At 46.6% G+C, this 288,358-nt stretch overlaps 1 protein-coding gene and 4 long non-coding RNA genes across 16 annotated transcripts; 3 read left to right on the top strand and 2 right to left on the bottom strand.

Moving 5' to 3' along the window:
• Window positions 1-60,940: 60,940 nt before the first annotated feature.
• On the bottom strand, window positions 60,941-178,602 carry LOC147999745 (uncharacterized). 12 transcript variants are annotated; one of them, XR_015642908.1, is made up of 9 exons: window positions 178,400-178,602; window positions 162,906-163,072; window positions 156,475-156,589; window positions 153,611-153,818; window positions 152,643-152,766; window positions 140,811-140,980; window positions 137,995-138,409; window positions 102,744-102,831; window positions 60,941-61,518 (listed from the first exon to the last, which is right to left on the bottom strand). It is a non-coding gene; the product is annotated as an uncharacterized LOC147999745 (long non-coding RNA). The 12 variants fall into 12 exon arrangements; XR_015642917.1 differs by lacking the exons at window positions 60,941-61,518; window positions 102,744-102,831 and adding an exon at window positions 132,202-132,295 and having other exon boundaries at window positions 152,643-152,788; XR_015642910.1 differs by lacking the exons at window positions 60,941-61,518; window positions 102,744-102,831 and adding an exon at window positions 132,202-132,295 and having other exon boundaries at window positions 156,480-156,589.
• LOC134482935 (uncharacterized) lies at window positions 134,545-144,359 on the top strand. Its single transcript, XR_015642918.1, has 3 exons — window positions 134,545-134,717; window positions 142,778-142,884; window positions 144,035-144,359. It is a non-coding gene; the product is annotated as an uncharacterized LOC134482935 (long non-coding RNA).
• Window positions 178,603-178,665: 63 nt separating the features above from the next.
• On the top strand, window positions 178,666-193,563 carry Spry4 (sprouty RTK signaling antagonist 4). The gene is given in 2 exon segments (NM_001106150.1): window positions 178,666-178,916; window positions 189,062-193,563. A coding segment is annotated over 1 exon segment (903 nt). The 5' UTR covers window positions 178,666-178,916; window positions 189,062-189,108; the 3' UTR covers window positions 190,012-193,563.
• A 2,611-nt stretch (window positions 193,564-196,174) lies between these two features.
• Window positions 196,175-199,493, bottom strand: LOC147999744 (uncharacterized). Its single transcript, XR_015642919.1, has 3 exons — window positions 199,061-199,493; window positions 197,748-197,889; window positions 196,175-196,417 (listed from the first exon to the last, which is right to left on the bottom strand). It is a non-coding gene; the product is annotated as an uncharacterized LOC147999744 (long non-coding RNA).
• Window positions 199,494-199,977: 484 nt separating this feature from the next.
• LOC147999743 (uncharacterized) lies at window positions 199,978-236,019 on the top strand. The gene is made up of 4 exons (XR_015642905.1): window positions 199,978-200,067; window positions 200,376-200,417; window positions 231,572-231,683; window positions 235,768-236,019. It is a non-coding gene; the product is annotated as an uncharacterized LOC147999743 (long non-coding RNA).
• Window positions 236,020-288,358: the final 52,339 nt, after the last annotated feature.

The raw sequence follows: 288,358 nt of genomic DNA, 5'->3' as shown, positions 1-288,358 counted from the left end.
TCACCTGCCAAAGCCCATTCTCTCTAATTTCATTCATCATGCAACTGTTTTTGTAAATAATAAACATTGCTAAATTACAACATTCACTGCCCTCATTTAAAGAAAGAAGGGAACTTGGCCTGTCTGTTCAAACATCCATGTTCAAAACTCTTCAGACCCTTCTGAGGAGTTAGAGCTCTTTCATCTCATTCTTTGCAACCTTGTAGCATTGTAACATGTCTTGTAGCATTGAAGCTGGTCAGGAATGCTCTTCCCTTCACTGACCTAAAAATGCCCCTCTCCAACACCTTCCCCCTCTTTTCTATTTTAGTTCGTTTGTTTATTTTTCTGTCTGTTTATTCTCATGCTGTAAACCTTGGAGGGCATATTCTGCCAGCCATTTACCATATTGCCTTCTGGGAGGCAAATGATTCCAGGCTGAAGGTGGTTATTTTAAATGTCTGTACTTGGAAGTTATGTTTTCCCATTGTCACATGTCTGGTGACAAGGAGGACCACCGCCATTCTGATTTCTCTCTTATCCTTTTCCTTTTCTGCAGATGGCTGTGCTACCTGGGTATAGTTTTATTTGTACTTATTCTAGTTGGAGGTCAACTGGATTTCACAAATGATTCAATGTACAGATTTAAAGAATAGAAGTCATTAATTCCTTGAGATGTTTTTTCCAGCTCTTACTCTGCAATTCTTCACTTATGCCCTGGAGAATGAGAATGGAGTGTATTATAGAGTCTCAGACTCTAACATTTCTCCATGCCATACGTGCTATTATCTTATTAAGATCTTGATTTGAATGACTTTAAATTCCTGCTTCTATGTCCCCTGAGGAAGTGGCAGCTGATGATTTGGTTGAGCTCTGGCCTGCACGGAGACCGTCTCATACATGTATAACTCAGAGAGCTGCAATAATGTTATACAGAGTTATGGAGTGTTCTGAACACTTCCACTTTGATATATCCAGCCTTGTACATGTAGACTCCCTTCCAATCACGTCTGTCAACTCTTGTTGATCTACCTCTGCTGACCCGGAGTTGTTATCTGTGCGAATTGATGTGAGCAGAATTAGTTTAATATTATTGGAAAGGATTCGTCCTTTTTCTAGTGGAGAGATTGACAAGCACTTACCTCGTTCTTACAGAGGTTATTTTGGCTGTGGGCTACTAAATGTCATCAGCGGTCAATGGCTGCAGCAAGGACATCAATGCTGAAGCGGGAATCTGTGCCAAGAAAGAGTTGGCCACACGGCCCGTACAAAGGGAGGAGAGCCGGAGAGGTAAACAGGGATTAGACTTGAGTGTGAAGGTCAGATAAACAGGACTTACTGAGGGACTAGAGGTTATGAGGGACTTTAAGACATTCCTGAGGCGGGGGTGGGGTTGCAAATTTTGTCTTTCAATAAACTCCAAACGATCTAGGCAGTTGGAGTGGGCACATCTCTAAGTTTGAAACTCTAGTTAGATATTAAAGAAAAACCATCAAGAATGTGGCCAGACCCAGAACTCTGGAGTTAAGGGCTTTGGAGATAAAGTTACAGATCTGGAGTCTGGATACACAGTATAGAACAGGGTGATGTTTTAAAAATGTACTTGATGAGGTTAGTCACAGCCGTACATTTGCTTGCTAGCATAGCAGGTAACGATCATTATTATTATCATTGCCGTTGTTGTTATTGTTAAAGGGAAGGAAGTAAAAGGAAAGAGCCCCATTGAGTGAAGATGGAGACAGGAGGCGCTGGGAACAGTCTTAGATCAGCCAAACTCTGAGCTGGGAAGAGCCCAACCACAGAAAAAGCCAAAGATGATCCAGTGAACCAGGAAGAGACGCCCAATCAGGAGGAGCAGCGTTAGGTGCTGTCCTGAGTTTAAGGACAGTAAGAGAGGCCCAACTATCAGTCTGTACTGGGCAGGCATTGCCTACGGATGACAATCAGAGTCCTGCATTGGGTGGGAGGGTAGGGGTGCTAAGGGAGGTGGGGGGTTCAGACAGCAGAAAGGACAAAGTTTTGAAGTTTTACTGTGAATGGGGGAAGATGAGGACAGTGGCTAAGGGGGTGGGGGTGGACCAAGAGAGAGGAAGCACCTTTGTTTTAGTATCAGAGCTGCCAGGGCACATCTGTACACTAACTGCAGACCTTCACCAAGTCGTCTGTGCACAGCTGCCTATTGCCTCCTTTTCTTCTTCTTACTGTTTATATCCCTAAAGAGGGGGAAAGGATACAACTCGCTATCTTGGTTCGTTAACTATGCAATGATCAGTGAGAGCCAAATCCCGTTGTTATCTGATTCTTAAGAGGCACCTCGTGAGTCTACATTTGACACCTGTGTAAAATGTTAACTCTCTGTATAGACAGCAGAAGCCCTACCTAACGAGGCCTTCTCCTCTGGGTGAGAGGATAGTCAATCCTTTTAATGATAAATTGCGAAAGACTTTCCTATCACTCAAAGGTGCCACTCGTACCCAAACCCAACTTGGCCCTGCTTCTAATAACACTAAATAGATATAATAGATTATTCTAAAGATAATAAACACAGAACATAGCCAAAGACACTTCAATCTTCCAGGCTTCGTCAACATCATGAATGCATCCGACTTCCCATTCGTGTACTCAAGGACCACTCTGGCTATCTCACTGTAGCTAATATGACCACAACCACTTTAAGATCTATCTTAGCGGGGTTGGGGATTTAGCTCAGCGGTAGAGCACTTGCCTAGCAAGCGCAAGGCCCTGGGTTCGGTCCCCAGTTCCGAAAAAAAGAAAAAAAAAAAAAAAAAAAAAGATCTATCTTAGCACTGGAAAACCAGTGACCCGAACTGGCCTCGATATCTTTGTTACGGATGTGAAGATAGTCCACACGTCTGGCAGCTTCCGGCTACCAAGGATAGTTAAATTGCATAAGCAGGTGTCCGAGCAAAGTCCAAGAGGTTAATAACGAACAGCTCTACTTTATCTGTGGCCGGGGAGGTGGACTCGGCATTGTCAGCACCAGGCAAACACACAGCAAAGCGTTTCCCAAGAGAGATAAGTTGAGAGAGAGGTGAGCCTGCTAGAAAGCTGGCTCTTTTCCTGGGAGTTGACTGCTGCTTTCCCAGGGGCTGGCCTTATCTGGGGACAGTAATCACTCTCTGCCCCTCTGGCTTGCTTAGGTAAGCTAACAGTACTCTAAGCAAAGGAAACTCCTAGACATTTAAATTTCTTCTGAAATCCGGTAAAAAAAAAAATTAATAATCAGGCAATCCTCCCAGATCCATGAAATGTAAGGCTTGATATGTAAGTTACAGTGGCTTAGCACGCAAGGTCTTGGGTTCAAACCCTAGAACCATCAAAAACAGATTATGTTTCCTATCCGAACTCAAAGCTTTGAGAGCTCTGACAGTGACTTTTAGATGTGACATTGGGAGGCATTTATTTAAAGGCCAGACTCCCCATTGTTCTCACTTTCGGGTCTAGAATTTTCCCAGAGCTAAGGCAACAGCAGAAATAGATACTTCCTGGTATGTTGTGTGGTTTAGGATGCTGTCCCAACAGGCAGACACAGCATAGTGTTATCCCAGTAAGACTCTTCAAAATGAACAGGAGAAGAGAGCACTGTGCTTACAGTTTAAAAAGAAAAACCAGGGCAACCTTTGTATGTTCATGTATGTTTCCATCCTACCCCAGGGAAGCAGGGCCTGTGTTCTCTTGCATAAAGTAATGTTTCTTTTCTGGTTTTCTGGTTCCTCTGTACGTGTGTTCATGTGTGTGCACTCGAGTGTGTCTGTGTGCGTGCATGTGCATGTGTGTACATGTGTGTGAGTGCATGTTATGGGTATGTATACACCCATGTGGGGGTTGATGTTGGGTGCTTTCTCAATCTTACTTTTTGAGATGGGGGTCTCACTGAACCTGGATCTCACCGACTAAGCACCATTGGCTGGTAACAAGTCCCAGTGGTTCTGGCTTCATTTCCCCAGAGCAGCAGCAGCTGCTGCTGATGGTGGTGGTGCTACTGCTGGTGCTCCTCCTCCTCCTCCTCCTCCTCCTCCTCCTCCTCCTCCTCCTCCTCCTCCTCCTCCTCCTCCTCCCCCTCCCCCTCCCCCTCCTTTTTCTTCCTGAGAGATGGGGGATGGGGGTGGGTGTGTCTCAGTATTTAAAACCAGCTGTCCTGGAACTCACTATGTATATGCCAGACTAGCCTTGAACTCAAAGTCTCTTGAGTGCTAGGATTGAAAGTGTGCACCACCATGGCCAGCAGGCACCTGGCTTTCCATGTGGATGCTGAGAATGGAACTCAAGCCTCAGGTTTGTTCAGGAAGCTCTTTACTAACTGAGCCGCCTCCCCCCCCCCCCAACCAGGCTCTTCTCTGGCATCTTATCCATTGGATGGCAACTCCTCCACACTGGCCTTTCCACACACATACAGAGCAAGTATGAGAAAACCTCACTTCCAGCATCTAAAACCTAAAAGGATCCCTGGCCAAAGTTGCAGAGGAGTGGGAATATAGAAGGGTCTAGGAGAAAGCCTGATGCATGGCTACCAAGTCCTTCCTGGGAAAACACTGGCAAACAACAACCAAGGAAAGGTGGCACGAAGTAGAATCAAGATCTGGGCAAGAGGCAAGCCTTTCTTTCCCCACGAAGGAAAATTAAAAACTAAATTCTACCATACCTTACCAAAAAAATTCTTTTTCATTCTCTATGACTGCAAATTTTATCTGTGAAAACTCAACCACTCATTTCCTCTGGAAGAAAAGAAAGGGAATATTGATAAGGTTCTAATAAAGAATCTTTTAAACAAACAATAAGAAACACAATGGAAGTCAGCCCTGGTGATATGTGACCTCCAATTCCAGCTACTCAGGAGGCTGAGATGGGTAAAGAGTTCAAAGCTGGCTAGAATTCAAGGCCAGCTTGGGCAGCTTAATGAGGCCTTGACTTAAAATTTAATTTAAAAAAGGGTTTTAAGAAAAAGGTGTGGAGGGATACAACTCAGTGATAGAATGTTTATCTTCTGTACAAGAGGCCCTAGCATCAATCCCTAGAACAAGTACCAGGAAACAAAACAACAAAGGCAGATGTAGTAGAGTATGTCCCTTATCTCTGCACTCAGTAGGCAGAGGCCATCTGGTCTACCTAGTAAGTTCCAAGTCACCCAGAGGTATATAGTGAAACCTTATCTCAAAAACAAAACAAAACAAAACCAAAAGGGAAATGGATAAAGAAACAGTATATTAATTTGGCAACATGAAAAATTTAAATCTCCTTATGATATGACTTGAAATAAAGAAGACATGCAACCAAGTGAGGGGCATGGAGACTGTTATGTTGCTGCCCATGGCTCCTTTAGAACTGCAGATCAGCAGGAAATATACAACCCGACACAGACATGAGGGAACTTACATCAACTAGCAACTTACTGAAAACACCAAAATGTTCTGTGTGCAGATGAAAAGAAGCTTACTTTTATTAAAAACCTAGCAAGTACAAGCATTTTAAAAATGAGATGTATTTATCAATTATATTTTAAATAATATTTTAAGTACTTTACTATTAAGAGCTCATAGAAGCATGAAAAACAAATCCCAGTTCTTCTGTGTTGCTACTGGTACTGCTTGTTCATTTAATTGTTTAGAGAACAGTGTCTTAATCTCTGGTCTGCTGATTCCACACGGCTAAATCTGTAGAGCGTAAAGTCAGAACATGTTTCAAAGGTGTACACAAGGCTGGGGTGCAGCTCACTGGACAGACTGCTTGGCTAGCATGCAAGATGCCCTGGACTTGACCCCTACCATTTTAAGAAAGGGTCATGGTAGTACATACCTCTTATCCCAGCACTCAGAAATTGGACACAGAAGGATCAGATGTTCAAGATCATCTTCTGATACTTAGCAAGTTCAAGGGCAACCTAGCTAGAGACCCTGTTTTGGAGGGAGGGAGGGAGGGAGGGAGGGAGGGAGGGAGAAAGGGTGAATGTATACAATAGTGCTATCTAATAAATTGTTAAGATAAAAGTATTATATACTGTTATGATCCAATAGGGTCTATTAAACTGCATGCACACAATGTCACCCAGTAACTGATTTCTTACGGAAAGAAGGGAAAGGCTCCAACTTCAACAACGCTTCATGTCTAAGGCTCAGAAGTGACCAGGACAAGACTTTCATCTGAATAGTGAGAAAAACTATTTCATGTAGGTGGAAACATTTTATAATTGGAAAATACTGAGCATAGCGTTTCTGGATTCGATGAGTCTGATCTAACCTAATCAAGGTACTGTGTGCAGGGCCATGCTCTGGGTAAACTTGGACTGGCCACATCTGTCTCATTTGTACTTTCACAATAGCTGCAGGAAGTGCTGGGAAGGTACCAGCCTGTGATAAGGAGCTGGCTGGTACAGCCTGGGCCCTGTTCCAACCTAGAAACAAGATGTCCTCTAATGCTTTCTCTCAGGGACTCACATAGCCCTGAGGTGTAAAGCCCATGCCAAGCTGCCTTCTGAGTCTCTTGACACTATGTAAAAGGGACACAATGCAGGTAAGATTCCATCACTCCAGGCTGCTGCTCTGTGCCTTAATGGACTAGTTCATAATGAATTCGATCTAGACTTCTTTGGACCCTCTACACTTATCATGGGTAATAAATCCACTTTGAGCATGGATGCTCTGTCTCACTGAGCACAGGCAAGCTGGAATCTGTTATCTGTGAACAAACTTCACACTGAAATGCTCAGGAAGAATGGGGCAAGTTAGTCATTTCAAGAAAAGACAACACAGAAGAGAAATAAGACTTAACGAAGGCTAACTCCTTAAGTGTTTGCCTAAGTAAAATATGAGAAAGAATATTTAATCATGCAGCAGACTTGGGTGTTGTCAACCAAATAGTAAATGCTTTTAGCAGATAGGAGATGTGATTACATTTTTTCCGTCCTATCTAAATATGGCAAGAATAGGGTGGTGGTGGTGCACATTTTTAATCCCAGCATTTGGGAGGCTGAAAGGCAAGCAAATCTCCATGATTTTGAGGCAAGCCTGGTCTACAAAATGAGTTTCTAGACAGCCAGGGATACACAGCGGAAACCCATCTCAAAGAACCAAAGCAGGGAGGGGGCAGGTCATATACTGTCAAGCCTGGAATCCAAACAAACCAATCATATTGAGAGTAGCCAGGAGGTATCACTCTCTCTTGGGCATGTGCATACTCCTATATTTTTGGTTGTGAGCCTAGCCTTTAACGGCTGAGCCATCTCTCCAGCCCATGTGCATACTCCTAACAAAAAGTTTCCTGCACTGGTGGTTTGTTTGATTTATTTATTTATTTATTTATTTATTTATTTATTTATTTTGTTGTTGTTGTTGTTGTTGTTTTGAGTTTTTCATCTGGGAAGAAGGAATATCAACTAAGAAAATGTCTTCATCAGATTGGCCCAAAGGCAAGTCTTGGGGGGGCAGTACTTTCTTGATTAATGATTGATGTAAGAAGACCCAGCCCTGGGGCTGGGGATTTAGCTCAGTGGTAGAGCGCTTACCTAGGAAGCGCAAGGCCCTGGGTTCGGTCCCCAGCTCCGAAAAAAAAGAACCAAAAAAAAAAAAAAAAAAAAAAAAAAAGAAGACCCAGCCCTGACTGAAGAGATAGCTTAGCGGTTAAGAGTACTGACTGCTCTTCCAGAGGTCCTGAGTTCAATTCCCAGCAACCACATAGTGGCCCACGACCATCTGTAATAGGATCCGATGCCCTCTTCTGGTGTGTCTGAAGACAGCTACAGTGTACTCATATAAATTAAATAAAATAAATAAAACTTTAAAAAGAAAAGAAAAAAGAAGATCCAGCCATTGTCCATGGGGCCTACCCTGGGCAGGTGGTCCTGGGTTATATAAGAGAGAAAACATAAAAGAAAAACATGAGGAGGTCAGGGATGGTGTCACACACCTTCAGTCCTAGTACTTGGGAGGAAGAGGTAGGTGGATCTCTCTGAGTTCAGGACTTCCCAGTTTACATAATGGGTTCCAGGACAGCCAAGATTGTATATAGAGACCCTGTCTCAAACAGCAGCAGCAACAGCAAAACCCAAAGAGAGAAAGACATAGGGTTGCTGCTGCTGCTTCTCCTTCCTCCTCCTCCTCCTCTTCCTCCTCCTCCTCCTCCTCCTCTTCCTCCTCTTCCTCCTCCTCCTCTTCCTCCTCCTCTTCCTCCTCCTCCTCTTCCTCCTCCTCCTCCTCCTCCTCCTCCTCCTCCTCCTCCTCCTCCTCCTCCTCCTCCTTCAGGAAAACACCAAATGGTGCACCCCTGAATGATGAGGTTCTGAAAATCATGCCAGTGCAGAAGCAGACTCAGGCTGGCCAGTGGACCAGGTTCAAGGCTTTTGTCACTATTGGGGACTACAGCAATCACACATTGATCTTGGTGTTGAGTGCTCCAAGGAGGTTGCCACTGCCATTCCAGGGGTCATCCTCCTGGCCAAGCTTTCCATCATCTCTGTGCAGAGAGGCTACTGGGGGAACAAGATTGGCAGGCCCCACACTGTTGCATGCAAGGTGACAGGCCTTCGTGGCTCTGTGCCCATGCATCTCATCCCTGCCCCCAGAGGCACTGGCACTGTCTCTGCTCTTGTGCCCAAGAAGCTACTGATGATGACCAGTATAGATGACTGCTATACTTTAGCCAGAGGCTTCCCTGCCACCCTGGGCAACTTTGCCAAGGCCACCTTTGGTACCACCTTTAAGACCTGACCCACAACCTCTGAAAAGAGACTGTGTTCACCAAGTCTCCTTATCAGAAATTCACTGATCATCTTGTGAAATCCCACACCAGAGTCTCTATTCAGAGGACCCAGGCTTCAGATGTGGCTACATGTATGGGTTTTTTTTATATAAGGTTGTCGGTGGAAACCTGGTGTGCAAGGTAATAACTGGAGGATGTGGGCATCGATCCCACTACCTCTCACATGCTAGGCGAGCGCTCTACCATTTGAGCTAATCCCCCGAGCTGATCATGTATGGGTTTTTAATAGAAAAAAAATTAAATGAATTAAGTCTGGGGAAAAAAAGAGAGAGAGAGAGAGAACAAGGGGAACAAGCCAGTAAGCAGCATTCTTCTGTGGCCTCTGCTTGACCTCCCTCAGTGATGGACTATGACTGGGTTATATAAGCCAAATAAAGCCTTTCCTCTCCAGGTAGCCTCAGGTCAGTGTTTTAGCACAACAACAAAAATCAAAGGCAGAAGTTGGTCCAGGAGTGGTGCATTGCAGTGACAGACCTGACCATGTTGTTTTGGGAGGACTATGGGAATGTTTAAAACTTTGAGCTGGAAAAGTCACTGAGCAATCAAAACTTAGTGGAATTATCTGTGAAAGCTTGAAAGATAATGTTGAGAGGAATGTAGATGCTGGAAGCCTGGCTTATGAAATTTCAGAGAGAGGCACAAACTTCTTTCAGAGCCATTCATGTGATACCTTGTTTTTGGTGTTTTGTTTTGGGGTGTGTGTGTGTGTGTGTGTGTGTGTGTGTATGCTCGAGCCTGGTTTCTGCTCAGCTGGGGCTGAAGAATCAGCTGTGATTAACGAGAGAGCAGCATCACTGGGGTGAAATCCTCTGGGAAGTGTTTCCTCAGAGTCAGCATGGAGAAGCTGTGGATTTGAGACTACGATGTCTCAAGTCAACAGCTGAGCCTGGTGAAGTCTAAGAGTCTCCCACATGATACTGGTTTTGGACTCAGGAAAACTGTAGAATTGAAGAAGTTATAAATCCCTGAGAGAGAAGCCTGTGGAGGTGCAACCCCAGCTGTAGTGGAGACACCAGGATAGTGGAGATGCTAGGGCTGTAAGGTGACTGCCAAGGACAACAGCTGGTAAGGAGAGCACACTGGACATGCTGTGTGTGCTGTCAACGACAGAACCAGAGAAGTAAAACTGTCCAAGCCAGAAGATCATGAGCCCCAGAGTTGGGACACATTTTTACATAGTTGGATTTTGGTTTTGCTCTGATCTGATTGTAATTGTGCCCCCAGTTGGAAGTAGAAAGAGGAGAAAGTATGTAACTTACTTTGGATTTTACCGGAGCCCACAGTTGAAAGACTTTGGATATTTTAAAGAGACAGAGCTTTTAAAGTGTTGTTGGAGTTTCTCAAGACTGTAAGACTTTTACAAGTTGTAACATGTTGTGATTTTGAAATTAGCATGAGACCTTGGGAATGAACAAGAGAGGAAAGGTTAGGATTTAATAGTTACATGTTTGTGTGGCAAGTCGACAAGAGGTCACTTTCCACGAAGTTAGGGATCAAAAGCAGTTGGGTTAACGTAAGCATCCTTCTTCTGGAAGTCTGGGGTACACTCCAGCCCAGCACAGTGATCACCATGAAGGGAGCCACAGGCCAAGCCTGCTCTCTGAAGACCATCAGTTAGGTTCAGGAGATCAAGGAAAGCTTACTTCTTAGAGATTTTCAATCTCCCTTTCCTAGGAAAGGGTAAGCACTCATGGATTCAATGAATAAGAATTACCGGCTCAATCCAGGGATGGCGGTGCACACCTATGATCCCAACACTCAGGAGGCAGAAGCAGGAAGACCAGAGGTTGGAGATGGTCCTTGAACATACAGTGAATGTAAGGCTAGCATGGAATGTGTATGATGTTGTCTAAATAAAGAGTAGGACTGGGCATGAGGCTCATTTGGTAGAGGGCTTACCTAGTACTCAGGAAGCTCTCGGTTCCCCTAGCACCATATGAACTGGGCAGGAAGGCGCATAGACACAGCCCAAATCCTCTAGAAGCAAAATGAAGATCAGGAGTTCAAAGACAACTTCAACTACATACTGATACGTACTGAACTTGAGGTCAACCCAGACTACATGAGGCTCTGCCTCAAAATTAATTAACTCATTAATAAAATATTAATTAATACCTGTTACTAATTATTGTTTAATTATGAATTAAAATAAGAAGGAAAAAAGACAGAACTAGAGTTCCAGTGAATCTGATGGCTTCCAACAGCAGCAAGAGACCTGAAGCAATGAAGCAGAGGGCACAAAAAGAGGTGGCCAGTGGGATGGACATCCTGGACATTATGGTGGCATAGGTCTATCTAAGAAAGGACTCCATGAATGCAAGTCAGAGAAACAGTCGGCATGTGAGACCTAGGGACAGAGTTTCTAAAACAGAGAGGACTCTGTGCAGAGACCTAGGGAGGGATGAGCAGTAGGAACCTGATCAGAAAAAGCACGCATGTGCTGGAGCAGGAGGAGGGTGGGATCGGCAGATGGGGACCAGGTGAGGCAGGATGCTGGCTTCAGCATTCTACAGTTTTAATCAAGATGCAAAGTAAAGCCATGGACCTGGTTTTCAGCAAGGGTAACACAGCCGTGGGTCCAAGTCAGGAGGCTGAGTTACTGTCGGCCTCTGTTTGGATGCAAAGATAATGCCTACCTCTTTCTCAGCAGGGAAGAGTTCTAAGTAGAGAATCAGAATGCCTGAAGTCACTGAGTGGGAAACGCGAAAGGAAGCAACGGCAATGTCCAAACTATCTATTTGGTCCTGTCCCCATGCAAGCTCCGTGGAGGCTCGAGGCTTGCTCATCTTTGTGAGGGACACGTGCAATCTGACAATCTGACATACTAAATGCCAGACGCGCGCGCACACACACACACACACACACACACACACACACACACACACACACACTTCTTGGAGTTCATTGCCTTGTTCAAGGCCCCACAGCAAGCAGCAAAACTTTCTTTTCAGAAGGAAAGAAAGAAAGTAGGTCAGGGCTCTTCTGTCTGGTAGCTGGGGGCGCACTGGGCAGCCTCCAAAAGCAACTGCCCACTTGGAGGTCTCTATTGAGCAATTTCAGTGATGTCAGAGCTGAGGGCCCCGGGAGCAACAGAATTTCTGACCCTGCCCCTCGGTCATGGTTTTCCTGGTTATTTTTCAGACCATTCCTTCCTGTCCTGCGCTTCATTTCTTTATCCCACATGTTTACTTTCTATACAGTCTTTTCCCAACCAGAATTTGAGTTTCCAGGTCACCGTGTCCCATCAGGGCATACTCCGCAGATGTGGATTGCACTCGAAGATAAAACGAGCCGTCACTGCCATGGATGAACACGGGTCGCCACCCACAACAGGGCTCTCATTCAGCCTCCAGCCATGAAAAATCCTCCATCTGTAGGAGCCAATCTTCCTTCTGTGAAGGTCATGCCATGCGAAGGGCAGGGCAGGTCCTCCCAACCTTTTTCACCAAGATGTCCCTCGCTGACATGCACAACCTGACAAAGGGGCCAATACGACGTCCACAAACCCTGAGAAACTTGCTTCGGTTTCTTGTTTTTGTTCTGAGGGCACCGGCCATTTCCCTTCCACTTAATTCATTCTCAGGTCTCTCAGAACAGTCTGCTGCCGCCATGGTAACGGGATCAGCAATGCTGCTCTGAGGTGAGTGCTCACCATGGCCCACTGCCCACGGGTTCTGGGCCTCAGCCCCAGTAGCTCTGCCTGATCCAGGCCAGCAGCCTGGACGCCACTGAAAACATAAAGACTGACTGAAGTTTCAGGCAAGATTGATGGCCCTCATTCCTCTACCAGATCCCAACAAATTAGAAAAGCAAAAAGCTCCCTCGAAAACCAAACCGCAAACCTTTGAACTCGGCTTTTTCTAAAACTAAAATTGATCTTTTATGCTTCTGAAACCACAAGCAAGAAACTTGGTCTCTGTTCTGGGCTGATCTCTGTAGTCTCTTCCATTCCCTAGGGTCATGTTGGGGCATCCCAGGCCTACAAGGCCGGTACCCACAGGGCTGGCACCAGTGACGTTGCTCAAGACACTGTTGGTAAGATGCGGGTGATGTGCATGGTCAAAGGGAAAGGCTGTTCTGTGCTCTCTACTAATTATTCATTTTTTAGTATGGATTATTTGTTATACTGCATTCCCTGCACTTAGGCACACAGTAGGCCTTCCACACTGGTTTGTTAAATTAACCAAATAACTGAATTTCCTGAGCTCTTAGACCAAAGCACCTGGCACACAGTAGGCCTCCACAGTGGTTTGCCAAGTTAACCAACAACTGAATTTTCTGAGCTCTGACTGGGTGTGCACCAGGCACCGTTCAATTTTACACATGTATCTCAAATTTTATAATGGGATTTCTGTAACACATAAGAAAACACTTAATTCCCTTTTACTACCTGCAAGGCCTTATCACAAACATTTGACTCAACTGACTCTCACGATAGCCATACAACAGGACCCAAAAAGATCCGGGCACAGCAGACCCATGAATGATAGCTTATTTAGAAAAGGGGTCTTTGTAGATATAATTAAGGGTCTTGAGCTGACATTATCATAATCATAGCAAATCCAATGACAAATATTTTATAGGAGAGAAAAAGGCTGTGAAGTTCAAGATATTGAACAGAGGGACCTTCCACAAGCTGATGGCCACCTAGAGCCACGAGCTTCATGAAGCAAGAGAATCTTCCTTGCATCCTCCAAGACAGATATGACTCTGCAGCACCCTGAATTTAAAGAATAAGTTTACTGTGAAAACTGTAGCTGTGTGGCAGCCTAGGAAACTGACACAAATCCCATGTCCTTTCCCCCAAGACACTGGATGGGAAAGGTGAAGTGACAGGCCAGGCCCGAGCACCCACTCCGGGAGTATAGGGAGCAGATGGGAATTTGAACACTGTACAAAGTCCTTGTTCTTAACAACTATAGCCATTCCTGGAATATATTCATTTTTGAACACCTTGAATGCTGGGACTGTGGCTCTAAACAAGAGTGTAGGCTTCACATGAAGCTTATAAGAGAGCTGATGTTCCAAGGGGGTGAAGAACTTGTCTAAGGCTTCCCAGTTGACAGAGCTAGGATTTGAAGTCAGATTCCTGCTTCCACAGAACTCACTAGAGCAAAGTGTGAGCCGGGGCCCTTGTAAGTCATAACAACCACAACAAAAGCAAGAAAAGAGGGAGCACAGTGGACACCAGTTATAGTCCTGTGCCAGTCAGTGGGACCCATCTTGTAATGGTATAGGGAGGCGGGCACCAATTGACCTACTGTGAAGCAGAAGCAGAGCCCCTCCCCTACCCATGCTACCAAGAGGACCCAACATCTGGGAACAGCACCAATGAATGGGTGGACACTGATACCGCCCTTCCAGATGGAGAGCAGGCTCAGACATTTGACCTAACCCTGCCAGCAGCAAGGGCAGGTCTGCTCCTAAGTTTGTCCAAGAATAATCTGTATTCCACCTGGAAAACAAAATGACTTATTAAGTGAAAACAGACATCACTTTCCAGCTCCGAGGGCTAAAGTTCTGAGTGGTGTATCTGTATTTTCAATGAAGCAGACATGTTGGGTCCTGGGACTTCCGACACCTGAAGACAAACACATTTGAGAGGAGGAAGGTGCCAGAATGAAACAGAAATGTGTGCTTTTAATTTAGTTTGCTTCCTTGGAGAGAGAAAAAAATAATAGTTACATGAAAAAAAGGAAAACAAAGAGAAAAGGGTAGCTTAACCTTAACAAATGTATAATTTCCTTTTCTGAATTGAATTTTAACTAGGTCAGTTGCAAAAGCAATGGGCACGGGTAAAAGAAAGGGGGAGGGCAAAAAAGGAGGCAGACAAAAAGGAGAAAGAAAAATCAATAGTGATAGGGGACTACAGCTCAAGATGGGGGGAAGTGGCAGTTAGGAGCTAATGTCTCCACAAGCAGGCAGAGGAGTCACTGGAAGGCACATAGTGTTTGTCTGTATGTGTTTTCCAAATGGCCTTCCACCTGGGTTCTGGCACCCCGCCCTGTGGCCTCTGCTCAGGAGACCGGCTCTGTCAGTCTGCTGAAGGGGCAGGAGGCTATCAGTTTACAAGAGAGGAAGCAGAGGAAGGGGAAAGAAAGCAGACAAATTACTAAATGAGGAAGCCAATTACCCAGGGCACTATACTTCAAGCTGTCAGCAGGCCACCTTTGGACAGAGCGGATCAGAGACTTCTAGACTCTGCCGCCATCTGGACTGTCCAACGAGACAACCTAGCAGATAGCCCCTGGCATATTCACATCAGCTCGCTACCTGGCATCCTGAGCGCCATCTCTCCACACAGGAGACTAGCACCATAGCACCACAGGTCCAACAGCAGAGGAGCCCTCCAAAAAGAGCTACAAGAGCTCCTTGGACTTCTGATTTGAACAACTACAGGCCGACCTGGAGCCATATCTCTTACCAGCATGAAATGTCAAAGGCCAAGAACAACAGACATTTGGGCCAGTCAGGAAGCTGAGGAGGCTGCAGACTCCATAAAGGACTTTCTCTAGCTGCCAGGGACTAGTCAGTTCATGGAAGTAATCATGCTCAGATTCATTTTTTAATTATTCCTTTTATTTCATATATTACATTCCATTTTTACTTTATTCTTAACACTTTGATTCGTTGATTAATTATGTCTGAGCATATCTATATGCAGGAAATATATGAGTCAGAAGAGGGCATTGGTTCCCTGGCACTGGAATTAAAGGCGGTTGTGAGACACCATGTAGATGCTGACACTAAATCTGTTCTGCAAGAACAGGAAGGGCTCCTAGCTGCTGAGCCATCCCTCCAGCTGAAGCACTTCAGATTTTACAGACAGGGAGTTCTTTGCTTCCAGCAGGACTCTGACAGTCACTGATTCAGAAGAAAGTCAATGTCACCTAGTCTAGCCACACCAGCCAACAGGGCACAGCCACGCAATGGCAGTGTGGCGTGGCAGGATGGGATATGGGAAACAAGGGAAGAAGGGCAAGGTCAGACGAGATCCCTGATAACCAGTGGCAGATCCCACTTTGACAGGAGCATTAGTGACAAAGCAAAGACTCAGGAAGAAGGCACCAGACCACGATAGGCTTATGTAATACCCTGCCTCAAATAAGCAGCCAAACTAATGCCAGCAGTAGAGACCCCAAGAAGTTTACACTTAGGACATGCCATCTCTCCCTGTTCTGTGGGAGAAGTTACTCACTGTGCATGGCCCAGGACCTTGAGAAAAAGGAAACTGTCAGATTTGCAGTGACAAAACGGCTCAAGCTTCCCCTGAACCGGAAGGGTCTGTCTGATCTGCTCCAGGCCAGCATTCTGCTCAGTTCTAAAACACTCCTGCCACTCTACAAGACTTAGACAGGAATTCCCTTCTTACTATGCAAAGTAACTGCTAAGTCAAGGTCACAACTAACCTCATTTAACTAGGGTGACACCTGAGCCATCTGTATCAGTCACCAGGGGGAGGGGAGTGTGCCGTGGGTGCCAACTGCCCAACAGAGGTTTTTCAAGAGTGGGTCTTAGGAACTGACTTCTTTTTAAAGATTTATTCTATGTATGTGAGTACACTCTCGCTGTCTTCAGACACACCAGAAGAGGGCACCAGATCCCATTACAGATGGTTGTGAACCACCATGGTTACTGGGAATTGAACTCAGGATCTCTGGAAGAGCAGCCAGTGCTCTTAACCATAATCTGGGGGAGGAACTGGGCGAGCTGACACATGTATCATTTTTACCCATCATTCTTTGCTGCATACATCACCCTTACTGAGTGTGGTGGTCTGAGTGAGAATGCCCCATAAGTTCATAGATGTGAATACTTGGTCCCTGGTTGGTGGAGCTTTTGGAAGATTACAGAGGTGTCACTGGGGTAGGCTTTGAGGTTTCAAAAACTAGTGCCATTCCTAGTCTCTCTGTGTGTCTGTCTCTGTCTGTCTCTGTCTCTCTCCCTCCATCCCTCCCTCCTTCCTTCTCTGTCTCTCTCTCTCTCTCTCTCTCTGCCTCCTACATGTGGAGAAGATGTGGGCTCTCAGCTGCCACTTCAGCGCCATGTCTGCCTGTGTGCTGCCATGCTCCCCACCATGAAGGCCCTGGGCTCTAACCCTCTGGAACCGTAAGCAAGGCCCCCAGTAAGTCCATTCTACTATTAGCTGCCTTGGTCATGGTGTCTCTGCCCAGCAATAGAACAGTAACTGTGACCGAGTTGTGTGACCAGTGACCATCTTCACTCCACAGCTTGGATCTGTGCCCAGGGTACAAGTACCTGATCGTGTGAGTTTACTACTGGCAAGATAGACCTGCCTTGCAGGCTAGTGGCTTTTCATACCTGGACAGGGTCCCCCTTGAGCCTGCCCCGATACATTCAGAAGGACCAGGATGACTGGGGCATGGCTTATTCACTGTCTTTTTTTACACTTAACCAACACGGCCCACTAGGAAAACATACAGTAGTTCTTGACTTACCAACCCCAATACCTCACTGCAGGCGAGGCAGACTCGAAGACCCACTGTGTTTTATCTAGAACTCAGGGAGTGAGGGGCAGCTTCCTCCTCTCATTCCAAATGTATCCCAGTTGATTTCCACTTTCCCATGGCACCCTAGGAAGACTCCAGTCACCTCCCACCTGTTCTCCTTCAGCTCTTTGTGACTTCTAGACACCCTCACGCTCTTTTCTAATACCCCGTGTTCCATTATACAGCAGCGCCTGGACCTGTATCACTCTTCTCCCCGCAGCTATTCAGGGATCAAAAGCTTTCAAGTAAGAATGATGCAAACTCCCGGTTCAAGCTTTGCACACATCTTAGCTCCATAGCTGAATGTGGGAAACAACTGGAATCAAACCACATTGATCCTTGAACATCCTCCTGAGGAATTCTAGTTTCTTCCTAGACAACGGTGAGGCAAACACAAAGGCACCACTGTAATGCAGTTCCTGCTCTGTGGACCCAACTTAACCAAGAACGGAACATCCAGGAGGAAATCCTGTCTGATAGCTATTAACAGATTCAACTGTGCGTTAGGAAAAACCTGACTTCCTAGAAGGTAGAAGTCTCTGTGCAGCATCCATCGTGGCCAGCCAGCTGTGGGAAAGCACCCACTGACCCTACAGACAGATGTGGGTATATTTTACGTTTGACTATGGGTAAAACTATTTGTGCCCCCTACACACACACACCTACTGGCTTTCAACTGTGTTTGCTCTACAATCATCTCCAACATGTGTCTGTCCTGATACCTCCAGACCTCTCTACAGATTGGGATTTCAGATCATGAAAAATAAGTATCACTGGGCGTGGTCTGTGGTGCACACCCATCCAGCACTTGGGAGACTGGGGTATTAGAAATTGACATGAGTTTGAGAACAGCCTAGACTGCAGAATGAGACTGTGTCTCAGTAAAAGAGAGCTTCCTTCTGGCTCAGGAAATGACTCTGGTCATATAAGCCTAAGGGACAGAGTTTAGATTCCAAGCACCCATAAACCTGAACAAGGCAGCACATGCCTGTAATCCCAGGACTCTAAAGGCTAAGGCAAGAGGATGCTGGAGACCACAAGGTCAGCCTAGGCTTACATACATATAGGCTTTCTTTATGGTTTCATTTTGAGATTAAAAACCTCACTGAGTTGCTCAGGCTGGCCTTGAACTTGTAATCCTTCTACCTCAGTCTCATGAGTACCTGAAATTATGGGCCTGAGCCACAGTCCTCTTTTCTCCCTACTTTGTCTCTGTCGTTTGAGTAAAGGGAAAAGAAAGACAGTGAGGTTGGGTGGGTCAGTAGGTAAAGAATGCATTCAGTGCAAGGAGACCAACTCAACGCTGTTCTCTGACCTCCACACAGGAGCTGTGGTATATGTGCCCACTACATGCCAAAATAAATTATAAAAATACACAAATAAATGTGTTTTTTAGGAAAGGAAACAGAAGCAAAAGGAGGGCAGAGAGAGACAAACAAACAATAAAAGCCACCAAAAATTTCACAACCACTATGACAGCCATCATAGTTTTCTGGGTTTTCAAATACTTACACCAAGGCAGAATGAAAAAGGAAAGAGAGGAAGTCACTCAGCCTGGCTGTGGCTCTCTGTGGACCACAGCAAGTTGGCTTGAAACCTCCTAACAGCTAATGTGGTCTCTGGGAGTCGTCAGTACTAGGGCCAGGGTGAGCTGGGCTGGAGAAGCACCTTTGTGGGGAGACATTTTCAACCTCTCTCTGTTCTCCTGATTTATAGAACCCAATTTCTTAGAATAGCTCCAGCAGCTGATACCAACAGGAAGAAAACCCTCCAAAGACTGAGAGCCTTGTCATCCACTCAGGCTACATCAGAGACTTCGCAGGTCTTAAGTCCAGTGACTATTTTTAACCACCTCCGCTGGTCATCTCTGTCACTCGTTTTGTCATGGACAGCAGGCTTTCTCACTTCAGTGAGAGAATAATGAATGTGTGGATTCATCCATCTGTTCTGTTGAAATGGAAGACCCAGGGAGCTCTCATACAAATACAATACAGGGGTGCGATGGGGATTCTGCTTGTAAGAGATGAAACCAGGCTTTAAGTCAACATCTTTAACTCTGGAGTCTGGACACTTAATCAGGAGAGGGAGAGAGAGGCCTGAGCCCTATTTATCAAAGGTGACCTGAAGAAGGATGAAGAAAAGTGCAGGAAGATGTGAAAATCTGACCTCCATAGAAAACTATGGCAAGTCAAACCTAACGGTGTGGAGGTGTACATGAAGGCCAAACAAATGTGGCATCGGGTGCTGTGATGTAGGTGTGGTCTAAGTGGGTATGGTGGGGGCATATGCTTTGGAAGCTTGGTCCCTACCACAGAACTCTTGGTGCTAGAACTGTAAGAGGCTGTCTGCACTGGGGCTGGAAAGGGCTTGTCTATCATGAACAAGGCCAAGTTCCATTCAAGTACCAGCACTGGGTACACCAGGTGTGGTGATGGACATCTATAACTTCAGCACTAAAGAAGTAGAGGCAGGAGGACCTCAAGGTCATCCTTGGCTACACAGCAAAGTTGAGAAAAGACGAAGCTATATGAAACCATTCTTCAAAAAACTATAATAAATAAATAAATAAAAGAGGTGGGGGATCAGGAGAACACCGCCTTCATTCAGAAAGAACAGATGGTTCACCTTGTCAGTTCACAGTAAGCTCCTTTAGGGGAGGACGCTGTTAAAGAGGGTACTTCACATGACCCCCTGCTGTGCATAGCTGTTTCCCAAACTGATTCCTATGATTTATTGATACAACCAGGGCAGCCTCACTAGGATATCAGCCCCATGTTCTTGGACCACCACAACAATAAGCTAAATAAATCCTCCTCTTAAAAAATCGACCCCTTGGCAATGGGTAAAGTGACACCTTGTTGGTGGTATATCAGTCACAGGTAGAGCAGATGGCAGTCCTTTGTTCAATGCCCGGCTCAATGGCCAAAACTATCTTATGCCTAGGACTCATAAAAATGAAATGAAATGAGATGAAATCAAATCAAATCCAGTAGCACGGTGCAGGAGAAGGAAGACAGACAGAGCTGCAGCCTGCCAGGCCACCCACAGACCTATCCTCCAGCACATGGTAGAAGCAGGCCAGGGTCATCCACTTGCTGCCACACCATGCAGCATGGATGGAAGATATGGCCCTTCCTGCCAGCCTCATGGCCAGCCTGCAGCTGGAGCCACCACAATGTGCGAGTATTTGGTGGTCAGATGGGAGAGAAAGAGAAGTGGAGCGACTTGGGCATTGTGAAGAGAGATGGAACTGGAGACTCAAGGGTAGAGAGGAGTAACCTGTTATGAGTAGCCAGCCCCGCCACCTAGGGCCATGGTGAGGTCCCAGCCTGAACTGCCACTGAGGCCCATGCCTGAGTCTATAATACCCACAAAGCAGTGGCAAAGGTTGATGTCGATATCCACGGTTGATATTACCACTAGAGAACATGGTCAGGGCAGCTGCCAGGATCCATATGGATGTTGAGAGTCTGTGCATAGCTGCTCCCACCCCTCACTGGATTCAGTGCTCAAGAGAGATGAATGACCCCATCTCTCACAAGGGGCAGCACTCCAGAGAGCTGCCCTGGGCTTTGCCAAGACAGCACACTAGAACTAATCCTGGTGTGGCAGGGGTTTGTGGAGTGGGGGTATGGGTAAACCAGCGCCAAGGGTGTAAGTGTACACACACACACACACACACACACACACACTGTGGTTGCATGGGTGATGCCCTCCCACTCCCTTGCCACCTGAAGTAGCCAGGAGAGCTAACCCTAGAGTCTTGGGGGTGGGAGAGCTAGCCCTGTCTCAACCCTGGCTGTAGCACTTCGGAGAGAGGGCCCTAAACCTCACCTGGGTAATACAGTGGAGCTGGCTCTGATGTTGAAGGCAAGGGTGAGCCAGCCCCAAGGGTGTAAGAGCAGGAGAGCAGGCCCAGCCCCTCAAAGGCTGTAACACTGGGAGAGTGGGCCCAGAACCTTCTCTAGACAGCACAGTATAGCTCACTCTGAAGGCATGGGTGCAGATGAGACATCCCCAAGGGCATGAGAGCAAGAGCGCTGACCCTACCTCCTGCCAAGGGCTGCACTGAGTGGCTCACCCTGGTGGTGCAGATAAAGGAGCGTTAGCAGGCTAAGTAGCTCAGCTATCACCTAGGCCCAGATCTGGGGTTCTGAATTGGCCCACTCCCAAATCTATATAATCTGCAAATTGTTGGGACACATGAAGGGGCCAGTCCTGCTGCTCTAAAGCTTCAGGATCTCTATGACATGGGGCGACAACAGGATAATCCAGAGGAGTCCTGGTGAGGAGCCAATACTGATGATGTCACAGAAGCCAGAGACCTCAAACCAACCCAATGACTCACTGCCATGAAGATGTGTGGACAGAGGGATACACTGTGAGACACACTGTGACACACTACAGCTTATACAATGAGATATTTTGTATGCTTTGGTTTTTGTTTTTATTTTTGTTTTGCTGTTGTTTGCTTGCTTGTGTTTTATTTGGGTTTTTGGGATAAGGTAATATCTTATTCTGTTTGTGTTGCCGCAACAGAACACCACAGAGAGGCTCCTTTATAAACAACAGAAATTGGTTTCTCATAGCTCTGGGGAGCAGGACATTCATGACAAAGGTGACAGCAGGCTGGGTGTCGGGCAAGCTTTCAAGGTTTGGCGTCTCTCTGTTTCCAAGATGATGTCCTGTTGCTAAAAGGAAGGGCAGGCTATTGGGCAGAGGGGTGGAAGGGATAAACACATTCAGGTAAGCTTTCTCACCTCCTAAAGGCCCTCAAACACTGATGCCCTGAGGAGGCAATTTCAACATGTGAATTCAAGGGAACATGGCTCAGGCCACAGGCCACAAACACACACTCACTTACTGCCCCTGACACAGAGAGACACACACAAGCATACCTCATCCTCCTCGATGTCATATATGTCAGCCAGAGATCACCCTCAGGGCAGCCTGGGGCTAGATGGAAGCCAACCAGAAAGCAGGAACGAGAATACAGCCTGCTGGTGCAGACAGCTTTCTGTTCCCAGGGAACCATGCTCCCAACCCATCAAATGTATGATAAAAGACACATGCTGTCCCAGCTCTGTGCAGTCAGCAAACACTACCGTGGGTAAGTCATTTTCCTCCAAAGACCTGAGCCTTGAAGGAGCTATTCTTTTTCTTATAAGATACCTAGTTTGCTCTATCCTTGTACAATTGCCAAAGTATAAAATTATTGTACTAAGGAAGGGCAAACATACCAGGATGACTCCAGATGGGTAATTAAGGCAGTTAAAGTCACACACTTCCCAAGGAGGCACATACAGGGGTATTCTTCACTGCACTGGGAACAGTCTCGATGCCCATCGTACAGAGGTGATTCAGCAAATGGTGGACCAGAAAACCCAAAAGTATTGCGCAGCAGTTAGAGAAAATGAGGTATGTTTGGACAGAATCACAGAGAGGTCTCCAGGTCACTTTGCTGAGTGACAAAAACAACTGGTGGAATAAAACCTTGCCATTTATATATCAACATTCCTCGCCGATAAGCAAAGTGATGCTTCATGTGTCTAAATGCTCTTGGGCATCAAAGCTTGTCAGGTGACACATCAGGCAAAGAAGCTAAGCTCTGAGGATGAAGAAGCATCCTGGAATTCAGGCTAGTCAGGAAATATTTCAGTCTTACTTGAAGTGTCTGGTATTGTTGCTTATAAGAAAACTGTGTGGGGCTCGGGGGAGTGCTCAGTGGTTAAAAGTACTTGGGACCAAGGCTCTAATCCCTAATACCCATGATTAAAATAAAACCAAGAAGGCTGGGCATGTCTGCACACGTCTGTAAAGGCAGCATTCGGGGTGGAAACAGTCAAATCCTGGGACCTTGCTGGCCAGCCAGTCTAGCTGGATCAGAGAGCATTCCACTCTCTGGGAGATCCTGTTTACTGAAGACAGTGATGGAGAAAGGAACCTGCAGTCTCTGCTTTTTCCTTTGGCCTCTGTGTCAAATGTATGAGCATTCATACCCACACATTGGCATGCATGCAACACACACAGGCACACACAGGCACATACAGGCAAATGTAGGCAAATATAACTTATAATAGAATAACTTTAACATGTTAAGACATTTAAAGAAGTAGGCTGCTGGTTTGTCCACAAAATGGGTTGCGTTTCCCCATCATACAGAAAAGTAACATAAGCAGCAAACAAACAAAAAGCTCTCACTAGCTTCAGGAGATCTCAACTTCTCTAACAACAAAGTTCTCTGTTCATCTCATCTCACCTCAATCATTCATTCATTCATTCATTCATTCAACAAATATTTCCCAACAGTCTACTATGTACCAGCCCTGTTCTGCACTCTCTGGACTGAACTACCTGGACGTTTCTTTGTTTTCTGAGCCTCCCCATTGCCCATCTATTAACCTCAGATTCTCTTCCACCAGGGTCCTTTAAACTCAGGTTCCCACACTGTGGAGCCCCAGTCCTCTCTGAAGCCATCCTTCCTTCTGAGGATGCTCTGCCTCAACCACCATAGCCCCGAGCCTCTGTAGCACCACTTCCCAGTGGTGCTCTTATGGTACCCAAGGTCTGATGGAAGCATTTCAAGGCCTCAGGGCTGGACATGGGGAGAACGTTCCCCACAACCACCACCAGGGTCCCACTGTAGAAATATACACAGTAAAATGGAAACTGTCAGGTGAAAAACACCCCCAAGCCTGTCAGGCACAGAAACAGGATTGGGTGCTGAGATCAGAACTGCCAACTGCCCCTATCCTACCCACACCCTTGAGTCTGCTCTGACTACAGTTAGGGAGGTTGTAATAGTCTGGGCCTTGTCTCTGCCTTACAGCACTCTCCTGGCCCAGGCTCTGATGCACACTGATTTTTCTTTTCAAAAAGGTTTACAGACCTTGTACTAAATGTTTACTTTCTTTTTTGTCTTTCTACTTTTCTTTCTAAACCAGGTCTCATGTAACCTAAGCTGGCCCTTGAACTAAGGATGATCTTGAACTTTTGATCTTCCCAAGTACTAGGATTACAAGCATGAGCCACTGAGGCACTATTATGCTTCTGTGGTACTGGGGACTGAAGTCAGTACCATAAGTACCATACCAACTAACCTACACACACACCCCTTCCTGGGAAGTTCAGTTTCTATTAACGTTTTTCTACAGTTGTCTCCCAAACTAAAAAATATTCAAAAGCAAAAGCAAACCCCCAAACTGCCCAGAGGTGTTTTGGCAAGCTGCTGTTTCCTCCCAGGGAGAGGAAGAGTATCAGGGGAAAGGGTTAACTATTAACACACTTCCCTGGAAGGTCCTTTGCAGCTTGTTAATGGAGCCCAAGCCAAACCTTGGCAAGGATCAAACATTAGCTCATGACAGGTGTAGGCTTCACGCTGGCTGTGGCTGCTACATCGCAAGCAAAAATGTCCGGGACGTGGGGACCACTCCATGACACAGCAGGCTGGAATGGATTGCTTTGCAGAGAGCTCTTCCGGCTGAAATAATTCTCTGAAACAACTTCCTTGACGTGCTGTCAGATGGCCTGTTTCCAAGGTGATGGCCGACGCCTGGGGACATAATAGACATCATCTGTGGTCTTCCGGAGACACGGTCCCCAGCTCAAGCCTGCAGCATTCTTCATTCTTCTGGCACTTGTCAAGCGGTCTCTATGGAACCGGGCCCTGTGACTGGCTCCCCAGCAAGTTCTGGTTGTATTCGCACCAGAATACTGCACACTTTGCCTGCAGTATTGGATCGCAAGCCCGAACGTCTTTGGGAGCCAGCCAGACAAATGACTGAAGGACTCTAAGCGACAACTGCTGCACACCTGCTTGTCCGGGGAGAGCCCACTCATGGCTGTGACTCACGGTTTCAACTTCAGGATGTTCTAGAACCGTTTCTTTGCAGATCTCTTCTGGTTGAAATAATTCCAAAAACAAAGTCCTGAGGAGCTGTTGGGATGGATTGTGTGCTGGGTCCCATCCTATCTGCCAGGAACCTTGGAATACAATCTTATTGGGGGAGTCATTATAGATGTAATGAGTTTAATCAAGATGAGGTCATCCTAGTCTGGGGTGGGCCCTAAGGCAGTGACTAGGGCACAGGCAGGAGGTAGGAGCACAGAGAGAGGGAAAGCAGCCACGTGCAGACAGGGGCAGCAACTGGAGTTTTATTACCTACAAGCCAAGGAATGCCAAGGACTGACGGCAACCGTCGGAAGCTGGAACAAAATCTCTCATGAATGAGAACAAAAGAAAACATGCTTAAGAGCTTCGCATGGTGAGATCTTTCACTGGCAGAGTCAAAAGTACCGCAAATCCATATTAGACTCTTTCAAATCACTGGAGCCAGAGGGTTATTTTGAAAATTCAAGTCCAGTAATAATGACGCTCACTGTCCCAAACTCCCTTATGGACGGCATCATCAACACAGTACACCGGGTCCTCCAGACTCTGGCTCCTGTTCTAGGCCTTACTCTTACTCGATTCCTCTGCAACTTCCGGTGTTCTCTTCACCCTCGGGACCTTTGTGTTGTCTCTAGTCAGCAAATATTTGCATTCTTCTCCACAACAAACATGCACGTACACACACACACACACACACACACACACACACTTACTTCCTCAGAAACACCTGTGCTGATTCTTCATGCAAAGTTAGCCACTTTCATGGTACCATCTCCCTTTGAAACTGAGCACCTCGTACCAAAAATGTGTGACCATTTGATTCATCCCCCATTAGACAGTAGGTGCCTTCCTCTCGGGCCCTGCACAACGCCTCCTACACAATCAGGCTCCACAGAGGCAGGAGGCGGTGTGATATCGTCCTTCCTTGCAAGCCTGGTACTTTTCTCATGATACCATTTCACTTCTTGGGACATTCTCTGATGGTCATATCTGTTAAGAAGTGACTGTTGGCCACGAGGCAGGCAGGAACTGTAGAGCTTCCCTCTATACCATCCAACTGCTAGTTTGGGACCTTTCCATACTTGATAAGCATCGATTGAGAGCTTAAAGACATACTAAGCTCCTCTTTTTAAAAATGGTTTTAAAAAACTATCCATTGCAGGGACAGAGCACTGCACATCAGAAAGGGATCCTGGAACCATGGTTGAGCCCAGTTTGTGCCAGGCATGAGTCAGGAGCAGACAGCTTTGGACAAGAGGCCTATCTCTCTTCAATGATAGTCCTTCAGTGTCTTAAGCCTTCACTATAGACACCATATTCCCATCACACCAATTCCCATCTCTGGCTAAAAACCTCAGATGAATCTAAATTCAAAATTATCTCAGTTGTCCTCAGACATGAGCAGTTCCCCAGCCCGCCTTCCCAAGATATTTGGCAGTATTTGGGGACAGTTTTTACTATTTGCACCTGAGATTTGGTGGCAGGTAAAAACTAGACCAAGGATGTTAAGAAATGTCCTACAGTGCACTGATGACAGCATCTTCCCCCAACAATCAATTATCCAACTCACGGAAGTGGCACCGCTAGGAAGCAGTGTGACCCACCATTCACCATGCCAAGGACCTGCTCCCCACGCACAGATGACATGCCATGGGCTTTGGTCAATTCCATCTCCAGGGCATTCCACGTTCCTCTCCTGTCCCAAGAAAAGCCTATACTACAATTAGTGTGCTTTAAACTTAGAAAGACCACAAAACAGTTTGCTTTGATTCCAACTATCTCTTCTGTGTAAACCCTAAAATTCCCTGTCCTCATCATTGTCCTTAAGAAGGAACTGCATGGCCTCAAGGAACTCCCAAAACCCAAAGAACACAGGAAATGAAACGTGTGGTTAATCACTTCGACCTGCTTCTCTGCAACTCTCTGAGGCCTGTTTATTGTTCCACCGTTCGGCTGCCCCAGAGTTATCCAAGACCAAAGTCTTACATTTATTTGTAGAGTAGAAGAAGGTATATTTTTATTCTCACATCCCTTCCAAGTCCCTGAATTAAATTAGTGTGAACTTTCCAGAATAAATTCACCTTTGAGCAGAAAGGAAGCATGGAAAGTTCCAGCCCAAAGGACACCTTATTGGAAAATCAGAAGGATGGCTGCCACTCCTAACTACAGCATTTGCAGTCGCAATGCAAAGGGCACTTGCTAATACAGAAGAGCCTCTTAGAGGGGTGAATGTTGGTAACCCAGGACTGGCTTCCACACACACATGCACACACACACGCACACGCACACACACAGGCACACGTGCTCACACACCACACACACACACACACACACACTCACGGAAAAGAAAGGAAAGAGTAACACATGTGGATCTAATCTGCACCGTGTCACTGCCTAAGACACAAGGGAAGAATGTTTATCACAATGGGTCTGAGGAGCAGCTAATAACACAAGGAAGACCTCAGGGTCTTTTCCTGCATAGAGTTCTTCATGGACCATGACTGTGGTCTAGTGGCATGTGTCACCAATTCAAACTTCACATGTTCCGTGGATGGCCTCCTTGGGTTTTCTTATAGAGAACTTCTGAGAACTGGCTTGACGATTTGTAGGGTAACAAGGGAGGGCATTTTGGAGTGTGTTTCCTCCCTTAACACTCAACATGGAAAAATATTTTCCGATCACTTCCAACCCCTGTGAGGTTCCAAATCTGGGCAATTTTGAGACTTGTGCCTTTTCACAAAAACCCACCCATCATTTTCACTGTGCTTTGCCTGCCTAAGCCTTAAGTACTATTAACTAAGACAATATTAAAACTAGTGTGGGCTGGGTATATCTGGTGTATACTGGCCTTGGTCAAGCATGCACCAGAGCCTGGGTTCCATCCAGTACATCCAAGTAGAGGATACATTAAAAACTATTGCAGCACAAAAAAACAAACAAACAAACAAACAAACAAAAAAACCCAAACAAAAATGCCTACAGAACACTTTGTTATTAATTACCAAACGTCTCTACTCAAGTTAGGGTGGTAGTTTAAGCCCTTTATCCCAATGCTTGAGAGACTACTGAGTGAGAGCTATCCTGAGCATGAGAGCTATCATGAAAGCATGTCTGAAAACAGCGAGGAAGAGACGGGCATGGTGGTACACGCCTCTAATCTCAGCACTTGGAAGGCAGAGGAGAAGATTTCCACAAATTTGAGGCCAGCATGGTCTACAGAGCAAGTTCAAGGCCAGGAATTCACAGTGAGACCCTGCCTGAAGCTCTAACACGAACTTTCCTCTAAGCTGTAACTGTCAAAGGTTTTAGCAGCAGGAGGGTGTTTTCCTCTTTCCCGCCATGCACAGAGTCTTGGGCAGGAAGGTAGCGACAAGACCACTCCGGTACTGCTGAGTCCCAGAAAACAACTCATTGTCTCCCATTCTACTGCTTCCTACTGTTCTTCTGTGGCTCCCACGAGTACCTAGAAAAACTGGTTTCAGAATGAGCCCCTCCATCTCTCGGACACAGCATTTTTGTGAACATGTCATCATTGAGCCTAGCCATGTAAGTGCCCTATGCTAACTGCAATGACTCACAAATAATTGCCAGGGTCAAATGGGGGTCAAATATGCTCAGATGACTTCTCTTTGACTTTCCTGTATTCTGTGTTATTTACCCTCTAAAATCGAGAGAGAGAGAGAGAGAGAGAGAGAGAGAGAGAGAGAGAGAGAGTTTGAAATACTCCAACTTCTTTTTTCTTTACTTGAATTTGATGCAACAGCACATGAGTGTGGAGCTGGTCTGACGAATACACACTATGGTGCTATTGGCCGCGTGCACTGCCTACTGGTTTTCACTGATGTCCTCTCTAAGAATGGAAGAAGCTGACCTGTGATGACTGTCACCCATTGAGAGGCTATACTTGGCCCTTGTGAGAATGGCTAGGCAGACATCCTCTCCCCCACCATGTCCTTAGACATGTAGCTACCACCTCATATCAACAAAACCCACAGGAAGCTCTGCAGAGGGCAAGACACACGCGCTAAGAAAATCTTAACATCGTAACCTAAAGGTTAGGAGTACATTGGGTGATTTAAACTTGCTAATAAAAGCATTTAGTTACATTACATAATCTTTAAATTTATACTTGTGATGAGAAGGCATCTTTAAATGGGTGTTTTCATCAGAGAATGAACCCCAAACAATGTGATGGCCATAGTGAGGAAGCCCATGCGACAGGAGTCATTTGATATCAAGGGTTCTGGAAGCCTGTATTCCGTAAAATATCCTTAGTACTCACTTTTAAAAGCATCAGGGCAATTGACGCAGTTGAAAATGTGGCTTTTTCCTGGCAAGCACTGAAAAATAATATTCCAGAGGCCATGCATCTTATCTCCCAGTCCACATTTCCAGCAGGCCAAATACAGAAAGCACATTTGGAATGGCACATAGGTTGAACTATTTTACTTTAGAGAAAGAAAAATTGAGCAATCTTGGAAGAACTCCATATTCTTCTTTGAAAAAAATTTTTTTCAAAGTTCCTCTTGAAAACTAGTTAGGACTTCGAGCAGGAAGGAAGGGTTTAGAACAGCTGTCCCCGAGTGAGTTGGGAGAATGTTAATCACTGTCCGTTCTTAAGACCAGCTCACATCCCAGGCCCCAGCAGAAGGAAGCTGCCCAGAGTGTCTTTTGAGACAGTGGTAAGCTATCAGCCAGATCTGAAACATACTCTAGCCCAGAAACTTATCCCGAGACCTCAAGAACCCAGAGGGTCAGCTAACGAGACACTTGAGAAAGTCATTTGATTTTTTACTAAGGCTCCCCAGGAAAAGGACAACATAACAAAATAGAGCAAAATGAAAATTCCATATATACAGGCATCTGCAACTTTAGCTAAGCATAGTCTTTAGCAAAGTGGAGATACACACACTGTACTGGGTTGAACATAAATGAAATACAGTGACCTTTGAATGTTGCCAGGTAAGAAGAAACAATGTGCAGATATATTTTAATAAGAAAACAATGGTTTCCTGTGATGGCTGTTCTTGGTTGTCAACCTGACTAAATCTGGAATTAACTAAAACCCAAGAGCTCTTTCTGTCTCTGTCTCTGACTCTCTCTCTCTCTCTCTCTCTTTCTCTCTCTCTCTCTCTCTCTCTCTCTCTCTCTCTCTCTCAAGTCCATTCCTTCATGGCATTAGAGCCCACTTCTTCAGTATTCTCTCATATACCTGAAGACCAGCTGAGACATCCATTCTTGTAGATTGGATGGCTACTGGATTCTTGAACCTTCTGTTGGTAGACAGCCATTGTTAGACTAGCTGGACCACAGTCTATAAGCCATTCTAACACGTCCCCTTTCTAAATAAATATAGATTCAGTCTATCAGTTCTATTTCCCTAGAAAACCCTGAATGACACAGATTTTGGTACCAGAAGTGATTTTAGAGCAACAGAAGTGTAAGGATGAATTTTTAAGTATCTGTAAAAGGCTTTGCATTTGCCAACACCTGCGACTACTGAAGCCTCTCCAGTTACTGGAGTCTCTCTAGAATCTCAGCGGGTGCTGAAAGCCCATGGTATAACTATTTCACTAACCTAAGTAGTCAAATGATTGTCCTGATTCACCAATTGTGATAGACAGTGGATTTGGATATAAAACTTTTAACAGCCTGTGGAAAATTAAGACAAATGCTGCTGGCCAGATGCTCCCAGCACTTCTGAAAGAACTGACAAAGGAAAATAATGAGCTCCACGATAAAATTAACTAACTTCTATCACATCACAACACGGTGAAGGAGAACGAAGTCAGTGCTAAAGCTGCCTGGCTCCAGATGCACATAGTCTAAAACAAGGGTTCTCCCCTTCCTAATGTGTGACCCTTTAACACAGCTCTTCATGTGGTGGTGGCCACCAACCATTAAATCGTTTTCCTTTACTTTGTAACTATAATTTTGCTACTGTTATGAAATGTAATATAAATATATGTGCTAATGGTCTTAGGGAACCCCTTTGAAAGGGGTACTGTGTGCCCTGGAATAGAGTCTTCTCTCCTATACTCACAGAGCTCATGTTGTAGAAAATCAGACCAAAGCCCTTATTACAAGGTTGGCAGAATTACCTTGAAAATTCAAGCCCCAGCTTTAGAGGGTAGAGTAAGGGTATTAATTCATATAGAATGGGATCCAGTAACTTGGGAAGGAGATATGTGGAAGAAACCTATTGACGCTGAAAATTTTGAACCCTCAGATTCTCAGGAGTTTAGCTAACCTGAGAAAGTTGTCTCTCCAACCTCATCAGAAGATTTACTCCTACCATCCCCCCTTCTGAGATAATTCTTCTTCCTCCTTTGACTGAGGAACTGAACCCTTAATTGTCTGCAGTTGTCAAAAGATGGCTGGCTGAAATGGAGTCAGTAGATGACTGATATCCCTGAGATCCCTTGGCTTGGTGTTGATGAAGGGATTTTAAGGCTCAGGAAAATTAGAATACTAGTGCAGGTATGCTGTGTAAAACCTAGTCCTCCACAATGGGACGGTCCAGAAGATATGCCTTCATTAATCCTATAAGATGCAAAATGGTGAGAGGGGCGCCAGCACATTCAAAGAGTTTTGTTGTTGCCCCTTCCTCATGCCAGACCAAAGGGTCAGAGACGCGGCTGCTCAGTTGGATGAAGTAAATGCAATGGGTTTGACTGGGCATAGAGGTAGTAGGGGCCGGGCGGCAGCCCTGCATCTCCAAAGGCAAAGCAATTGTACTCATTGTAATGGGCGGCATAGACAAAGGAGGTCCACAATGGACTGGCCTGTAACAGGCTGCACAGGCAAAGTGATTTTTATGATGGGATGACTCATGACTCATAAAGATCTTTGGTACTGGTTAATCATGGTGTTTCCAGGCATAAAATAGATATAAGGCCTACTGAATTTTTGTTTGATCTGTATAAACAGAAAAACTCTCAAACAAAAGGCTATGTTGGATAGTGGCAAAAGGGAATCTCAGCCCATGAGTCACCATGAGTCAATTTCCAGACTTGAGCCAGTTTGCAAACCCAGAATCCCTTGAATGAAGGGAGAGCCATGTTCTCCTGAGAAAGGACCATGATAAAATACTTAAGAGTTTTCCTGTTAGTCTTTCTCCAGTCGTTCCCCAGAGGTACCTATGACCTTTTACAAGGTAGCTGTACACTGGGGAAAGTAGGCAATCAGACTTTCCAGGAGTCTATTGGATACTGGTTCTGAATTTACTCCAGAAGACCCCAAGAAACATTGTGGCCTTCTAGTTAAAGTAGGGGCTTATGAAGGTCTGTGATTAATGGAGTTTTGGCTGGTGTCCAACTCAGGTCCAGTGGGTCCCCAAAATCATTTCATGCTTATTGCCCCGAGTCCCAGGAATTGCAGAAACAAGTGCCATCAAAGACTTGAAAGATTCAGGAACAATGGTACTTTAACTCTCCTAACTGACCAGTAGGGGAAGAGATGGGTTGTGGAGAATTGACAGTTGACTATCAAAACCTCAATCAGGCAATAACTCCAATTGCAGCTGTGTATCAGATGTGATGTCCTTGCATGTGCAGATGAACACACCTCCTGATACATGGTATGCATCTACTGAGGAATCTACAGATTCCTCAGCATCTGTCCATAAGAACCACCAGAAACAATTTGCTTTCCATTGGCAATGCCGGAAGTCTGCATTTACAGTTTTGTACCAAGGATATATTAATTCCCTAGCCCTGTGTCATAACTTAGTTCAACGGGCTCTTGATTTTTTCTCTTCCACAGAATATCACATTGCTTCACTGTATTAACGACATTACATTGATTAGACCAGGTGAGCAAGAGGTAACCAGCATGCTGGACTCGTTGGTAACAGATATGTGCCTCAGAGAATGGGAAATAAATTCAACCAAAATTCAAGGTCCTTCTACCTCAGTGAAATTCCTAGTAGTCCAGTGATGTGGGGCATATACATATATTTCCTCTAAGGTGAAGGATAAGCAATTGTAGCTGGCCCTTCTCATGACCAAGAAAGAAGTACAATGCTTAGTAGGTGTTATTTGGATTTTAAAGACAGAACATTCCTCACTCTAGTGTGTTACTCTGGCCACTTGCTTTGTGTGGGACCTAGAACAGGAGAAGGCTCTTCAACAGGCTGTGAGGGCGACTTTAGCACTTAGACTACGTGATCCAGCAGACCTGATGATACTTGAGGTGTCCGTGGCAGATAGACATGCTGTTTGGAGCCTCTGTCAGGCACCTATAGGTGAATCACCCAGGAGACCTTTGGGATTCTGAAGCAAGGCTCTACCATCTGCAGCCAACTATTCTCCCTTTGACAGCTCTTGGCTTACTATTGGGGCTTAATGGAAACTAAACCTTCCACAATGAGTCACCAAGTTACCATGTGTTCCCTGAGCTGTCCATTATGAACTGGGTGTTATCTGACCCACCAAATCATAAACTAGTGTGTACATAGTAGCAAACCATTAACACACAGAAGCCGTACATGTGTGATTGGGCCCAACCAGGTCCTGGGTCACAAGCAAGGTTCATGAAGAAGTTGCTCAAATGCCTATGGTTTCTATTCTCATTACAATGCTGTCTGCTGCCAAGCACAGACCTGTAGCCGAATAGGATGTGTTCTGTGATTGGTTAACTGAGGGAGACAAGACTAGGGCCTGGTTTACTGATGGTTCCACATGTTATGCAGGCACCACCCAGAAGTAGACAGCTGCAGGATTATAACCTCTTTCTGGGACAACCCTGAAAGACACTGATGAAGGGCAATATTCATAATGCAGAATTTTGGGCAGTATACATCATCATACATTCTGTGTGAAAGAAATGGCTAGATGTGCGACTGTTCATCGATTCGTGGGCTATAGCCAATGGACTGGCTGGATGGTCAGGGACTTGGAAAGAGCATAATTGGAAAACTGGTGAGAAAGAGATCTTGGGAAGGAGTATGTGGACAGGTCTCTCCAAATGGGCAAGGATGTGAAGATACTTGTGCCCCATGTAAATGCTCATCAAGAGGTGACTTCAGCGGAGGAGAAGCCCAGTAATAAACCAGATAGGATGAGCTATTCTGTGGCCCTTCAGCCTCTTTCCCAAGCTACCCCTCAGTGCCCAGTGGGCCACCTAATGCATCTCATCCCTCTAGAGAACCCTGACTAAAACATTCCCCAACCCAAGGTTAATTTTTCACATTACTGTTTGGGCATGGTGCAAAGTGTATTAAAATATACCATGAGTTACTAGCATTTATAACAGGGAAGTGGTCAAAAGAAGGTGAGAGGAAGAGAGGGAGAAAGAGAAAGGGGGGGTTAGATAAATGTTGTGGTTTGTGTGGTATAAGTATACACTATGGAAAATTAAAAATAAAACATTTTTTTAAGAATGCATTTTAAGTCAGGCAGAGGTGACTCATGCCTTTAATCTCAGCTGTAGGGAGGCAGAGGCAGGCAGATCTCTGTGAGTTCAAGTCCAGCCTGGTCTACAGAATGAGTTCAAGGACAGCCAATGTTACATAGAAAAACCCTGTCTGAAAAAAAACAAACAAAAAAAAAAACCAAAAAAAAAAAGAAGTGCTGTATGTTTAGACACATGTACATATGTGATACACGTGTGGCAGTGTGTGGATATCTGTACATCCATGCAAACACCTTCCTAGAATGAAGGTATCCCTTAGAGCTGGAGTTATGGGTGGATATGAGCTGCCTGACATGGGTGCTGGGAATCCGGTTCAGGTCGTCTGCAAGAGTACTGTGTACACAATGCTAAGCAACCAGAGCTTCCAGGGACTAAGCCACTACCTAAAGACTATACATGGACTGACCCTGGACTCTGACCTCATAGGTAGCAATGAATATCCTAGTAAGAGCACCAGTGGAAGGAGAAGCCCTGGGTCCTGCTAAGACTGAACCCCCAGTGAACTAGACTGGGGGGGGAGGGCGGCAATGGGGGGAGGGTTGGGAGGGGAACACCCATAAGGAAGGGGAGGGGGGAGGGGGATGTTTGCCCGGATACCGGGAAAGGGAATAACACTCGAAATGTATATAAGAAATACTCAAGTTAATAAAAAAAAAAAAAGAGTACTGTGTACTCTTGACCTCAGAGCCACCTCTCCAGCCCCTCTACCTGTTATGTCACAAATTTGCAAACACTGAACATGTGGGTACTCACGAGTGAGTGAATGGCGTGCACGTGCACGGCTTACCTTGGGAATAAAACTCTTGATAATTTTGTTAAAGCAACTGCCACGAGGTATCTTAGGGGCATGATAGACTCCTTTTCTCTACCTGCCATCAGCATCCTTAAAGTAATCCTCAGATATGGAACAGCAAGACAGGGATGCGGTCCGTTTAGGCTGGGACGCTGCAGACGAGCAGTATTCTGTGGGATCTGAATGCATCACATCGGGCCCAGAAAACTCCAGCCATGCCCACATGGCCTCATATCCAGCCATGGATAAGAATGGGAACCATTTCCCCAGAAGATGGACTTTCTCGGGCATCTGGTTGTCTGAAGCCTGTGACCTCAAACTCCACAGACTACCACCCCAGAGCTGCAGGGCATGGAAGCAAAGGGCTCAATCTGAATTGACCAGGTGCCCTCCACTCGGCAATAGAGCAGTGAGATGCTTTAAGTGGGTAGGAAACTGATCAGTAAAAAAAATAATAATGAATAATAATAAAATAACGAAAAAAGAAAAGAACATTAGGAAATAAAATATTAAAAAATGTAAATGTGACAGAAATTGTAAACAGCCTAAAGCTCCTCTCCCTCCGGGAACAGCTGTGTCTGCTAATCCCTCGAGAAGTCCTCACTGCGATCTCCCTTCCTTCCTTCCTTCCTTCCTCCGTCTCTCTCTAATAGCTCCCTTGTTCCTGCTGGACAAAACTAGCCCTTTGTGGCTGCTCTCGGAACAACATTAAAAACAGGAATAGGGAAATTGTAAACAGGAGGCTTCTGGCCTACAGGCGAAGACACACACAGGCCTCTGAGGCCTACTTCATGCTAAGCAAAGAAACAGATCTTTGTTGCTAAAGGGATTAGGACCCTGGGCCTCTGGAAGCACCGCTGAGGCATTCAGCTGGCCTGAAGCAGGGGCTTTGTAAAGAGACACCTCCGTTAGAGGTCTGGGAGCCAGCGGAAATCATTCATGCACTTTACACAATCTGGGTAATGTGAGAGTGTTGGACTGCTAAACGCCTCTGTTGAGGCGGGTCCTAGCTCCTTGAATGGTAAATTCTTTAGCGGCTAAATAGAGGGTGGTATAATTACCTTCGCTGACTGGGTTTTTTTTTTTGGGGGGGGGGTGTCCTTCTACCTTTAACCCTTACTGGGAAGAATATTCAAGAATCATGGAACACCAACTCCAAGAAGCTTTGTCTTGACGGAGCTGGCATGGCACTACCCGAGACATTATATTCGCTGGGTATCTTAATGTCTGATCAATGACCCACTTGACCCCATACTCTCCAGGATGATCCACGTTTCTGTAATCACCTCTTCTGTGCCTCTGGTTTAGAAGGTCCCCGAGTTTGCCTACCTGATTTCTATCTATCCTGAGTTCAAGTTCATCTTCAAGAGGGGCAGAGTCTTCCCTGAGGTCTACAATCTCCTACTTGTCTCTTGCTGCTGCACTCTGGCCTATGTGTTTGCCTGCCTTCAGGAGTGGCTGGGGGTAGGGGTTTTTCTTTTGTATCCACATTGTATGGCACTTCACAGGAATCCAGGGTAAGCTGTGCCCAACAGGAGTAGAAAATGGTTGGGGGAAGGGGGTTGAAGATCAGCTTTATTATGGCTAAGAAATTGTACCCACCATGTGCTGTGATGACTTTTAAGAATGTTTTAAAGTTCATCAGTGAATCCTCCCAGACTGTCCTATAGGCGAATCTGTGGGGACGTTTTCTTGATTAACGATCAACGAGAGAAGGCCCTGCTCACTGTGGGCAGGTAGGTCTGGGTTCTATAAGAAAGCAGGCTGAGCAAGCCATGGGGAGCAAGCCAGTAAGCAGGATTCTTCCATGACCTCTGCTTCAGTTCCTGCCTCCAGGTTTCTGCCCTGACTTCCCTCAATAATTGTCTGTGACATGGACGTATAAGTCAAATAAATCCTTCCCTACTGGAGTTCCTTTTGGTCATTGTCTTATTCACTGTTCTGTAACTGTGAAGAGACACCATGACTAAGGTAATTCTTACAAGAGGAAGCATCTAACTTGGGGCTTGCTTACAGTTTCAGAGGTTTAGTCCATTTTCATAATGGTGGGGAACATGGTGGCATGCAGGCAGGGGTTGGAACAATATCTGAGAGCTACTTCCTAATTGGTAGGCAGAAAGAGACTGAGCCTGGCACAGGCCTTTGAAACCTCAAATCCCACCCCCAGTATCATACTTCGGCGAATAAGATTACAGCTACTCCAACAAGGCCACACCTCCTAATCCTTCTCAAATAGTGCCACTCCACTCAACTATGTAAGCCTATAGGGGATATTCTTATTCAAAAAAACCATAATCATAATGTTTTATGATAGCAATATAAACAAAAATAGGACTTAAATAAAAAAAGCTAAGGGGTAAAACTTTACACTAGAAAAAAGAAAAGGTAGGTATTAGTCAGGTAAGGACTGAGGAAAACATGTTCCAGAGAGAATGGAGAGCTGGTATAGGGAGTTTGCAGGTAATAGCTGGAGAATTCCATGAAAGTGGGAATCTTTCTGTAACCTATAAGTTGTACTGCTCTTGGTACACAGGAAAGGGTTAAACACTCCATATGTATCATACCATAAGGGCCATAATGTTTGCATTAAGGAGCAAGAATCAACTCAGGTGTCAAGGCAGAAGGCCTGGTCAGGGAGAGTGTATATTCTGCCAAGGCCCTGGGATTCTATCTTGTGGGAACTGAAAGTCACAAGCAGGAGATAATGCAGGCAGGTGAGTGTCAAGAGGGACTACTCCATGGCCTGGAGACAAGAGGTAAAGTGACCAGTCAGGGCACTTCTGGGTTTGTTTGTTTTTATTCTTATTCTTTGTTCTTTGTTTTGTTTTGTTTTTTTGTTTGGTTGTTTGACTTTGTTTCTTTTTTTTAAATACAGGGTTTCTTTATATAGAGTTGCCTGTCCTCGAACTCACTCAATAGACCAGGCTGGCCTCGAACTCAGAGATTTGCCTGTCTGTACTCCCAGGTGCTGGGATTAAGGGTATATTCCACCATCACCACCCAGTAGTTATGAGTTTCTTAAACATAAAACACAGACTTCCAATGGCTGAATTTGTTAGGACACAGGTACGTCTGTATAGGCATTTGGGTCCCTATGCGGAAAATGCCCATCTAATATAGGAGGCACTATGCCATGGAGTCAGGTCCTGCACTGGACAGCCAGGAGAAAAGGGACAGAGCATCAACATTCATCCATCTCTTCTTCCTGACACGTGCCACATGACCAGTTGCCTCATGCTTCTGCCACCAGGTTTTGTCACCATGGTGGGCCGTGACCCTTCCAATTGTAAGCTAAAATTATCTCTTCCTCCTTTAATTTGCTTCTTGGGTATCTGAACACAGCAACAAGGAGAAGGAACAGTACAGAGTCAAAGAGGAGGAAAAAGAAGTGAGGAAGAACACCCTCCTACTCATTTCGGGCTTGGAAGAATGGAAACCAGGAGACACTAATTGACACAGCATACAGGAGGGAGTTTGGGTGGGGGAAGCTGGCTGCGGCAAGCTCAGTTAAAGGGGCCTAGGTTAGGACAAAGATAGCAGGCAGTCAGCAAGCATCTATCGACAGGAGTCAACCCTTCATCCTAGAGAGCTGCTTCATAGTCAGACTTTATAATAGAGTCTCAGGCTCTTGTTGAAACATTTGTTAATCTTTAAGAGCCTCAAAACTGGAAAATTTAGCAACATTGTTTCTGAATTCCTATCTGCAACGATTGGCTGGAGCCCTATAATGACCTATCCAACCTTCCCGCAGTTTCCGCAGAGGGTATTTTCATCTGACACTCCTGCTCAGAATCTTGGGGAAGAGGTAGGAGATGGAGATAGCCATCAAAGACTCATCAGCATCTACCAGGTGGCCCAAGCCCCTAAAGTGGAGCCATCCCTAGGGAGAAAGCGCAATAGGACAAGACATTAGGGAGGCATCAGAGAGGTATCCCCACCCCTGGTAGGGAGGAAAATTCTTGCTGGTAACAGAAATAAACAGAACAGGTAGGATGGAAAAAGAGCTTGAAATCTCAAGTGCTCTCCCCAGGACTAGTTCAGCAGGAGTCTAAAGACACTGGATCCTAAGAGAAGGAACTGGGAGATGGGCTGTGATGCTCAGGGTGTCCTGTTTCACAACGTGGTTAAGGAAGGAGCCAGAGGGCATCGGGCTGAGTACTGGATGACAGGTAAGTGAATGCAGCATGCATAGACCACCCGAGTCAGAGTGAAAAGAAAGGTCCCATGCAAAGGGAGAGTGATATCATGCTATCCTGGAAAAAAAGGTGGGCAGTGGACAGGGCCTGGAGAAACAGAACAGAGATGAAGAGAAGGGAGTCTAAGAGAAGCTGGGAAGAGGAGGCACAGATGGGTGAATATACTGTGTATACAAGCAAGAAATATCCAGGTCTGGAAGGTGTCAAACAAGAAGGGACAAAAGAGCCGTGAGCACAGAAGTCATGTTTAGGGATCTGCTGACTATCAATGGACCTATGACTGTTGGGGAAGGGTGGAAGCCAAGGGGGTGACTTAGGGTTCCTCTCCTTTTCCTTTTGATACCAAGACTGAAGTGAGAGAGGGAGTGTGGGCAGGTTAGCACAGGTCCCGGCTTATAAGATGCAAGGCTGTTGGGCAAAGCGAGCCCCAGAGGCCAACAATGGGGCAGAATGAGCTGCATTTCAGAGCTTGACCCCCACCTTGACCCCACCCCAGGCCCCATCTCCCATTCCCACCTTAGCACTGTTGTGAGCAGGAACAGGAAGTGGGTACTGACTCCCATAAAAGCTGGAAAGAGTCAGACACCTGGCCCTAGGCCTTCTCCAGAGCACATCCAAGTTTGAATGCCTACTTTGCAAGTCCCCTATGCACAACACACTCCAGACAGATCTGCCATAACCAAGGTGGCCATCAGCCCAATGCTATCTTGCAGGGCAACTCACAAATGCAAGCTTTCACATAGCTGGGAGACTGGGGTATGGGGGGCGGACATTACTGTGGCACCTATCCCTGAGGACAAAATGAGTGGGCTCTGCTATTGGTCCTGACCATAGCTGCTACAGCAGCTCCTCTAGCCAAGGCCTCTGTCTGGGGACACGCTCAGCAAAACAATTTCTAAAATTGCATTTGTTTGTTTGTTTAGTGTACATCTGAGTGTGTGGACTTCCCCAATTTCTCACTGACAATTAATGAATTTTCTGACCCAATCATTACCTGATTCTCTCTCTTTTATGTCTTATTTATTTTACAATAAAGTAACTATGAGGCAAAAGAAACAAAAAGGGAAATTTTAACCTGGGGAAACTGTGCAGAAGGTACTCTCGCAACATGAAGTGCTGCTACAGTAAATAAAATCTCCATGTCTAAAAAGTTCCTCCAGATCTTAAAAATAATAATAATTTAAAAATCTGGGTATAGTCCTTGCACTGAAAAAAAAATCAATATACTTTAATTTCTTCCAACAACTGGGGGCGCAGAGGTAGGCAAGCTGGTATTCCTTCACCTGGTTTGAATTAATGCTTCAATCCAGCAGACTTCTCCCCAGAGGGGATGTGGGATCTTCTTTAGAGAAAATGCTAAACATCCATCTGTCAGAAACAATTTCGGGGTACTGAGGTGTAGAGATGGAGAACGGAACAGACCCTCCCTCGGGGCTGCTGCCTGTGAGGAACGTTCCTGTCTCTGCAAGCTGCATGTACTCACTACCCTTGATCAAGGGCACACTGCACAGCAGGCCAAGCCGCCCACACAGGGGACACAGCAGTCCATGTCCTCACCAAGCTCACGCTCTCCTGGCAGAGCTGGGGCTTGAGGGTAAGAGGTGGGGGAGGGAGGGTCTGAGCGGAGGCTGCAGCAGGGACACAGGACTACCAAGCACCAAGCACCAGTTTGCAGAGCAAGCCTTCCAGTGTCCCCAGCCTCATATCTCTTCTCTTCGCCTGCCTCACTGCCCTTCAGACACATTTCGCTGTTTGAAATCACATCTGTGAGTTTGTCTGTGCACCGTTCACACCTGTGGCTAGACCATGAGCTCTCCGAAGACAAAGATGGGCCGTCCTGGTCGTGGCTAATCCTCGGCATCTAGAAAATGCCTGGTACATGAAGAAAACGTCCTTCACGGTCACTTAAAAGTATAACATGCATGGTCGGCACTTCCACATTTTATCTAGGTAAGCACGTACCATGTCCAACCACTGAGCTTAGAATAACACACAATACTTCCGAGACTCACAAAAAACTCTTACAGAGGGTAGTGTGATGGTTAATTTGTATTGTCGGTTTGAAAAAGTAAGAAACACTTGGGTCAAATAATGCATTTTGTACAGTGTTTAAAAGCAAGTATTCATTCATTCATGAATGAGAATGACAATGGAGGAGAGACAGGGCAAATAAAAACAAACACTTAGGTCTTCAAAAAGACAGTATAATTCCATAAAAGAGCCATGTATACGCTGCAATGGTGACAATAAATATCAGAGCGGGAAAGAAAGAGAGGAAGGGAGAAAGACCTAGCGGATTGGTGAAGCACACATCTAGCAGTGTCTATGACAGTATTTCTGGGGCAATTAGATCATTATGGCTCTGCTCTACTCAATGGATTAACTTCCTTGATGAATTTCAATCCACACTACTGGGAGGTGGTAAAAGGTGGGGCTAGCTGGCGGAAGTTGGCCACTGCGGTATGGATCTAAGAGATAATTATCAGTTCCTTCTGCTCTTCTCAGGGAATTAAGAATTCAGTGATTCATCCAGAGCCCACATTTCCTAGACTCCTTTGCAGTGAAGTTGCCCAAATATGGAACAGATAATGCATGAAAATTCTCTATCTCTTGCTTCAAAAGAAATGACTTTCCAAGATGGCCTCTTTTCTTACTCCCATTGTTGTGAGTGACCAAGAAGATATGACATGCGCCAGCTCTGACCACACAGATGAGCACAGAACTGGAGGGAAGGTGAACAACCAGATGGACGGAAACTCCAGTCACAGGATAATTCTGCAGAACAGAGGTGCCTCCCAGGCTGGGGTCACTCTAGCTGCCATGGAGAAGACAGAATCATGAGCAACTAGGATAGCAGCAGAGAAACAACTGCCCATGATGGCAGCTTTATCAAAGATGGCAGTCTCCAAAACGTGAGGTGTGTTCAAATTCTAGATGTAGTTTCAAGATATAATTCAATGGACTTCTTGATAAATTCTACTTACGGTATAAAGGAGGAAAAAAGATTCCAAAGATATCACAATCATTTTTAGCCTGAGTACCTAACAGAATGGAGTGGCCATGAACTGAGGGAAAGAGAAACCTCAAGGCTGAGTCTATCTTTGGAGAAAGCTCAGAAGTCAAATTTCAGAGATGAAGGCAGACATGGTAGTTCATATCCCTGTAATCCTAGCACTTGGGAGGCAGAGACAGAAGAATCATCAGGAGTTGTAAATCAGCCTGGTTTGGTAGTAAGGTCTAGAACAGTGAGGTCTCCACAGTGAGACGACTGTCTCAACAAGCAAAAGACAAGGCTGGGGAGATGTGTTTGCAGTGTTCCCAGTCCAAGTGTGATGGCCTGAGTTCTATCCTTATGAGTGCTCATTTGAAAAAGCCATCTTGCATCTGTAATCCCATTACTGGAGGAGGCAGACACAGGCAGGTCCCTAAGGCTCACTGAGCACCCAGCCTAAGCCTACTTGGCAGAGTTCTTGACCAGTACAAGACCCTGTGTCATTAAGTGCTGTACACCCAAGCCTTCATATGTACATGAGTGACCATAAGCACACATATTCACATACCCATGTGTGCATGCACACAAACACGTGTACATACACACAAACAAACATCCCGACAAAGAAGAACAGAGGTGAAGGTTAAGACTAATCGAGGTTTGGACTGTCTGTTGGCTGGTTTGTTTGTTTGTCTGTCTGTCTCACTATGTAGCTCCAGTTGGACTGGTCTCACCTTTCAGCCGTGTACTGTACAGATTAGGTTGTCCTAAAGCCTATAGCTATCTTCTTATATCTGCTTCCCAAGTGATGGGATTATGGGCCTTTAGCCCCCTACTGAGCAACACAACTTAGATCTGAATCCTGACCCTGGCACTCGACTCCCCCAAGACTCTGCTCAAATGCCTTGGGGTCTTCATTGAGTTGGTTTCTCACCTATAAAGCTAGGGCTAACTCACGGAGTAGATGAGGCCCATGTAACCAGACTCTTGTGCTGCTTAATTTTTCAAAAAGGCTCAACACATTTAAGACCAGGAAGAGATCTTGCTCCATCATTGTACCTGTTAATTCCCATCTTGAATCACTAGGGACCAATAAGATTTTCAAAACAGAGACATAGTTGTCAGCAGCAGTCCCAGTACTCTGGACAACCAGACATTTGGGGGCACCATGCTCAGAGTTCACAAAAACATCCACATTTCACATTACTACATAATTCAAGGGGAAATTAACAACCATGAGAAACAAGCCCCAACTCCTTCTCCTCTGCCACATTTGGCACCAATATCACAGGCAGCCTGTGATGGCTACTGTTGACTGTCGACTTGACTGTATCTGGAATGAACTACAATCCAGAAATGAAGAGCAAAGCTGTGATCTGGATCTTGTGGCAGAAGACAATACACCTTTGATCTTGAAGCTAGAAGACACGGGATTTTGATCTGGATCTTGGGGAAGGATGGTACATGTCTTTAATCCAGATCTGGAGGCTGGAAGGCACACCTTTAACCTGGGTCACGCCTTCTGCTGGAAGCCTATATAAGGACAATGGAAGAAGGGTTTGTTCGTTCTTCCTCTGCTTGCCCATGCCTTGCCGGCACATCCATTGGAGACTACTTCCTTGGGGTTTCTCCAAACCAATGTATTCAGTTCCTAGACCATAAACTGTTCCTTGAGGTTTAAAGACTGACAAATAGAAGAAAGGTAAGCTGACAATATTCAGACTCATAACATAGGAATCAAAGCACATGCAAAGTCCTAGCTCTCAAAAGGCAGGGGGCACTTAAGGAAGAAAAACAGAAAGGAAGGGTTCCAGGCAATGCTCTGGATGTTGTTTCTTTAGGCCACGTGTCAACATGTTTTCCAGCTTCAGATTGTCTCTTTTAAGAAGTGTATATAAACCAGAGAAAAGGGAGTCAATGAGACAAAGATGAAAGGGATATATAGGAAGAAATCTAATTCCTATTTTAGACAGTGTAGCGCGTATTCTTAAAAGAACCAGGAAGATGCCATCAAAATGGCAGGCAGTACTGGCTCATGCCTTTAATCCTAGCCTTCGAAAGGCAGAGACAGATGCATCTCTGGGTTTGAGGCCAGCCTGGTCTACCAAGGGAATTCCAGAACAGTCAGGACTATCAGGACTATGTAGAGAAACCCTGTCTTGAAAAACAAAAAGGAAGTAAAAATAGAGAAACAACAAAACCAAGAAAAGAAAACCTCTTAAGCCCAGTAAGTGCTTTCAGCAAAAGACCGGGATACAAAGTCAACACAAAAATCAGTAGCCTTTATACGCATAAGGAAGTTGCCAAGAACAAATTAAGGTGGATCAGGGAGAGATTCCCACTCACAGTAACTTCATAAAGATAAAATACCTAGGAATAGAACTAACCAAAGAGGTCAAAGACCTCTACAGTGAGACCTTGAAGACACCAATGAAAGAGATTAAAGGCTACACTGGAAGATAGAAAGACCTCCCATGCTCATGAAGTGGCAAAATTAATACTGCAGAAATGGCCGCATCACCTCAAGTGACCTTCAGCTTCAAATGTAATCCCTACCCAAAGGTCAATAGCATTCTTCACAGCACAGAAATAAAAAATAGACATCTAAAGTCCATATGGAGGCACAAAAGATCCTAAATATCCATAGTAATGAAAAATGGAAAGATCTGCAAAAGGCATCCCAGGGCCTGATCTCAAATGAGCACCGAGCCACAGGAGCTGCCACAGAAAGACTGCAGAGCAATGGGACAAAATGGAAGACCCAGAAATAAACATGCGGGGTTCCAGCTGCCAAATGTTTGACCAAACACACACACACACACACACACACACACACACACACACACACACACACACACTCGCCATACACTCAAAAAGAAACAACCTCTTCAGTGAGTAATCTATATTCATATATGGAATGAAACTGGATCCACAGTTCTAATCCTAGGCCAACCTTTCTTCTTCTTTTTAAGTAGCTGAGTGTGGTATCACACACCTTTAATTGGGAGGCAGAGGCAGGAGGAATTCAATGATTTTGAGGACAATCTGATCTATAAAGTGAGTTCCAGGACAGACAGGAATATATAGAGTCTCAGCCTGACTGTCTCTGTGTGTGTGTGTGTGTGTGTGTGTGTGTGTGTGTGTGTGTGTGTGTGTGTGTGTGTGTGTGTGTGTTTCTGTGAACCAGCAAAATATTTTTTTGCACATCATGTACATTCATGAGCCTCAGAAGCCAGCAGAGGGTGTTGGATCCCCTGAGATGAGAGTTACAGGGATTTGAGCCACCATGTGCATCTGGGAACCAAGCCCTGGTCCTCTGTGAGAGCAGCAAGTGGTCTTTACTGTTGAGCCATCTCCCCAGCATCAGGTCAAAGACTTAATGTCAGACCTGAACCTTCAAAAATGTTAGCAGGGTATTATAAGAAATACCTCAGGACTAGGACTTCCTGAAAAGGACCGAAAGGGCACAGGAAACCATCCCCAGAACTGACAAATGGGATTCTGGGAGATTAAAAAGCTTCTGCACAGCAAAGGAAATAATCAGCGGAAGAAAAGGACTGCCAGCAGCATGGAGGAAGCTTCACCATCAGACAGACTGACACAAACACAACTCTCACCTCCAAGGAAAGAAGGGATGGTTTATCCTAGAGTCAAATCTGAGTGACCACAGCCAAGGAAGACTGATTCAGGCTACACCAGATACCACGTTCCAATCTGGGGACAGTTTCATTGCATTTTTACAAGACCAAAACAAAGAAGATCACAAATCAAGGCACTTCTCAAACACACCGGTGGGAACACAGGGAGATCTCTGTTCCAGGCCTCAGATGCTGTGATGACACTCTTAGCCTTCCGGTTGCTGAATGCTAAGGGTATATTTGTACATCCCAAAAGGATTTACCTCACAGTCACAAGGATACTGAGTCACACACAGAGGTGTGCAGTAAATGGCAATTTAGGGGGCTAAAGATAGCCCAAGATAATTTGGCTTCCAACGTGTCTAACTCTCTGAAATCACCAAAGGTTTCAGTCTATCAACAGCCTTGTAGAGTTGGCACAAGCTTTTCTCCCCTCTGGGAACTTCAGCTCCCAACAGGTAATTAACATCTAGAATATATGAAGAGCTGGAAAAATTAAATAACAAAAACAAAACAAAACAAAAAAACCCCAAAACACCCAATTAAAAATGGTCTGATGAACTCACTAGATAGTTCTCAGAAGAAGACATTCAAATGGCCCATAGATATTTGAAAAGTGTTTTCACCAACCTCAGCCCATCAGGGTCATGCAAATTGAAACTATTCTGAGATTCCCTCTTACCCTTGTTATGGTGGCTATTATCAGGGACACTCAGTCAGGCCCCTAATCTCTGGAGGCAGAGGCAGAAGGATCACAGAAGAGCCAGCCTGAGCGATGTAGGGGTTATCAGGTCAATCCGAGCCACATAGAGACACCCTGTCACAAAAACCACAACATCAGGACAACAAGTTTTAATGTGGAAAGAGGAGCTCTTACACAGGAATGGACAGTCAGGACTGGTCGGGGTGTGAACTGGTCCAGCCACGACAGAAGTCAGTATGGAAGCAGCAACACAAAAGCAGCTGAACGAATCCCAACATTATCCGACCCAGCTACACCAATCCTTAAAAGAACCTTAGGTAGCCCATTGCTTGCACATCCACACTAGCACTGCACGCCTCAATTCACAATAGCTAAGAAATAGAACCAGCCGAGACAGTCGTCAGCAAATGACTGGATACAGAAAATTCGGTACACAGACACAGTTTTATTCAGTTGTAAAGAAAAAATGAAACCATGACTTTTGAAGGAAAACGGAGAATGAAATGAATCAGACTCAGAAACACCAGTAAAACACCACTTGTTTTTCCTCTCGAACGCTTAATCTAGGACCCGTGCGTGTGCATGTTCATGCATGTGTGCGTTTGTGTGTGTGAAAGTAGAAAGGGGACCAGGGAAAGGAGAGAACTTAAGGAAGGGAAAGGGAGAAAGCATCAGTTATGCACAGATGTGACTTGAAGGCAGACAGGGGACTATAGGGGCGGGCGGGGGAGGAGAGGCAGGGAATGAGCAAGAAGGGGCAGGGGAGAGGGAAAGGGCAGTACCAGGTGTGTGTGTGAGTGTGTGTAATAATACAAGTAAAATGTAATGGTATATATGTACAAAAACACCATAATGAAGCCTGTTACCTCATATGCTTTCAAAATTAATTAAAAAGAAGAGAAGAGGCATCAGGGCTAATTAAACTATAGCTTTATGTAGCTCTGTACAGCTGGGAAGCCCAAATCAAAATCCTACACTATAAAACCTTGCAAGATACCTTGCTTATTTTTTTTTAAACCTGAGTGCTCATTTCTCAAGTTATGAAGCTTGCAGATGGCAATGCTGCCGTGTTGTGATGTCAAAGGGTTGGACACACCTGCATTCAGAGATTGGTGGAGATTTCTGGACACTCATTCTAACTGTGGTCACTTCGTCCTGGGCCCATGAGAGGACTACATTTCCCATCTTCCCTACAATCATCTACGGCCGGAGACTGGCCAGAGGAAAATAGGCTGATGTGTGAGTGTCACTGCAAGGCCTGGGCCATACAATTCCTCAAGCAGTGAGTACCAGACTCTTCTTCCTACCCAGCCTTGGAAGCCACATCTTGAGAGCGGCAGAAGCGCAGTACAGAAGGAGCCTAGGAGTGGGAGTCACTGTTCAGGAGAGGAGATATGCTCACATAGAACAATCCTCAAAAGCCAGCATAGATTAAGCCACTGGAGCACTAGTGTTTGCTTAGACAGCACAGCTCAAATCCTAACTCATCTTTCCCATACAGCCTCACTTTGACATTCGCAACCACCAAGTTTTAACAAGTCCAAGTAAAGAGCTGTATGTCAGTGATCAGAGTAATCACAATCAACAGAGTATACCTGGGTTAATCCTCCAAGTATCACCATCACGACTGACATAACTAAAAACTATCATCTTGGTAGAAAATGCATTACTTCACAAGGCAGACTATATAAAGAATATGCTGGAATCTTTTGAAAAGGGCGAATTGTATCCACCAAGACAAAGGTACCTAAGGAAATTAGTCCACAATTAAATAATCCAATAGCCTGCCAAAATAGCTCCACGAGAAGAGGGACAAGCTTCTTTCAACCGAAGGGCCTTTGCACATGATGGCTCCTTCGGTGAAATGCCAAAGCCCTCCCTAGTCACGGTCTCCTGTGACAGTGCACGACCCACGGACTGTTCTCAACTAATGGCTGAATGAATCAAGTGTATCAGGCATTGCTCTCACTCTTTCAGCTGTTTACCCAGCCAGACCAACCATGGCATTGACTTTACTCATATGTACTGTGAGTGGCATCCACATGTGTGTACATGTGTGTGCAGGTGTGCACACATAGACATGAGAGAGGGCAGCAGGTGCCCTCTTCCATCACTCTGCCATATTTCCTTGTGACATGTTCTCCCACTGAAGCTGGAGCTTGTGTATTTGGCGTTACGTGGCAGGAAGCAACCCCGAGGAGGGCGCCAAGCTTCCCTAAGCACCGAAGTTGGCAGGAGCACACACCTGCACAGCAAACGCACTGAGCCATTTCCCCAGACCCTCTATTTAGAGTATTCTCTCCCATACAGATAGCTAGATGTCTGCTAATACTGGTGAGATATGAAACTGGATAAGATGCTAAGAATCGATATAATTAATAGACGGGCATCAGGGGCTTTTCTGTATTTATTATGTACTAGCTTTTCTGTATTATGTACTAGCTTTTCTGTATTATGTACTAGTTCAGTAACCGGGGAAGATCTTAGGATGAAGTACATTGTCTTCAAGCAACTCATGAATTAGATATAGGAAGATACTGCCTCCGGGTTTCCTTGTGGGTATGACCCTTGTCCTACCCTCATTAAGGCTAGTCTCTGCTTCCTGTTTCAGGGGAGGGATGAAAAGAATAGGGAGAAAATTTTCCTGAGAGCTTCAAAGTTTACACCCTGTTGGGAATGAAATGAACCCTGGTAATTAACACCCTGGATAAATATACCAAGGAGAACACAGTTCCCTGACACTACATGAGATCAACGTTACCCCTACACTCTCCCCACTGCATGCCCCCCAACACACACCCCTCTACATGCCCCATACCCCCAAGGCTTTGGACAGGATGAACTCCAGGAAAGAAGCAACAGAGAAGATTCTAGACAGGTTTGGAGTACCTCAAATAGGACAGGAAAGCCCAGAGTCTAAGAGAAGAACAGAACTATAGGGAAATGCTAGCCAAGGCAGCCGCTGCCTACAGGTCCTGTAGACAGAGACTGGACTGGGTGACTTCCACTCTTGCAGATGCCATCCAACAAATGCCCTCTGGGGACTCGCTGCACTGCACTAGAGTCTAGGGTCAGGATGCTGCCCTCATGTTGAAATGTGAGCTGAATGGGCAGCAGGTAAGTTTACAGATTGGCTGACTTAATGACATATGTGGTGGTTTGAAAGAGAATGACCCCATAGGCTCAAATACTTGAATGCTTAGCCAATAAGGAGTGGCATTACTTGACAGAGACTGGGGGTATGGCCTGGTTGGAGCAGGTCTGGCCTTGCTGGGGGAAGTGTGTCGCTGGACGTGAGCTTTGAGGTATCAAGAATCCAAAATAGTCCTGGTGCCTCTCCCTCTCTTTTTGCTGCCTGCTGACCCAGGCATAGAAGTCTTAGCTCTCTCTCCAGCACCATGTCTGCCTGCACACCACCATGTTCCCAGCCACAATGAAAATGGACTGAACCTCTGACTCTGTAACCTAATCCCAATTAAATGTTGTCCTTTATAAGAGTTGCCATGGTCATGCTGTCTCATCACAGCAATAGAACATTGACTGAAATATACCTTAACTTCATTGTTTTCAATTTTACAATAGTACAAAAGTAACCGCACACTTGTTCTCTCAATGCCACCTCTGCTACCATTTTTTCTTTCCTCACGGGGCCCGGCAATGTCCTTGCCAGAAGTGTGGGAATTCCAAATCACCTCAATGCTGTTTTATAAATTGGGTATATGAATACCCAATTCGAAAAGGGCAAACTGAGGCTTACCAGAACTGCACAGTCTGGATTCTATGTTCACATTTCCCTGACTCTGAGTTCAAGGCCACCTGCTACGGCTTCTCTCTGGGAAACCATTGAAACCTTGCTCCAAGTGTGAGTAACTTGCCACCATTTCCCAAACATGTCCCCCTGCAGCCCCCCACTCTGCTCTATCTGGTGGACACATGCTACAGTTTAAACCAACTCAGGGTTTAACCTGTAACCTTGGTGTCCATTGGTGGCTAAGAGCTGCCTATAATCCTACGAGGTGCACCAGAGCTCTGGCAGGTGCAGACAGGCCACAAAGAAACACATTCTGTGTCTGGGTCTTCTGCCCCAAGGCATCTTAAGACCAATCTTTGTTTCAGACACCACGGCAGCGAAGATTCTATAAATAACAGCAGCTACTCACTTGTTTCGTTGGCTTTTTTTCTAACCCAGATTTGTTCGTATGGCATTTCAACCAACGCCTAAAATACTGTTATTTTGCAAGGAGAGCATTCTAGAAACAAGGAATTACGTGTCAGACAAATAACACTCCAGATTCCAGCCTCCATCCCCTTTAATTTATGTTAAACATGGTATTTTTAAGCCGTCGCTACTTTTATCTTCCACTAGCTAGAAGCCAGATTCTCTGACCTCCCTTTCTTGTCAATTCCTACAGCTCTCTCCTCCTCCCCTTCCCAATTTCCTCAATAATTTCTATGCATGCTTTTTGCCTACATCGCCCTCTCCCTCCCCCTTTCTGCCTCCCCTTCCCCCCCCCCCACCTTCTCCTGCTCAGTACAACATAACTGTGGAGTGAGATTTTCCTATCTCCTCCAATGGAGACTCCAGACCTATTCCCTTAACATAGGCTGCCCATCTCCCATAATGAAGCAGCACAGAGAAGAGTTGCACAGTACTGACGAGTGACTGGTGGGGTGTAGAAAAGAACTCAAGCTGTTCTGTACGTCAGCTGCCCCAATCCAGGAGATCCTTAAAAGGGACATACAGAAAGCATAGAAATGCAGATGCTCAACTTTGAGAACTCCAACACCAGTGTTGGGCTGGGACTCCCCCACGGGGATCAGCCACCTACTGTACCCCAAGTGTCCCTGAAGGTCCACTCCCAGACCCAACTGGAGCCTCCAGCAAGGGCCAGCTACCATCACGAAACATCAGGAGAGAGAGCAAGAGAAAATAAAATGACTAGAACCCCAGGGTACCTCCTCCAGATCACCTCCAACCAAGGAGGGAAGAGGGCCACATGAATGAATGAATGAATGAATGAATGAATGAATGAATGAACAAATGAACCTTAAATGCAATCAGTCAGGCACTCACTTAGTACACACAGGTCTAAGCTCAAATGACTCTGCCTTTTGCTTTGACACAGCAAGAATGACCACTTTGCTTAACTCTCAAAGCAAAGAGTTTGGAGAGAACAGGAGAGAGAAAAGGTTTCTCCAAGGAGCAGGGATCCTGGTTCTAGCCCCATAATAGGAGACTGAGAGAGGCCCACACAAGGCTGTGAGGACCTTACGGTGGCTTGAAATCTTCACCTGTCTCTCTCTCCTCAACATTCCGCACACATCATACCCTCACACCTCCTCAGGGTGACAGCCTGAAGGTGTCAGGCTGACAGGGTGACAGGGAAACCACACTCCTTAATTCCATACCTAGAGTGACCTAAAGGGAAGGCCAAGGAGCTGAGCCACCCCAGCTCACCCCCTTAGCAAGCACAAACCCCCGTGTCCCCAAACCTTAAACTGTTGTCTTCTGCTTTTTCTTTAACAGCCTTACTGAGACTTCTCTGGAAAACATAACGTATATATTTACAGAGACCAACGTGAGGGTTTGATGTACACGCTGTGGAATGAGGACCCATCACCACACAGGCTCTGCTCTGGGGTAGGAGCGCCTACCGTCCATTCACTCAGCCAACCTTATACAGACACTGCACTACACGGGCAAACTTACCGGGAGTTCAGTACACACACTTTGACCAACATCTCCCCATCTCTCACCTCCACTCTGTGGCTCCAACAAGTACATTCTACTGTTTCCAGGTTCGTTTTTTTTTTTTTTTTTTTTTTTTTTCTCCTTTGATAAAGTCTCATGTAGCCCAGGCTAGCCTCAAACTTGATATGCAGAAAAGGATTATCTTGAACTCCTGAGCCTTCTGTCTCTACCTCCTTACAACCCAGACTGCAGACTTAGGCCACCACGCCTGGTTTATGTGCTGCTGGGAATAGAACTGGGTTACATCCACAGCCCTTAGAATTTTTTCTGAACCTTAAGTTTTGAGTCCAGCTTTACCCAAAAGGCTGATGGGACAAAGAGAACCTAAAGAGACTCCACCTTCCTCTCCTTTACTCCTTCTAGGATATTTCAGTCAAATAAAACCAGGCGGCTGGGTGCTGAGATCTGCCTTAGATCCTGAGAGGCACCGTGAGTGCCCCGCCCTGCTTCCCCGACAGCTGCTAGCCCTTGTCTATCAAAATAAATTCCAAATCCTTTGTCACATCGAGACAGACTCCCAGAACAGCAGCACACGCCTGGCGAGGCTGAAGGACAGACAGCAAGGGCACAGCCACCTCAAAGGAAACAGACTACTGAGGGTACCAGGGACTGTTTTCATGGAAGAACATGACCACAGAGTCCCTGACATGTCACTCAAACCTGACCTCCATGTCACCTCCCTCCTTCCCTGCCCAGCCCAGTATACTCTATGCTCCCCCACCCCACCTCTCAGGGATACATGCATCTCCTGAGCTACCGTCTACTTCACTTCTTCACTTCCCTACCTCCAAAGAACACTATGCTAGCTGCTACTGCCTTTGAAGACATGTTGCATATGATCTTTAAAAAAAAAAAAAAAAAAAGGTAACCAAACAGAAACGTATACCTTGAACAAATCTTTCCAACAGATGGGACTTAAGGCATTTATTATCCTCCTCTGGTCTGGGACTTTTCATGTACTCTGCTAGCAGTGGGCCAAGCTGGGAGCTGTTTGATGGTACCTCTCTGACCAATTACATACTAATTAAAAGACCACGGTGCTTGGGGAGGTAGCAGCTTTGCATGTGGACTTTAATTACTGGGTCCTAGTTTTGCCAAGAAAACACAAAAGGCTTTTTCTGGCTGGATGCTGAGGTGTGGAGGGAACACATGGCTTGCAGGGGAGGGGAGGGCCGGAGTGTAATCCAGAGCAGGAAGCCCAGCAGACACTGTCCTCCACCCCCCAGCTCCCCACCCCCACCCTGAGCTCTCCTGCAAGGCCTGTGGATCAGCCTTACCCTAAGTCCAGTGTCTCCGGAACACAGGGCACGCATTCTCAGTAGACTTGGCTCAGCTCTCCTGGACTCCACACACCCCTGGGCCTTCTCTGGATTGGCCTTTTTTTTTTTCCAGTCCCATGGCCTTCTCTTGATTTGGACCCCAAACCTTTGTCTCTCTCTTACCTACAGGTCGCATAGAGCCTTGGGTGAGAGTAGGGTTCCAGAATTCGTTTTTGGCTACCCAGAACCCGTTCCTCTGCCTCTCATCTAGTTAAGCCAGTGTGCAAAGCTGAGGCAGGGCTGTCCCTCCAAAGCAGGAGCACATGACCTGGGCATGACCGATGTGCACACGTAAGCCCTTCCTGCCCTACTGTTTGTTTCAAGGATGGGTACTTGACCCCAGGCACTATCCACTGCACACTTGGAGAGACACGTCATCTCTCCAAGTTAGGGCTAGAAGTACTGTACGCAACTGTCCTAAGAAAGAGCAGATCTGGGAAAGAGACCTCCTGGGGGACAGAACTGAGAAAGAAGGGAAGAAGCTACAACTAGGCAGTGGCCGTGATGGAGCAAACCATTCCTGAAGGAATCCACTCAGAACATTTTTAGGAACTGTGCGTTAATAACTTATTTTTGCACTGGCTCGAGTGGGCTTTCTACATATGAATAAAATCATCCTGTCTGGTACGAATATGACTGGAGGTAAGAAGCTGAAATGCGCAACCCTTCGAGGAACGCACTGAGACCACCTGAGGGGTCCTAGAGTTCCTGGCCACAGCCAAAGATTTCAGAGCTAGAAGAGTTGTTGGAGACAAAGACCAGGTCAGCTGTCTCGGCCAAGTGTTTCTTCACAGGTGTGCACGTGAGGGCCGGTAGAGGGAAGAGGTGACAGCAGCCCGGTGACAAATTCTTCCCTTCGCTGTCTGAGTCTCATGGACAGCTGGAGTTCCCTAAAGCCTGAACTAAACACTGCAGAGATCCCTGTCCAATGGTCAGCTAATAAAAGCATCTTCCCTTCTTATACAGCAGAAGCCTCTTCTGATCCCTTCCTGCATGGACGACCTCCACACCCTAAATCTCTCTTCCATCATCTTTGATACTCGCAGCATCCTGGTTCCTCCTGTTCATGAGTCTGCCCTTTCAGTTGCTCAAAACCCTTTCTTCTTGAGACTAAGTCACCTACAGACACTGAAGAACCCTACAGGACTCACATCTCCATCCTTTAACTTCATGCCATCTACTACCTGCCCAGCCTTCTCCAGCCTTTCTCTATTCTCACGAGCAATTGAAGTGCATTAAAGACAGCTACAATTTTTTTTTTTTTGGTTCTTTTTTTTTCGGAGCTGGGGACCGAACCCAGGGCCTTGCGCTTCCTAGGTAAGCGCTCTACCACTGAGCTAAATCCCCAGCCCCTACAATTTTTTTTAACTCTGCCCACAACACACACACACACACACACACACACACACACACACACACACACCTCTGAAATCAATTTTTTATAACTTAGTAATCTTTATCTGGTTAAACATGTATTTCTTCCTGTGGTTAGATCTCAGTTGCCTGAAATATCTTTACATACTTTATAGAGACAGGGTCTTGGACTGGCTTCCAACTCCTAGGTACAAGCAATGTTGCTTTGGCCTCCCAAATGGCTGGAATGCACCACCAAGCCTAAGGCACCTGACACATTTTCAAAAGGCTCGGGGTGGTCGTAGAAGTACGTCTAATTGTCTACTGCCTGCAGACTCCTTAAATGACACGATCAGTTATTTTTGCTTCCTGTGACTAAATTCCCCTATTTCCAGGACAGATTAATGCCATTTGCCAGCATTTAGCGTTAGCCAAGATCTGGCAATGCACAGATGGAAAGCTTCATGCAAACATGAAACACGGGTGCTTCTCTCTACAGCCCAGCATGCAGTTGCAAGCCCTCAAGAAGGGCAACTATTATTTTTATATTCCTGTCAGAGTATTTCGTGAGTTTACAGTTGTCAGAGACAGAGCCGTGGGAGTCTGGATGAGAGTCACGAGCTCATTGGTTTTCTGGTCCAGGTGAGGGCATGTATTAGCATGTCGGACTGGAAAGTGGGGGTGGGGAGATAATTCAGACGCAAACAGGTGATACCTGCATCACCTGGAGCCTCCCTTTTATAGAAATGAGCAGTTTCTCATGGGTGTCATCTGATCGGCAGTGTCTTCTATTACTAGAAGTTTTTCTGGGGCAAGAAACAGGACTTAGAAAAAACAAAAATGACCTGATAGGTTTGTATGATGGGTATAGACTCTTAGTATCATGATTAACATAACTGATTAGGCTATTTTCTCTATAAATCTTTCTTTTGAATAGTCAGCTTCAGAAGGACAACTTGCTGTGGACCAAGCTTCTCTACCATACTGGGGACCAACTTGTACCCGCTTTCACACTCCTCCATTGCTTCCCCTTTTTTTTTTTTCCTCTGCCAGCGTTGAACCTGCCCTGCTGAGCCTTTCTTTCCAAGGGCCTGAGGTCTGTCTTCCAGAGAGGATCTGTGACCCAACCCTGGAAAGTGTGGCTGTTCGCTCCCAGGGTGAGTATGTTACAGCTGTGAAACAGGACTAAGGAGAGAGTAGACGGAAGCCCGGATTCTCACTGCCCTCTCTGTCTGACGAAGCTGAGATCTTTGCTTCTTGAACATGCCTGGAGTCGTATGTGAGAAGACCATGTGATGCTCACGGCCCATTCAGAAACGGTAGCAACCCGTCAAGCGCATGTGCTCCACTGCATGGTTCTGTCACTCGGCCAATTTTGCAATTCTATCTTTCAGACAATCGTCGTCATAGCTTTGACCTCTGACCCCGCTTTCTGAATGCCCGGAACTACGAAGCAGGTTTTCTCTACCACAGAAAATTTCAATCTGTTATCTGTGGGCCACCTGTAGCAGACTTTCTGGGGTGCCTGTTAGAAAGGAAAGTTCCCGGACCTGCCCCAGAGAGCCTGAAGCAGTAACACTGGAGCCTGCAGTGTCATCTCAGTGGCTGTGAAAGACACAAAAAACACAAGGGACACTTCCAAATTTTGTCTGTGTGCCCCAGGTCTAGAAAGCGTGGTGGCAGAAGGGGGTCTATCTTCCTCTTTATGCCTCATCTATGATGTGGCAATCCCAGTGCCCCACGGAGGCTCTTTTCCTTTTACCTCTGAGTTTCCCAGACAGCCTCCCCTTTGGCCTTTTCCCTGAAATAAAACTAGGAACCCAGCTGCATGGTCAGCGGTGGTGCAGTACATTATACAATACACAAAGTGCACACTCGAATTCTACCAGAGATAAGATCCAGTGAGCCTTCACGGGGACAGAACCAGGCTGTGCCTGGATTCTCAACCCTACTAAGGCTACAGCTACAACAAGACAACAGGCCCAGTAAATTCCACACAAGCAAAGATGGTGCCTACCTCCGTGAAAACCCGGGCTCAATGAGACACACGTTAGCGGGAATGGACAGTTCACTCCCATTCATTTTCTCCTTTTCTGCCACCCCACATCTGAGCTGCTCAACTTAATCTTCTGACTTGATAAACATTCCCACTACTATCTGAGCTTTTACTCTCTCTTCTGCGTGACTTTAGGCAACATCCATGTGGTTACGCTTGGGTTAGTTTCTCTTTTGCATCGTTGTTCTCCCTGATTGTAAGAGCACAGTTCGTTTCTCTGAGGCATGGTAGTCAGAACTGAACTCGCTAGCACTGGTCGTGAACTAGTTTCTTTCTTTCCCGACATTTTCTCCATTCAGTCTCTTTGCCGTTGCTGTGGTGCTGGCTGAATCTATTTATTCTCGTGTGTGTATTTAGTCTACATGTATGTCTGTGCTTCATGACCATGCCAGTATCTATGGTGTTCGGAAAAAGGTATCAGACCCCTAAGACTGGAGGAGTTAGAGAAAGCTGTGAGCTGTGTGCACATGCTGGGAATTGAACCTGGGTTCTCTGAAAGAGGAGCCAGCACCCCTAACCTCTGAGCCATCTCTCCAGCCCCTCATTCAGTCCCCTTGAAAGGGATTGGTCCCAGGAGCCCCTAAGGTCACCACAGCCTCCAGATGACCATGCTCCTGATGTAAAATGATGTGGTATTGGCGTGTGACCTGCATCCTCTTGTGCCCTGAATTTCTCACAATACCCAATATGAGGTAAACACTACTAAATCACTCTTCTGTCTTGTTTAAGGAATGGCAAGCAAAGAGTTGGTGTGTTTTCAGTCTAGATTTCATTTTTTCTGAATACTTTCCATCCACAGTTGGCTGAATCTGTGATTATGGGAGCCACAGATACAGAAGACCATACTATTTTTATCACCTACAGAAGCGCGGCCTAATCACTAAGTCTAGAATCAAAACTTCTGGTACTGGAACCCCTTCTCTACTGCTGATGGTGATTGTCCCTACAGTGCCTCTCTGGTACCACAAAAGGAACTGTCCCTATGTCCACACTCACAGATGACCTGAGTCAACCCACGAGGAGAGTGGATGGTCAGCTCACCACCCTGGACTCCTATTCCTCAACCAACCCTCTGCCTTCTGCAGGCTTAGCCTGGTGGGCCCCCGGCACACAGTTCTCCATCCATAGCCAACATTTCATTTCAGGATAACGCATGCCGTCTTCATGGCTGGCTCTCTTACGAGCGTTCCCGCCACATCAAGCTCAGAGCTCATTTCCCCAAAGACTGCCTCGGCAAACGTCACCCACACCATCTACCCTAAAGCCCTGCTTCACACTCTTTCTATCAGAAACATGTCTGGGAGCATCCCGGGAGGCTCACAGTCCCCACCACAGAATCTCCATGTGGGTCTTTCACAGTTGCTCCTTTGAAGCCTTCAAATCCCCCAGTGAACAGTTGTTTCTTCTTCGTAAGTCCGTGTGGACTCCGTCTCCTTCGGTCTTTGTCCTCCGCTTTCCAAGCCAACCGAGATCTGAGCCGAGGGACAAGGCTCCTTAATTGGCTCTGGCAGGCCACTTGTTTCATGCTGACATGCGTCGAGCTCCCCATTTTATCAGACTCCAGGCATCCTGTCATGGTTCTCTCCCTGGCCTAGATCCTTAGGTGCTGGTAACGGGCCCTGCCCCAAGCTCAGTGTAGCTTTTAATGTTAAGTTGGCTTTCCAGCTATCTTACTCTCTGGGCTGCACATCTGGAACCATTCACAATGTGGTGGTTGAAATTTCCACTAATTCAAATGGAATGCTAGGGGTGGAGGCCATTGGGAGGCCCTCGGCTTCCCTCGGTCCACTGCAAGAAAGTCATGTGTCAATAAACATCCTAGAAAGGGCTCACTAGGGCAAACCCTGAACTCAGGACACCGGAGAAGTCCGGCTCGGGATGCGGTGGCCCTGAGGTAAGGCTGTGAAAAAAGCTATGGAATAAACAGTGTCCCCTCAAACTTCCCCTTTTAAGGAGAGGACTACGTGGTTGGAGAGATGGCTCTGCAGTTGAGGGCACTTGCTCTTCCAGAGAATCAGAATTTGCTCCACATAATGTCAGTCAGGCCGCCCACAACTGCCTATAACTCCAGCTCCATGGGCATCTGTGCTCGTATGCCCGTACCCACATGCAAACACATGCATTCACATACACACATATACATAATTAAAAACAGTCAAAAGAATTATGTATATTTTAAATGATAGAAGGTATTTCCTCCTTCCCTCTTCACACCCCCCTCACAAAACCATGCATTATGAAGGCACCATGAGAAGGTAGCTGCTGTCTGCTAGCTGGGAAGAGGATCCTGACCAAAACCTAACCATGTTGGCATCACGACCTTGGTTACCTCAGCCCCCAGCTGTGGGGACCAAAGCTCTGTAGTCGACAGCCAGCCCCTGTTCTTTGATCACAGAACCCAAGCTTATGACACAGACAACAAGCTCCAACTTCCTTGCCTAGTTTACCTAGTTCATAGGTGCAAACTAGAATCCAGATGCATGACCCTCTTTTCTCGGCCACTGTGCCTAGGAAGAGTTTAGACATCAGGAAAGACTGAGGAAGAAGTACAAGCACATGAAAATGGTCCATCCTCCCGCCTTCCAGAAAACACAGACTGACTACGTTATATAATCATAAATATCTTCCATACAACATATTCACTTGTGTGTAAGTGCATGGACTAAAAACCAGGAAAGGTACACACTGAATGAGCTGTCACAGTCATCTCTGGAGTAGACCGGGAAAGAGGAGAGAAAAAGAGGCAAGGATGTTGATGAAGGGGGACTTTTGCTGACGTCAATGGTTTCAATGTGTTTGTCTATAAAAGGAAAACCACACAGTCTTGTGTTTATCTGCTGAACAAAGAAAGGACAGAGGCAGTATGTGGAGCATGGTGGCCTGGCTTTCCTGTTCCACGTGGCATCCTCCTCTCTGAGCCTTTTCTCTGGACAGGGGACTGGAAAGTTGAAGGTTCATGACTGTCCCATGAGTGTCTTAGCTCTAGTAGTCGGTGCCATACTCATCCCATGGTAAGTGTGACTTAGACACACGTGTCTTGGTCAGGTTTTGGGTGTTTGTTTTTATTTATTTATCTTATTCGTTTATTGGGTCAACGTGAAATAAGCTAGAGTCATTTGAGAAGGGAGTTCCTCCTCAACTTCGAAACACGCCAGTGTCTTGTGGGAAAGCCTGTGGTACACTTTTCTTGACTAGACATTGATGTGGGACAGCACAGCTCACTAGGGCAGACCTACCCTTGGACATGTGGTCCCAAATTGTATGGAGACAAAGCCAGGAAGCAACATCTGTCATGGCCCGTGCTTCAGTTCCTACCTCCAGGTTCCTGCCTAGAGTTCTTCTTGCCCTTTTGGTCATGATGATGTATCTGTCATGACTACAGAAACCTAACCAAGAAAGTGTAAAGGTGTCCATGAGGAAAGGAGATAGGGAGGAGCAAAGCTCATCAGGGAGATTCTGGGAGAGCCTGGCCAAGACACACCGCAAAGTCTCAGACAGGAGCATGTGCACAGATGTGGCACAAAGGGGAATCGAGTCTGTTTGGCTCCAAATAGACATGACTCACAGGACTCTTTTTTATTATTATTAAATTTGTTTATTTATTTATTCTCTTTATAAGCCAATATCAGCCCTCCCTCTTCTCCCAGTACCCCCTCATTCAAGTCCTCCCCCACTTCCCCCCTTCCTCTTCTCTTTAAGGGGAAGTCCCGCTCTGGGTATCAGACTCCACCCCCTCCCCAGCCCCACATCCCTGCACATCAAGTCACTGCAGGACCAGGCACATTCCCTCCCGCTGAGGCCAGACACGGTTGTCCATTAAGAGGTACAGGGTCCACAGGTGGGCAGGCAACGGGCTCAGGGACAGCCCTGCTCCAGTTGTTTGGGGGACCCACATGAAGAAAAAGCCGCTTACCTGACACAGACTGCTCTTCGGTTGGTGATTCAGTCTCTGAGAGCTCCCGAGGTCCCAGGTTAGCTGACTCGGTTGGATACTGTGGAGTCCCTGTGCTCTTCAGGTTCCTCAGTCTTTCTCCCAACTCTTCCATAAAACTTCCTGGGTTGCATCTAACGTTTGGGTGTGAGTCCCTGTATCTCTTTCCATTGGTTGCTAGGTGGAGCGTCTCTGAGAACGGCGATGCCAGGTTCCTGTCTGCAAGCACAGGGGAGTATCATTAACAGCGTCAGGGATTGGCTCTTGCCCATGGGACGGGTCTCAATTTGGGGCAGAAATAGGTTGGCCACTCCTCAGCCTGCTCCATCTTTGTCCCTGCACATCTCATAGGCAGGACACATGGCTCAGAGGACTCTTGTTGGCACCTGAAAAGCACGCCGGAGGCAGAAACTATGGTGCCAGCACCAAAGGAGATCATATTTTCTACAGAATATAGCCCTGTGCTCTCTGACCAACAAGACCCGTGAGATTCCCATGGAGACTCTGTCCCTCTACAACATGCAGGAGTGTTTAAGGGGCAAGCGTGTCCCAGTGTCACACCAAGCCTGGACCTGCTCCCATCACTTGGTAGAATAACTCACTTTTCTGATTCAATCTCTCTACCTGTAAAATAAAGATAGACCCATGATCCTCCACTCACCATCCCGGGAAAAGAGTTAAACAAAACCCACCTTAGTAGGAAGATAGCCAGGTACAGTCATGGGACCTCATGCACACAAAAAGTTATCATTCTAACTCCTAGAAACCAAATACTTCCACAAACACTACAGTCGATCTTGGGGTTCATGGACTGGGGTTCTACACAGCACAAACTAAAGGGAGCAGGCAGCCACCGTCCACCATGCCCCTCACTCTCCAGGTCTGCATGAAGCCCTCATTGCTGTGTTGTTGGGGAAAGGTTTTATACATTTCATTAAAGGCCTAATTACTTAACTTTAACTAAACTAGTTTAGTTCCTGGGTTCAACTCAGTTAGCCAGAGGGACTGAGATTCTCCTGGCAAGCAAGCAAGGAAGGAGGGCCAGGGAGGACTGGCCACAGACGGACCCAGAGACAGACTGACAAACTCCATCAGCTGGCAGATTCCCCAGTGGCACTTCCCTTCCTTTCCTGTGCATCCCCTTTCAGATGGCTGGGCACAGCCACTGGGATGGGAGACCTGGGCACATCTCAATCATTTCCCTATAGATGTCAGCCTCACTTCCCCATCCCACCCCACAGTCACCCAAGCCTCTGTGTAAGACAGCTCTTCACCTATGCAATCTCCCATGGCTTCACCTCTCTAGCTGAGTCCTAACTGAGATACACTTCTCACCAAGGTTAACTTGGGAGCAAAACAAAGCTACTTCCTCTTTTCCACATTAACACTGTTAAGTCTCTAAGAGCTGATGCAAACAGAATAGAGCTGCTTCTCGGTATCTGTAATACTTCTAACTTACAAAGTCACTGTAAACTCTGGACTAGTGACTCCAGCATCACTGCTTCTGGGGGAAACTGTATTCATTCATTCATTCATTCATTCATTCATGTATACATACATGCACTCATCCTAGGAAAATACTCTAGCACTGACCTACATCCTAGTATGCCTCTTCTAGGAGAAACATGAGTTAGGTCCTGTTTAATCGTGGGTGGAATAAGCCTCTACAATGGTGGGATGGGCCCTACCTCATAAGGTAGGAGTGATATTCTAGTACAAGTAGCCGTAAAAGTAAAATATTGGTAGTGATAGAATCAGAAGGCTTGGAATAGGGTTTCTGAAACATTTACAGTGTGTCAGGCACAATTACAAATACTGGGTGCTTTACCATTTTTATACCAAATACACGACAAAGCTATAGAAGAAACAATGGAAATGAATGGCATTCTCCCAGGGTGCCAACTGCCTCAGTCTGCCCAACACTGATGAGTTTCCCAGTCATCCCAACATGCAGTGTTAAACTTAGGAAATCTGCAAGAAACCCCAGTAGCCAGTCAGTCATCTCAGGCTGGTCACGCCAACTTGGGCCCAAATTCTAGTTTGTCCATCCAGGAAGAGTCACAGTGTCTTTGAACTTCAGTTTCCCCATTTAAAGACAAGTTTAGCAGCAGCAGAATCCCCCTCCAAGGGTGTGGTGGGGGAATCAGAAACATAAAGCCCTTGATACATCCTAGCTATGCAACAAGACAGTAAAAAATGTCAGAAATGTACTCTCCCCAGAGAACGCGAGTGCCCCTACATCATAGCAAATGGTTGAGTGGAGATTTTGGATCAGGACTGCAGCTGTGGGATGACAGAAGAGAAGCAACGAAACGAGAGTCCAGTAAACTGGACAAGGCACTTGGGAGATGGAGACAGACGGATCAGGAGTTCAAGGCCAGCCTCAGCTAAATGAAGAGTGTAAAGTCAGCTTGGACTGCACGGCACTCTGCCTCAAACAACAATAAAAGTTATATCAGCTTCCAGCCACAAAAGACAACACAAAATTTAAAAAAACAAGTGTTTATGGACATTAGGTAAGTCTTTAGACAAAGCACAAGACAAGGGACTCCCTGAGGAAAAAATAATCCCGGCTGCAACCACCCTCTGGATGGACAGAGCGAATGCTTACAGACTTCCCATGAGTCTAGAGCTATCCAGTCCTGATCGGAAATCTCCACTCTACCATTTGCTATGATGTGGGGGCACTCACGTTCTCTGGGGAGCACCCAACAACCTGTCCAGAGATGGGGTCCAGGGCCACTGCAGGGATGAATGAATAAACAGGTCAATCTAGGAGCTTGCTGGGGAAAGAGTGGTTCATGTTCCACCCAACCAGATTAGAATGACTTCCTAACACAGACAGCTTTGGGTACGGTCCTTCAGAGCAGGCCTTTCCTACTGAGCCCAAATTAGCTCAGGCGAGATATTGGCAAACCGCTCCTTTAATACTAAGTATTTCCGGCTGTGGGTCACAGGGTCACTTCTGCAATGCCCCAGAGCTCTATTGCCAGAGCATTAAAGCAGCCACAGACAAGATGTCAACAGACAGCCATGGTGTGTCCCAATAAAACTTTATTTCCCAATACAGGCAGCTGGACTGTGGGGCATAGTGCAGCAACCTCTGGTTTAGATAAACACTATTCTAGACTCATCCTAGCTGTGCTGAAAAGCAGACTCCGAGGGATCAAGCTAGTTACAAGGAACTCTGCATCCCACACCAAGTTCAAACAGTAACTAGAGAGATGCAAAAGCCAGCATGCTACAATACAGAGCTCATAACATCCACATCCAGAGCTGTCGGAACTGCAAAGAAGAAGGAAAATACAGCCCATAATGAGGGTAAAAGCAGTCAAAAGGAGCAGACCCAGAAAGGCCACCGATGACAGAATGAGCACACAGACACCAAAGAGGAACGATAACGCTGTGCTCCATAGAGAAAGGAGAACAGAGCATCATGGGGAAGAGAATGTGGAGTGGGAAAGGTTACCTCTGCAAAGAAAATAAAACAAATGGGTTAAGCCTCAGAGTCAATTAGAAAAAAAGGCTTCAGAGAATTTAAAATCACAGTTATGGAATTAGCAAGATGGCTTAGTGGGTAAAGGCATTTGCTGCCAAATCCAATGGTCTGAGTTCAATCCCTAGGACCCACATGGTCAAAGCGGAGAACTGACTCTCTTCTGGCTTACACAAATACACACACACACACACACACATACACACACACACACACACACACACACAGAGGAATGCACACAGAGAGAGAAGAATGCACACACAGAGATGAATGCACCCACACAGAGAGAGAAGGATGCACACACACACAGAGGAATGCACACACAAATAATAAATACATGCGATAGAGACCATCAGCGATGAATTATTGATGGTGAAGAAATGCAAAGGAAGCAGAGTATCATCAGTAAATGGGGCGTCCATGAGCAAGCAGATGCACTTCCAACAAGAACGTGAGGGAAAGGCGGACAGGAAGTGGTGGAAGAAAATATATACAAAGAGACAACAGCCAAAATTTTCCAAATTTGGTGAAAAGGAAAGCCCGTAGAGGCAACAGGCTAGACAAACCTCAAGCAGAATAAATGTGAAGAGGGCCAGCGAGATGGCTCAGCAGGGAAAGGCACTTGCTGCTAAGCCTGATGACCTGAGTTCAATCCCGGGGGCCCACATGGTGGAGGAAAAAAAGAATTCCTAAAAGTTATACACACACACAGACACACACACACACACACAGACACACACACACACACACACACACACACAGTTTTTGGTTTTTGGTTTTGGTTTTTGGTTTTGTTTTTTTGTTGTTGTTGTTGTTGTGTTTTTTTTGTTTTTTTTTTTTTGTTTTTTGTTTTTTTGCATTTTGTTTTGGGATATTTTTAAAGACAGGATCTTTCTGTGTAATCCTGGCTGTCCTGTCCTGGAACTCACTAGGTAGACCAGGCTAGTATTTTCTTTTTTTCTTTTTTTAAACACAAGGGTGGGGAGATGGCTCACTGATTGCTCTTACAGAGGACCCAGGTTCGACTCCCAACAATGACAGCTCCCAACTGTCTCTACCTCCACTTCTGCCTTCTGCCTGTACATATACGCATGGTACACAGACATTCATGTAGGCCAACACCCATATATAACAAAAACAAAACAAAACAAAAACTCTCAGGGTTCAGGCTTTGTCACAAAACTCCAGCAATAGTATTGTGAGGACGAATGTTATATTTTAAGTTTAAATTGCTGTGCTTAGCAGAGCTATAAACAAAAATGCCTCTAACCTAGAAGCCCTACTTGCCTATGAACAGTGGTCCTCCTGGAATGTTGAGGGCTGTTTATGAAAGGTAACAAGCCATGTGTCTTCAAACATCGGCAAACAAGCTTGGTGGCCTCAACTGCACAAGATGTGCTTAATCTTGCATAGGGAGGAGTTACATCAGGATGTATGCTTGCCCCCACTGGAGAAGCCAGGAAGGATGGAGCCTTGCGAGAAGTCCCTGACTAATATAAGTTGATTCCATACTCTGGGGATCCGGGTATGGACCTGGCCAGTGTCCCCTGTTCTGGCCAGAAATTAATAAAGTTTGCTTTAAATTTGACTCAAAAATCGTGGTAGTGTCTTATTCTCACCAGGTGGGATTAGCGGTACCACCATGACTGGCTGAGGAGAAAGAAATAGCTGAGGACATGTCTTTGATAAAAAGAGATGTCTACACAGCATACACGATAGCACAGTGACTAGAGATCCCACCATCTGGCATAACAAGGATGAAGCTGGAGGCAATTATGTTAAATGAAGTAAAAGAAAATACAAAGGGGTGAACAATGCATTAACCCTAGCTGTATGTAAAATCCAGGCAGCAAAGAAGCCAACAGCAGGGGAAGGAAGAAGAAAGATGTAGGTTAGAAAAAGCCAAGGGGTGAGTGCATGGTATGAACAGGTCTGGCGATCTAAAGTACATTCTGAGATTACAAGTAATGAGACTGGACTACATTCAGGGAGCCTGCTGAATGGACTACAGCTTATCTTAACTTTAAAATTGGAAAACCAGATATGATGAGTATCTTGGTTTTTAGCTATTTTATCAATTGTGGTTAGTCTTGTATCATCATCATTGTCATTGTCTTTTTCATCATCATCATCATCATCATCATCATCATCATCTTAAGTTAATATTATCATAGTATCTTTCTATGTAGACAAGGTTGACCTTGAACTCACAGAGTTCTGCCTGCCTCTGTCTCTGTAGCACTGGGACCGAAGGCATGGATTACCAAGCCCAGATAAATGTCAGTTTGCTATGACCTAAAAAGAAAACTTCCTTTTGGGAATTTCCCAGATCAGATGGAGATGTAGGACTGTCCTGATGGCTAGCTGATGGAGGACCTCACCTACTGTGATCCTAAACTGTGTAAGAAAGCTACGGAAAGACAGGCATACGGGAAGACAGCTAACGAGCATCCTCCTCCACGGTTCTTGATGCACTTACTGCTTTAGTTATGTAGTGAGCTCCTTAGTCAGAGGTCATGCTGAGTGAAACAGGGGATAGGGCAACCTTCAAATTCGTCACTGACTTCCCTCAATGATGGAATTAGAAGATGAAATAAACCCTTTCTTTTCCTACATTGCTTTTGGCCATCATGTTTTATCACAGCATCAAGAATGGAACTATGGCCAGGTGGTGGTGGTGCATGCCTTTAATCCCAGCACTCTGGAGGTAAAGACAGGCAGATCTCTGTGAGGTGCATAGTGAGTTCCAGGGCAGCCAGAGTTACACAGTGAGACCCTGTCTCAGAAAATTAAAAAATCAAATTTAAAAAGGTATATGCAAAATAGTAACTCTCAGAACTCAACTGTAGAAAGAAATCGAAGACATAAAGTAGATAAAAGAAATGTCTCATCTGCTGGGCATGGTGGCGCACACTGTTAGTCCCAGCACAGGAGGTAGAGTCTGCACGTCTGAGTTCAAGACTCCCTAGTCTACAGAGTAAGTTCCAGGATAGCCAGAGGACTACACAGAAAAATCCTGTCTCAAAAAACCATAAAGAGACAGGCAGGCAGGCAGGCAGGCAGGCAGGCAGGCAGGCAGGCAGGCAGGCAGACAGAGTTATCATTTCCTCAAAAAGTAGCTATGGTGCTATAAAAATGGCTCAGGGGTTCAGAAAACCAGAGTTCAAGTCTTGGCATCTCAAAACCGTTTGCTAATAACTCCAGCTCCAAGAGATCGGACACTCTCTTCTGGCCTCCACAAACAACGGCGCACACGTGCACATATACTTAGACAAATAATACGATTTCTAAGAATCACTTTTATTTTATGTGTATGGGTGTTTTTTCACGCATGTATGTCTGTGTACCATGGACATGGCCAGTAACCCACAGAGGGTAGAAAATGTTGTTGGAGCTTCTGGAACTGGAATTACAGACAAGTTGTAAGCTATCATTTGGGTACCAGGGACCAAATCTGGTTCTCAGCAAGAGCAGTAAGTGCTCTTAACCCCTGAACCATCTCTCCAACCCCAATAAAAAAGACTATTATAATAATAAATCTTTCTTCTTTTTTTCAAATTTTTTTTTGAGACAAGGTTTCTCTGTGTAGCCTTGGCTATCCTAGAATTCACTCTGTAGGTCAGGCTGGCCTCAAACTCACAGAAATCCTCCTGCCTCTGCCACCCCAGTGCTGAGATTGAAGGAATGGGATGTGCCACCATTGCTAATAAAGCTTTTTTATAGAAAGAGGAGGAGAAAGAAGGGGGAGAGGGAGGAGGAGGAAGAGGAGAGAAGAAGAAGGAGGAGGAGAAGAAGAGAAAGGAGGAGGAGGAGGAGAGGAAGAAGAGGAAGAGGAAGAAGGAGAAGAGGAAGGAGGAGAAGAGGAAGAAGAGGAAGAGGAAGAAGAGGAAGAGGAAGAGGAAGAAGGAGAAGAAGAGGAAGGAGGAGGAGGAGAGGAAGAAGAGGAAGAGGAAGGAGGAGGAGGAGGAAGGAGAAGAAAGAAGAAGAAGAAGGAGGAGGAGGAAGAGGAGGAGGAGGAGGAGGAGGAGGAGGAGGAGGAGGAGGAGGAGGAGGAGGAGGAGAAGAAGCAGCCAGCAGCTGCAGCTACCACTGCTAACACCAAGCATGATTACTATGTCTGAAATCTCACTGTGTGGAACACTGAGGCAGGATGATCACCATTAATGTAATGCCAGCCTTGTATACAAGTTCCAGGCCAGATAGGACTGCATGACGAAACCTCAAAAATAAGGTGTTACAACAAAGAAACTACACACGCAGCAACATGGATGAAGACCATGACGTAGCAAGGGAATATTCAAACCCAAAGGCAGCATACAGGGAAAAATAATAAAGATCAGAGGAAAAATTAATAGAACAGAAACAACAGTATAGAGACTCAAGAAAACACTTCCATTGAAAAAAATAAACTAGATTAACGAACTTTTGGTCAAGTTTAGCAAAGCATCGTGTTAAGTGAAAGAAGTCAAAACTACCTACTGTGTGATTTAATTTACATGCAATTCTTTAAAAGGCAGTACTAGTGATAATGATTTAAAAAAAAAAAAAACAGAAAAACAACCCAGTTGCTAAGAGGTAAGGGATTTGACAGGTGTTTGGGCTGGGGGGCTGAAGAAAGTGCTATGTTGTGACTGGGGTGTAGTTTAAAGGCTTCATGTAAGTCGGGTATGGTTAACATACCTGTACTCACAGAACTCCAGAAACAAAAGCATGAATGTTATGAGGTCAAGGCCAGTCTAGCATACACAAGAGCCTGTCCCAAAGCAAAGACTAAACTTTGGTCTAAACCCCACCGAACTATACACTTAAAACTGACTGTAGCTGGCACACTCCTTTAAGCCCAGCACTAAGAATGCAGAGGCAGATCTCTGTTAGCTCAAGGACAGAATGGTCTACACAGTGAGTTCCAGGACAGGCATGGCTAATGGCTACACAGAGAAACCCTGAGTTGAAAAACCACACACATACATACATACATACATACATACATACATACATACATACACACACACACACACACACACACATACAGAGAGAGAGAGAGAGAGAGAGAGAGAGAGAGAGAGAGAGAGAGAGAGAGATTGTAATGCTTTAAATTAGTATCACCAATAAAGCTGACCCCCAAAAAAGTATATACTAGGGCTGCTGGAGAGATGGCTCTGTTGTCAAAAGTGTACTACGTGCAGAGGACCCACATGTGGTTCCCAGGACAGGACCCACACCAGGCAGCTCACAATGACCTGTAAACTTCAGAACCAGGGATCTAACACCTTAGCCCCAGCATTACAGACATTTTAACATGGGTTCAGGTATCTGCACAAAGGCCTGAATGCTTGTATGGTAAGCACTTTACTGGCTAAGCCATGTCTACAGCTCATTTTTTCTCTTTTGAGACAGGATATCTGTTTTAGTTTCAAATTTTTACATTTGCACATGTGTGTGTGTGTGTGTTTATATGAGTGTGTGTGTCTGTGTGTGTGCCTGTGTGTGTCTGTGTGTGTGTAGATGCCCGTGTATGTGTGTACATTTTTAGGCCTGAGGTTGACTTCAGGTATCTTCCTCAAATCACTTTCCACCTCTGTGGACATCTGCTCTCACACACATATATCCACACACCTACACATAACTTTAAAAACTAAAATAGCAATCAATCAGCAATGAGGTCAAAGGACGTAGGAGACGCTCTTAGGGGACAACATCCCAACTTCTATATTTAACTCATCTCCTAAAATATTTATTTTTGGTTTACATTTTCTACTGTGTATAATATGCTCATACATTAGCATATGTATATTATTTATAAGTGAGTGCTCAGACAGTGAGATCTGTACTCATTTTCCCCCTGCTGAGAGAGAGCCATTTAAAGCCCTTGGAGACGTCTCAGGGTAAGCCTTTGGTGGTGCAGAAGCAGAAGCTGGAGAGGGAGAGCTACTGAGATGTGACTAAGGGGCAGGCTCTTTCAAGATAGAGAAGGGGAGGTAAAGCTTCAGTACTCTGGGCAAGAGGAAGGCTCTGGGCAAGGACTTGTCAGGGAGGGGGCAAAAGAAGGTGACTGTTTCTAGGGTGGGTCAATTTAGTAGAGAGAAAAGTAAAGAGTCGGAAAAGGAATTGAGAGAGAATAATGTGTCTGCAGCAGGAAATGGTCTGGGAGTCCCAGTGAAAACAGAGACAAAGTTACAAAGTTGTCATCTAGAGGGAGAGAGAGGGTGTGTGTGTGTGTGTGTGTGTGTGTGTGTGTGTGTCCAACGTCTAACATGTGGAGGCCGGAGTTTGATGTGGGATGACTTTCTCTACCTCTCTTCAGCTTATTTTTAAAGTCTCTCACTGAACATGGAGCTCAGGGGTTTAGCTAGCTGGCAAGCCTAGAGGATCTACCTGTCTCTGTTCCCTCAGCTCTGGGGTTACATGCATAAGCTGTCAGCTCTGCCCTGGCATGTGTGGCAGAAAATTGCACTTGGGTCTTAACGCTTGTGTGACAAGTACTTCCCCTGAGAAGCCAACCGTCCTGCCTGTCTCCCACTTTAGAGATGTGTGCTTCTGTTGTAGACTTTGTCATTTTCACACACACACACACACACACACACACACACACACACACACACACACTCACACACACACACACACACACTCACACACACACACACACATATGTGTAAGTGCACTTGTGTGCTTGTGCATGTGGAGGCTCAAAGTTGACATGAGATGTCTTCCTCAAATCGGTGACCACCTCTGTGTTCATCTTGTCTCAAATGCACACAATTTTCAAAAATAAAGTTTATCAAATTTAGCAATGCCACCAGGCAATTGTGGTTCATGCCTTTAATTCCAGTACTTGGGAGGCAGAAGCAGACACAGATCTCTGTGAATTCCAGGCTAGCCTGGTTTTACAGAGTAAGTTCTAGGATATCTAGGGATACACAGAGAAACCCTGTCTCAAAATAACAAAAACAATCAATCAGCAAAGCCCCTGCCTCCTTTGCGCTGGAATTACAGCTGAGCCAAACACCTATTCAGCCTTCACACAGGTTCTAAACTGATCTTTGGTCCTCACATTTGGTAAGCAAATGCCTTACCCACTGAGCCATCTCCCTGGCCCAAGACAAAGTTCTGCATTGTAGCCCAAGTTGGTCTAAAATTCACAATCTTCTTGCCTCAATCTTCAGAGTGTTGGGATGACAGACATGTGTTGACCTTTGGGACAACCAGAATGGCAAAGAGCATCTGGAACGACTTGATTCTTCCACATTAATGAGACAGCAGCTAAACCATTGTCTTTGTTATAGCAGAGCCTACCACACAATGGCATTCCTGACTCTCAGGTGCTCTGTGACAGCTCGCACTGAAGGAAATGTTCCCTAATGTTAACTCCGGCATCAAAAATGGAGCAAGAGGAAGGTGGTGAGGATTAAGTGGACACCAGAAAACTAGTATCAGGCTCCTCAGTAATAGACTAAAACTTCCATATTGTCGTCGAAGCTAATTTTGGCCCCAGTGGTCAGCACTAACCTGGGTGTGGTAACTGTGTGGGTAGGACCACCAGCAAGCACGGAAGTGAGTCTGGTGAATCAGGTTGAGGCCTGACTCACCCAGAACCATGGGAATGGTGACTCCGGGTCCAGTGGCCTCAGCACTGAGTAGAACCAAGGCCTTCAGGGACATCATTAGTGGTTGTGAATGCTTACCCAGCATTCCTCACAGGATGGCTGCCAGGCCTGCCCACATGCCACTTGGGTAATTATGTCCAACTTACCCTCCTGAGGATTCAGAGAGCTAGCAGGGGACTTCCGGACTTGAAGGCAACAGCAGGGCCTTCAAGATACACTTCCTCCAAAGTGAGTTCAAACCCTTTCTCTCTTTGCTATTTTGTGCAGAACTCAGCGAGGTTGAGAGAAGGGCCAGCTGCAGACCGCTTTTTCAGTCCCTCACTGTAAAGCAGCTTCACCTGGGGAGATTCGGGCAGCCTCTGTGGCAACTCTCTGCTCTCCCCCTAAGTAACAGCAACTCTACCTGTCCTTCAAGGGTGTAAACTCTGCCCCAGCCTGAGGAGAACTCTGCCATATCTCTCAGCCAACATGGCTGTGTCATCAATGGTGCGTGACGTGAAAAGTAAAGACCCAATACTGAGAGCTCTGTGAAACCAGAAAAAGAGACTCCCCCATCTCTGTTCATGTCATTGAGAGCACAGAATACAGGCCAAAAGTGGCTAGCATGTTTTCCCTCTAGAGATGAAACCAAGTGACCCGTTTGCTAAAATGCCGTGAGTTCTGAGGAACATCACGGCTTCTGACTCCCGCGTCAAACCTGCATGTTGTAAGTTCTCTCACGTGGAACAAGGCGATATATTTCAAAGGTCAAGAACACAAACCGAGCTGCCCGGCTAGTAGTATTTCGGCCTTCTGTGGCCCCACCTTCTTTCCCTACGAAACGGAGCCGCTGCAGGGTCCACCTCACACATCCTCCAGCAGGTTAGTGAACTGAATATGGAAGAACATAAACTTTAGCATGAATATGAAGAATTGGTGATCATTGCTCCCAGTTGTCAACGACAAAAGAAAGCCTGGATGAGGGATGAGGATACGTGAGAGAGCACATACTTAGTATTATGTAAAACCCTGCAGTTCACAGTACAACAAACTTAATTAACTAATTAAGGCAAGGAAACCAAGCCATAGAGATGCCTTGTCTGCGGTGGTACAATGGATAGGAGATGGAGTAAGGCTTAGACTCTTGGCTGTTTCTAGCTCCAGAGACTTTCTTGATCCTCAAACACAGCATCCTCCATATTTAACACCCTAGAGGGCAATGTATATGGAAAGAAGAAAGCTGAAAACAAAAAATAGGCAAGCTCAAGAATGGGGAGAATAGGAACTGCATACACGCCTTTCACCCAATACATCAGTGAAGCCAAAGTCAAATCTGGTTTTCAATACTTAATCAAGAAAATTCCTTCCGTCTTAAGGCAGTTTGAACCAGGGTGAGTCTCTTATACTTAAAATCTTCTGCAGACTTGCCCAGTGTAACAATCTAACTCTCTTCTCCCATACTGCCCTTAGTACTCGGGCCTGACTAAGCCAAGGACAGCCATGTGAGACTCAGCTCCAAGACTCTGCAAAGAAAGTCATTTTTCAGATCACTTGTTCTCACCCCTCAAACACCTTCTACATTACCAGACACTGTGTTAACATATTGAGTGGGTTAAACACAAGGCTGCATGGAAATAACTAGAAGGTTCCCCCTGGCATAGCAGTGAGGGACACCTGCAGTCCGGAGCAGAACCCCAGTTCTCCAGGTCACCAGAAGTCTCTGGTATCTGGGCCAGTCTTTCCCAAACTCTGCATATCGGTTGCTGCAGCTGGACTCTGGCTTGTCTTCAAATGGAAGAGGTGATGGGGAATTTCTGCACAGGTTAAATTATTCATGTCCATTGAACTACATAAGCAGCATTCGATCTCTGTCTCTGGACACAGTCTTTGCCCAGATCAAAATATTCGATCGAGGTCCAAACAGGAAATGCAGATATAAAATGCATGACTTAATATACCGGGGGCGAAGCCCTGGGCCAACAAGGTGGCTTCTTTCCTCTTCTGCATCTAATCTACTCCTACTCACAGAGAGAGGGGGTGGGGGTGGGTTGCTGGGGTACTTTTGATTTTTTTTCTTAACATCACAAGTATCGTAGAAAATATACAATGAAAACCCCAATGATTCCTCGGAGAATTTGCTCCCCTCCCTCATCTTCTTTGATTCCCCTGCCTCCTCTCCACATCCTTTGAACTTCTAAAGAGACACTTTGAAGGCATGACAGAAAGCAGTTTTTCATTCACGCTCCTCTTTGATGCTCTTGCTAGTCATCGGAACTGTAGAGTCCACAGGATGTCAGCGGGGAGAGCTGAAAGTCAATACTGACGACAAAAGGCCAAGGGAGAGTCTGGACAGTTTTGGTCAATGGAACAGAAAGTTGAAGGAGGATGCACGGAGGACCTGAGGGATGCAGGCAGAATTTCTGGCCGCTCCCACGTGTCTCATCTTCATAGTGGCAACTCCTAAGACAGGCTGACGATGCAGAAGTCCAGGGGCAGTGCACAGCCCGCAGAGGCTTTGATGAGACACTTCCTCCTGCTCTGACCTTCAACCCCAGAGCTCTTTGTCCATCCTAAGATTTTGGCCATAACCCATCTGCTACTTGGGAGAAAACACCGGGGGTTTGGATGTTTCCACCTTCTTCTAGGTTCCCCAGTGACTGATTCATTCAGTTCTGTGTTAACTCGATACTTGGGGGGTGGGGGTGGGGAGGACACTGGGTGTGCTGAGGAGTGAGTGAGGCAGGCGCTGAATAAATTATTGGAAACAAAGGCTTTTATAGATGACTCTCAGGAAGCCTAAAGCCTTCAAAGCAGCAACCCTAGTCTGGCCTAGGATTAGGGGTACAGTGAGAGCCAACTGAACTATGCAAACCCAGCAGGAAAACGCATCCGTTCATCTGAGATGCTGGAGGTACTGAGCACTGTTGTGAGCATCAAGGATGGAGAGAAAGAACTTCATCCAACCACACATAGCAACTGCAGAAGATTCTGCTACTCCAGCGATTCTGATGTCAGCGCGGGGGGTGGGGGGCAAAAGAACTCATCTGCTTACAAATATTTACTGAGCCCTAGTCCTAAACCCTGGGAGGGTAGATGAGTAAAAATAAATGAACTATGTGCCCCTGTGCCAAGAATTAAGAGGTCAAATGTAAAGCAGTCCTACTTGCTATGTATAACTATAAACTGAAACATATGTCTTGAAGGAAATTATGAAAACATATAATAACCCAAGCACAACACCATTTGCATATGGACAACAAGGGGGCATGTTTAAGCTCAGACCAGAAGCAGAGCGAAAAGTCACAGTAGGAACTGCGTGATATGTATAGGGGGTAGGGCGGGTGGGGGGAGCTTTGTATACAAAAGAAACAGCATAGAAAACTACAGTTTAAGGTGAGGCAGGTCGAGGGGTCAGTAGCATAAGCAGAGAGTCCATTAGACACAAAGACACAAAGTACAAATAACGTACTAAGCTCCCATGACACCCAGATACAGTTCTGAGAACACGGCAGTGACCTTAGCACACAAATCCCCAGGCCCCCTGGAGTATATGCTCCAGACATTAACCTAGTTGGGAAACGGATACCAGCTGAGCCACCAGCTCAGGCTGAGCCACCAGCAGCTCGAACTACAAAGGTACAGCAAGGGCATGGATGGTGCCACTTCATACTTTCATTGGACAGTCCAAAGCACAACCCTGCAAAGTTAAAAAGAAGAACTGTCATCCCCTATCTCCCCAGATGTATGCTCGATAGATACCACCCACGGAAATATAGCAGATGATGGGTAAACTGAGTCAGTCTAGGAACTCCACCCCCGAGGCCTGGAATCCTGCCTCACCAGGGCAAGGCCTGGAAGGCCTATGAGCAAGTGGAAGCTCTGAAGATCATGGCAGCATACTGTTTGGAGTATGGGGTTTTTAAGTCGAGTAACTTGGCTCTCTTCTCCCAGCCTTGCTCCACTCGAATTGGACCCGGCACACAGCCTTGGTGTTCCACACTCCTTGGCTGATATAACGTGGTGACTAGAACCTTCATCTCAGAGAAGCCATCAGGACTAGAAGGTGAGGGCACCCAGGGAATACAAGTTAGCATCCACTGCTCTGACTGATATAGTCTATCCCGACTGGAGGCGCCTGCTTTAATGTAATTTTCATAAATCACACAATTACGAGTCGGACAATTGAGTACCATTCACAACCCTCTCCCCCTTTATTCATCCATTGCCAGGGAAGCCAAGGCATAGTTCAGCATCCACCCGGCATAACCCCGGCACTTCAAAGTCCTGAATGCTCATTTCTGAGAACAGTGGAGCAACCACAGGAAGCATGCTGCAGCAGGGAACACTGGCTGTATGAGTCCCAGAGGACTCGCTCGGAAATATCTTCCATTCAGAAAGACTTTGCGAATTTTCCATTGCAAATATTTAATATCAAATTGGGTTCTCTCTTCCGCCTCTGCCAGTGGAGTGCTCAAAATAATTTTAATATTAGCCTAAGCCAAGGAAAATTAGGAAAATAAATCTGAAACTTTTCCTCCCCCCCACCTCCTCTCTCTCTCTCTCTCTCTCTCTCTCTCTCTCGCTCTCGCTCTCGCTCTCGCTCTGTCTCTCTCTCTCTGTCTCTCCCATAGCATATCCCAACGCCAAAATTCAATGATGTGAAATCAGGAGGCAGCTGGAGAAGTCACTTATAAAACCAGAGGACATGGCTCCCAGGCTGGCTCTGCAATTTTCCCCTCAGCGTTCTAGGCTACCCCAGAGTTTTTGAGCTTCAGCTTCCTGCTCCTAAAAATAGGAAGTTTAGGCCAGGTGGCCCATGCCTTTAATCCCAGCCCAGTTCAGAGAGAGGCAGACCAATTTCTGAAGTTCCAGAGCAAGTTCCAGAGCAAGTTCCCGGATAGCCAGGACTACAAAGAGAAAGCCTGTCTTTAGTGGGGCAGGGGGAACACAAGCATTTACCCCACTGGCTGACTATGGAAACAAAACAACATAGTATCTACTGGAAAACCCTCAGCAGAGCATCAGTGCGATTACTCCTGCTAATGATATAGGTCATCAAGAAAAGGCCTTCACATAGCCCAAGGCCAAGAAGCAAACCAGCCTTCACCAGAGTGGGAGTAAGCTGGCTCCTCCCTTTCTCCTTCCTCTAGAGCTAAGATGGGAGGAAAGAAACGTATAAAATTGAATCTACCACAGACCAAACTGGAGAGGATCTAAACGGCATGTCCTTGCTTGTGTTTGTTTGTTTGTTTGTTTGTTTGTTTGTTTGTTTGTGTGTAGGGTTGTCTGTGCAGGTCAGAGGATAACTTGCAGAAATGGGCTCTCTCCTTCTACATTGTGGGTACCTAGGATCAAACTCAGGTCTTCTGACTTGGCAGCAATCACCTCTACCCACTTAGCCATCTCACCAGCCCTCTGAACTGCACTTAGAACTAACTGCCTTCTTTGTTCTTGAGGATCCAATCCAGTCAGAGTTGGATTGGCAGATCACAATCCCAGACTTCACTAGTAATTTGACAACTTCGCTATAGAGTTTGCTGCTCTTCCTTTTGTCATCTACGGACTGAGGACTGAGCAAGACTCCTGAAGCTTACAGCCTGGGAAGAAGATTAAACCACAATGTCACAGAGAGCAGTGAAAGAAACTGAGTGGGTGGTGAGACAAGGAGTGCCTTAGCACTCTCTCACGTGCTCCCTCCCTCTCCCCCTCTCCCCCTCTCCCCTTCTCTCTCTCCCTCCCTCCTTCCGCATGTGCCTGTGCGCTTGCACGTACACACGCCCCTGTGTGTGTGTGTGTGTGTGTGTGTGTGTGTGTGTGTGTGTGTGTGTGCGCCATGCACACAGGTTACTTACCCACGGAGTGAAAACCAGACTGGGCAAGGAAAGGATGGCCAAGGGTTTTCCCATCTAAGCCACCTCTATTCTTCCCTAACCTCACATGAATGTTATCGTGATACAGACTCCATGTACAACTCCAGAGACGCCCCTAACAATTACCAGAAACACATGGATTTTGCTAGAACCACCGAAAACTAAAAATAAGCATGGCAGCAATCAAGGTACAATCATGAGTACACAGTTCACACCAGGCCTGGAATGAATGCCTTTCTGGGGCCTTCACACAATCTCTGCTATGTAGAGATGAAGGTGTTATTATCATGGCTGCTTTTTCACTTACAGGAAACTTGGAGCTCAGAGAGGGCAAGCCCAGGCCTGCCTGGCTCATAGCAGGGGAGACAAATCTATGCTTGCCAGGGACATCTGCCCCCACCATATACAGCTTCGCTGCAGCTCTAGTGGGGACACAAGCCTTCCCTCATTCAGATGGCCCACGGACTGCTGAACTCAAGACAACTTTGTTTGCCATAAGACAATTTTTTAATGATTTATTTATTTTTATTTTATGTGCACTGGTGCTTTGTCTGTATGTATGTCTATGTGAGGGTGTCATTCCCTGGAGCTAGAGTTACAGAAAGTTGTGAGCTATCATGTAGATGCTGGGAATTGAACCTGGGTCCTTTGGAAGAGCAGCCAGTGCTCTTAACTGCTGAGTCATCTCTCCAGGCACAGCATAAGGCAATGTTTAAACAAGGATTTGGTGCTGACATTTAAAAATTTCAAGAGTTTACAGGCAAGGATTTGGCTCGATGACAAAGTACTTGCCTAGCTTAATTAAGCTCAATCCTAGCACTAAATAAAGAGGCCATAATCAAGATTTAATATACAAATCTGAACACTGATTTCTCTTTTTTAAAAGTATTACAGGAACCAATGAGATGGCTCAGTGGGTAAGGTCACTTGCTATCAAACTTATGACCTGAGTTCAATCCCCAAGACCCTCTTGGGAGAAGGAGAAAACTGACTCCTACAAGCTGTCCTCTGACTTTTACTTATGTACACCTCCATGCCCCTGAAATAAATAAATAAATAAATAAATAAATAAATAAATAAATAAATAAATAAATAAATATTTAAATATCATCAATTATTGGGCTAAGGATGTAATAACTCAGTTGGGAAAATGCTTGCTTGCCCAGCATGCACAGAGACCTGGATTCAATCCCCAGCACTGAATAAAATTGGGACTGATGATATACTCTTCTTTCTAATCCTAGAATTCAAGGCAGAAGTTGCAGTTCACGTCATACTCAGTTACATAGCTGGTTCAAGGCCACATGGGCTATATGAACCACATCTCACAAAAAGGGAGTAGAGAAGGAGAAAAGGTGATTGTGCTGGCTGTGATAATCTATGCCTAGACTCCCAGCCATTCAAGGAAGCTAAGTCTAGAAATGATCATTAGTCCAAGAGTTCAACATCACCCTAGGCACCACAGAAAGATCTGGTCTCAAAATATACATATGTGGGAGGGATTAGGGGAAAGGAGATGAGGGGAAAAGGGAGGGGGGAGAAGAAGGAGAAAGAAAAAGAGATTTGAGAGATGGGTTTACAGATAAAGGCACCTGCCACACCTGAGGAGTTTAATCCCTAGATCCATCTTGAGAGAACTGACTATTGCACCTTGTCCTTACTTTAATTTGTGTATGTGTATGAGTACACACATATATACACAATCTTAGTTACGGTTCTATTGCTGTGAAGAGACACCGTGACCAAGGAAACCCTTATAAAAGAAAGCATTTTATTGAGGGCTTGCTTATACTTTCAGAGGATGCTTAGTCATCATGGCAGACAGGTCCAGTGCTAGAGAAGTAGCTGAGAGCTTTAAATCCTCATCCATAGGGAGCAGACAGAGAGACAGACAGGACCTGTAATGGGCCTCTAAAAAGGCCACACCTCCTAATCCTTCCCAAACAGCTCCATTCACGTGAATCCCAGCATTCAAACATATGAGTCTATGAAGGCCATTTTCATTCAAACCAACATGCATGTACACTGAATAAATGTAATTAAACCATCAGTGCCTTGAGCTGAGACTCTGCCTTAGGAGCAAGGTTGAAGGCAAGGGCAACTCACAGGCATGTCACGCCATTCTCACATCCTCACACACAAACATGAGTACACATCATCCACACATAAAAACAAATATTTTAAAAACTAAACTTCGTCATGCTGATGTTAATGCCTGCTTGTCTGTCCACCACTGAGACATACCCTCTGTGAGGACGGGAACTGGGTGGTCAGGGCTGAGCCCACTCCGAACTCACAGAGGACGAAGCTAAACATCTACACTGACTTTGAAATTCATTGCAATAGCCAGCCTAACCAATTTCACTTCTATCCCATGCTCAGGGGCCAGCTTTCGAGTCTCACCAGGGAAGGACAAGAACAACGGACTTCATAGGCAGGAGCAGGAGATTTGTCAGGCTCCAAATTCTTTGGACAGGGGATCTGATTGTGCAATTTGTTTTGTTTTCCCTCCAGTCCTGGGGTTTGAACCCAGGACTTCACACATGCTACATAAGGAGGTTTTGCCAATTTCCCAGCCCTTCCTAAGAAATAAACATCTCCTATTAGCATCCAGGCTGTAAATGGCAATTACACATGATAAGGGGAAAAATGTGATTTTTTTCAGTCAGAAAATATAGGCAACCAGCTTCTTCCTCATACCAGCCAACTATGACATTTTAACTTCTGGGAACCGCCATGCCATCTGGCATGGATGGTGGACCCTCATTATTCACAAAGGATAATGCCCAAGACCCTTAGTGGATGCTTGAAATCATGGATGAGCTCTGATTACACCCACAGACACACAGAGACACACACACACACAGACACTCGCACACACAGACGATGGCTTCCCCCATCTACATACCTATGAAGACTTATAAACTAGACAAAATAACAGATAAACAATAACTAATAATGAAAGTAGAACTGTAACAGTGCCCTATGACAAAAGTAACTGAAAACATAGTCTGCTCATTTCTAGAATTTTCCATCTATTACTTTTGAACTGAAGCTCAGAGCAGTTAACTAAATACTGGGATGCAAATTGTAAACAGAGGGGAAACATTGTACTTTCTGACTTGAACTGTCAGACACATCACAAATGACACTCATTGTTAGCATTCTGTCTTAGCTCCACCCCCACAGTTACCTGGCAACAGCCAGGTGTGCTATTTGCCCTCTCCTCACTCTCTTGCTCTTGCTCCTCTTGCTCTTTTACAGATGGTTGTGAGCCACCATGTGGTTGCTGGGAATTGAACTCAGGACCTCTGGAAGAACAGTCAGTGCTCTTAACCGCTGAGCCATCTCTCCAGCCCGCTCCTCTTGCTCTTTTGTTCTTACCCTCTTCCCCCTTTGTCCCTTCTCTCCCAATTTCCTTCCCCCGTCTTTCCACATGCTCATGGCCGGCCTCTACTCTTCTATTTCTCTACTTCTCCCTCTTTCTCTGCCCTACTTCCCTCTTAACTCCCTTCCTCATGCACTGAACAAACTCTATTCTATACTATACCATCTTGTGGCTGGTCCCTCAGAATGAAGGGATTCCTCAGACCTCCATAGAACATAACCCCCCCTGTCTTTATCCTTTTAGAAACACAACACTCATTACACAAACTCTTGTTCTAACTTCATGCACGAAGTGCTATAGCACTGTGATGGGCAGCAGAGAAACCACGCCCATACAATGAGTGAGGAGCAGGCATCGGATCCTCTGAGGAATACACTTGCCAAGGGACTGCATTCTCCACTGATCAGTTAGCACACAAACACGCGCCAAGGTATTAAACACACCTAGCAGAGAATATCAAGCGACCCAGCTATACCTCTCTTGACCATATACCCAAAAGATGCCCCAACATATAACAAAGACACATGCTCCACTATGTTCATCGCAGCCTTATTTATAATAGCCAGAAGCTGGAAAGAACCCAGATGCCCTTCAACAGAGGAATGGATACAGAAAATATGGTACATCTACACAATGGAATATTACTCAGCTATCAAAAACAATGACTTTATGAAATTCGTAGGCAAATGGTTGGAACTGGAAAATATCATCCTGAGTGAGGTAACCCAATCACAGAAAAACACACATGGTATGCACTCGTTGATAAGTGGCTATTAGCCCAAATGCTTGAATTACCCTAGATGCACAGAACACATGAAACTCAAGAAGGATGACCAAAATGTGAATGCTTCACTCCTTTAAAAGGGGAACAAAAATACCCTTGGGAGGGAATAGGGAGACAAAGTTTAGAACAGAGGCAGAAGGTACACCCATTCAGAGCCTGCCCCACATGTGGCCCATTCATATACAGCCACCCAATTAGATAAGATGGATGAAGCAAAGAAGTGCAGGCTGACAGGAACCGGATGTAGATCTCTCCTGAGAGACATAGCCAGAATACAGCAAATACATAGGCGAATGCCAGCAGCAAACCACTGAACTGAGAATGGGACCCCCGTTGAAGGAATCAGAGAAAGGACTGGAAGAGCTTGAAGGGGCTTGAGACTCCATATGAACAACAATGCCAAACAACCAGAGCTTCCAAGACTAAGCCACTACCCAAAGACTGTACATGGACTGACCCGGGGCTCCAACCTCATAGGTAGCAATGAATAGCCTAGTAAGAGCACCAGTGGAAGGGGAAGCCCTTCGTCCTGCCAAGACTGAACCCCCAGTGAACGTGATTGTTGGGGGCAGGGTGGTAATGGAGGGAGGATGGGAAGGGGAACACCCATATAGAGGGGGAGGGGGAGAGGTTAGGGGGATGTTGGCCCGGAAACCAGGAAAGGGAATAACAATCGAAATGTAAATAAGAAATACTCAAATTAATAAAGATGGAAAAAATATTACATATAAAAAAAAAAAGAACTCTCAGTTCCTCCTGCACCATGCCTGCCTAGATGCCGCCATGTCCCCACCTTGATGATACTGGACTGAACCTCTGAACCTGTAAGCCAGCCCCAACTAAATGTTGTCCTTGTAAGAGTTGCCTTGGTCAACAGCAGTAAAACTCTAAGTAAGACGATAGGGCAGGGTAACCCAGTGTAGGGTCAGATGTTGCACATCTTTTGTTTATCAAACATGGGTCCCAGATTTTCCAGAGTCAAATTACTGATGTGGTGATGTTCTTCCCCTGAGTCCTGCAGATAGCGGAGTGTTTACTTCTGTGGTGCAACCCAGAACTCAGCAGCAGACTCCATCATGTCTTTCCAGATTGGTTTATTTTATATTATTTTATTTTGTGTGTGAGTGGTTTGCTCATGTGTATGTCAATGCACCATGTGTATGTCTGATGCCTGTGGAGGTCAGAGGAGGATTCTGAATTCCCTAGAACTGGAGTTACTGGCAGTTGTGAGACAATAAAAAGGTGCTGGGAATTGAATCTGGGTCCATTGCCAGAACAAAGGCTCTTAACCACTAAGCTGTCTCTTCAGCCCCCAAATGCCATCTGGTTTTGTTCTATTTTTAGTCAGGGTCTCACACTATAACTCAGAATGTCCACAAATAGCCTATATATCTAGGCTGACCCCCAAACCATAGCCATCCTCCTGCCTCAAGGGCTGGGAATACAGTCATGAGACAACACACCTGGCGTCTTTAGTTAGGGTCTCAACTGCTGAGATAAAACAGCAAGACCAATAAGAAGGTGGGCTGGAAATCAGTTACTCCACGTATGCTTCCACATCACATCAAAGGAAGTCACACAGGGCGGGAACCAGGAGGCAGGAGCTGATGCAGAGGCCAGGGAGAAGTGTTGCTTTCTGGCTTGCTTCCCCTGGCTCGCTTAGCCCGCTTTCTTATGGAACCCAAGACCACCAGGCCAGGGATGGCACCACGCACAGTGAGCTGCGTCCTCCCTCATCAATCACTAATTAATAAAAGGCCTTACAGCTGGATCTTATACAGGCATTCTCTTGAGGTTGCCCCTCCTCAGATGATTTTTAGCTGTGTCAAGTTAACATAAAACTGTCCAGCAGGCCTGCTTCCACATATTCTGTGGAAGGAACTGCTTGCCAAGTTCACTCTGTCAAGGAATGTGTACATTTACTGACACTGTGCAGGGAACTGGCAGACCAGCTTCCTCCAGTGTCTTGGCTCCTTCTTATACTTTACTACAGAGCCCAAATGTCACCAAATCAGGTTGACCTTGCCTGATGACCCACTGGAAGCTTCTCCTTGATTCTACATTATAGCTACACCATCATTTGGGACAGAGGACTTCACCTCTGAATTCTCTGTCTCTCTGTCTCTGTCTGTGTCTCTTTGTCTCTGTGTCTCTCTGTTCCTCTGCTTTTCTTTCTCTTTTAAAGATTTATTTACTTTATGTATGAGTGCTCTATTCAGACACAACCAAAGAGGGCATCAGATCCCACAACAGATGGTTGTGAGCCACCATGTGGTTGCTGGGAATTGAACTCAGGACCTCTAGAAGAGCAGTCAGTGCTCTTAACCATCTTTCCAGTCTCCTGAATTCCCTGTCTCTTCACCATCAACACCACAAGGCACAGGTCCTGTCTGTTGTGTTCTAGCACCCAGAAACAACACACTCAACAAACGCTTAGGACTGAGCAACAGCATACGGGTGAATAAATGACCTCACAGACAGACTGAAGCCAGGGAGGAAATCAGTTCTCCAATCTCTAGGAGACACATACTCATCAAAAGAACAGTTTTCTGGTGGGAAAATTTGACACTAATCTTCACAATTATTAATCCAAGCTTTCTTTTTTCTTTTCTTCTATTGGATATTTTCTTTATTTACATTTCAAATGCTATATCCTTTCCCAGTTTCCCCTCCAGAAACCCCCATCCCATACCCCCTCCCTCTGCTTCTATGAGGGTGCTTCCCCACCCACCCACCCATTCACTCCCTCCCTGCCCTGGTATTCCCCTACACTGGGTCATCAAGCCTTCAGAGAACCAAGGGCCTCTCCTCCCACTGATGCCTGACAATGCCATCCTCTGCTACATACGTGGCTAGAGACGTGGATCTGTCCATGTGTACTCTTTGATTGGTGGTATAGTCCCTGGGAGCTCTGGGGTGTCTGGCTACTTCATATGTTGTTTTTCTTATGGGGTTGTAAACCCCTTCAGCTCCTTCAGTTCTCTAACTCCTCCATTGGGGACCCCGTTCTCAGTCCAATGGTTAGCTTCAAGCAATTGCCTCTATATTTGCCAGGTTCTGGCAAAGCCTTTCAGGAGACAGTTATATCAGGCTCCTGTCAGCAAGCACTTCTTGACATCAGCAATACTGTCTGGGTTTGGAGATTGTATAAGGGATAGATTCCCAGATGGGGCAGTCTCTGGATGGCCTTTCAGTCTCTGCTTCACACTTTGTCTCCATATTTCATCATGTGAGTATTTTGTTCCCCCTTCTAAGAAGGACTGAAGCATCCACACTTTGGTCTTCCTTCTTCTTGAGCTTCATTTGGTCTGTAAATTGTATCTTGGATATTCCAAGCTTTTGGGCTAATCTTCACTTATCAGTGAGCACATACCATGTGTGTTCTTCTGTGATTGGGTTACCTCACTCAGGATGATATTTTCCAGTTCCATCCATTTGCCTATGAATTTGATGATGTCATTGTTTTTAATACCTGAGTAGTACTCCATTGTATAAATGTACCACATTTTCTGTATCCATTCCTCTGTTGAGTGACATCTGAATTGTTTCCAGCTTCTGGCCATTATAAATAAGGCTGCTATGAACATAGTGGAACATGTGTCCTTGTTATATGTTGGAGCATATTTTGGGTATATGCCCAAGAGTGGTATAGCTGGGTCCTAAGGTAGTACTATGTCTAATTTTCTGAGTAACTGCCAGACTGATTTCCAGAGTGGTTGTACCAGCTTGCAATCCCACCAACAATGGAGGAGTGCTCCTCTTTCTCCACATCCTCACCAGCATCTACTGCTACCTGAGTTTTTGATCTTAGTCTTTCTGACTGGTGTGAGGTGGAATCTCAGGGTTGTTTTGATTTGCATTTCCCTGATGACTAAAGATGTTGAACATTTCTTTAGATGTTTCTCAACCATTCAATATTCCTCAGTTGAGAATTCTTTGTTTAGTTCTGTACCCCAATTTTATTTGATTCTCTGGAGTCTAACTTCTTGAGTTCTTTATATATATATTAAAACATTAGCTCTCTATTGGATATAGGATTGGTAAGAATCTTTTCCCTATCTGTTGGTTGCCATTTTGTCCTAACAATGAAAGAACCAAGCACGAGTCTCAAGATGGCGCACCCCAGGAAACACCAATCCCGGACGAGCCCTCAAATGAAAGATCCCAGTCAGAGAGAAATTGCGGACCCCAGACACAGAGAGACCATTTTGGATGTAATAAGCAAAGGCAAGGTTTATTACGGAGACCTATTACAGAGATCTCCGGGCCAACACGTATCCCACACAGGAGACAGAGGAGTCAACCCCGAAGCTCAAAAGTCAGGGGTTTATATAGGGAAGGCTAGGGGGTTTGGCGCGGTTACACACAATTGGCTAATTTCTGGCGCGGCTATAAGTGATTGGCTCATTTAAACATGGCAGTGAGATTACAGCACAGCAGGAGAGTACGTATTGACTGGAGCGTACAGGATTTTAGAAGCTAGGGGCATATCAGGGTTTGAAGCACATCTGGTTAAGGTGTGACTCTGAGTAAGCTGGGGGAGGTGCCCTTCTGCCAGATGGTTTGAGTGAGTCCTGATAACTCGGGCTGGTTCCTGCATTCCTTTTCTTTATCTTTATGGTCTGTTAGTTCTAGCGGCAGGGCGGGGCTGCCTGGACTTGCTTTTCACAGTGTTTAGCCCTGAGTCTGTGAATTTTGAAACTTATTCTTTTTTTTTTTAAAGATTTATTTATTTATTATATATAAGTACACTGTAGCTGTCTTCAGACACACCAGAAGAGGGCATCAGATCTCTTTACAGATGGTTGTGAGCCACGGTGTGGTTGCTGGGAATTGAACTCATGACCTCTGGAAGAGCAGTCGGGTGCTCTTAACCACTGAGCCATCTCTCCAGCCCGAAACTTATTCTTTTAACTTCATATTTTTTTTTCTTTTTCTTTTTTTCGGAGCTGGGGACCAAACCCAGGGCCTTGCGCTTCCTAGGCAAGCGCTCTACCGCTGAGCTAAATCCCCAACCCCTTAACTTCATATTTTTAAACCTTAAATCTGTATAATTTTCCTTTCAACAACAGTGTCCTTTGCCTTACACAAGCTTTGCAATTTTATGAGATCCCATTTGTCGATTTTTGATCTTAGAGCATGAGCCATTGGTGTTTTGATCAGGAACTTTTCTCCAGTGCCCACGTGTTCAAGGCTCTTCCCCACTTTCTCTTCTATTAGTTTGAGTGTATCTGGTTTGATGTGGAGGTCCTTGATCCACTTGGACTTGAACTTTGTGCAAGGCAATAAGAATGGATAGATTTGCATCCTTCTACATGCTGACCACCAGTTGAACCAGCACCATTTGTTGAAAATGCCATCATTTTTCCATTGGACGGTTTTAGCTCCTTTGTCAAAGATCAAATGACTGTAGTTGTGTGGGTTCATTTCTGGGTCTTCAATTCAATTCCACTGATCTACCTGCCTGTCTCTGTACCAATACCATACAGTTTTTATCACTAAGGCTTGTAATACTGTAATACTGCTTGAGGTTAGGGATGGTGATTTCCCCCAGAAATTCTTTTATTGTTGAGAATAATTTTCACTATCCTGGGTTTTTTAGTTATTCCAGATGAATTTGCAAATTGCTCTTTCTAACTCTATGAAGAATTGAGTTGGAATTTTGATAGAGATTGCATTGAATCTGTAGACTGCTTTTGGCAAAATGGCCATCTTTACTGTATTAATCCTGCCAATCCATGAGCATGGGAGATCTTTCCATCTTCTGAGATCTTCAATTTCTTTCTTCAGAGACTTGAAGTTCTTGTCATACAGATCTTTCACTTGCTTGGTTAGAGTCACACCGAAGTATTTTATGTTATTCGTGACTATTGTGAAGGGTGTCATTTCCATAATTTCTTTCAAGGCTACTGATTTGTTTGAGTTAGTTTTATACCCCGACCCTTTGCGGAAGGTGTTTATCAGGTTTAGTAGTTCTCTGGTGGAACTTTTGGAGTCACTTAAGTATACTATCATATCATCTGCAAATAGTGATATTTTTACTTTTTCCTTTCCAATTTGTGTCCCCTTGATCTTTTGTTTTCTGACTGCTCTGACTAGAACTTCAAGAACTATATTGAATAAGTAGGGAGAGAGTGGGCAGCCTTGTCTAGTCCCTGATTTTAGTGGGCTTGCTTCAAGTTTCTCTCCATTTAGTTTGATGTTTAATTCAAGTTTTTAACCAGTTTAGAAAAAGTGACAGAGGATTCTAACCAATTCCTATGTTCTGGCGGCTCACACAAACTTGATCTTTGCCTTCCAGAGAGGCAGTCCTTATTGGGGATCTTGGGGCTTGATCAGGCCTCTAGGATGGCCCTATGTGGCCCCAGGCTAGTATCCCCACTGCCCTTGGAAACCTTTGGCCAACTCTAGCAGAAAGAGAGGGGCCACTCCCCAGGGAAAGAGGTCACTGAATTACTGTGCCCAGATCCCAGAGCTCTGAGCATACACCATCTAACCTTAGGACTCCCAGCCACAGAGCAGGAACCGGGATGCGAGGCCTTTGTGAGGCAGAGAAATTAGGTCCCAAACACAGCTACACTTTGTGAGATTTAACAAACACGGCCTGAAGAAAAAGTCCACAGAGCGAATCATGGAAAGGAGGAGCATTGTGGAGTAAGGGTCAGAGCTAGAAACCTCTCCACCCTCATCCCTGCAGGTCATCAGTATAGATGAGATGATGGAATATAGCTTAGCATCCAGACTGAAGAGGTGAGCAGAGTTATTCTGTGGGGAGTCACCTCACTGCAGGGTGTTGTCTCTGTCTGAGAAAACCCTTTTCTTGTCCCTGTTTTTGTTTTCCCCTTTGACAATTTGGGGTTTGCTGTCTCCTCAGCTTCTCTCTTTTCCCTGCTCTCTTGTGGTCTCTCACAGGCCCTCCCACACCTTCTGGCTTCCAAGAGTACCCTGAGGGTATCTGCCAGTAGGAAGCCAAACAGGGAGGGAACTGACACAATCACTAGATGACATAAGCCTGCTGACAAGCTGCCAACTCAGCCTATTGAACATGGGACTGAAAAGCCAGCATTTCATTCAAAGTAGGTCACCTCCAAGCCTGTAGATGTCAGCTGGCAGGTCACCACAGACCTAAAATGCGGAGCCAAGTGGTTAGTGGTTTTCCTTGGGGACAGGCTGAGGTCACACAAAAAGATGAAAACTAAGAAGGGCGCTTGTACGACTGGGTAAAGTGGAATGGGGTAGGCAGGAGGCACTCATGGGCAGGTTAGGAAGGCGCGCTGTTTCTGTGAGGCTCTGTGCAGCCGGTGGGCGTGCCTCAGGTGCCGCTCCTGCGACATTTGACACTCGCATCCCTCACTTTTGCTTCTTGTGCTTCAGAGTGGTAGAGTCTCCACTGAGGACAAGTGTTCCCTGGAAGAGCAAGCCATCTATTTTGCAGATGTTCTCGTTCTAAACCAAGCACTACGTCAGATCCAAAGCTGACGTGGAAAAAAAATGCCTGAAGCCTGCACAGGTGTGGAAAAACTCGTAACAGTGAATGTGTTAAGTACAGGGCTCTGGGGTGGGAAACATATGAGCTGGACACTTGGTTCTATTTCCTGTTCCTTGTGCCTCTTAAGGAGAAGCTTTTCTAAGTTCTGCATGCTGAGCTTCCTTAAGATTGGTGTTGTCCAGCCTCAGGGTACATGAGAGATACGACCTATGAGGGATCTGGCACCAAGCTCAATAACTGCGCTATTACATCACTCCGATTCCTACTACCATGAGCAGTCATAGGCCAGCAGTAGTAGTCTTCTCCCAGCCTTGAGGTTCCCTGAGAGTTTCAAAATATACCTGAGTTTTGTTCATAACATAATACCTGAAAAATACCAGGGCACCCACCCACTGGACTGACTTAGGAACAGACTAACAAGACACACTGTTTTTACCAAGGAGTCTGCATCATCTGTCATTTTCCCCTTCTGACCAACAAGGGAGGAATATGGGCCACAGAACACTGGCATGCCATAGGCTGTCACGAGCTGAACGTCCACACAAGCTCATCTCAAATTCTACTAGAGTACCAATCTACAGACTGTAGATTGTACTACAACCTACAATGGTCAAATGTGTTCTGAAAACTATGCCTGACGTTGTCTTTTCTCTGACTTTCGATATACACTGGTAATCATCATGGTGAGTCTTGGAGAAGAGGTGATGGTATGGGACGTTCTCTCTGCATATTTGACCTTGGGTCTAATTCTGAGGAGCACCCCAAGGATGCTACCATAGTTCGAGCTTTGAGAAATGCTCATCCGTGTTCAAAGGAGTTACAGCATCCATCTCTAGGGGTGAGCTGTTGGTTCTGTCCTTGACCCCAATGTTCGACATCGTTATTTTGTTGCCATGCTGATCAGACATGAAGATGATGCTATGCTGCATGGGGAGCCCAGGAGAGCAGGTGGTGCCATCAGGGCTGTGGTCTAATTATAGGAACATTCTATGAGAACAAAGAGCAGGCCCTGCACAGGCCACCTGAAACGCAGCACAAAGTGCTTGGATGGAGGAAAAGGAGACAAAAAGCAGCACCTGGAAAAACAATGTCAGGTCTGTAACCTCAGCTATGCAGGAGGCCGAGGCAGGAGCAGCAGAGGGTCAAGGCCTGCCTGGGCTACAAAGTGAATGTTAGACAAGCCAGAACAGCTTAGCAAGACTGTCTCAAAATCAAGCTAAGTTTAAAGAACTAGCAGGACAGTTGTAGAGCCTGTTGAGAATGCACGAGGCCCTGTGTTCCATTCCCTAGCATCACAAAAAATAAGTCTTGAAGAAAAAAAGAGAAAATAAAAGGCAGTGCCTGCATAGCTGCTTATGCTTGTGATCCTAGCATTTGCACAAACTCTTAAGTGCCAGGACTATACAGTGATAACATATCTAATAAAACAAAACAAAACCAACAACAACAAACCTGGGACCTCTAGTGCTCACAAAAAGAGAAGAAAAAACTGGGCCCACGGTCATAGGACCTGAACCTTTGAATTATGGCTTGATCAAAGTTGCTATACCAGCTCCTTGCCCCCAGTCCAGTAAACATATAGTAAATAGTAGTCCCCTAAGGCCAACTTGCTAAGGGTTTGATCCCCAGGGGAAGAACTATTGAAAGATGCTCTGAACTTAAGGAGAAGGAGCTTCCGGGAGGTTGTTAGGTCACTGCCCTTAGGAAGACTGGATTGTTGGGCCCCAGGCTCTTTTGCTGTCATTTGCTTGCTTGCTTGGCCAGGAGGTAAGCAGTTCCACTGGCAGCAGCTTTGGCTCCTGTCCTTGTGGGCTAACACTGTCCCCAGAGGGACAAATGGGTACACTCAATGGACAGGAACCCCAGTCAAGCCGAGCATAGGGAATGCACACCTATAATCCCAGCAAGTGGGAGGCTGAGGCAGGAGGACCATGCGCTGGAGATCGCTCTGGCTGTGCAACGAATATAAGCCCAGCCTAAGCTGACTCAAAGAGGGGTTGAGGGAAGTGCAAAGAACCAAAATACGGGTTTTCTTTGAAGGTCCAATATTTCAAGTATTTTGTTATAATGACAGTAAGCTAATACAGAAAGAAACAGATTTTGTGTGCTTCTTAAGGCACATACACGGGGCTGGAGAGATGGCTCAGTGGTTAAGAGCACTGACTGCTCTTCCAGGGGTCCTGAGTTCAATTCCCAGCAACCACATGGTGGCTCACATCCATCTGTAATGGGATCTGATGCTGTCTTCTGGTGTGTCTGAAGAAAGTGACAGTGTACTCATATGACTAAAATAAATAAAAAAAATTTTTAAAAAGCACACACACACACGTTTTCTTTAGTGGGCATTGGTGACTGGCACCTACTATACCAGCATTCAGGAAGATAAGGTAGGAGAATCGTAGTTGAAAGCCAGACTTCTACATAGTGAGGGAGGAGAGGGAGCTCAGTGGGTAAAGATGCTTGCTGCCAAACCTGATGACTGAGTTCAATCCCCAGGACTCGTATGATGGAAAAAGAGAACCAACTTCCACAAGTTGTTTCCTGACCTCTACATGCACACTGTGCTGCACTCACACCTACTCCAACCCGTACACAGAATGAATAAGGAAATTAATCTATAGCTTATATTCTAAGCTGGTAACATTATAAAGTAGATAAAGATGTGGCACCTTTAAGATGAGAAGAAGAGAGAGGAGAGGAGAGGAGAGGAGAGGAGAGGAGAGGAGAGAAGAGAAGAGAAGAGAAGAGAAGAGAAGAGAAGAGAAGAGAAGAGAAGAGAAGAGAAGAGAAGAGAAGCCAAGCCACAGTTCAAATCCAGAAGAGACTTATCATCTTTCCTGCTGGAAGATGACTCCTGAGGGAAACTTATTCATGGCCTGGGTACCAAGCTTAGAGGTACACAGATAACTACGAAAAACTGTTAAAATGAAAAAGGTGCCCCCAAAGCATACTTCACAGAGATTACAGAACAGAAAGAAATAGATGAGATGTACAGAAACCTGGAAGAATCTAGGCTTCTGCTGGCACAACTCTGTTCCTAGGCGAGACATAAACAACCTCCTAAGGTCCCGGTGACAGGACAGGGTACCATCACACCAACGTTCACTCTAGAAAACCAATGAGTTTATTAACTTTACTTACAGAGCAAAGAAGTGAGTGAATACAGGCAGAAACATAGATGATTTGAAAGCAGCCACACAGGAAGGCCAGCACAGAACAGAGATAAAATTCCCAGGATGGTTATGGAGGAGTCTCCTCCCCTTGTACATCCCCAGCAGCATAAGCTAGTCCATTTCCAAACCCCAAGGCCTCTTGCAATGAGAGCAGAACTGCATACAACTGGTTGGGAGGACTGCCTGGATACTCCAGTGCCGGGTCCCATGACCCTCCCCAATGCTCCTTCTATGATGGAAGGTCAACAAGCCCAGCTGTGATGATCTTTTGCAAGTGGGCACAGCTGTTCTCATGAAGATTGTGGCAGTTTGGCTAGCAGAATAGTTATATAGACCTTCCAAACAGACATGTGAGGGCATACAGCATGCTGTGGAGATCCAAGGAGAATTCACTGCTTCTTCAGCCTCACATAGGCATGTCCAACCTTCTGACAACTCAACACAACATGGTTCATGTGGGAAACTATGCAACTGAGTCATCAAATAGGAATCTTAAATGTTTTTAGTAAGTATGTGATTTTTCTGTCAGGCCATATTTGGGGCTATCCTGGATGCACACCTTTGAGGAAACGGACTCCCCAGGAAACACTGCTGCTGAACGCTACAGGAACTCTCCAGGCAAGGAAACAGACAGAGAAAATTTTGCAAATGTTTCAAGGGACTGCTGACCCTTCACAGCCACTGTAGAACCCCCAGCCATGGCTATCTCCCACTAAAAGCCAAAAGTGAGACTGTAAATGCCAGCTATTAGCCAAAGTAATCAAGTAGAATTGTTGGGAAAATGCTTCAGGCAACTGGTCAACCAAAGGACTCTACACACCTCTCATCCCTGCCGTCTGGAAACCAAGGTTATCTAGCCAGTGAGGTGCTTTAAATCCCAAAACTAGCTGAGTGTTTTCAAGGAAGTAAAGAAGTCAGATGTGCCACTGTGCCAAGGGACTCAAGGCCACCTAGGACTTTTGGAGATAAAATGTGATTTCAGAACGAAGAACAGAAGCAACACTTGGGAGCTTGCTAGAGAGGCAGACTCCTGAATGACTCACAGCTTAGCATCCCGGAAGGAGCATTTCCTTGAGACAGTCAATGTTCACTATGGGGAGAAAATCAAATTATCATGTCCCCCTGTGGTACGTCTCCCACTTCAACTTCAGAGAACTGTCCTTTGAGTGTGTGAATCTGGAGTTCATGGTCACAAGAGCCTTGTTGTAAAACTTCACCCACCACCTCTCTATCCAACAACCTGAGTTCATTCTTTATTTCAAGGTGGGGAGTAAAGTAGAAGAAGCCATGTCCAGAGTGCATAGAGGGAGAAAAGAAAACAGTTGTCATACTGTAATGGCGGTGGTAACTGACAGGGACCCAGAATCACCAAGGAAAGCATTTTCTGGAAGTTTCTGGGCACGCGATGAGGGAGTAGCTACAGCATAAATGGAAGTAGAAGAGCCATGGGCAACATCATTCCACAGTTCGCAGCCCCACACTGAATGAAAAGGAAAACACGTGTTTAGCATCCACATTCACGTCTCTGTTTCTTCAATGTGACCAGCTACCTCACATCCCCTGCGAGCCAAAATTAACCCTTCCTTAGGTTGCACCTTCCAGTAATCTGCCACAGCCACGAGGCACATAACTAAAACAGTGATCATCATCCCTTTCTTCAACTTTTTATTACATTTGTTTATTTGTGTGTACATGTATGTGCACATACATGTATCCGAGCAATGTGTCGTGGTGCCCATATGGTCAGAGGACAACTTTCTGGGTTCAGTTTTCTCCTTCAACTATGTGGGTTTCAGAGACTGAACTCAGGTTGCCAGGTTGGGCGGCAGGCACCTTCAACCGCTCAGTCACTTCAGCCATAACTTCCCTCCCCCAACCCTCCCCTGGTGCTGGTAACAATCACAGGGTCTCATTACCACTAGACATGCCCCCAGTCCCATAGCTACATTCTTTAATAACAGATATATTTATCAAGTACTCAAGTGTAGTGCCATAAACACTGAAAAGTGCTTTTCAAATCCTTCGTCTTACTCAATCCTCACAATAACCCCGTAGGAAAAGTGTATAATTTCCTTCCCTCACTTTACAGATAAACCTAAGACTCAGCATAAATGGGCACAAGTCGACACAGTTAGTAAATGGGGCACTAGGTCTCTAAGCCAAGTTCAAGTTCTTGACCACTAAGCCCCACGCCTGTCTCCCACAGAGGAAATTACTCGCTTCCTACTCTGTCCAGTGCACAGACGAGGCAGTCTGAAGGCCACCAGGCTCCCACCAGGATCACCATGTTATTGAGGGATCCAGCCAGGATGCTGGCTGGCTCACCCAGACACAGGTGCACCCAGGGCTCAGCTCTCAGCCCTCCATTATGCTGCGTTCATTACACAGGAAGACTCCGAGGTCAGGCTTTCAGATCCTAGCCCTTTCCTCATTATCTGCCCGAGCATCAGCGTTCTTCCAAGCCCGGTATTGACTTGCTTTGTTCCTGGCTGCCAGCCCATCTCCATTAGATCCCAGGCATTTGAGCAAAGTACACAGCTATCCAGTTCTAACTGAATGGAATGGACTCGCCATCCCTCCTCCTCTGTAATTTTGGGCAGAGTCTGAGAGGATTTAGAAGGTGTCATTGACTTGGAATTACAGTTCATTGTTACAGGATGAATTTCCGGACTATGCTGAAGAGAGCTGGGCACCCCACACACACACACACACACTTACACAAGCAGCTTTGTTCCTATCTAAGTGTCCCTCTGATTGCATTGTGCTCATTCACTCAGGACCGCGCTGATTCTCAAGGCAGAGCCATGACAAAGGAAACTCAGCTTCCTATGGAGCTTCACATAGGCAGCCTTCACACAGGCATGGGTCTCTGTCACTGTATCCTCACCCCTACCAACTGTCACTAACTTTTAGAGTTCCTCCCCTACCAAACTCTTTGCGTGCCTTTGTCTGACAGACGTGCAGCCAAGTCTTTTTAAATCAGGGTATTTGCCTGGCCAGTATCCCAGGTTCTTTGCTATGCCCGGGTGATAGAAACGACTACAGACTGAGCTGGTAGCTGACTGGTTGTGTTTTCTATACTGCACATCTGTCAATTGTGCAGAGTGAATTTAGGCATCTAGATATGGATACCTACTTGGGAGGAAGGACTTGCGGGGAGAGCTCTGAGCCTGTTAAGATCCTGAAGCAGATGGTGCTGAGTTTAAAAAAACAAAAACAAAACAAGACCATAATATTATGGTCCACCTACGCTGCTAATCCTCACCCTCCCCCACACAGCTGTGAACACAAAAGTGGCTAAGAGTTCAGGGACCCCCAACTCACCTGCGGGAACCACGTGCAGGACAAAGCCCCTTTCTCAGCTGCCCTACTAACCTCCGTCCATCTCCTGAGTCACTTAAGAACTGTAATATATGTATGTATATATACATGCAGCTAATCAAAGCAGTTTACAAAAATTGTTAAAATTTTTAATTTTTAAAATTGACATTTATTCTTTCTCTGCGTGTGTGTGTGTGTGTGTGTGTGTGTGTGTGTGTGTGTGTGTTCATGCAGGGAACAACTTAAGCCTGTTCTCTCCTTCCACCATGGTGGGTCCCAGGGATCACACTCAGGCTGAGCTATCTCATTAGCACATAAAATATTTTTTAACTTCTAGTAGGTGCTAATACAGCCTTAAATTTTTTTCTCAGTCTTTTCATTCCAGCACTCAGGAGGAAAGGGAAGGTGGATTTCTATGAGTCCCAGGCCAGCCTAGACTACAGGGTAAGTTCCAGGCCCGTCAGAGACAGTGAGACCCTGTCTCAAAGCATTATTTTTTAAACCAGAGCTGAGTGTGATGGTGCCCACCTGTAACCCCAGCCCATGGGAAACAGAACTGCAGGATGGATTGCTTAAGGACAGCCTGGGTACACTGTGAGACAAAGGGCGTGACTGGCAGCCTCTCTGGCCTAGCCTTCCCCAAAAGCATACGCTGGCTGTAGTTTGGCTTTTTAGCACTTCCTCCTTCAATAGTACCGTGCTGTGTTCTGCATGGCTGGCTAATCTGACCGCCACAGCCTCTAACTGGGCCTCTAGCAACGTCTTCCCAAACCACGTAATGGGAAATAACACCAAGAGCAAAGCCCAGCCCCAGCGCAGGGCAGAGTTCAGAAGTGCAGAATCCAACCTGATTCAGACTCCCTTCCTTCAAGCCAACAATGAGGCTGTCATGGTGAGAGATAGTAAGGCGCTCTGGTGCATCATGGTCCAGTAGGGGAACAGGAATGCACATCTTTTAAAGAGCTAGAGCAGGGCAGAGGGGCTGGAGAGATGGCTCAGGGGTAAGGTATGTTTGTTGCTCTTACAGAGGTTTCAGGTTCAATTCCCGATGGTCACATGGTGGTTCATCAGGTTCTAGAAGATCTGACACCCTCTCCTGACCTCTGCAGGCACCAAGCACACACATGGTGTGCATATGTGTGTGTGTGTGTGTGTGTGTGTGTGTGTGTGTGTGTGTGTGTGTATGTAAGCAAAACACGGGTATGTAAAATGAATAAATCTAGCTGGGCCTGGCGGAGCACACCTTGGATCCTGGTACTTGGGAGGCAGAGGCAGACGGATCTCTGTTGAATTTGAGATCAGCATGTTTAGAAAGCAACTTCCAGGACAGCCAGGACTATTACACATAGAACTTTGTCTAAAAAAAAAAAAAAAAACTGAAAAAAAAGAAAGGAAAAGAATAAGTCTAATAAAAATTTTAAATATAAATTAATCAATTTTAAAAATCTAGGGGAAAGAATTTTGAATGCTTTCAAATATAGACAGAGATAATTGTTTAATAAGATATTCTTAGCCTGATTTAAACAGTGGACAGGGTATATGAGTATGGAAATCTCTCATTACCACATAAATATATACTTTCCCTTGCTTACAGTGCTGAAAATCAAACACAGTCTTGAACTTGCTGGGCCACACTGAACTACAATCCCCAGCCCAGTGTGTGCAGTTTTTCTTGATATAAGCATCAGTTAAAAGGTAAATATAATTTTAAAAATAGAAAACAAATGAATGAATACATTTTTAAGAAAATAAAGAATGCCAAACACAGTGGAGCACACCTGTAATCCCAGCACTCATAAGGCAGTGGCAGATCTGATCTCGGTGAGTTCAAGGCCAGCCTGGTCTACAGAGTGAGTTCCAGGACAAAGAAAGACACTGTCTCAGTAAAGTAAAATAATAAAATAAGAAAGAAAAGCTAGACTCATACAAGGACCAGCCTGAAGATTAATGTGTCAACGGGAATTGATCTGGGAAAATGGTTGGGAAAGCTGAGAAGGATCTGGTGCTGGGATGTGGGGAGCCCTGACAGGTGGTACCTGAGGCTCCAAGTTCAAACAAACAAACACTGGATGCAAATGGTTACTGGATAAAGTGGGCGGGCCTTGGCAGGAATGAGAGGACTGAGGTACAATGTTCCACTCAGGGCCTAGTATAACGGGGTACCAGGCAAATGTGACAGGAATGTCCTTGTATCCTCTGGTGAATTATCAAGAGAAGCCAGCTCTCTCATAGCCTGGCCTACCTCCCACTTTTAACTGTAGGCTCAAGAGTTTGGGTGGCAATAATGCCATGGGAGAGTGAGCAGTGGGGACCCTGGAGTCCAGCCAGGTCACTAACCTCAGGCTTCTGTTGATTTTGCAAGTGACTTTGGACACCTTATCCTTCTCATGTCTTGTTTTTCTTTTTTTTTCTTTTTTTGGTTCTTTTTTTCGGAGCTGGGGACCGAACCCAGGGCCTTGCGCTTCCTAGGTAAGCGCTCTACCACTGAGCTAAATCCCCAGCCCCATGTCTCGTTTTTCTTAACTGGAAAGATATGTCACCTCTAGAACTACTGTGAGGAATAAAAAAATGTGTGTGTGTGTGTGTGTGTGTGTGTGTGTGTGTGTCTGCATGGGCATATATGCGTATGTATGTATATGTGTGTGTGTATTTCTGTGTTTGTGTGTATGCATATGTCCCTGTGTATGTGTTCCTGTATGTGTGCAGATTTGTGTATATATGTGTATGTATGTGTGTGTATGAGTGTGTGTGTGTGTGTGTATGTGTGTGTATGAGTGTGTATCTAACAGTGGCTGGCACATGAAAACACTACATAAAAAGTTTTTACCTATTACCATCTGTGGTGATTTGAATAAGAATGGCTCCCACAGTCTTGTATATTTGAATGCTTGGTCATTAGGGAGTCGCACTACTTGACAGGAATTAGGAGCTATATGTTTGTTGAAATACATGTGGCCTGGTTGGAGAAAGTGCGTCACCGGAGGCTGGACTTTGAGGTTTCGAAAGCCCAAGACAGACCTACTGCCTCTCTCTTCCTGCTGCCTGCAGATCCTATGTGGAACTCTCAACTTCTCCAGGTTCATGTCTGCCTGCAAGCCACCATGCTTCCCACCATGGTGACAAGGCTCTGAAACTGTAAGCCAGCACCAACGGTGTGCTTTCCTCTCTAAGAGATGCTGAGGTCATGGCGTCTCTTCACAGCAGAAGAACCCTAGGACACCATTATTTTGCAAACACCATGCAAAACAGTGGTTCTCAACTTGTGAGTCTGAATCAGATATCCTGAATATCAGATATTCATTTACATTAAATTCATAACAGTTACAGTTATAAAGTAGCAGTGAAATAATTTTATGGTTGGGGGTCACCACAACATTAGGAACTATGTTAAACGGTCGCATTAGGAAGGTATAGAACCACTGGTGTAGAACAAAAAATGCTTTTTATAGGGTCCCTATAAGGCTTCACCAAAACTACACCAGCCTACTGCATCTCAATCCCCATGGCTGTGAAGACAGAGAAAGAAACCTCTGTCCAGACCCACGTGGGGTGCCAGTTATGACTCCTCTCAAAAGGCACATCCATTTGGTTTCTGACCCTACCCCACCCCCAACTAGGGACCAAAGTGCATATTACATATCAAAACAAACCTGGCTTCCAGGTTCTCCTGGCATTCCTCAGTCTCTACCTAGCATACCCTGCCCCCTACCCTGAACTTTCCAGCCCAGGGGCTAGGCTGCCCTTCCCTCAAAGGCCCCTCCCTATATAATCCAGTCATATTGATCTCTTCTCCCTGTGCCTGCCCTTTCTCCACCCCAACCCCGCCCCCATGGCAACTCCTCTGGCCTCAGTCCTTGGGGCCAGTGACCGCTCCCTGGAGTTCCTGTCCTAAATATAATCTGATCTGGTTTGAATTGGCTCATTTTACCAGCAGAGAAATAATTTACCAATCACACACACACACACACACACACACACACACACACACGGCCTGTCCATCAGGTGGAAAATCTCAGGGTACCTTCTTAGTTAGCACTTTTGGTTGGAGACCTCAGAAGAAACTCTGACACAGCTTGGTGACTCAGAGTTCTTGGCCTAGGGGCTATGGTAATAGCACTAGCTACACCAGGCCTTGGGTTCGTAGGCTGGGTGTTTTCATGGCTAGTAAGCCCGCTCACCGCTGAAGGCTTATCTGAGAGGCCCTGCCTTCCAGAGTGAATGCAGTTCTGCCGAGAACAACCAAGCCCCTTGTTTGTGGATGTTTCTCACTAGCCCATGCAAGCCTCCTATCCTTCCACTTATTGCAAAGTACTGCCTCAGGCCTTCCTACAATTCCTACAGAGCTACCACTTACGCGCATCTGCTAGCACTTAGCAACAGGAGGCTTAATTAAAAAGAAAAAAGAGAGGGGGAGGAGGGAGACAGTGACTAGGAAATGGAATTGTATCTCCAACTCTTCCTTTCCTCTTTTTACTTCCTTTAATCTATCCTAATTTCTTTCAGGTGCTGAGCTGTCCTCTTCCCCCCCCCCCCCAAAGAAGCAACAACAATAAAAACAGTTATGGAGCGCCAGTGGGTCCTTCAAGCCCACACTGCTCAACAATCCTGTAATATGAATGTGAGAACGTTTCTGATTGTGATGAGGAGCCCAAAGTCAGAAAGGGAGGTGAAGAAACTTCCTATCCGAAGGCAGAAGCAGGCAGATCTCGGAGTTTGAGGCCAGCCTGGTCTATATAGGGAGTTCTAAGACAGTCAGGGCTACGTCAAGAGACAGTGTCTCCAGAAACAAACAAACAAAAAAAAAAAAAAAAAAAAATTAAAAAAAAAAAATCTTGCCCACTTGCCCAATGTCCCACATAGCCTATAGCTGGTAAGGGCAGGAGTCAAAAAGGAGTCTATGCCTCAAAACCCATGAGTGGTTACCTTTGCCAGGTGCCAGGAATTAGGATTTCCTAGCCTAGCATCAACCCTGGGCTAGAACCATGGGAACAAAACCCCAGGCTACAGGTTCTGACTGCATCCTTGGACACTGCATCTTCCCTCCCTGGACTGTGCACTCCACCTCTAAAAAGACCCTGAAGGTAAAGAAACAAGACCGGAAAGGAGAAAGTGATAGATTTCTGGAAGATGCTACAAAAATCCACGACAGTATAATCAGTCTAAGAAGCAATTTTTTTTTCCTTCAAGACAGGGTTTCTCTGTGCAGTTCTGGCTGTCCTGGAACTCACTCTGCAGACCGGGCTGGACTCGAACTCAGAGATCCACCTGCCTCTGCCTCCAGAGCACTGAGACTAAAGGCGTGGGCCAACACCACCCAGCTAAGAATCAATCTTTGAGACACATGGAATTTACTAAAACAGCACTGAATCTTTCCAGTTGGGTGCTGTTTTCTTAATTTCTATGGTTCTTTTTCAATTATAGAAGCAAAAGCAAGTCCCTAACAAACAGTAGCAGAGTTCACAAAGAAGAACGAAACAAAGTTTCTCTAGATGTGTCAACACCCAAGTCATTCTGGGTCAAAGGGAATTTTTTTTTCTCCCTCTGTTTTCCACCCCTTTTGTGGTGCTAAGGAATCAAAAGCCAGGGCCTCACACATAATAGAAAAGCACTCTTCTACCAAGCTACACTCACAGCTCTATATTTTTCTAAGAACATATCAATATAGAATAGTGTGTGTGTGTGTGTGTGTGTGTGTGTACTCAAGCACACACATGCTTGTACCAGGGGTGGAGTTCCCTCTTGTAATCCCTGTACATAAGAGTCAGAAGCAAGAAGACTGATAGGAATTCAAGGCCAGCCTGGACTTCATAGCAAGGCCCTTTTTCAAACATAAAACAAACACTAACTCATAGTCTATTGTTCTCTATAGATTTATAAGTTTTTGTTTCTTGAAATCAGAATCTTATTCTATGGAATTTTGTTTCCGTTTTAGGACTTTCCAACTTTTGGGAACCAAATCCAGAGCCTCACTCACACTAGGTAAACACCCTACAGCCACATCCATAGGTTTACAACTGCTCATTTTGAGCTGGAGAGATGGCTCAGTGGTTAAAAGCACTGGCTGTTCTTCCAGAAGACCTGGGTTTAAGTTCCAACACATGCATAGCAGCTCACTCACTGCATGTAATTCCAGTTCAGAAGGATTTGATGCCCTCACACAGACGTACGTGCAATCAAAACACCAATGCACACAAAAATAAAAAAATCTTTAAAAAAAAAAAACACTTCTCATTTGCTCAACATTACATTTATTTATCTCCACATCAGTCTGCCCAGAACCATATGTCTTTTAAACTAACACAAGTACTTGTGTTACACGCATGGATTGAGATCTACTTACCCAGTTTCCTGTGAAGAGCGTTTGGCTCAGGCCTCTTTTTGATGTTGTAATGGCCATGGACAATGTTAAGAAGTGCTAAAGGCAGTCTCTGCAGCAAAAAAGGAAATATTTCTCACTTGTATCTGGTCAGAGGTTAATTCCTAAAACATGCAAGGAACTTCTACGATACAGTAACACCACCAACAAGGAAGTAATAACCCAGCTTAAAAGCAGACATTTCTCTAACGGACACACACCAATAGTCAACAGCTACGTAAAAACATGTCAGGTGGGCTGTAGAGGCACACACCTTTGTCCCCAGCACATGAGGAGTGGAGGAGAGAGGGGCCCAAAGTTGAGACCAGCTTGGGCTACACAAAGACATGAAGAGAGAGAGCGGAGGAAAAGGGGAGGGAGGAAGAAAAGAATGAGGAAGAGGAGTAGAAGCCTTATCAGAACCTATCAACACACAAAAACAAGTTGGCAGCTTACTGGTGAGCAGCTGGAGAGATGGGGAACTGCACTGCTGCTGAGAATGGTAGTAGCCATCATGGAAAATGGCGGGAGGGCCAAAACCTTAAGGCTAGAACTACCCTTCTATCCAGCAACCCCACTGCTGGGTATAAATCCAAAAGCACTGAAAGTGGGATCTTGGCCTGGCAAGTTGGCTCAAGAGGAGAAACACAGTTGCTTTGGAAGCCTGACCTGAGTTTGATCCTGGGAACCCAGGTAAATAAAGATGGATGGGGAGACCCAACTCCACACGTGTGCTCTGACCTCCATATATGAACTGTAGCATACACACACATACACACACACACACACACACACATACACACACACACCCCACATACAGAAACGAACAAAAGAAAGAAAGAAAGAAAGAAAAAAAGAAAGAAAGAAGAAAGAGAATCTCAAAGATCTTATTTTCAGCTCCATTCTTCAGAGTACAAATGTAGAGAACAACACACCTATACTTATAATCTCAGCACACAGGGATAAAGTAGAGGCAGGAGGATCAGGAGTCCAAGGTCAACCTGAGCTACATGAGATTTGTCACACAAAACCAAATGAAAAAGATCTGGGGACAACGTAAGTATCTATTTAGAAATGAATAGATCTGCCTGGTTGTACTACTATACAGATAAATTAGAATTGTATTCAACCTCAAAAAAAAAAAAAAAAGAAGGCTTATGCATTAAATCCTAGCACTCAGGAGACAGAGGTGGGAGAGCTCTGTGAGTTTGAGGCCAGCCTGATCTACATACCAAGTTCTAGGCCAATTGGGGAACGAAGGAAGGAAGGAAGGAAGGAAGGAAGGAAGGGAGGGAGGGAGGGAGGGAGGGAGGGAGGGAGGGAGGAATACTTAGGCATAGTGTTATACACCTGTAATCCCAGTATATACCTGTAATTCTAGCACTAGGGAGGCAGAAGCAAAAGGCTTCTGAGTTTGAATCTAGCCTAGGCTACATAGTAAGACTCTGTCTCAAAAACAAAGAAATTAAAAAAAAACCAAACCTACAACTCTCCCTAACATCTAGTCATGTGATGATTTGTGTTAAGTCAAAAAAAAAAAGGGACGAAATCTAGAATCACCTTGGAGACCAGGCACTGGGTATGCCTAGGGGGAGGGAATTAGCTTCAGCTGAGTAACTGAGGTGGATCAATCCATCAATCCTCTCCCTACGGGTGGTGCTGTTTCCTGGCTGGGACCCTGGGCAGTATGGAGAAGGAAGGCTGAGCAGAAGTATCCGTTCTTCTTTCTCTCTTCCAGCCTGTGGTTGCAACAGGATTGAGTATTTCAAGCTCTGACCTTAATCATCCTATACCATTGACCCGTGAGCCAAAATAAACCTCTTCTCCCTGAAGTTGTTTCTGTCACTTATTGGTGACAGAAACAGGAAAAATCAGGATGACAGCACATGTCCCAGTAACCCAGGCTGAGTCACAGCTGTTGGTGTGTTACTGAAATGGAACGTAGGTTCAGCTCAATAAAGAGCCAATCGATATGTCATAAATAATAAAAGATGCTATGGCCTCTGTAGAAAGGAAGCTAGGATGAGTAACTTCAGTAAGAACTTCAGGTAGATCATGATGGGGTCTTGAAGGGCGAGGGCCGCCAATCCCCCTCGGTTTAGAACTATTAGGAGAGTTATAGGTTTGTATTACAGGCAGCGCGATAGGACCCTAAAGGGAGAAAATTGCATTAGCTCTTGAACATCAGGTAATACAGTCATGGTGGATAAATCAACAGTGATGAAGGGGTGCCCCTGGTTCCCAAGAAAAAGGGAAGGTTTTTAGGAAAGGGGAGAGGTTATACCATGTGACCTAGCCTATGTATCAGGGTCACAAAGCAGAAGGCACCAGATAAAAGTAAAGTCATAATTGAAAGTTGTCTCAGGCCTGGATACCGGGGTTTGAATGGAAGGAGGCTGGCTTGCTCACAGCTGGCAAGGGGAGAGAGACTTCAAGGCCATAACAAGCTTCGTTTATCAACTATCAAGCTAGAGAGTAAAAGATGTGGCCTGATTCAAGAGAGACAGACAGACAGACAGACAAGACACAGGCTCACATGCACAAGGGTTGGGAAGAGGATATGTAATCTATAAAAACCATTCAGCTGCTGAAGTAATTCTTGAAATAATGAATCACAGAATTAAAAATCAATTCGTTCACTCATCTATTCAAATACATGTGGCCTATAAGCTCTGTGCTAAATCCAAACAGTTAAAAAATGAAGAAGCGTTTGGCCAGATGGTTTAGTGGGTAAAGGTGCTTGACCCTTGGAACCTACACGGTAGAAGGAAAGAACTAAGTCCCGGAAGTTGTCCTGTGACCTCCACACGTGTACATACACACACACACACACACACACACACACACACACACTACATGCATGTTAAAAGAATTTTAAATAAAACCAGGCAGTGATCTCATGTTAGGAGTGGCAAGAAGAAGACTTACTCTGAAAGAGAGGTCCTGAGAAAACCACATAAGCCCTGTCTGAGATGGAATGGGCCAGAATAAGAAACAACAATGAAGAAGGGGTAACCTTGGCACAGTAACAGAATCTCATGAAGCCTCATCTCATAAACACATCGGGGATGCTCTGAGAATTCAGAGAGCTTGATACCAGGAGCAGAGACCATTAGATAGATGCCTTGGTGAATTATGTCAGTTGCTACCAAGCCTGATGACCTGAGTTCAATCCCCAGGACTCACATGGGGAAGGAGGGGCCCATCTTTTCCAAGTTGTCCTCTGACCTCCCCATGCATGTATGCAGTGGCAGAGAAAAACAGACAGAGAAAGAGGGAGGGGTGGGGGGAAAAGAGGAGGAGGAGGAGGTGGAAGAGGAGAATCCAATAGGAATATATCCAGAAAGAATGATGGGAGAGGGCTGGAATGTGTCTCCTAAACATCCTGCCCTGAAGATGAAGTGCAGAAAGTGAGACTGCGAGTTCTCCAAGAAAGCCTCTTCGCTGTCCCGCATGCTCATCCAGCCATCTGTTAATGGTCACTTGTGTTGCCTCTGGGTCTCTGATTTAAAAACACAGCTGCTCTCTCTGTATGAACACTCACACAACCTGCTTCCTCACTCTTTCCTTGTGGGTATATATTTAGGAGTGGGATACTTACAGCACGTAAGACATGGATGCTAAGTCCTTATAGAAACTGCTTTCCAACAGGAAGTGGTGGGAATGAAATGAAAACAAAGATGAGAAAATGCCTGTTATACATCCATGAAATCATCATAATGGAACTGTGGGTTTTTGTTTTGTTTTTAAATATTTATTCATTTATTATATGTAAGTACACTGTAGCTGTCTTCAGACACACCAGAAGAAGTCATCAGATCTCATTACAGATGGTTGTGAGCCACCACGTGGTTGCTGGGAATTGAACTCAGGACCTCTGGAAGAGCTGTCAGTGCTCTTAACCGCTGAGCCATCTCTCCAGCCCAAAACTCTGTTTTTTGTTTATGTAAAAATCGAAAAGCAAGAAGGTGGATGAGTTATTTGCACTCTCACAAGCAGTGCATCAAAGTTCCAATGCCTTCTCCCTTGGCGACACCAGCAAGCTCTGTCTCTTTTAACTTTGACACATTCTAACAGGCGTGTCTTTGAGGCTCACTTCATTTTCATTTGCATTTCTCCAATAACTAGCAAGTTAAGCATCCTTTCCTGTGTTTGTTAGCCCTGATTAGTCTTAGATAAGTGTCTTTTCAAATCATTTCCCCATGGCTTTAATTACATTCCTTGATGCTATGACAAAATTCCTGAGGAAAAAAGCAACTGAAGAAAGGAAACAGCTGCTTTGGCTCACAGCTTGAGAGGCTCACAGCTCATCACAGGCAGGGAGGCTGTGGCAGTGAAAGTGGCCCTAGATATGGCAGCAGGCACCATAGCAAAATGGCTGCGGGTCACATGACACCCATTGTCAGAAGCAGAAAAAAATGAATGTGTTTCGTTGTCTTCTCTATCCAGTCCAGGATCAGGGCACAGAGTGATGCCACCCATGTTCGAGGGAGTTCCTCCTCAATTAAAGCTCCCTGGAAACATCCTCACTCCCAAAGTGCATCTCCTGGGTGACTCTAACTCCTACTGATACTCAAGATTAATCGTCGTGTACATTTTTAAATTGAGTCTTCTTGTTTCATTTTTAAAGTACTTTATATATCGTATATACAACTCTCTTATGAGAATTATGCTTTACAAATATTTTTTTTTTTTTGGTTCTTTTTTTCGGAGCTGGGGACCGAACCCAGGGCCTTGCGCTTCCTAGGCAAGCGCTCTACCACTGAGCTAAATCCCCAGCCCCCAAATATTTTATCCTAGTCTGTCATTTCTATGTATATGAGTACACTGTAGCTGTCTTCAGACACACCGGAAGAGAACATCAGATCTCATTACAGATGGTTGTGAGCCACCACATGGTTGCTTGGAATTGAACTCAGGACCTCTGGAAGAGCAGTCAGTGCTCCTAACCACTGAGCCATCTCTCCAGCCCCTTTAGCAACTCTCTTAATGATGATTTTTGAAAGAAATTATCCAGGCATGGTGGTGTATTGTTTAATCCAGAATTTGGGAGGCAAAAGCAACTGGATCTCTGTGAGTTAGAGGTCAGCCCGGTCTAGTGTTCTAGGATAGCCAGGGCTACATAAAGAGAACTTATATCATTATTTTTATTTTAATTTATTTTATTTTATGTGTATGGGTGTTTGTATGAATTTATCTCTGTGCACCATATTTATTGTGCAGTGCCCATGGACATCAGAAGAGGGCATTGCATCCCCTGGAAATGGAGTTACAGATGGTTTTCAGCTGTCATATAGGTGCTGGGATTACAACCAGAGTCCTCTGTAAGAGCAGCCAATGCTCTTTGCTCTTAACCTCAAAGCTATCTTTCTGCTACTACTTATAAAGAAAAAAAATATTAAAATCCTTACATGAAAGAAAAAAACACTAGTCATTTCAGCTAGGCAGGATCTGCTATCTTTGCTCCTACCAATGGGAGTTGCAAGTACACACCTATGTGACTCGAACTTAGGTACCAAGGCTTGCAGAGCACTCACTGCAAGTGTTTGCACAGAAATACACACTGAAGCCCACTATAAGAGAAATTAATGAAGATCTGTGTAAGTAGAGAGGTGTACTTGCCCATGGGTTTGAAGGTGTGTATGTTATCGTGTCCTTGTGTGTTATTTTATATGTGTATTATTATATATGTGCTGTGTGTGCATGTGTGTGTGTGTGTGTGTGTGTGTGTGTGTGTGCCTGCTTGTGTGTGGTTCAGTAGGGCCTCATTGTGTGTAAAGTTCTGGCTTTAATCTCCAACACCTCAAAAATTAAAAAAAAAAAAGTGTGTTTTAGCATTTCCTGTGGGATAGGCCCTACTTTAAGATGTTTGACATGTGTGGGTGTTTTACTTAAGTCTATGTCCATGATATCCATGTGCCATTTGCATGCACTGCTTTAGAAACCAGAAAAGGGCGTCAAAGCCCCTGGAACTGGATTTTTTTTAAATTAGATTCATTCATTTCTATTTTATTTTATTTTATTGTGTGTTTTGCCCAGTGTATGTATGTCTCTGCATTACCTGTGTGCTCAGTGCTCATGGAGATCAGACTCGGGAATGGGATCTCCTGGCACTAGAGTTATAGATTATTATGAACCACATATGGACACTGGGAATTGAACCCCGGTCTTCTATAAGAACAAACGCTCATAACCGCTGAGCCATCTCTCTAGTCTGGGCACTATTTTAAACCCCAGGATTTTAACAGTGAATAGAGAAACAGTCCCAGGTGTGGTATGTGGTAGCACACACCTCTACTTCAGCCTTGGGAGATGGAGTTTACAAGACCAACGTGCACTGGATGGAATGAAGCCCTCAGTTACCTAGGGAAATCTTATCTCAAAGAAAAAGCGAGATGGTTCCATAGGAAAGAACCTTTTTTTTTTTCTTTTTTTCGGAGCTGGGGACCGAACCCAGGGCCTTGCGCTTGCTAGGCAAGTGCTCTACCACTGAGCTAAATCCCCAACCCCGGAAAGAACCTTTATATTGCAAGTCTGAAGACCTGAGTTCAAATCTTCATTACCTATGCAAAAGTTAGGCATGACTGCCTGTGCTCGAAACCCCAACATCTCAGTTGGACAGAGACAGGTGGATTCTGGGAGCTGCCTGGCAGGCGAGCCAAAATGGCATGCTCCAGATTCAGGGAGAAACCCAGTCTCAAGGTTATTAATAAGGCACAAAACAAAGACACCACACACACACACACACACACACACACGTATATCACACAGAGGAGGAGGAGGAGGAGGAAGAGGAGGAGGAGGAGGAAGAGGAGGAGGAGGAGGAACGAGAATTCCTGCTCTCCCAGAGCTCACTTTTTAACTGAGAAAGATAAAAAGCCAACCATCGGTGTGTCCCATGGCTGTAAGTACAGAGAAGTAGAAAACATGTAGGGAAGAGCATCAGATGGCTGGCCAGCAGAAAGGAAGTAAAATGTAGGTGGAGATACAACAAAACCTGATATGGAAGAAATGATGCACACAGAGGTGGGGATGGGCAGGGCGGAGGCAGAGGGAATAACAATCTTTAAGGTCTGACTGCAGGGTGTAGCTCCAGGAGAACCTGATTAGCTCCAAAGCACCAGTCATCAAATTCAAATGCCTTAAAGTAGCAAGCCCAGAAGGTCTAGTAACAGGGTAGGCGGGAATGGTAAGGGCTCACTGGTAGAGTGCTTTGTGTGAGGACTTGACAGCTCTGGTTCTGATGAGCCTGAGAACATCAGAAAGAAAAAGAAGGGAAGGAGGGAGGGAGGGATAGGAGGGAGGCAGGCAGGCAGAGGCAGTCCGCCTAGGCCCTGAGGCTACTGTGAAGACTGGCTTTGACTGAGTGCACTGGTACTGAAGCAGCGAGCACTGTGCCAGCTGAGCCAGCTACCACTACTGAAAGACTCTGAGCAGAGGCACATAACCTGGTGACATGCCAGAAGGTCTCTTTGGTTGGTCGAGTTGAAATGGGCAGGGTCAGCCACAGAAGCTGTCAGAACTGACTGGCACAGGATAGGCAAGAACTGACGGTGACCCAGACCGGGAAGATGGGGTGAGATGCTAAAAGATGCCACATGGACAGGTGCCGGTGACACCAAATGTGAGGACGTGGGGGACAAGGGTCAAGGTCTGAGCCCTAAGTATCTGGTAGGATGGTCCGAGAAAGAACAAATCGGACCTTACTAAGGTTGAGGTGTCTAGCTAAAATGGGGAAGCAGGGTTAGGCACAGCGATGAGCTGGGGGGTGTGGAGTTGGGGTGGCGGCATTTCAGGCTGTAAAATGGAGATCCTCAAGGGAAGGAGAGCTAACAGAAGAGACACTCCAACAGGAAAGGTCAGAAGGAAGACAAAAAGGAAAGCCGAGAAAGTGGTGGTGGGGGATGGGGTGGGACAACAGGAGGCCCAGGAGGCAGTAAAGCCAAGTGAAGAGGTGAATGGCCAATTGTGCCAAATGCTGCTGCTGACAGGTCACAGAAAGTGAGCCTGAGGAGTGGCTGCTGGATTTGGCAAGGACAGGCTGAAGGGCTGGTAGCAGCTGGCTATTTACTTAGAGAGGTGTAAGGGGGGAGAGGACAGGGCCCTCTCACCTCTCTCAGGGGGCTGTTGCCCTTTTGCTCAAGACTTGCTTTGTTCACATGGGGATTCCTCCACCTAGCAAACACTTTCCAGCCCTCTTTATCGATGGCCACACACTCTGAATCCTGATCTTAGGTAACCTGCCCTTTCAGGCTACCTCCTTCCTCACACTGTGCACTCACACTTCCTGGGGCCTGTTTCCTTCCTGGAACAGGCTCAATGAGAACTTCCCTCCGGTCTAAAGGATGATACAGACAGCATCTTTGTCTATCTGAGAAGCTTGGGGTAGGGTAGGTGGGTGGGGGTTGGGTCCTTTTAGTTGTGAGTACATCATGTAGCACGTGGCCTGGTGCAGGACAGGCACCCAGCAAACAAGAAAGAGGTTGGGAAAGGAATCACAGGAGCACAGATGTGATGGGACCAGAGTTTGAGGACTAGGGATGAGATTCTAGGAGGAGACAGAAGACATCAAAAAGGAAAGAAGTTTTCATTGCAGAGAGGGAGGGAGGGGAGAGAATGACAACTCAAACACACCTGATGACAGGGATCAGAGGACCAGGCCACAGGCTCTGAAATCCCGCCTGCCTGTTTAGACTGTCATCACTTCCAGGGAAACACGGGTGGACTTTGTGATCAGAGATTGGGAAAGCCACAGACAGAGCCAGGGCTACAAAACGGCCAATGTTTGGCTTTCATGCTTGTTTCAGGAAGAGAGGGAGAGAAGGTGTGTCATTTAAAAAGTGATAGCATCGAGGATAAAATGGCAGTCCTCAGAGGAAGACTAACAAGACAATTGGCTGGAGCTATCTCTCTCCATCCCTATCTTGGGCCACTCCCTCCGCCCATTGTTTATTCCCTTCAAAGCATTGATCATCAAAGTTGGCTGTTTGTAAATTTCTTCTCTGCTTATCACCAGCCCTCCCCATAGTAATTTGAGTCCCCTGAGGACAGGAACTTTGTCCTGTGTCACACCCCTCACTGGCAGAGCCCCCAAATGCTTATCAAAAGAGTGTCCAGATACCTGCCACTTCACAGAATGCAATCCCTCCTCAACATCCATTGGTTTCATCTGTCATAACGTTTAAACCTTAAAGCATGGCCAGTTGTCATTACAGTTTCCGAGATGCTAGGATTCAAACCCAGGAGGCTCTTTCATACCCAGGAAGAGCTGACCACTGAGCTACAGTCACAGCCTGGAATGCAGCCTAGAATGCAGTGTTTGAACTCTAGTGTGTGTGTGTGTGTGTGTGTGTGTGTGTGGTGTGTCCACACTCGACTTAATCTGGGAGACCCCCTGTTCCAAGTTTCTCTCTTCTAGTATTTGCTTTAAGTCCTTAACTTACCCTGGCTCACAGCTACACGACTCCAACCACAGCTTCCTTCACACAATATACCACCAGGCCACGTGCTGCATGATACGCTCACAACTAAAAGGACCCAACCCCTACCCACCCACCCCACCCCACCCCAAGCTTCTCAGATAGACAAAGATGCTGTCTGTATCATCCTTTAGCCCCAAGAGAAGTCCTCATTGAGCCTATCCCGGGAAGGAAACAGGCCCCTGGAAGTGTGTGAGTCAACAGTATGAGGAGGTATTCTTGTATCTTGCCTTTTACGAACACTTATCATGTGTGTCCATATATGTCACACCAAGTTGGAGACTCAGTGAAAGAAAAGTGAGAACACTCTTTACCTAGCGATGTGGGTCATGGCCAAAACAAGAGGGGCAGTGTGGACTAGCCCAGGGCTTCCCAACACCAGTGCACAAGCAAGGCCCAGTCAGCCCCCATGACACTGAAAACTCTGGTTCTGTGAGTTGAGGCTGAATCTTGAATTCTACATTTCTAACATGTCCCCTGGGCTGCAGCTGGTACTAGGCCAGGAACCATCCTTCAGGGTAGGAACAAAGTCAGTGATACCTTCGTGTCACACAGACTGGAATGACGCTCTCACAATAAATTGCAAACAAAACAAAACAAAAACAGGTCAATTGAAAAGAAAAGAAAAGAAAAGAAAAGAAGAGAAAAGAAAAGAAAAGAAAAAAACATAGCTGGCCAGTGTTGGCAAATGCCTTTAATCCCAGGACTCTGGAGGCAGAGGCAGGAGGATCTTTGTGAGTTCAAAGACAGACTGGTCTACAGAGCAAGTTCTAGGATAGCCAGGGCTATAACAAAGAAGCCCCATCTGAGATGGGTGGGGGTGGGGATGCAGAGGTACTGGATGATGACAAAGAAAAAGAACAACAAAAACCGGGACAACTGAACCACAGGTATTTTCTTCCTTTGACTATGACCCTCAGTGATATCACACTAGCTCCCTATCTATGTCCACCTGTTTGTTTAAGGAGGGGAGATGCTCACTCCCAGCATACCAGAGGTCTCAACGGAACCTCCACTCTGCAGAGTTAAAGAAAGATAGGCCTGAGGAGGATGTGGGTTAATCCTCTTTCCTTCCTCTCCTGCTGGCCCAAGGGGCTTCCTGTAAGGAAACTAATTCTCTCTGCATGCCTCCGAGGGCGGCAGGGGACAGGGACCTGCACTTAATGAGGTTGGAGGTAGGGATGCCATTTTAGTAACCTTGGCTTCCAGTAGGCCTTCTAATTAGTCATCTCCAAGCCTTGACCATCCCAGGCACAACCCCAGACCCTGACGTCAGCTCTCCACCAAAGGTAACTAACAGGTTGAGGGAGTGAACGCTTGGCTCCCACTGCTTTGGAGGCCCACGTGATGTGAACAGGTCAAAAGATGCTACCACTTACTCAAACATATTCACAGGGTCATATGAGAATGGCACCAGTATTTCTGAAGTGAGTACAGGACGGTGCACAGTCCTACTTTCCCATCTGTTCTGCACACTCAGTCCATGAAAGCCTGGGCACAGTCACTTCAGAGACCCTGGTTTGTTCAAGAAACAGGAATATTGGAGTGGGGGTATATGCTCTGTGGTAAGGTGCTTGACTGCATAGCATGCCTAAGGGCCTGAGAACTGAATTCAATTGGAGATTGAACATCTCCAATACCAAACACACACACACACACACACACACACACTCATCTGCTTTGCTCCAGCTGTTGTGTGACAAGAACACACAGTCAGTTTTCTACAAGGAGAGACTAGGATAATAGCTACAGCTATGAGGGGAAGTTGGAAGGAAGGCAATAAGAAAGACAGAGCTGGCCAGGAAGCGGCAAAGATGGCGGAGGGGAAGGAACACACCTTTCACCACTGAGAACTCTGGAGAAATTTTATCTTCCAGATCTTCCCTACACATAGGACTTTTTCTCTTGGCCTTGGCAACCTGCCACAAGGCACAGGCATGGGAGGATGAGACAAGTTCCAGAGGCTGATGAGGATGAAGTCTGAGGGACTGAGACTAAGCTCACCCCTGCCCTGCTGCACACAGGCTCACGAGGGATGTGAGCAAATGCAGAGCCAAGTGGCTGGAAGCTTCACCAAGAGACAACTTGATGAGAATTGGGAAGAGACAACCAAGATGAGGCAGAGAATTTATAGGAGAGCAGGGCCCAGATCCACCCCCACACTCTGGGGGCGGGGTGCAGGCTGGGCCAACACAGGATACAGCAGATGGCCTCTGAGCTGACCTAATTCTCCTCTACTGAATGAAGAGCTGGGCTAAATGCCCAGCCCCTGAGGTCTGACTCCTGCAGGCTCCAGAGATGGAAACCTGGAGTACGGAAACATTTATGCAAGGTCTGTGCGAGCATGAGTTCCTACAAATACACATTTGCATTCAGAACCTCAGCCTACAAGAGGAGTATGGGGGTCACAGAGGTGGTCTTAGGAATACAGGGTTGGGAAGTTCCAGCTGGAAAGCTTACAATAGCTGTGTGCATTTGGCAAATAATGCTTTCCTTTTTTCCCTGCTGGCTGGGCATAGAGCACAGGCTAGGCAAAGCAGGAGAGCCATGTCTCTGAACTGAGCTACAGCTCTGAGCAAATGACTTAGCCTCTGAAGATCACACCCTTCCCCTGATGAAATGGGTTGAGGAAATCTAGGGAGCCACCTCCACATTCATCAACAGCCAAAAAAAAAAAAAAAAAAAAAAAAAAACTTAATTTATAAGCGTGATATATTTTAAGTATTCACTTAGAATATTTCTAGCACATGCCTTCAATCCGAGCACTTGAGAGACAGATGCAAGCAGATCTCTGTGAATTCTAGGCTAGCCTGGTCTCTATTGCAAGTTCCAGAATAGCCAGGGCTATATAATGGAATTCCCTCTCAAAACAAAACCAAGGGTTAGCAATATGAACTCTGCAGTAGAGTACCTGCCTATCATGTGCAAAGCCCTGGGTTTGTGCTAGACTCGTGTACATCCACACCAAGGCATAGTCTCTAAACAATATCTGGAGGGGAAAAAAGGAAGAAAAAATCTACTACTCTATAGGAAAACAGCAAATCTAAGTGCCTACCCTCGTCTAGGAGAGATGTTCTGAGTTTTACTAATATCTTAAAGCTATTAGCTGCTGCCTCCCTACAGTGTATAGCTTTCCAAAACCTTGCATAATATATTCACACAGGTCACTAATGTACCGGACGTATATTCTTAAAACCATGCACATAACTCCATGTTCAAAAACGTTTCATATACAGATGTACATGTTACCAAACAAGAGAGAAGATAAGCATAGGTTAAAATCGAGTCATGGAAAGTATCCTGCCCAGGACAGCACAGGCCACAAAGACTTTCCTGTGGTTCCCCACACTAAGGTTCCCATGCATGTTCGACAGCACGCACTGGTGCTTTCCTCCCCAGAATGGCTGCCTTCCCACTGCTGCCTGCCACCTCCTTTGTTGGCTGTGAAAGCACCTTAGGTTTAAGTACCTAACAAGCCAAGCAAGCTTGGAGAGGAGGCCAGGAATCCTGCTCCTTCCTTGCCTTCCTCCTGGCTTACCCAGCAGTCACCAGGGCCATGTTGCTGTACACCGCTCAAGGCAATCCCCTTATTCCACAGGCAAGGCTCAGTCAGGCTGCTGCTGGGAGACTGCCTGCTCCTTGTTACATGGAAATGAAACACCAGCCTGTTCAGGGACTGCCCAGCACATTACGAGGAGGAAGCTATAAAAGCTGCTAACATGGCTTACTTTAAGCATTTTTCCTCCTCAGACACTTGGTGGGGGGAGTAAGGTGTTGACTTCCATTTTTTTTTTTTTTCAGAGAAGGCTCTCCGTGCTCCACATGTGTTTATTGATATCCCAGACTCTTGGCTATCCTAACTTCCCCAAAGTAAATCTCCCTCCTTACTCTTCAAAGTGGCCGCTGTTCCAAACCACTGCCGATAACATGCTCCCAGTCCGACTGGCCCACTGTCTTCTTAAAGTCTGGGTGGGAAACCAAATAAAAAGCTTTTTACTGATGCTCAAGTTTATATGCAGCAACTTGAAAGCCTCATTTTCCTGCCTTACACAGCTCCCATCGGAATATATTCATTCTAAGGGCCACTTTGTATGTTTTCTATGGAACAAGAAACTGGGAGGAGGTCTGAGGGACAGCTTCTCCGACTCCATGGGATGCTACAGGGCAGAGATGCAAGGTGACCCTACGAGAGGGAGCTGGAGGATGCCAGAGAGCCTCTGCCTCGAACAGCACTGCTGAACCTCCACCCAGCAGTGGGAGGCAGCTGAAGGCCACAGGGCCACAGCTTTATCTTACTTGAAAGCAAGACCCTTAACATCCTGGCTCAGTGAGTTCCCGTGGGTGTATTATCCTTGAAGTACAAGACAGACTGAAAACCTGTTTCTTCTTCCGTAAAGCAGGGGAATGATCTGAGAGGGGTGGCTACTGAACTAAGCCGATGAAACGTTTCCTATCAGAACGCACACAATCGGATAAGAAAGGAACAAGATCTGAACCTCAGTTTATCCCATGTCCAAGCCCATGTGTTCATTAACTACCCCAGCCCTGCTCGTACAAACTCACCCCCTCTCTGCCTCCTTGCTCAACCAAGCATACAGAACAGAGTAGATAGCATGGGCTCTGGGACCAGACAAGCCTGGACTCCAGTCCTTACCTTGCCCACTCAAACTCTCAAACAGACGCTTACAGTCTTGGGAGCTGTGACTCCATTTGCACAGCAGGACAAAGGTTCCTACCTCAGAGGCAGGAGGAGAAACAAGACCCCTGTATGCTGGGCACCTCAAATGTCGTACAGCTCAGACATGGCATTTCTGGACCAGTCCAGCACAGTTGGCCTGGCACTCATCCACTGACAACTAGGTTCTAGCTTCTATCTCTGATTTGCAGGACACCTGCCTTCAGAAAACAGAGTATTGGGGTGTACCAACATGGCCCTACAGATAGGGTGTTACCATAGAAGGGCGCCTTAGGACTTTAGATCTTGAGAAGAGTTTAACTAGGCTCAAACCTATGGCAGAACTCTAATTCTTACACACACACACACACACACACACACACACACACACACACACACACACAAAGGGAGCAGATAGAAGAGAAGAGACAAAGATCTCCAGACATGGTAGTACACACCTTAAATCTTAGCACTCAATAGGCAAAGGCAGGAAGATCTTTGTGCATTAGAGGCTAGCCTGGTCTACATAACAAGCTCTAGACCAAGTCATGGTGATACAGTGATACCCTGTCTCCGAGAGATAGGGAGAGGGGTGTGGAGAGGATTGTTGAGCACTGACAGCTGTGCCTGGCTCACAAGAAGTAACTGACAGACACTAGCAAAGGCCCCCTCATCCAATGTCATGGCCAAGGGAACAGATAACCAGAGAGACCAACTGCCAACCTACTCGGAACCTCAAGCTGGAGGCAGTGCTGCGGGCACTGAAGCCAGCCTGCCTGATGCTGGCCCATCGTCTTTTGACATGTCTGCCTTTCAACTCACTGGACTGTGCTGAGGATTAGACAGAGGAATCTAATATAAGAGGCAACATAGAATATTCTGTGCTTTCCAAATTCCAGTTTTATTCGCTGTCTGTGAGTTACTGTTTCCACATACTGATCAACTACATCTTACTTTTATGTGTGTGCTTTACACAGGGGCACACATGTGTGTAGACGCACACTCGTGTATACTCTGGTAAAAGCCAGAGGTCTTTATCTATTGCCATTCGATGTACTTTTTTTAAAGGCAGGATCTCTCTCTGGACCTGGAGCTCATGTACTGTCCAGACTGGACAGGCACTGAGCCCCACAATCCTCGGCCTCCACATGTCAGTGCCGGGATGACAGGCACAAGCTGCTGAGCCTGATGTTTCCCCTTGGAGCTGGGATGCTCACTCAGGGCCTCACACAGCAAGCACCTCACCTCGGCGCCATCTCCATAGCTCTACGCTTACGTTTACTTCACTACTTATCCCTAAGTCAGAGGAGAGTCAGCACCGTTGTGCGTTTTTTTTCAATTACATAGCAGGCAGTCTAGTTTCCGAGCTCTCTCCCACTCTCCGGCCCTGGGGTTTCCGGGAACTAACAGCACACTGCCCAGATACTAATCTGTTCTGGTAAGACCTTTAGGTGGCCCAGTAGGCTGGGGCTGGACAACCTGATATAAATATGAAAGGGTTTGGCACAGCAGGCCATGCAGCGCTACTGTCAGCATCGCGACTGTAGCTAGAAAAGGGTTATCTAGCGGTTGAGAAGTTCCCCTCCAGAACTCCATGCCAGGGGCCTCTGAGGAGACCCTTTGTAGGGCCAACCACAAGCCAATCCAGGTACCTTTAAGGAACAGACCTCTCCACTAATTGGGATAAAGGCACAGTGTCCCCAAGAGACTGTTAAGGAATCTTCAGAGAACCAGCCAAAGTCGCAGAGTCAAAGGTCAGCTTGTAGGAGTTACATCCCTCTTTCCACCTTGTGGGTCTCGAGGATCGGCAGGCTTCGCTGCACGTGGCTTTACATGCTTGAGGCATTTTGCCAGCCCTCATATCTCCAATGTTTACTTAAACATGTCATTTACAACCTTAAACTGAGCATCTGTAAAGATCTCCAGTGCACCAGCACATGTCACTTCCCTAGAACCTTTTGTTTGCCAAGATGCCTCCCCCATTTTGTTCCAAAACATTAGAGGGAATGCACGGTGGAGCAAACCACTCAACCTTGTGACCCAGGAAGCACAGAAAGGAGAAGAAACCTATGGCCCTAATCATCTTCAATGACAATCCCAGTGACTTAAAGATGACTCCCAAGGCAGTGTCTCCCAAAGGTCCTATCACCTTCCAATTGTGCTGAATTATGAAAAAAGCATTTTTCTACTTGAAATACGTGACATACGTGTGTAACACTTAGGTTCAATGGAAAGGAAGAAGAGGCCCAGGAAGTCACATACAGACACAGGGTAGGAGCCCATGACTGGCTTGCAGTGGGCAAATCCCTGCTGGCTCCCTGGCCATCACCAGAGACCCCCTTGCTGGGACAAGATGGGGCCCTGACATTCCCTCCCCTTGTTGGATCAAGGCCATGCCTGTCCTCCCGGCCTTCAGTTTCCCAAATTCTTCTCCATCATCACCCTCTGCACCTGATCCAGTCCCCATAATAAAAGGAGACAGGAAACCCTGAGAGGCTCCTCTTGAGACTCCCCGACTGAGCTGTCTGTTCTCCTGCCCCATCATCTCCTAGGACAAGAAGCTCTAGTTTTTCTGTCAAAATCATGTAGGTCAAAAGATGCACCACTGCAAAAACATCTGTAAGTGGTCTAGGAGCAAGTCAATTGGGCGTAAGTGGGAAAGGGGCAGAAATCATTAGCTCATGTCCCTGGAGAGTTCTGGGTACAAAGCCAGATCAGACATGGCTGGCTCTAGAGTCTGACACATCAGAAAACTAGCTCTGAATGTCTTTATTCTGCATGATGAGTAGATTCTTCATCAGAGTCACACACTCTAACCCCACCAAATATAGAAGACAAACAAACAAACAAATAATAGGCCATCTGCTCCAAGAGCTCTGGCTTATTAAAAAAAGAACCATGAACAGTGGTGGTGGTATCGCCTTTAATCCCTGGTTTGAGGAGGAAGAGGCCAGCCTGGTCTAATATGCTCATAGCATAGTAACTCATAGCATAGCCAGCAACTATATCTCAAGAGAAGGGAGGAAGGGAGAGAGGGAGGGAGGGAGGGAGGGAGGGAGGGAGGGAGGGAAAAGAGAAAAGGTACCACAAGAAATTCCCTGGTTCAGGTCAAGAGCATTCCCAGGAACACACAGAGGTGTTCTCTGCTCAGAGGAAGAGGGAGATGGAGAGAAAGTCAGCAACAGATTCCCTCTAACCAAGTCCCTTCCACTTTAAGAACCAACAGGGATGGTATTTACTTCTAATCTGAAGCTGAGTCATGAGGATTGGTAGGGCTATAGAGTAAGACCAGTCAGAAGAAAAAACAAAAAAAGAAAGAAAAGAAAAGAAAGAGAAGCAAGCTGGATGTGGTGGCTTGTGGGAGAAAGATGCATGTCCATCAGCAATTCAAAGTCAGCCTAGGCTATACAGAATTCAAGGCCAGCCTGGGCTACAAGACACTGTCTCAAAAAACAAAAAAGAACTCATATTTTGGGCACGCGCCTTCCCTGCCATATCAAATGTGACACAACAGGCTTTATCACTTTGTCGCTCAGGGAAAGTGACTTGTTATCAGTTTTCTCAAGAAACGCCCAAATGTGCCAGGCACGCTGGCACGCACTTTTAATCTCAGCACCAGAGAGGCATAGGCAGGCAGATTTCTGCGGAGGTGAGGTCAGCTGGTCACAGAGAGAGTTCCAGGCAGAGCAGGGCTACCTAGTCAGACTGTGTCTCATAAACTACAACAGACAAACAAACGTCAAAGTATGACTCCAGCAACCTAATACGATAAGGAATTTTCTGTTGTTTATATACAATAAAATTCAGGCATCTTAGTAAAATGTCCTATGAATTTTAATAAATACTTTCTAAACCACAGTCAGGGTGGAGAACATTTTTTTTTTTTTTTGGTTCTTTTTTTCGGAGCTGGGGACCGAACCCAGGGCCTTGCGCTTCCTAGGCAAGCGCTCTACCACTGAGCTAAATCCCCAACCCTGAACATTTTTATAGTATCAAAAACTTCCTTTGAGTCCTTCAAGATAGTTCAGCAGTGTAGATGGAAAGAACATACTAACAAACACAAACATATTCACATACACACACACATGCACAAGTACACACATACATACCCCCCATACACACACACACACACACACACACACACACACACACACACACATGCATATCTAAAATAAATAATGCAAAATAAAAGTTTAAAACTGGGCCATAGTGGTGTACACTTTTAATCCCAGCACTTGGGAGACAAAGGCAGGCAGATCTGTGAGTTTGAGGACAGCCTGGTCTACAAAGTGAGCTCCAGGGCAGGCAGGACAGAGAGATCCTGTCTCAGAAAAAAACAAAACAAAACAACAACAAAAATGTCCTTCAAGGAGTCAGAGGCAGAAAAGTCAGGAGTTAGGGTACAGATCACATTTAAGGCCAGCCTGGGCTAAAGAGTACGAGTTTGCCTCAAAAAGATGTTTTTTTCCTTTGTGCCCTTTATCGTCAGTTCTTCTTCAGTTCCCAATCTCTAGAAGCACTGGCATGCTCCCTCTGCAGAACACGGTGGAAACACTGATTTCAGAGGGAAAAGGAGAAGCCACCATGGGTCAGGTCAAGAAAACGTGGCCCTGAGGGCTGGCCATTTGGAGTTAAGAGCAGCTCAGATGAAACAGTACATAATAACTCTGGATATTCTTAGCAAAACTGTCCGGCTACAGTTTCAGAGCCAACTTCATGCAGGGATCTGGTGACCGAGGGACAGTGTTGCAGTCATTTGAGTATGCTATGACCCTTCATATCACTGCTTTGGTGTCTAAGTTAGGGTTTTACTGCTGTGAACAGACAGCATGACCAAGGTAACTCTTATAAGAACAACATTTCATTGGGGCTGGCTTACAGGTTCAGAGGTTCAGTCCATTAACCTGTAACGGACAGGAGCAGGAGCAGGTAAGGTGCAGGAGGAGCTGAGAGTTCTACAACAATGTCTGAAGGCAGCTAAGACAATAGTCTTAAAGCCCACGCCCAAGGACACACTTCCTCCAAAGAGGCCATGCCTCCAAACAGTGCCACTCCCTGGGACAAGCATATTCAAACCACCACACTTGGTTTTTTTTCTCTTTTTTAAAAGCTCATCATATCCCAGACTGACTTAGTTAGTTAGGCTTTCTATTGCTGCGACAAAACACCATGACCAAAAAGAAAGTTGGGGAGAAAAAAGGTTTATTTGGCTTACACTTCCAGATCATAGTCCATCACTTGGGGGGAGTCAGGAAAGGAACTCAAGCATGGCTGGAACCGGAGGATTCATGACACAGAGGATGCTGCTTACTGGCTTGCTTCCCATGGCTTGCTCAGCCTGCTTTCTTATAGAACCCACACAGCTTGGATCTCGTGGAGACATTTTTCTCAACTGAGGCTTTTTCCTCTCTTACGGCTCTAACTTGTGTCAAGCAGACACACAAACCAGCCAGTACACAGGCTGACCTCTAAAACTCTATTATTCTGCCTCAGTCTCCCGAGTGCTGGGGTACACTCGCTCTCCCCTACTTTAATAGCCTTCTACAGTTTACCCAAGCTGGGGTCCAAAGCCCACACCGTCGAACTGAGGTAGCACAGGTTTTCTCCCACACTTGGCGCTTGGAAGATTTCAGAACACCCCTCACCTGTGTCAGTCAGACAACCTCTTCCCCACCTGACTGGGGTCCTTCCTCTTCCTCCTCCTTAATACAGATAACACAGAGAAGATTGCTGTAGAAATTTTTAACCCCAGTCCAGGGTTTCTACTTGGCCTTGATCACTCAGTTCCTGGGTAAAAGACACAACCTTTGTATTTATAGTAAGACTTAAACGGCATAAGAGCTGGGCAGAGAGGTACTCTCTATGCGATTAGCGTCTATTTCCTATCGATAACCCTGAGTTATTACTCACTACGTTTCAACTGGGTTGCTCTAAACTCTAACCGGCCAGTCCTGTTTTCTTTGACCTGACCCAACTCATGGTAGTTTCTCCTTCCTCCTTCTGAAATCACAAATTAAATCCATTTTCTATCTTTGGTCCCAGGGGAATGCTTTCCAATAAACATTTGATTCGATCTTCTTGGAGTTTCCCTCTCTGACTTTGTTGTTGGGTCCCACTAATGTAGCTCTGGCTACTGGCTGCCCTAGAACTCTTTACCTAGACAAGGCTGGCCTTGAACTCACAGACATCTGCCTGACTCTGCCTCCGGAGTAATGAGATTGATTAGAGGTGTGTGCCATCACATCCAGTTGGGTTTTTTTTTTATCTGTGTGGTGGGGAGTCCATGCGTTAGGTGTACATGTCTGTATATGAGGAAAGCACACGTCTGTGTGCGTGCATGAGGAGGAAGGATGCCTCCGTGCGCCTTCCTCTAGCTCTCTACCCTACTTCTGAAGACAACGCTTCACTAAAACCGGAGCTCACTGATTCTGCAAGATGAGCAGGCCAGCAAGTCCCAGAGATCCTCCTGCCTCATCTCCCTTGCACTGGAATTACAGGCTAACACTGCCATGGACCTGTTTGTGTGAGAACTGTGGACCTGAACTTAGGTCCTCATGTCTGAGGGGCAAAGCACTTTACTAGCTGAGCCACACAGTCCACCCACATTGTTTTAGTCCTTTTTTTTTTTTTTTCTTAACTTCACTAAAGGGGGCAGGGGAGACATTTCTGGCCCTAGGACAGGGGAAAATTGTGGTGAAACAAGCAAATCCGTCGAAGCTCCCCTGGTCCCCATCTGTTCTAAATCTTCCCCTCACAGGATGTCATGTCTAAGAAGCAAGAAAAATATTCCTTCCTCTTCCAACTTTCGGCAGGAGCTTGCATGCAAGGAAGAATGTCTGGTTTCTCTGTGGATTTTCCTTGGCCGTTTAACTCACGTGTTGCCGAATTATCCTAGCTCCTCCATCCATTTCCCCCTCTCCCCTCAAGACTATAGTGGCAGGCAGGTGGCATGGCTCACCACCAACGGAGGACCATCCCTTTTCTGGCAGGGGAGCTGACCTCCCTCTGTTTCAACAGCCCCTGCACAAAGGCCTAGTTCTCTTAAATCAGGTGAATGACTTTTACAGATTTCTCTGCTGAAGACCCGCCAGAGAACTGCCTGGGCCCCCAGAGGAAGTGAAGGCATCCCACAGGGGCAAAGGGAGTGGTCTCAGAATAACCACCTTCTGGTACTGTGCCTACCCAGCTTGCTTCTGGTGCTTACATGCAGATGTGTGCAGACAGTCAACTCCTAGACACTGGACCAGGAAGGATGTTCCCCAATAGCTTCCAACATCCCTGACCGCTGTGTTTCCAGGCCTAGGAAGCTGATATTTATAGGAAGGGCAACCTGCCAAGCAAGGCCTGCTCCAAGTTTATCTGAGCTAACTCTGTCTTCCTGTCTTCTGCAGTTCCTCAACTGAATGGTAAGGCGTTCTTCCCTTTAAGGCTTGACTTTTTTCATACGGGGTGAAAGTTTTGAGAATCCCGGCCTGAAAAGATAGAAGGATGTGTGCCCCATCCCACCCTCTTTGACAAGAGCCACTTCTACTTCTCTGCCCATCTAGACAGTTCTACCTGCTTCCTCCATACTCAAGCTCCTTGGCACACACTTCTTGCAACTCCTAAGACACAGACACTCTGAAGTCCTCCAGATGGGCAAAGATCTCTCTGACCCCAGTCCAGTGGTCCTGCCTCCCTGCCCACTAGCTCCTTTTCATAGTATTCTACAAGGCCTTGCAAGTTCTAGAACCCTCCTGCACACTCTCATACACACCCTCTCCCAGCTACCTCACTCAAGCCTTCCTCTACAAACTACCTCCTGCTTATGGCTGTTCTAACACATCCTTGGCTGCTGTGCACAGACACCTCGAACACCTACCTCCTGTGGGTATCCGCAAGTCTAGCTCTCTCACATCACTGGGTTTCTGTCCTTCAGAGTCCTTGCTAACATAACACTCTCTATCACAAAGCATCGCTGGGGTCAAGGACACGGCTCAGCAGATGAAGACAGCTGCCCATGAGCTTGACCATCTGAGCTCCATCCCCAGGACTCACACAGAGAAAGAAGAAAACCCGCTCCAGTGGGTTGTCCTCAGAGCTCCACATGCACACTAGACAACACAAGTACACATGTGCTCATGCACGCACATGCAGAGAAGCACACATCACACATGAGCAAAGTAAATAGTCTTTTTGCTATCATTGTTTTTTGTTTTTTAAAAAAAGCATCCCTGAGTTGGATGTGATGTGTCATGCCTGTGACCCCAGTACTTGGGAGGCTGAAACAGGGAGAACACAAATTCTAGTCCAACCAGAGCCACTATACACATAGTTTTGGGCCAGCTTGGGTTACAGAATATTTCAATACCGATCTTAAAAATAAACAAAACAATTGCCCTGCTAGCCATGATATATACTGTTTTTTTGTTGTTTTATTTTTCTGAGACAGGGTTTCTCTATGTAGCTCTTACTATCCTGGAACTCACTCTGTAGACTAGACTGGCCTCAAACTCAGAGATCTGCCTGTCTCTACCTCCTGAGTGCTAGGATTAAAGGCGTGTATCACCAATATAGGGCAGTATGTACTCTTCTTAATCCCAACACTTAGAAGGCTGAAGATTTCAAGTTCAAGGCCACCCTGGGCTACACAATAAGATTCTGCTCACTGTCCCTTCCCAACAAAGGGTTAAAGATGTAGCTCAGGATAGTTTACCCAGAATGTATAGGTCTTATTTCAATACCAGTGCCACAAAAGGACCTATTATTCTGTGTACTCAATAGCCTAGACAGCCTAGATTGTTTTTTTGTTTTTTGTTTTTGCTCATAACACCACCCACAAACTTATTCCTTGAACAAACGTGTGTGTGTGTGTGTGTGTATCCATGTGTGTCTGTATGTCTGTGTGTGTATGTCTGTGTGTCTGTATCTGTGTGTATCTGTGTGTGTATCTGTGTGTTTGTGTGTATGTCTGTGTGTGTCTGTGTCTGTGTGTGTCTGTATGTCTATTGTGTGTGTGTCTGTGTGTATGTTTGTGTGTGTGTCTGTGTGTCTGTGTGTGTATATCTGTGTCTCAGTCTGTGTGTATGTCTTTGTGTGTGTGTGTGTATCTGTGTCTGTGTCTGTGTGTGTGTGTCTGTGTGTGTATGTCTGTGTGTGTCTGTGTGTGTCTATATGTCTGTTGTGTGTGTGTCTGTGTGTGTGTGTATCTGTGTCTGTGTCTGTGTCTGTGTGTCTGTGTGTCTGTGTGTGTGTGTCTATGTTAGGAGGGTATCACAGATGCTAGGCAAGTGTTTAACCAGTAAGCTCTACCCTCTAATACCATAAACCTTTTGTTTCTCTTTTTCTTTCCGTTGGACTGAAGTTCTACAAGAGGAGGACTTTACATTCTTCTAGATACCCAACCTCTTCTCTTTTGGGACAGTTTCAGTGTATCCCAGGCTGGCCTCAAACTCACTATATAGCTAAAAAAAAAAATAGCCTGGAACTTCAGATCCTCCTGCCCGAGTCACCAAATGCTGGAATCACAGCTGTGCACCACCATACCCAGTTTTACATGATACTGGGATCGAACTCAAGCCCATATGCATGTTAAACTATCACTATACCAGATTAACTGCATCTCTAGCCCAGCAAATAGTCGATGAATGAATAAATCTAGCCTCTACTTATCTGTGGGTCTCAGGCTTACCCATTTTCACTTCTAGAAGTTCAATCTTGAACCTTCTCCTGTATGGCATTGTATTTTTCTTAGCCACAGTCACCTAATCTTAGGAATAATTCTATGGTTTCACATGTTGAGTTATTGAATATAGAATACATAGCTGGGTGTGGTGGTTCATGCCTTGAATTCCAGCACTTGAGACCCCGAGACAGGAAGATCTCTGTGAGTTTGAGGCCTGCCTGATCTACAAAGAGAGTTCCAGGACAGCCAGCAATATAACAAAAGAGAGTGAAAATAAATAAATATAAAAAAACACTCATAAGCAGAATACAGCATAGACCATCTGCCCTCTTCCCTTCTTTACCTCTGCAATGTTCATCCAGCCTTTTGCTATGACTACACATCCATTCATATACATGACCACCTTCATATATGACATCGTCATACATGACCACCACATACATACATCACCTAGATTTTTCTAGGGCTTAATTAGGGAGAGGAAGAACCGAGCTGCAGTTATGAGATGCTCAGTGGTAAGCTGGGGTCTGACTAGCACGCATGAGGCCCTGGTTCCTGGTAGGCTAGTTTTGTCTGTTCTCCCTTGTGCTGACAGCTGCACAAGCGACAGGTGCTGCGCTCGTCCAGCCCAGCATGCGTCAGTTGGTCCTCGGCCTTCAAAGAGTGCTTTTGGACAGCAGAAGTGTTCACTGAACCCTCAAATCCACTGAGGGCCAATGGCTTAAAAATTCAAACCACCCAAACCTGCGGGATGGCAGTAGGTTGGGGGAAGGGTGACTGGTTATAGGAACAGCCCAAGGAGTTCCAAATGAAATAAAAGTAAACAGATGTGGGCTCTTCCTCAGCCTTTGAGCCTCTCAGAGGAGGGCAAAGCTACAAGTGTTTTTCAGAACACTAATCCGATTTCCCAAAATGCTTAGACACAGCAGAGGAACTACCAGCTCCCCGGGCTGCAGGTGAAATTCAGCCCCTCTCAGCACTGGCTCCACCCCACTCAAGAGACCCAGAGGGTAAGACGGTACCTAGGGGAAGAGGAAGGAACCAATCTTTTTCACCATTTAGCACATTAGCCTGAACAGGCGAAGTTGGATGTGCTGAACACATGCCAGGTAGCTGGCACTTTACACCCCAGGAATCTGGGACATGCTAAAACCTCCTCCTCCTTCCTCTGGAGGGCACTTCACTAACTCCTAACTGGCACACCCAGGTACGTCAGAATCTTGCAGCTATTCTGTTCCCTGAAAAAGCAGGGAAGGGGGGCTTCCATGAGGATCTGCCAAACAATGAAAGGAAAACCAAGCCTTTCACTAGCAGAAGCTTCCTTCTCTTCCTCGGATCTTTCCACAGGATGCCATCACACATTTTCACCATGCTAGGGGTAACTGACCACTCAGGTGTGCCAGGAACTGTCTGGTTTTAGCACCAAAAACACTATGTCCATGGGGCAAGTGGTGGCACACATCTTTAATCCAGCACTCAGGAGGCAGAGGCAGGCAGATCTCTGTAAGTTCAAGACCAGCCTGGAATACAGGGTGAGTTCGTGACAGCCCGGGCTACACAGAAAAACCCTGTCTCCAGAAAAGAACAGGAGAGAGAAGGAATGGGGGGGGGGGTGCGGAGAAGGAAGGGGAGGGGGAGGGAGGAAGAGAAGAAAACACCATGTTCTAGTATGGAGTAGGGTTGCTGTAGACGTATCCCCAGGATTGGGAGTGATTCTTGTCAATTCAGAAAGGTAGCTCAGCTCACAGAGATGGCTTGCTCCCCAATACTGGTTTAAAAGGAATAGAATTCCTTCAAGGTTCAATTGGTTTCTTTCAAACAGAAGCTTTCCTTTTTAAAAACACTGATAAACACACGAACACCTATGTGGGTTGTGGTGGTACATACTGGTAATCCTGAAGTAGGCGTTCCAAGGCCACCCTCTGCTACATAAGACATTCTATAAAAACAAAGACCATGGACTGTCGCAAAGCCAGCTGTTCTCAACTTCTGCAGGGTCAAACAAGCCTTTCACAGGGGTCATCTAAGGCCATCTGCATATCAGATAGTTAAAATTCATAACTAGCAAAATTACAATCATGAAGTAGCAAGGAAGATAAGTTCACAGTTGGGTGTTAGCGTAGCAGGAGGAACTGTACTAAAGGGCTGCAGCATTAGGAAGGTTGAGAACCGCTTCATTTGCCACAGTTGTTACGGCATTAAGCAAACCTATTAGGTGACACAGTCACATCTACTTGGGAAAAAAAAACACCCCGTGCCTGGGAGAGGATTTCAGCTGACAGTGGGGAGAATAGACAAAGGGATATAGAGAGGGTAACCACATCCTAGGGCTGCACCTTGCTGGCCCCAGCAAGTCAAAGAGGACCTGGCAATGGTCCTCAATGTCCTCTGGGGGCTGGGAGCTGGGAGCCACCAGCAGTCAACAAAAGCAGCAGTGGGAAAACCTAGAGTCAAAAGCTGGGCATGTTCATGTTCCCCATCCTGGGTCTTCTGGCAGCCTCTCCAGGGCAGCCAGGAAGCAAGGAGACCACCTCCAGTGGCCTCAGGAGCATTGAGGCAGGAGTGTTGGACAAGCAACCAGTCTTTTGGGATCTGATTTCTCCAATGGTGGTGGGAGTCTTCCCTAGGGAAGGGAGGAAGGCACTTGAGAAAACAAACTGGAGAGGGCTAACTTGGCTGCTACCTGTTGTAGTAAAGCCTCTCTAACTCCACCATTTCCCAGACCCTGCACACAGGGGTGAGACCCTGTCTCAGAGCATACAGTGATGTATGCAGGGGTGAGACCATGCCTTGGAACACAGAGTGATGCACGGGTGAGATCCTGTCTCAGAACATATAGTGATGCAGGGGTGAGACCCCGCCTTAGAACACTCAGTGATGCAGAGGTGAGAGCCCACCTTAGAACACACAGTGATGTACATGACAGGCATTTGATTACAACTCACATAAGTGCAGCTCTTTTGAAGCTGGGCATGACATCACACATCTGTTTTGCCAGCACTTAGAAGGCAGAGAGAGGCAGGATTTGAAGCTCAAGGTCACTTTCCTTTTCACAGGAGTTCTGAGCAAGCATGGGGCACAAAAAGACAAGGTCTCATCAAGAAAAGAAAGAAAGAAAGAAAGAAAGAAAGAAAGAAAGAAAGAAAGAAAGAAAGAAAGCAAGCTGGGGGAGGGGGCACAGCTCTTTTAGAAAGCAGTTTGAGCTGACAAACATAGGAACATCAGCCATAAGTGATGGATCTATTCAACCCATGTCTAGGACTCTCTCCCAAGGGCGCCACTCTCCTGAAATACTGTGTGATCATTTAAAATGAGAGCAAGAAACACCAAGAACAATGCTCACCGTGATGACAGTGATGATGTTAGAGAAAGAATCAAAATAGGTTCTGACCATTATTACACTTGCTCTTTGACGACCAGACTGGTTTTATTTCTAAGGGAATAAAGCTGAGCCTGCTGACAGAATGTTAGAGAGGTGCGTTTTCACAACCTCCTGTTCTGTTTGTTTGTTTTCTATTTTTCCCTCCAAGGAAAGGCTCAACACTTGAACTCTGTGGACAGAGGCAGACAGACAGGCCTGAGAAAGAAATCCACCTCTTAGTTCTCCATGAAACATGGAGGACCTTTCATACAGCCTTAGCTTCTTTACAGGAATAATAGATCTTTAAAATAGTCCTTAAATCTTAAAAAATTAACAAATACAATAATAACAACAACAACTCCCTAAACTGGCCTTGAGAATAAAAAGACAGAAAACAGAAACATGGTGCTTTCTGATCTGACACAACAGGAAAACCCGTTCCTGTCTTTCTTTTTTAATGTGTATAAGTGTTTTCCCACATGTATGTCTGTGCGCTACATGTGAAGGGCAATGGATTCCCTGGAACTGGAGTTGCAGATGGTTATAAACCACCAGGTGGATGCTGGGAACCAAACTCAATCTTTTGTAAAAACAGCAACTACTCTTAACTGCCAAACTATCTCTTCAGCACAAACAATGTTCTTGTTCTTGTTGTTGTTGTTTTGCTTTGTTTAGTTCAGTTTGGTTTTTCTTTTTCACTTTTTTAAAAAGATTTATTTATTTATTTTATATATGTGAGTACACTGTCACTGTCTTCAGACACAGCAGAAGAGGGCATCAGACCCTACAGATGGTTGTGAGCCACCAGGTAGTTGCTGGGAATTGAACTCAGGACCTCTGGAAGAGCAGTCAGTGCTCTCAACCACTGAGTCATTTCTCTAGCCCAGTTTGGTTTTTCAAGACAAAGTTTTGGTGTGTAGCCCTGACTATCCTAGAACTTGCTCTGTAGACATGGCTAGTCTCAAACTCACAGAGATTCCCCTGCCTCTGCCTCCCGGGTGCTGTTTGTTTGTTTGTTTTTTACATATTCTCTGTGATATGATACCTCAGAAATCAGTATCTGAACACAGGAGAGGTGGCTTTTAAGAGCAAAGGATTGAAGGAAAGAGGCATTGAGGTACAAGTAGTTCAGTGGGGGAGCATTTTTCTAGCATGTTCTGAACCCTGGGCTCCATCCCCAGAACTACAAAAGTTGGGAGAGGGGACTTGCAATTTTGACAACCTTTATAATTCTCCATCCAAACTTTTCCTAAGCCCATGCATAGCTTAACTCTCAAAGAGAAGTTATACAAGGTGCATTAGGTCAGGTCCCAATGCCAATTAGCTGAGATAATGACTAGGAATCAGATTTGCAAACTGTAAAGAACCTATAAATGGAATACCTAAGGAATCCATTCTTGCAGAGTGATCTGGAAGGAGAAGGGGTTTTCGCAAAGACCAAGTAGCTGGGTTATTTACACAATGTCCAACAGTACACTAAGTGATCAAACCACATACTAGGGCAGGGGGATGAAGAGGAAATGTGCAGGGTTGAGCGTAAATGACCTTCCCAGAGGAGACACAACTTTGGAGGACAAGGTCAGCTCATTAGTTCATGGACTTTTAGCCAGAGGAGCGAGCAACCTCTCTGCTCCCTTCAGGTGATCTATAACTCTTCTAGGCACGGTGCCACAGTTTTTATGCCACATGAAAGTCACTCCCAGCCCAGGATTACGGGAAGTCTCCTCATTCTAATAAGCTATTTAGCAAGGGAAACTAAGTTATTATTATTATTTGAGAGGGTCTGCACGGCATGCGCAGGATGCTTGCCCATACGGGTATGTGAGTGCACATGCAGACCTGAGGTCTACTCTAACACTATGTGTCTCCACCCTCTTTTTTTTTGAGACAGGGTCTCACTGACCCTGAAGTTCTGCTAGGTTGGTTGGCCAATGAGCTTCAGGGATCTTTCTCTGCTTCCCTAATACTGGGACTACAGGTGAGCAGAACTCTCAGGTTTTTCTGTGGTTTCTGGGGATCCAGATTCAGGTCCTCAGACTTTTGTGACAGGCAGGCACTTTACTGACTGAGCCATCTCTCCGGCTCTAAGTTCTTTTTTTTCTTATTATTAGTGTACTGGTTAGCTGGTGTGTTGTGTGTTGTGTGTTTGTGTGTGTGTGTGTCTGTGTGTGTGTGTCTGTGTGTCTGTGTGTCTGTGTGTGTGTTTTGTCAATTCCACATAAGGTAGAATTATCTGGAAAGAGGAACCTATATTGAGAAAATACCTCCAGAAATCAGTCTGCTGGCATCTTCTTGATTAATGATTGAGGCAGGAGGTCCCAGTCTACTGTAAGCAGTGTCACCTCTGGGCAGGTGGTCCTAGATGGTAAAAGAAAGAAGGCTGAGCAAGCCATGAAGAGCAAGCCAGTAAGCAGCACCCCTCCTGGCTTCTGCTTCAGTTCTTGACTTGAGTTCCTGCCTTGGCTTCCTTCAACAGACTGTGACCCAAAATATATAAGGTAAATGAACCCTTTCCTTCCCAAGCTGCTTTTGGATACAGTCTTTATCACAACAAGAGAGAACAAACATAGACAGTATTACTTTGGTTATTTGGGGGCAGGGGGGTGTTTATTTTTTTATTTGTTTCTTCTTAAAAAAATGACCAGTTCAAGAAAGCTAGAGACATAAACTTATGTATGATTATTGCATGACAGTTTTCTCCAAAATTGAAACTTTCCATTTTAAAGGGAAGCTCCTTAAGCAGGAAGGAAAAACAACTCGAAATACCTTCAGGAAGTCCCTGAAACCAAACAGATTCACTAGGCTCCTTCCCGACAGAATAATCAATAAAAGCTAAGTGACCCAGCAAAGCCAAACTACAAAGGGCAAAGATTGAGACCACAGAAGTTGCCTGCAAAGGTTTAGACAAAGCCAGGTAGCTGAGTAGGGCGCTCTCCCAAGTCTTTGAGCCGCCTGCAGGCTGTACTATGAGTTCCAGGTTCCCAGTTTTGTAAGCTGTCACCTATATGTCAGGGGGCTTTGGTGGGGCAGCTGCTTGGGTCATTTCTGCTCCTGTAAATAACCCCTAACCCAAATTCATGTAAGTCACTCCAACAAAACTCATTGGTTCACCAAACTGAATTCAGTGGGACCATACTTTTTTCTGTCATAGAATTCCTATGAGGAGTGAGACCTGTGTGTTACATCTCCCCAGGAAACATTTTGTCACACAACAGCCATGCATGAAGCCCTGGACTTAATCTAAAACACTGTATAAAGTGTGTGTGTGTGTGTGTGTGTGTGTGTGTGTGTGTGTGTGTTGGTTGGGGGGGGTGACTGCAAAAATATAAATGCCTAGCATAAAAAAATCTTTTTAAATAGCTTACTCTGCCTTCCTTCCTACAAAGAATTGCTAAACCAATGTGTGTTCTTGCAGACTGCTCCTTTTTCCAGATAAACATACATGAGGATGGTTTCTTTTTTGCATACATAAAATGTATGTAAAATATGTTTCTGCTACCTGCATCTTTCACTTCATGGCAAATCAGAAGCATGTCTATATAGGCATTGCATGGTGGTCACTGTCCCTGAGGCAAAGAGTTTGAGCCAAGCCCTGTACTTAGCAGTGATGAAGCCTTAGCCAAGTTACATAACATCCCTTTCCCCACAAGACAAAGAAAAAAGTTCTAATAACAGAAACCAAAGTGTTAGTATTATGAAGGCTCAGTTAATATTATAAGAGAGCTAATTTCTTAAGTGATGGCCCTGGGAATAGGAGAGTCACCAAGCACCATCTGTATGTTATTCATTGCTTTTATTTCCTTTTTTAATTCTTTAATTCCCATACAGTGCTTAGGTAAACCATAACCGATTGAACCTGTTCTCTAATAGACTCGGGTGATTATTTTTCCCAACACAATTTTTTTATTGATTCTTTATCATTCCAGCACTAAAGATGGAACCCAAGGCCTTGAACATGCTAAGCAAGCAAACATCCCACCACTGACCTACAGCCCCAGTCTTGCAGCGAGAACTTCTGAATACAGGTCCTTGCACAGGACTGTTTCCAGTGTGTGAACTGCTGCATCTAAGGTCAGGCTCATTAGTACTGAAACACGTTGCCAGCATTTCCCCCCACAAAGGCCACACTAATTCATATCCCTGCCAGCACCTCACGTGTGCCGGTTTCTTAACATCTCCACAACACTGGCAGCCCAGATCTTTGGCATCCTTTCTTCACTTGCCTTCCCTAAACGAAACCTAAATCAAAACCACCAACAATGCTCTGGTTAAAGTCCCAGGGACACCTAATCCCTTTGTCTCTTCTAAACAGAATTAAGCTTTTCGGCTCTCTGACAGACCTTCAGTTGCCTGGACACGGTTCTGGGATGACTTCGAAAAATATAAATAAAACACACTTGCTGTTCCCTAACACCCTCCAGAGAAGCCTGAGGAGGCCTGCATGAGGCCCTGCTGTCCTGCTTTCCATCACAAGCTAAAAGATTTCCAATAGCAGCTGGTGTTTTCCTCGGTGGAGATCAAAGCCAGAATTTGTATATAAACATTATCCCAGGGCTGATGGGGTGGGGGCGTGGGGTGGAGTGGAGGTGCTGAAGGCAGAGGCTGCCACATCCTACTTATGTCTTTAAAGGACAGGGCAGACGTGAACACCTCCAGCCTGTCCCACCAGAGCCCTGATGCAGAAGGGAGACCCAAGCCAGCCCATACAGGCACAGTCAACACAAAGAGAGCCAAGGTGGAAGTTGGTGCAGAGCTCAGCTGGCAGGCAGAGGAGAGCCAGGTAAGAGGTGTGGGAAGTCAGGCTGGAATCCTGTCCCTCCTTTGCAAGTTACAATTGCTCAGTCCCCGGGTCCCTAAGGCTCGCTCTGGCTTCATCTCCAGGGTTCTGAGACATAGGGTGAACATTCCATCTGCAGTCCCCAGGAGATAGAGGGGAACTGTGGGGGAAAACCTCTGAAGGGGCGGGGTCTCTGGAACTCCCAAGCAGGAATGTCAATAATTCTCAGAACTGCCCAGCTAAGCCCCACAGACTCAAAGCCGTTCATCTTCCAAACTTGTTTTTCAGGCTATTTTATGGCTCAAAACCATTCACCTTTGATCTTTCCGCTGTCTCCTAACCTCACAGCAGTTCAGGGACCCAGGTTGGGGAGGCGGGGAAAAGTACAGAGTCTCTGGAATGGATGATCAGAACCAATTCCAGAAGCGATACCTAGGAACCTCCCTTCAGAATCCTGACCAAGGGATAGATAACTCAGATAACCAGTGCAGGTTAAACTCCCTCTTGACATGAGAGGCAGCCAGGCACCTTCATTTTTGGCTCTGAATAGAATACAGGCAGTCCCCAGTTGCTCTGGGTCAAGGCAGACTTTTTCTGTAGGACCTTGGAGCTTGCTTGCTGATACATCCAAAGTCACATGATGGGGTTAGGATTTCCACCTCAGACATTATGCAGTCAATTAATTAAGCAGTCAATCTGCCTGCTCTTGAAGGGTTTAACTCTCAGTAAGGACACACTATTCCCGTGTCCTGATTAACGTAACTGAGTAGCCCACATGTCAAAAGTGCCACGATACCCTATGGGCTCCACTGAGCTCAAAAGTACAGCACCAGATAGCTATGGCAGTCCGCACATGTCACCTCAGCACTGCAGATGCTGAGGCAGAAACATGGCATCTTAAAGCCCAGCTTGGGCTACACAGCAAGACCCTGATGAAAAAAGCAAAACAAAACAAACATCACTTCTGTTTGTTTGTTTGTTTGTTTGTTTGTTTGTTTGTTTGAGACAAGGTCCCACTATGTAGCCCCTGGCTGTCCTGGAACTCAATACATAGACCAGGCTCAAAGTCACAGAGATCCACCTGCCTCCGAAATACTGGGATTAAAGTCAAGAATCACCACACCTGGAAAAAAACCACTCTTCACCATGATATTAAAAATGCTAATCAGGTCCACTACACAGCCATGACACTGGAAGTCAGGCCCCATTTCTGTATTAGCCCTTTCCAAGGCCCTGGGAAGAACCTGGGGGTGCCCACAGTCGGATTCTCTACCATTTGCCAACATCCAATTTTTTTTTTAGTTGTCACAAAGTAAACACCACTGTCTCTCTCCACCGTGTTTTGCCATCTGTTACTTCTCCCACACTGCACTTTAGCAGTTAGAACCGTCACACGTGTTCTGGGAGTAGCTGCGCATGGGAGCTGCCCCAGGAATATAGTCAGAGTTTAGTGGGATATATGTGTGTGGTTCACGGTCATCTCCACAGAGAACAGACATCACCGTCACCCTCTGGTGTAGGTACAGCTCCTAGGAATAAGTTCAGAGGTTCCGACACCATCTCATCTCTTGTATTTTTATGTGCGGTGATTTGAATGAAAATGCCCCTCCCCCCAAGGCTCATAAAGAGAGGCATTGTTAGGGATGTGGTCTTGTTGGAATGGGTGTGGCTTTATTGAAGGAAGTATATCACTACGGGGTGTGCTTTGAGGTCTCATGCTAAAGCCAGACCAATGGCTTATTGTCTCTTCCTGCTGCTGCTGATCCAGCCATAGAACTCTCACCTCCTTCTCCAGTACCATGTCTTCCGGTATGCCACCATGCCTCCTGCCATGATGATAATGGACTAAACCTCTGAACTGTAAGCCAACCCTAACTAAATGTTTTTCTTTATAAGAGTTGCTGTGGGGCTGGAGAGATGGCTCAGCGGTTAAGAGCACCCGACTGCTCTTTCAGAGGTCCTGAGTTCAATTCCCAGCAACCACATGGTGGCTCACAACCATCTGTAAAGAGATCCGATTCCCTCTTCTGGTGTATCTGAAGACAGCTACAGTGTACTTATATATAATAAATAAATAAATCTTTAAAAAAAAAAAAAAAAAAAAAAAAGAGTTGCTGTGTTCACGGTGTCTTGTCACAGCAATAGAAACCCTACGACACTATGTAAACCAAGCATGTGGTGAGGGAGAGGGAGGGGGTGAAAAACACAGATGTTTCCACTCAACAGTTCCTGAAGAATTGTATGTGAGAGGACCAACGTTCCCCAGTCAAAAGAGAAAAACCTCATCCATCAGAAATACATCCTTAGCATGTACGTTCCGTTATATAGCACCATGGCTACAAATGATGCTTGGCCCTATGTGCAAGTTTGCCGTTTTGTCTATCTAAACTGTGTTAGCTAGGTTTCTACTGCTGTGGTTATGTTTACATTGCTGTGATTAAAACACCACAACCAAAAGAAACTTGGGAAGGAAAAGGTTTATTTTTAGCTTACAGCTCTAAGGTCACACTATCACTGAGGGAAGTCATGGCAGGAGCTTAAGCAGAGACCATGAAGGAATACTCCTTAATGTCTTGCCAAGCTTCACTCTTGTAGAACTCAAAATCATCTGCCCATAGGTGGTACCACCTAAGATAGGCTGGGCCATCCCACATAATCATTAAGATGCTCCATGGGATTACCCATAGAACAATCTGGTGGGGGCATTTTCTCAAATGAGGTTCCTTCTCAAATGAATCTAACTGGGTCAAGTTTACAAAACAATAGAAATAAAAAACTACATCAACTGACCCACTGTCATGTTGATACACCAATCCATTACTATTAAACCATAACCTTTCCTTTCTTGTTTATCCCCCACGATCTCATATTGGTATCAATTATCTCTATATAAAATGCAGTCCAAGTTTTAGAAGTCCCATGGTCTTTAAAATTTCAAACACTTAAAAAAGCTTAATCCCTTTAAAACATCCAAAGTCGGGGTTGGGGATTTAGCTCAGTGGTAGAGCGCTTGCCTAGGAAGCGCAAGGCCCTGGGTTCGGTCCCCAGCTCCGAAAAAAAAAAAGAACCAAAAAAAAACCAAAAAAAAAAAAAAAAAAATCCAAAGTCTCCCTAAAATATGCATTGTTTCTCTAAAATTTCAAAGCCTCTTTACTATCCATGGAGGATCCCATGGATCCTCCCATAGTAAATTAAAGATTGAGTTATGTACTTCTTATTCAGGAACAGCCAGGGGACAGTTACAATCGAATCAAAGCAGAATCAAAGTCCAACAGTGTACCTGGGATTCAGTCATGACCTGCTGGGCTCCAGAAGGCCTAAGCAGTTCTAATTCTCTTGTTCTACCACAAGCAGCAAATAAAGATTGTCTCCTAGGCTCAGGTTGGCTCTACTCCATTGCTGCTGCTGTCCTTGGTTGTCACTTCATGGTCTGGCATCTCCAAAATACCAGGATCCCTGCTGGAACCAAGCTGCACTTTCATCAACAGCTTCTCTTTAAGCTGTCTTCAGTGGACTGATCTGGCAATATGGTATAAGCTTCAACTTCTCTCCATGATCCTTCAATTCTGGGGTTTCCACTGCATCTGAGGCTTTACCTTTACCAATGGCCTCTTCTAGTGCCAAGCCGTAACCGTTACCACCTGGGAGACTCTTACACATTACTGGGTTCAGCTGCCAGCACAAGGAATGTTAACCTTGAAGAAATAAAAACAAGATTTCACTTCAATAATGCTGTGCTCCCCCGCCACCCTTGTGTGTGTGTGTGTGTGTGTGTGTGTGTGTGTGTGTGTGTGTGTGTGTGTGTGTGTGTGTGTCTAATGGGGTGCATTTTTTGAGACAAGGTCTGTCTATGTAGTCCTGGCACTATGCAGACCAGGCTGAACTCCAATTAACATAGATCCTCCTGTTTCTAACTCCTGAGTGCTTAAAAACAGGAGCCACTGTACCCCTACACTGATTTCCTCTTCAGTTCTACCTAACTAGAACCAATTATCCCAACAAAGGTTTGCTTTACCAGGTCTGGCCTCTTGTTATTCACACTCAGTTCTTCAGCCCTCGCTGACCACAACCACAGAGCCTTAATTCAAAATGACACATGAGGAGTCTCACTGGTCTCTGCTCCCCTCTGAAACCTCACAAGCCAGGCCTCCAGCATTGTCCTTGCTCTCCACGTTCTCACCTTCCCAGCTCCCACGGAACAGACCACTGAGATGAACCTTCAATAGCTTTTCCAGTCCAAAGTTCAAATGCCACCTCAATCTTCCCCCAAACACTAAGCAGAACTGTTACAGCAATATCCCACTACTTGGTACCAATTTTGGCTTTGGTTGGGTTTCAATTACTATGATAAAACATGACCAAAAACAACTTGGAAAGGGTTTACTTCAGCCTACAACTCACAGATCACACTTTGTCATTGGACATCAAGAGGGAAACTTAGAACAGGACCCAGGAAGCAGGAACTGAAGCAGAACCCATGGAAGACTGCTGCTTACTGGTTTACTCTCTGTGGCTTGCTCAGCCTGCTTTCTTATAAAATGCAAGACCACCTGCCGTGGGGGGAAGATGGCACCACCCACAATGGGCTGGTCCCTCTCCATTTAATCATTCATTAAGAAAATTCCCCCACAGGCCATTCAGGTAGGGGCATTTTCTCAATTGAAGTTTCCTCTTCTAAAATTACTCTAGATTGGATCATATTGACAAAAAACTGACCAGGACATAAACCATTAACAATAAAAAGCAAATTTTGGAACCAACTCCTGAAAATTGTCCTCTGACATTCATGTGCGCATAAAATATTAAAAAACATTTTAAACAGGTTTTTTTTGTTGTTTTTTCTTTGTTTTGTTTTTGCTGGTTTTTAAGACAAGATTTCTCTAGGTAGTCTTGGGAACCCATGGGTCCTTAGCTGTCCTGGAACTCACTTAAACCCACAGAGATCCATCTGCATCTGCCTCCTGAGTGCTGGCTTTTAAACAGGTTTTTAAAGCTACAAGATAGGGGGCTGGAGAGATGGCTCAGCAGTTAAGAGCACTGACTGCTCTTCCAGAGGTCCTGAGTTCAATTCCCAGCAACCACATGATGGCTCACAGCCATGTGTAATGGGATCCAATGCGCTCTTCTGATGTATCTGAAGACAATGACAGTGTACTCATATAAAATAAATAAATCTTAAAAAAAAAAAAAGCTACAAGATAGACAGTTCCTGAGGAACAATGATAAAGTAGCCTTCCAGCTACATGCACACACAAACACATGTACACATATGTACACACATGTAATATGCACATGCAGAAACCAGGGTTGGTGGTACATGGCTCTAATCCTAGCAGTTGGTACAGGTAGGAAGGTAAGAAATTCAAGGCCATCCTCGGATACCCAGCAAGTCTATGATCAGACTAGACTGTGTAAGATCTCATTTTGGGGGCTAGAGAGGTGATTTAATACTTAAAAGCACTTGATGCTTTTACCAAGGACCTGGGTTCGATTTCTAGCACCCATCTGGTGGTTCACACCCACCAGTAATTCCAGTTCTGGAGGATCTGATGCTCTCCTTTAGCCTCTGAGGGGACCAGGAATGTATGTGTTGCATATACATACATGTAAGCAAAACATTTGATGTAAAATAAAATGAACAACTCTAATAGCCATTTGTAAGAACTTCTCTCAGAAAAATTAAAAAGTTAAGATGGGGGGTTGGGGATTTAGCTCAGTGGTAGAGCGCTTGCCTAGGAAGCGCAAGGCCCTGGGTTCAATCCCCAGCTCTGAAAAAAAGAACCAAAAAAAAAAAAAAAAAAAAAAGTTAAGATGGTTTGAAACAAACAAAAAAAAAAAAAAAAAGAGCTGGGATTAGAGCAATGGCTTAGGACACAGGCACGTGCAGTGTAAGACAGACAGAAGGACTCCACAAAGCTGCCCTCTGACTTCTACATATGCATCATGGAACATGAATGCACTGTTAGGCTGGAACCTCTGCCCATCCCTTGTACAAGCTGGGAAACCCTGTCTGCCCTCCTTCCCCCAACTTCACCCACCTGGTCTAATCTGGCCTATACCTGTGTCACTGAGGGAGAGAAAACACCTATTACATACTCTTCTTCCTCTTCCTCTTCCTCTTCCTCTTCCTCTTCCTCTTCCTCTTCCTCCTCCTCCTCCTCCTCCTCCTCCTCCTCCTCCTCCTCCTCCTCTTCTTCTTCTTCTTCTTCTTCTTCTTCTTCTTCTTCTTCTTCACCATCATCATTATCATCAATGTTTTAAATGTCCTTTGAAAAGAATAATGGCAGTAATAAATAAAATGGTAATAATTTAAAAAGACAGCAATGAGCCAGGTGTGGTGGTTCACAGTTTTAGTTACAGCACTGGAGAGACAGAGGCAGGCAGATCTCTGTAGGTTCAAGGCCAGCCTGGTCTACAAAGTGAGTTTTAGGTCAGCCAGAGCCATACAGAGAGAAACCCTGTCTCAAAAATAAAAATAAAGGAAGGAAGGAAGGAAGGGAGGGAGGGAGGAAGGAAGGAAGGAAGGAAGGAAGGAAGGAAGGAAGGAAGGGAAAAAACAAATAATAATGAAGTTCTACAAAAGGGAAAACTTGAAATGTTGCCAACATGTGACAGTAAAACTACAAATTTGTATATCAGAGTCCCCTTCCCTTTTTGGTTGTCCCAGGAAGGGTTTTGGGAGATTTCATTTTTACTTTTTTCATTGCATATATAGAAATGGTTTCATTAGCAAACCCCTTTTCCTAAAAATGGTCTGCTCACATAAATGAAGGCTAACCTTTCATCTGCATTATCTGTTCAATGATATTTCCCACATAAAACATAGCAGGCCAGCAGTCACAGCAAGTGAGAGACAGGTAGGAGGATTCATTGATAGTTTGTGGTAAGAATTTTTGAATTTGGGTTTCTTTAAATAAACACAAGAATATTGTAAGAAAGTGTTTTTGTTTTAATCCTGGGGGGTGGGAAATGGGGATGCTTTGAGCTGTCCACAGCAGCTGACAATGGTTTGCCTCGTGCTCTAGCAAAGGCATGGTTTTGCCAGCTGCAGATAGTTTCTGCAATAGTGTCACATTTGGAATTCTGGGAATTTTTCTAAGGGTATAGAAATGCTAGAGCTCCAATAGGTAGGGTGGGTGGTTGTTGGCCATTTGGGGAGGGGGGGTTTGGGGAATTGTTAGTTGTGCTTGAACAAACAGGAAGAAATTAGATTCAGAGCTCTCTATCCCTCTCTCTCCCCTCTGACCTTCTTTATCTCCTATCTAGTGATGGGGGGGTGAAACTAAGGGTTGGAGGATAAAGGGTTAGAAAAGAAGAACTCGAAAAGAAGCAAATTCCACTGTACCAGTTCAAGGCTAGCTTGGTCTATTTATCAAGTCCTAGACCACCCAAGGCTACACAGGGGGGAAAAAGTCTATCTCAAAAGACAATTCATTATTCAGAAATAAGCAAACAAGGCCAGGCGTGATGGACTGTGCCTTTAATCCCAACACTGGTGAGGCAAAGGCAGGAGGATCCCTGAGTTTGGGACCAGCCTGGTCTACAAGGGAAGTCCAGGATAGCCAGGGCTATTACACAGAGAAACCCTGTCTCAAGAAAAAGGAAGGAAGGAAGGAAGGAAGGAAGGAAGGAAGGAAGGAAGGAAGGAAGGAAGGAAGGGAGGGAAAGAAAGAAAGAGAGGGGAGGGAGAGAGAAGGGAAGGAGAGGGGAGGGAGAAGGAAGGGAATGAAGGGAGGGGAGGGGAAGGGAAGGGAAAGGAGGGAGGAGAAGGGAAGGAAGGACAGCAAACATCAACACAGTAGTAGTGACTAAGCTTGGCTTTTTTGTTTTAATTGCACACCCTCAGGGAAGTAGAGGACTCTCACCTAGAGTGTCTGTCACCTTGGAGAATTTTTTCATTGTAAGTGTATATGCAGCCTGTGCTATACCGCAGGATTGCGGGCATACCGCTATGCCTGGCCCATGCTTTGCGCATGCCCAGCCAACATCCTTCTAACTGAACTACATCCCCAGCCCCTCCATCCCTCATGCTTAATGATCCCCTCTCCTTTGCCCCAAAGCAGGTTCAAAAGTTTTGAGGGGATCATGAGCCACTTGGGAGGCTGAGCAGGAGAGCACTGAACCCTGCAGGTGGAGGATGGGTCCTACTTCTGAGATTCCTACAGAACAGGTAACCTCCCTGTGCATGCCTAATATCCTTCATTCCTGATTTCTCGTAACTAACTGGCTGCTGACCGCTGCTGGCAGGAGACCTTCTCAGGATCCTGGAGGTGACCTTGGCAGGGAACTCCTACATCCGGTGCCCGTTTTCCTGTTTGTCAAGTGGGCAGCCGCAGCCTCTCACAGGGCTTGCTGTGGACTATTGGATAAACACAACATATGTGGAAAATAATCTTGAAGAATAAACTCAAACACTTAATATCTTGTTTCTCTACTCCATCCAACCGTTCACATCCCAAGCCAGCATCTGAATCCACTCCCACCTGAACTCTAGATGAGAATCCCTAGCTCCCCCTGCCTTCCTGGTGTATGGTCAAACGGAGAATATGGAGAAAAGGGCGGGCATCCCACGTGTCACCATCCTTTAGGCCCTCAGTCATCCCACTATGAACACTAAGTATAGCAGGTTAACATTCCACCGAGTCCTGATTAGGTATGTGCTTTGTGTAATTTTTTTCATTCTATTCCTTTATGAGGAAAGTAAAGTTCAGGATGGTAAACTACGAAAACATAAGAGTCATGTGGCTAGGAGACGTCAGATTCAAGGTCAGATGTCAGTCTGTACCACAATGGGCTTTTTTTAACAGGCTCGTAAAAGCTGCTTTTGACGGAACAACACTGACTCTGTCCTTGGGTCCACCTTTAACTAAAAGCTGGCTGAGAGCGCACCTCTTCCTTCCTCTTGTATCTGTCTCCTTTACTTTGGGTCAGTCATTCACTCAGTACTGCAGGTAGGTGTTTGAATCACTTGGGAGTGTCTATTTAAAACAATGATTATCTAACCCTTTCAGCCCCATCCAGTGCTGAAAGCAGAAACAGTGACTGAGGCACTTCTGTTGGTGTTTTCAAAACAAACCCAAAAGGCGCCAGAGGTCTCTAGCCATTGTCTTTAGTAACCTTGAATTCCAGCAACACTTCAAGAACATCACCCAGTGATGGGATCAGCCCTGGGAAGGAATGAGGTCTTCTGAGGTTCAGATCACTCCCCTCAAGCAGTAAGGACTTCTTGATTTAACCAGACTACCTCATAGAACCAGAACTCAGGACTACACTCTGGCCAAGGCTGTTTAAACCAGGCATATCTCTTCTGTTCTCTACAGCAAAGACTGCCAGTCCTGTCCTGTCACCAAAGCAGAGACAGAAGCCCACAAGGATGCACGTGTGTGTAACCACAACTCCACTTCTCCCATGCATGGACACCTAGGCCATCTGTCCTATAATAAGCCCTCAGTAGGGGCTGGAGAGATGGCTCAGGGGTTAAGAGCACTGACTGCTCTCCAAGAGGTCCTGAGTTCAATTCCCAGCAACCACATGGTGGCTCACAACCATCTGTAATGGGCATCCCATGCCCTCTTCTGCTGTGTCTGAAGATAGCAACAGTGTACCCACATCCATGAAACAAATAAATAAATCTTTAAAAAAAAAAAAAAAAGCGCTCAGTAATTATCTTGGTCCCCAAAAAAATTAATTTGGCCAAAATTTCTCATCGGCCATTTTCAACTATTCCTTGTTCTAGGGTCTAGAACAAGTTCTAGAGTTCTAGGATCCAGACTGTAAATTGAGTACCATCCCCGCCCCCACCGCCCCCATTTCTGTTCCCTTATTCCTCAATGTCATGGTTGAAAACAATGTTGTGAGCACAGTACAGTATGACACAGCATCCAATCTGGGAAGGCGCCCTGGGGTGAGTCTGCTTTTGGGAGAGTCTACTCTCACTGCCCTTTTCCACTGCAAACGTGTGGACAGCTGTCTAGGGAGGCTGGAAGAGGCTTAGCATCTGCTCACCCTGGCCCAGAGTTCTGCTCCTGGCTGCCCCTGCTCTCTGCCACTCATGTGCAGCCTGCTGGATTCTGACTCCCTTTTCCCTAGGCTGTTGGGATAGGGGAGTGCTGGTCTCCAGTCCTCACAAGCTGTGCTGAACAGCAGGCTGAGCGGGCGGTGGAAATACAGAGGGAGGAAGGGTATCCAAGCAGAGAAGGCGATGGTTTCAGGAAGAAAACGCAAGCATGTGGCAATCCGGATACCTGCCTGTGAATAAGAGAGAGGCTGTCGTCTCCTCCTCTGGCTCTTGTTTGCCCTATAAACCTCAGTCCACTAATCCGAGTGCTTTAATTACCGCTGTATAATACAGCACGCTGTAGTGAGCCTATCCCAGGGAAATTAAAACGAAGGTGGAGGGACTGAGGCAACCCCAGTTCTCCCATTTCTCTGATTTATAGTAATCCAAAGGTGTTTCTTCCCCTTCGGTCACAAGACGGGACTTTCCTGAATCAAAAGAACCACCTCCATCCAATTCACAGAGAGAAACTGAGTCTTAAGCTGGTATCAATCATGCCTCTCCTGGGTTAGCAATCTCGTTGGTCAATGTGATGCTTAATCCTCTAGAAACCAGAAGAACCAAACAATGAATTAAACACCAGCTTGTTTGTGAAAGAAGAGTCCGAAGTGTGAAGAAGCTTGCTGATTCAGAATGGCATTCGAGAGGGCCAGGAGCATAACTGTAACGCCAGGACTCAGGAGGTGAAGTTAGACTGTTGCTTAAATATCACCTCTTCTTCCAACCCTACTAGCTACGTGGCCTTGGGCTAATCACGCAACCTCTCTGTGCCTCTTCTTCCTAAAGCTGCTGGCACTGTGACTACTGAAGAACAGGTAAAGCACAACACAGCCCTGCCCCAGCCTTTTCCTGTTGCCATCCCTACTGCATACTGAAAGCTTCTTCCTAAAATCTATGTGCCACACTCTCCCACTCGATCTGATCAGTGAGACTTCCTGATCACCCTAGAACAAATCCAGCCTGTTCTTTCACTAATGTACATACTCGGCTCTGAGAGAGAGGCACAAAGACTTGCCCAGTGCACATACTGGTATGCATGGTATATAGATGCATAATTTGGGGATCTTGTTAGCCTCCAAGTAGGTTTGTATTCTGTTGACTGCGGTTATCTAAGGCCTGTGACTGTGCCTCCTGACATACATTGGGCATTTAATAAATATTAACTCAGGCTTTTGCAGAGGAGAGGACTCAGGTGTGATTCCCAGCACCGACATCATGCAACTCACAGAGGCCTGTAACTCCAGTTCCAAGGGGTCTGATGCCATCTGACCCACATACATGTGATACCCAGAGACTCATGTAGTTGTGTGTACACAGACACACAAAATACATATTAAAATTCAGTTATTAAAATTTTAAAACTGTTAACTCCGTTGAGTACACTGGATCAATTTTTCTCATAATGGCTGGAAGGGCCATCTAAGACCAAAGTTACTCATAAGCCAGGAAACTGATAGTAGGAGCCGAAAGATAACCTGCCTTCTGGCTCCCACTTCCTTAGAACTGAGTAGTGGAGCGTGGGGATTCTTGCCTCTAGGTAGCTTTGCTCTGGTTTGGGCCTACCTACTCAGTGCCCAGAGAGTACCGGTGGCACTGTCCAGTACACTCTGAGGCTACATCTGGAAATGCAACAATCTGATGGCTGTCCGTGAGCACTCAGAACTGCCTCCATGACTGGCACTCTATAAAAGGACAGGTGGAAACACTGAGATCCACTCTGGAGCAACAAATGTGCTCGAGGCTGGAGGATGACAGCTGCAGCACACAGGGGCCAAGGCGGCTGCAGAAGTCTCTGCAGCTCCACCAGCACCAAGGACCCGCTTGTCTTTCCACAGTGATTGAAGGCAAGCAACTGCAGTCTGACATCCAGAGTGCCCGAGTGACCTCCTTGTGCACAGACCCAGGGGATCTCGGGAGTACAAGTCTCACCCCAGCCTCAGCACTGTTAGACATACAACCTCACCCAGTACCCTGAGTCAACGGTTCATCACTTAGGATCAAATGAGAAAACTTAAAACAGCATTCCACACAAAGCAAGGCATGTGGCGAAACCTAACAACTGATTTATGTGATGCCAGTGCTACTCAAAGTCACATCCCCATCCACTTCAGCAACACTGGCCATTGCCCCCAGAGCTGGGAATCTGGACAGAGACCACTGAACTCAGGGCCTATTCAAGTAGAGTGGAAGGCTATGTGTAGAGTTGCAGAGCACTCGTCTAGCATACATTGGACCAGGGTTCAGTTCCCAGCATCAACACACACACACACACACACACACACACACACACACACACACACACACACACACAGCTCTACAGCCATTCAAGAGAGTTCAAGAAACTAGTAGTTCCAGCCTGAGACCTCAACCACTGAACATCAGCTCTGAGAGTGAGGCACAAAGACTTGCCCAGGTCCCCTGGAGGTTGAGGAGACAAAGGGCCCTGTAAAGAGTTCAGCAGTGATCTTAACAAATTCAAGTGTATTAAAGAGAGAGCCCACCAGTTATCAGAATGTAATGCTAAAAATGACTCTGTTCTGGAAAGGATGCTCCAGTTCAATTTAGAACCTTCCTCACCAGCTCATAAAAATAGCATCATCTACCTCTTAGGTTTTTGTTTTGTTTTGTTTTGTTTTGTTTTGTTTTTTGGTCCATTTTTTTCGGAGCTGGGGACCGAACCCAGGGCCTTGCGCTTCCTAGGTAAGCGCTCTACCACTGAGCTAAACCCCCAGCCCCTACCTCTTAGTTTTAATGCAAAGACTAAGGGCAACAACTTGGCTTAGCAAAGTGCACTAACTTGATCAAGGAATGCCAGATATCGCAAACTGAAGGCAACAAGAGCCACGGCACTGGTGGACAGGCACAGCCGCACTGAAACCCAAGTGGGTCCTGAAGAGATTGCCAGCTGCAGGGGCAGGTGTGATCCCCATGAATTAGCTCCCTACTTTGGCTTGGCAACTGAGATTGCCATCACGGCTTGGGACCCCATGTTCTAGAATGCCCCCCCCACCTCCGGCGAGTGTGCACATAAACTCTGGGTGACCTGAACCAATTGTGGGGAGAAAGAAACTGATGACTCAAATCATCTGCGCGTGCCTCCGTTTCCCTCGATAATAAAGCCCCTGGTTAGGCTTCGATGGGGTGGCGCTTCCTGGGCAGGGCACTCAGCAACAGAAGCAACAATGAATGATCGACCAGTCGAACGCAACCATGTGGGCTGCGGACCATCCTTGGCTGCAGCTGCTGGGGTTTAAAAAAAAAAAAAAAAGCATGCTTCTCAGCAAGCAGCTGGACCAGGGCTGGGATGCTCCCACAAGCAGAGGGGGTTGTTCCCTCTTGGGCTCGCAGGAGCCTGAGCCCGGAGCTCTGGCCGGAGAGCCGGAGCCGAAGCGGCCACAGGAGCGCAGAGGCCCCGCTGCGCTGGGCCCGGCGGGGGCGGCGGAGGCGGAAGAGGGGGGAGAGGGGGGGGCGGCCGGAGCGCGGTGGGGATGTTTAAAGGAAATTTACAATCATTTCCTCTCTGTGGTTTGGTGACAAATCAACAACATCCTGTTCTTTTGTGAGACTCCGGGCGCCTGCGAGGCGGGGGCAGCACTGGGCTCTTAAAGAGACAGGCATAGGCCCCTCCCTCCCCCCACCAGCCCTTCCCCGTGGGTTCCCCCAGCTCACCCCAAATCTCTACCTCCAGCCTCCCCTAGGCGCCGCCTCAGAACAAGAATGGCCAAGCTCTTGTTCCTGGGGCTCCTGGCCACGGCCCAGATTGTACCCCTTCTTTTGCATCGTGCCCCGCTCCAAGGTCCGTGGGGGAACATTGGCCAACCCCACTAATGGTTGTTGCATCCAGGGACAATGTCCACAGAGGAGCATCCAGGGTCGCCCCTCCCCAATCAGACAGCTGTGCTTGACGAATCTTGGACCTCTGGGTACTTTTTTTTTTTTTTTTATCCCTTCTACCAATCCCCTTTCCTCAAATTTTCCAGCCCCGGACCTGTAGATTTATGTCTAAAATGTCGATGTGCACACACAAGGTTTATAAAACGCCAAGGCAGAGAGAGACTTTCCAAGCTGTAGCAGTAATGAGAATCAGATGCCTAGGACTAGGGGGAAAATATACAAAAACACTCAACTGCCCTCCTGGGATTTCGTTCACTCAGTCACTTAGTGATTATTTCTTTTACTAAGTGCTGGTCATCACTCTGCCCCACTGTACAATAGTAAAGTCTGGGACAGGGCCCTTGACCCCAGGATGCCTGCATCTTTATGGCTTTTAAGGATGGATGATAAGGAAGGATTTTAAGGTAGGTGGACTATTTCACACCTATGCACTAAGATCAGAACAGACTGTTCTGAGTAAGAACACGGAGGGGTTTGGTCAGCTCACTGGAGACTTAAGGCCCTATCCCTAAAGAACAGAGTTGAAGGTCCAAGCAGTACTGTTAGGAAAGAGCTGGAAGGGAGGCAGTATTTCAGCCCATCACCACCTGAAGGACACTCCCAGGGGCTCCCGGGCCTCTTGGTATCCTCTCTGGATGCTAATTAAAACTCTCAAAAGAGTAATGTCCAAAACCTTGGTCTCCTTGGCTGAGGCTGTACCCAGGACTTAAGAGTTTGATCTCCAGCACTGACTTGATTCCCGGGGTACATACTATGAACAAGGGGTGGGGTCACTGGATCCTTTTGTCTCTTTCCCATTGTGGCCATAATGAATAAATCTTAAAAAAAAACAAAAAACTATTAGTTTGACAGTTTTAAGGACAACTAACCTAACTTGTGACCCCAAGTTAGTTCAACCATACCTCAAAAAACAAAACTACTAGCCCACCTGAGATGTAAGGAATCAGAGTTCCTGGTAAGGAAGCCTAGACACTGCAGGAAGACTCAGGGGACATGCCGCAATCCAGAAAAGTGATGTCATAAGTCTTTAATCCAGCACCCAGGAGGTGGAGGCAGGGGGATACCTGAGTTCAATGCTAGTTTGCTCTACATAGCAAATCCCTGCTTTGCCAGGGCAATACAGTAAGACAATATCTCAAGAGGGTAGGGAGGCATACACACACGGGGAAGGGGTGGGGATAAGAACCAAGGGCAGACAATCTTTAGTTTGGGTTTCAAGGCAGCTGGGCCCTGCGTCCTTAGCATCATACATAGTTCATCTAATTTAACTTACAAGAAAAACTGCCCAATAAGAAAAGCAGAGCAATTATTCTCACTTTTCAGATGAGCACACAGGTAAAAGGAGAAAGCCGAACTTGGTCAAGGGCAGGTTAGCTAGTAAGTCCTTGAAGAGGTGAGGTGGGTTTCAGGTGAAGAGCTTAGTTTGGTTTTGGACCCCTGGACTCAAAGGACTGAGGTACATGTTTTACATATCAAAGCAGACCAGGCCTCCAGGTTCTCCCAGAATCCCCAGTCCCCACTTGGCATACCCTGCCCCCAACCCTGAACTTTCCCGTCCAGGGGCTGGGCTGCCCTTCCCCCAGAGGCTCTTCCCTATATAATCCAGACATTTTTGTGTACAGTGGGTGTGCTCTGGTGGGCTCAACCCCACCCCCACCCCACCCCCCTCTGCAAGCGGGGCCCTTTTTCTTTTTCTTCCCCCATCCCCAAGGCAACTTCTGTGGCTCAGTCCTTGGGGCAGTGAGTAGTTTCCCAATAGACCTGCCTTTAATATAGTCTAACGTGACTTGAATTGGTTTATTTCACCTGTGGAAAAATAACCTATCAGGGTTGAGTCTCGGCCACTCCTATGTAATGGAGGTCAGGGACTGTGTCCTGGAGGCCGGGATGGTAGTCCAAAGTGACTGAGGGCAGCCCTAAGATAACAGTCTTCTTTGCCTCCTGCTGATTCTCCGGTTCTTCTGAGATGATTCCCACAAACCCTGAGGATCTGCTTCAGTCAGAGAAACCATTTGGCAGAGCACAGAGAGGAAACTGCCGGGATGCTCCTGCAATAGGACACTGTAGCCCTTTACATCTCCCCACTGGAGGCCACCGGAGGCCCTGTCACCCAGTCACCACCTTCCCATTTGTTCAGTTGCCTGAGGCAGGATCCAGGGGAGGGTGTGGTGTAAGCATGAGCTGGGGGAAGTTCCCTAGGGAAGGAAATGTCCCATTAAGGCAGAGATTGGAAGAAAAGGAAGCCATCTGAGTAGGTTGGTGCTGGTAAAAGCTAAAGAGAGGCTGGTGTGGTGCTGTCCGCCTTTGATTCCAGCACTTCTGGGTCCAACCTGGTCTCTAGGTGAGTTCCAGACTAACCAGATTGAAGATGTAAGATCCTGTAAGAATAAATATCCGGAAAGAGTCCTACTAACCAGAAGGAAACCAGGAAGGCTGAGAGGCAGGAGGACCATGAGTTTGAAACCAGCGTGAGCTAGCTATAGGAGGGGAGGAAAGAAGCCCAAGATGGACGAGTACAGAACAGGATCTTCCTCCAGTGTTTAGGAAGCACTGCAGGACACAAGGCTGGAGAGCATAAACTGGAAACAACACTCTATAGGGCTGGCTTCGAACTCACAGAGCCACGCCCAGACCACTGTATATGTTTGCTCTCAGCTTTAATCTCCATATTATCTAAAGTATAGCAATAGGTTGTATGGTAATTATATAAGGGCAATGCTGGGCCAGACTGACGGTTTTTTTTTTCTTTTTTCTTTTTTCTTTTTTTCGGAGCTGGGGACCGAACCCAGGGCCTTGCGCTCGCTAGGCAAGCGCTCTACCACTGAGCTAAATCCCCAACCCCAGACTGACGGTTTTTAATAAGAGCACTTGCTTTGCCTGCCTGACTACCTGCATCCCATCCCAGGAACCCTTAACAAACTGGATGTGCTGGCATTCCTCTGTAACCCCAGCACTCCTACGGGGCGATGGGGAGCAGGAAACCCAGGCCTGAGAAGCTGGGAGGCCAGCAGACCTCAGTAGGCAGAGCAGTGGAAGCAAGAGACCCTTCCTAGACAAGGCAAAAGGAGACAAGGAACAGCCTCCTGAAAGTTGTCCTTTGACCTCCGCACTCTTGGAACAGCAGATATGCGTGCAGGCAGACACATAAATAAATACAGTATACTTTGTTATTTTTGTTTTGTTTGAAACTCATCTCCTGTAGCCTAGGCTGCCATTTGAACACCTGTGTCAGAGTCCCCCTGCCTCTACAGAGTGCTGAGATTACTGCACACCACACCATACCTAGTTGCATGTGGAAGTGCCACTTCCTATCCCAACCTCAGGGCCTCTCCAGGCCTCAGTGCCTTAGCTAGAAAGTGTGAACAAAAATCTACTTATTCTCAAATCTGGATACAAATTACACTCACAAGGAGTAATATCCAAAAACACCGGGGATCGAACCCAGAGCTTTGTGTGTGTTAAACAAGCACTCTACTGTGATGAAATAAATCTTTTTAAAAACTTTTAAAATGGGGTTGGGGATTTAGCTCAGTGGTAGAGCGCTTGCCTAGGAAGTGCAAGGCCCTGGGTTCGGTCCCCAGCTCCGGAAAAAAAAAGAACCAAAAAAAAAAAAACTTTTAAAATTTAAAATTTTATGTGTAAGAGTTTTGCCTGCTCAGTGTCTGGTGCTTCTGGAGACCAGAAGAGGGCATAAGATCTGAAGATCCGGAGTTACAGAGGGGCTGCTGCCATATGGGCTGGGAATTGAACCCAGGTCCCGTGGGAAAGCAGCCAGTCCTTTTAACCCCTAAAGCATCTCTCCAGCCCCATGTACTATGAGGAAATAAATCTTAAAAGTGGAAGCATCAAACTGAGGCTGGGCCCGGAAGCAATCATGTGGAGTTAACCCTTTGAGACCACTTCTTAAAAGTCTCCAGCTAAGCGTAAGGGCTCTCCCATGTCTGCCACAGACTTCATTCTTATAGACAGTATCTTACCATAGTCTAACCTTCGATGTCCCAAGAAGAGTTCTGGATCCCAGAAGGCAGACTGAAGAGCTGCTGGCCCCAACAGATGAAAGTTGACAGTGATCATGTGAGAGGTGGCCCAGATGGTCAACACCTAAGTCCAGAAATACATAAAGCTAGAGAGAGAGATGGGAGGGTATGGGGTGGGTCCTGCTTATAACATCATTCACATGGAGAACAGTTTCCTCCAATAAGGAGCAATTAATTTAGCAAATGCATGATCTGGGCCATAGCAAAGCTGCCTGCCACATTGAGTTCCAAGAGGAGGTCAGGTAACTCTGTGATTTCTCCTATTTATCTTTTCTTGTCTCTTCGATTTAGAAATAGCAAAACATCCTGCTTCCAAGCAGAAGCTAAGGAGAGGGAAAACTCAGTGCTTTAGAAGGCCAGTTCTCCCACCTTCTCTGAGCCTTCCTTCCTACTCCCTGAAAACGGAGTGGATGGTAAGAATTAAATGCAGTAATAAAGCCAAGTCCTCAGCCCTGTACCTGGCACATACAGTACTCGGTAATGGCCGGCTTGAGACTCTAAGTACAAGACCCCAGGCAGTTATCAACACCAGCCTTAGTAACTGAGGAGGGAAAGTGAACTGAGCTAACCAGCTCATCAGGGCTGGCACACTGACTTGGTCTCTTGAAGTAAAAATCATCCAGGGGCCTGTACTCCCTCAAATCTAATAGTGACTGGGCTATTAGTTATTCAAAGACTATCACCTTTGGCCTGGGAGTGTAGTTCGTTGTTAGAGCACACTTACCAGCAGCCTCAAGGAGGCTTGCTAATACCCCCCTCCCCTACCCCCACCCCCACACAGATGGTTTGGTGTAGTTCACACCTTTAATCCAGCACCAGAGACAGAGGCAGATAGATCTCTGAGTTTGAGGCCAGTCTGGTCTATGTAGGGAGTTTCAGGATAACCAGGGCTACAAAGTACTACTTACTTGGTAGCTTATATGCTGAGCGCTAGTTGTTACAGACTGACGTAGAAAGATAAAATCTCGGGCTGGAGAGATGGCTCAGTGGTTAAGAGCACCGACTGCTCTTCCAGAGGTCCTGAGTTCAAATCCCAGCAACCACATGGTGGCTCACAACCATCTGTCATGGGATCCGATGCCCTCTTCCGGTGTGTCTGAAGACAGCTACAGTGTACTCATATACAAAATAAAATAAATAAATCTTAGAGAGATAAAATCTCTTCGCTGCTCCCACAGGGGCCTGACCAGCTTAGAATCCTCCCTCCCCAAATCCTTTAAATAGTGATTGCTTTGCTTTTTTTCTTTCTCCTTTCCTCCCCTCCCCCCACCCTTTCTTTCTTAAAAGCAAATGAACAAACAAACAAACAAACACCTGCTACCTCCTTCCCAATTTAGTTTGGAGAAAGTTTCTGAGGATGGAGGGTTTAAACTGACGACCATTAACAGCATAACAAAGCAAAAGCGATTTTCCAGGTCGCCAGCCAACCCTAGAGCACTACTATTTAAAACTGCTCTGGGGGAAGGACTAGAAGGGTTTGCTCCTGGCTGGTGGGGAAGTGGAGAGAACGCCCATTTTTACAGTCAGCGAAACCAGTAAACATCATCACACCACAGCCTGGCTTGTGCACGGACATTTTAAATAGTTTTCGTGTGAAATGCAGACTTGGGGGAAGAAAGTTCCCATTTGCCAAAATCATAGCCGAAAGGTTCTCTTTGGTTTCAGATTCGGGGAACCTGGATCCCTGCTCAGGCTTCAGCGGGAGATCTGCTGAAATATAACTCTTAAATATTGTCTAAAGCCACTGAGCATGCACACACACATACATGGGGGCAGGGAGACAGAGACACAGGCGCACATAAATATGGGGCAGGGGTTGGGGGAGGGAGACGGGGAGTCAGAGACAGAAAAAGCTCCTTTTCCCAGCCATGCATACAGCTTTACTGATTGTCATCATTCCTGGTGATCCCCAGTGCAGACCGCCTGGGGACAGGCACCTTGAAGGAGGTCTTTCTAGTACCAATGCTCTCTGGGATCATCTTTGCTGTGAAGGAGCCTGGGACAATGAAGTGTTGTGGAACTCTTGTAGGTAGAGAGGATTTCTCATCTCTCCATCTTGCTGCTACCCCTGTCAACATCATCATCATCAACAACAACATCATCATCAATCATTGTTGTTGTTGTTACTAGAGACAGGGTGTTTTCCACATAGCCCTGGATGTCCTGGTTCACTATCAAACCAGTCTGGCCTCATAGGTCTGCCTCCTGAGTGCTGGAATTACCAGTGTCCACCACCAGACCAGGCTCCATCTGATCTCCAGTACACTGCTCCCGGACTCCCGCATCCCATAGTAACTGGGTACAGCCTCAAAATCCCAATAAAGCCTTTGCTTTTATTTGGGCTTTCTTCCTTTCTTTCTGTTTTGTTTTTTAAACAAGGTCTTACTGTGAAGCTCTGTCACTCGCTCTGTAGCTGGGGGTAGGGGTAGGGAGCTGCTAACTTACAATAATCCTCCTGCCTCTGCTTCTCCAGTGTTGAGATTCAGACATGCACCAGGAGGGCCAGCCTATTTCTGGTTTGCTTATTTGATTTATTTGCTACTATGCCCAGACTGGTCTTGAGATCAGAGCAATCTTCCTGCCTCTGCTTCTTAAATAGTGAGATTTCAGCACAAGCTACCCCAAGTCCAGTAGATTTCCTTTAACCTCCTGACTCGGCATCTCCCAGGGCCCTGCCAAACCACACAAAGGCACTCGAAGAGCACAGATGGCTCGGCTTACGATGGCTCAACTGTTACTTCAAGCTACAAGATGGTCTAAAGCAATATTATATTTCTACCCAAAAAAGTAGACAGCATATCCCCTCTTTTCTAATTTAAACCTTTCCTGGCTATCAATAGGCAGACAGATCCTCTTGTGACACTGGGAAGCTTGCAGCAAGCCAGGGAGGTAGTACTGTGCTGCTGTGACGTTCAGTGAACTGTATTAAATGTGCTTTTAATATCCAGTGGGTTTATGGGGATAGAAACCCCACCATAAACTTGGAGCCTACATATTTTTCAGTTTTTCCAAGCAACACTGATTCCAGAATTTAAATTAAAAAAAGAAAAGCAGTAGAATGTTTTTCAAAGTAATAAAACATTAAAAAATGTGGGTTGGGGATTTAGCTCAGCGGTAGAGCGCTTGCCTAGCGAGCACAAGGCCCTTGGTTCGGTCCCCAGCTCCGAAAAAAAAGAAAAAAGAAAAAAAAAAAACATTAAAAAATTAGAACTATAGTTTCTGGGGTTTTGTTTTTGTTTTTGTTTTTCAAGACAGGGTTTCTCTGTGTGGCCATGGCTGTCCTGGAATTCCCTCTGTAGACCAGGCTGCCTGCCTCTGTCTCCCCACTGCTGGGATCAAACAGGTGCACCACCACTTCCTGGCAAGAGAAATTAAAAAACAAAAATTAGCCAGGTGGTAGTGGCTCACAACTTTAATTCCAGTACTTGGAAAGCTGAGGCAGGTGGATCTCTGTGAGTCCAAGGCTATCCTGGTCTACACCTGGTCTACATGAGTTCCAAGACAGCCAAAACTGCACAGAGAACCCATCTTGTCTCAGAAAAATAAACAAATAAATTTTTTTCTAAGAGAAATGAAAAAGGCTCAAGAATTCAACATTAAGGGGAAAAGAAATTCTATTTTAGAAGATCTGTTGTTTTATAAGAAGAAATTCTGACCTGCCAGGTAGGGATGTAGCTCAACAGAGCTTGCTTTGTAGGTCAAGGCTCTAGTCTGGTCCTCAGCACCCCAAGAAAGAAAGGGAAAAAGATACCCCAATGACCGGACCCCTTACCATACCAGCTTCTGCTAGGTCCTGCCTGCCTGGCTCTTGCTGTCTGTCCCTTGGCATCCAAATGTTTTCCTCATTTCCTTGCAGGTTTCCTTGAGCTAAGTCCTCCAGTAGGTTCCTACAAAGAGAAAGGCAGGTGGTAAATTTCTCAGACCTTCATATCTGAAAATGACTTTCTTTTCATTCCTTAATTTTTGCTTTCATTTACTCTCCTCCTCCTCCTCCTCCTCCTCCTCCTCCTCCTCCTCCTCCTCCTCCTCCTTCTTCTTCTTCTCAAACAGTCTGCCCACCTTAGCTTGGAGTAGACAGTACACTAGGCTCGTGCTCCTGAATCTGGAATTCTTCATATTTTGATTGACTCACAAGGCACAGAATTCTAAATCTTATTTTCCTGGCTTGACCACCTCTGTTCCCAAGAAGTATGAGGGTCTCCAGTGTCCAGGTCTTTGAATAACAGGTTTCTTTTGTGAGCCATCATGAGAGGGCTGGGAACAGAACCAGAGTTCTCTCCAAGAGCTACAAGCATGCTTAGCTGCCCAGCTATCTCTTGAGTCCCTCTTTTTGTACAGAACAAATACCCCCCCCATTCAGACTATACCTGTAAAAACAATGGGGTCATTATTCTGGATCATCAAGGAGACTTCCCTGCCAGTCACCTACCCCTGCATACACACTGAGGGTAAGTGGCTTCATCTCTTAGGAGCTTCCCACAATACCTGGTGTGTATCACATGTATTTACCCCATATTATCACTGTCTGTTTATACGGTTGGCTCTTCTGAAAGATTCTGAAGCAATTAATAGCCATAGGGAGTGACACTCTATAAATATGTGTAGAAAAACATGAATGAATGAATGAATGAATGGTCATTGAGAATTTTTTTTACTGTCTTTTTAAATGTATACATACCTTAATTAGGGTTACTATTGCTATGATGAAACTCCATGATCAGAAGCAGCTTGGGGAGAAAGGGGTTTATTTCACTCACACTTCCATTTAATAGCTCATCATCAAAAGTAGTTAGGGCAGGAGCCCAAGCAGGGCAGGAACCTGGAGACAGGAGTTGGCTGATACAGAGGCCATGGAGGGGTGCTGCTTACTGGCATGCTCCCCATGACTTGCTCGGCCTGCTTCCTTATAGAACCCAGAACCACAAGTCTAGGGATGGCACCAACCACATTAGACAACCTTCCTCCACCAGTCACTAATTAAGAAATTTTCTACAAACTTGCCTACAGCCCAGTCTTATGGAGACATTTCTCCCTCCTCTCAGATGACTATAGCTTGTGTCAAGTTGATCTAAAATTAGCCAGCATGGTATGTCATGTGCATCATGTGTTTGCATGTGTGGCTATGTGTTTTGTGGAAGCCTGAGATTATCATCTGGACTCTTACTCAATAGTGATCCATCTTCTTGAGGAAGGTCTCTCAGGTGAGCCCAGAGCTCTCTGATACAGCTTGTTTGGCCAGCCAGTTTGCTCTGGAGGAGATCCTGTTTTCACCTTTCAGGAGCTGGAATTACAGGCAAGCCACCATGGCCACCCAGTATCAATGTGGGTTCTGCCTCTGAGATCACCTGGTCCTCACATGTCACCTCAAGTGCTGAAACCACAGGGCGACTTCTCCAGCATGCACATGTGTGAATTTTGTACGTATGTATGTTTTGCCTACATGTATATCTGTGCACCACACATGCGCCTAGTGCTCTCAGAGCCCAAAGATTGTGTTAGATTCCCCTGGAACGGGAGTGGCAGATAGTTGTAAGCTGCCATGTACTGCTGGAAGCAAACCCACGTCCTTAATAAAAGCCAGTGCTGCGTCATCGCTCCACCCTGCCCCACCCTGGTTATTTTTTATTTATTTATTTATTTATTTTTTGGTTCTTTTTTTCGGAGCTGGGGACGGAACCCAGGGCCTTGCGCTTCCTAGGCAAGCGCTCTACCACTGAGCTAAATCCCCAACCCCCACCCTGGTTATTTTTATTGGCATATATTCATCACATATTGATGGCTTCATTAAGACGTGTTCATAAAGTATATCACGTACTGTGAAGTTTGTTTATTTTTGTTTGTTTGTTTTTTGTTTTCAATTAAGTGATACAATTGAGTACCAAGCATAGCAACACATGCTGGAAGACTGAAGCAAAAGCATGGAGTTCAACAACAGCCTGGGCTACACCTCTTAATAAAAAAAATCTGAAGATATAATCTATGGTAAAGCATTTGATAAATTGCTTACCAGCGCATGGTCCTTCCAAATTCAGTGGGAGGAAAAGGACTGCTCTGGGGGAGAGAAATGCCACGTCAAGAGCACGAGACAGGGCTGGAGAGATGGCTCAGTGGTTAAGAGCACCGACTGCTCTTCCAGAGGTCCTGAGTTCAATTCCCAGCAACCACATGGTGGCTCACAACCATCTGTAATGGGATCTGATGCCCTCTGCTGGTGTGTCTGAAGACAGCTACAGTGTACTCACTCTACAGTGTACTGACATAGGTAAAATAAATAAAATTCCTTAAAAAAAAAAAAAAAGAGCACAAGAGAGAAATGCCACGTCAAGAGCACAAGAAACGCTGTTTCTTTTTCAGTATCCGTCTTCTGTGAGCACAGGGACCAATCCTGCTCTACTCACTGCTGTTCTCACCAGACAGTAAAAGAGGCAATGGAAGACCTGCCTGATCTAGATAGAGGGTTCCAGACCAGCGCCACATCGTGAGACCAGGTTTCAGAAAAGGAAGAAAGCAAGGGAGGGGAAGAAGCAGGGAGGGAGGGAGGGAGGCAGGCAGACTGGTTAATGCGTTAGTGAAGAGGTGTATATCTCAATGGTAGAGCATTTGCCCAGCTTGCATTCAGGGTACTGGGTTGGATTCATACGGCCACCCTCTTGTCCCCAAACAAGAAAGCTGAACGAACACCTAATGCAAACAAACCTTATGTGTGACAGCACGTCTGAGGAGATAGCTTAGTATGGAAGCATAGGACTTATGTTCTCCGGCCACCATGGAAAAGTCAGGTGTGCAGTCTGCAGCTGCAATCCCGGTGCCGCGGAGGCAGAGGCGAGCCAAGCTCTGGAGCCAACCAGTCTGCCTGAGTCAAGAAGCTATAGTTCAGAGAGACCCTACCTCAAAAGATACAGTGAGGACTGATCAAGGAAGATACATCATGTCAACTCTAGCCTCCACACGTAAGCACAGACGCATGTGTATGCACTGGCATGTATAGGAATATATATATATATATATATATATATATATATATATATATATATATACATATATATATATATATATATATATATATATATACAGCAAACACACTCACACATACACACACACATGCACACACATGCACACACAGAAAATCCAGCAGACATAAACATCCCTATAATGTCTGACCATCCTGGGAAAAGGGGTTCCTAATGAAAACCCAGCTCAGCTCTTCCCTTCCTACTCCTACCTCAAATAGTCAACCAGAATTGTCCCTCAATGCTCCCTCCCCCCCCATACGCCCCCCCCCCCACACCGCCACCCACTCCAGACTCAGGCAGAGTCCTTTGATACCAGCACTTTGTTCCCTATGCTTACCTACCTCGCCTCTCCTTCAGGGTCTGTTTTTGGTTGTGACTGCTAGGGACAGAACCAGGGTCTCCCCCACATTGAGCTAGTGCTTGGGTCACTCCGCTGAGTGACAGCCCCAGTCTGAGCCTCTGCTCCAGTCTGTCTCACAGTCACCTGGTCCTCTTGCCTCCACTCCCTCTGCAGATGTCATACTGGCCACCATCTTCCTCCTGCTGGTCCTCCACAGACCCTTTGTCACCCCATACCTTGCCTTATGTAACCCTATCTCCTTTGCTCCAAGTCACTTTGATCTGTGATTAGTCTTGAAGTATTACTTTTATAACTCCTGTAATACCCAAAAACACATTCTAAGGCTCCTAATTTTTTTCACCTCAAGTTATAGTTCCTCTATATACTTTTAATTCTAGAATTATTATTATAAACCATTTTGCAATACAGTGGATTGAACCCATGGCCTTTTGGGTTCAGAGGCCAAATCCCAGGATTCGTTTTTTGAGACAGGATACTGCTACAAAAGCCTGGGCTGACCTAAAAACTGTCATTTAGTCCAGGCTGCTGCTGAGACTCTGGGTACAGCCCATTACTCCCAGTAAAAATTACCAGTGCTGTCTAGGTTCCCTAAGAACCAATCAGCTCACTTACAGCTCTCATTCTGCTGAGATAAGCTGCTTCCGTGTCTCAATACAATGGAGCTAGTTAGCTGGCTAGTTAGTATACCAAATGTCAAATAACCCTACTTAACCAGGTCACCACTCCAGAACTAGTTTATCTACATTTATTTGTATTTATTTTGGTTTGTTCTGTGAGATGGGAGTCTTCTTTGCCTCTGACTCCCTAGTGCTAGGATTACAGAGATGTACCAGCCCGCCAGGCCCAGATCTAGTTTGAATCTTTCCTTCTCTGGACTACCTTCATTAGCAACATCAGGGCTTGCTGATCTTCCCAGCTTTGAAAATCTAAGTAGCACTTATTGCAGCCAATTCAACTGTGAGGGGTGCCTTATTCAAGTCACCGAGCTGACTTCATTTGATGTGATCTTCCTCCAGCTAACCTTGGTTTTTCTTGATGTGAAGGAGCCCATGATATCCTATGCATTTGTTGATATGTGGCTGCACTGGCTGGTTTTCTGTGTCAACTTGACACAAGCTGAAGTTGTCACAGAGAAAGGAACCTCAGTTGAGAAAAGCGCCTCCGTGAGACCCAGCTGTAAGCACTTTCTCCATTAGTGATCAAGGGGGCGGACCCAGCCCATTGTGGGCGGTGCCATCCCTAGGCTGGTGGTCTTGGGTTCTATAAGAAAGCAAGCTGAGCAAGCCAGGGGAAGCAAGCCAGTAAGTAGCATCCCTCCATGGCCTCTGCATCAGTTCCTGTTTCCTGACCTGCTTAAGTTCCTGTCCTGACTTCCTTTGATGATGAACAGCAATGTGGAAAGTGTAAGCTGAATAAACCCTTTCCTCCCCAACTTGCTTCATGGTCATGATGTTTTGTGCAGGAATGGAAACCCTGACTAAGACAATGGGATACAGTCTTGATAGGTGGGCCCTGAGACACTGGAACTCATATTTGGCCCCTAGCTATCCTTAAACTCATGATTCTTCTTCCGTGGCCTCAAGTTAAGTTCTTGGACTACAAGTATGTGTTACCACTAGGCCTGACCTTTATTTACTGATTAACTGACACTGCACAGTCCAGGTTAGCCTTGAACTAGTAACCATTCTCCTGCCTCAGTTTTCTAAGTATTAGAATTAGAGGCACAAAGAGTCAAAATGTCCTTTTCTGGCCATGTTAAAATGCAAACATGATAGACAGTGAGGAGAGCTGCCTCCAGGAACAGACAGTTGGGAAAGACGCTCCAATTCTGGGTCTTTGATTTGAAGTCTGGCCTTGACTCTGTTTTACTCTTTCAGTTATCAAGTCAATTTTAGGAACAGAGAGAGACTTCCCACCAGTCCCTTCCCCTGTATCCACTCTCGGCCACTCAAAACATACTTCTGCAGGCAACAGCTCAAGACTAGCTCTGCATTTCTGGTCCCTCTCAGGTCCCACTCTGTTGAGTTCCTTCCTCAGCATTCTGGACTCAATGCCCTAAGGTCTGATGGGTTTGTTCTTCGAGCCTCCTGAGCCTTTATTTATTGTCACCACAGCAGTGCAGATGCAGCACCTGGTCACTATTCTTAGGAAGCACTTAAGTACAAGAGTGTAGAATAAAGAACGAATATCTTTCTCCCCACCCAAATCACTACTCCTATGGTTTAAAGGCAGCCAGTTAGCAGCTTCTCCTATGCATTTCCAGAATGCTATCTATGGTTTTAGAAGCACACATGCATGACACACGCACATGCATGCACATGCACAAATATCCCCACTCCTCTACATGTACCAATCAATGCCTTGTTTTTAAATTTCCTAAATAATTAGTCGTCCTCCCCACCCCCCACCCCCGTGCATGTGTGGGTGGGTGTGGTGTAGTCCATGCTGACTTTGAACTCCCGAAGCTCCTAGGATTACAAATGTGGACCATCACACCCCTGCCCTATACAATTAGCCTTGAGCACTTTTCAATACCCATATCTCACAGGTCCTCCACCCAATGCTTAAAGGCCACAGATTTCATCAGCCCCTTCCACATGGGGATCTATTAGTAGGTTGCTAATACTGGAACATTCTAATGAACATCCTTATATACATAGCTCTGTGGACTTGTCTAAGTCTTCAATGTCTCTGATTGCTACATTAGACCAGACAGAAAGAGAATCTTCTCTTTCAGCTCTCTTTCAGGTTCTGCCCTCGGATACTGAGTTCCATAACATATCCACTGACTTACTCACCGGTCAGTATTGGGCCCACCTCCCTCCTCACCTCAAAATAGAAGAAAAGGGGCCCTGGACTGCCTCTTCCTGAACCAGTTCTGTATGCTGTCACAGAGGCAGGCGTCTCCCTTTCTCTGGAAGCACAGAGGAAATCCTGGACATGTGAGAAGAATACTTCAGAAACCAGCTGTGTTCTCAGGTGACCCTGAGAAGGCCCTGAGAAGGAAGGAAAGACGTTTTTGGTTCGTGAGACACAATCCCAGCTGTTTTGTTTTCAATGGGGCTAGAGGGATAAAAATGTGACAAGGAAGACCAGGATCTGTGACAAGCTTTCAGACAGTGGCTGATGTGAACACACAGTCAGCAGTGATGTGGCACTATTGTCCCAGCCCACATCTGTCCACTACAACGTGTCCTTTTGCAGGCCAAGGACAGGATGGACCACAGGAAGCAGGGCTGTGATACTCAGCTCAGGCCAACTCACCATCCCCACCACAACCCCGCCCTGTAGCTCTGACCATACCCAGAGGAGCTACGTAAGAGCCTGGGGTGAAGCTATAGTAGGAACAAAGGCCATGTCTTAGGAGCTCACTGCCCACTCTGGGACCTTCGGCGAGTCATCAAACTATCCTGTCAATAAAAAGCCACGGCAGCAGTCCTTGAGAGCAGGATGTACACTAAGTGCCCAGCACAGGACATGGCATTGCATAAGCAGTCAATAAATCCTTGATATTTGCTTCGGTGCTGCTTCCTTCTGACCTCTCACCCTGTACTAACCCAGAGGAGGTGCTCAGCAAGACGCTCACCACACTCACTGTTAATTTACTCCTTCATTGTTAGTCCTAGAGCTCGAACCAGGGCTGGTGCATGGTAGCCATATGCTGTTCTACCACAGAGCTATATCCCCAGCTCTTTGCCTCCTTTCATTTTGAGACAGGGCCTTGCTAAGTTGCCTCAGCTAGACTTAAACTCCTGCTCTCAGGGGATCCTCTCTACTCGGCTTTCTGTGGTTGCTATAACTTCAGGCTCCTGCTAACAAGTTTGGCTTAGTTCTTGTTGTGTTTATTTGTTTGAGACAGGGTCTCACTGTGTATCCCTTGCTGACTGGAAAACTATGTAGACCAGGTTGGTCTCGAACCCACAGAGATCCTCCTCCTTCTGCCTCCCAAGTGCTGTGATTAAAGGCATGTACTACAATACCCAGAAGCTTGAAGGTTTTTGGGTTTTTTTTGGGGGGGGGCAGGGGTGCATATATGTGAGAAACAGTCATACGCAGACAAAATGGACCTTGAACTTGGTATATAATGAGGATGGCCTTGAACTTCCTGCTTCCACTTACCAAGTGCTAAGATTACAGGTGCTACCATACCTAGTTTATACACCCAAAGCTTCATATATGAAGGCAAATACACTACCAACTGAGCTACAGCCCCAGCTCAGTTCATATTTTTTTGCACCTGCTCCCCCTCTTCTATCTCCTCCCCCCTTTCCCCCAGAAGTAAGACTATTCTAGGGGGGAAAAAGAATATTCTAGATATTCTTGTCCTGGCTTATTCCCAGCATTGAATCACATAGATAAGTTTGGAGTCAGGGTCTTAGAACACAGACCTTTCCTCAGAATTTCTAAAAAGAAACCCAAGGCCTTAGACTATCAGAGGAATGGGAAAAAAAAAAAAAAGTATTCTCTCGGTGACTATACAGAAAGAGTCCACTATGTCAGAGGGAGAAAGCAGAAGCTGGTTCCCATCATTCCCTCAGCTCCTCACTCACTGCATATGCTCAATCCCCAAAGCATGCCTGCCAACACTGGCCTCCACATCCAGTGTTCAGGACACCACGGAAAAACCAGTGTCCACCTGCACTCAACACTCTCTACTGAACACTTCCATTCACTCTCTAGGTGCCTGTCCTGGATTTTGGTACTCTTTTTCTGTTACTTCTCTTCTATCTGTCTTACAGCTTTAATTTCATCTTCAAAACCCATATGTTGCAGGGAGTTGGAGAGGTGTCTCGGGGTTAAGGGTATTGCTCTTCCAGAGGACCCAGGTTCAATTTTCAGCACCCTGATGGCAGCATACGACCATCTGTAACTCTAGTTCCAGGGTATCTGACACTCTTCTGGCCTCTATGGGTACCAGGTACACATACATGACGTCTACAGAGACACCTGTGTAAGACTCATACATACAACATAAAATAATAAATTTTTAACAATCCTTACATTCGTAGGTAGAAGTCCTAGTAATTTGTAACTCAGACTGTGACCATACCTATAGGAACTTTCAAGACATAACTGTGTTAAAATGAGGACACCAAGGTGGGGCCCTCAACCAATATGTTTAGTGCCTTTACCACAAGGACTAATCAGAACACAGAGGACGGCCATGTGAAGCTACAAGAGAAGACAGCCATCTAAAACACAAGACGAGTCTCAGGAGAAAGCAATCTGGCCAATGCCCGATTGTAGTCCCCAGAAATGTGAGTTGGTAAGTTTCTGGGTTTTGAGCTTCTCAGTCTGTAGTGTGTTGTTATGGCAATACTGGCAAACCCACTCATCCCTAGGATACAGCCAGTGCTCCTGAGAGTCACCCACATCCACCAACCCCCAAAGCTGTAGCTACATTCCTCTCTCCAACTCCTGCCTCAGGTCAATGTGTCCACACAGAGACCTGGGCACGCCATTCGAACTCCAGTTCCAGATGAACTGTCAGACAATGTCCCCCACCATCCCCCAACACCACATTGCTTTGCTAATTCTTAAACCCAAAGAGGTCTAGAACCACAGAACCATGGAAAGTCGGGCCATCCCCCTTGTTTCACACACACGGCACCCTTACCAAAAAGCAAACCAAGGCAAAACTCAGTCTCCTTCTCCTGAATCCTTGCCCCTTAGCAATACCTTCTGTGTGGCCTCTCTTGAGACTGTGGCCATTGTCCGTGGTTGCTTTGAGACAGGTCACCCTATGCCACCTAGGCTGGCCTCAAACTTGCAAGTCTTCTGCCTCAGTTTACCAAGTGCTACAGATTATACACTAGCACACCCAATATGACCCCATCTGTTCCTTCAGCCCTTTCTCCTCCCTCAATCAATGAAGGGATTTCAGTCCCTTCCAAAATCACCCTTACTATTGCCCAGTGATTTACTTGTATTTTGATTTCTTCTTTTTCCCACAGATATTGGCAAATACTTTGACAGATTTAACTTCTTTCTTCCTTCCTTCCTTCCTTTCTTCCTTCCTTTCATTCATTCTTTTTTTTCTTTCTTCCTTTCTTTGAGATAGGTTCTCTCTGCCTGTCCTGGAGCTCACTCTGTAGACCAGGCTGTCCTCAAACTCACAGAGATCCTCCTGCCTCTGCTTCCTGAGTGCTGGGACTGTGAAAAGGAAATACATAAGCCTTGAATTAGCCTAACTAGGGCTGTGCAGCTGTAGCCCCATGGGAACACTTGCCTACCACGTATGAAGACCTGGGTTCGATCCCAGGGACCACATAAACCTGGCATTGGTGGTACATGCCTGTGATCTCACCACTGGGGAACTAGAGGCAGGAGCAGAAGTTCAAGACCATCCTTAACCGAATATGTGGAGTTCAAGGCCAGCCTGGGTCACATGAGATCCTGTGTAATACAAAGAAGTAAAATAAGATAACCCCCTAACTAGAAGCCTGCCTTACTTAGCAAAAGCTTAACCCTGAGTCATAGCAGCCATGGTAACCCACATAGGTCAAACATTCTCAAGCAGAAATAAATGTTTTGTTTTGTTATTTTAGTTCTGTGTTTGAGAAGGTTTTATTATGTACTTTAGACTGGCCTTAGTCTCAAGACTTGCCTGCCTCAGCCTTTGGAGTGCTGGGTTTACAGGTGCAGACAGCACCCCACCAGAAGCAAATTTTAATGCGGTCCTCCAAGGGGAAAACTTCACTAACTTATAAGAGTTAATATTCACCTCTGGAGGGCTACAATTCCAACCCAAGCATCAGAAAAAAACCCATGAAGTTCCCAGAAACAAGCTACACATTAAAAACCACTGAGCTGGGCTTGGTGGTACAGGTTTGTAATCTCAGTTATATAGGAGTGGACAGAAGCAGGAAGATTGAAAGTTCAAGTCCTGCCTAGGCTACAAAGCAAGTTCAAGGCCAGCCAGAGACTGAGACTGTCTCAAGATTGAAAAGTAAAGAGGACTTGGGGCTGGAGAGATGGCCCAGAGGTTAAGAGCACTTGTTTTTGCAGAGGACAGAAGTTCAGTTTCCAGCACCCAGGTCAGGCCACTCACTACCTTCTGTGACTTCAGCTCCAGGGGATCCAACCTCAGTGGGCACCTCCACTCGCAGTATTTATAATATAAGCAAACCAAAGTGTACTACTGTGAACTGAAACGATACGGTTTAGTAGACTTTCAGGATGCACATCCAGAATTATCTGAGTGTAATAAAGAGGCTGAACTTCCCTCTCACTATGTCTGCCCTGTTATCCCTCCAAGGGGAGGCTGCTGTTTGCAGAAGATACAGAAAGGACAGTGGCTGGACTGGTACAGTGCTTGGATAGTGAGAAACTAGAAGCAGAAGTGCTTGCCTATAACGTCAGAAGTGAGAAAGCAGGAGGATCAGACTATCAAAGTCATTTCTGGCTGCACAGTGGTTTCAGGGCTAGCCTGGGCTACATGAGCCCCTTTCTAGAAACAGAAGAAAGGAAGAATGGAAGGAGCAAAGGAAAGAATGGGAGGAGAGTGGATAAGAGGAAAGAGAAGAGGTGAACACAGCCAGCCTGAACTAGGAAACCAGCTCCATTTTCACCCCTGAAAACCGAGGGTGGGAGGAGAGGTATCCCCAAGTTACCAGACCCCTTCTTGACCCCTTCCAATCTACACCTTACACTGGTCCAAGTAAACTTTTATTTTCCAAGATCAGGTTTCACCACATAACCTTAGCTGTTCTAGAATTCACTATGTAGACCAGGCTGGTCTTGAACTCACAGGGAGCAAACGTGTGCCCCAACACAATGGTTCCATCTGCGCATAGTATGGCTCTTCGTCTCCTCCTCCTCCGTAAGAGTGAAAACCTTTCAGCTCTTCGAGGACATCAGGAGTAATAATCATCATGGTATTTAGGATGCTTTATGCCCTCCCTGCCTTTAAAACTTTCCACAGATCTTAAAAGGAAATGCAAACCACCACAGCCTTCAGGGCTCTGTATGACCAGGCCTCTGCCTACTCTCTGCTTCTCTCCGAAAGTCAGCCTCCAAAGGCAGCCAGCGAGTGTCTTTCCATGTCTTGCACAGGCTAAGCTTACCCTCCCTCTGCCCCAAGTGCTCCTCCTTTAGGACCACCCATTGCTATCATTTGGGTGTCAGTTGAATCATCACTCCAATCCCCCCCACCCCACCCCCACCCCGTTCAGTCTCTGTGCCCTGTTTTACTGCCTGAACAGCATGTGTCATGCTGAACAAATCTTGTTTGCAGCCAACAACTGCATCCCCTGTCTGGAGAGTACACAGCACCAAAACAAAATTAAGGCTGTCCTCATCTTGACCCTCCTGCCTCCACCTCCCAACTGCTAGGTTGACGGGCATTTGTTGTCACACTGAGTCTTCTCATATCTGTTCTTTGTATGGGACCTCACCTAGAATTCTCAGCCCCAGAAGGGAGCCCATAGGCATCATGGCATCGCTAACATTTGTATGGGTAACAGAACCTGTGAGGTAAGAGTTATCACACCCCGGTGTGGTATTATTGGCTAACTCTTCAATACAGAGTAGGGTACAGAGGGCAGTCAAGTTCAAACCCTGCCCTTGCTAGCTCTTGGGTGTCAAAGAGGTCAGCTTTCTCCCTTTTTGGTTATTTTCTATGCTGCGGATTAAATCCAGCCTCCTGTTTTTGAAGCTAGCCCTGTGTTGTGGAGCTACAGTCCCAGGCCTCAGTTTGAGGCAGGGTCTCATGACAGGTTGCACAGGCTAGGCCTCCCCACTCTGCCTGTCAGCCTAGGTTTAGGTTCCTAGTTTTTTGTTTTGTTTTGTTTTGTTTTTTCGGAGCTGGGGACTGAACCCAGGGCCTTGCGCTTGCTAGGCAAGTGCTCTACCACTGAGCTAAATCCCCAACCTCTTAGGTTTAGGTTCCTAATCCCAATACACACCACTTCTTAACTCTCAGGGAGCTCCCCTTATACTCCCTTGTTTATTTGCTGTTTATCTTTTCACTAGGGCTGGGGGTAGGGGAAGTGAGCAAGCTAGCCAGAGCACTCTGGAGTTACCCAGTGAGGCAACACTTAGCTTTTTTTATATTGGTGTCAGAATTCACACTCAGGTCCTCATGGTTTCTCAGCAAGTGCTCTAGGCCTGAGCTATCTTTCCAGATCCTTGGTTCTTATTGTTGTTTGAGATGCAGTCTTATGTAGCCCAGGCTGCCTCAAACTCGGTATATGGACAAGGATGGCTTTGAACACCTGGTCCTCCTACCTCTGCCTCCCAATCACTAGGACGACAGACTGAGTCTTCTCATATCCTTTCTTTGCATAGGACCTCACTAAAGCATCAGACAGTTAAACAACACTGAAAATACTGTACAATTGCTCTGGGAAGCTGACACTGCCTTCGACATACATAACCAGATACACAACCATGTTCAAGGTAGATTGGGGGTGGGAGGCTGTGCTGAGGATCAAACCCAGAGCTTTATAGGTGACAGACAAGTGCTTTACCACTGAGCCATTTCCTGGTCCAGATGCAGTGTTTTTTGAGAGACTTAAGACTTATTGATTTTCTGTGTATGAGTGATTTGCCTGCATGTATGCATGGCTGGTACCCAAGGTGGGAAGGTGGCACTGGATCACCTGACCTGGAGCTCCAGATGGTTGAGAGTCACCACATAGGTTTCCAGAATTGAACCTATGTCTTCAAGAAGAACAACAAATGCTCTTAGCCACTGAGCCACCTCTCCAGCTCTTCTCTTCTCTTCTCCTCTTCTCTTTTCTTTCTTTTTTTAAACCAATGGCTGGATGCCTTAAGAGTTGAAGGGGTTTTGCTCATTTTTGGCTTGAAAACAGGAAGTCGTGCTACCCAGGCTGGCCTCGAACCGGCTGTGTAGCCGCATTCACCACCGTATGTTTTTCTGTGATTCTGGATCAAGCCCAGATCAAACCCTGCCTGCTGGCCAGGACTGTACTCACTGAGCCACATCCCCAGTCAGGGGAAAGCTGTTTCTTCACTGGGACTGGTTATGCGGCTTGCTCTTTTAGTGAGCATTCCAAGGGCTGTACACTTCCGAGCACGCCCGTTCTGAATATGCTTGTGTTCAATCACACGAAACTGGCATTTTTATACATGAGAAGTGGGCGGATATTGGCAGTCACATATGGTCCAACTTACACTTTATACTTCAATAAAAAGATTACTTACGAAAAGAAAAAATCCTGCCCAGTTGAACTGCTTTCAATAAGATTCTGTAAAAAAAAAAAACTGATTTTGAGTAAATCAGGTTTGGTTTCCCTGGGGCTCCTTGGCAGGTGGCCGACAGGCTAAGGGGTCAGTGTAAAATCTTCCCTAGAGCTCAAGGCTCTGGCTCTACTAAAGCCCCCACAACAAGGCCCAAGTCCACTGTGTCCTAAATGTATAACCTGCATCCCAAATCGGGATTTCCAGGGGTCCAAAACATATATAGTGTGACTCTTAGGGTCATTAGACTTAACAAACTCCTTGTTTGGCACTGTGAGGCTCCTGGTCTCCTGAATGTCCCTGGGCCTTGAGAAAAGGTCATCTCCTTCCACTAAATCTGTGACTTCTTTTATTCCTCCAGGGTTTAAGCCCTTCTGGTAGTCTTCACCGGGATGCCCACGCAGCTCTTCTCACTAGACTAAGCCAGGTGGAAGTGGGGCGTTCCTCACTGCAGCATTCTCGGGACTGGCACGGTGGCTGGCTGATGTAGAATGAATGGGAGCCAGGGAGAAAGAGTCCAAAGCACCACTGACCAGTCAAACGGAAGCCAGCCCTGTTCCTCCCATGGAAAGACAAAGTCTAGGCCTGCTGAGAGTTGATAGACCCCGGACTCAGACGGATAGTTCAGTCTTTCCTGAAACCCGTGCTTCACCTAAAAGAGTCCCATTCTACTATGAGAGGAGCCTGTTAGGAAGGGAGATACTGACTGACGCTAGCCTGTGGGGTAGGGATGATCAAGCACACCACGTGAATTACAATGGGGTCACTTAGAACCTATTTTACACTTAAGACTGTGTAACAATCCTGGAAGGCAGAAGTAGTTTATAGCTTTAATCCCAGCACTCAGGAGGCAGAAGCAGGCCAATCTCTGAGTTCAAGGTTAGCCTGGTCTACAGAGTGAGCCCCAGGACTCCCAGGGCTACTCAGAGAAACCAGGCTTTGAAAAACCAAACACATCTATTCAAACAACTAAGAAGCATACCCCAGGCTAGCTCACTCAGCCATTACATTATCTTTGAGTCTGACATTACTAAAAACCTGTGATTTGCAAGCAAAGGCCAAGGCATTATTCTTAGCTCGGGTTTTGTTCTTAATTTTATTTATTACTGTTATGCATGTGTCCATAGTGTGTGTTAGGGTGGGGGTGCACGTGCTACAATACACATGTAGTGGACAGCTTGAAGGAGCTGTTTCTCTCCTTCTAACCAGTAGAATCCTAGCACCCAGGAAGTTGAGGTAGGACAATTGGAAGCCAGGTAGTCTTAGATTGGTTTGAACTTACTCTGCAGCCCAGGCAAGCATTTAGGACTGGGAAATCCTCCTGCCTCAGCCTCCCCAGTTCGTATGTTTCCAGTCCTGTATCACAAGCGCCAGCTAAAAAGAATGCTTCTTTTACACAGTAGGCCATCACCCTGTTTAGCAGGGTAAAAATACAAGTTCTAATCAGATTCTGGAGGAAAAAAAATAGAAGCTGTACTTTAAAAAAAAGCTTGGGGCTGGAGAGAGGGCTCAGTGGTTAAGAGCACTGACTGCTCTTCCAGAGGTCCTGAGTTCAATTCCCAGCAACCATATGGTGGCTCACAACCATCTGTAATGGGACCTGATACTTTCTGTCATACAGGCATACATGCAAATAGAACACTCACATACCTAAATAAATCTTTTTATAAAAAAAAAGTTCTTGGGGCTTGAGAGACTGCTCAGCACTTGAGTGGATACTACTCTTCCTGAAGACTTGGATGGGGTTCCCAGTACCCACGTCAAGCGGTCCACGATCACCTATCACTCCAATTCCAGGGTATTCAATGCCATCTGGCCTCCTCAAGTCCAGGAATGAACATGGAACGAACAGACAGACAGACAGACAGACAGACAGACAGACAGACACACAGACAGACACACACACACACACACACACACACACACACACCTATAAACACTTTTTAAATTCTTAGAGAAAGGACCAGAAAGGGGAAACAGATAAACTCTATTGCCATAACCAGGTTGACATCTTCCAAGTTTCCCTGCCGCACAGAACAATCAGAACAGCACAGAGGAGCTGTGCCGCTGGCGCCAAGCGTCAGGCTATAGCACCAAACAAGATATGGTGGGAGCCACATAGACCAACAACGTGGGGATAACACAGTAGAATACAAATACTGAGGAGACTGAGGCAGGAAATTTTCTAGTTTGAGACTATCCAAGACTACATAATATTTTTTTTTAAATACACCCCCCGCCCCCAGAATGCAAAGGGAAGACAGCAAAGGCTTGGACTTGTACAGCACTAGGTTCCACTGGGGAGGGAGCGTTAAAGTCACTCACACTGGTCTTGACTTTCAACCTGCTCTACCACTATCCAGCTAGGCTTTTACTCTCAATCTACCTGCCTTGGCATCCCCAGGTTTGGGATTATGGATAATGTGCCACCAAGCCTAGTACCACACTATCCTATCAGTCCTGCTGTGTATCCCAGCATGCACTGTGGAAGTCTGAGCAATAGGGCTCTTTCCCAGAGTTCCAGGCTGTGCCCCTTCCTCTGCATTCTGTACTTTGTATACACTGCTGATATTGACTTGTTTAATGTCTCTCTCCCCTACTTAACTACCCTGGGACATCTATGTAGATGCTGCCACAGTCGGTGAGGGCTGGAGAAATGTTCATTTAAAACCTAAATGTGGGGGTTGGGGATTTAGCTCAGTGGTAGAGCGCTTGCCTAGGAAGCGCAAGGCCCTGGGTTCGATCCCCAGCTCCGGAAAAAAAAGAAAAGAAAAAAAAAACAAAAAAAAAAAACAAAAAAAACCTAAATGTGGGCCATGGAGATTACTGTATTATCTTCCCTCTGTTCCTCTCTGTAGCTTCCTCTTCTATTCTGTGACCTTAGCTCCTTGGAGTGTACTTGACCTAAAGGAAACATCTAATAATTTTAATGGAATTAGCACATATGTAAGATAACACCTTGGATTTTTGTTTGTTTGTTTTTGAGACAGGATCCTGGAACTTGTTCCATAGACTAGGCTCTTCTCTAACTGAAAGATCCCTCCCACCCCCAAGCCTCTGCCTCCCCAGTGCTGGAATTAAAGGTGTATGCTACCACCCATATAATACCTTGGGCTTCTTAGCTCTAAAACAAAGACTGTAAGACCAAGTGTGATGGTTTGTATATGTTTGGCCCAGGGAGTGGCACTATTAGGAGGTGTGGTCCTATTGGAGTAGGTGTGTCACTGTGGGTGTGGGCTATAAGGCCCTCAACCTAGCTGCCTGGAAGTCAGTCTTCTGCTAGCAGCCTTCAGATAAAGATGTAAAACTCTTAGCTGCTCCTGCACCATGCCTGCCTAGATGCTCCCAGGTTTTGACCATAATGGATTGAACCTCTAATCTGTAAGCCATCCCCAATTAAATGTTGTCCTTATAAGAGTTGCCTTGGTAATGATGTCTATTCACAGCTGTAAAACTAAGACACCAAGATAAGACTTTTCCTTCATTGTCTTTCTACTTTTTGAGATAGGCTCTTATTGTAGCCCAAGCTACCTCCTACTTCACGACACAGCTATGTTACTCAGGCTAGCCCTGAACTCTCAGTCATTCTCTTGCCTCAGCTTAATCAGGGCTAAGATTTACAGATAATCTGTAAAAACATCAAAATATTCTTCCTCGGGGTTGGGGATTTAGCTCAGTGGTAGAGCCCTGGGTTCAGTCCCCAGCTCCGAAAAAAAGAAAAGAAAAAAAAATTCTTCCTCCCCCCCCACCCCCCCACCCCCCCCGCCTCTGTGTCTCTCTTCTCTCATCAGAATCTCACTGTGTAGCCTAGGTTGGCCTTGAACTCAGCTCTGCCTGCCTCTGCATCCTGAGTGCCAGGACAAAGGGCTGTCACAATAGCAGGCACTTCCCACCTGACTCCCTTTCTTTTCCAGCACTAGGAATTGAACCTAGGGCTGTATGCTTGCTAAGCAAATTCTCTATCATTAAACTATATCCCAGTCCTGTTTCAATTTTTATCTGGAGACAGTATTCTCTGGGTTGCCCGAGGTGGCTTTGAATTTACCCCATAGCTCAAGCAGGGCTGGAATTTGCAATCTTTCTTTGTTTAGCCTCCTTCCTGGTTGGATTACAAGCCCTAATCTTGGCCAGGATAGAGTTTTACAGGGCTGGGGATGTAGATTAGTGATAGAGATCTTGATGATTAAGTACCAACCCGGAATTTGATCTTCAGCGTGTGCACGCTTGCCCCTGAGCACGCATGCGCGCGCGCGCGCGCGCGCACACACACACACACACACACACACACACACACACACACACACACACACACACGTTTTAAAGAAATATAGCTGAAACCAGGCAGTGGTGGAACATGCTTTTCATCCCAGCACTGGAGAGGCAGAGGCAGGTAGATCTCTGAGTTTACTCAAGTCTGGCCTGGTCTACAAAAGTATTTTCGAGGACAGCCAGGGTAGAGAAACCAAGTCTTAAGAATGAATGAATGAATGAGCAAACAAATAAATATAGCTGGGCATGGCTATGCATGGAGATTACATGGGTCGAGGCAGGAGGGTCCAGAGATGGAGACTAGCACAGGCTACATAATAAAAGACCTCCCTAAACAAAAGCCAAAATAACGAAGCTCGGGCTGAAAATTTTACTGAGCACAGGATCAGCAAACAGTAGGTGCTCCATAAATGTCTGACATTGAATTGGAACTTCAGCCTCTCTTCCCTCTTCAGACTCATCTGGATCCTTGGGGAAAGGGCAAAAGCCTAGAACTAAAGCCGAGACCTGGATGTTTGTGTGTGTGTGTGTGTGTGTGTGTGTGTGTGTGAACTTCGTTTGTACTGGTGCTTAGGAAAAAGAGTCATCAGCACAGGTGGGCTGAGTGATTGTTAGAATCTCCTGCTAGAAAAAAAAAATCAAAACAAAATGCACACACACAAAATATGTTATTCCAGGGGCAACCGCTGGGCAGTTTGGAAGACTTTGCGCAGTCTAACAGCTGCTGCCCAAGCTACAATAGCTAATGTGAAGCCCTCCATCTGCTGAGAAACGAATGTTCGGATCCTTCACTATCTATCATTTTGTCTTCTCGCTCCCTGAAACGCCAGCCTTGGGGTTAATTTCCAGCTAAATGTGGGTGTTACACCTGCTTAGAATTCCTCATCTCTGCTCATCAAGTCATGGCCAAAGACTTTCTGTTCAAGTTGCCCATGAGCCAGACTTCTGCCCATATGTGATGGAGCCTCCACCCGACACCTCTACTTAACACTTTCATGTTCCTTAAACTTAGAGCTCAGCCCTCAGTTGCAATTCAAAAGCACAGGCTCCTCTCTGGGATACTTCCTGATGCCCACATTGAAACTTGCCACCTGCGGGGCTAGGAAGACGTTCAGCTGGTGAAGTGCTTGCTTTGTGTGCTAGCAAGTTGTATGTCAGTTTTTGCTAGGAAGGAACCTCAATTGAGAAAAAAGCCTCCATAAGATCAGGCCTGTAGGTTATCTTCTTAACTAATTAAAGAAAATTGATAGGAGAGGGCCCAGCCCCTATTGTGAGTGGGGCCACACCTAGGCTAGCAGTTCTGCGTTCTACAAGAAAATAGGATGTGCAAGTCAGTAAGCAGCACCCTTCCATGGCCTCTGCATCAGTTTCAACCTCCATGTTCCTGCTGTTTGAGTTTCTGACTTGAATTCTCTCAATGGATTGTGACTCAGGACTTGAAAGCCAAACAAACCCTTTCCTTCCCAAGTTGCTTCTGTCATGGTGTTTCACCACAATATTAGCCCTAACTAAGACACTCTACAGGCATGAGGACCTTAGTCTAGAGACCCAGAGTCCACATAAAAAAGTCACACACACACACACACACACACACACACACACACACACACACACAGAGTGCTGGGGAGGCAGAAACAGGAGGATCCCTGGGGCTTGCTATCCACCCATTTTAGCTAACCAGTGAGTTTCAGTGAGAGAGCCTGAGGCTGGAGAGGTGGCTCAGCGGTTAAGAGCACTGTCTACGTTTCCAGAGGTCCTGAATTCAATTCCCGGCAACTACATGGAGGCTCACAACCATCTTTAATGATATATGGTGCCCTCTTCTGGCCTGCAGGCATACATGTAGGCAGAATGCTGTATACATAATAAATCTAATTCTTTAACACCCTTCCACAGACACACAGACACATGACCTCAGAGAGGGCTCACTTCAATGCTCAAATTGTATTTGCTCTGTCTCCTAAAAGACTGAGCTTCACAAGGGCAAGGGGGGTTATCTATCTCCCATCATGAGCCCCCATCTCCACAGACAGCAGCATAAGACAAGCAAATAGTTTCGTCTCTCAGACACTGTGATCACGAGGACACCGCAGGGGTAGTGGGGCTTGAAGCTTCTCCGAAACTCCTCACTTGGGCTGGGCAATTTCCTCCCTCAAGACAGATTCAGAAAGTAGAACCCTGTCTTTTGGCTACATTTAAAAAGAAGGATCAGGAAGCATCCCTTCTCCTTCCTCCACAGTTTACAAAAGGAGTTATTCATTCTCATCCTTGAAACTGAACAAGGGCCATGGGTAAAACCAGCTGGAAAAAAAAATGTTATTATTTAACTGCTTAAATGACAAGAAATAGGTTTCTCGGACCCTGATGGTGGGGAGGGGTTTAGCCTCAATGTAGAGAGAATTGGGTTGCAAGCCCTGAAATTCAGCACATTTACTTGCCCTTCTGGTCACCAGATGCGGGACTTTGGGCCTCAATTTCCAGATCTGACAAATGGGAATAGAAAGAAGTACAGAAGGAAGTCCGAAAGTCCGCCCTCCCACTCTCCACCCCTGGCTCTGGATGGAGGTTCTATCCCAGGAAGGAAGCTGAGGCTCCGTGGGAGAGTCTCTTCTGGTCCCAGGAACTGAGTAAGTAATCACTAAGACGTGAGTCTGGGGGTTGCGAAGGCATTTTACGCTAGGACAGCTAGGACACAGTGACCTTGGGTTCTGGTCTGAACAGCTTGTGATGGAGCCCAAGCCCCAGCCCCAGGCCAGACCTCACCAGTGGTCTGAGTCTTTCAATTGGTTCCTGTGACAACAGTCAAGCGCAGTGTTATGGTGGCGTAGGAGGAAAAGTCTTATAACCCATGAAGGCCAAACACCAGCAAGAGATATCTTGCCGGGGATTCAGACTGAGAACAAGCTCTTAAACTGCATCAAAGCCACCTCTACCCCAGGCTTCCCGGTTACTGGACGGCGCTGGGCCTGATGCTGGAGCGCCTGACTACAGGAGTCAGGCCTAATAGAGGGGCTTTTCTTTTCACCGGCTTGGGCTGCCACCCCCGCCCTATCCCCCAGCAAAGAAAGGCTCTCCGGCCATTTCCATTCCCTCTGTGGCTCAAGAGCCCTGTTATTTAATACCGTGGCCACCCGGGCAGCATCCTGCCGCGGCCTGCTCCACCCATCCACCTGGCCAATTCTCCCTATTCCTTTAGCCGAGCGAGGTGGGGAGAGCATTAGGGGAAACAGCCTTCTATAACAAAGGGGAGAGGGTCACAGGAATACAAAGGCCTGGAAAGACTGGAAGACTAGGACGCGAGTAGTGAAGGGGGCACCTAGCCAGGGCAGCAGAGAGCGGGCGGAAGCTCCGGGCATTGCGGACATTACACTGGGGCGGGGGGAGAGGCGGGGCGCTGAGAGGTGAGGGCCAGGCCTCTGGCTGAGTGGACAGAATCGCCCCGGGGGGTACTAGAGCCGGAAGAGGCCTCGGCCCAGATACTGTCCACACCCAAGAAATGGGAGGAGGAGTGGTCTGCACTTAGAAAGGGAGCCAGATTCACTCAGCAACCCCCACCCTGCCCTTCTTTGAAATAGACAAAGGACATTTTCTTAATTTTTGGCAAACGCGGCTGGAAGGTCCCTGCCCCCGACGTCCCCAGGCGCCACAGATCTTGAAAAGAGAAGGTTCCCCAGTAGGGGTCCTCTCGCTCCCCCTCCCCATCGCCTGAGGTGACAAGAGATACGCAAATCGAGGTGTGTCCTCCCCCACCCTGCGCTGAGCCCATGATCTGGAGGCCGCAGCGCCCCCCACCCTCTAGTCACACTGACGGTTCCTGCCCAAGCCCGCAGTGGCGTGAAGGTGGCCTTTACCTCCTCTCGCAGGCTGGGAGGAGGGTACAACCCACGCAGCTAAACCAGCTGCTGCAGTCGCCGCCGCCCTCCATTCATTACAAAGGAAAAAAAAAAAGGAACAACAACCTCCACCCCTCTTTGTAAAAGAACGTCGGCCCCAGGAGGAGCAACAGCGGGCCCCAGCAATCACGGGTTAAGCTCTTTTCCGGCCCCCCATTCATAAAAAAAGGAGCCTAGCGCATGCGCGTACGGGGTCGCTTGTGCCCACCCATTCATAGAATCGCGAGCGGCGCGCGTGCGCACTGGAGCTCGCTGCCCTCCCATTCATAAAAAAGCCATTTTCCCAGGCAAGGGTTGCAACATCGCCGCCGAGGCAGCGAGCTGAGCTGACAGCGCGGAGCTGGCGCTGCAGGACTCAGAGAGCCTTACCGGCTCCTCTGACTTGGCGTCTGTGAGTACAACGGCGACTGACCCACTCTGGTTCGGGGATTTACACAGACGTGGAGCGATGCTTGTGACTCTGCAGCTCCTCAAAGTAAGTCCACAACCGGTTTGGGGAACCAAAAGTACCCCCTCGATGCCGTGACGCGGCTCCCCTCGGGCTGGGGCCAATGGTGCACTATTTCGATCCCCTTTGGTGTCCCTTCCCTCGGCGTGCGCCTCCTCGGGTCCCTTGCGGTACACCGCAGCTACCAGGCGCGCCCGGCCGGCACGGAGCTGGGGGTGTTCACAGCCTGGCACTGCCGTTTTCGACCCCGGGCATTGCCAAGCCCGGCTTCCGCGCCCTGTGCGACTCTGGAAGCCCTGTGCGTGTCAGGGGAGTTTGCCTCTGGCCTGGCCTCTTCTACCACCACTCTCCTTGAGCGCTGGAACCCGCAGCCCCGGGCTCGCTCTGGAGCGACCGCTTGGGACTGGGGGGCGCCCTAGGTTTGGGCGACTCGCCCACCCCCGGGCTTCGTGCCCACGGTGCCAGCTCTCTCGTGGGTCTTCCCAGCCCGCCTCAGCGGCCTATGCTCGACGTAGCTTTTTCTTTCTTGGTTCCGAGCCGTGGTGGACAAGGTTTCCTATCCTTATGCTTTCCTACTGGATGGTCAGCGTGGGGCCGGCCAAGGACTGAGGTTTTCTGCTCCCTCTCCTTGGCGAGGAGGTTCCAGGCCGTCTGACCTTTGCTCGGCTGCCTCATTTTATGCTGTACAACTGCCTTGTTTCGCTCCTTCTGGGCCTGAGGCTCTTTAGCCACCCGGTGCCCCCCTATCCTCAGACATCGATCTTTGCCAAGCCCCAGGGCCCCTGGGCCTCTCGCTAAGGCTGTGGTGGGGGCTGAAGGTGCGTTTACATAACGCCGGGCGTGTGGGAGCTGGAGGAAGAGGTTGCGTGCGTAGGAGAGATAAGGTGCCCACTTTCCCTCCTTGTTGGTACCAGACTTGACAACACCGAGAATAGAGGATAAAGACGGTATGTTCTGAAAAATTCGGAGTCGCCAGGGCCACGGGGGCATTGAGGAGGGTAAGGGGGAGGACGGGCTTGGCCAACCCCGGCAGCTGGAGCTTGGCTTCATCACTGGGGCCACGGCTGTGCCCAACTCTCTCTCCAAGCAGACGATCAAAAAGCATTTACAGTAGCTGCTCTTGGGCAAGAAGACGGTTTCTCAATTCATTTGATTGGGAGCTGGGGGTTGTGAGCAAAGGAGGCGAGAGGCAGAAAGATGGTTGCATGACTTGAAGGGCTGAGAGGGATGGAGTTCTTGGCGACATGGGCTGGAGGGGATTGCATGCTGGCTGAGTAAAAGGGAAAGCTGTTGGCTGGGCATCCATATTGTCAGGCCTGGCTCAGGGCAGAAGGCCTCCCACTGCGCAAGGAGGCTTCTCAGACACTGTGATGCTGCGAGGAAAAGATCGATTCCTTGGGGTCCTCAAACTCAGTGGCAGTCTCTCCTCATCAATGTCTCCAAACCAGTGGCGTGATTCCCCCATTTTCAGGAGAGGCAAGGGAACCTGGGGGAAGGCAGGAGTCCTGCACATCTCCTCTGTAGCTGACCAGTGCTGCAACCTTCCTGACAGGCCTCTACGCGGCACAGAGCTGGAAGGTGAGACCTAGAGCGGTTGGGAAATAGGGGTTTATCAATCTCTTAATAAGTTCCGTCTGGCCTAAGGCCCTACCCAATATTGCACTGCTGGATTTCACAATGTTTAGAGTTCTCCGGATCTTCACACAAATGGAGCATAAACATCTGAAATTTTCTGCTTCTAACCCGGCTCTAGCGCATGCGGATGTGAATGGGTCTGGAAGGAAAGGACTACGGTTGCTCAGGCTCTTTCTCTGAAAGAAAGAAGTTGTAGTGTTGACACGCCTGAGTTTTAATTTCTTGATTGCTACTACTTCTTTGAAAAAGAGGGTCCCTTGGTTCCAGAAAAATTCTCACCAGGCTAGAGCAATTGAACTGTGCTGGTGGGGTAGTTAGATGGCTGAACTCTAGGTGGACAGCTAGGTTGAAGGCCCTTGAACGACGTCCCTTGGTTCTGTTCCATCTCAAATTTTTAGACCTAAGTTCAAGAGTCACTTTCCTTCTGGGATGTCCCAGCTCTCTCTCCTCGGGTCCCACGACCTTTCCCTCAGAAACCGCAACCTCAACCACAGCTTTGGTTCAGTCGGGTGGGAGGAGACAGACCGCACAGAGATTGGATCCATTCAGGGAAGGTGGGAGGCTGGGCAGCTGTGGTCCTTGTTGCCTGTATCTCCTTCCTGAATTGGCAATTTGGAAATCACCCTTTGCCCAGTTCATACTTCTTTTTCACTATCTTGCAAACTTAGCACTATATGTGCCCAGGGGTTTGGCTGACTTTCTAAAACAACAGAAAACAAATGAAGGCAAATTCAGTGATCCAAAATTAAGGGAGACGAAAAACCCATCAACATGTTCTTAAGTTTGTCTTTTGAAATGTGTTACTCTGGGGTTTTAACGTCTTTGGATCATATATAAGGGCTTTAAATTCACTTTCTGCTGTCAAGTGTCGCTTAACATGGTATCTTTCTGCCCTGTTTGTGGATTTGTATAACATTTTTAAATTATTTTTTGAGTCACGTACTCATTATCTAGTCCTGCTTGACTTCAAACTCAGAGTTCCTCCTGTCTTTGCCTCCCAAGTGCTGAGATTAAAGACTTGTGTAGCTGTAGCCAGCTAACATTTTCCGTGAAATCATGCCTGTTAGATATGGCCTAGGTGTTCAAGATGGCCTAAGGAGAAAGAGCCCTCTTTTGGTTCTGAATCTAAGGGTGCCTGTCCTCTGGTGGAGCCCAGGGAGTTCTGTGTGCCTAGCTGAGGGAGAATTCCTACCATTTGACTTAGTCTACTAGAATGTTTGGAGCTTGGGGAGCAGACTGAACAGGGTTTCTTATCTGCCAGCTGGCTTGCTCATTTGAAACAGGGTCTTGTCCTGTAGGGACAGGCTAATCCTGACCTTTTTTGTTGTTGTTGTTAAGAAAAGGTTTTCTTGTTCTTAATTGCATCTGTGGGTACTTCATGTGAATGCAGTTGCTCACTGAAGCCTAAGGTGTTGGATGCCCTGGAACTGGAGTTCCTGGCAGTTGTAAACTGTGTGACGTTGGTGCTGGAAATCAAACTCAGGTCCTCCTGAAGGCCAGTATGTTCTCCTGACCACCAAGGTAACTCTCCAGCCTCCTTTAATCCTGGGTGCTGGTTTTACAGGTGTGCTATCACAAGGAGTTAGAAGTTGTTTTGTCTTGGTTTTGTTTGTTTGTTTATTTTTTTTTTGAAACAAGATCTTGACTGACCTGGAACTTCGCATGTAGACATGCTGACCTCCAACTTAGAGCAATCCTCCTGCCTCTGACTACCTCCTGAGTGTGTTGGTATTATAAGCAGGCTCCACGGTTCCCATTTTACAGCAGGTTTTGTTTGTTTGTTTGCTTCTTAATAAGGATGGTAGGGAAGAGGAATACAGTGACTAGGTTTTTGCAAAGGGACAATGACTAACACAGGGAAATTTGTATATTATTGGTTCTTTCAGCCCAGGCTAGGGGCTGGTAAGGATAGAACTTAATGCAGAACAAACTCCCCAAGAGCCTGAGGGACCAGAGGCAACCAGTAGGGCTGCTAATGAGTGGCTAGGACTGGGGTTCCCTGTTAATCCTGTACTCCTAGGAGGAGGGTCTAGTTTTAAAGACATTTTGAATAAAAGGCACAGGAAGTACCTCTGATGCAAAAGGGTATTGTTGGCTCTAAGGGAGCTAGGGCTCCCCTGCATATCCGGAACAGCTGACTAGGTTGGAGAATGTATCCACGACATGTGGTCAGGCTTAAGGGGCCCTGCTGTTCAGCTGTGATAAGGTGGTTCTTACCGAGGAAGGGCCTCCAGTCTGTGAAGGAAGGGAGGAAGCAAGGCGTTGTAGGGAGAGCACAGATGTTCTAGGTCTAGTGGAGGAGGGGAAGGGGCCCCAGGGCAGGTGGCCACTTGCAGAACCGTTTCCCTTGTCTGTCTGTTTCTGGCTGGGAAAGGGGGAAGTCATTTCCTGTTCAATCCCAAGAGTGAGCTAAAAATCTATTGTCAGTTCTGTTTCTTGGTGGAGCTTAGGGAGACAATAAGACCATCTTGATGACTTGTAAAAAGAAGCCTTCCAAGGTACATGACAGGGCTCTGAAGGCTTCGGGTCGTATGCTACACTTCGGCTTGAACAAGTAGTTCACAATTGGTACTACTGGTTAGCAGACTCCATTTATTCCCCTTTGTGGCGTGGCTTCTGATCCCTCTACGTGGGGTACTGGGCAGACAAGTACGGGGGTATGCATACGGCGAAGCAGAAACTTGAAACGGGTTAAAATTGCTCAAAGTACAACAAGGGGGAGGGGAAAGGGCTGGAAACTGGTGATGGGGAGAAGGGTGGAGGACCACTGTTCTCTTTTGTGATCCCTAACATGGCCAGCTGTGAGTTCTTTAGTGCTAGTAAAATAGGGAGCGAGTGAGGGTGTGTCCTCAGACAAATTCAGCTGCCTTGCTTCACAAATTGGCTTCCCCCATAAGGCACAGAGAGGGAAGTCCCTGACTTCCCCTACCCCCTCTCTTAAGGGTCTTTCTAAAAGCAGTAAGTCGTTATCTGGCTGTAGCTTAATTAACTAAACTGGGACAGGGTCACAAAGGACCAGGCATTGGTGTTCCAGAGGGGTGGGTGGGCTCCCGCAGCCATGACCTTTATTTTGAATTGTTTTAAAGGGTTAAACAACCCTCTTGTGGAGGAACCCGATAAGACTGAATGGGCAGCAGAGAAACTGTGCGTTCATTCAGAGCTTCTGGCCAGTTTGTCATTAGCTGACTTGGAGGTTTTAATGTGCAACGGGCAGGTTTCCCCAGTATTTCCCAGCTCCCCTTCTTAGGGTAGGATGACCAGCTTGTGAGAAGAGTTGATGTGCCTCTTGATCCTTGTAGCCAGTGGCCAATTCCCTCCCCCAGGTACCACTGGCAGTGATGGTCAAGCTCTGAGCCGCCAGACCATCAAGGGACTGTGGTGGGAAAGGGTGGGGGTGGGGAGCTTGCTGATTCATCAGCCCTGGCCTCTTCTAGTTTCCTTCAGTGGCTCTCCCTCCCCACACACACACACCTGCACTGGAAACTCGGTCATCAGAGATGCCTAAGGAGCCCCCTCCCCAAAGCATAGCTTGGTGGGTGAGGAGGGAGGGAATCCCCTCTCACCTCAGTAGTTCCGCATCCTTTAAGGGCTATTTTTACAGTGAAACCCTGTGAGGTCATCTACATAAAGACTTCACAACATAAAGTGACAGAAAAAGTAGCCAAAAAAAAAAAAAAAAACTGGATTGAAATTTTTAGCTAGCCATCAGGGACAAACGCCCTATCTGGAGTCATTGATCTGCTGACTAGGTTACTGAACCTGTCTCTCCACCTCCAGTCACACCCTAGGGCTGGCGGTAACTGAAGGACCCATGGCTAGGAAAATGATTGGTGCTTATACACTTTTCCTTGCATCGCCTGCAGTAAGGAAAACTTCCACCAGTCATTGTCAGCTAGGGCTCCTAGACTTCAGCCACAGGGTCACATGACTGAATAGGAACACCTTCCATGTTGGTCACTTGCTCCACCCTGTGACCCTTTGTACTTTAAAGTACCTTCCCCGGCATGCGTGTGCACAGAAGTGTTGTCTTCCCCAATGGCTCTCTATCTTACATGACTGTTAGTATGCATGTATGTATACCACACGCATACCTGATGTTCTTGGAGGCCAGAAGAGGGTGTCAGATTTCCCTGGAATTCGAGATATACACAATTGAGAGCCACCATGAGGGTGCTAGCGACTAAACCCAGGTCCTCTCCAAGAACAGCAAGTGCCCTTAATTTGCTAACTGCATTCCTCAGGTCCCTCGATAGATATGATGTCTCTCCACTGAACTCTGATAATCTAGTGGTGTCAGTAAGCTATGGGGCTTGTGGTCTTCATTACACTAGGATTGCAGACCTGACAAAACTGTGCTTTAGGGACCAGAACTTAGGTCCGCCGCTTGCACAACAAGCGCTCTGCTGACCAGCCTTCTTCCTAGCCCCGTGCTTTGATTTCTAACGTCAGAATGGGCGCTATCTGCTAAAAAACAGAGAAGAGTAAATGAGAGAATACACGACCAGGTCCAGCAGAAAGCCTGGCACCAGGAAGTGCTCCATATTAGCCCTTCTAATAATTAGCAATTATTATCAATCTTATTTGGTTAAGGTGAGGTGACAGAAAGTTCCTTCTCATGCTAATCATAGAGCCGTGAGGCACCTCCTTGGTTAAGTGCGGGATTGGCATCATTTCCATCCAGAATCTTCAAATTGACCATCTAGCTCTTCCCAACAACTTACCGAGGCAAAGCCTCCTCTCCCGTTTATGTTATATAATTCTCTTCCTTGGAGGAGAAGCAGAGGTGCCTGTGGAGGTGCACTTAACACCTGCAAGGATGCACGGCAAACTGAGGGGTGGAAGTGTCCCAGGGTGGAGACTGAGCTTGGGAATAGAACTCAGACCTGGGGGGTTTTGCCAGGCGGGGAGTAGGTTGTGCCGAGCGGTTGTCAGACCTGCAGTTTAGGAAGTTGTTTGACTTTCTCAATCAGCCACATCAATTCAGCAGAGGCTCTGAGAGGCTGGCTGGGGCAGGCCTAAGCAAGTGTGAGCTGTGTCTCACCCCATCAGGGTTTGCTGAGAGGCTGGCTGGGAGGGTTGAGGGTTATCGCAGGGAGATGCCTTCTCGAACCAAATGTCAGATGCTGCGTGTCCTGAGAGAGCTGAGTCACTGGGGGCTGAGATCCCACACTCTTCTCAAGGCTGGCCTAGACTGTCAGCCCAGATGTTAACAGCTGCCCCTGGAGCATGGTGGGAGCCTGTGGATAGCACTATCCTCACTGCCTCCAGTGGCTGCTGCAAACTGACTTCCTGGCTTCGGTGTCCGTCACCGATTCCAGGATGTGTTGTTAAGCATCCTTCAGTTGCCTGAGCGTTTGCTTCTGCAAGAAGTGCAGCTGTTTTGGTGACCTGCTTGGGAAATCAGTCTGACTCCATGGCTTAAGGGCATCATTTCTTCCTCCTATTGCGTGATCAGCTCTGTGCTCGGTCCTGAGATAAAAACCCTAGCTACAAGGGCCAATATGGAGCCACTTGAAGCTTCCACAGGCATTTTGTTAGCAGGTGTTCCCAACCTGGGCTTTCTGTAATCAGAGGCTCTTCTTGTCCTTGTCCGAGGAGGAAGGTTCTGGCTGAAACACGACTTGGCTGAGACCTGAGAGTCTTACTTGTGGTGCTTTATATTATGCAAAAGGTACATTTTCCCCCCTTTAACCAAAGACCCTGGACTAGAACCTGGGGCTTCTAACTAGCTGGTTAGAGGAAAGGCCTTGGGAATCTCCTTAGAACAAGTGTACTATCTGAAAGGTAGCATTCCTTAGAGATGCCCTCTGTGGATGGATGCTTCTTCCCCACCCTGACCACAACAGTTCACTTGACAAAAGAATGTTCTTCAGTGACAGGCCTGCCAGGTGGCTGAGGCAAACCGACTCAAAGGTGATGATGCTCTGTGCTGTGCGCGGTGCCTCACACCTGTAATCATGGCGGTTGGGAGGCTGAGGAAAGAGAACACACCACCTATGAGTTCAAGACCAGCCTGGGCTATTACATAGTATCGTAAGTTTCAGGCCTACCTAGCATATAACGTGAGACCTTGTCTCAATAAACCGACAGTTAAAAAAGAGTTCTGATTTCACTGAAGAGAACTTTGGGGGCCCTGCACTTGGTAGACTTCATCCAAGACAGACAGGGGTATAGTGTATGAAGAAAGACCTTCAGAGCCAGTAGTCAGTGCCCTGTGTGACTGGGAACTGTCTGGTGACGAGCGCTGAACCATGTAGAGAAGACTGGAGTTTTCGTGTTTGGTGGCATAGGTGATGCATAGACCAATGCTGTGTGATAGCCCTTATTTCATGCAGACTAGAAGCATCCATAAAAGCACCTCATCTCAGAGCTGCGGCAAGCATAGTTAGCAGTGAGTTTCCTCAGCCTTCTCCCTCCATCACCACAAAGACTTTACCATAGTTTGAGTCCCAGGGAGCCAGGTGTCACTGTCTTGTGATACCAAGATGGTCCCAGCAAGTAGGGGAAAAAAGAAAAAAAAAAAAAAAACAGAACTAGAAACCTACCTCACATCCCCTTGGCAACACCTTTGCTGCCATATAAACCATTGAGAGACAGGAACTGTCATTAGCATCTTGAAGAGGCCCTTACAGAAACACCATCCTTGACACACCTTGGCAGCCCATTGTGTGTTGTCTTTCTGAAGACCCTTCTTCCTCTTCTCATCCTTCCCTTCCCCCAGTCCCTTGAAGTTCTTTGTGAAATCTTCCCACAGTGTAATCTTTCCTTTGGATTCCAAATCATGTCTCCTTTAAGCCGAGGTCCCGGCCTTCTGCTGCTATTTCTTTAAATTGATCTCCATCCGAATTCCAAATGTAAAGGTCAGCAGGCAAGGAAATGGCACTTCTAATAGAAAACAATGTGCACTTTCTAAATTTGAACCAAGCCGTTTCCGCTCTTTGATTTAAGTGACTTCCTGGGGTTCCGTGTCAGGCACTGCAGTTGAATCTCTGGCCCTATGCCAACTTAAAATTGCACTCTCTCAGTGAAATTAGAAACTGATCTAGGGCTGGCTTAGCTATTCTAGTAAGTAGCATTTAGTCTGAATGTTCAGCTCAGCACTTGAAAATGGGTGATGTGAGTACCCCTTGAGAGGATTTCCCATGCAAGTTGCTGGGAGCTCACCTACCCGGGGGTTATTGGCTGCTGGCGGCTGCTGCTCTTGGAAGTGGGAGTAATAGGTTAATGTCCTGGATGAGCAGGCATCAGATGCATCCCTTCCTTCTCAGTATCCAAATTGAAGGCTTTTGTTTATCCAGCCCATGAGCTCCAGGGAGCACACAGGAGCTGTTGTATCAACCACATACATGGCCCTCTGTGCCCGGCACAGTCCCTGCAAGGCTTGGAAGTGCTTGTTTAGGAAGTCAAAATGGTTTTATTTTGAGGTGGTGATGAATTGTTTAGTGCTTTCTATGTACCTAGCTGTGTGCTAGGTAGCAGGTGTACATTTTCTCATTTAATCCTCAAAATAACCCCGTTAAAGACGGACAATTCAGGGTCCCAGCACTCAACACTACAGGGGCAGGTGGACCCCTGTGAATTCAAGGCCAACCTGTCAAAACATTGAGTTCCAGGGGCCAGCCCCGGACTGCACAGTGAGACCTCCCTGCTATTCTCTCTCCCCCAAAGGAGGGGCAAGATGGCTCCTTTGCTATAGGTGCTTGTTCACAAGCCTGAGGACCAGAGCTCAAGCATTGTCATCATACATAAAGGTGGGAGGAGACAGAAGACACTGTCCCCTAAGAGGAGTTTTGTCCCTCCGTCTGTTGTCGTTGTCCCCCGTCCCCCCCATCCACACACCCATTAAAAATAATGTAGGGGTTGGGGATTTGGCTCAGTGGTAGAGCGCTTGCCTAGGAAGCGCAAGGTCCTGGGTTCGGTCCCCAGCCCCGAAAAAAAAAAAAAAAAATAATGTAAGCCAGGCAGTGATGGCACATGCCATTAATCCCAGCCCCGGGGAGCATATGGATCTCTTGAGTTTGAGGCCAGTCTGGCCTACAGAGTGAGTTCAGGTTAGCCAGGGCTACACAGAGACACCCCCTCCCCCCCCCCCCAAAAAAAAAAACAATTTAAGGAAGTTGTAACTTGTTCACAGCAATGCTTTTAGGATTAAAGCTGTCTTTGAGACAGGCTCCCAGTCTGTAGCCAAGGCTATTCCCCTTTGCTTCCACTTTCCAAGTTCTGGGTTTACGGGTGTAGACCTCCCACCCCTAACCCCCACCTGTGGTGCCGATAACCAGAGCCAGAACCTGTGAGGCAGGATAGGGAAGCCCTCTTCCACCAAGCTGCACTTCAGCCCACGAGATGTTATTTCTTCCAGTATTGTTGTCAATTTTGATCATTTACGCCTCGGGCATTTCTAGGAAGATCACTGAAGGAATCTAGCTTCCGTTTTATTTAGGCTCCCAAGGCCTCGTTTTAAGATTGAGGAGTGTGTAGTAACAGGCCATGTATTGATACTCAGAATCCATTTTCTCTTCTTCCTTCCTCTCCTCCAGGACCCCTAGAAGCCTGTCTCTTGGTGCAGTTCAGGACCTCCAGCCTCATGGAGCCCCCGATTCCACAGAGCGGCGTCCCTTTGAATCCCAGCTCAGTCATGGTGCAGCCCCTCCTTGACAGCAGAGTGCCCCACAGCCGGCTCCAGCACCCACTCACCATCTTGCCCATTGACCAGATGAAGACCAGCCACGTGGAGAATGACTACATAGACAACCCTAGCCTGGCCCCTGCCACGGGTCCCAAGCGGCCCCGGGGTGGGGCCCCAGAGCTGGCTCCTACACCTGCCCGCTGTGACCAGGATGTTACTCACCACTGGATCTCCTTCAGCGGTCGGCCCAGCTCTGTAAGCAGCAGCAGCAGCACTTCCTCTGACCAGCGGCTCCTGGATCACATGGCTCCACCACCGGTGACTGAGCAGGCCTCCCCCAGGGCTGTTCGCCTCCAGCCCAAGGTGGTCCACTGTAAGCCACTGGACCTCAAGGGCCCAGCAGCTCCACCAGAGCTAGACAAGCACTTCTTGCTGTGCGAGGCCTGTGGGAAGTGTAAGTGCAAGGAGTGTGCGTCCCCTCGGACGTTACCCTCCTGCTGGGTGTGCAACCAGGAGTGCCTGTGCTCCGCCCAGACCCTGGTCAACTACAGCACGTGCATGTGCCTGGTGCAAGGTATCTTCTACCACTGTACTAACGAGGATGATGAGGGCTCTTGTGCTGACCATCCCTGCTCCTGCTCCGGCTCCAACTGCTGCGCCCGCTGGTCCTTCATGGGCGCCCTCTCTCTGGTGCTGCCCTGTCTGCTGTGCTACCTGCCAGCCACGGGCTGCGTCAAGCTGGCCCAGCGCGGCTATGACCGCCTGAGACGTCCCGGTTGCCGCTGCAAGCACACGAACAGCGTCATCTGCAAGGCAGCCAGTGGGGACACCAAGGCCAGCAGGTCCGACAAGCCTTTCTGACACTTTGGATGAAGACTGCAGTCCCTCCTGCCAGTCTCCTGAGGCTGACCTTGCTCATCTGTCCTCTCCTAAATCCTAGATTGGGAAGAAACTGGCAGAGAACACTACTGCCTAGCCTCGAGTCCCCAAAAGGATGAAGATACACTTTGGGGGTTTTCATGGTCTTGAAACTTTGTTAAACAGCAGTGACAGTGTCGGGATGTGTAAGGGGGCAGTTTTCCTATTTCAGAAGACTGAAGACAGATGTGGACACAAAATCTGCAAGTTCAGCCACTCAATGGCCTTCCCAGCCCCTCTTCTCCCTCCCACTCTGCCATTCTCTCTGCTCCTACCTGGGAGGAACAGCTAATGGGAGGTGAGATACCTCGAGGAAGACCCTCAGAGCCTTGACTTCTATCTTTCCGCTTCTGTCCATGCCTGTTGGCCTTGGCCTCTTGAGGGTGCACCGTAGCAATTCCTGCTGTATGTACTTGATGGCTGAGAACAAAATGGCCGGTAAGCTGCCACCCTGGAGCCGCCGGATGGATGAGGAACCGCCTGACAGTGTGTTCCTCCTAGCTTCCATCACTTACCCGGCGGTGTCCACTCATCACACCATCCTCCGGTTCTTAACCAAGTCACAGACTGGCCTGCCTGCTATGTGTCCTGAGCTCTTACTACTCAAATTCTTTGTAGAAACTTGCTGGGTTAAGAAGGCCAGGATGACACAAGCAAGACCAAATATCATTTTGCCAATGAGTCTGAGGCTGTGGTCTCTGGATCCAGCCATGGTGTTTTTATATGTTTAATTAAACTAGATGCTATCGGTGTTGAAACAGTAATAATACAACAACTTGCTTCCTTTTGGGCCACCCCCAGGAAGGGCTGATTTCAAAATCTGGGGGCAAGCCACCTCAAGGAGCGTTTCCCCCGCCCCCTGCACATCAAGAATGGCAAAGAAGAGGCCGTACCTCCCATTGGCAGAATGACAGTTGAGCCGAACTGGGGTTGGGTTTTCTTCTGATTCTGCTGCTTGCTTTTTGTGTATAGTGATGCGTCTGTCTTTATGTACATAGAGAGATGACAGAGTCTATTTTAGTGTTAGGAGGCCCCGGTGGGGAAGTCAGAAGATGCCAGAGAGGGTGGGGATCGATTCTCCAGGGGCTGCTGGGTTTGAGCCCCACTTTTTTTGTGTGCAGCACACACACACCCCTCCCAACAGCCCCCAAAGACGTAGCAACTCTTTCTCACACGGTGCTAAAGGACTCAGAAAGCGCGCAGCACGTCCAGTGGGTAGGTACTTGTTGCATGCAGAAGGCTACAGTGTCTCTGGTCCTTGCCCCCAGCCGTTGCGTGGGGTTTTGTTTTGTTTCTTTGGTGTTTTTGTTTTTGTTTTTTTGTTTTTTTTGCTTTGTGTAGTATTTTGTCTCCATCCCTGCCTCTGAATCAAGAGATAGCACCTGGGTCAGAAGAGGTACCCCAGGTAAAATTGGGAGAGCATTAGGCAAAAATCCTGTGGAACAGTTCTGGTTCTTGGAGTGAGCTGCCCCCAGGGAGGAAATAAGGAGGCAGGTAGCTGTGAGTGGAGTGTACCTATTGCTCTTTTCTCAAGGATTCACCCCCACCCCCACCTTGGAAGCTACTAGTAGTAGTAGTAGTAGTAGTAGTAGTAGTAGTAGTAGTAGTAGTAGTAGTAACACTTTATGATTTAGAATAAGTTAATAGTAACCATAGGTATTTATTGATCTGAGGAAGAGGGAGGGTTTTGTTTTCAGCTTTATTTATGTAACATTTACTGGCTTGTAAAAGGCAAGTATAAAATCCTGCATCTTCATCGTCTACAGCTAATCCATACACCTCACCTGCCCTTGCCACAATTGCAGTGTTCTTGCACAGATTGGAAGGAAAGATAGAAGACAAACCCCACGATCAGCAAACCACTTAACACTAATTGAATGTATTATAGAAGCTTTCTGAAGGGGCTGGAGATGTTTTCCTCGGATGAGGTGTGTGCAGGGAAACTCCCCCAAAATGATAGCGCACACGTGCACTCTTTCCAAGAAGCCTGGGAGCTTTGCCCAGGGTCTCTCCCTCTGTCCCTCAATCTGTCTCCACAGGACAGCTGACCCAGTGGCAAGCTGCACTTTGGCGATCTTGGTCTACACACTTCTGTGGATAGTTGAGTTACATAGGCTGTGTATGCGCACATACACATGACATTTACATACACACACCTTCTCCCACACAGACTCTGTTTCCTGGCAACCCCTCCCAAACCCTGATGTTGTGTACATAGCTGTAAACACAGATTTTTATGGGTTTTGGTTTGCTTCACCCCAACACACACCCTTGTTTTGGTTTGGGAATGATGTCTGCAGAACTCTCCCTCCCCCTCCCCCCAGGAGTTTACCTTGGGACCCACTTACTCAGTGGTAAGGGAATGGGATGAAGGAAGCATCCTTTTTCCTCTGCTCTGTTTTTCTCTGGCTTCTTGACAGACACCTACACATGGGGAATGCAAATACACAAAAATGGGGTAGTTTGTTTATAGGGCCCCCCCAGCCCCCTTGCCAGGCAACAGGCATTGAGAGCACAGGTTCTCACAAACAGAACATTTCTGTAGCTGTTTCTGACTTGTTTGCTAGCATTTGCAGCTTGCTTGGCTGAGTTACATCATTTAAGACACACCAGCTGGTCCTCACTCTAGACCGGGGTGCGTGTCAGTTGTGCCTGAAGCCGAGGACGGCATCCGGGATGTTGCTTAAAGTACCTTGGCTCCTGGGTTTCCCGCATTGTAGGGAAAGACTGGTATTCCTGTGGGGTCTGAGTCTAGGCTAGCCACACCTTCCAAGCACAATCCAAGCTCCTTAAGCCAAACTGAAGGGAGCAAAGAGCAGCCCTTACTCTGTTCTCAGGCCCTTCTCAGATGGCATGGTGGGAGGCATCCTTGTGATTGTGATGGGTCCTTTGAGCTAATGCCATCCGCATGGATGGGGCCCAGCTGGATCACAGCCCCAAGGGGGCAACATACACCAAGTTGGTCGGGGCCAGAACCCAGGTACCCATCACTCGGAAGCAGCGTGGTCTCCAGTGCTGCTCCAAGAAATGGCTAAGGTGTGTGGGCAGCACAGATTTGCACTGTATAATTTACTAGGACATCCGGGGCTTCCCTGGCCTCCCAGTTATGCATTTGGTGAGTAGCTCCGTGCCCTCCCTGATCTGTAATGGTGGATGTCAGTCCTGTGTTTCCATTTTGATTGTGGGTGGCTGTGCTGTTTCTTAGCTTGCTTTTCTCTTGTGTCCTGTGGTTGATTTCCTGTTAGCAGCACTAGAGCTGTGCCCCAGCACCCACTCCACCACATTCCTGTGTCACTGTAGCCCCCCTGTTCACCCCCCACCACAAAAGTTACCACGAAAGGTTTCCTTTGTAAAAAATATTTATTTTGAAGCTCTATTTTAATAGTATTTATTTTAGAAAGTCTACTATTGTAAGAGTTCTTCTGTTTGTGAAGAAAAAAACAAGTTAAAAACTGAATGTACTGATCTAGAAGATATCTATAAATATATATTGTTAAATATATACATGGCTGCCATCCTCATCTGTGTCGCTTGCGTTCGTTTGCCTGACATCCTCACCCAGCAGAAATTCCACACTCTAAGCCACATGGGGGGGTGTGCACACAACAAACAGGCTGGGCGTCTAGACTGGGCAGACCCTCATCCTAATTGGGAATGCTACTAAAGAACTTTCTGTTTCAGAGTGAAGCCAAGGGCACAAAATCCTGGGTCCCTTGTCCCCTCACACAGGGTATCTGGGCTTTTAAGTTTTCTTGTCCTTTGTTAGTCTTTGCTAGCCCAAGATAATGCTAGCCCAGGATAGCATTAAAAGTGTGTTGCCGGGGCTGGAGAGATGGCTCAGCGGTAAGAGCACTGACTGCTCTTCCAGAGGTCCTGATTTCAATCCCCAGCAACCACATGGTGGCTCACAACCATCTGTAATGAGATCTGATGCCCTCTTCTGGTGTGTCTGACGACAGCTACAGTGTACTCACATATATAAAATAAAACTTTAAAAAAAAAAAGTGTATTGCTAAGCCAGGCCATGGGCATTCTAGTCATACAGATGGGCAAAAAAGTTTCTGAAGTAAAAAAAAAAAATCTACAGGTTGGGGAAAGGAAGGGCCAAATTGTCCTGATGCTGCGAGATCCACAGGCTTCAAAAGGCTAAGCAGTAGCGTTTCCAGCAGATTTTTACTGGACTAACAAGACCTCAAACCAAGGTCTTAACCTCTCTTAAGGCCTCTGACCACTGAATGGCTTCTAAGACTCCAGAATCTGCCCACCCCTGTGTTGCAAGTGTTGGGGTAAAAGGCAGGCACTACCATGCCTGGCTCTGTTCCTTCTCTTGGTCACTAATGGCATCATTAGGATTCAATCCTTGTTCCCCTTTGAGGTTTTGGAACCTCTGGTTCCACTCTTGGTAGCTTCACCTGTCCTGAAACTAAACCAGGCTGGCCTTGAACTCACAGAAATCTGCCTGCCTCTGCTTCTGAGTGCTAGGATTAAAAGCGTGTGCCACCACCACATGACCCCCTGGTCCCATTCTACAGTGAACTTGGAGAGCCTTGAGCCCCTGCTGCTTTCTGGCCATGTAACTTTTACCAGCCCTGCAGAAGTGACACTTTGGTCCCTAATAGTGTCTGTCATGAGTTGACTCATCTGGTTCACTCACAGGTTGATTGGTTGGGTTTACATTTTGATTCTGGGGGTTTTAGAGGATAATAACTAAAAACCCCTCTTGAGTTGCATGTGTGAAGATCTACTCACCCAACAACCTTAGGGAAAAGGAGGAAGCCAAGAACAAAAGGGAGATCTGCAGCTGCCACCTAGGTCTTTCTTGTATGGCCTTGTACCTCCGTAGTTCCCAGTTACTGATGGCTTTGGGGTGACCCCAGAGGTCAGTATCTGCTCAATGATACCATTTCCTGTTTGCTTTAGAGATGCAGAAATGGAGGTTGGGGGGGTTATTACTGCACATACAGAATGTAAAAATGTAAATTGAGGGTTCAGTAGCTGGACTTGGGGAAGTACTGCATGGAGAAGCTTGAAGTTTCCCAGGGACCAAACATAAAAGCCAAAGAGACGCTCTATCAACCTCTTCCTTCCTGTCCATGACCAACTGCGTACTAGCGCCCTTTTTCTAAGAAGGAATGGGCTGGGCCTCGGGCTGTAGCTCAGTGCTGAGTACTTACGCAGCAAGTGCAAGGGCCTGAGTTCAGTTTCTAGCACTGCCCCCACCTCAAAGGGCTTGGCTTGGTTGGGGCAACTCTGAATAAGTAGAATGCTATCCCTGCACCTCTGCAGCCTTCCCCCCCTTAGAACCCCCAGTGCACTCAGCTCTACCCAGCCTAGGTAACTAATAGCTTGAAGTGGATCCAGCTTTCCAAAGCTTGAACCCCCAGAAAGACCCAGGCAGCCTGCCCCACACTGGAGGTGCTGCCAGATGAAAGCTGGGAGGACATTTTTAAGAGACCTGAAGTTTATTCATCGGAACTTTAATAAAACAATATGTCCATGGCCCGAGGCAGGTATAATTTTCATAATTTATGGGTCTCTGAGACAGGAAGAGAGCTCAGGGTTTTATTGTGTTTCGCACGGATAAATGGCATTCCAATTGTCTGCCCGGTGTTCTTTAAGGCCTCTCGTCTGGCGGCAGCGCGGGCCTTCTGGAGCCCACCTGGGCCCGGAGGCCAGAGGCAAGGGCTAATTATGGATGCATCTGGATGCATTAAGCAGGAGATGACTGAAAAACTCCCTGGGCTCTACTTCCTATGCCCACACGTGTGCTAACAGTAACTGCTGCGAGCTGGGAGCAGCGCTCCTCTCCCCTCCCGGCGCAGCTCTTCCCATCCTCTCTGCTGGACCTGAAGACTCTCAGGAGCTAACTTAGGGCTCTGCATGGAAGAGCCAGGCAGCCACACAGCAAAGAGTTCCAGAGAGGTTCAGACTGGGATGACTATCGGGAAAGCCTGGAGACTGCTACCGAGTACCAGGGTAACAGGCCAAGCGTCCTTATGGGATACAGGGAGCAAGCACCACCTGGGAGCACGGATGGGACATTACTGTTTACCATCTTGAAACTAAATGAAGCTATAATTGGTCTCGTTTGACAGAAAAATCAAGATTCAGACAGGTGAATTTACTTACAGACCCCGGGCCCACCGCTGAGAAATGGTAGACCTGAGATTTTTTTAACCCAGGAGATCTTCAGTGGTTAAGAGCACAGGCTGCTCCTGAGAGAATTCAAGATCAGTTTCCAGTAGATGGGCAGCTTACCACCAATCATAACTCCAGTCCCGGGAAACCCAGTGCCCTCTTCAGGTACTAGATAGGCATGTGCTACCAGACAGACATCCAGGCAATATACCTAGATACATGATAGAGAAAAATTAAAAGAAATAAAGAGGGGTGTGATTCATGCCTTTAGCCCCAGCACTTGGGAGGCAGAAGCAGGCAGATCTCTGAGTTTGAGGCCAGCCTGGTCCTCAGAGCTAGTTCCAGGACAGCCAGGACTACACAGAGAAACCCTGTCTGGAAAAACCAGGGAAGAAAAAGAAAGCGTCACACATGCGTAAGTGGCTAGGTAGCTGACAGGTGAGTATTCCGTTCACTCTGTGGCAGCTGAGGGGAGTCCCCTAAAGCCAGCCTTGCCGCAGATGCCAACTTCTCTGTCACCTCTGCCATCTGCCCTTCAAAGCTTTCTGCCAGGGTAAAGATAGCTGCATGAGTGAAAGCCTCAAGTTCCTCACTTCACAGTGAAAAAAATTCCTATTGCCTCAGCCTTCCAGGCAAAGTAAGCTATTTAAAATAAAAGCAGGGGTTAGGGATTTAGCTCAGTGGTAGGGCGCTTGCCTAGGAGGCACAAGGCCCTGGGTTTGGTCCCCAGCTCCGAAAAAAAGAACCAAAAAATAAAATAAAATAAAAGCAGCCGTTCCTTTTTCCAACCACAGATAAGTAAAGAGACTTCAAGTGGGCAACTGCCACCTGACAGGATGTCTTCTTACATCAGAGCAGCTAGCAGAGCTGTGTGGGGGAAAGGGCTCTTGGTGAACATGATGGTATTGCTGAGCGAGTCTCCGAGTCTGCATTAGCACGTTGTGGTGGGGGCATGGGACACTGCACCAAACCCGTACTGTATTCATGGTCATCGGTCCTGCTTTTCCTTCACACGGACTGCATGTCTGTTTCACCTGAGTTGCTAACACCACACTGTCTGCAGCTTCAGTTCCCACTGAAGGGATCCCTCCAGTTACACTAGAACTATGAGAGCAAGCAGAGCACATTTGCTCCGGACAGGCTTACCAAGTGAACTAAATGTAGTTGGAGAAAGTCCGTGACCACGCTCCGTGCATAGTTGTTCGTTTGTTTTTGTTTTTCCAACATTATAAAGAATCAAATGGTCTTGGTTTGGGTTTTTTCTATAGCCCAGGCTGGATTCAAAGTCCTGATCTTCCTGACTCTTTCTCTCAAGTGCTGAATGACAGGAGTGTACCACCATGCCCAGCTTTGGATGATCTCTGAACAGTAATGATTGCAAAACGGAAAATTTCCCCACCAGGGAAATGAAGCTGCCAGAGCCTGAGAAGGCTCAGTAGGTAGAGGCACTGGCTGTGTGCAAGTCCGACAACCTGAGTTCAATTCCCAGGACCCACATATAGATGGTAGAGAGAACTGACCCCACAGCATTGTCCTCTTACCTTTACACGTGGGCCATGACTTGACATCTCTCAAGGCATACATTAATAATAAAAGCTCAGCCAGGTACCATGTCTCATGCCTTTAAATCCAGCATTCAGGAGGCAGAGACAGGTGGATCTCTGAGTTGGAAGTCAGCCTAGTCTACAAAGTGAGAAGCCAGGATTACACAGAGAAACTCTGTTGTGACCCCCAACCCACCCCCCGCCACCACCCCAAACCCAACTTACTAACTAGTTAAGAATTTGAAAATATAGCTGCCCACCATATCCTATTTATACTTTAAAGAAACATGGGTCAGCACACACCTTTAAACCTGGGGGGCAGGGACATCTGAGTTTGAGGCCAGCCTGATCTAATGAGTTTCATGACAGCCTGGGCTACATAGAAAGACGCTTTCTCAAACCAAACCGAACCAAACCAACAAAAAACAACTGTGCTAAACAGATGGCCCAGTGGTTAGGAGCAGTGGCTGCTCTTTAGGAGAACCTAGGTTCAATTCTCAGCACCCACCGATGACTCACAACCATCTGTACCTCCAGCTCTAATAGATCTAATGTCCTCTTCTGGCTTCCACAAGTACTAAGCATGCATGTGGTGCACAGATATACATGTAAGCAAAATACCTGAATATTTTATTAGAATATTAGAATATTCTAATATTCTGCTATTCGAGAGTGATGGTTCTGAAAACCAAGGAAAGACAGAAGTCAGGGAGTGGGGGAGACATGATGGTAAAGCGGTGTCCTGAGCAGATCCTAACGGGACTGAGAGGAGCCGTGGCTGGGGAAAGAGCTGAAGTGGAAGGAGGTGGCTAAAGGCAAACGAGGCCTGTGCTGTAGTTTGTTTCCGGTTCCAAGAACCGGAAGTAGTTAGGTACGGAAACTGGAGAAGAGGGTAAAGAAAACAGGGGGTTTCCTACAGCTTTTGCAATTTTTTTTAAATATAAAATTATTTCAAAATAGAAACTGCGGAGATGGCTCATCTGTCTGGGTTCGAGTCTCAGCACCCACACATCAGCTCACAGCAGGATGTTAACTCATTTCCAGGGGATCTTCTGGCCTCTGCAGGCACTGTACCCACACGGTGCATAGACATGTATGCAGGCAAAATGCCTATCACATAAGATAAAAATAAAAACATTCTTTTTTTTTTTTTTTTTTTTTTTTTGGAGCTGGGGACCGAACCCAGGGCCTTGCACTTCCTAGGCAAGCGCTCTACCACTGAGCTAAATCCCCAACCCCAAATAAAAACATTCTTAAGCCTTAAATTTTTTGTTCAAAATAAAAAGGGATTTTAGAATAAAACGACAGACCTTTTAAGCTTCATTGAACTTAATGTAGAAGACAGGCTCCTTGTCAACATCTGAAAGACACTGCACTGTTCGGTTGTCCGTCTTTTGCAACCTGACTGTGCCAGTCCAACCTGCTGGAGTGCTCTCTGCCTCTGCCTGACACCAGCTCTTGCTCCTGGGAACAGCGTTCCCCTCTTCTCCCAACGTCCCACACATCTGTGGCCTGGCTCAGTTAACCTGCCTCGCAGCTTTCACCTCACCGAAGCCCGGGCCTTTCCTTCCGGGTGCTAATCCAATTCACGCACATGTCATTTACTGTCTTCCTCTCTACAAGGGAGGTTTCATGCACTACCTTCTCCACAGTTCTATAGATTTTCTGGCTCCTTGGTTACCTCCAATTAAGTTGAACAGCTTCATACATCTGTGTAATGAAATTTAGTCAGTTTGTCACCCTCCCTTTCCCGTTTCTCATCCTCCTTCCTCTCTGGCTAGATCCCTGCTTTTCAACAAGTCCGTCTCCTATTTTCATATCTTTCTTTTGTGTGTGACCCAGAGCTTAATTAGAGTTATTTGCCCGACCATAGGTGGTTATCATTGGCTGTACCACTGAGGAAGATGAATCCCCCACTCCACCCTGCCAACCATTAATCACCAACAATTGTTCAGGCAGGAGTGGGGCTTCCACATTTTCCCTCTCATAATTATCTTGGCAAACAACTTAGCTGGCACCCATCCCTAGTTTTCGTTTGCTACCCAAGATTGTTCCACTCACAGGGCATCAGCCCGGGAGGTGGGGGGGTGGGGTGGGGGTGGGGGTAATCCACAATTCGTTGGAGAATGGGAAAGTCTAGCCAAATCCTATGGGACCTGTGTGTCTTACTAATGATTGGCTCACAAATGGACACGTGACATCATACTGGCCAATGGAGTGGGAGAGGAAGTCTACTGGCTAACTTGGGGCAAGAGTTCTACTGCTGCGCTTGAGATCCCCCGCCCAAAGATTCTTCTTGACACACAGAAGAAACCACGTAAGTGCTCTGTTCTTGTAAAAGTAAGATTGTAGCCTTAGTGCTATGAAAGAGCTGGTGTGAAGATAGAGGCTGACCTGGGTAAGAAAAAAGAAAGAAAAAAGAGAAAAGAAAAAGAACCTTGGGCTTTAAACTAAACCAACGTTAGCCAGTTCATTAGTCATTAAACCTAGAGACGCCTAGGTATACAAGGGAATAAATCTTTTGTGTAAGTTCAGCCATTTTGAGCTGAATTTTGTCACTTGGAACCAGAGTCATCCTAATTGATAAAACTGGTACATTCTCTACTTTCAATTTTTTGGGTCCAGGTATGACAGCGCACGCCTTCATCCAGCACTTGAGATGCAGAGGTAGGTAAATCTATGTGCGTTTGAAGCCAGTCTGGTCTATATAGCAAGTGTGAATATGTGAGCATGCTAGGGCGCTTGTCCACTCAGAGAACAACTGTAGGAGTCTCCTCTCCTTCCACCAGGAGGGGCCCCGAGGATCAGCAGGGTTGCCCACAAGCGCCTCTCTGCAGAGCCACCTCACCCACGATCTGTTTCCTTACAAAGCCAGAGTTTAGAAATAGCCTAGGAATGGGAAGAGCCAATTGCCTATAATCCCAGCATTTTGAAAGTTAAGATAGGAGGACCAGGAGTTCAAGGTCAACCTCCACCACATATCCAAGGCCAGGCAGGGTTAAATAATGCCTTGTCTCAAAAACAAACAAAGAGGCAATTACCGTATTTCATAGAGCACTATCTATTAAATGTGCACAGCGTGTTATCTATGTCAGCCATACTAGAATACAGTTATGGGAAAAGTCACTGGACTATCTTCTCAACTGAATAAGGAATCGGTCGTCATTTCCAGCTCTTTCTGAGTGTCTCCCTGCAAATGTGTCGTAAGTGGGTCAGTGATTGTGCACAGAGCCATGTCCGCCTCTAGACAGCTGTCACAAAGTATTCAGAACTTGGCTACTAGGCTGTTCCCATTGGTAGTGGTTATTTCCGCCTTTGAGTCTAAAGAATTAAAGAGTGACGTTTGGGCTTTTCAAACTATATACTGTTCTTTCTTTAAAATAACACCATTTCCCTCGAACATGGAGTGGAAAGGACAAAGAGCTACATGTCCCAAATCTTCCAAAGTTGATCACAAGGGAATGTTGTCTCTAAAGTCAAATTTTTATTTTCTTTGTAATTCCAGGAAGAAGGGGGAAGGGAGTGAGATCTTAAATAGATCCCAAATTAGAAACAGTCCCCGCCCCCCAAAGCTACACAGTCTTTCTCTTGCGGACTTTCAGACTGGAGCTCTGCCAAAAATGTGAACAAGAATTCAACCCATTGTTACTTTAAATACCCGGTGTCACAGGCCATCTAGGAATGGCTAAGTACGGGAATTTTCCCTCCGAGGTCTGGGATATAGATATAAATAGATCGTTTGTTACATCCAGTCTCCATCCTGCCTCCCCTCATTTCAGTGGCTTGAATAAGATCGTCTTGTAAATAATGGTCACCTGCAACGTGGCAGTGAGGCCAGCAGCATCTTTCATTGGGAGCATCCCCTGCTCTCTAAGATATCTTCTTTCAAGGCCAAGGGAGAGTTGCTACTCCTCCCAAGGTCACCCAAACTGCTCTTGTAAGCTTTGAAAACACCCTGTGGGCCTTCATATTGTAGGACAAGTTGGCTGGCTTTCTTTCTTTCTTCCTTCCTTTCTTTTCTTCCTTCCTTTCTTCCTCCTTTCCTTTAAAGATTCTTCTTAGGCTGGTGAGATGGCTCAGTGGTTAAGAGCACTGACTGCTCTTCCAGAGGTCCTAAGTTCAATTCCTAGCAACCACATGGTGGCTCACAACCATCTGTACTGAGATCTGATGCCCTCTTCTGGTGTGTCTAAAGAAAGGGACAGTGTACTCGTATAAATAAATAAATTTTAAAAAAAGAGATTTTTCTTGTTTATTTATTTTAAAATAAGGTCTCACATAGCAGTAGCTACCCTTGAACTCCTGATCTATCTTTCTTCCTCTAGCCTTTGGGTGCTGGGATTCCAGGCATCCCTTAGCTTTGTGAGCGGGTACATCTCTGGGTTGACTAAGAAGAGAGAGAGCGAGAGCTGAATGACTGTCATCCTAAGAAGGGCCAACCAGGGCCGCCTACTGAGACAGTTTGCAGTGGTCCCCCTGCTGTCTCTGATGTTCCCTAGCCAGAGCACACAGCCTGGACAGAAACCTAGGACGCCTGCGGCCATATGGGAAACTCCTTAGGGAAAATGAGGGACCAGATGGCTTATTCTCCTGGCACAGGATTACCAAAGATCTATCACCTCGATCTTGTACTAAAGTTGGGCTGAAGGGTCAACCCTGAGTCCCCACTACCTGCTAATAAAGAATGATGACAGGAATCCCACTATCTACAAAAGGACACTGGAAACACAAGCACAGATCAAAGGACTTGGGTAGGGACTGAGTATTCCCCAAGACTGCGGCTCACAGCTGGTCACTCAGCGTTAGCTAAGGCCCTAGTCACAACCCAGGCTTCGGAGACCATGGGGTGGAAGAGACCATTTTAGATAGGCCGTATGGTGTTGAGGGAAGAAAGCAGATGAGAACTGAATAAGAAATGCATGGGGACTGGAGAGATGGCTCGAAGTTGACCACACATATTGCTTTTGCAGAGGACCCAAGTTCTTTCTGTTCCAGCCTCCCACGTCAGGTGTGTCTCAGTCCTCTGTAACTATGATTCTAAGGGATCAGATATCCTCTTCTGACCTTTGAGGGTACCTGCCCAAATGTGCACATCTATACACATGATTTAAAAAAAAGAAATTAAGAGAGAGATGTTCGGGACAACTTTTAGACCAGAAGTTGGTACAAAGAAATCAAATTAAGCTACAGGATAGAGAGACTAGTCTTAAGTGGCGATCAGAGAGGGCGACTCTGAGAAAGTGATGTTTGAACTGAAATCCTGAAGGAAGTGTGAAGTTTGGGTTCTTTGCATAGCATGTGGGAATCCCTGGTTAGTTCCCCAGTACTATGAGAGGAAAGATGGAAAGTTGGGAAGGAGGGAGAAAGAAGGAAAGAAAGTTTGAGATCCGAACCTTCTCATAAAGAAATGGTCTTGTCCAACAGGTCTCCTGTGAATCAATCATACCATACAGGAACACACACACACACGCGCACACACACACACACACATACAGACACACACACACACATGCACACCCCATAAAAGGTGTTCAATGACAAATCTGTATGAATGGCCCATCTAACACATATGGCTGGGTGAACTGAAGCAACAAGCCCAGGGTTTCTCAGGACTGGGGGAAAAAATCTTCCCTCCAGGGCAGAAGCCAGGGCAGGAAGGGACTGCAGACTCCTGGGAAGCACCAGACAGATGGCCCAGATAGAGATCTTTAGGTGCTGTTCTGCTTCCTAATGACAGTGCTTCAGCTCCCTGCTTCCTTTGACAGGACGGGAGGCTTCACACATCCCCCACCCCCAGGAACCACCAGGACAGTGATCTACAGACAAAGAAATGCCTGGGGTGGGGAGGGGTCAAGGGGAGCTGGACTGAAAGGTCAAGGCAGGAAGCTTCCCCTTGACCCCGGCAGAGCTCTAGGGGAATTGAAACTGCTGTCTTTAGGTCAAAGCTGCCAAAACAAGGTTTAAAGTGTAAACACAATGTGAGAAGGTCACAAAGCACAGGGCCTCTCTCTCTGGAACCTAGGGTTAGGCAAAGAGCCTGGAGGATTCCCAATTCAAAGCTAGCCAGGGCTGCAAAGTGAGAGACCCTGGCCCCAAAATGTGGGATGGACAAATACATAGCATTCTCCAGCCTGTTAATTTATTCTTGAAATGAGTTTTGTTTGTTTGTTGTTTTTTAAACAATCCAGTCTGGGGCTGGAGAGATGACTCCAGTTAAGAACACTAGTTCCTCTCCCAGAGGACCTGGATTTGATTCCCAGTACCTACATGATGTCTTATAACCGCCTATAACAACAGGCCCTGGAGATCTAATGCCCCCTCTGGCCTCTGCAGGTACTGCATGCATGTAGTACACTGACATCCATGCAGGCAAAACACCCAAACACATTGTTTGGTTTCAGACCCTGGGATAAGGGACTGAGGTAAATATTTTTACATATCAAAGTAGACCTGGGGGTTGGGGATTTAGCTCAGTGGTAGAGTGCTTGCCTAGCAAGCTCAAGGCCCTGGGTTCGGTCCTCAGCTCCGGAAAAAAAACAAAAAAAAAAACAAAAAAACAAAGTAGACCTGGCCTCCAGGTTCTCCCAGCATCCCTCAGTTGGTCCCTACCTGGCATACCCTGCCTCCAACCCTGAATTTACCAGCCCAAGGACTGGGCTGCCCTTCTCCCAGAGGCTCCTCCCTGTGCAATCCAGACATTATCCAGACATTCTGTGTGTGTGTGTGTGTGTGTGTGTGTGTGTGTGTCTGTCTGTCTGTCTGTCTGTCTGTCTGCTGTCTGTCTGTCTGTCTGTGTCTCTCTCTTTCTCTTTCTATTTCTCTTTCTCTTTCTCTCTTCCCTCTTCCCTCTCCCTCTCTTTCTCTCTCTCCCTCACTCTCTGTACCCCTGGCTGACCTGGAACTCACAGAGATCCACCTGCCTCTGCCTCCTGCCTCTGCCTCTCTTGTGCTGGAATTAAAGGTGTACACCACCATGCTGAACTCAAGATTTTTTTTGTAAAGCCAGTCATGGCGGCAAATGCCCTTAATCCCAGCACTTGGAAGCAGGTGAGTAGTGGTGAGTTCCAGGCCAGCCAGAACGACATGAGGAGACAATGTCTCAAAATATGAATGAAAACCTCCTGCTTATTCATTCTCGGCTTCTCTATTTCCCAACATACGCCTGGCTTTGCAGCAAAATTATACCGAAGAATTATATGGTATTCAGATATGTCCAGAGTATGACCCACTCAAAACCACCTCTGTTAAAACAGGTCAGAATCCCACGTGTTAACAATCCAGGATCCATCTTTTCTCACCTACATCATCGCTAATAGTCTCCCTGCCTGTGGCCTCCTTGGTTCCCACGGGCATCCTCTAGTCAAGTGAAATGGAGCGGGGCTGGAGAGATGGCTCAGTGGTTAAGAGCACCGACTGCTCTCCCAGTGGTCCTGAGTTCAATTCCCAGCAACCACATGGTGGCTCACAACCATCCGATGCCCTCTTCTGGTGTGTCTGAAGACAGCTATTGTACTCATATACATAAAATAAATCTTTAAAAAAAAAAAGAAAGAAAAGAAATGGAGCAAGGGCCATCTGCAGCTGGGTAGCCACGTGGAGGTGGCCTTGTCCCTCTGTACTAGGGTCTATGCATCTGAGAAAGCACGAACGCTTTCCTTATGAAACACAGAGAGTGAATGGAGCAGACATGGCTTCCCCAGGACCCTGTGCGGAGTCCCAGCACTAGGATTTCCCTATGTCACTCGCCGTGCTTGTTGTAACTGATGATTTAACGTTTCACCCCTTCCAGAAATCATGCTCAAACTTAAATCTCCAGCATAGTAGATGGGGCTTTATGGCTGGGTCTCGAAGGCTCCTTCCTCAAGAGTGGGATTAAACCTTTTTTTTTTTTTTTTTTTTTTTCCGGAGCTAGGGACCGAACTCAGGGCCTCGCGCTTCCTAGGTAAGCGCTCTACCACTGAGCTAAATCCCCAGCCCTAAACCATTTATAAATGAGGCCTCACACAGCATTTTGCCCTTTGGTTCCCACTGATTCCGCCCCCTCTGAGAGCACATCGCTCAAGGTACCGTCTTGGAAGCTGAACCTCTGTGGGTTTGGATTTTAAGCCTCCTCTCCAGAGCTGAGTATATTTCTGTCGCTTACAAATCACTTTCACGGGTATTTTGTCACGGCAGCATATGTAGACGTGGTTCTCCTGCCTGGTCTGCTGGTGCTAGAAGCTAGATCATATCTGACACCTGGCACAGTGGTGTCTGACACACCAGCAGTGGTAACGGTGATAGCCTACATCTTAGGCATTCCTTATATGTGTCAGGCCAGGTACCAAACACTTGCAAAGGCAGACGCGTGAAGTATCGGGCGCTATGCCCGTTTATGGATAAACAGGCGTTTGAAGTATGGACGGACAAACTGCCACCCAAATAGTAAGGGCTGAAGCCAGAGTTCAAGCTAACCTAACCGGAAGGAAGGAATCAAACAATCAGTTTGACCTTACTATTGGCTTAGCCAACCCTAGGCCCAAGGGGATTAGTGTACATTTGTGTGGAAAAGAGCAGGAGGGGGCTAATAAACTTGCAAATCGCCCACCCAATCCTCACCTCCCCCTGGCTCCAGCCTTAGTAACACAATGGCAGTTAATTGTTTCCTGCTGGGACACTATCTCTTTGGCAATCAAGCACCCGGCCTGGGGTGGGAGAGCAAATCTCATTTTCCTCCAGAGATTGCCATTGTTCGCTTCTGGGTGAAGTTGAGGGGCGGGAGATAAGAGCCCATGGGTTTCCTCGAGTCTCCACTTCCGACTACAACAAATTCCTGCAATGCATGTTCAACAGCAAAAAGCCACCTGTTGAATAAATCATGAAGCCCCGAGGAGCTCTGCCTCGGCCGCCACCCTGCTGGTATTTCAACATCAGAAGGGAAAGAGAAAAAAAATTCCATCTCTGAACGCCACGGCTGGGGGAAGTTTCCACTTGCCCTGAGTTTCAACCTCCTTCAGAGACAGGACCTGGTGCTGGCAGCACCCAGCCCAAAGTGGTTTGGAAACAAACCCTGAGCCGGCCTGGCCCTTCCACTGAGGGTCCTGCTGGCCAAAAACGGGTGCTGAAAATAAGTTTAACAGATCCTTGGAAAGGCCTGGGGGACGATGGCCCAGCCAATGCAGTAAGTGTGGGTGGTCCGGAGAACGTGCACTGGCAAGGCAGCCTTGGGTTCAAATCCCACTTGTGCTTGGACCATCACTTGACCTTGTTTCCTCATCTTTGAAAGAAGCCCTCATTGTCACCTTTCGTAACTGGCGCTGACATGGAGAGGATGGTGGCCATAGGATGCCAAAGCTAAGGTCGTGGTAGACACCCTGTAGTCCGTTCAATTCCTGGATGGGGAGCTGCCAGAGCGAGGCACCCCCTCCTCTGAGTCACTGTCCCCGTAGGACCGTGGCTTCTCTACCTATCACAATCTGTCATACACTCTGGGGAGCGAGAGTTACTTCCAAGTCCTTTTGGATTCATAGAATAGTATCACACTTGTCCCCACCCTGAGTGCAGTGCTGGAAGATTCTCTTCAATACTATATTCGTTCAAGACATACACACTTGAGCTCAGCACCAAGCCCAAAATCTGGGAGCATGCCCTTGGGAACCTGGACTTTTAGCTCGGGAGATACGGCAAAGGTTTGGCAGTAAGGTAGTGTTTGGTTTCCCATCCCGGGGACAAGGGACTAAGGGGCATATTTTACATATCAAAGCAGACCTGGCCTCCAGGTTCTCCCAGCATCCCTCAGTCCCTATCTGAGACACCCTGCCCCCAACCCTGAACTTTCCGGCCCAGGGGCTAGGCTGCCCTTCCCCCAGAGGCTCCTCCCTATATAATCCAGACATTTTGGTCTCTCTCCTCTGAGTGAGTGCCCCCTTCTCTCTTAAATCTCTCCCTCCTGTATGCCCCCTTTCTCCATGGTGACTTCCCTGGCTTTGATCCTTGGGGGCCAGTGAACTCGCCCACCTGAGAGCAGTTTCCCAATAAACCTGCCTTTAATATAGTCTAATCTGGCTCCAGTTGGCTCCTTTCACCGTCGGCGGAGACATAACCTCTCTGGCCATGTTGGTAATACTGGCAAGACCCTTGCTGATGGTTTCCAGGAACCCCCTGCATAGAGAGGGCTTGAAGTAAGGCGTGTTATTTGTGGAAGTGAGACAGGTACCTGTGATACCTTCCCAGAAGGCAGGGCTTGTCATGGTATCAGACAAAGTAGAGGTGGGGACGCCACCTCATGGGCAGGGATGCTGAGACTCAATGTAGGAGTAGGCTTCAAGCACCAGCTGCCCTAACTCCCAAGTTGGTGTTCGGACCCCTTATGTGGCGAGGAGCAAAACGAAGTTAATTCTTTGCCTCTGAGAACTCCAGAACTAACGGTGCAAGGTAACTGAAAACTGAGGTAGGGCTGAGAAATTTGGGGACCAGACCTTAGAGGGTTGTGAATGCCAAAATGACAGTCTTTTTTTCCCCCTCACGTTAATTTTATGTGTATGTATGTGTGCAGATACATACATACACGGGCACGTGCCGCGAAGTGTATGTTGAGGTGAGGAGCCAGCTCCCCTCTTCCATGGTGTGGGTGGCAGGGCTCAAACCAGGGTTGTCAGGCTTGGTGGCAAGTGACCTTACCAACTGAGCCATCTCGCCATTTAATTTCAGGCCAGGCAAAGGACAGACTCGAAGCTGTGATTAAGAAGGAGAATCATGGACTAGAGCTGTGGTCTTTAGAATATCAACTACAGTTGCTGAAGCCTGTGCCCACCCTGGTCCACTGTTACCAGACTCCGTGGCCGTTAAGGAAAGATTTGGATCTGAAGTGTGCTTCTGGGCAAGAGCCTATGAACTAGACAAAAGGCTGTGGGCAGGAGAGCACCGATGGGTGATGGGCAAGGAACCTGGAAGTCCTTTGGTCAAGGGATGGGAAAAGAGGCCTAGGCCTCCCATCTTTGCTACAGGCCTTTGTCAGAGGCCTATATGGCTTTCCTATTATGCCTTGTATGAGGCTAGACCATTTGGCTCACTGCACACCATTGAAAACTGAGCCAGCCTGCTCAGTGTCCCTCAAGTGCCTCTTGTGCCTCTTTCAAAGCCACCATCAATATCTAGTTCTGTCTCCTTTGAGCCAGTCCCTTGAACCTTTTCTCATCAGTTACAAGGAGACTCATGTCATCGGACAATTCTAAGAGCCAAATTAGGGCAAGCAGGGAGGACTCGGGGCAGAGGGTATCAGTTAGTAAAATGCTCTCCATCCAAGCAGGAAGACCTGAGTTCGATCCCCCAAACCACATTGCAAATAACCCCACAGCCGCACAACCCTGATTCCCGCACTGTGGAGGCGATGGCCAGCCTAGCCCACTCTGTAAGTTCCGGGCTGGTTCCACATCTTGTCCAATGCCGTCTCTACCCCACAAAATAAAGACTGGACTAAGGAGCTACACACTGTCCTCTGGCTTGCACACACACAAGGTACATGCATGGGCTCTGAAAATGAGAAGCCATTTCTACATGAAGAGAAACAAATTTGCTGCCTCCACTTCCCAGATCCACTCTGGCTTCCCAGAGCCACTACTCTGTGTGAAATATGTGATAAAATATGGAAGAGTAGAGTCAGCGTGGTCAAAGCGCCAGGTTACCACCTGACCTCCCGCTGCTCACCACCCACTTCCTGAGTCTGGAGAGGCCTCTGGCTTCCAAGGTAGTTTAATCCATACAGTCTTAAAATTCACTCCTTCCCTGGAAAGGAGCCCATTTCAGGATTAAGTAATCAGGGGGTCATAAAATGCAAAGAGGAACTGAAGCATCCCGCCATTGTAGGAACCCTCCATCAAGGAAAGTAATGTGTCTGTAGGTCTGTCTGCCTCTGGAGGAAATGGGCCATAAATCGTTTCCTTAAGGGCTGGTGAAAGGGTACAAGTTATTTCTAAAAAGAAGGCCTTGGGCTTTTGAACTCTTTAGAGAGGCAATAGCCTTTTACCTCGGCGATCCGCGTGTTATCAGGAGTGCAAACAAAGCCCCCGGCACCCAGCTGGGAAAGTGAACCCTGCTGCCAGGCCTGGCCACTGAGCGGAAGTTCCTGTGGTGTGTTCCCAGGCTCCCTTAAAAGGGTGTGCCCTGCCCTGCCCCACCCACCCCATGGTCACTGAGCATGCTCAGATCAATTCCACCCCTGAGGGGTGGGTAGGATCCAGAGGCGTGGTCCATGCCTAATGTCCCTCGAGGCCAGCTTAAATGCTTTGCTTTTCCGGTTTCTTCCACCTTGGACATTCACTGCCTGGTTCTGTCACTTCATCCCAGGCGAGTCCCCAGACCACACCGGGATCTCAACACACAATACTGAGATTTACTTGCTTATTTTGGGCGCTGGGGACTGGGCCTAGGGCCTTACTAAGCCCTGGGGAATGTCCCGGCTCTCAATTTAATTTTCTTTAAGGGACTTACAGCTGTCTGAGATCTGGCTTTCTATTCCCCACTGGACCCTTAGGGGCAGAACCTATGTCAATTTGTGGAAGGTGGAAGCTCTTCTTCAGTGTCGCTTGTAGTCAGGGAGCGCCTGGGGGAGACTTCAGAAGGTGGCATTTGGACTGACCCTGAAGTCACAAGCAGAAAGGCACCCACATCACGGAGACTAAGAGGCCTAGCTAGAGCTTGACTTCCAGGATGAAGAGATCAGCTCAGGTCTCAGGCCAGCTGTGTTAGCCTGCCTAGGAAAGACCCCAAGAGGGAAATACTGATCATTTTGACTGGAAAACTGTATCTCACCAGGAATGGAAGTGAGAGAGGAAAGGGGGTGGAGGTGGTCAGGTACAGCAAGACAGGGTTTCACTCTGTAGACCAGGGTGGCCTCAAACTCAGGACGATCCCCCTGCCTCTGCTTGCCCCCACCCCACCCCAAGTGCTGGGAATAAAGGCCTCACCACCATCTCCCAGCTGAGAATTTTTTAAAATTAACTTGTATTTTATATGTGCCTACATGTATGATGTATGCACGTGTGCCATGTGAGTGTGTATTGCTCTGAGAAGATGGACAAGGGAGTCAGTCTCCAGAGTGGGAGTTAAAGGTGGTTATGTGCTGTATGCTGCCAGGTAGAAGCTGGGAGGCAAAGCTGGATCCTTTGCAAGAGCATCAAGTGCTCCTAACTGGTGAGCCACTTCTCTGGTCTCTCAGAGGAGTTTTAGGACAGAGAAACTTTCCTTCGTTGTGTGTGTGTGTATATGTGTGTGTGTGTGTGTGTGTGTGTGTGTGTGTGTGTGTGTGTACACGCATGTGCACGCTCTTGGCACCCTTTAACCTGCAGAGCAGCAAGTACTAGGGCAGAGGCAATGGATCAGGGCCACCATAGTCACCAAAGCTTCCCTGAGCTAGTAGTAGTGGCTTCCACTCGGGGGTAGAAACATGGGGATCTCTGTGAGTTCCAAGCCAGTCTGGTCTATTAGTGAGTTCCAGGATCACCAAGGCGGCACAAAGAAATTCTGTCTTGGGGGTTGGGGATTTAGCTCAGTGGTAGAGCGTTCGCCTAGCAAGCGTAAGACCCTGGGTTCAGTCCCCAGCTCCAAAAAAAAAGAAAAAGAAAAAGAAAAGAAAGAAATCCTGTCTTGAGAAATAAAATAAAGTAAAAAGCAAGTATAGACAAAAGTGAATGAAATGAGAGAAATGGGTTTACTAAGGGGAAGTGAGTAACGTCACTTGTTCAAAACAGGTTTAAGGCTGCGATTGTTTGGTTGGTGGAGTGCGTGCCTGCATTGCACACACAAAGACTTGGGCTGGTTCCTACCCAGAATCAAATGCATGTATGAGATGGTCCTAGCACTTGGGAAGTGAACCCCCATAGGATCAAGATCATAGGCAGGTAAGATGGTTCGAAAGGCGGGGACGCTTGCCACCAAGCCTGATGACCTGAGTTCAGTCCCCAGGATCCACATGGTGGAGGGGGAGAGGTTATCTCCTGCAGGTTGTACATAGGTTCTGGGAATTGAACTTAGGTCCTGATGCTGCTGATACAGCAAGGACTTTCCGTACTGAGCCATCTCCCCAGCCCCTGAAGGGTCAACAAAGTGTAACTCACCAGAAATGAGCAGACAGCTTCCCTGTGCAGGGCTCCCAGCAAGCAGGATTTCCCTCTCCCTACCTGGCCATTCATGAAGCATTTTGCCTTCTTCATCCCACTCACCCAGCACAGGATTGCTGGATCCCTTCGCTGACCACTCCTTGGTCTGAGGGATCCAAAGCTTTAGTGAAGCAGGTATTGATATACAGCTCTGTCTCATTCCCAAACCACAGACCTCAAATTCCAGAAGAAACCCCTACCCTCATCCCCACTCCACACACCCTCACCCCTGCCAGACAGTAGTGCTAAACCCTCAACCTGTACTATCTCATATGAGGTGAAGTCTATCTTGTCTTAACACAGATCAGTGTTGCTGATATTTTCTTCTGCTTCAGGCCCCAATACAGCCCCGTGGCTTCTTTTCATTTAAAAGTTTTGTTCATTATGCGTTATGGGTTTTTCGTTTTGTTTTGTTGGCTTTCCAAGACAGGGTTTCTCTGTGTGGCTCCAGCTGTCCTGGACTCGCTTTGTAGACCAGGCTGGCCTCGAACTCTCAGAGATATGACTGCCTCTGTCTCCCGAGTGCTGGGATTAGAAGGCCTGAGCCACCAGGTCCAGCTTTGTTTCTTTTGTTTAGTTTCTATTTTTGTTTTTAAGATTTATTTATTTATTATATATAAGTACACTGTAGCTGTCTTCAGACACACCAGAAGAGGACATCAGATCTTATTACAGATGGTTGTGAGCCACCATGTGGTTGCTGGGAATTGAACTCAGGGCCTCTGGAAGAGCAGTCGGTGCTCTTAACCACTGAGCCATCTCTCTAGCCCTAGTATTTATTTGTTTGTTTGTCTGTCTGTTTGTTTATTTATTTATCTGCATTGACTCTTATTTTCTAAACATATTACATTGAAATTCTATTAATCATTTAAAAAATGGTTAAGTACTATATGTAGAACCTAGGCCAATAGGTTGAGCAGGCTAGGCTCTAGGTTCTAGCATTGAGCTACATTGCCCGCCCCAAGAATCCACTTTTATGTTTTGTTTGGAAACAGGGTCTCGCTGTATAGACAGAATTCACATAATAGACCAAGGTGATGTCAAACTCACAGAGATCTTTCTGCCTCTGCCTCCCACCCCAGTGTACCACTCTACCTAGCTAGAACCCACTCTTGAAGACTGTATGCAGTTCTGCAACATTGGTGACTCACAGTCAGGGACTTTTGACCTTGGTCCTGCCTTTCTCTCCTTTATTCTAAAAGCTCTGGATTTCTGACCCACTCCTTTGTTCTCTCTCTGCCTTCCTCCTGTCAGGATCCTGTCACCAAGACTGTCTTTTCCTTGAAAACACCCCTCACCCCTTCCCCTTCCTGGGATATCTGCTAGTTGAGTCTCCCAAGCCAAATGCAGATTCTCATCTTTCTTCCGGTGTTGTCCATGCCGTGGCCTGGCCTCACCAGTGGTGGTTTCTGGACTTGTCTTACTCAGTCTTCCTAGGGGACCCTTGCTGAGGCCAGGACTGCTGAAAAGAGTCTTCTGGTTCAAACACCCTCCTGCCTGGCCTTGTGGTTTACTAGTCAGTGTTCAGAAAGACTGAGTTTCAGGTCCAGTTAATGATAACTGTGCACACTCAGTACCCAGACTGGCTGTGTTAAAATCCTGCCCCTCATTAGATTCATGACTTTGGGCAAATTCCTCAACCAGTTTCCTCGAGTACAACATAGCAGTAATACTGGAGACCTTAATGGAATCTTTTAGGGCATTTGAGTCATAGAACCTGTTCACTGAATGCCAACCATGATTATTAAGTCCTTAGTGAAGGTAGTAATTGTCATTAGGAAAATTAATGTACTGGGCATTTATGGGATATGTTAGAGCGGTAGATACAGGTCATAGCCAACTAGGCACAGAGCTGAGCAGGCCTGAGGGGACAGAAGTTGCAGGGGGCAGCATGACAGGAGTTGAGTACACATAGAGAAGTAAGGGAGTCAGGGTAAGGTGAAGGCACTGTTCTCTCTCTCTCTCTCTCTCTCTCTCTCTCTCTCTCTCTCTCTCTCTCTCTTTGTGTGTGTGTGTGTGTGTGTGTGTGTGTGTGTGTGTGTGTGTGTGTGTCTTGGAACCTGTTGACACCACTTCTGCTTTATAGAGACCACTGGCAAACCGGATAAAATCAAAGGGGAAGTCAGGAACCACTAGCTGACTAGCCTCAGAGAGAACACCCAAAGCTTGTCCCTAGGACTGGCAAGTCAGGGGGTTCCTGACTCTTTAGACACTCTGCTAGTGGGATACACAACAGGTCCCCAAGTCTCTCAGGTCAGATGCTGGGTACTGAGTCTCTAGTGGAATGCATGACTGGTCCTCCAGGTAGCCTGTATGCTAAGTTTCTTCCCAGGGTCCTAAGGAGTCTTGAGCAAGCACTGGGTGGCTGGGCATACCCTCCCTGCAAGAGTGTATTTGCACAAGGTCTGTGAGAAGATCATCATGACCAAGGGCCTCTGTGATGGACAGAAGACCCAGGGCCCTGGAAACAGTGGCCTTTGGGTGGCATTAAGGCAGTGAGGAGGGTTCTCTGAGGATTATCTTCTTTCCTCTCCTGTCTCTATCCATTGACCCCTGAGCCTCAGCCTCCTCCTCTCCACAACCTTGGAAAAAACAGACCTCCCCACTACAGAAAACCCTGGAAATAAAAGGAGTTACCTCCCAGGGTGATGGGGTGACTGGAGGAGCCAAAAGGTGCCTCCATTTGGTCCCTGCTGTTCTCACCCTGAGGGACCTCCTGGGCTCCCCGGAGTTGCCCTCGTCACCTGTTGGCATCTGGAGTAAGTGAGTAGTTTTAATGTTTGGGGAAGAGGCCGTTTGGAAGCCGGGTGTGCAAAGACTGAGGCCCCTGGCCTGGGAAGAGGCTTCAGAACGGTCACCTGGGGTGTGGTGAGACAGGAAGGTCTTACAAAGGGACTTTCACAGGTTCCCAAACACTTCCCATCTCCAAAAGAGCCTCCTGATCTTTCTGTGCCTTGGCTTTGGGACCAAGAAGGGACCAGCCAAAAGATGGCAGTCACCGTGCCCATGATGTTTTGTTCTGGGACAGAACAAACCTAGAAAGTGTTTCTCTAGCTCCCCAGGGAAGAGGTATCACCCATAAGATCCAAGCTATCTGCAACTTTAATTTTTTTTTTTATTATTAACTTGAGTATTTCTTATTTACATTTCGAGTGTTATTCCCTTTCCTGGTTTCCGGGCAAACATCCCCCTAATCCCTCCCCCTCCCCTTCTTTATGGGTGTTCCCCTCCCCATCCTCCCCCCATTGCCACCCTCCCCCCAACAATCTAGTTCACTGGGGGTTCAGTCTTAGCAGGACCCAGGGCTTCCCCTTACACTGGTGATCTTACTAGGATATTCATTGCTACCTATGAGGTCAGAGTCCAGGGTCAGTCCATGTATAGTCTTTAGGTAGTGGCTTAGTCCCTGGAAGCTCTGGTTGCTTGGCATTGTTGTTCATAAGGGGTCTCGAGCCCCTTCGAGCTCTTCCAGTTCTTTCTCTGATTCCTTCAACGGGGGTCCTGTTAATTTTTATTTTAAAAACAGAGTCTTCTGTAGCAGAGGGCCTTGAACTCCTGATCCTTCTGGCCTCCTTCCTCCCAAGTGTTGACACTACAGGTGCGTACCGAACAGCCTGATCTCAGTCTCTGAATGCCAGATGTCTGCACCATGCAAAACTGGTTCAGAACAGGGAGAGCCTCGGGCTGTCCCCAGTGCTGACTGCTCCTCTTAGGGACACTTTCTAAACAGCCTGTGGAAACTTTCAAAGGATGACTGGGCAGACGGGGGTGGGGGGCTAGGGGTGGGGGTGGGACTGACACCCTCCCTGTAGCAGGTGCTGGCCATGTTGAGCCACACTGGCTCTGGCTTTGACACTGAGGAGCTTAGTAACGCTAGTTGATTTCCTTGACTATTTTGAGCCTCAGTTTTCTCTGCTGACCAACAAGATGAACAGCTGCCTGAGGGACCAAAATGCCCAACTCACACAGGAAGCCCAGCGGGCTGCTCACAGCCCCCTTGCCCAGTCCTCCAGTCATTTCTTCTTGTTTTGAATGCCTCCTTTTTTAAAAAAATCTTTGTATCTGTGTGTGTTACATGAGCATGTGTGCTTTTGTGTGTGTGTGTATGTGTGTGTATGTATGTGTGTGTTTCTTGAGAGTGCATGCACCAGGGCACATTTGTGGAAGGCAGAAGACAGCTTTGGGTATGGTCCTTACCTTGTGTGAGACAAAGGTTTTTGCCGTTTACTGCCACATACACCAGGCCAGCTGCCTCCCAGCTCCGGGGATTGTCCCTCATCTTCCTGTAGGAGTCCTGGCATTATAGACTCCTGCTATTGCATGGGTTCCAGGAATCCACACTCAAGTCCACTGAGCCATCATCCCAGCCCTGGTCCCACTGGTCTGAGACGTTCTGCTCAGTGTCCAGGGGACCAGCCACCTGAAAAATATCACCCCTCCAGTAAATCCTGTCTTGATTCTGCCCCATCCAAGTCAGACTCCAGCCTCGTCCTTGCTGCATCTTCCTTCTCCTTCACAGCACCGGACGGCACCCACAGTGAGATCTCAGCTTGACCAGAAGCTAATCCTATTTCCCCAGAAGCTTCTAGAAGACAGAGGCTCCTTTGTGGCTTCAGGGTCAAGCCTATAGCAGGTATTCTGGAAAAGATGGTCAAGTGAGAGGCCAGGCACAGCGCCATCTGTTCGCAGCAGTGGGTACTCTGGTGGCTGGGCTGAGGCTGCCTACTTCTTCAAGTTGAATAAGGACAAGGCAGGAAGACAAGATACATCAACAGGGGGATGTGAGGGACAGTATTGAATTGAATGTTGCATTGCAAGTGTAATTGTGCCAAAGGCTTGGAGAAAGAGGAGTTAATAAGTCCAAAGGAAAAGGAAGGGAGGAAGGGAGGAAGGGAGGGAGGGAGGGAGGGAGGGAGAGAGAGAGAGAGAGAGAGAGAGAGAGAGAGAGAGAGAGAGAGAGAGAGAGAGAGAGAGAGAGAGAGAGAGAGAGAGAAGAGAAGAGAAGAGAAGAGAAGAGAAGAGAAGAGAGAATAGAACTAACTTTGAAGGGAAGCTGGCATCAGAATATTGAAGCAGAGAAGGTGGCACTTTGGGGGGGGGTGCTCTAGCTACATTTGCCTTTGCTACTATTAACCACCACCACCTCCACCTCCTCCGCCACCACCACCACCATCACCTCCACCTCCACCACCTCCACTTCCACCACCTCCACCTCCACCTGCACCTCTACCACCTCCACCACCTCCACCTCCACCACCACCTCCCTCTCCACCACCTCCCTCTCCACCACCACCACCTCCACCTCCACCACCTCCTCCTCCACCTCTACCTCCCTCTCCACCATCACCACCTCCACCTCCACCACCACCACCATCACCTCCACCACCTCCTCCTCCACCTCCACCTCCCTCTCCACCATCACCACCTCCACCTCCACCACCACCACCTCCCTTTCCACCATCACCACCTCCACCTCCACCTCCCTCTCCACCATCACCACCACCTCTTCCTCCACCTCCACCTCCCTTTCCACCATCACCACCTCCACCTCCACCACCACCTCCCTCTCCACCATCACCACCACCTCCTCCTCCACCTCCACCATCGCCATCATCATCTCCTCAAGTCAATATTCATTTAATCATTTATAATGGAGCCTCCTCTCTTTCTCTTTCTCTCTCTCTCTCTCTCTCTCTCTCTCTCTCTCTCTCTCTCTCTCCCTCCTTCCCTCCCTCCTTCCCTCCCTCCCTCCCCCTTCCTCCCTCTTTCCTTTCTCCCTCTCTCTTTCTTTTTGTTTTGTTTTGTTTTGTTTTGTTTTTTTGTTTTGTTTTTTGGGTTTTTTTTTTTTGAAACAGGATTTCTCTGTGTAGCCCTGGCCATCCTGGAACTCACTCTGTAGACCAGGCTGGTCTCTGCCTCCCGTGTGCTGGAATTATAGGTTTGCACCTCCACACCTGGCCTGTCTGTTCCTTTTTGTTTTTTTTTTAAGGGTTTTTAGTGATGGAGAGATGGTTCATGGCACTAGCTGCTCTTTCAGGACTCAGGTTCAATTCCTAGCACACACGTAGCAGCTCATAACTGTCAGTAACTCCAGTTCCTCGGGAGCTGACACCTTCACACAGACATACATGCCAGCAAAACACCAATGCATAAAAATTAATTAATAATTAAAAATTATCTTTAATTCTGTGTCTCTCTGGGGATGCACATGTGCATGTCAGTGCCTGATAAATGACCTGGAGCTGGAGTCGTGAGCTGCCTCTTTCTAGACCTGAGTCTCCCTTGAAGAAAAGGTTATGTGTGTATATGCGTAGGCTTGTGCACATGCAAGCATAGGTGGCTGCAGTCTGGAAAGGGGGTTGGATGCCCTAAAGTTGGTGTTACAGATGGCTGAGCCACCTGACGTGGGTTCTGGGAAGCGAACTTCGTCTTCTGCAAGTATCTTCTCTTCCTAAATGTTTTATTATTATTATTATTATTATTATTATTATTATTATTATTATTTTGAGATAGGGTCTTCTATGTAGCCTTGAATGTCCTAGAACTCTGTATGTAGACCAGGCTAGCCCTCAACTCACAGAGATCTACTGCCTCTGCCTCCCAGGTACTGGAATTAAAGGTGTGTGCTATCATGCCCAGGTAGAATACATGTTCTTAACTGCAGAAATCTTTCTAGTCCCAACGATTGAGGCCTTTTATAATTTTATAATTCTATTTCTTAATTCTTAAACCAACCCAGAGAATGATTTTTTTTCTACTGTCACCATTTTAGCAGTAAGTCTCAGAAAATATTTCCTAATTTACCCTTTACTCAAGAGCTCATAGTTAGGAAGGGGGATCTGCTATTCAGTCTGGAACCTCTTTCTTTCCTTCCTTCCTTCCTTTCCTCCCTCTCCCCTCCCTCTTTCTTTCTTCCTTCCTTTCTTTCTTCCTTTCTTTCTTCCTTTCTTTCAAGACAGGGTTGCTCTGTGTAGCCCAGGCTATCTTGGAACTTGTTCTGTAGACCAGGCTGCCCTCAAACTCAGAGATCTGCCTGCCTCTGCCACTGGAGTACAGGGATTGAAGGAGTGCATCACTATGGCTGACTTTAGACACTGTTTTCAAATTATGGATGTTGAAATGTGCCGTTTTGGAAGACAGAGGTCTTTCCGGTGGCTCCTGTGCAGGTTGAGATTTCCAGTGGTAATTCAGATGTGGGACACATGTCCCTCCCACAAGCAATGACTGAAGAAGTCATGGGCTAGAAGAGCACCTTAGGTTAGCAGTCCTTACCCTGTGCATTTCGACCCGTTGGGGGTGGTGGTGGTCACATTTCAGATGTCCTGCATATCCGATATTTACATTATGATTCATAAAAGAAGCAAAATTACAGTTATGAAGTAGCAGTGATGCAATTTTATGGTTGGGGGTCACCACAACATGAGGAACTGTATTAAAGAGTTGCAGCATTGGGAAGCTTGAGAGCCCCTGCTTTAGGTGATTCAGGTCAGTTAGGACCCAACCGCTGGGAAGCACAGTGGCAGTTCCACAGAACCCGGAGTGTGGGAGAGGCAGGCCTGGGGCTCCCCTGAGGACCACCAGAAGATGGTGAGTGGAATGGATACTTCAGACAGCCAGAAAAATGCCATCACCCGGCCCTGAGTCCTGCACTGTGCATGCCTCCTTTAGGACTCCAATTCTATCAAATCAGGAAGGTGGCCGCCTTTGATAACAGTGACTGTATCCCTCAGATGCTGCCTGCTGAACAAGAAAGTATTCAACATGGGCTGGAGAGATGGCTCAGTGGTTAAGAGCACTGACTGTTCTTCCAGAGGTCCTGAGTTCAAATCCCAGCAACCATGTGGTGGCTCACAACCATCTGTAATGGGATCTGATGCCCTCTTCTGGTGTGACTGAAGACAGCTACAGTGTACTCACATACATTAAATAAATAAATTTAAAAAAAAAAGAAAGCATTCAACATGTCAGAGAATTCTTTATAAGTTTTTTTGTTTATTTGTTTGTTTGTTTAGGTAGGTTTTCACTTTTGTAGCCTTGGCTGGCCTGGAACTCACTATAAGACCAGACTGTCATCCAACTCACAGAGATTCTCCTGCCTCTGCCTCCCAGGTTCTGGGATTAAAGCTTATGTCATTACACTGTGGGACATAAAATTCTTAATCTACTGAGTGACATAACTGGGAAGCAGTCTGAGGAATGAGGCTCACCTGAGGCAGTGCTGTGGCTAGTGGACAGGTCTGCTTTTTGAGAGTTATCTGCTTGCCTAGGAACCTCTTTGGGCTAGAACCCCTTGGGTGCACTTCCACTCTGAAGGTGACAGTGTGAGTCTCAGAATCAATACTGGCTTTGATGAACAATGAACAGAGAGCTGTTGAGGACTGCCTTCTGCTGAATGTGACTCTGTCTTTTTATCAAACAATCATCTGGTCTCCTTTGGGTCTCTGACAGTGTGGCACAGGCTATGTACAAAAATATTATAAAAACGACAAAAGCTGGGAGTGGATGGGTGGGTAGGACTGGGAACATCTTCATAGAAACGGGGAGGGGGAAAGGGATAGCATTCAAGATGTAAATACATAAAATATCCAATAAAAAAAGATGGGAGTGGGAAGGGTGGAGGGTGAGAAGGTCCACGGATGTGAACGGCTTCCTTCTGCCCTCTGGTTCACAGGAGCTGGAAAACTAGATCTCTAAAATAGATATTTCAGACAGGAAGGCAGGGACATCAAAATACTTCTGCCGAAGATTGAACTGTTGAGAGAATTGTGAAGTATACAAAGACACTGGGGCTACTCCCCAGAAAGAGTTCATTTGTAATCAACCTGGTGTGCGTTCCCATTCTTTTCTGTTATTAGTTCATAAGAGACTTTAATTTGATTCACTTTGTTGTCATTGTTGTTGTTGTTGTTGTTGATGATGATGATGATGATGATGATGATGGTGGTGCTTTATGGATGTGTGATCTATAAGAGTGCCAGTGTATATGAATGCATGTGTGTTATTAGTACAAACTTAAAAGTGGCATTTTTTCCCCTCTAAACTGGCTAGCTCTCAAATAATTGAAGGAAGAGCCTATTAGATCTATTTACCAAGCTTTAAGGCACAATAACTGAGCCGATATTGATCTATTCTAATCCTTTTGACCTAGCTACTTCCCAGTCAAAATCTCTGAGATACTTGCATTTTAGTATTGATCTGGCTTTCTCTGCTCCATCTGTATTCTCATGGTGGTGCCTGTTCCTTCACCTCCTTGGTGAGTCCTCTTCTCTCTTCTTGGCTGGGACGGGAAGTCCAGCCCTATTATCTCCTCTGCCCAGTTGCTGACCCATCAGCTTTTTATTTACCAATCAGAGGCAGGAGATTCTTCGAATAAGCATCACAATGCCATGTCCAGATTGCGACCATGTAAGGGGCCACAGAAATCAACACTTCAATATTATAAGGATAATCTTTACACAGTGCACAGTTACATGATGCCAACTGTGTGCATGTGGTCAGAGGACAGGTCGTGGGAGTCACTTCTGGCCCAATGCTGTGTGAGTATTGGGATTGAACTTGGGCTCTTAGACTTGACAGCAAGTGCCTTTACCTTCTGAGCCACCTTCACAGCAGCGTTGCAGTTTGTTCTGGAACACTTGGGATGGGACACGGGACTATGCACTTGCTGGGCAAAAGCTCTACCACTGACCTATATAGTTCCAGATATCTTTTGGAGGGGGCAGAATTTTACTAATTTGTCCAGGCTTCCCTCAAATTCATTCAGTAGCTGAGACAGGTCTTGAACTTTATTCACTGAAACAGAGTCTCTCAAGCAGACTCAAAGAAATGTCTTGCTCTGGGAAACCATGATATCTCTGACTTCTGAGGTTGACCTTATGGGCAGGCTGCCACGCACACCAGACATTTAAATGGTGCCTTAGTTTGGATTTCTATTACTGTAACAAAACACCATGACCATAAAGCAAGTTGAGGAAGAGTAGGGCTTACACTTCCACAACACTGTTCATCATCAAAGGAAGTCAAGACAGGAACTCAAGGCAGGAGCTGATGAAGAGGACATAGAAGTTGCTGCTGTAAGGCTAGAAATGAGTCTTAACTACTGGAAGAACCCCCAAGTGAGACACAAGAATGGAGTTTGATGCAAATGTAAGAGGTTTATTTTTCTGGCATGTTGGGGTCGACCCTCAAATCAGCCCCTTGTGGCAAGTGACTAGAAGGAGACCCCAAATGGCTATAACAAGCAGTTTTTATACTTTTTAGGGGTACAGGTTACATCAGCAAGATTATAGTTTAAACTTATTGGCTAAGCATATTGACCTTTGAATCTATTGGCTAGTAAGCATATGACATGCATTTGAACTGTATCTGAGACCAGAGGGTCAGGTGACTGTCAGTACATTCTGTGGTTTTTCTTTTTTTTCTTTTTTTTTTTTTTTTCTTTTTCTTTTTTTCGGAGCTGGGGACCGAACCCAGGGCCTTGAGTTTGCTAGGCAAGCACTCTACCACTGAGCTAAATCTCCAACCCCCATTCTGTGGTTTTTCAAGAATGTCCCTGCTTCTCCTGAGAACTGTGGGCGGAGAACAGAACTTGGCCTAACCTTGAGCCACAGCAGGAAGCTGGTACTTGGCCTAATCTTGACCTGAGGCGGTGGGTGTAAGGCTGGCGAAAGCCCCTAGGGTCCTTCACTGCTTATTGGCTTGCTCAGCCTTCCTTATAGAATACAGGACCACCAGCCCAGGGAATGACACCACCCATAGTGGGCTGGGCCCTTGCCTGTCAATCACTAAGAAAATGCTCTAATGGCTTGCCTATAGTCTCTCTTTTTTTTTTTTTTTTTTTTTTTCGGAGCTGGGGACCGAACCCAGGGCCTTGTGCTCGCTAGGCAAGCGCTCTACCGCTGAGCTAAATCCCCAACCCCTATAGTCTCTTATAGAACCATTTTCTTCCCTCCTCCTCCTCCTCCTCCTTCTTCTTCCTCTTCTTCTTCTTCCTTCTCTTCTTCCTCCCCCTCCTTCTCTTCCTGCCCTGCCTCTTTCTCTCTCTTATTCTTGAACTCAAGAGATCTGCCTGCCTCTCCCTCCGAAGTGCTAGGATTGCAGGCATACAACCACCACCACCTGGCTCTAGATGCATTTTCTTAATTGAGGCTCCCTCCTCTCACATGATTTTAGCATGAGTCAGGCTGACATAAAACTATCCAGTGCACATTGTCGCGCCCAACCTCGACCAGCAAGGAAGACATGACCAGAGGAGATCTTCTTCAAGCAGTTTTACTCAGGAACCTTGATACAATCTTCTGACCCCGGGGAGTCCCCGCACCACACTTAAATAGCTAGCGCTGGCCAATCCTAGCAAGCCACGTGGGGATATCGGATAGGTTGTACTATGCAGAAGCGAACAGGCCAAGCAGGAACAGCCAAACAAGGACTTGTTTTTCTCAATGAGCGAAGGCGGAAACCAGACTTGTTTTTCTCAATGAGCGGAAGGCGGAAACTGGTGCCATCCCCAGGGCGTGGGACCTCGCAGCTCCCTACAGTGGGTTTTGAGAACTTGAGCTCTGATCCTCTCACCCTTGCCCAGCAAGTTCATAACCCCTGAGCCAGCTGCACTCATCAGATTGTTTTTAACAAGAGGAATCCACAGGATATTCTGAATGACGCCTGAAAATAGGTTCCCATCACAGTGAATCAATGAGAAATTCCAGAAAACTAGGGACAAGAAGAAAATAGGTTTAATACAGAAAAATTAAAGGGGAGTGGGGTGAGGTAGGATTCAGATAAAATTCTAACATCAGAACTTTCAAGAGCAGATCTGGACATTTAAAGAAAGCAAAACTGGGGCAGAGAGATGGCTGCTCTTCCAGAGGTCCTGAGTTCAAATCCCAGCAACCACACGGTGGCTCACAACCATGTACAATGGGCTCTGATGCCCTCTTCTGGTGTGTCTGAAGACTTCAAAGTTCTGAAGAAAAATGTTTTCCACCCAGACCTTCTCACTGACAGAAGGAGCAAATGAGGCATCGTGGTAGAATAGTTCAAGGAACCACCAAACATGGCCCACCGGGGAGCAGGAGATCCAACAGCACCACGAGGGAACAGAATCCTGGCACAAGGCAAGCAGATGGCTGGAGGCACTGCTGGTGCCTGTAGGTTTCTGTGCCCTAGGTTGAATTTTTAAATAATGTTGCAAAATCCTAACAACAGTTAGGACAGCAGTCTCCAGAGAAAACACAAGCTACTTAGGACATTCTAGAGTACCGCGAGAATAGCTTCCCACGGACATAACCATCTATGCTGCCTATGGAGCCCACGAGTATCAGACCAACCTACACTGATGGGACAGGCTGAGAAAGGATGGAGAGGCCAAGGAGGGAGTCTGTCCAGTATGTGCAAAGACCTGGGTTAGCCATGCAAGAGGGAAACACATGTTGTCTAATGGAAAAGAAAGTGCATGCAATGTTTATAACGGTGTTTGAGCTCATATTCCAGTGAAGGAATACAAAGATAATGTTAAAAATATACAAGAGTGGGCTGGGGATTTAGCTCAGTGGTAGAGCGCTTGCCTAGGAAGCGCAAGGCCCTGGGTTCGGTCCCCAGCTCCGAAAAAAAGAACCAAAAAAAATATATATATATATACAAGAGTAGGAAGCAGCAATCAGCCATGACATACAGAGCTAATCAAGAAGAGAGAGCTTAGGGCTGGAGAGTTGTCTCAGTGATTTAAGAGCACTTGTTCTTGCAGAGACCCAGGGTTTGAATCCCAGCACCCACATGGAGGCTCACCACCTTCTCAAAAACCAGGCGTGCATGTGGTACGCAGATAGAAATACATGTGGGCAAAACACTTATATACACCAATTAATAAAATAAACTTAAGCCGAGAGTGGTGGTGGTAAGTGCTTTTGATCTTAGCACTTGGGCTAGCCTGGTCTACAGAGTGAGTTCCTGGATAGCCCGAGCTATAGAGAGAAAGCCTGTTGCAGAAAAAAAAAATAATTATAAAAAGAAAGAAGAGAGGACTCAAAAACTTCCAGGTAGTTGTTCCTGGGGAGGAAAACCATGGGGTTCGTGGGAGGGTAGAAAGGTTGTGGTCCTTTGATTCAAGTCAAATGTAGAAGAGAGTAGGCAGGAGAGAGGGCAAAGGGGAAAGAAACAAAGAAAAGGTTTCCTCATCTAGTGCTGCTCTCTTAGGCTCACATTAGCAGCACAGGGAGGCAGAATTGGAACAAGGTTCCTGGATTCACACACTGGCCCTGACACCCATTATCTGTGAGATCTTGAGTAAGTCACCCTGTGCCTCAGTTTCCTCATCTGAGAACTGGGAGAGAAGAATAGCACCTCTACATGAAGCAACTCCCTCTTGAGAGCCTGGAAGTTTGCTCAGTACTAAGAAGGTAAGCTCTTGTTATCACAGCTTGGTTGGTTGTTGTTGCCCACATTTGGTGGTTTCTCAGAGGACTATTTAACTTAAAAACAAAACAAAAGAAGGCCAGACTCGGCGGCACACACACCTTTAATCCCAGCACTCAGGAGGCAGAGGCAGGAGGATTTCAATGAGTGTGAACCCAGCTTGGTCTACACAGAGAATTTTAGGACAGCCAGGGATATAGTAGGACTCTGTGTTTAAAACGATCAAGCAAACAAACGGCTTCTGTTCTCAGGGGAATGCATAAGAAGTTCATTTTTGGGAGTTCCAGGGAGAAAAGCTGACAGGCACAGGAGGAGGCTGAGCCAGCCACAGTCTACACAGGAGCCAGGAGCCAGGCCTGTCCATCAACAGCAAGAGCTAGATCCAAAGACCTGATGTGGTGTGAACATTAGCTGTGTAACCGAAGGGTAAAGACACCCTAATTTTCCGCACAAGCAGTAACTTCAGGAAGTAGGAAACCATCCCTAGGACCAGGGAGACAAGGAAAAGACTTGGAATGAAATGACTAAAACTTGAGGTGTTGGCGTCCTTGAAGATGCTTGATGGAGCATGGACCAGAGCGGCCACACGCCACATTCAGTCACCATCTCAAGAATGTGCTGCTGTCCTTGGAGGAAGATGTGTGTTGGGTGCTGCTCACTTGTAGCTGGCATAATCCCTAGGAATAATTGGGTCCCTCACTGCTCCGTACCTCTCTGACCTTACTTCCTGCCCTGGCTATGGGAAGAGCCTAACAGTCTAACTGCTGTTGGGAGCAAAAAGAGAAACCAACACTGATTTCTACCCAATACCTACCTCACCTGTTGGATTTCACTCCATTCAAAGAATTACCTGATTTTTTAAAAAATACATTTAAAAAAAAAAGGAAACCTGACATTGGTTGTTGAACTTGACCTGTGACAGTTGCTTGGAACAGTTCAGTGTTTCATTCGGCTGTTGAATAAATGAAAGGACTCAGGAATGGGTGTGAACTAAAACCTAACGGACAACAGAAGGCACCGCTCATAAGATCCCCAGGAAGAGTGTCTCACACAGAGGGATCAGATATTGCAAAGACCTGAGGTGTGAGAGAGCTTGGTGTGTTCTGACGAAGCGTCTGCACCCATGAGATGTGGGCAGGGCTCCACAGGCGATGGGAAAGGTTTTCGGCTTATTCCGAATGTGAAGGGGCCAATGAGATTCTGTAGCAGAAGTGAGAGTCGGTGTGGTAACCTTTGAGATATCCTCCAGACTTCAGGGAGAAGAGGCACTGACTGACCGTCATGAACCAAGTGAGAGGGAGGCATCGAGCCATCCTTTAGGGTCTCCACGACAAACTACCACAAACATGGAACTTACAAACACCATGGGCTCATCCTTCTCCCAGCTCTGGATGGCAGAAGTCTGGCCTCTGGGTGTGTGCAGGGTCACATCCCCAGTGGTCCTGGGCCCTCTTTATAAGGCAGCAACATCTGGCCTTCTCCCCTGGACGCCTGTGTTTCTTGTCTCTCTGTACAGGTTTTAGGGCCTGTCCACTTATGTGTGGGTGATGATCCCATCCTCTGAGTCTTGCCTTAATCATGTCTCTAAAGACAAGCATTCCACAGAAGGTGACATTTGCAGTTACTGGGGGTGGTGAGCAGTAGGACGGATCCTTTGAGGAAATGCACAATTCAACCCACTGGAAAGATCAGTGAGGAATCACAGAATATGTGAATGACAGAAATCAGTGGGCTGGAGCAGGCATGACAGCAGAAATGGAGGGGTGTGGACAGGATGGGTAAATGCTATGATCTCAAGGTTCTCCACAGAAGCACACACACATACACACACATGTGCATATTCTACATGTTTGCACATGTATGCACACATATGCATAGGTCTTACTTAACTCCTGTTCTATTGCTATGAGGAGATACCACGGCCAAGGCAAGTCTTATAGAAAAAAGCATTTAATTGGGGGCTTGCTTACAGTTTTAAAGGATTAGTCCATCATCATCATGACAGGATGCAGACAGGCATGGCGCTGGAGCAGTAATGAGAGCTTTGCATCTGGGCAGCAGGTAGAGAGACAGAAAGAGACACTGAATCTGGCAGGGACTTTTGAAACCTCAAAACCCACCCCTAGTGACATACTTCCTCCAACAAGACCACACCTCCTGATCATTCCCTGACCCCTCACCAACTGGGGACTAAGCGTGCAAATATATGAGCCTATGGGGGCTCATCTCATTGAAACCATCATCACTTATATAAGAAATCGTCTTACATGATTATGGAAGCTGAGAATCCCAGAGCTGCAGTTGGCAGCTAGATACCCAGGAGGACCACCATAGTGTGTCAATATGGATCTGAAAGGTTGAGGACCAGGAGAACCAAAGACCAGCAACCTCCAGCCCCTGCAAGAGTTAATGTTTTAGCAAAAATCTGAAGGCCAGAAAAGATCAGTGTCCTAGATCAGCAGGTAGGCAGGCGGAGTCCCCTTTTAGCCATCCTTGCTAAGCCTTTGAGTGACTAGACAAGACTCAACCACAATGGGGAGGTGTGATGGTTGATCTTGGTTGTCAACTTGGTTGACCTAGAACCAACTAAAATACACACCTCTGGGTGGGTCTATGAGGGTATTTCCTGGAATGATTAACTGAGAAAGGAAGACTCCCCTAGTAAGAGAAGCACCTTCCAACAGCAACACAGATATAAGGTGTGAGGGGAAATCGGTTACCTTTTGCCTGCTTGCCTTAACCACCTGCTGATAATTACATCTATTCTGTTGCTGCTACTGCTGCTACTACCATTCACTGCCAGCAGCGAATCCAGCTTTCTATCATGGACTAAAGACTAGCGTGGCTTTCCAGGACAATCCAGGCCTTCAACAGATGATTGGGACTACTGAGGTCCAGCCTCTCGGACTCAGAAGCTGCTGGATTCTCAGCACCTCCAGTACGTGGGCAACCAGTATGTACCCAGTAAGCTAATTTGATAAATCCCCTTTGTGTATTCGTGAAGCTTGTTCCATGTCTCTAGAGAACCCTGTCGAACACAGGAGGGCAATCTACCTACCTCACAGATTCACCGTTACAGACACAGCACGCTGGGGTCCCCTTGAGAGTGACCCCTAAGATTAACCGGATAGAGCACAACATTTAATTGGTGCTGACTTACAGGTTCAAAGGTTCAGTCCATTATCATCAAGGCAGGAGCATGGCAGCATCTAGGCAGGCGTGCCGTGCTGGAGGAGCTGAGAGTCCTACATCTTGTTCAGAAGGCAAACAGAAGTCTGACTCTTCCACACTGAGCAGAGCATCAAAGCCCATCCCCACAGTGACACACTGCCTCCAACAAGGCCACACCTCCAAATAGTGCCACTCCCAGGGCTGAGCATATTCAAACCACCATAGTTACTTTTTTTTAGAGTTGTAGGGTTCCTTGGGGCAAATCTAATCTTGGTCTTCAGAATACCCATGAGTTCATCAGTTCACCAATAGCAAAGGCAGCAGGAGGAGGAGGAGGAAGAGGAGGAGAAGCAGCTGCTGCCGCTGCCCTCCACAGGTTCCCAAAATTAAACTATCTGCAGCTGACAAAAATCATACAATAGCACCCTCCACCCCTCACCCCCAGAGCATGAAACGCTCACAGTTAACTGCTGTGGACAAACTGAAACTGGCCCATATCCCACACCTGGGATTAAAACAAAAATACACTCATATAACTGTTTTGTTTTGTTTTGTTTTTTTCTTTTTTCTTTTTTCTTTTTTTTGGAGCTAGGGACTGAACCCAGGGCCTTGCGCTTGCTAGGCAAGTGCTCTACCACTGAGCTAAATCCCCAACCCCATAACTGGGTTTTTAAAGTAACCAAAACTTTCATTACTGCCTCCTTATAAGAGACTATGCACTAAAAGTTTTAGTCTAGCATAGAAGTTGGTAAATCTTGACTGGAAAGACAGCCACTTGTTTGGGGTGTAGAGTTTTACTGTTACAAAGTTGTACCCATGTCTCTCTGTATTGTCTTGGCTCCTTCTCTTCTGAGAAGGCTGCCCTGAGTAGTCTCAGGCGAGACCACAGGGCTGGCAAGCCTAAACTATTTACGATCTGCCCTTTATGGGAAAAGTCCCTGTGCTGGCTGATTTTCTCTCAACTTGACACAGGCTGGAGTCATTTGGGAAGACAGAGAGCCTCACCTGAGGGAAAAACAGACAAACAGACAAACAAAACAAAAACAAACGATCCCACCGGATTGGCCTTTGGATTTTTCTCGATTGGTGATTGATTGTCCAGTTCACTGGACAATGCTACCACTGGGCAGATAAGATAGTGCTTGTTGCTGTAAGAAAGCTGACAGACCAAGACAGATAGCAGTCCTTCTCCATGGCCTCTGCATAATTCCTACTTCCAGGTTCCTACCTTGCATTCCCTCCCTGACTTCCCTAGATAATGAACCACAAGGTGTAAGACAAACTAAACTCTTTTTTTCTCCAACTTGCTTTTGATAGTGTGATTTTATCACAGCAATAGAAACCCTAAAACAAACGCTGAGGACGGGAAGCTCATGAAATCAGACATCAGGACAGAACAAGGTGTAGGGCAGGGGACAAGGCGTAGGGGAGGGGAGAGCATTACTTGGGATTCCTGCTTCTCCCTGTCAGTTTCCTCCTTGGGATGACTTAGGCCCAGTCTATGTTAGGAAATCCCAAACAAGCATTCACCATCAATGACGTTGTTGTTTCTCATTGCCAATGATCTTCAACTTTGAGTTTCCCAGTTCTAAAATGGCAGGGGAGGAATCTGACGGGGCTTGCGTCATCTTAGACTGGAGCTGTGCAAGTGCCACTCCATCAGAAGCCCTTCTCTCTGGATCACTCCACATTGTCACTTGGACCAGAGTGCATTGCTGCCCAGCAGAGGTGATATGAAGCCCTGGCTTAGAGGGGAACAAGGTGGCAAGAAGCCAGAGCCTGGCTACTACAGCTTGTTAGGGATCGAGACTCTTCTCACAGCTGAGGGCAATCATCGTGTGAGTCACAACTGAGCAGAAAGCCTGCATCCGGGTGCTCAGCGTGCCTCATGCGAGGACACTAGAGCCCAGGCACTGCAGGAGAGTAAGGGGACAAGAGAGCCATATCAAGAGTGGCACCTGGGGGGCTGGAGATGGCTCAGTGGTTACGAGTATTGACTGCTCTTCCAGAGGTCCTGAGTTCAAATCCCAGCAACCACATGGTGACTCACAACCATCTGTCATGGGATCCAATGCCCTCTTCTGGTGTCTGAAGACAGTGACAATGTACCCACATACATGAAATAAATAAATCTTAAAAAAAAAAAAAAGAGTGGCACCTAGTAAGATGCTAAGATCATGGTCTTCTGAACTAGAAGAGGCAGGAACCAGCTTGACAGAATGCATCTATGTCTGAGTTCTGCCACAAACAACTGGTGATGAGTTACTTTCCCTACCTTTCTATTCTGGACCTCGATTTCCCCAGTGAGTGATTTCCCCTCTGGCTGGGCTACTTCTTAGAGGCCACCAAGCCTGTGACTTTCTTAAGGACCTCCTGCTGGGCTGCCATCTAGAGCTGCTGATCCCACAGGTCTGCCTTGAGGCCTGAGAAGATGTGTTTGTATTCGGAACTAGCTCCCAGGAGATGCTGGTGCTGGATGGCTGGACCACACTTTGAAAGCCTTGAGTCCATCGGCAGCAAGCATCTTTCCAGGCAGAGCAGGACGAGCCTAGTGATTCCTGGAATTAGGTTTGATGAGCTTCCTTGTCAGTGAGGAGAACTTGGGGTATGGGCCAGGGGAGGCCCCTCCCTGGTTTATCCAGCCTCCTCTGAGCCTTATAAAGATCCAATAGTATCCCTACCATTACCCCCTTTTATGCCTCACGCCTACAAGGACCGCGTTTCCAGAATCCCGAGCTCCAGAAATACTCAGTCACCTTCCCAGCCTGCTGGAAAATGTTAACTTTCTATTTTTCCCCTTGGCCAAATTTTGTGGGCAGTGTGGCTCCCCGACACGTAGGCCACACAATTGGCTCTCTCAACTCACTTCCTTAAAGGTGATCCGACGTCGGTCTGCTGTCCATGATAAACAGCTCAGACTGGGCAGCCCAAACCCAGGGGAAGCCAGCCTGCTGTGGATCTGGAAAGTTCCCTTCGTGCAGATAGAAGGCAGCTGCCTGACTGGCTCAGGCTGAGGCCAAGCCACAAGCTCCGGGGTTGGGGGTGGGGTCGGGGTAACTCAGAGCTCTGCTCTCCGCTAATGCTGCAAATTGCTTCTGCCTGCAGGGCCCTGCCAGCCCGGAAGGAGCCCAAGGAGCTGGAATCCTGAGTGGCAGCTAGCTGAGTGGGGACTCAGGCTTCCTCATCCCACTAAGTCAGCAAGAGGTTTCTGAAACAGGTGGCTCAAATTTCCTTGAAAACCCAGAATAATCCCCCATCTGAAGTGTGTGCGAATCTTGTTGTCACCACCTAGTATTAATGGGCAGGCACCACCAAAGGAAAAAGGGCTTTTCGGCTGCATTTCTGCACAGTGGCTTAACAAGCTCAGTAAAAGCTTAAACAAATATTAACACACACACACACACACACACACACACACACACACACACACACACACACGGAGAGAGTCAGGGTAGTTTAAATGAACTTCCCAAGCACTTTACCTACTGTAGGAAGAAATTATAATAAAACATCAGGGCAAAAATAAACCTCATGTGGAAATAAAAATAGACCATAAAATGCCCTCTTACAAGTAGGATTTATTTCCCAACAACATATCCCTGTGCGTGAAGTTTTCATAGTCCTAAAGTGTACTTGGGCATTAGGAATGTTGACTTTGAAAATTTCATATTTTATATATTGAGAGTCTGTGTTTTTCCCAGAAATCTTATAGACCGCTATAAAACATGCCCCCCCCCAAACTTTCTAAACTTTGACATAATTCTTTCAAATAGAATTAAGCGTGGCTTATCACGGCCCGAGTTCCATTTCTGGAGGCATTTGAAGCTCTAGCCCACTGCCTGGGTCCAGCCCGGGTGTAGGGCTGCGATAGAGTAGGATCTGCCCCGGCCATTCTGAGAACCCAGGGGTGGAGTTGGCGAGGGAAAGACTGTGGTCCTTTGGGCCGAAGCTTGTCAAATCCTCCCACTTCAGGCTTAGCTGAACCGGATATACTGAGATTATCAGGGAGGAGTGATAGAAGATTGCTCTCATGCACAAAATAAAGAGAAGGCAAGCAGGAGAAGAAGAGAGAAAGACCTCAGTGGGGATGGGCGGGATGTTCCCTGCCCAGATCATCATGAGGAGGTGTCCCGATTTGCTTTGTTGAGTCGGCTGATAGATCCTGGCTTGCTTGCTAAGCAGAGGTGGGGGAGAAACCAGAAATGACCTTGTGGGCCTACAGTTCTCTCCTTCCGTGCAAGATTTATGTCCCACCTCAAAAGAGGCTTTCCTGGCAGGGCCTGAGTGGAGCAGCCTGGTACAGCCTCGAGTCTGGCTCAGAGCAACGGCTTCCATGGGAACTTAAGCTGGCCTCAGAAAAGCCAGCCTCCCCCTTCTTCCCAGGTCATGCTGGGGACTCCGACGAAATACAGTGGCACTATAGACAGGAGTCCCGAGACAGCAACGGGAAGGAAGGCAGCCACCAATTCACACAAGTACAGACACACACATGTACAGGTGGGCAGATCCCTATGTAGATACATGTACAGATGCAGTTGTACTTGGCCAGTTAATTATGACCTCCTGAGTCGACTGAGAAGTGACTCATCGGTTGGCAAGACCTGGAGAGACATGGCAGAGACACAGGCCCAGTAATCTCTCCAGTGTGGAACGGAGGCTGTGATAGAACCCCACAGACCAAGTGTGAAGAGGTCCTGTCCAGAGGGCAAGCCCGGACTGAAAAATGCAACTCAATTCTCTAATCTGCGAGAAGCAAATACCAGCAGACCTGGAAAAAAAAAATTGTTTCTGTTCCTTTGACTCGGCTCGGAGCCACCCGTTCCGAAGTGAAAGGAGAAAGAAAAGGAAAAGATTCTAAAGCTATTTTGTCTGGCTCGCAGGACCCTTTGCCTCCTAAGCCTCTAGAAAGGGGGTGGGGTTATCTGGGGGCTCCCTCTCCACTGAGGACCTAAAACACTCCCTTCAATTTCCCACCAAAAAAAAGTTCCAAGATCGGAAACTGGCCTTGGTTCCCCAGGGCAGAAACTGAGAGCTCAACTCTAAACCACTTCCTTTGCTCAGTAACAATGCACGAAGGAATTTCCACAAATCCCCTTAGCTGTCATGGCTTCCGCTCCTGGACTCGGGCAAAGACAGCCTGGGACATTCAGCCCTGCGCCGGCACCGCACGCCGTTTGATCTGTTTGGCTCCTGGACCAGCCTTGGAGAACCTCAGTGTTCATTTCCCTTATGCATTTCCTCCAGGAGTGAGGCACAACCAGGGCTGACCAAGTGTGGGAAGAGGCCCAGCCCAGCCTTCGCAAAGACCCAGGGTCTCTTCTCCAGCTCCGGAGAATGGAGGGGCTACAAGGAAGGGACCAGAAGACTAGGTGAACTTATCAAGGCTGGAAGAGAAACAGACCTGGCTTATAATCCGGCCGCACACACTTGTAGTTGTGCCTTGGGCTGGTATCTGAGAGCTCTGATAGTCATGGATCCTGTATCCTAAGAGCCAGAGGCAGAACAATTATGAGTTCAAAACCTCAGTATCCTCACCCCTCAAGAACATTCCCCAAGCCTGTTTGTGCAGACCACACTTTCCAAGTGGACTGTGTTCAAGTTCATCCCCTCCAGTCCAGTGGAAAATCACACTGCCAATGTCTCTGAACTCCCCAGGGTGCTCCCGGAGATCGCTGCCAATTCCCAGAGCACTAGAGGCTGGAGTGCTGGATCTGAGCAGAGGTCAGGGGAATGATGCCTTGGACACACTCAGAGACCAGCAGACTTAGAGCTCTGAAGCACAAGCTGTTTGCTTATACTAACCTCAAACTCCTGAAGTGTGTTAGGAATCATCTACTTTTTTGAAGCCTCAGTTTCTCTATGTGGAAAACGGGCATGCATATGACCTACATTGTGTTCCCTCAAAATTTGTTGAAATTCTGACATCTAGAGTAATTATAGTTTCAATTTTTTTAAAAAAAAATCTTTGTTTGTTTATCCTGTTTTGTGAGGTTGTGTTTCACAGTGTGCTCCTGAGGGCAGAGGACAACTTGTCGAAGTTGATTCTCATCATCTACTGATACTTTGGTCCAGGGGATCAAACACAGGTTGTCAAAAGTACTTAGCAATCGCTGTTACCCACTGAGCCATCTCCTGGGCCCTGGTATCCCTCGCTAGGAAACAATGTATCAGGAGTTAAATTATATTACAGGCAAGGGAATCAGTAAGAATCTTTGAGAAGGGGCTTCAGGGGAACACAGGCAAAAAAAGTGGCTGTCTACAAGGCAGAACACAGGTCTCATAGGAAACCAACTCTGCCAACATCCTGATCTCAGACTTCTAGCTGCCAGAACTGTAGTGAAATATTTTTTTGCTATTTAACCAATCCAGCCTAGTGTATTTTGTTACAGTCATTCCAGCAAATTCATTCTAAGGGGACAGACTGAGTCAGTCAGTGCTCTATCTATGATATATGAGGTGTGCTGTGCCTCAGAGAGGAGGAGCCCCAGCATGCTGGGACTAGGCTTCTTTTTTTTTTTTTTTTTTTTTTTTCTTCTTTTTTTTCCGGAGCTGAGGACCGAACCTTCCGCTTCCTAGGCAAGCGCTCTACCGCTGAGCTAAATCCCCAACCCGGGACTAGGCTTCTTGTCCCTTGGTCTTACATACTGGTATCAGCACCTGCTTTGGCTGTTATTTTATACTGGAGCTTAAGGGCATTTAAAAAAAAAATTAAAAGATGTTTCCTCAATGAGCTAGGCCAGTGCCTACCGTGCTAACAGTATTATATTCGTGTCCTGAAGGAATGGAGTCACAAGATTCAAGCACTTTCCCAGCTTTAAGGATCAGTGACTTGGGAGTAGTCTTAGGTGCCAACATGAATGCTGTATTTAGCAAGTTCCAAGGTGTCTCACTCCCTGTGTGAGTCACATAGTCCTCCCCTGAGTCCCACAAAAATGGGCTACTTATTTCCTTTATATTACTGTGGTTTTCTCAAAAGCATTTGAGTCTAAACTCAATGAATGTCAGGGGGAAAAAAAAGGAGAAAAGGCTTCCATGTCAGTACCTCTCCAAATCAGCCAGAGATTTGCTTATATAGAGAGGAAGCCACCTCTACCATCTGTTTTTGTTTTTCTGGTTTCTGAACCCTCCTCAGGATTCTGTATACCTCTTAAATGGAGCTCAGCATTGTAGTTCTATCTTATTTCTGTGTCTTATGTATTTGAATTATGATCACTTAAACACTAAGGTGAATTTATATAAAAACGGATGCATGGTTATTTTGAACTCAGTATTACATACTGTTTTTCTTCTTCGACATACAGGGCTAACACTGTCTCATTGCACAGCCCAGATCTTCCAGACATGCGAGGAGGAAAGAAGTGCTCTGTCCAGACGGATGCCGAGCTGGACAGAAACTCCAGATAATATGAACATCAAGTGTCTGAAGTAATGAGAGATCTGTACGACTGGTTGATGCTTCAAATAATTAGCTTTTCTACAGAATTTCCATTCTATAGACTTTCTGTGTATTAGCAGTAAAGACAGTTAGGAAATAGAATTTGCTTATTAAGATAGTCATATGTTTTTGGTTTCTGTGTGTTGGTTTGTGAGACAAGACAGTTTTATGTAGCCTAGGCTATGTAACACCATGCCTGACTTAAAGATGTATGTTTCTCTTTTTATTATTACTTAAGTTTTTCATACAAGATTTTTTAGCACATTCTCTCAACTCCTCCAATTCCTCCCAGGTCCTTCCCATCTCTCTATCGACCAACTTCATACGCATGAACTCTCTCTCAAAAAAAAAAAAAAAAAAAAAAAGGAAGAGAAGAAAAAAGAAAGAAAAGAAAAGAAAACTAACAGCAAAAAGCCTATAAGGCAAAATAAGACCCAAACAAAAAGTCCACACACACAAAAACCGTGGAGTCTGTCTTGGGTTGGCAAACCACTCCTGGACATGGGGCCTTCCCTGGGTGTGGTTGATATATCTAGTGTCTCTCCAATGGAAAAAAAGCAGATTTTCCCTTTCCAGCAGGTATCATTTGCCAATAGCTTCTTGGGTAGGGGTGGGATTCTGTGTTTACTTCACCTCCTTTGTGCCGGGATTTTGTCCAGTTTGAACCGTGCTGGTCTAAAGCATGCTGTCAGAGCCTCTACGAGTTCATGTGTGCAGCAGTCCTGTTGGGTCTGGGTGACTCTGCTCCCTCAGGGTCATCCACCACCTCTGGCTCTAACGATCTCTCAGCTTCCTCTTCTGCATAGATCTCTGAGCCTTGAGGGGAGGATGTTGGGTTTTTTGTTTTTTTTTTTTTTTAAAGGTGGGTTTGTTTTTGTTTTTTGAGACAAGGTTTCTCTGTGTAGCCCCTGGCTGTCCTGGAACTCACTATGTGAACCAGGCTGGCCTCGAACTCATAAAGATCCCGTTGCCTCTGCCTCCTGAGAATTCTGGGATTAGGGGAAGATTTTGATGATTCTTTCTCTTCCAGGAGTGTCCACAAGTATGTGCCAGTACCATTAACACTAGACCGGAAGGAGAAACCTCTCATTGGACACCAGCTCAATTTCTCCATGTTTGGTAGCATAGCAAGCGAAGTAGTTTCTTCAGCAACAGGCCCTCACTATCAGCTTGTGGAGAGTAAATAGCTTAGCCTTTGATATGTGAAGGCGTCATTGGGATCTTTTGACCCATGTAGCCCATTCCTGGCACAGAGGGTCTTACTCGAGATCATGAGGCATCTAGTTGGGGTGTTGTTTCCTCCACTAGATGGTGACACCATTTAAATTCCTTTCATACATCCATATATTTTAAGAAGCTTCTACAGTAGTAGGCTTCCATATGGTTTTTCACAAAGCCATTTGTGGTAGTTGTCTCTCCCCAAGTTCCCTATTTAACCCTTCTCTCCCATCCCCCTCCTTAATAACCCTCTTATCCGTTTCCCCTTTATCTCTCCATAACTCTATATTTAAATTCATCTTCTGGGGGCTGGAGAGGTGGCTCAGCGGTTAAGAGCACTGACTGCTCTTCCAGAGGTCCTGAGTTCAAATCCCAGCAACCACATGGTGGCTCACAACCATCTGTAATGGGATCTGATGCCCTCTTCTGGTGTGTCTGAGGACAGCTGCAGTGTACTCACATACATGGAATAAATAAATAAATATTTAAAAAAAAATAAATTCATCTTCCTTGGAAGATTCCCTCTTCTCCACTGGTCTCTTACCAGCTACTTATCCTCTGTAGCTTTTCTAATTGAAACACATATATCTAAGGCTTAAAAAGCTAACACCCACATATAAGAAAAACATGCAATATTTGTCTTCCTGGGTCTAGGTTTCCTCACTCAGGCTGACTGTTTCTAGCTCCATTCGTTCATCTGCAAATTCCATGATGGTCTTTTTCTTTATGGCCATTGTGTCAAAGTACCACATTTCCAGTGTTCATTCATCCGTCACCTAGGCTACTTCCAATTCTGGCTCTGATGAGCAGATCAGTAATGAACATGGATGAAAAAATATTTCTGTAGTAAGATGTGGAGTCTCGGGGTTGGGGATTTAGCTCAGTGGTAGAGTGCTTGCCTAGCAAGCGCAAGGCCCTGGGTACGGTCCCCAGCTCCGAAAAAAAGAAAAAGAAAAAAAAAAAAGAAAGAAAAAAAAAAAGAAAGAAGAAAAAAAAAAAGATGTGGAGTCTCTTGGGTACATGCTCAAGATCTTACGTAAATTTATTTCCAGATTCCCGAGGAACTGCCTAATCTCTATGGTGGTAGTGCTCCCACCAGCAATGAATGAGTGCTCCCCCTTCCCTGAATCCTTGTCACATTTACAGTTTCCCAGGAGAGAAAGAACATCCCTATGTAATAAAATAAAAGAACTGCTGTGGGTATCATTGTCCCTGATTTCAAGTTGAATCACAGAACTATAATCTTGGCCGTTCTGACTAAAGTAAGATTTTAAAAAAATCTCAAAGTGATTTTCATTTGTATTTTCGTGAGGGCTAAGGATGTTGAACATTTTTAAAAGGTGTTTTCTAGCTATTTGAGTTTTACCTTTTGAGAACTCAAGGATTTTGTTTTGTAGTCTATTATTAAATTGGGTTTTTTTTTTTTTTACAGTTTCTTAGTTCTTTGTATATTCAATATATTAATCTTCTGTCGCATATAAAGTTGGTAAAGATTTTAGGCTGCCACTTTGCTTAAATGATGGTGTTCTTTGCTATGGGGAAGCTTTTCAGTTTCATGAAGTCCCATTTATTGTTGCTGTTGTTTTGTTTTGTTTTGTTTTGTTTTGTTTTGTTTTGTTTTGAGACAGGGTTTCTCTGCCTGGCTGTCCTAAAATTCACTCTGTAGACCAAGCTGGCTTTTAACTCAGAGGTCTTCCTGCCTCTGCCTCTTGAGTGCTGGGATTAAAGGTGTGCACCACCAAACAAGGCAAAATCCCATTTATTAATTGTTGTTCTTAGAGCCTAGGCTGTCAGTCCTTTCCTGTGCCAAGGAGTTCATACCTGTTCCCCACTTTCTGTTCCAACAGATTCAGGGTACCTAACCTGATGTTGAGGTCACTGGTCTCTTTGCAGTTGAATTTTGTGCAGGGTGATATATATTTGCATTATTCTACATGCAGTGATCCGGTTTGACCAGCACTGTTTGTTGAAGATACTGCTTTTGCATCTAGTGTGTATTTTTAAATTATTTTTTAAAAATCAAGTATCTATAGGACTCAATTCTATCCCATTGATCAACCTGTGTGTGGTGTTTATTCGTCTGATTGATTGGTTATTACCAATACTATGCTGTTTTTATTGCTATAGTTCTGTGATACAACTTGAAATCAGGGACAGCCATACCCCCAGCAGTTCTTTTATTATGCAGGGATTTTTTTTTCTCTTTTCTGAGTTTTTTTGTGTGTGTGTGTGTGGTTTTTATATGAAGTTTTAGACTTTATTTTTCTCCCTCAATTTCTGTGAAGAATCCTGTTGGATTTTTGTTTTTTCATTTTGTTTTGTTTTGTTTGTTTGTCTTCCAAGACAGGGTTTCTCTGTAGAGCCCTGGCTGTCCTGCTTGAAGACCAGGCTGGCATTAAACTCACAGAGGCCTGCTTCTGCCTCACCAGTGCTAGGATTAAAGGTGTGAGCTACCACGTCCAACAATAGGTTGGAATTTTGATGGGTGTACTGGCTGGTTTTGTGTGTCAACTTGACACAAGCTGGAGTTATCACAGAGAAAGGTGCCTCCCTTAAGGAAATGCCTCCATGAGATCCAGTTGTAAAGCATTTTCTCAACTAGTGATGGAGGGTGGAAGTACTCATTGTGGGTGATGCCGTCCCTGGGCTGGTGGTCCTGGGTTCTATAAGAGAGCAAGCTGAGCAAGCCAGGGCAGGCAAGCCAGGGCAGGCAAGCCAGGGCAGGCAAGCCAGGGCAGGCAAGCCAGGGCAGGCAAGCCAGGGCAGGCAAGCCAGGGCAGGCAAGCCAGGGCAGGCAAGCCAGGGCAGGCAAGCCAGGGCAGGCAAGCCAGGGCAGGCAAGCCAGGGCAGGCAAGCCAGGGCAGGCAAGCCAGGGCAGGCAAGCCAGGGCAGGCAAGCCAGTAGCATCCCTCCATGGCCTCTGCATCAGCTCCTGCTTCCTGACCTGCTTGAGTTCCAGTCCTGACTTCCTTTGATGATGAACAGCAATGTGGAAGTGTAAGCTGAGTAAACCCTTTCCTCCCCAACTTGCTTCTTGGTCATGATATTTGTGTAGGAATAGAAACCCTGACTAAGACAATGGGTATTGAACTGAACCTGATTGCTTTTGGTAGGATGGCCTTTTTACAATATGAATCCCATCAATCTATAAGCATGAGAGATCTTTCCGTCTTTTGATGGCTTTTGTACCAGGTAGTGGTGGTGCATGACTTTAATACCAGCACTTGCGGGACAGAGGCAGGTAGATCTTTGAGTTCAATGCCAGCCTTAGACTTATAGAGGGAGTTCCAGGACAATCAGGGCTATGCACAGAGAAACCCTGCCTCTATTAAAAGAAAGAAAGAAAGACAGACAGAAAGACAGACAGACAGCAGACAGGCTGGAGAAGTGGCTCAGCCGGTTAGAAGCATGTGCCTGACCTGAAGTAGGTCCTACGGAAGAGAGAGAACTGACCTCTCACCTCTGACCTCCAAACATAAGCCGTGGCAAGTGTACACACAGCCCCCAAAGTACATAAAATAACAAAATAAGTAAGTGAAAAAAAAAAAGAGCTTCAAAGTGTAAAAGAATAGCCATACATCTTCGAAAATAAATGCTTTGTGGAAAACAATCAAATATTAGTTTGTTTTTACCAAGATAGGGTCCTTTGTTATTAAGGCCTGGAACTACTGCCTGTCTAGGTAGCCATTTTAATATTACAAGGAAACTTTCTCATGCCTGAGTTGATCGTATATTCTCTATGTTCTATGCTTTGGTATTCTTGGGAACCAATCACAGTAGAGGTCAGTTAACTTTGTATAGTTAGCCACATTAAGCTTGGACCAGCACTTTCTGCACCTATAAGCTGCTGCTGAGATGGACCCCACATAAGAGAGTCATCTGCGCCAGTATAAGAAGCCATTTGGAATAAGACTTCCGTTTTGAGTAGGGGTCAAGTAAAGTTTTAAGTTCCCAAGACCTCCCTGGGAACTGACGTCCTAGTTGGCAGAAAGAGTCGTTCATGTACACAGGTAACTGACATCTGGTTGGCAAGTTAAGATATGAGTGTTAGGCAACAAGGCGAGTCTCCCACCACAGTTGTATACCCCAACCAATGAGGACAGGATGAACGTACAACACACACTGGCTCCCAAGGAAGTCTTCTATCCCTAAGTCCTGGTTGGTGAAATAGCAACACAGATGTTTGTGGATTTCAGGCTGAAAAGCTCTGAAGGATTCTGACTCACATGTATTCCAACTGAGTCTGGTCTGCAGCCCTAGGGCTAACGCTCAGTAAACTCTCCCTGTCTGACCTGAGGTATGCCTACGGTTTGTGAGGCGAAGGCTGATTTCAAATCTCGGTCTTCCTGCATCAGCCACCGATGTGCAGGGGTTATAGGAAGCACTTTTGTAACCAACGAAAATGCTCTAAAAACTTTTATGTTCTTATGATGCCAGACTGGTCAAACACAGGTCCCCGCACATGCTAGGCAAACTATACCGCAGCTCTAAAGTGGTCGGATGTAAATGGTATTTTTAAATACAGACAATCCAGAGGGGTTCCATGTTCTTAGATGGGGCAACTCAGCGTAGTAATGGACAAACACAATGCTTATTGATTAAGAACCTCAGCAGCATGATTTTCTCTTCCTTTGAGACAAGATCTCGAGTAGCTTAGGCAGGTCTCATGTGACAGTCCTTTTGACTCAGTTTCCCAAGCATCGGGATTACAGACATGCTACCTACAGCTTCTAGACACATATTCTTATATTCCCTAAAGGGGGGGAAGGATTTCTAAACAAAACAAAAAGCCGGCATGATAAAGGAAACAATTGCTAAGTCCAGCTACATTTTCAAAAGAGAAAAGAAAAACAATACCGTGAGAGAAGATATTTGGGACACGTTTAATTGACGAAGAAATAGAAGAGAGAATATATTAAGTATGTCAATAAATCAAAAAAGAAAAAAGATATGCTAAGTGTGAGTAAACGCCTTGAAATTTGCAGAACAAGAGACACGGTGGCCATTGTGTTAGCACAGTTGCTCAAGCCTGCCGCCGGGCACTTGCCAGCCTGAGGCAGGAGGATTGCTATACATACATTCAAGCCAGCTGGAGTTACCTAAGATTAGATGGGGTGGGGGAGGGGAAGATCGAGAGAGTCAGTTGAAGTTGATTGAACACATGCATTTAGCACTCAAAAGCCCACTAAATAAGACAAAGAGATTAAAAAAATAAATAAATAAGACACAGACTCAGAACAAACAGTAGAAGAGGCAGAAGCTAAAAGCAAAACCAAACCAGCTTAAACCAACGAAAGCACCTACCAGAACAGGAAAAAGAAACGTGGGCAGCAGATGGACCATTTGGTACCAACCCCGCAGGCCATGTGCCCCAACACAGCGAAGGAGTTTGCACTGAAGATCTTTTCCACAGTTCACAGGTTCAAAGCACCAAGGGTGTCTGAAGTGAGGTTGCCAGGGAGATGACAGCTGCTGAAGATACAGCCAGCCTCCATCCACACACAGTCTGTCTCCTAGCACAGTCTATTGTTATGTCAGTCATGCACCCCCTTGATGTCCTACTCACGCCCCCCTAGGGACCCCCAATTCTGATACTGTTTTCAGCTTTGTTTTCCTTGTGTTTTTATTTGTTTTTGTTTGTTTGTTTGTTTGTTTGTTTGGGTTTTGGTTTTGGTTTTGTCCTTGTTTGTCTCATTATGTAGCCCTTGCTTTCCTGGAACTCACTATGTAGACCAGGCTAGCCTTCATTTCATAGAGGCCCACCTGCTTCTGCCTCTTGAGTACTGGGATTAAAGGTATGTGATATGACACCCAACTCCAATTCTAATATTTGATTGAATTTCCTCACATCTCCTCAGACTCGGCGAAGGCCTAGCTACCTTTCCCAAGTTACGTCAAACTTTCCAGACCCAGGTTACTCCCGGGGTCCACAGTGAGATCACAGAGGAAGGCCTTTGGAAAGTGTGGGGAGATGTAAAGAGTCTCCAGGGGGCTTTGGACTGCGGTGAGAGAGACTGCCAGGGAGTCGGATCTTTTTCCTTTTCTTCTTTAAAACTATTTATTTAATTTTTAATTCTGGGAAGGGGGCAGAGGTGGGGGGCTCTACATAAGCACATTCCAGGCTGATCAATAAGACTTTGTCAAACAAACATGAGAAAACTGACAGCACGAAACTCCAGAAGCCCCAGTGCCTTGAGCTGAACTTTCTACATAACATGCAGTTGCCAGGCCAGTGCTCCGAGGCTAAGCCCTGTCCAGGCTGGGAGGCCACCCTGTGGGCAGCAGGCTCAAAGGAACCATCTCTGAGGGCTACTCTGGGCCTGCGGGTTCCACCACAATTCACAAATCCACCAGAATGATCTGCCTCCAGAAGTCAGAAAAGGGACCAAGTGACATAGTGGTGACTTAGCCAAACTTAGTGCCTTGAGACAAAAATACTCATTAAAAAGTCAAGAGAAATTCTGAAAAGATCCAGCCCTCCTCCCTGCCCCAAGCCCATTGTCATCAGCTTTAACCGCAAAGCCTCCTGCCCCTAGGGAACCTCAAGTGTCTTCCTTCCTTGTGGGGTACCACACAGCCGGTACAAGAAAGCATTCTTTTGGGTGGGGTGGGGCGTGGGAAGTAGGACTCAGCCCTGGCTGGTGGTAGGCAAAGGGTCCACTCCCATCATACTCCCAGACTAGGGAGGGGTGGAGATGCGTGAGAAAGGAGGCTGGAGTGTGTGCAGTTGGAGGAAGAGTTGTCTTCCTCTCCCTGGGTGTTCTTTGTTTTCTCCCTCTCCTAGAATGTCCCACTTCTTATTTGGTTCTTTTACATATATACATGCATACACATACATATATATATACATACACATACATACATACATACACACAAAGATACACACATACACACACATGCACACATACATATACACATAGATACATACACATACACACATGCACACATACATATATGTACATACATGGACAATATACATATACATACATACACATATACATACACATATACATACATGCATACATACATACAAATTTACTCTGTGTGTGTATGTGTGTGTGTGTGTTACATGTGTGATATAACCATTAGAGTTACACCTGTAACCATGAGAGTATGCGTCTGTACACTGCATGCAAAGGCCAAGATGGCCATTGGATGTTTCCCTTACTCCCTACTTTTTTCCATTGAGGAAGAATCTCTTGCTGAACTAAAGCTTACTATTTCTGCCAGGCTAAGATGACTGGTTTTGGAAGTCCACCTGCTCCCACCTCTCAGCCTTCGGGTTATAAGAAGTGCAGTCATGCCTAGCTTGTCTTTCCTGTGGATGCTGGGGATTTGAACTCCAGTCCTGACACTTGCACAATGAGCCACTTTTTCAGGCTGAGGGCCCCCAGGCCCAAAGCTTTCAACTTAGAGCCATTGACTGGGTAGTTTGTTGACCAAAACCGACCTTCATCCTTTTGGTCAGCAGCCCCACAATTACAGGCCAGGAAGTACGATGGCAGCAACTAAAGTCAGATGACAAATGCCCATTAATAACGTGTCTTTTGGTTTTTTTCCTTTTTGGGTCAGGGTCTCAGGTGGGAGGTTAAGATGGCCCTGAGCTTCCCCTCCTCCAAGACAGGGCTTCTCTGTATAGCCCTGGCTGACCTGTAAGTCATTCTATAGACTAGGCAGAGATCCGCCTGCTTCCTCCTCCCAAGTGCTAGGATTAAAGGGGTATGCCACCACTGCTCCTGGCCTGAAACTCTATGTGACTGAGACTGGCTTTGAACTCCTGCCTCTATGTCCCAAGTACTGGGATTATATGATGGGCAACCATGCCTGGCTATAATTTGTTCTTTCGTCCTAACTATGCCAGGCGTTGTTGTAGGCACCATAGTACTTGCAAAGTTTTGTCCCAGCAGGCAGCAACTTCCTTAGTTCTCTTCTCTCTGCTGTGTGCCAGCTGTGAGGCAATCAGATGCATCTTTGTCCGTGTGGGCCAGAGGGGCAGCAGTATGGCATTTGGGGCCGACTCGGACCCGAGCTCCGTGTGTTAACTATATGAGCGTAGACAAAAATTTTTTCTTAGCCTTCGAGGTTTTATCTGTGAAGTGGGATTTTACAGCTGAAGTAAACTCTATTGCTAGTGATAATGTAAGCCTACACTGCAAGAGTTACCACATTTAGTGAGAAGACACAGCTCCAAGGCTTGTCCCAGGGCCAGGATGTTATAAGTAAACTCTCATTTAGACCTAGAGAAATGGTCCAGTGGTTAGGGATCTGCTCCTGCAGATGTCTGTCCAGAGTTCAGTTTCTGGCAACCATGACAGGTAGCTAATAACTGCCTGTAACTCCAGCTCTGGAGAACTGAACTACCTCTTTTAGACGCTAGCTGCCCCCACCCCCTCCCAGCCACCTTAATTCTCTTGTCTTTTTGAGACAGAATCCTGTCATCCTGTCTCAGAAAGACAAGATCTCACTCTCACTATGTAGCCCTGGCTGGCCTGAACTCAGGGGGGGGCCTTGAATTCACAGAGATCTGCTTGCCTCTGCCTTTTCTGGACTCTGTGTGTGTGTGTGTGTGTGTGTGTGTGTGTGTGTATACACACACGTACACACACAATCTTCAAAACTGAATTACAAAAATTCTTACTAAATGTTAAGTATCTCTGCCCCACTGTATTGGAGCATGTTCCCAAGCTACTGTGTGCTTTATTTTGTTTGTTTTGTTTGTTCTTGTGCTCACCATGAGTGTAGAGAGGCATCTGGAACTGTACTCATACTTAGGAACTGAAATCGCAACCTCGAAGTCAATGTGTGGCGCCAAGGGATGGGACCCAAGTGCAAACAATCTCTCCAGATGGTTCCCATTGTTGGGGTCCTTGGAAAGCACAACCCAGGAAGGCTTTTTAAAATGTGCCATTGGACTATGTAAGAGCAAACCACGCTAAGAGGATCCACTGTGAGGTACCAGACTGAAAGCTGACTCAAGGTTCATTCCTTGTTTCCCTGGTATTGGCATGAAAAGATCAGGTCCTACCATGGGTACCTTTCCCCAAAGGGAGAACACAGAATGCTGGAACTCTCTCACCACAAGTCTGGTGAGACTGCTAGAGTGGGCACTGTTTATCATTATGATGAGTAAAGCCTGCCCACAGTCTATATTCAAGTCTTCATGTTTCCAGTGGGTGTGAGAAAACCATTTTTAGAGTAAACATAAGACGAGGCCCTATGTTCATGAGCCCTCAGTCTCCCCAAAGGTCCTCACCCATTTGGCCAGCTGTTCAGCTATTTAAAGACTGTTTAAGGAAATAGCCGAGCAGAACATGATCTAATCCCTCTGTCCCAGAGGCGCTTTCTGAGCTCTTCCCAGAACCAACTTGATGTCTCAGGCTGCACAGGGCATGTTCTACACATGAGCACATCTGTGTATTTGTTGTCGGTGTACTTCAGACACTTGAAGAGCTTCCATTGAACTCTCACACTCCTAAACATTCAGAGCAAAGAGAATGGGAGTCCTGCCAAGGCATCTGTCTGTTGGATCTGAAGGTATGGGATTTCTCCATTTGTGTTGGGTAAAGTGGGAAACAGGTGCTGGCTTGCTCCTACACACACACTGGTCCTACAGAATAGGGTTCTCAGAGACAGCCTGGAAAGTCTCAACGGGACAAGTTGGATATAGACTCAGCTTCATAAGGGACTGTGTGTGTCTCCTTAATTGTGACACTTCCCAGGACCCGGCAGGATGGTAGGCATAACATATACCATGTGCCAGCCAGAGTTCCGGTGGGCCCTAGTGACTCAACGGGCAGTTCTGTAGTGGTTTTACTTGTAAACCTTAAAAAGGAAAAGCACACGGGATATTGCGGTATCCCAGGAGAGCCCTTATATCCACAGGCACAAAGGGATAGGAAGAAGGGCTGGCCACCCACTGAAGTCATTCAGCAGGCAGGGAGCTGTCTACTCTCCACCTCCCTCTAGACTCTTGCTTTGTGCTTCCTATTGGCCTAGTCCAACAGGAATCCAGAGCCTCCCCAGTCACAAGGCGCTATATAGGGGCAAAGAGTGGGTCTAGAAGCAAACAAAAGAGTTCAGCTCTGCCCTCCAGGGTAATTTGCTGGTTGGTGGAGAAGCCTCCATCAAGGGTGTGAGGTTAACAGAGCAGTCATGTGGTATTTCTTTGGGTCATTGTGAGATATCCACCTACTGTATACTTGTGCTTCCTGTCTCATAACATTGCAGAATTGGCTTCCTAAATCTCCAGAACAAGGTAAGAACCTACAGGGTGAGCACTGTTGTCGTCCTCCTATTTTTAGATAAGAAAATTTAGTCAAGACGAGAGGTGGTGCACACCTTTAATTCCACACTTGGAAAGCAGAGGCAGGCAGATCCGTGAGTTTGAGGCCAGCCAGGGCTACACAGAGAAATCCTGTCTCAAAACATCAAAAAAGGAAAGAACAGAAAAGAAAAGAAAATTTAGTGACCAAATATTTATGCAAGCTAGGGATGGCTGCTCATGTCCCCAGTCCCGGCAACAGGAAGATTGCTATTAGGATAGCCTACTCAAGTGGTTCTCAACCTCTGGGTCTCAACCCCTGTGGCAAACCTCTAGCTCCAAAAATATTTAAATTACAATTCATATAATAGTGGCAACATTATACTTATGAAATAGCAGTGAAAATAATTTTATGGTTGGGGGTGCTCACCATAACGTGAGGAACTACATTCAAGGGTCTTAGTGTTAGGAAGACTGAGAAGCACTGACTCGGGCTATAGACTAAAGCCCATGTCTCAGAAACTAAAAACAGAAAGAAAAGAAAAGAAAAGAAATATGTAATTGCCTTATAACCTACACTTACCAACGGAGATGAGAATTTAAGTTTCATTTAATTGCTGTCCAAGTTTTCACTATAAAAAAAATAGATAGAAATTCTGAAACAAAAACATTGAACTTAAATTCAACCATAATAAATATCATATTTTCTCTCTAACTGTGTATCTATGTGTGTGTGTGTATGTTTGTATCTATCTATCTATCTGTCTGTCTATCCATCCATCTATCTAAAGTCTGTCTGTCTGCCAGAGGCAGATACTTCCCTGGTTGTGGTTGGTAGGGGAGGTTCCAGAGGCCCCCAGAACAATACAGTTTCTTCCACTGCTCTTGGCTGTTCAGCAGAGCTAGGTGGTTAGACCACATTGTTGAAGACAGCTCGCACTCTAGTAGCAAGACATAGAGAACTCAGGCTGGAGCTGGAGTTCAAACTTCCCCCTACTGGCTAGCTTTCACCGCGCCTCAGAGCTGGAGAGATGGCTCAGTGGTCAAGAGGAACTGGGTTCAGCACCCACACGGTGGCTCACAACCATTCTTAACTCCAGTTCTAGGAGTCCTGACAGCATTTTCTGAACTTCATGGGGACCAGGCACACACATGGTGCACACACATATATGCAGGCAAAAATGCATATACATATAATAAGTAAATCTAAAAAATTCAAATAACAGCAATAAAAACAGTGCTGGGGGGGTTGGGGATTTAGCTCAGTGGTAGAGCACTTGCCTAGCAAGCGCAAGGCCCTGGGTTCGGTCCCCAGCTCCGAAAAGAAGAAAAAAGAAAAAAGAAAAAAAAAAAAAAAACAGCGCTGGGATCCTAATGGCCCTCGTTTTTAGGATGTTCTTCTGACATTGTTAACTATACTGCAACGTATAGATCCCTCCTCTCAAGAATTTGGAATTAGATTATTATTTATTTACTTATGAGAATGAATGACAGGGTCTTACTGTGTAACTTTGAATGACTTGGTATTTATTATGTAGACTAAGGACGGCTTTGAACTCACAGGGATCTAACTGCCTCTTCCCCCTAAATGCCTGGATTAAAGGTGTACACCACCTTGCCCTACAGATAATTTTTCTCCCAGTGCTGGGCTGGAATACAGGACCCTGTGCATTCTAAGCAAGTGCTTTCTCATGAGCGACACACTGAAACTGGAACTAAGAGATGCAGGCTGGTCTCTGCTGCCTACCTACTGGAGGCAGTAAAGTTAAGCAAGGCAGCATGAGAGGCCAAGAGAAGACAGCTGTGTCCCGGCATTCTGAGAGAAAGTGCAACACCCTCCAGAAGTTTATTTCCTGAGGGACCCCAGTGTCCAAGAGCACATTTTTTTCCTTGCACCCTAGCCAGCCAGTTACAAGCCTCTGCCGACCTGGCACTCCCAGGCAGGGCTCAGGAGCAGCCAGCCAGTGGATAGGAATATTTTATCACAGATATCGTTCAAGCTGCTGGATAACCGTCCTTCACATCTGTCTGATTTCTGACTTTTCCTCCTGCACAATGCACAGCCCATGGTTCCTATCAACCTTCTTGCACTATAGCAAGCTGAACATTTGGGAAGCTGCTCTCCCCAGCCTTCGCTTATCTCTGCCTCCCTGCCCTTTCCCAAGGTGAAGAGCATTAACTGCCTTGCTGTCTGAACCAGAGCAAGAGCCAAGGACAGTTACGTTCATAGATATCTCTTGCCCATGCAAAGCAGTCTTAGACATAGGCTGGGCCACAGCCTGGCCTTGAGGCACCTTGGCTGCTCCAGCAAAGCACTCCCTAGAACCCATCAGGGACCATGGCTTTATTTCCCAGCAGAAAGACAGCTGGTACCGTTCTTCTCCTCTTCCGGGTTGCACTGGCCCTTATGATAAGTACTCTTCACTGTCAACTTGGCTGGTCTTAAAATTACCCAGGCACATCTCTGCGTGCCTGAGTCTTTATCTCAAGTCTCTAACTTCATGGCTTTGCAGTGGATAGGGAAATTCACCATCAGAGCCCGCTGCAGGGCGGAAGGGGCATGGTGCCATGCTAGAGAGTCACTATGCTGTGGGCATGGGAGAGGGGCTATTTCATAAGTGCATCAGATAAGACTTTACGGGGAACAGCCACTGAGCAAGCTTTGAAGAATGTCCTCTGCAGGGAACAGGGTCGAGTCCATGACAACCTAGCAACCATAGCTCATGGTGTGACAGGCAACACAGATCCTCATAGACGAGCCTCTTCATTTTCTTTTAGGAGGCAAGAATGAATGTCAGGGGACATTTTCTACTTCTTGTTTTGGTTTTCTGGGAAACGTTGAGAGGCCTTCTAGGGTACCAAAGCTAACAGCTAGGTCCACCAACAGACACTTCCCCCTTATCTCCTGTCCATGACAGAGACTGGGAGCAGGTGGTGAGCATGTGGCCTGCTTGCTATTTCTCAGTCCCTTCCTCCCGCCCCACAGTTGTCCAGGACACTTGTCATCTTCTGATAAACGATGCCTCCTTTGCTCCGGCTGTGATTCTGGCCAGGCCTCTACACATGACAAAGAGTGGGGAGGATGGGGAGGGCGAGGGTAGTGGCGGCATATCAGAGAACTAGGAGACTCATCTCTATGTTGCTCTGACTACCCTGCTCTCTCTCTGCCTGGCCCCCTTCCTCTGTGTCGCTTACAAAAGTAGAGGCACAGGAAGTGACAAAGGACCCCAGCCTGTGGTCCAGGAAGACCAACATCCCTTTGTACTAGGCTAGAGCACCAAGAGGATTCCTGACAGACATCTTCAGCTGTGTTCACCTCTCACATCTGCCCTCAAGCTCAAAGGCCAGCATCCTCAGCATCCCCCCAGCATCCCGATCTGCCTGGGGTGAAGGAGGGGGGAACACTTCCTACCCTGGAGGGGAATTTCAGAATCAGCTCGTCACACTGACTACTCAATAGCAAACCAACTGCACGTTTAAAGAAGCTGATGGAATGTACGCAATTAATTAAAGGGCAAGACCAAGTGAGACTAAATACTGGAAACTAGGCACTGCAGTCCAAGTCTTTGCATGATCGGAAGGAAGAACCTCTCAATTTGATTGCAGAAAGCAATTTACTTCAATTAGCAGTGACATAAACAAGGTGATTGCTTAATAGAAGAACAGCATCCCTAAAACATAAACAGCCTCACATCCCTCCTCACTCCATCAGCAGCTCTGGTTGCCTTTCCTGGGACAGGTTTGATTAACCCTGTAGGAGCCACTCCCAAGACGATTGCTTCATATCCTAGCAAGGTTTTATAGGCCTCCTGACAACATTTGTTCTACATATTCAGTTTGCACGGGAAAGTCTGTGTGTGTGTGTGTGTGTGTGTGTGTGTGTGTGTGTGTGTGTGTATGTGTGTGTGTGTGTGTCCCTTGCCTTTTTGCTTGTTTGTTTTTAAGACATGGTTTTTCTGTATAGCCTTGGCTGTCCTGGAACTTGCTCTGCTGAGGCTGGCCTCGAACTCAGATCTTCCTGCCTCTACCTCCTGAGTGTTAGATTTAAAGGTGTATACCACCACTGTCTGTTTTCTTTCTTTTTTTTTTAACTAAAAAAATGTTTAACTATATTGGAGCTAGAGAGATGGATGGCTCAGTAGTTAAGAATGCTGGCTTCTCTTCCAGACGACCCAGGTTCAGTCCCCAGCACCCACATGGTGGCTCACAACAAGCTGCAGTTACAGGAAGTCTGACATCCTCCTCAGGTCACTATGGGTACCAGGCACACATGTGGTGCACAGACATACATGCAGCTAAAGTACCCAAATATACAATATAAAATAAACTACATTTAAAAATAGACCTTAGGTCTGGTTAACGTCGGTATGCAATGTTTTTTGCTTTGAATAGCAGAGTTTTTTTTTAAGTTAGGTTTTATTTATGCATACATGAGGATACATATGTATGTATACATGAGGATGTGCATGTGCCCTGCACATGTGTGGCAGTCAGATAAGTGGCAGGGATATGTTTGTGCGTCCCAAGGATTGAAGTAGGGTTGCCAAGCGCCTTACCTAGTGAGCCATTCCACTGGCATTTTCTTTTATCTTATTGCCTTCTGAGGCAGGTCTTGCTACTTGGCCATCCTAGAATTCAGTATATAATTTGAGCTGGCTTCAAACTCAAGAGATCCACCTGCCTCTGCCCCACAACTTCTGGGGTTGAATGTATGTGCCGCCATGCCTCGGCCTCTTATCTGTTTGTTCGAGACAGAGTCTTAGGTAGCTCAGGCTGGTCTCTGACTCCTTATTGTAGCCAAAGGTGACCTTGAAGCCCTGTTCTCCTGCCTCCATCTTCCAAGTGCTGTCATCACGTCCACGATAACCACTTTCGTGTTGCTGGGCAGGTATTGTCCCAAATGAGTGACATCCTTCTGTTCCATGACATTTTTTTTTTAAAGATTTATTTATTTTATGCATATGAGTACACTGCAGCTGTCCTCAGACACACCAGAAGAGGGCATCAGATCCCACCACAGATGGCTGTGAGCCACCATGTGGTTGCCGGGATCTGAACCCAGGACCTCTGGAAGAGCAGCCAGCACTCCCAACCACTGAGCCATCTCTCCAGCCCATGACATTTTTTAATGTCTTAAAATTACATTTATTTACTATGTTTGGGGCCGTGGGGCATGCACATGCCATGGTGTGAGTTTAGAACTCAGGGTGACAGTTCGAGGAAGTCAGTCATGGGGATTGAACTTAGGGATGGCAGGCTCAGCTTTACCCACTGAGCCATCGCCACAGCTCCTAGGACGTTTTGCAACTCTCTCCCCTGTAAACTTACTTTCCCCCCCCTTTTCCGTGTGGAATTAACTTCTTGCCGTGCCCTATGGCTCATGTCAAATTCCCACTCTCGGTGGGACCCTCTTTCTTTCCCACCGTTCCAGCTCCTTTCTGCCTTCAGCCTAACCTTTGGCATAATCCAAGTCATGTGTTCATAGCTGATCTGCCCCCACCCCCAGAAGAATCTTCTCTTCTGGCTTAAACTCCCTCCAGAGGCCCCTTACTTTCCCCTGGTTGGCTATCCTTCTCCCCACCCTAAGAATGCAAAGTCCAGAGGCGGAAAAGATTGATGGAAATTCCTGTGCTCCCCACCTGGGAGGCTTTATGAGAGGATCCGGCCTCCTCACAGAAAGGCATTCCCTGCCTGAGACTGTGGGGAACAAACATTGTTTACAGAACTCTGTGCTGCATCCTGCCCACCTCCTGCAGCCAAACCCACCCCTGTCCAAGCTCCCCACACTGCCTGGTGGGTGGGTGATGGTCACTGGACGGAAGATTTGGCAATATAAGGTCACCAGGGGACGTTCCTCTGCTCAAGGAGAGGATGAGAGTCACGAGAAGTTTTGTTCGAGCACCCCAGCTTTGGGCTGTAGGAGATGCCCCTCTGGTGGGGGCTGATCAGCCTGCCCTGTCAGCACACTGGCTGGCTGGGATCCTCAGTTTCTTCATTATGCTCTCTCACGTCACCTTTAGGGCAAGGTCAAGTGTGGCCGCCTTCACAGTGCTGGTTCTGCTGTCTATTCCTGTGTGACTGGATTAGGTCTCTAAGCCCTCTGGCTGATAAAGAAACCCAGTGTCCGGTTGGGGATTTAGCTCAGCGGTAGAGCGCTTGCCTAGGAAGCGCAAGGCCCTGGGTTCGGTCCCCAGCTCTGGAAAAAAAAAAAAAAAAGAAACCCAGTGTCCACACTATGTTTGCAACATCTTTAAGATAAAGAGTGGGGACATGATCTGGAAGTGTAAAATATAGGGTTCACTAAGGAGAGGCTGTGTTTCTTAACTAGTGAATGATTTTAACATTCATCTAAAATAGGCGGGGAGGGGTTTCCTGGGCCCGGGAGACAGATAAGGAAACTGAGGCTCTCAGAGCAACTGCCTCCGGCTACTAAACAAGGAAATGGAAATTGTTTTCATTGTTTATGTTGAATGCATCCTGCCAGGATGTGGCAACGTGAGCAAAGGCCTCATCCAAAGAGATAAAATCCTGGAGGATGGAGAGTGCTGGGGGAGGGGCCTCAGGCCGCAAGATGAAGATGAAGAGGGGCCAGAGATTAGGTCATGGGCGAAGGCTACAGAGAGTGGGTTTTATGACTTGGTTTTGAGCTGTAAAAAGAACGTATGAGAAGGGCAGCCTCTTCAGACACAGCTCTGGAAGCATGCAAAGGCGTCCTGGAGAAGGAAGTTTGGTCTGTAGTGACGCTGGGACTGGGATGGGAGAATGCTGGGCATGGGAGAGGCAGTGGTGGTGTGTGTGTGTGGGTGGGGGGCAGGGACTGTTGGGTGTGGATGATGATGATTGAAGCTGCTTTGCAAATGGGTAATGCAAACTCCAGAGGTGCCCAGATCTGTAGATTTACAGCAACGACCCCTAGGAATGAAGAAAGCCCAGCATAGCCCAATGGAGAGGCCAGTCACAGAGATGAACGCCTCTTCTGCACCCAGTGGTTCTACATATAATAGAACACCTGGGGAGGTCCTGCTGGATCACGTGGATAGATGTGACCAGCTGTCCCTAAGAAGACTTATCTATGTCCTCCAAGAACTAGGAGGGAGACATTTTTAATTTGATCAGCTGTAGCCAGTCCTTCCTTTAATCATTCTCCAGGTTAGACAGTCATTCCCCATCCTGGGTGGGCCACATCCTTGAGTTTCCAGCCATATAGTTACCTTCTTAAGAAATGCCTTAAATGTAATCCAGGTCTGTGCCACAGGTACATCTCAGCTCCCTGGGAGGTAGAGACAGGAGGATCTCAAGTTCAAGGCCTGCCTGGTCTACGAGCGAGTTTAAGATTCACCTGGGGAAGTTAGTAGTACCCTATCTCAAAAGAAACAAAAAGTTAAGGGCTGGGGATATATGGGCAAGGCTAGGCTCAGAGATCCTAGTGATCACTGGGATTGAACATGGAGCCCCATTTGAGGTCACTGAGTGTTTTCCTAGGAGTGAAAGCATGGCTCCCTCCATGAGGTTTCCCCTGCCTTTTCTAAAATAGAAGTTCTGCTTCTCTGTGACTGTCTGGCTACACAGGGGATTCTCCATCCACAGGCGCTGTCAGATAAACCTACAACTACCCACTGGTGACTCTGACTCACTTTTGGGTCTGCTGTCGCCAATATGATTCTGTACCTATTTCCCCGCTAGACTCACAGTACCCCTCCAGGCCTTGGGAATCGGCCAGCCCTTCCCCCCTTCTGTCACCTCTTTAGAGTTGTAGAGCTGTCATCTTGTTCCCTATGAAACCCAGAGCTTCCATTCTCACCACCCAAATCACATCACTGAGGTCAAAGGCAAGGAAGCCAGAGCTCTTCTTGCTAAAATGATAACGCCCAAAGAACGGTTGCAGGCACGTCTGTCTGGGAGGGGACTGAGTCCCAACACTGGTCAGAGCTGTCAAGACTGTTGATGTTCACAACCTATGGGTTTGCTGGAGTCTTTTCCAGAGCACTATCCCTCATCCCACTTCCAAAATGGATCTCTTCAGCAGGGAATCCAGCTTCCTCAGCCCAGTGCCTGACAGTTCCAAGTTACCCACACGGCTAGCCTGCCTCCTCTGAGTTCAAGCCAAAGTAACACCAGCAATAGGGTTTTTCCCTTTCATCTTTTCTTTCCTTCTTTCCTTCTTGTATTGACAGAGTCCCATGTCACTCAGGCTGGCTTCGAATTCACTGTGGAGCTAAGGGTGGCCTTGAACCGATCCTCCTGCCTCGTTTCTCAGTGTGGAGATTACAGGTGTGCACGACGACATCTGGTTTTGGCTTTGCGCATGTCAGGCACGCACTCTACCAGTGAGCTACATCCCTAGTCCCGAAGGGACACTTTCATATTTCAGTGCTGTGCCTTGTCTCTCAAAGCTTAGTTTCTTTACCTGTATGGGCGCTGCCAGAGCCCTCAGCCCACAGGACTGTCATCGGATCAAGTTCAGCAAGGATCATGGTTATTTCGAGTATCATGTGAGCCATTTACTAGAGCAGAAGCTTTGTGGGGGATCATCACGTTTAATCTCCCTAAGGACTCCATGAGGAAGGCTGTCAACACCCCTTATTTTAGAGGTGAGACAAGCAACTCACGTCATGGCCCAGGGCCACATGGGGCTGGGATGAAGACCCCACTACCCTATGGTCCCCTGGACTTACGCAGCTCCTCCATGAATGTGGCTTGAAGCCTGGGAGGCAAAAGTGCCCAGCTGTCCTGGCAGAAACAAAGATATTCTAGAAAGACACCTCTCTTCCGCTAGATTACTGAAACAAGGCTTGGACTAGTATCAGCCAGAGGGAAAAGGTTCTGATCACGAGTTGGACTACTTTACAGGAAAGATGAGCCAGAGTCAACAATGATGGGTGGGGCTTAGAGATAAATACCTCTCATGAACATAACAGGACCCCGAAAATTGATTTGGGGGGATTACTGGACTCCTTGGTTCCTCTTCTCATTGTGGAGATGGAATAAATCTCCCTTTTCTGATGTTCACGGTTACTTGTTTACTTTATTAGCCTATTAAGGACAAGTGGCTGAGCCCAACTGGTTAGGGGCTGCCAGGGCTCAGGCTTGGTCCTAACCACTCCAGTAACAATATGGCTTATTGACTAGCTGGGAGCTTCCAGCCTGAGGCTCCCTTAGCCCTGACTGTTCTCCAGAATGGGCCTGGGAACCACCCAGCAGTCAGACCTTCTGAACCTGCTCCGTTCCAAGTCTCACATCTGCGTTCTTGCAAAAGTGCAGATTAGAACAGACCATGACTGGAAAGCCCGCCTTTTCCATGCTTTTCCTCCACAGCCCCATCAGTCCCAGTGGTCAGCCAGAGCTCAGGCCTGGGCAAACATTCAGAGCCTCCGTGGAGAAGCCGAATGGCTGATTACCACGCTGCCTAATTTTGTTCTTCCTGTTTCTTTTATCTGACCTGTCAGATATCAGGCTGAATCAATACATCAGGAACTGGGAGGTAGCTCCAGGTACCATTGGGACAAGGAGGACTGGATTCCAAAGAAAATGATAGTATGAGGTCACTCATTATAATATTTAGCTCCCAGAAGAAACCACGGTGAGCCCTATCCAAACCACAGACAGCTTTGGCAGCGGCGCTATCCTCTGACAGTTACATAAGCTTTGCAGGGAAATAAATACCAACTCATCTCGAAGGAATTTTAAGGGGTAATAAACCTTAACCAGTCTGTGCAGAGAAGGTTCCCTTCCGAGGGCGGGACTGCGGTTTGAGAGAGGAAAGAACTGAGCCCTAGGGCTCTGGGGCAGGCTTGGGAGGCAGACCTTGTGCGCCAGGCTGAGCAAGTTCCTCAGAGATGCTAATTCCGCAGGCTCGGAGTCCCCTGCCCAGCCTCTCCTCACACACGCTAAGCAAAACAGTACTTTTGTTGTACCTGTGTCCTCCATTCTAACTCATACATTGTCAGGGTCTGTTCTCTGATCCTGTAGAAACTGAGTTTCCCACTGCTGGAGGTGTTCAAGCATATTTAAATGTAGAATACTGGCTTTAAGGAGAGGCTGCTTCTAAGGTTTCACTGTTACCTCACGAGCTCCAAGGCAGAGGAATCTGCCTTTACCACCGAAACAAAAGGCAGGATAGTCGATTGCAGCCAGCGCCTGTTACTTCACACTAGCTAGGTGCAAATGACAGTCACTTCTGCCTACTTCCAGATTGCTGGGATAACTAGATACACTGCAGGTGTGCAAAAATCGCCTTGCAGATTGCAGCAAGCCAGGCGCTACGCGGGGATGGTGGCCCTCTGCCTGCCATGTTAGGAGAGGTAGTCAGCTTAACTGGTCATCCCGGGATGCTCTCTTCCACAGCCTCTTTTCTAGGGGAACGACATCAAGTATGCTATGAGTAGGGCTGTAGATCCCAGAGCCAGGCTCCTGCATCCTTGATATTCTGAGCAGCATTTTCTTTTCTTTTAAAATTTGTTTTGTTTTGGAGACAGAGTCTCAAACAGGGATGGTGTAACCCCTGCTTGGCTGTCCTGGAACTCACCCTGTAGACCAGGCTGGTTTCAAATTCACAGAATTCTGCCTGCCTTTGCTCCGTGAGTGCTAGGATTAAAGGCTTGTGCTGTATACCTGGATGTTTTTTTAAAATTACATTTAGTGTGTGTTTGTGCCTTTGTGTGTGTGTGTGTGTGTGTGTGTGTGGTGTATATGTGTGTATGTGTGTGTGGTGTGTATGTGTGTGTGTGGTGTGTATGTGTGTGTGTGGTGTGTATGTGTGTGTTTGGTGTGTATGTGTGTGTATGTGTAGTGTGTATGTGTAGTGTGTATGTGTGTGATATGTATGTGTGTGTGTGGTATGTGTGTGTGGTATGTGTGTGTATGTGTATGTGTGTGTGGTATGTGTGTGTGTATGTGTATGTGTGTGATATGTATGTGTGTGTGTGGTATGTGTGTGTGGTATGTGTGTGTGTATGTGTGTATGGTATGTATGTGTTGTGTGTTGTGTATGTGTGTATATATGTGTGTGTGTATGTGTGTGTGTGGTGTGTATATGTGTGTGGTGTATATGTGTGTATGTGTGTGTGATATGTGTATGTGGTATGTGTGTGTGTGGTATGTATGTGTGTATGTGTATGTGTGTGTGGTATGTATATGTGTGTGTGGTGTGTATGTGTGTGTATATGTGTGTATATATGAGTGTGGTGTGTATATGTGTGTGTGGTGTGTGTGTATATGTATGTGTGTGGTGTATATGTGTGTGTATGTGTGTGGTGTGTATGTGTGTGTGTCTGTGTGTGTGTGTGCCTGTGTGTGTTTGTGGGGGAGGAGGAGCATGCACATGTCATAGTACATATTGAGAGCTCATAGGGCAACCTGCAGGAGTTAGTTCAGTCCTACTGTGTGAATCCAGGAATTGAAGGAGGATGCTCGAGCTTAGCAGTTGGCACCTTTACTGGCTGAGTCATCTTTTCTGAGTCATTTTACTCACTGTGCCTCACTCTCTTTACTTGATATATGCATAATAGCCGTGCCTATCTTAGTTCTCCAGAGAACGCGGCCAGGCACAAAGCTATCGCTATATAATGTGTTGCTAATTATTAATGTATTAGCTAGCCGATCAACTTACTTTCTTCTAGTCACTGATTCAAATTAAGGAATACAATACAAGTAGATTCTCTTTCTTTCCAAGATTTATGTTTAGTTTATGTGTATGTGAACCGTTTGTGTTTAAGAGCCCCTGGAGGCCAGGAGTGGGTGCAAAATCCCCTGGAACTGGACACCTACAGGCAGTTTTGAGCTGCCTGCTGTAGGTGCTAGCAGTCTAATCCAGCTCCTTCTTTGCAAGAACAGTAAACACCAGCCACTAAGTCATCTTCCCAGACCCAAGATAGACAGATTATGTGGAGGACAAGAAAGGCATGGAGGACCATTTACTGAGCACTTGCTGTCCTGTGTACTGCGTTGTTCATACTAGTATTCCATCTAATCTGGTCACAGGGCCTTTGAGGAATCAGAGTCAGCAGTCCTGTGCTATAGGAGAGGAACCTGAGCCTCCGTAAGACTCATCCCAGAAGGAAGAGTGGATCCTTACTGACATCAGCATTTAGACAGAATCGGTCTGGCACAGACCCTGTTTTCTTAAGCTTATTTGAGGCTTGAGGCATTATCTACAACTCTGAAAGATGCAATGGGGTTAGATACTGGTGACTTGAGTCTCTGCGGTGACACACTGAAGGCAAATGAAGTCATGAACACAGTGAGCGACCCTGGAGCCACAGTTCAGAGTTTGGCCGTTGCAGATATGAGGCCTGTGCTTTTTGAGGAGGAGGTAAAGGAAGGCTGAGGTGGTCCATGCCTATAATCCCCGCACTGGAGAGGCTGAAGCAGGGGGATACGTAGTTCAAGGCTAGCCTGGGATACATAGTAAGATGGTTTAAAAAACATAGCTGAGAAGAAGGGCAGCTTTTAAGTCCAAAGTATTTGGAAACAAATGTCATGTCTGAGGGGACTGTCAAGTTCAAGGGAGACTGAGTCTTCTTACCCCTGCAGTGGTGTAGACAGTGAAGATTATACTCCCAGAGATAGGGGTCTAGGGGTAGGGGTAGGCAAAACACACACACACACACACACACACACACACACACACACACACACACCAACCAAACAACAACAAAAAACACTAAGGAGCAAATCTGCCTGCTCTGCTCAGGCCAAGCCCAGCACAGAGGTACTGAGTAACTGGGATCTCTGAGCAACTACCTGGGTGACCATAGCAACTTCAGGTTAAGTCATTCAGAGACCCCATAGGCTACAGAAGGAGTGCAGAGCTCAGCAGTCACATTCCCAGCACTGGGCCTGTGGCACCCAGATTCCCTGCTTTCTGTCCACTAGCAAGAGCTCTCAGAGCCTCTAATGAAGATGGGAAGTCCCAGGGTTCCTACTGACTGACTCCATCCATGGGACAAAAGCTCAACTCTTTCTCTAGACTTCCACTTGTTCCCCAAACACAGCAGGCTAAGAGTGCTCTAGAAAGGCTGGGGAGTCCCGCCATGCCTAGTGCTCACTTGGAGATCTGAGATGCGGGTGCTGAAGGGCACAGCAGGGAGAGAGCAGAAGCCAAGACAAAACTTGGGAGAGAATGGAAACCTCTGGGAAATCCTGCAAGGATGTAATGTGAAGTCTAGCCTTTCCACTACCAGTGGACCAGTAGGTTCTGCGTTAGCTCTGAGGAAGAGCTCTAGGTCAGCAACCAGGAGGCTCCTGGTCCAAGTGTGTTGGGACCTGTTAGCCCACCCAAGCAAGGCACTTGTCCCTCAACCTCCCCCATGTTGCAGACAGGCAGCTGGCAGCTTGTTTTATGAACATCCAAAATCCATAAGGAACCACAAAACCGCACTGCAGACAGCCAATTGCGAAGGATGCCAAGGCTGGGGTGCGGCCTAATCCTCCTCCCACGGTGAGGCCCACCAGGAAGTCTACTCTCTGGGAAGCAGGGCTGGGCATCTGTGTTCTCTCTGCCAGGCTTTGCTGATTTCCCATTTCTGTGGGCTGTGAGCAGCTGCTTTCTCCCAGTGCACACTTGAAGACAGGGAAGGGAAGTAGCTGGTGACCTAGTTCCCAAGGTCAATAAGGAACAAGGCTGCTTGGGATCTTCTCTGTAAGCTTTCCAGTGTCTGTCGCAAACTTCTCACAAGGGGAAGAAATCAGAAGCTTGGGGAACCTGGGAGCTGGAAGAAGGTACTGGAGGAGGTGACTTTTTTTTTTTTTTTTTTTTTTTTTTTGAGACAGGATTTTTCTGTGTAGCCTTGGCTGTCGGTTTGTAGACCAGGCTGGCCTTGAACTCATAGATCTACCTGCCTCTGCCTCCCAAGCTGGGATTAAAGGTATCACCACCAGCATCTCAGTACCATGTAAACCAAACATGACAGTATACTCATGTAATCCCAGCACTCAGGAATTAGAGTGTCTTAGTTTCTTTTCCTATTGCTACAATGAAAATACTCTGACAAGCCAGGCACAGTGGCAAACACCTTTAATGAAAGTACCTGGGAGGCGGAGTCAGGCAGATTTTTCTAAGTTCAAGACCAGCCAGGCCTACATAGCAAGTTCTAAGACATCAGGCCTACATATCTATCTATCTTTGTATACATAGAGAGATAGATAAATAGATATGTATATAGATGCATATATGTATCTCTCTATTTTTAGATACATAGATATGGATGTGTTGATAGATAGAAGTTAATCTTTTGCTTTTTGTTTTTCCAAGCCAGAGTTTTTCTGTGTAGCTCTGGCTGTCCTGGAACTCGATTTGTAGACCAGACTGGCCTTGACTTCACAAGGATCTACCTGCCTCTGTTTCCTGAGTGCTGGGATTAAGGCATGCACCACTACTCTCCCCCAGCTAATAGGTTAGTTCTAACTAACTGTTGAGGTTAGGGATACCTCAACAACAGGATAGATAAAACCTGCCAGCAAGAGTGAGTAGAAACAGGCAAAAAGCCAAGTTCCTTCCTCCATATCTGTTTATCGGGGCTGCCACCAGTTGTAGTCCAGATGTACGGTCTTCTTTCATCAAATAATCTGATTAAGAAATCCTTCACAGACATGCCCAGAAGCCTGAGTTTTTGTTGACTCCACAAGATATGGTCTGGTTGACAACCAAGGTCTGCCACACACAGCAAGTTAAGATAGGGGATAATTCTGGTTCACAGCTGAGGTTAGTCCATCACAGTGGGGACATCACAGTGTCAGGATCAAGGGAACTGTCTGTATCACAACCATAATAATGAAGCAGTAGTTTTAGCAGCACCATAGGGACTAGTCAACCTTCTTGCTACTGATCAGCAGACTCAGATCTCTGCCACCACCCAGCATCCTGAGAGAGGCTTAAATCACATATCCCTAGGCCAGAAAAAGAGCAAATCAGAATTCCAAGCTCTAAGCCAGGCCTGGCAGCTCACACCTTTAATCCCAGGAGGCAGAGGCAGGTAGATCTCTAAGTTTGAGGCCAGCCTGGTCTATGGAACAAGTTCTATGACAGCCAGGGCTACACAGAGCAACCCTGTCTCGAAAAACAAAAAAATAAGTAAACAAATGAATGAAGCAAAATTCCAAACACAGTTTCCATTGGATGTTTAGTTTCACATCTTAAATTGGGGGCCGTCTGTCTTACTAGTAAAGGAATGCTAGGTGAACCTTTGGCCTTAATACAGAGCCCTGAAACACCTACTTCCTTGCTTATTCTGAGAAGATGAAAACTGAGGGCCCTCACCCAGAGGGAAAGCAGTGCGGACGTGAGGAGAGACTAACAGAGAAGGGCATTTTCTTTCCTTTCTTTTTTAATGTTTACTTTCAATTGTTATTAAATATAGATAAGCTCATGGTCCTCTTGGCCCCTTTCTCTGGCTACCATCCCTTTCCAGAAGTGACCATAGGTGGTGTTTATCTCTCTAAGCTTGTCTGTGCAAGCACGTTCCCATGTGTATACAGATGAAACTGATTTTTATAGACGCATGTTTCCTTCCCCTCCCATCCCCCATCCCCCCAGTAGGTCCTGGAAACCATCAGCACCCCTGGCTTCACAAGGCATCAGTTTAGGAAGTGCTGGATCCCATCTCCAGATGTCTCTTGCCTCTGTGGAGCCAGCTGGAGTGAGCCAAGGCATGGCCGTGCAACAAGTGGTCCTGCTTATAGCTGCTGTTCCGCTGCCTGCAACCTCCTACCTTCCACCTGGCCAGGGAGGGAGGAAGCTCAGTAATGAAGGGGGTGCCTTCGGGGCATGCATCCCAACGAGATGCAGCTGAGAAAGGCAGGCTAGGAGTGCATGCACCCCGGCTGGTTCTTGATTGCTTTTACTTTATATCCTCTCCCTCTGTGTGACCAGTGGGCCTCAAGTTCCAGCACCAGGTAAAGAACACAATGGTGTGACTGGAGAGACCGGAGTTCCCTTTTGGGTCTTGGTAACAGAGGGACCTAAAACTGGGCTCAAAAGGATGATCAAAGAGCATTTTAAGTTTGGATGAAAAATAACGGGGCTTCTGGTGAGGAGGGGGATGGGAAAGAGGAAACCGGTCAAACCTTTTGAATTAGGGTCAGAGGAGACCAACGGTGTTCAGCAGTGGAGGTTGGCAAGCAGCTGCACATTGAACTCAGGGGTGAGGACTTCAGAGAAAAAGAAAGTCCTGGGGCTGGGGATTTAGCTCAGTGGTAGAGCGCTTACCTAGGAAGCGCAAGGCCCTGGGTTCGGTCCCCAGCTCCGAAAAAAAGAACCAAAAAAAAAAAAAAAAAGAAAGTCCAGGGTGTCAGAGAAAGCTTATCTTATACTCATGGTAGGTATCAGAAAGGAGAGAAAAACAGAAAGTTACTTTTTTTGAGTTAGAGCTCAAAAAAGTGGATGGGCTCGGCACTGATAATGCCTGACACTCTCAGCACTGATATATGCCAGCCAGACACTGTAGGCATAACATTAAGAGACAGGCCTCTGGGAAGTATAGCATCTCATTAAAGGACAATTATTCCAACCATCTCCTTAGTGTATCCTCGGGTGAATTAGCCTTTCTGAGGGGTGGTCTCCTGCTTAGTGATCGATTGGTGAGCCCAGATGGATTGACACATGAGGGTGGGGACAGTATCATGTTCTAATCTTTTCAGCTGATCAGAATGGCAGGCCTCCACCAGGGTCACTGGTAGAACTGATTCCACTCTTTGACCAAGAGGAAGAAGCTCTGAAGGTCAACTGAGCCCTAATGTTTCCATATTTTCATATGATATTTTAAGCCCTAAGGCGAGGTTGTGATGCTTCTCCTTCTAGTGTTACCAGGGAAACAGGCAAGGACCACCACCAAGTGTGAAGGAGGGGGCTCATCTTAAATGGCTTTGGAGCCTTTCACATCCTCATGGAGCAGAAACCTAATGAGAACTCTGACATTCTTCCTCAATGGTTGAAATCCTAAAACTATTTAGGAGATTATCTGAAGTTGGAGTGTAGAAGGCTTTAGGATTTCTCTCCTCACTGACTTTCGGGGTTGGAGTTCAGGGAACTCAGATGCAGTGCAGCGTTGAGGGAACAAGGGGATGAGGTTAAGGCCACAGTTGAGTGTGCATGGTCCAGAGGTGAATTATGTCACTGCTAAGATTTTAGTAGATAAATCCCGAACAGACACTGGAGCCCCACACACTTCTGGCGTCTGCGCTCTCTGCTCAGGATAGAATGATAGAGTCTCCAGTTTCTGGGGGAAGTTACTGCTTTCATGGTCACTGCCCTGAACTGCCTGACCAGCTGTCACCTGCTGTTTCGGTCAACAGCCTTCCGACCAGCTCCCACAGTTATACGACAAACACACACATGTATGCTGGCTCCCCTTCTGTAATAGAACTGTTCAAAAATATTGGTAAACTCTTTGAGGGAAACTCGAAGCAGAAACCAATAGAAGAATCTGTCTACTAGTTTTTTCCTTCTGCCTCATGCTTATCCAGCCTCCTCCTTTCCTCCTGTTCCTCCTCCTCCTCCCCCCTCCTCTCCCTCCTCCCCTCTCCTTCCCCTCCTTCTCCTTCCTCTTGGAGCTGAGGACCGAACGCAGAGCCTACCCTCAGTTCTACCACTGAGCTAAATCCCCAACCCCCTTAGCCAGCATTCTTATGCAACCCAGGCCCAGCCGTCCAGGGCTGGCACTGCCCACAGTATGCTGGGTCCTCCCCATCAATCATTGATAAGACAATACCCCACAGACACAGCCAAAGACCAACCTCATCCAGGCAATTCTGCAATTGAGGTTTCCTCATCCAACTCTAGGCTGTGTCAAGTTGACAGCCAAAGCTAACCAGGAGACAAGGGCTTTGTCACTGAGCCATAGCCCCACCCCTCACTTTTTTCTTAGTCCTTCTATTGAAATCACACTGAAGGGCCAGTGAGTTGGCTCAGCCAGTAGGGATGCTGTGGCCAAGCCCATCAACCTGAGTTTGATTCCCCAGGATCCACATGGCAGGAGGAGTCAACTGACTCCTGCTAATTGTCCTCCGATCCCCACCTGAGCACTGCGGTTCCTGTATGTCCCCTCTCGCATAATTCAAAATAATTGTATGAGTATAATAAAGTTCTTGTTTGTTTGTTTGTTTGCTTTCCAGAAAGAAAGCTAAACTGAAGAGGTAGCTCAGTGGCTAAGACTTAGGTTTGATTCCCAGCAACCCCCTCATGTAGCCTGTAATTCCAGGGGATTCACCAAGCTCTTTGGCACCAGGCACACATGTAATATGATATATATGCAGTCAAAGCATTCATACACATGGAGAGGAGAGGAGGGGAAAAAAGCTGGTAACTCAAAAGGTTTGCAAATTTCACATTTCAGTAGAAAGGTCCACCTCACCACCTTTGCCTAGAACCAGTATCAGTAGATATCGGATCACATACATGAACTTTTAAGTCTTCTCCAGCAATGAGAACAGTTGACAGCATTAGGATAAGCAAACGCCTTCCTGAGGCTTACCAGTGTGGTTTGTACAAACACATACTCAGTGTGAGAATTCTCAGGCTGCACAGTGTACCTAAAAAACCATAAGGCATGGTGTGGTGGTGGCACAGGTCTGCCATGTCAACAACACTTAGGAACCTGACACCAGCCTGGACTACATAACAGGACCTGCCCTGTCTAGCAGGGTTCCAGGTATTGTCCTAACTGGGGCAGCAGAGGAAGGAAGAAAAGGTAGACACAGAGACACAGAAAAGCTGGGATCTGCTGGGCTGGGCTCTCTGGTGAAGAAGCGTAGCATTGGGAAACCTTGCTACTTAAGGTCAAAATCTTCCGTGTCAGGATAACTCCCCTGACTGAGCTCGACACAAAATGGAGGACTTGCTTTTCCAGTGAGGCTTCCTTATCTGGGGAAACTCAACCCCCACACTCTGCCTGAGGAATGCCACATAATTCTTGGCGAAATCACAGGTTCTCCATGCAAATGAGCTATCTCCAGAACTTTAAACCCCAACCAATGAGCATTTGACCCTAAGAAGAACCGTTTCCCACTTTCCAAGGTTTTATAGTCCTCGTTCATCCCAATAGAGTGTATAAGCTCTTTTGTTGACTAGCATCTAAGGAAGCTGTTTTAAAAAGAGCCGTAACACTGAAATCTTCTGAAGAGACCTCCTCTTCCCGTCATTCACTGCGGGACCACGATGGACCCCGGAACGCGGCTCTGTTCCATCCTTCTCTGCTTGGCGTACAGGAGCGCCTAGAGACCCCAAGGGAAGAAGTGAAGAAGGGAACCATACTGTAGGATCCGGAAGCCATCGTGTTTATTCCATACAGTTGAACAAAGAGGCAGGGTTATTACAGACAGATAAGCAAGGAGTGGGGGTTATTATTTACAAATAAGCCAAAAAGTGGGATTATTTTACTACGCAGTTAAACAAGGAGACAGGGTTATTATGTTTTTGGTTGTGAGCCTAGCTTTTAACTGCTGGGGTCATCTCTCCAGCCTCATTATTATATACAGCTGGACAAGGAGGCAGGGTTATTACACATATAAACAAGGAGTAGAGTTATTCTACCCAGCAGAACACTGGGGCAGGTTTAGCTAATCTCTGTAGGAGCTATATAATCAGGAGGGGAGCACTCTTCAGGTCTTAAACAGCCTGGGGGAGAGAGAAATCTATGGTGAACATTTTCTGCACACACTGACAATATTCACACCAGGACCACGAGGGAAGGCTTTGCCATTTCCTTCTAGAGCACTGGGGTTCATGACATGGCCTTACCCAGGCCAACAATACACATTCACTAAGGACAGTTTTCACTCCCTACAAAGACCTTATTAAAAAGAAGAAAAGAGGAGAGAGATGGCTCAGGGGTTAAGAGCACTGGCTGTTCTTCCACAGGACCTGGGTTCAATTCCCAGCATCCACATGGCAACTCACAACTATCTGTAACTCCAGTTTCCAGGGTTCTGACGCCTTTACATGGACAAATGTGCAGGCAAAACTACCAGTGCACATGAAATAAAAATAAATAAAATATAGAAGAAGAAGAAGAAGAAGAAGAAGAAGAAGAAGAAGAAGAAGAAGAAGAAGAAGAAGAAGAAGAAGAAGGGGTTGGGGATTTAGTTCAGTGGTAGAACGCTTGCCCTGGGTCCTCAGCTCCGAAAATAAATAAATAAATAAATAAATAAATAAATAAATAAATAAATAAATAAATAATAGAAGAAAGAATAAAGAAAGTAAAAGAAACCAAAGGAAGAAAGGAAGGAAGAACTAGGACACAGAAAGCGTGGCCAATCGATCCCATTTCTGGTCCCATGTCTTCCCTGCCTCATCGTGACACGATTATATTTCCATCTTTTGGGCTTGAGCTTGACTTGCATTAGCTAATTAGAATTCCCAGCTGTGAAGTGACCTGAACTCGAGACACCATTAGATAGCTGAAGTTTTTCTGCTCTTTTTTCCCCATGAAAACAGTATGCGGGAGCCACTTGCTCATCCAGGAACTATGAGAGATGTGCAGCGCAGACCTGGACTAAACCTACAGCCTGCAGTCAAGATCTAAGAGGCCAGCCCAGCTCCTTGGACCCCAGTTGGCCAGACAGTTCAGCATCATACGTTACCTTTAGTCATCGTCGTTTTTTGGTCTCCTTCAGTTTCAAACCGTTCTGGACTGTTCTGCAGCCTGCAAGAGTCTGGCTCCTTTGACCATGGAAGGCCGGTAGGTCCGCACAGGGTTTGTCCCTCTGATTAGATTCTGGCTGTGCATCATTCAAAAGCATTTCAGGGAAGGGGCGCTGCTTTTCACGGCCTCCGGGCATTGGCATGTGCGTTTATTCACCCTGTTGCTAATGAGGTTCACTCTGGTCACCTGATTAGAGTCAGGTCTGTCACACCCCACTGTAAAGTTACTCTTTACTCTTGAAAATTTGGGGGCATATGGGGAGGGGAACAGGTACTTGAAACCATGTAAGTATTTATTTATATTAGTGCAGAGTTATGATTTTCTTTTTACTATTATACACAAACTGATTATATGTGGATGTGTGTACAACTGAAAACATGTATGCACAATCACATGTATGTAGTGCCTGCAGAGGCAGGAAGGGGCTCCTCTATTATTGGAGTTGCAGGATCTGCTGCCTAGTGTGGGTCCTGAGAATTGAACCTCTGTTCAAGCTACAGGTTAAGACCATTGGGCTGAAGGCATGCATGGCTCTGTGGTAGAGAATTTGCCTGCTTCCTGTGTAACGAGCTCTGAGTTCCATCCCTGGCATTGCAAAGCCAAAGGAAGGTATTAATGGCATTGCTTCCTTTGGTATTCAAATTGTCACAGCTTTGACCAGTGGACAGACTTTTGGTGGCTTCAGCAGTGGCATGAACCCGTTTCCATTATTTACTTATTTTTATCACACCTGTGTTCTCTGACACAATAGAATTTCCCTTGTTCCTTTTGTACTTGTATGCCATATTATAGCAATCAGTCATTTCTCCTGGGCACTATGGTTCCTGAGACTGTAAAACAAGAAGCCAAGATCTGGGAGGTGTGTCATGTGCTAGTAAAAGTGCCTCTATGCCCAGGCCATCTGTGTAAGGAGCTGGCAAGCATTTATAGTTTGCCTATGTGTTTCTCTGTTTTTCTGTACCTGCGTGGGGCTTAAAAGCCATGAGTTCTGATAACTTCCCATTCTAACCCAGTTGCTACCTCTCTCCACAACTGTAACTTCCTCCCCTGATAATGATGTTCAGTTCCCATTAGTTCCCACATAGTCATTTGTTTGATCCCTTTCCCCAACATCATCAGTGTGACCTCATCCCTCTCCCTCACCACCTGACTTCCCATCCAAGCCCATCCCTCTATGTGCTCAGATTCCGACTTGTCAAAGCAGGCTCTCCCGGTGTAGATATACCTACCATCTTTACTTCAGTCCCTGAGAGTCAAGTCCAGGTCTGTGATCCCCATGGACTCTTGACCAAGCCATCTCAGTCAGTCAGTGGGTTCTCCAGTGGCAGAGTGAGGATTAAAAAGAAAGAGAAAATTAGACAACACTGTAGCATGACCCTCAGTCAGTTCCGAGGCTGAAAGGCAAATTTATTTTTTTTCCTAGTCTCCTTTTATACTCTTTTAATTGCATGCAAGTAGTAAGGTAAATTCTAAGTTAAGGGAACAAGCAAGACAATAAACACAAATAGCCAAGGAACAAGCAAGGCAATAAACAAAGTCCCATGACCACTGTTTCTAAGGGCTTGTCAGGATGACCAAGATTATCTGAGCCTACTTCCCTGTCCTAGGCCAAAGTCCTACTCTTGCCTGAAGCCTACTTCTTTGTTCTAGCCTGAAATCAGATTCCTGCCTGAAGCCTACTTCCTTGTCCTGGCTCAATGTCAAATTCTTGCCAAGCAGCCCCAAAAGCTCTCCACAGACTCTTTTCCCTCCTACCTCGGCTCTTCCTGCCTACATGACAGTGCTACCCCACATCAATGGGACATTTCACGCACCCTCCAAGGTACTGCATCCTTGCTCTTCTAATGATGTCATGCCTTTGCATTCTCCTCCTCACTACGAGCATCTTGTCTATGTTGACACTCTCCTAACTCCACCCATCCAATGCCTGCTCTGGACTATGGGAGCTCTCCTCACGGGCAGCTGTCTCTGTCCTACTGATTTGGGGACCAATTAGTTCAGAAAGGGATGGGAAGTCAGTGGGAAGAGGGGCACAGCTATGGTGGCCAGCTGGAGACTGAGCTGCAGGTGTCATGGGTAGAAGGGAGAGCAGCCGAGGGGGCTACAGAATCTGTCTGAGCGAGGTAATGAAGACTCGGTAGCAGTGGTTTGTGGAGGTGAAAGGTGTTTCATTCATGCATCCGGAAGGTAGAGCAGATGCTGTGTGCTCGTGAACTTGGGAATTCAGTACAAGGATCGTTTATGGTTCTTGCTTAGTCAAGGTCTGAGGTTACAAGTAGAAAGCCACCCAGATGAACAGAATTAAAATAGATGAACCAAAAGAGAGTCAGGTTCTCTCTCAGAACCCACAGGAGGACCTCACGGAAGGCAAAAGCCAGGATCTGGGGCCTGGATAGACCTCCTCATCATCATCCATATTCCTCCCACCCCACCCCCACCGTCCCAGGCCACACGGACAATCACGAATACTGTTTCCTGCATATGCTCCACATTTTCTCTCAGTGGATCTTCTGTGTTCCAAGTATGTGGTAGAAGATGGCAATGAGGAGTAAGAGCTCCTATTCAGAAGACTGGTAGAGAAAAAGAAGAACCAAGATGGAGGCTGGGAAGGTCGACCCAGATCTGTGTGGCTTTAAATGGCCACAGGTCTGTGAATATTTCATAAGGGATGGATTTTTATAGGACAATTTGTCTTATCCAGGTGGGCAGTTTATATCAATATCAATTGGCTCCAAGTTTATTGTGTAGATGTTTTGTGGGGTGAGAAGTTACTGATATAAATCTGATTGATAAATTATAAGAAAGAAAAAGAAAAAGAAAACAAAAGACTGGTAGAAATTGAGTGTCTGACCAGTTTCAAATGTCTAAAAGAACAAATCTGAAATATCTAGTGTCTTAGAGTTTTATTACTGTGGAGAGACCCAATGACTACGGCAACTCTTATAAAGGAAGACATTAAATTGGTGCTGGCTTACAGTTTCAGAGGTTCAGTCCATTATCATCATGGCAGGAAGCATGGCAGCTACAGCAGATATGGCGCTGAAGGAGCTGAGAGTTCTACACCTTGATCCACAGGCAGCAGGAGGAGACTTTGTGCCACACTGGGAACAGCCTGAGCATATGTAAGACTCCAGAGTCCTCGCCTACAGTGACACACTTCCTTCAACAAGGCTGTAACTACTCCAACAAGGCCACACTTCCTAATAGTGCCACTCCCTATAGGCCAAGTAGTCAAACACATGAGTCTGTGGGGCCATACCTATTTAAATCACCACACCCAGAGGCAGGAGCCTACCTTTGTAACCAAGAGGCAGGGAGACATAACCTGAACTTGGTTCTTGGACCTTTCTTGATAGGAATGAGGAAGTTGATGGATTGGCCAGAAAGGTTACCTTTTAAAATGCTCTACCTATCACAGCAGAGGTAGCTAAGAAGTTCTTCAAGAGGACCAGGGTTTGATTCTCACCTCCCACATAGAAGCTCACATAGTCTATAATTCTAATTTCAGGGGATCTAATGCTTTTTTTTTCTGGCCTCCTGAGGCACCAGGCTTATAAAACCCTCATAAACAGAAAATAAATAAAATAAATAAAAACTACTATTCACAGATGGTCAGACGGTTATGGATGGTTGTAAGCTGCCATGGAGGTGCTGAGAACTGAACTCAGGTCCTTTGCAAAAGTAAACAAGTGCTCTTAACTGCTGTGCCATCTCTCTGGCCCATTCACCTTTTATACAAGGATTTATAAACACAAAGCTGTAATGTACACAGGTACAGACACCATGTCCTCAAAGCTAATACACAACGTCTGAATGAAACAAACCTAAGAAGAAAACTCAAGAGAGCAAGACCTCATGGCTGAAGCACCCACAACTTCCGGAAATGGTTTGAGTTTCATTTACCCCAGGCTGTAATCCGAAGAACTCAATTCACAGGGCAGAGGCTGTGTGGGGAGGTGTTTGGTAACTGTAGTAGGAAAGGCAGGCCAGGGAAAGGCCCCTGGGCTACAGTGTCCACTTACTTTACAAGCACTGTGCTCTGCAGGGCCATGGATACCACACCACTGATTTATGACCTGTGCAGTCAGAAGTTTGACCTCTGTGGCTTTGTTTTTGTAATACCATTTTGAACAAACTGGCTTTTTGCCTCCCTCATCTAGGTCAGCTAGAGAGGGGTAAATGGCCCAAGACGTCTTTTCCAGGTAAGCAAGATTTTGTTGTCTTCTCTAGCTCATTTTGGAGTCCTCCCAACCCATGCTCTCCTTTCTGTTTTGAGGTTGACTTAAGTCAACACAACCTATGTGGTACTGCGTTTGAGACACAGGGGTCTTGTTCTGTTCTGAAGGTACCGCCCTGCCCCACCCCACCCCTCACCACCCCACCCCACCCGACCCCACCCCACCCCACCACCCCACTCCACCCCACCCCAATTGTCTACAAAGTTTAGTTTTTTGGTCACTGTTTTATTATTTTCACATTTCTTTAGTTTGGTTTGGGTTTTGTTTTTTTTCAAAACAGGGTCTTTCTGTGTAGCCCTGGTTGTCCTGGAACTCACTTTGTAGACCAGGCTGGCCTTGAACTCAGAAATCCACCTACCTCTACTTCCTGAGTGCTGGGATTAAAAGGGTGTGTCACCATGTCCAACCAGTCACTTTTCTATTGATGTGAGGAGACACCATGACCAAGGCAACATATAAAAGAAGTATCTAATTGGGAGCTTGCTTACAGTTTTGGACAGTTAGTCCATGACCATCATGATAGATGATAAGTTATTTCTCTGCAGGTGAAATGAGCCAACTCAAACTAGATTACTATGTAAAGGTAGGTTTATTAGAAAACTGCTCCTGAGTGAGTTCACTGGTCCCAAAGAATGAGGCTAGTGAGGTGGCCATAGGAAGGGAGATAGAGGGGAGGGAGGAGAGAGAAGGCAGGGAGGGAGGGAGAGGAGAGGTGGGGGGGAGGAGATGAAGACAGGAAGAGACCAAAATGTCTGGATTATATAGGAAGGATTGGAGGGGAGGGGGAGGAGGCCCAGCCCTGGGCTGGGAAGTTAGGGGTAGAAGGCAGGTTATAATACCATGTAGGGACTGAGGGATGCTTGGAGAACCTGGAGGCCAGGTCGGTCCACTGTGGTAAGTTAAATATGTACCTCAGCTGTTTGTCTAGAGTCTGAATCCCAACAGTGGAGGAGGGGAGGGTTGAAGGGGGTTTGAGAGGGATGGGGGTTGGGAGGAAGAGGCAGGCAGGCAGACATGACAGTCAGGCAGGCAGGCATAGCCCTGGAGCACTGGCTGAAAGTTCACATCTAATTGGAAAGTGGCAGGTAGAAAAAGACTGAGATTAGGCCTCATGAGGGGCTTTGAAACCTCAAAGGCCACCCCTCCCACACACCACACAGTGACACATGTCCTCCAGCAAGGTCACACCTCCTCCTCATCCTTCCTAAACAGTTTAACCCGGGAACAAGCAGTGAAAAATACAAGCCTAAGGGGGCCTTTCTCATTCAAACCACCTCAGTCACCCACCATGGAATTTGCTAGGATCCACTTCCTCTTTATGACCTTGGCCAGACAGTTTCATAACAAACAGGCAGAATTCTGTCACAACTAATATTGCTCGTCACTTACAGTCTTAGAGGGTTAGTATCATAACTGCAGGCTACGCAGAATGCAGCAGAACAAAGAAGGCAGTGCATGCGCATTCTTGAATTCTCGTTCTTTCCCCTGTCTTAGTTAGGGTTTCTATTGCTCTGAAGAGACACCATGACCATGTCAAGTGTTTTTTTTTTTTTCTTCAGGTTTTCAAAGGCATTTTTTATTCACTATTTTTGATGACTATACATGTTTCCACTATGGAAAAGAAAGTTATCACAGTACATTTGCATGACTGGGAAATGGATTTCTGAAGTCATGTTCAATGGTGTCAAAACTTGGAGAAAAAAAAAAAAAGCAAAAAAACCAAAAACCTGAAGGTTGAAATTCAGTCCTTTATAAAGTCCCTTGTAAAAACAAAACAGTAAAAACAACCCTTAAAGGTGGGGCAAATTTTTTTTTTTCCCGGATCTGGGGACCGAACCCAGGGCCTTGTGCTTGCTAGGCAAGCGCTCTACCACTGAGCTAAATCCCCAACCCCGGGGCAAATTTTTAAAAAGAAAAGGGGAAAGAGTAAAAGACATTGCTTCTCAGACTTCTCTTCAGTCTCATCTCTGGCCTCCCTCACTGAAAGGGCTTCCAGCTTCTCAGTCATCTTTTTGGCATTATCATTTTTGCCTAGTCCTTTCTTTTCTCCCTCTTCAATTTCTTTCCTACATTCTTCAAACTTCCTTTTGAACTTTTGGGCATTCTCAGCATTTAGGAAGCAGATGGCGAGCCACTGGGTCTGGCTTGAGCATCTGAAACCTCAAGGCCCACCCCCGTGACACACTTCCTCCAAGGAGGCCACGCCCATCCCAATAAGCCACGCCCACCCCAATAAGCCACGCCTCCTAGTGGTGCCCCTTCCTATGGCCTGTGGAGGCTGTGCTTATTGAAATCACCACAACTTTACTTCTGTGGTTGCTTAGGGGTACAGGTAAGACTGAGCAGCTCCCAGTTTTGAGCCAAGCAGCACATTCTCCATAACAAACTTCGGGAGCAATGAGCTTTCTTCCCTCAGAGGCTCATGGAGGGGGTTGGGAGATGGGACACGTTCTGGGACCCTGGGATTCTCTGCTGACTATGGGATTCATCTGATTTGCTGGCTCCTCCTTCGATTCGGGGGGGGGGGGGGCTATGGATGTTCACAAGGAAATAGCAAATAATTTAAAAAGTGTCTTCCCCCACACAGTTCACTCTAAAGCGGTACTTCCTGGCCGGTTTCATGTAACATCGGCCTATTGAATGGCTCTGTGAGAACCAATGTTGGGTTTCGGAAATGTAGCTCAGTGGTTCAGTGTTTTCAGAACACACAAAGCCTTGCCTCTCAAGCACTCAGAAAACATTTTTTTTTCCTTTAAAGGAGTAGAACAGGGGCGGAGAGATGACTCAGTGGTTAAGCGCACTGACTGTTCTTCCAGAGGTCCTGAGTTCAAATCCCAGCAACCACGTGGTGGCTCACAGCCATCTGTAATGGGATCTGATGCCCTCTTCTGGTGTGTCTGAAGACAGTGACAGTGTATTTATTAAGTAATTAAAATTAAAATAAGTAAATAAAAAAATTTTAAAAAGAAGTAGAACATAAAGTTTGGAGTTGGTCAGAGTGGTTCATGTCTGTAATCCTAGCTCTTGGAGGCTGAAGCAGGAGGGCTGTGAAGTCTGGGCTATGTAGCAGCCTCAGAACCGTTTAGAGAGGTATAGCAAGAGCATGTGGACAGATAGGTGGTAAGTAAGTTGGAGAGAAAGAGGAAAAGGAAGGAGAAAGAGAAGAGGAAACCTTTCCCAAGCCTAGTAGACTGGGGAACGCAAGCCTCCTTCCATACCTCTTAGCCGGTTACACAATGCACCTCCCAGACCCCACCCCCGAATCAGGACCAAAAGGAACAATCGAAAGGAAAGTGTTACCCCTGACTGTTTTGTCAGGAATGAGAATTTGGGGTCACCAGATATTGACATCGTCAGTCCACAAAGTGGCACACTTAAAAATGTTCTGGTTGTCTGTATGAGTGTGGCCTCTTCTTCTAAAAGAAAAAATGAAAGAGAACACAATATTTTAAGAAATTAAGTAGTGAGACAAGGTTTCTCTGTGTAGCCCTGGCTGTCCTGGGAACTCTGAAGACCAGGCCGGCCTTGAAGTCACAGATCTATCTGACTCTATTCTGAGTGCTGGGATTTACCAGCATTCATCAGCACTGCGTGGCCTTAAAATTTTTATAATTAATTTAATCTTCCTATCTAAAGTGCAACTTGACCTTGATAAGCCAAACAAATCAAACAAAAGCACAGTAGGCCTATGGAAGGGGAGGAAAAAGTATAATTAGATGAATTATCTTAAATTCAACAGTAACAAACTCCTGTTATTGGCCCAGCTCTTTTGGAGCTAGTCGATGGTATATTATTATTTATTTATTTATTTGGGTTTTCAAGACAGAGTTTCACTCTGTAGACCATGAGAGGTTAAACTCAAGAGATCTGCCTGTCTCTGCCTTCCAAGCGCTAGGATTAAAGGTGTGTGCCACCCCGCCCAGCGATGATGTTTAGATGGAGGTTTTCCTGCCCATGGTTCATATATGTGACTGAGAAAGTCTCAGACCCTATGTACGCACATACTTGAGCCCTACATGCACTCATGCCAACGCTAGAGACCCCAGATGTTACAGATGGATCTTTCTTCTTTAATTTTCATTGAGTTTCCATTGACCAAAAACCAAGATTTTGTTGTCAGTCCTACATGTCAAAGTAAGACACGGGCTGGAGAGATGGCTCAGCAGTTAAGAGCACCCGACTGCTCTTCCAGAGGTCATGAGTTCAATTCCCAGCAACCACATGGTGGCTCACAACCATCTGTAAAGAGATCTGATGCCCCCTTCTGGTGTATCTGGAGACAGCTACAGTGTACTTATATATAATAAATAAAATAAATCTTTAAAAAAAAAAAAAAAAAAAGTAAGACACTACTACCCTGACTCCCAGTGTGAGATCTGAAGAGGAAGCTGTGAGGAATGATTTTGGAACCCTTTGCAAACACTGACCTGAGGGCATAAAAGGAAGAGACTGAGTTAGAGACTACCAACCTCTCCTCTGGAGAAAACAATTGAGTTTGGCATCTCTCACTGCTGTTCACTATTCAGACTTTGCTACCAAGTTGATTGTAGAGGAAGGAAAGGAGGAACCCACCCTTTCCTGCCCAGAGGATTATGGGAGGAGAGCAAATGTCAGGAGAATCTAGACTAGAGGTAAGGACAGATTCTCAGGACAGAAGGGCAGCAGGTAGGCTGGGAGAGGAAAACAGGGTGAAGAGGGTTTGTAGCTTAGCAAGATGCCAGCCCAGCAGTCAGCCAAGGAGCAAGGTCTCAGGAGAGTGTCCTGTGCCTTCTACAAGTGGAGTTAAAAGCTAATGGCTGCTGCACTCCTACCCACTGTGGAGGGAAGCTGCAGGGAATAAGGGCAGGGGTGAGCTGAGCTGATAGGAATGAGCTCCACCCATAGCTGCAGAAGATGCAGCAGACCCAGGGGTAGCCCTTGGACACCATGAGTTGCTGGGGGGTTGGTCTGTTGCTATGTCCACAAATGCTAAATTCTCAGCCCCAAGATCCGGTTGCTGTCCAGACAGATGAGTGCGGTCTCGTGTACACCGGCCTGTGTTGTGTCAGCCTCACTCCCCAATTTAAAGCTGACTGGTTAGTAAAAGGCTAGAACCTGTGATTGGGGAGTAGAGAGAAAGAAAGGCAGGACTCGAGGATTGAGGTGGGGAGCTCAGGAGAAACCAGGGGGAGAAGGAAGAAGATGGAGAGGGGAGAAGGCCATATTCAGAGGAGATGGACATGAGCACGTGGCCAGCACCAGCTGACGGGACAGAGGTAGCCCAGGTGAGACTCCAACAGCAAGTAACATGGGGCATATGGTTTGGAAACAGGTGAGAACAGCATAGCACCTGCCCAGTCTAGGCTTAGAGCTTATAAATAAAATGCTAAGTGTCTGTGTCTGTTATACAGGCTAGCTAGAATAAATAATTCCTTTACACTCCCCTTTCTCCCATTGAATTCCCACAAATGCCTCCCCTACACTGTTCAGATAGGGAGAAAGGCTGACTTTAGTCTGAAGGGTGGGTGGAGAGCTTAGCCCTCTTGGTGGTTGCAGTTGCTGGCTGTGTTTGCTGAAAGCAAGTAGGAGCAGGGTGGGGTTTCCACCCTGACAGGATGAGATGTGGACCCTACACTCCCTCTGCTCAGCTGAGAGATTCTGAAGAAAATCCATGGCCCTGTTACCAACTAATGTTATATTGCTTTCTATGAAATCATGCTACCTCAGGGCAGAATGCAGTGAGCTAACCTACCTACCAGAATGAAACAGAGTAGCCTAGGAATAAACCATTGCTTCTATAAATAGCAAACTGCTTATTTTAATAGGATGTTTTTATTCTGGAACAAATTGTCAAGGGATAGGTCAGTGGCTTCCCAGTGCCAGGTGGGTGAGTGTCTTAGGGTTACTGTTGCTATGAAGAAACACCATGACCAGAAGGGAGTTGGGGAGGAAAGCGTTTATTTGGCTTACACTGACACTTTGTAGTCCATCACTGAAGCGAGTCAGGACAAGAACACAAGCAAGTCAGGAGCCTTGGGGCAGGAGCTGCCGCAGAGACCACGGAGGGGTACTGCTTACCGGCTTGCTCCCCACGGCTTGCTCAACCTGCTTCGGTATTGAACCTTGGACCACAGTCCAGGGGCAGCCCCACCCACAATGGGCTGGTCTTCTGTCATCAATCACTAAGTAAGGAAATGCCTTATAGGTGGATCTTGTGGGCCATTTTCTCAATTGAGGCTTCTTCCACTCAGATAACTCTAGCTTGTGTCAAGTTGACATTAAAAAAAAGAGAGAAAAGCCAGCACAGTGGGCCTTGGTTTTCCCCAGAGCCTATGGTCTGTGCGTTAAAATCAGGAGGTTCTGGGTATGAATGTGTGTCGTCTACTACACCCCACCTTGTGACCTTGAGCTTGCCATCTCTGAGCCACGTGCTCTGCTGTAGGACAGGGCAGAGTGCTGTAGGGAGAGCAGAGTCAAGCTAAGGAAGCAGCTGGTACAGGCCCTGGCTTCTGGACGACACAGTGATCAGCCTGCTTGCTGACCCGGCACGTAAGGATCATTACTATTTCCACTCCCCCTCTCTTCTTTTTTCTGTACTATAGGTCATGTGACTTCTAAGTGCATTCAAAACAAAACAAAACAAAAACCAAAGTCTATGCGAAGGTCACCTTCACAGCCCTAGGCCAGCTCCCGTGTTCCTTGAGGACTGTGCCGAGCCCTCCATTCGCCAACGCTGTATCCCTAGAGGCCAGCCTGAGGCCTGGAACACAGCGTTCGCTGGCTTGCTCACTTGCTCCCCTGAGCTCCGCAAGCCCCTCCGGTGGCACCTCGCTTTTGTTCTCAGGGTTTCCTGGCCTGTTCTTTCAGAGGCATCTTCAGAGTCGGAGCCGTGAGCTCTGGCACAACCGTGGTGGTGACGAGTCTTCGACTTTATTTTTAGAAACTGTCGGACATTTGGAGCCCAGAGAAGAAAAAAGAAAAAAAAAAAAAAGTCAAAGAGAACTCGTGAGATAATGCTGAGTAAGACCATTTTTGGTCACAAGCAGGAGCAGCTGAGGCCCTGGGCAGGAATGAACACCCAAATGTGTATAACCCAGTGGAGCTGGTGGCCACTCATCTGCAGTCACCACACCAGCTGCCAGAGATGCTTCCCTAACGCCAGGGGCCTGTTACCATGGTAAAAAAAAAAAAAAAAAATTAATAATCGTCTTCTTTTAATGAATTTATTTTTATGTGTGTGGGCATTTTGCTTGCAAGCTTGGTGCTCCTTGGGGACATTGGCTTCCCTGGAACTGGAGTTACAGGCAGTAGTGAACTTCCACGCGTGCTGGGAATTGAACCCGGATCCTCTGGAAAGAGCAGCCAGTGATCTAGCCACTGAGCCATCTCTCCAATCCCTTAGTCATTTTCTTTTAAAGAACAACCAAAAAAAGATAATTAACCTTAATATCAGTGTATGTTGTTTTATGCAAACAGCCATGGGCTCTCAGAAGGACACATTGTTACAGATGCCAGGGAAGCCTCTTCTGGCAGAATTGGGGGAAGGGAGGAATGGGGGTTCCTGTGGCCCTGTATTTTTCCATGTTGCATTTTGTCTTTCACGTTTCAACTCTTTGTGTGCTATAATCTATTAAATTATTAACAGCAACAACACAGGAAAAGCAGGAGGAAGCAGCAGCACTCCTTTCCTGTATAATAAATATTTAACCTGAGTTTTCTCTTAAAAAAAAAAATATAAGAGTAAGCCCTAAAAGGATTAGCAGGAGGTTAATGGTCCCATTGGGCCTATTAGCATATCCAGTGCTGTGTTTCCGAGCCTGGCAAGGAGGTACATTTTGTATCCCCAAATTATATAGGTTTGAGGTTGTCAAAAATATATACTTTGACCTAAGCCCTCTAAATAATTTGCAATACTTTGTTTTACAAATATAATACTCTCGGGAATTAAAATTTCCGAAGGAATCCATCCACGTTACCAGCTGCCAGTCTCCACCCAGTCTCCTCTTGTGGATCGCCTGGCAACCACTCAGACACCTTTTCTCAGTGCCAGCAGACATGAGGAAGCATGTGGACAAAGGAGGACCCAAGGACAGCCATTTTGCCCATGGCACCTCTCGAGTCCCTCCTGCGCCTTTAGGAAAGGGCTCCCACAAGCCTCTCTGCCTCCCCTCTCAAGTGACAGTTGGAAAAACAGAGTTGGAAACTGTGAAAATGGGATTCACATCTTGTCAGCTCAGTCACTGTGTCAGATTCACCAAACTACACAGCTTGGAGCAAAGGAGTGAAGAAGACCCAGGGGAAGCAATGGGTCACAGAGACATGGTCTGGCAAACAGCTAGAACCAGGCACTCTCCTTGGCTGGGCTCAACTCAGAGAAGGAGCGATTTGCATGCTGGGTGAAGAGACTGCATAGGTGAGCCCACTGCTGATGAGGACTTCCTGAAGTTCCTCAGCCCACTCATTCCCTTCTCGGCCCCTAGACAACCTAACCCTGGGCCAACAGAGTGTGTCATGGCTTTACTGTATCTTATTACCAGATGGGTCCTTATTTAAGTGGGTGTGGTGACAAACACTTGTAAGCTTGACAATCACTTGGGAGGCTGAGGCAGGAGGATGGCAAGTTTGAGCCAGTCTGGTCTAGAGTATATAAGGAGACACTGATCACAGACCTGTTCTTGTGGGAGGTCTGTGAGGCTGAAGCTTGGACACAGAGTTTTCCAGAGGTACCTGACCTCAGCCATTAAGTGTCTGAATTAAGCCCTGGGCAGTTCCACCTGGCCCACCAAGGCCTGTATCTTCTTCTTACCGCCCTTCTCTGGGGAAGTAAGATTAAGAGGTGGGAAAACCCGAAATGGGTATTAAATGGCAGCTTTTCTTCCCAGGCTTACAGCCAACTGCCTATACCTTCCTTTGCCTACCCGGGCCCTGGCCTCACAGTGCCAAGCTGCCTCACAATTCCAGGAAAGGTCAGAATCTTCTCTGGTTGGGAATTTCAGGGCACACTGGACAGATGTGTCTGAGTAAGTGAATACGGAGCCAGGGACAGTGGCTTAATAATTTGCTAATCACATCCCGAATCACTCTACTGATGTCACTCAGTACCTACTGAGCGATTTGCAGAGGCTCTGAACAGAGACCTCAAGTAGGGATATTTTCATCCTCTCTAAACCCCCTCCCCAACCTCTCATCATCATCTTGTTCCTTGGAACAGGAAATATATGAACTTTTCCACAGACTGACTTCTCAGTGTGAAGAACAATAAATCACAAAAAGGCACTCAAATACTACTATAGAGAGAAGATACAATTATTTATCTATCAGATTGACAAAGATGGAAACACCTGGAAAGGTCCTTCCCTGGTGAGAGTGTGGAGGAAGGAACACACTTGGGCCTGTTTTACGTAAGCAAGCACACATGGCTATAGCTTTGTTGAAGGCAGTGCCCATGATTTGCTTTGAGGGCTTAGCCTCAAAGCCACTCTTACCTAGGCATAGGGGTATGTGAAGAGCAAGCCACCACTATATACACATATCTATGTATTTGTGGCATCTAGTCTCACAGCCCAGCTCTCGGGCATTCACCCTTTCCAGTTTCCACATGTATGCTGCTCCTCATATGGGGGAGAGGGGGAAGGAGAAGGAGAGGGAGAGAGGGAGAGGGAAGAGAGAAAGGGAGCGAGAGCGCACTTGAATCCCAGGACAGAGGAACCACTCAGGCAATCAGAGAAACATGAGAAATACGAAGTTACTGCTTGGGGTTGGGGATTTAGCTCAGTGATAGAGCCCTTGCTTGGAAAGAGTAAGGCTGTGGATCTGGTACTTATTCATCCTCTCTCTCTCTCTCTCTCTCTCTCTCTCTCTCTCTCTCTCTCTTTCTCTCTCTCTCCCTCCCTCTGTGTGTGTGTGTGTGTTTGTGTGTGTGTGCATGTCTGTCTCTCTGTCTCTGTGTGTGTCTGTCTCTGTCTCTCTCATTCTGTGTGTGTGTGTGTGTGTGTGTGTGTGTGTGTGTGTGTAGGGAAGTTGTTGATACTGTGCCCAGAGCCTTGTGTCTATATGCTAGACAGGTGCTCTTCCACTGATCTACCCTCAAATTTTACATTTCGATTTCTTTTTATTTATTTACTTATGGAGACAGAATCTTGCCATGTAGCTGGCTTTAGAGATAAGTTTCTCCTGGTGAGATAAGGCCCTGGGTTTGGTCCCCAGCTCCGAAAAAAAGGAAAAAAAAAAAACAAAAAAACAACAACAACAAAAAACATGTCACAGATCGTTTCTAGGTCCTTTTATGTCCATGCCTCACTGACTTGTCTATGAGACATGGCCCAGAACTCTGTTTGTAGACCCAGCTGGCCTCTTGTCTCTGCATCTGGAGGGCTGGGATTACACACACAGGCCTGGCCCACATTCTGACACACCTCACCCCCATCTCAGAACTTTATAATCCAGTGAAAGATGGAGGATAGATCCTATGCCTTTCCCTTCGGTCCCTGACTCCCTGAGCTTGCAGGACAGGGAGGTTTATGCAAGCTGTCCATTACCGGGCCCTTTGATAAACCACATAGTCCATAGGTTATTTCCAGTTCTCACAACAACCCAGCCAAGTGGGTGTTATTTTTTTCCCCTGAATTAGGAATGTGACCATTTAGATTCAGAATGGACTGATAACTTTCCAAGTGTCATACATCTGAGCAGTGGGAGCAGTGTTTGAACAAAGGCGGTCAACCTCAGTGACCCCCACCACCACTCACCCCACCTCTGCCAGGGGGCTGATGAGGAAGCAGCTGAGTGCAGCGTCTGCTGACCAGGTGTGCTGCCACAGAAAAAGACAGCATTCTGTCTCATTCTCCCACTGAGCAAGCCCAGGGGCCAGGGGTTGTTCATGCTGGGTCTCCAGCCCCTTGGAAGGAAAAATCCCTGTCGGCTTGGGGCTCATGATAGAAACCAGGGGCCAGATATCGACCGCATGATGTAAGTGCAAGGATGAAGGCTAAGAAAAAGAAATGCAGGAGGGGTGCGTGCGTGCATATGTGGAATGTTTACTTAGCATGAATGAAGCCCTGGATTTGATCTCCTGCCACACCAAACAGAAGTGGTGGTACATCCCTGTAATCACTGGACTTGGGAGGCAGAGGCAGGAAGATCAGAAGTTCAAGATCATCCTCTGCTAAATATCTAGTTTGAGAGCAGCCTGGGTTCCATGAGAGGACTAGGGTTTGATTCCTATTTGGGTAGCTTACAACTATCTGTAGTCCAGTTCCAGGGAACCTGAAGCCCTCTCTAGTTTTTGTGGGCAACAGTCGTGAAAACAATGAGCAGATATGTAGGCAAAACACTCATACGCATATGATGATGATGATGATGGTGGTGGTGGTGGTGGTGGTGGTGGTGGTGGTGGTGGTGGTGGTGGTGGTGATGATGGCAGGAATAATACCTGGAGTTGTCTGTGACATCGGAAAACATTGGTGCCAACTTCATGCGCTGAGTGAATAAACTTGATTGCTGTGAAATGCTAAGAGCTGAGTGCACCGTGGAGTACCAATAAGTGGGGTGAAGTGCGAAAGCCCATCTGCACAGGCTGTAAAAAAAAGCGGGGAGGGATGCGGAACAAAACACATGTTAGCTGAGTGTAACTAAGAGACCACCCTCTGGGCCAGAGCAGTCAAGAGGACTTCCTAGGAGCCTCACTGGAAGCTGGGACAAGCTCTGTTGGCAGGGCAAAGTCCTCACCCTGCCCTGAAGGCTCTGCAGTGTCCCCCACACCAGACAGAGGTGCTGCCAAGCTCCTGCTAATGTGGTTAACTGGGCCTTATCTCAGAGCAGAGCTGGGCCTCCATGCCTGACCGGCCAGGCTGAAGGGAAAGCAGCCGGAAGAAGCCTGCTGATGCCCCCAGCAGGAGGGTGGATGGTGGCCCGGGCTTCGGAGGAAGTCTACAGAGTGCATTATTTGTTACAGGGTGAGGAAGAAGCTGTAAGTGGTCCTCTGTCCTCCATTAACAGCAGGCTGGAGTCAGACTGGAGCCGCAGGCTTCTCAGTCAGCCTTGTTTTTAAACACACATGGCCAGTGCAGGCCTTTTAACCCAGAACACCCCAGGGTTCCCACAGGAAGAAAACAGTAGTCTTTGGTCTACAAACCCCACAGCTGGGTGTAGCTTAGGGCATTTCTTTTCAGCTCAGAAACAAACAGAAGATAAGAATATTGTGATTTTTAAAAAAGAGCTGGGGTGGGGGGACTGTACTTTTAAAATGGCTTATTCCAAGTCAGGGACTCTGAATACTTATAATTTGGTTTCTTCCCAACTTGTTCTTGTACATACCTAAAGCTAAGAGCATAAAAATAGATTGCTTTTGTCTGCAGAGAAATATAAATTATTTCTACCTCATACCCTTGTAGAATATCATTCCCCCTCCTCCCAAGTCCTTCTCACTACTGAAAATCACCTGAAAGTTCTTGAAGGGTCAAGGCTGTGACCTGTGTACAAGGCCGTAGAATCTGTTCTTTGAAAAATGTACACCCCTCAATACAGGTGTGCCCTCCCCAGATGACACTGACATGTGGGGTTCTGACATTTCTCAGCCTATGGTTGATTTGATCCCATTTAGAAAAAGAGAAAAACTCTTAGAGGTGTGCCAGGCTTGAAGCCAGAGGCCCATCTCTGCCACCGGGAGATGGAGACCATTGAGTGAGAGTCTAGGTAGTGTGCTCGGACCCTCTGACAGGGATGCACAATGGGGTCTCCATGGCCCAGCAAAAACGCCATCACCTTAAATGTTCCTGCAGACCTGTGAAGGCTGCTAACATCCTCTTTAGGCGTCATGGTCCAAGGCCTGTCAGCTTCTAGACTCCTCCAGGGATCTGCAGGGTCCTGTGTATTAGCAGGGGTATCAGGGTCAGGAGGCTAGTTCAGACAGGTTTGTGTCCTTTAAACCTCAGAGGGAAGGAAGGCAGAGTCATGTCTGGGGAGAGGCAAAGGGGTTCATTTCCAGAGTCTTCAGCACCTTACCAAATTGGAGTTCTGTGCTACCATCTCCCAGCCTCCTCTACGCTACAAGAATCCTCCCGAACCCAGAAGAAAGGTTGAGGCAGGAGGATGAGAATCCATAGCAGTTAGTCAGGCCCAGTGGGGACTGGTCAGCTTCTCAGTGTGAACTTGATTACTAACAGATACACAGTCCTAACCCTACACATGGTCCACATGTATAAACTGGAAAAAAAAATGTCAAATTAAATACGAACCAGGAAAGAGAGATAAAGTGCTGTGCATAAACCCGCACACTCTTCTAGTTAGCTGTGGGGAAGAAAGCCAGGGGTGGCGATTTTTAATTAGAAAGGAGGGAGCTAGAGTGACTTTAACCCTTGCCGCTCCAGGCTCGGCTCTTTACAGTAAATGGCCTTGCTGCAAACATAGAAGAAAGGTATTTATTTAATTCCACTTAACTTTGGAAGTTTTATGTGTGTGGTGTTTATACGGTTTATGTGCTTGTGTATGAACATGCGCACGTATGGGAGTCGGAAGATTCTATTACATGCCCGCCTCTACTGTTCTCTGTCTTAATTCCTGAGACTGAAGCTCAGACTTTTGGGCTAGGCTGTCTGTCTAACAAACTTGCAGTGTTAGGGTTATAGGTGGCACACACGGGTCGGACTGGAGAGTTGAACCCGAGTCTCTTTGCTTTCACATAAGTGTTCTTACCCAGTGAGCCATCTCTTCAGCCCCACACCCAGAGAGTTTCTGAGCCTTATTAACAGAAGTATCTTTAAGAAAGGGAAGGGGGAAAGACTGGAGAAGAAGGAAGAAGGGGAGGGGAGGGAGAGTAGTGGGGGGGGGAGCCTTGTCTTTCAAAGCCTCACAGTGATGGCTCCATTCTCAGCCTCTTGAATAACAGCCATGTGACTGTGAACTCACCTTCTAATCTCATTTTCCTAGTTTGTGGAAGGAGCTGGTGTGGCCTGCACAAGGCTGTTGTCAGGATTAAAAGAGAAAGGAGATAATGCAGGAGAGGGAGGTTGATTTTCCACCCACAGCCTTGGAGATGTGGTGGCCACTCCCTGGCCACTGTCAAATTAGCTTCATTATTACCTAGTCTCCTCACCATGTCGGAGGCAGTCACTCCCTCTAGGGAAATATAATGCACTAAGCTTTCTCCTATCCATATTGATTTCAGTATGTGTGGGGACAGTGGGCGGAAGTAGTCACTGCCCTTCCTTGACCAGATTGAAACCACCCAACCCACCCTACCGGGACCACTGAGAGTGAGATGTGGCATCCTAGATGGGAGACTTCGGCCTCCGTCCTCTATGGAAATAAAGGACCTGGATGAGGCTCCTCAGTCCCTGCTTCTCTCCGCTCAGCGCTCCTCTAAACAGCGTTCAACTCTACCTTAACCTGCCCCTAAGATAGCTCAGGGACGGTCCAGGCAGCACATGGCCCAGTCTGTGTGAGAGGGACAAACAGGCCTGAATCTTTCCAAAACAAAAATCACTCATTTAGAGGTTGTTGTTACGGCCCTGAAAGTGCTCTATGATCTCATTTAAACAGCTAGTGTGTAGATTACCCTGTGGGGGAACATAGTAGGTACTTAGTAAGAACCATCCGTTAAGTGCCTGAGGGGCAGAGGTGAGCAGCCCCACACAGCAGCTACTCTCAGCATGCCCATTAAAATGGAAGAGAGGCTCGTGAAATCTCTCTCCCTGCCACCAAGTTATAGTTTATAGTTTAACTGTGACCTCCAAAACCAGTTCTGATCTTACAAATTTCATTTAGAAAAGAAGTTTTTGTTTTGTTCCCCTCACCTCTTCGTTTTACCCACACAGTGGCCTCAGGCCCGGACACATGGCAGGCCATAGGAAACGAGCATAGAATAAAAGGGTGATCAATAATTGCATTTACCGATGCCAAGAGCCACGCTGTTTACTGACACAATTGTCTGAGCCAGGCAGCTGCTGATGCTTCCTGCCCCTGGCTACTTGCCCCAGATAGTACCTTCCTAAGTGGCATCGTAAGGGTGGACCTGGCCTGGGAGCAGTGTGCTAGTCCCTCCAAGGAGTACAGTGGTATAGCAATAGGGACAACAACAGACACTCAGCATTTGTACGGCAGACACCATGCTGGCCGACTTACATCTGAGGTAGCCTTTTTAGGGGACCTTTCTGTGTCCCCCAAGCTGGACTTGAACACTCGGGCTAAAACACTTCTTCAGTTTCTGTCTCTGGAGTAGTTTGAAGGATATAGCACCAATATAGCTTTTAATTCTCACAGTTTTATGATGTGGGTTATATAACTCACATTGTACAGAAGAACAATAACTGAGAGACACGAAGCAACATGCTTGAGATTACATGGCTCCTTTACTCCAGAGGGTTCGTTACCTCTGTGATGCCTGCCCAGTCCCCATCCCACCACAGGCATCTGCTGGGCATTTTCCTTGGATAGAAAGATAGGAACTCTTCCCTGTCTTTACCCCTTATAAACGCCTTCTTGTCCTCCAAAGCTTTGTCCAAAGGCTGCTTCTTTCTGGAGTCTTCTATAGTCCTTCTCACAGCCAGGGGCAGAACCACTGCTCACCTTCTAGCCCCTGTAGTTAAAGGCACCATGCCACAAGCCCACCACACTCACAGGCAGGAATCAGGACTCCCTCCTTCCTACCGCATAGTACCTTCAGTGTCTTGCAGAGTGACCAGCCTGATACTTGACAGGTCCTTAGTAACTGCCCTGTAATTAGATGTCTATGGCTCCCAGCAAAACAGAAAAAAAGTAAACCTTCTGTCCCAAGTACATCCATGTCGCCCTGTCTTCTCTCAAGGAAGCAGCTGATGAATGGACAGGAAGGGGTGGAAACAGAAGGAAGAGAATCAGGGGAGCCCAGGGCAGGAGGTCACCCAAGCAATTCAAGCTATCAGCCCTGGGTGGGCATGGCCCTCACTCCACAGACAGGCCTAGCAACACTATCTTTGCCCACCTAACATTCCATATTTTGGCTCCTCACTTGTACTGGCTGCTTTCCCTGTGTGTCTGAGATGCCACCTCAGATAATAAAATTTCTCTCTCAAGGGAGCCAGAGAAGGTTCTTAACTTCTAGGCCCCAGGCTTTCTGGCCGTGGGAACAGGAGGTCATTCCCCAGTAAG

Source organism: Rattus norvegicus, chromosome 18 (genome assembly GCF_021556685.1).
Source record: "Rattus norvegicus strain SHRSP/BbbUtx chromosome 18, alternate assembly SHRSP_T2T, whole genome shotgun sequence".
NCBI classification, from domain to species: Eukaryota; Metazoa; Chordata; class Mammalia; order Rodentia; family Muridae; genus Rattus; species Rattus norvegicus.
Note: the sequence above shows the minus strand (reverse complement) of the source record. Positions and strands in the feature narration are given on the sequence as shown.